The sequence below is a fragment of the Hemicordylus capensis genome, chromosome 3 (assembly GCF_027244095.1).
Source record: "Hemicordylus capensis ecotype Gifberg chromosome 3, rHemCap1.1.pri, whole genome shotgun sequence".
Taxonomy (NCBI): Eukaryota; Metazoa; Chordata; class Lepidosauria; order Squamata; family Cordylidae; genus Hemicordylus; species Hemicordylus capensis.
In genome coordinates this window covers 166,345,394-166,633,751 of record NC_069659.1, presented here as the reverse complement: position 1 = coordinate 166,633,751, position 288,358 = coordinate 166,345,394, and the positions used below count along the sequence as shown (strand labels likewise).

The window sequence follows — 288,358 nt, the reverse complement described above, 5'->3', positions numbered from 1 at the left end:
GTACAATCCTATATGCACTTACCAGGGAAGGATCTCAGACAGTTGAATGCAATGGAGTTTATTTCTAAGTAGACATGCTTTCCTTGCTAGTAAGTCCTTTAGGTTTCCATGAAATGTACTTTCAGCTAAATGTGGTTAGATTTGCTGCCTGAGGCTGCAATTCCCCACACACTTACCTGGGACTTTTACACAGAGCAGGCTTTACTGCAAGTTTACTGGAAGGCTTTACTGCAAAACTGAAGTTGTCCCAAAGAACCAACACAAAATAGTGGATTTTTTTTTACTCCAGATATATATCAGGCTACACGCTAATGAGCAGTGAAAAACCTGAATTGCATGTGAACTGCTCCCCAGTAACCCGCAGGGACTTCAGGGTAGGCTTGTTTCGGGAACAAAACGTTTTGTGCTCGAAAATGGCAATTTCAGAGGTTTTGTAACCAAAACAAAATCAAGAATTTAAAAACAGAGATTTTTGTTTCCAAATCTAAATGACTGTGTTTCGGACAGAATGCTTTGTTCTTTGGAAAAGCATTGCAATTGTAATTGACTTCTCTGACTCTCTCCACTCCAGCTGGGGCACTGAGTGTTAGCAGCAGAGGCGTAACTACCATTAGGCAAGGGGAGGGGGCTGCCTGGGAGCCCCCACGTTAGCAGAAGATAAAATATGCAAAAAGCTTTTGAGCTTGAATGGTTTAGTTAAGTATGTGTTGTATTCAGTGTGACTGAAATGCAAACTGACCTTGCAAAGGGATTTGGTAGACAGCATTTTGAGACAGAAATACCCAAATATCTTTGGGAGCTCAATGCAATTCCAAAGCTCTTGCTAAAAGCCATGGTATAAATTGTGTGGAGAAGCTTTTCGAGAAGCTGGTTAGGAAAGTTCTGAAATTACACAGGTTTTTCTTTCCAAAGGTTTAGAAAGAATCTCTTGACTTGTTCAGGGGTCTTTTGAAGAGCTATTTTGTTTTTCTTCTGATTTTTATGAGTTATAGTGGTGTCTAAGTTTTGTTGCCCAAGGTGAGCAGTCCAGTGTAATTTAGGCCACAATATAATTTGGTGGGACATGATGTCTAAGCCAGGGGTTCACAACCTTTGCCATTGCAGGGACAGGTCATCCACATGGGACTACAGGAGACAAAAGGAGGGGGTGAGGAATACACCTGTCAATTTATTGACATCCCCAGGAATCATAGTTGCTTCTCTCTTTCTTGTAACCATGATCCATGGTTTTGCACTTTCTTAAATGCAGTGATGATAAATCTCAACAATTCTGAACAGTAGGCTGATTTGTTTGTGCTACGGCTCACTCCACTTCAGTTAAATGAGCATTTGAAGCTGTTCCATAGTACCAAGGCAGTTTTTTTATTTTATTTGTTTTTTTACATTTTAAATCCCGCTCTTCCTGCAAGGAGCCCAGAGCGGTGTACTACATACTTAGGTTTCACCTCACAACAATCCTGTGAAGTAGGTTAGGCTGAGAGAAGTGACTGGCCCAGAGTCACCCAGCTAGTATCATGGCTGAATGGGGATTTGAACTCGGGTCTCCCCAGTCCTAGTCCAGCACTCTAACCACTACACCACACTAGCTCATTGGTCTATCTTGCTATCTCAAATGACCTATGGTCACTGTTCCATGGGGAGGGAGTGTTTTTATTGAAAAATTGCTTGAATCCACAAATGGGTTGTGCTGCTGTGCTAGTGCCACAGGGACAGGCTCACACCCAAAAAATTAAGTGTCGTTGTTGTTCATCATTCTCTTCACTCTTTCAACTTGTTTATGTGGGGCTTCTGGGCCAAAACAGTGGGTTGGGTGGCAGTGCCCCAAGGGTGGTGCACCAAGATTACAAATAGGGCAAAGGGCTGATTTCTTCGGTATTTTTGAGGTTTACGCATCTTTAAGATTTCCCCCCATAGGGAATAATGGAGGTTTCAGCAGCCCCATAACTCCACCTGGGGAGCACTGGGATGGCCCAAAGCGAGTGGTGGTGTAGTGCACAGAGGGTGCCAACCACCCCCCTGGATTGCTAACCCATTGGGATACTGGGCTTTGTTGTTTCTGAGGTGTTGAGTTTAGATTCTCTGTTAGCAAATGAGATTTTTAATGAAAAACCATGAATCCACTCTCATATGCTACTAGAGAATCTACTCTTAGAACACCTCTAGAACAACAAAACCCTGTACTTCATGGGTTGGCAACCCATGTGGATGGTTGGCACCCTATGTACACTACACCGCCACTTGCTCTGGGCCATCCCAGTGCCCCCCAGGTGGAGTTATGGGGCTGCTGAAACCTCCATTATACCCTACGAGGAAAATCTGAAAGACGTGTAAGTTCATTAATTCTTTAAAAATCAGCCCTCTGCCAAATTCCTCTGAAAAAATTGTGGTAGCTTCCTTGTATCAACTGGGCACTACCACCAGCCACACTCCACTCTGGGCCACCCCCACTCCCCACGAAACTATACTTTTCCTGAAACCTACATCATACCCTATGGGGGAAATCTGAAAGATGCACAAACTTCAAAAATTCACCAAAAATCAGAAGTTTGCCCTATTCCTTTGAAATTTTTGTGGTAGCTTCCACTCATTGGGCACTATAACCCCCACCCACTCTTTTGACCATGTGACCCATTTTAAAATCTGAATTAATTCAGATACAAAACAAAACTGGGGTGATTCGGAAGGCTTAATTTCAGACAAAATACAAAATGGGGTTGATTCGGATTTGGTATAAATCAAAACAGAAAAAATACAAAAAAGTGCAACCCTACTTCAGGGTAAATCTGGCCAACATGTGAATGCTGCAACTCCATTCCAGAGGAGATGTGTGTTAAAGGGCTTTTAAAAACCCATATGAAAAACCTCCTGGAATCAAACTTTACTGAATTTGTTCAGAATTCTGAGAAAACATACATAGGCTCACACTGCATGGTTGAAAGTCTCCTTTGCTAATCTGCAGCGAGGGTCCTATTTTAATAATTAGTATTTTCAATGTATATCACTATATATTGTGAAGTGTGCATGTGTGTATCCAGTGAAATGTATTTGCAGGCTGAAATATCAGACTTTTATCCTTAGGGGCCTGGGGTGTGTGGAAGCCCTGGACTTGAGGGGGGCGGATTTTAAAATCTTGTCTCTGGGCCCATTCCAACCTTGCTACGTCCTTGAGGACAAGCTGGGCAGTTTCAATGGGACTGCTCTGAGTAATTTTGCTATTATACAAATACAACTAATAAGGTGAATTTTTAATACCGCTTTTCAACCAAAGTCCCCAAAGTGGTTTACATAGATATAAATAAATGAATGGCTCCTGTCCCCCAAAGGGCTAACAATCTAAAAAAGAAATATGAGATAGACACCAGTAACAGCCATTTCAGGGATGCTGTGCTGGGGATGGATAGGGCCAGTTGCTCTCCCCCTGCTAAATAAAGAGAATCACCACTTTTAAAAGGTGCCTCTTTGCTCTTTTAGCAGGGATCATTATGTCAGCAATTGACTTGAATGCAGAGACTCTTGTATGACTAAAAGTGCTTTCCGCTAATCATAAATTTCTGTCAATTCTCCCCTCAGTTCCAGTCTGTACCTCTGATCACACAGCATTCTGGGATCCTTTGACTGTCAGGAGCAGCTTTTGGTTGAGTCAGTGGGAGCGGGAGGTGAATTCTACGTCCTGCAGCAGAATGGGGAAGGCAGGAAAACTCTCTTGCATGAAGAGTTCTGTGTATAATTCCCTAGATTCAAGGCATTGTTTCTAAGATCTGGGAAACAATAGCATTGGCTTCTGAGAAATTGGAGTGGATTCAGAGGAGAGCTACAAGAAGAATAATCTCAAAGAGAAATGTATAGGTGGAAAAGCTGAAAAAATGCAATTGCTTACAATAAACCACATAGGAACATAAGAAGATGCCTTATACCATTGGTCTGTGTAGTTCAATATTGTCTACACCAAGGATTATCAACGTTGGGTCCCCAGATGTTATTGGACTTCCACTCCCATAATCCCCAACCCCTTTGGTTGGGGATTATGGGAGTTGGTCCAATAACATCTGGGGACCCAACATTGAGAATCCCTGGTCTAAATTGTAAATTGTAGCTGGGGCTGTTGGAAATTGTTGTTTGGCAAAATCTAGAGGCCCCCAGGATGGGAACCACTGGTTTATACTGACTGGCAGCAGCTTCTCCGAGGTTTCAGGCAGGAGTCTTTCCCAGCCCTCCCAGGAGATGTCAGAGATTGAACTTGGTATCTGCATGCAAAGCAGATGCTCTACCACCAAGCTACAGCCGCAGAGAGTCCTGAAGCTCAGGCCAATACTGTGTCACCATCATACTGTAACTTTAATAAGATACACACCTTCTAACTAGGCATAGGGACACTATTTACAGTGGTGGCTGTCTTAGATTAGTAGGGTCCCGATTCAGCCCAGCCCAGCACCCATCCATTGGCTGTTGCTGGCACCTCCCTTGTGTGTTTTTGTTTTGAGATAGTGTATGTTTTTGGGTTTTTTTGATAGCCCTTTGGGGACTGGGAACCACTTTCTCATACCCTTTGCTATGTAAACTGCTTTGAAAGCTTTTTTTTTTGCTGAAAGGTGCTACATTCATATTATTTTTATTGTTACTATCACTACTACTATCACTATTACTAATAATAATGGCTGACATCCTGAATAATGCAGGTGGGCACACCAAGAAGATGCATCTGCACTGCAGAGAGCTTCTCCACTAGCGTTTCATTGATCTCCTCTGCATCCAGAAGTGCCCTATGTGCAGAGGCACTCTTACCCCGGACCTTGGGGATCTGGCCTGTAACCTCCTAGGTCCAGGGGGGTCTCCAAAGGTTGGTGAACTCCTGTAGCCACTCGGTGTGCTGCCACTTTCCCCACACCCACCCACACGCCTTTACAAAAACCACACACACACACACACCCCACTGTGCGGCAGTGGCACTAGCTGTGGGGAAGGTGGGGGAGTGAGGGGGGAGAATTCCTCTTTAAGGAGGAGATGCTTACCCAGGGGGAGGGTGGGATGGGGTGCAGCGGTTGCAGTTGCAGGGAGGGTGGGGCAGCGAGGAGCAGAAAGTTCCCCCTGTTGTTACAGCCTCTGGTCTCTCTGCTTCCTCCATGTGGAGGAAGGCCTCTCAGCAGAGAGGCGAGAGGCCGTCACTTGGGAGGAGGGAACGGAGCTTGATGGAGCTCGCCACCTCCCATCCCAGATGCAGGCGGAGGGTAACGGGGAATTTTCCCCTCCTTGCTCCCCCACCGCCTCCCTGCATGCCACCGCCGTGCCCCATCCCACACTTCCCCCCAGGTAAACATCTCCTCCTTAAAGAGGAACTCTCCCCCTTTGTCCCCCACCCTCCCTGTAGGTGGTGCTGCCACCGCACAGCAGTGTTGTTGTTGTTTTTTTAAAAAAAAAACTGCAAAAGGGGAGTCATTTCTTCTCACCCTCCACCACCATTGCAAGGGGGGGGCTCTGAAACCCTTCAGGTCTGGGCTCCCAAATGACCTGGGTGTGCCACTGCCTATGTCACCCAAACATATGTTCCTGAGGGCTGTGCAAAGTCTAGACCAGTGATTCTCAAACTTGGGTCCTCAGGTGTTATTGGACTTCAACTCCCATGATCCTCAAGCAAAGGCCACTGAGGTTGGGGATTATGGGAATTGAAGTCCAATAACACCTGAGGACCCAAGTTTGAGAATCCCTGGTCTAGACTCTATCCAGACATGAACATTCACTCACCATGAGCAAACACATGCTGTAGCATGCTAGACACAAATACATAAGGATGCAGCAGCAATGTGTGCGCTGCCCCATCTAAAAATACATACTGTGCAATCTGTTCACTGCAGCAGCAATCCATCTGCCCACCCCCACCCACCCATGAATTGCAATACTTGCCCGTAGTTAAATGAATGATTTAACAGGGGAACTTCGAGATCCCAGAAGTTTAGGAATACAAAATGAATTTTTTGCAAGCCAGCTAAAGAAACACCCTTGCAATAGCCTTGATTTTTTTAACATAATATATAAACTGAACTACCAAAAGAAAAAAATTAATATATGCTTTAGCTCAGCACAAAACAGCTGCAGACTATGTGACGGCTGTAGTTCAAAACAAACTTTTAAAGCTGCAATAAAACAATGTTTCATGATAATTTTTTAAGGTGCTGTAGGTTTCTTCTGTCAGAAGTAGATTCTCCCTGCCACTGTTATGATGCTATGATGAATAGATTTTTTTTTTTTTTGCTTTTTAATGATAGAATGCTGAAAATCTGTTCACCTTAAATATAGAGCCACTCTTGCAGCTCCAAAATATGTATTTCATACTAAAGTGTATTCCAACACCTATAAAAATAACCAGTGTGCAGTGATGCACATCTGTAATATCCAGCTATTTACATATCTACATCATTTCAGAGAGAGAGAGAGAGAGAGCAAGAGCGAGAGCCAGTAGGAATTACTCTTATAATTATTATTAATTATTCTTATAATAATTATTCTTATAATCTATTGAGCATGGTCCAATCCATCCTCTCCTTGATGTGCAGTTCTGTAATGTGTGTGCACAAGACAGACTGAATCATCCCTATTGTTTTTCTATTCTTTATCCGCACTTGAAATTTAAACAGTTCCTTTCCTCTAACATCCAAAGAATGCAAACTGCTGTCTCTGCAGATACAACCTGACCATTTACCTTATGTGGCAATTTCAATGGGAGTCATTCAGATCTACTTTGACGTGCAATCTCTCTTCATTAAATAAATGAGTCCATGGACAGAACCACTTGAATAAATTATTGACTATTTTTATTTATTTATTTTCATAACCTCTTTTAACCTGCCTCAAGTCTGCAGAAATTAAGGTACATCTTTGCTCTGTGGTCGCCAGGAGTTGACACCGATTCGATGGCACACTTTACTTTACTTTGAAGTAACAGGAAGCCGACAATGTATTGACTGCTGTGGTTAACCAGCTATTGTATTTGCTCCTACAAAGGACTGCAGAAGCACCGTGGGACAGAAACCTGAAAGAAACAAAGTGTGTTGACAGTGGTGGGGATGTACAGGATTGTTGTGTTTACTCCAAGAAACAAACTAGACCACACATTGAATATGTGCCTTCCCTCCCCTTTCCAAAATGACCTGGGCAGGTACCTGTGTCCTGATGTTAAAACACGGAACTTCTCCCTACTTCATGTCCGCAGCAACAACATGATATGCTCTGGCAGGAGGGCAACACACACGAGGGAGACATCTGAACACAGGGAAGTTGCCCTGGATCAGAGCTGTACAACTCTGGCCTTCAAGTTGTTTTGGGACTAAACTCTCATAATCCCCAATCACAATGGCTAACAGTGAGGGATGATGGGAGCTGTAGTCCAACATCTGCAGTAGGATCAAAGTTCTGCAGCCCTGCCCTATGTCAGAGGATGGAGGAGAAATCAAACATGTAACTGCCATTTGGGACTGCAGGGTGAGGCTAGTGAGGCAGAGATCAGCGCCAGGACTGCCCGAGGGCACGGCCAGCCAGGGTGGTAGGGCAGCATGTTGCAAGTGTCACCTCAAGCAGTGACAGGCAATGAGCCAGCCCTGGTTGCTCTGCCTTTCATGTTCTTGACCTGCTATGAAATAACCTGGGCCCTGTACCAGAACGAGGATGCAATTCAGGGATCAGCTTGTTCCTACTGTAGGAGCAGCAGTACTGGAAGCATTTCTCAATTTGGCTAGAAACTGAGCTAATGGGGAGATGTGACCTACACAGGGGTCTGCCATGAGAAAGCTATGCACATGTAGGCCTATTGTCTTCTTCACCTGGGATTCAAGGAACAGGGGTGGGGGGATTTTCAAGGTGAGGATAACAAAAAGAAGCTTCTGTGCAAAGCTATGAATTACAAGTCAGGATGACAACAATACCAGAAAAGCTATGTTGTGAAATCAGTATCCCTCATCTGCAAGGATTTAGGCAATTTTATGCTTCAATATGAAAAAGTAAAACAGCAAATACCATTTACTCACCAAGAACAAAAAACAGCATTTCTAAGGAGGAGAAAACTTAAGAGAAAATTTGGATCGGCTGAGAAAGCCCCTAGAGAAATTATCTTCATTAAAGCATACCGTGAATTCACACCTATATTTAGAATTAAAGCACTCAGAGCTATTTTTGACACCGATACTAAGGCAAACAAGATGTTTGTCACAGAACTGTCCAGGTCTTTGATCTGTAGCAGTTTGATCACAGTATATACATAGTTTAGTATGAACTAAACTCAGAATCTGAAGGAAAAATATATGAGAATATGATTGTGCAAAAATGGCAAATTGTCTTTGAATCACCTTGTCAGCCTTGAGGAATCCTAGTGTTATTTCTGGAACGAGCATGTTTGCCCCTTGAAATACCTGCTTTCCAATATCTCAGCAATTCCCAGCCTTCCAATAGTCGAGGCACAATCTTCGCCCATACATCTGGAAAAATTATTAAAGGCACTGTCCAGATTACACCCTACAACAGTGTCACTGCATTTCCATTAAGTGTTCTTCCATACTGCCTGTATTTTGACATCTGAGTCCCTGCACTGTCAGCAAGGTGCCATTCACATTTCCTAGTGCCTTCTTTCAGGTTTTATCTTTGTATTACAGTACGTTATAAAAAATAGCTGCATTTTCCTGTTGTAGGAGGTTCATGCAAGCTAGAAAATGACTGCTCCCCCTGTTGGTGGCTTTGCACAACACCCTTTATTTGCAGTTTCAAGATCTTGCCAAAGCCGAAGTAAACTACTGCTGAACAACGTGTAATCTGGAAAGCACCAAAGTGTGAAAGATCTGCCCTTAGAGCAGCCCAACCCATTTGTTTCTGCATAGGTTGATGTTCTGATGCAAAAGAGGCAGGCCCAGAGCAAAGACTCATGCTGAGCTGCAGTAAATACTCATCTGACAGTGGATTGTCTTGCTGAATCTCTACATCAGGACTGATGGAATGAATCATTCAACAGATGTGGCCCACCATCACTGCTAGAGGTTAATTGTAAGAAGGAAGGCTGGGACAGTATATTTTAAAGAGCCACAGCAAGCAGCCTCCTCCAGCCTCCTCCAAGAACTAGCACGGCGCAGTGGTTAGCGTGAAGGCCTTGGAAGAATAGTGTGATCCCAGTTCAAATTGCTGCTCAGCCATGAAGTTCAGTGGGTAGTTAGTTAGCTTACCTCCCAGGGCTATTGTGAGGATAAAACAGGGGTGGAGGAAAATGATGTTTGTTGCTTTGAGTTCCTTGAGGAAGGCAGGAGATAAATATAATAAATAAATTTTAGTTAATATATTTTTCACAGCATACTAGGAGTATAGCACATTAGCTTACTTGATAGTCCTCATTCAGCCTTCTTCATTCTTGTTATGGAAAGCAGATGGCTTATGCCTTGGCATTAGCAGACCATACAGGCAAGGAAGGCCTTTCTTTGATGGAGAGGGACAACAGCCCAAAACAAACTGAATTGCCCTGACAACACATCATTGGACAATGAGTCCACATGTCTTTCAGGATGTGATGAATGAGTTGGTAGTTGCCTAATGATCTAAGGCAAAGCCAAATGAACCCTTTAAAAGTTGCACTGCACTCCCATCCTTAGGAAAGAGCAATGCTAACATAGTGAGATGCTAGTCAGTAAAAGGCTGGAGGAAAAGGAGAGGAGGAATCATTCCACAAACAATTCTTGACCAAGTCCTGGATAATGTCTTCTATAAAGTACAGATATTGAGGCCATCCTCACAACCAAAGTGAGGTAGGCTGGAGGGAAGGCAGAATCCTACCTGCCTTCCCCTAAATGATTGGAGCCTCATGTGCCCACACAACCAGCACACCAACAGACTTCCAAAGTGGGTTGGGAGGAGGAAGTCCTCCCGTATCCCACGGGAAGAGGGAAGAGGAAGAGGACAGAGGGAACAGCTTGGGTGGGGCATTGACTGTGGTGTCTTTGCTTCTGCCCCTCCTTTCCTCAGGTGTGTAATATCATCTCCTTGGGCTGTTGCTGTGCTGGGGCTTCTGCTGCTATATAGGGCTGGCTGGCCCAAGGTCTCTCGTCCTTGTGGCTCTCAACCGTGGGGCGAGCTGCCTGGGGCCCAGAAGATCTTTCTCCTTCTGCCCTGAAGATCCTTCTTCTTCCTGCAATCAAGAAGCCAGCAAGTGATTGTATAAGTCTGGTTCTGGTTTTTTATTAAGCCAAGAAGCCGTGGTGGGTTAGTCTGGGGGGATGTGCCTGGGAGAGCAAAAAAGTGGGTATGGAGTGGGGGCAGCAATATCACGGGTAGCGGACAGAGGGAGGTATGGCGGTGGGAGTTGGGCAAGCCATTACAGGGGAAATTGGTCCAGGCAATTGAGGCCTGTTCCTTTTTCCAGCCCTTCTCCCAACCCTCTGACCCCAGGGAGCACTGAGAACACTCCCTTGAGGATTGGGGTGCTGCTGCTGAATGCCAGGTCAGTTAATACAAAAACCTTTCTCATCCACGATTTGATTGTGGATGAGCGTTCTGACCTGGTATGTGTGACGGAGACCTGGTTGGATGCGCTGGGCAGGGTTGGTCTCTCTCAACTCTGCCCTCCAGGTTTCCAGATCGTGCAACAGCCCCGCCTCAAGGGTCGGGGAGGAGGCGTTGCAGTCATCTTTCGAGAGACCCTCCCCGTTTCCAGGTGCCCGGTCAGGCAATCTCAGAATTTTGAGTGTTTGTCCTTGAGGGTGGGCCTCCGAGATAGGCTGGGGATTCTGCTGGTGTACTGACCACCCCGCTGCACTTCAGTCTCCCTACCTGAGCTGGCAGGGGTGATCTCGGAGGTGGCCTTGGGTTCCCCCAGGCTTATTGTTTTGTGGGATTTCAGTGTCCACGCTGAGGCCCCCCTAGTGGGTGAGGCTCAGGATTTCATGGCCTCCATGGCAACCATGGGCCTGTCTCAATTGGTATCAGGCCCTACCCACGTGGCGGGACACACTCTGGATCTGGTTTTTGCCGGCCGGGAAATAAATGATCTGGAGGTGGGGGAATTTGAGACCACTCCCTTGTCATTGACAGATCATCATCTGGTGGGGTTTAGTTTGACTGCTCCGTCTGCCCTCTGCAGGGGTGGTGGGCCGATTAAGATGGTCTGCCCCCAGAGGCTTATGGATCCACTTGGATTCCAGACGGCCCTCGGGGAGTTTCCAGTGTCCAGAGCTGGTGACCCTGTCGAGGCCTTGGTTGACCTCTGGAATGGAGAGATGGCCCGGGCTGTTGACACGGTTGCTCCTAAACGCCCTCTCCGGCTTGGTGGAGCCCATTCTGCTCCTTGGTTTTCCTCGGAGCTTAGGGCAATGAAGCAACTCGGGCGACGGCTGGAGCGACGCTGGAGGAAGAGTCGTCACGAATCCGAATGAACACGGGCTAAAGCCCATTTTAGGGAATACTCCGTGGCGGTGGGGGCAGCGAAGAAATGCTTTTTCTCCGCCTCCATTGCGTCTGCTCAGTGCAGACAAACAGAGCTGTTTCGTGTGGTAAAAACCTTGCTCCACACATCCCCCCAGACAATGGGGGCGGAGTCATCTACAGCTCTTTGTGATCAGTTTGCCTGTCGCTTTGCAGATAAAGACACTTGCATCTGTGCTGACCTGGACTCCAGAGTTTTGGCGGTTCCGGCAGACGTGCCTCTGGTACCATCTGGTCCCGTTGTGTTGCATTCTTTTTGATTGGTGCGGCCTGAGGATGTGGACAAGATCCTGGGCAGTGTGCGGGCGACTTTGTGTGCTCTTGACCCTTGCCCTTCATGGCTAATAAAAGCTGCCAGGGAGGGGACAGGCAGATGGCTGGAGGTGATCGTTAATGCTTCATTAAGGGAGGGCAGGATGCCATCGTTCCTCAAGCAGGCGGTGGTAAGACCACTATTGAAAAAGCCCTCCCTTGATCCCTCCAACCTAGATAACTACAGACCTGTATCTAACCTTCCCTTTTTGGGCAAGGTGATGGAGCGTGTGGTGGCGTCCCAGCTGCAGAGGTTCTTGGATGATACGGATTATCTGGACCCTTTTCATTCTGGCTTCCACCCCGGGTATGGGACTGAGACTGCCTTGGTCGCTCTATTGGATGACCTACGCCGAGAACTAGACAGGGGGAGTTCGTCCCTGTTAGTTCTGCTGGACCTCTCAGCGGCGTTCGATACCATCGACCATGGTATCCTTCTGGGCTGCGTCTCGAGTATGGGAATCGGAGGCACTGCGTTGCAGTGGTTCCGGTCCTTTCTTGGGGGGAGGGACCAGAAGGTGGTGCTGGGGGACTACTGCTCGGCCCCGTGGCCGTTGGCCTGTGGGGTCCCACAGGGATCGGTCTTGTCCCCCATGCTGTTTAACATCTACATGAAGCCGCTGGGAGAGGTCATCTGGGGATTTGGACTGAGTTGTCAGCAATATGCGGATGACACTCAGCTCTATCTCTCCTTGTCATCTGATCCTAGGGAGGCAGTGGATGTCCTGAATCGGGGGCTGGAGGCCGTGATGGGTTGGATGTAGGCTAACAAACTGAAATTGAATCCGGATAAGACGGAGGTACTGTTGGTCAGTAGGAGAGCCAATCGGGATGAGGAGAATTTACCGGTTCTGGATGGGGTTGCACTCCCCTTGAAGGAGCAAGTACGCAGCTTGGGGGTACTTCTGTACCCGGCTCTGCTTTTGGAAGCTCAGGTGGAGGCGGTGGCCAGGGGTGCCTTTGCACGGCTTCGGCTAGTGCGCCAGCTGCGTCCCTTTCTCGAGAAGGCAGATCTGGCCACGGTTTCCCATGCCTTAGTCACATCGCGGATGGATTGCTGTAACGCGCTCTATGTGGGGCTGCCCTTGAACAATATCCGGAAACTGCAGCTAGTGCAAAACGCGGCAGCGAGGGTTTTATCCGGAGCTGCCCGTTGGGAACACATCACCCCCATTTTGAAAGAGTTGCACTGGCTGCCGGTTCGTTTCCGGGTCCAATTCAAGGTGCTGGTTTTGACCTTTAAAGCCCTCAACGGTTTGGTCCCGGAGTATTTGAGGGACCGCCTGCTCCCAAGGGTTGCTGCCCGCTTGACAAGGACATCTGAGGGGGCCCTGCTCCGGGTGCCGACAATGAGAGAGGCCCGGCTGTCGTGCACTCGGGACAGGGCCTTCTCTGTTGCTGCTCCTAGACTCTGGAATGCTCTCCCGGTGGCCATTCGTTCCTCGGACTCCATCACGGCTTTTAGAAAGCTTTTAAAGACTTGGCTTTTTACCCAGGCTTTTACATAATCATTTTAACTCTGCGTCTGTATGTTTTTATCTGTTTGTTTTTATGCCTGTTTTTATATGTTTTTATATTTTTTGCTTGATGTTTTTATTGCCTTTTTATTGTATGTTTTAACTTTTGTAAACCGCCTTGGGGTTTTCTTTTAACGAAAGGCGGTATAGAAATGTAAAAATAAATAAATCAATAAAATAAACATACCACATGAGCAATAGAGAGGCAGCCTGCAGCAATGCTCTTCTCCCTGGCCTCATTTTTCACTGGATTCTATGGTCGCCACTCCCTGCAGCTGTTTTAAGAGCTGCAGTGCTCCAGACAGGCAGCATGGGCTCCATTTCCCTCTTACCTCACTTTATACTTGGGTAGTAGGTCTGGGCTATCTACCTCTGGGGCAGGTGGATCAGGACGCCTCCTGGTGGCCCAGACAACCTGAACTGCCTGGGTTAACTCTCTTCTACCCAGGTAGCTCATGGCGTGAGAATGGGCTCATAGTTTCGTTTCACAAATCCAGGCAAGTTCATGATATGCTATATGGATCCCATTAATATTTGTGTATAGGCAGAGGAGGCGCTTTCATAAAGTTAGTTGGTTGCCTCAGGTAGTAGATTATTGGGGTGCCAGAGAGGTGGCGCAATGCCCTTCCCCCACTGCTGCCATTAGGGCAGATCTTTGGGACCAATCTGATCCTTGCAAGGAGAACTTCTCCTCACATTCCTTGTAAAACATGTAAGAAGCATGTGGAGAGAAAAGTGGGATGCTGATAATCATTCCTCCTCCCTGCCCCCCATGCCACTATCAAAGCCTGCAAGAATTTGTTTTGCAAGGAGGTTGGGCCCCACCAGTGGCACGGGGGTGCATTTGGCACCTCACCTCAGGCTCTGCAGTGCCTGGCACCATCCCTGTGTAGAGATGATATGCATCCTCTTTCGTATTACTGCCTTACTGGAATGTTGCAATTCTTTTCCATAAACTTCTGTCTGCATAACCTGGCAACCAGGATATTCGTAAATCAATTATCTTATTACAGTCTCTATGGTGTGGGAGGCAGACTCAGAAATCATATCTTCTCCTCTCCCACTTGAAAGTCTAGTCATTTCATTTTATTAATGTTAATACACTGCGGAGATGTTATTAACTTTGAATTTATTATCTCAATTTTTTGTTTTCTTGAGCTCAAATATCTGCTTGCTTCAGATTTCTTGAACTGAGTTCAGAAGCCACAAGGCAGTCACTGCATCCAATGAAGACAAAGTTGAATATATTTCTGCTGCCCATCAAAGTGCAGACGGATGCCTTTTTCAGCCTTCATTCGGAATTCAAGGACAACCCCACATAAGGCACACTGAGGTTACATAGAAGATGCCTGTCCGGAGGATGCTCATTTGGAGGGCCCTCAGTTCAGCCACTGTTACCACCTAAACATGAAGGAGGAATACATTGGTTACCGTCAGACAAAACACAGAATCAGAACCATGGTTCCAAATGGACCGGCGGTTCCGTGCCCCCTCCCCCTGCTCTCCCGTCCAAATTCAGATGTTCAGGGGAGCTCCCTCTCTACAGCTCCCTCACTTGCTGACTGCAGAGAGAAGGGGGAACTGGCTGCCTCGGCTACCTTCTTTACTGAAGGACAGCAGCAGCAGCCAGAGCTTCCTCCCTCAACTCCAGTTGCAAAGGAAGGTGACTACAGTGCCAGCGTTCAGACGTTACGCTGGCACTGCAGAACTAGAGGTCCAGGCGGTGGACCTCACTACAAACCAAAGGTACAAATCATTCTCTGGGGAGGGAAACCGTGGGTCCATTTTCCGGTGAATCTGTGGTTGCCTGCATTCGGACGTATAGTTTTTTAAAACCGGAGGTCCTTTAACCTCTGGTTTTGTGTTACATGCAAATGCAGCCATTATTTCAAGAGTAACCACAGGCTAAGTATTTAATTCCAGAGAGGAAGATACTCCATCAATAATAGTGTCCTCTGCCTGAGGGCAAGAACCTCTCCACCCCCATCCCATCCCCAGCCATCATTAACCTTGTCCTCAGTCTATCTATCCCTGTTTCAGTCTACTGTACAACCAACTTGCTTGTTACTGACATGCTTCAACCAGTATTCAGCCAGTATTCTCTCGCAAAGAGTACACGTTATTGAAGACTAAACGTATTGTGACAGGCACTTTCAGTCACAAACATGAGAATGTGAAATGCAAACATGAGTGTGAAACAAATCTTCTCCAGGACGGGGAGAATAATAGGCAGCATACCTCCCTCTCCCCTCAGACAGCCTGACAGACAAGCTCAGTAGCCAAGGAAATGCTTTTCAGAAAGTTCTAAAAGAGGTTTACATAGAAACATAATAGAAAAAGAATACAAATACAGAATGCATTATTCATGAGTACTCACATTTAGGGGTGTGCATGGACCTGGCAGCGGCATTTCAGTTTGAAATTCAAACTGAATTTGAACTGAACCGCCTGGTCCATGACCCAGTTTGTTAGAACTGGCCGTGGTTCGTGCTTTTGAACTGGGTTGCACCACTTTGACCCAATTCAAGTGCTTTGCTTGTAAAGCGGAATCCAGTAAGGATTCCCTTTAACAAGCAAAGGGGGGGGGTCCCTACCTAAAAAGGAGTCTGGGGTGGGCGAGAAGGCACCTTAGCTGCTGTGGCGGCAGCTCCAGGGCAGTGGCGGGGGTGGCTCTGGGGTGACAGCAGCTGCCATACTTGGCCCCACTAGTGCTTCCCACACACTGTGGGTTGGAACTAGGCTGCCTGCCAGCAAACGGTGCGGGGACAGTGCCAGCAGGGCCGAGAGGGGCTGCCACCACACTAGAACTCCCCCCACTGCCTTACTGGATTCCGCTTTACAAGCAAAGCACTCACACTGTTCAAACTGGACCAAACCAGTTCAATCCAAACTAGGCCCAATTCATTTTAAACTTGAACTAGCCCCCTCTTTTGGGGGGCCAGTCAAGTTTGAGTTTGAACCAGTTGAACCGGGCTGGTTTGAAGGTTCTCCACACCCCTGCTCACATTGAAATAAATAGGGCGAGTAAACTTGTGAAAACTACACACACAATCTCTTTAGGGGTACCTGAGCTGAAGGTTTGTGACAGAAGAGGTACACTTGTTTTAAAAAAGTTTGGGAATTCCTGCTGTATGTAATATAATAAAATTACTAGCATTTACATAATATTTTCCCTAAATGTTCAAAACACTTCACAGTAGACCTTACAACCACCCTGTCATAATATTGGTTTTACAGTATTGAAACCTATTTTACAGAGCAGCTGGGGAGGGCTGGCAGTTGGTGGTTTGCCTAAGGTGAGATTTGAACTGAAGATGTCCCCGGTCTCAGCTCATTATCCAAACTACGATGCCATACTGAAGTTCTTTTGTAGGCCTTTCACTTCCTGGGTTTGTTCTCCATAAGCTGTCATTTGTCATCAGCGACGAATGTCATGATCAAAGCCATCTTGACAGAAGAGTCTTGCCAATGCTAAATGGATCCTATTTAATCTCTTGATGATACATATAAAATGACATGACTCGCTATCATTAATCACCAGCTTAAAATATGTATGTTTTAATGGTGTCAATGTCCTTGGGGACAGATACTTGAAAAAGAAACATACCTTGTGATGATAAATAAATAAATAAAACCACCAGAAGGCTGCCATCGCTAGTGGTAAACTGTTCCAACACAAGCAGCAGCTTGTAATGCTGGATAAATGGGATGAGGATTCCCATCTTGCCTGTTCTGGGAGTGGGACTTTGGAAGACCGGACTGTGCTGTTTTGTAACATGTGAATGTATCACAGTCAGTATTTGAAGGATGACAAAATGGAAGGAGGAGCCTTTCTGTGCTCAGTGATTGTGTGAACTGGGCCTTAATGGACAAGAACAGCAGGATAACTCTGTAGACACTCACAAACCAAGATTTAAAAAACAAACTCCAACCACAATTCTGGAGGAAAACCAGCAGAATCATATACATTTTTAAAGGGACAGTACCCATATGCCCGTCTAGAGACATGCTTTTTGGTTATGCTGTGGAGCACAGGGGTTTAGTTATAACTGAAAGTGTTGGGGAATAATTACTTATATAGCAGAGTGTTTCAGGAACTAACTCACTCCCATTACAGCAGAAGTGAGATATTCCCCTTATAAGGGATGGATCCATTCTGGGAAGAGCACCTGAGGTTCCAAGATAGGGCTGAGAGAGACTCCTGCCAGCACCCTTGAAGAAGTTGCTACCAGTCTGTGTAGACAATACTGAGCTAGATGGACCAATGGTCTGATTAGGTATATGTCAGCTTCCTATGTAAGACTGCCTTTGTCTGTCACTTGAAGACAAACAGAGATGGGACAGGGTGGACTTCTCCCCATGAAGAAGTCCATAGTCTTGGTGCCAGGGCTGAGAAGGCCCTGATCCGAGTAACCACTGATTCTGCTACTGAATGTGGAGCAGGGCTCCTGAAGGAGATCTTAATGTGCAAAGAGGTTCATCCCTCCTGTGGATGGTTTTTGATATATCCTGGATCAATCAGACCATTTAGGGCTTACAGTATTCAAAACAAGCACTTTGAATTGGGCCTAGAGATCAGTGGGAAGCCAATTAAGATAATCAGAGCAACCTCACATAGAACACATTGCAGTAATCTAACTGAGATGTCAGTAAGGCACAAATTACCATGGCCATATCATTCTTTTCCAGGTAAGAGTGCGGTCCGTGAACTGCCTAAACTAGTAAAAAGCACCACTGCAAGAACGGTGCCATATGCCAAGTCAAGGAATAAACCATGGTACATATAAATGTCTATATCACCATCTAGAGATGTACATATCAGGCAGTATAAAAATATGATAGATAAATAAATGAATAAATAAATCAGCAAAATATTCTTGTTTGGCAATTAATTTATAAATCAGGATTCAGTTTTCTAACAATATGTTTTGTTTATCTAAAAAACATTTACCAGATGAGAGAAAGGATACAATACAATTGTGTTGGCTACTGTTCCTAACGCACAGCAGAAGAGTGCAAACAACTTGCTGCTAATTTAAACTATACAATCTAATTGTTATATTTTTAGCAAGAAAAGTGAACTTTCTCTCTATTAGATTAAACACACAAGCCCTATCCAGACATTACATTGCATGTATGTGCAGGGGTTTGTACAAAAATATATTTGTGTGTGTGAATGACTTTACATGTGCTCATTTTAAGACCAGTCCCCCTTAAATGCAGGGTACAGATAGGATGTGTATTATTGCACATGCAGTGAAGGTAAAGTTGAACATAATGTGTGAATGGGGTATTATTATCTGCTATGGTATCCAAGGATGCTGAAACTTGATTTCTCCTCTGTCTATCCAATTCTTTCTCAAGTTGTTCAGCACACAAATGGCCGCTGCACATGCACAGAGGCCAGGTGAGTGCTGGAGGTGGGGCAGCCGCCGCTTGGGATACCGGACGGTGAGCCAGCCATATCACTAGTAAGCACTTTTAAAGGTACCTCTCATTGCTCTTCCACCCCGCTCCATGCTGGCCTCACCGGCCACCACTGATCTAGAATAGAGCTGGAGTGTTGCTATATTTGCTGTGTAAAGGGAGCCAGCGTGGTGTAGTGGTTAGAGTGCTGGACTAGGACCGGGGAGACCCGAGTTCAAATCCCCATTCAGCCATGAAACTAGCTGGGTGACTCTGGGCCAGTCACGCATCTCTCAGCCTAACCTACATCACAGGGTTGTTGTGAAAGAGAAACTCAAGTGTGTAGTACACCGCTCTGGGCTCCTTGAAGGAAGAGCGGGATATAAAATGTAATGATGATGATGATGATGATAATAATAATAATAATAATAATAATAAAATAAATAAGCATAAATAATAATAAAGCACTTTGTGGGCTATAAACTGAGATCCACCTAACTGGAAGAGATCTATCCAAACAACCATCTCTGCTCTAGGGGAGACACAACCTGTTCTCAAAATGCCACATAAGGCAAAATGCCTCAAAATACCACAAAATGTCACTTCAGTGTTTTCAGTGAAAAAACATTAAAATACAATTTTTTTCTTTTTTTTTTTTTTTGCCTTCTAATGTTAATGTGAAGATTTCGCACACCGGCGCCAGATACTGTTACATTATATTTAAAATCCGTACTAAATTGATGGGAGGTCCAGATTTTATATGATGATTGTACTTAGTACTTATTTGTATCTGTATTGGTATTGGTATTGGTATTCTGGTCTATGACTGAAATAAAGTTTCTATTCTACAAAAGGCAACAGATAACACTATGCAAACAGCTGTGTTGCACAGTGAGAAAAAGCTCAGTTGTATTTTGCAAGTTAGTGCATTGTGAGCATAATCCATGCAAAGGTAAGCATTTTGGGAAGTCCATTTGATTTCAGTGGGAGAAAATTAAGTGTGTACATAGCTCTTCTGTTGAAGTCAGTAGACTATAAAAGTGCTTAAATTTGGTTGGAACATGTCCAATCTTTCCTCATGACTTGAAGTTTGTGGTAGAGAAATAAGCCATCAATCTAATTCCCATTAAAGTGGAATTCGAAAGTACTGTTTGCCAAACAATAGATAATATTTGATTGTGCCCTTGTGGGATGAACCACACAGAAGGCCTTCCACATTATTTCTAGGTCTGTGAAATTATTTAGACCCAAATCACCAAAGCCAAATAATCTGCACAGCCCGTCAGGTACTGCATGAAGGCAAGTATAATGACCATGGACTTCCATGCACGGCCCACATCTCTCACTGACTCCTACCAGTTCCAGGACATGAGGCCCTGCTGCATTTCAGTGCCATCTTGGAAAGTGTGTGGGAAATGTTGCAAGGTGTGGTCTACATCCAGTGCATTTTTAGTTTATTTGCCTTTCGTAATAGCAAAGCACCAAGGAAGCTACCACTCCAGTTACAGAGTGCAAGGTTTAGTTGTTGCAGCTATTAAGTAACACGCATGGAGATCATTGTAGAGTCTGAACTAAAATGATTTATTGGTGAAGTACATTTGAGATAGGAAAGACCTATCCTATCTATCAATTGGTAGGGGGTGAGAGAGAGAAGTTTCCATCTTCTCTCTAGGAGGAAAGGAAGAGAACTGACTCACTATAGGAAGTACCTGAGGAGTCAAGGCAGGGGTCATAGAGTAGAGGCAAGCAGGGACAGGTAAGGAGACCCTCACTAAACCACCTCTACTCCCAATGCCCCTAGTGGTCATTAGGATAATTGGTGCAAAAGATCGATGCACTGGAATTCCATCTCCAACAATTAGTTCAGTAACTATTCAATCAAGATAAACATACACTGAAGGTTTTGATAGATATGCGATTGCTGATTTTGTATTTGGCAGTAATTGTGGCATAATTTTATATCAGATTTTATTTCATATTGGTTACTCAAATTTGGAGTCAGCAGTTTTGCTGAAAAACTATAGCCCAATTTAGACATTATGCTGTACAAGTGTGCAGATGTCTGTAAAGATGGGTTTGTGCAAATGTCTGTACTTGTGTTCATTTGAAAAGTGAACCTGGATACCTTCAAATGCATGGTACAGATAGGAAGTGTACTTCTGTACCTGCATTCAACATAACATGTGAATGACTGTATCTGTGTACACTGTACACTTATTGTATGAGTGTTGAACATAATGTGTGAATGGTTTGATTGTTCATGATCTAATTATTATGTGTTGTAATGGCCAACCGACTGAATAATAACTTGAACTTGACTTGCTTTATAGTCAAAACAAAATAATATAAAGTACAGTTTATTTTTTAAAAAATCCCCAGATAAATGTAGTTTATGAAGAACTAGACACTAGAGAAACACCCTCCTTTAGAAAGGTCTCACAATGCTTTTGTTAATAGTGCATCATTCAATATAAGACCCCTCACAGCCCAAAACCTGCCTTTAGCTTATGTTAAATAATAATTTAAGTTACATGTTTGGGTTGCTCAGGAAGACTTTCATTGATTGATTTAATTTTTCTAGTGATTCCACAGCACCCTGGAAATTAGTTACAGATACTGTACAAGCAATTCAGTTTTTCCATTAGGGTTGTAATGTATGAGCACAGTGCTGATGGTGATGATGCACTTCAGTTCTGCATTGGCAAAGATATAGTGACACACCAAAGAGCAGCTACAAACAGGTGACTGAAGCCATTCTTATGATTATAAGAGCACAAACATGCACCCAGGCCCCTATTTGAAAAGCACTAACATGAGGGAATGCATTCTTTGATTTCAGATAGTAATGTATTGATTGCATTTAGCATTTCTTTTGAGATACGTTATTTAGAGAATGTTTTAAATCAATGCATAGATACAGTATGCATCATTCATTGGATTTAATATAGATGGAGAAAGAAACAGTTGTTTTCTTTAAGTGGGATTTTGGGGGATTTTTATATTAATGATTAATACATATTCATCACAATGGCCAACATCCTGAGGAGAGCTGGTTTTGTGGTAGTGAGCACAAATTGCCCCCTTTGTTAAGCAGGGTTAGCATTTGGATGGGTAACTAGATATTTACTTACTTACTTATTTATTAGATTTGTACACCACCCCAAACTTTCGTCTCTGGGCAATTAACAGTAGCATAAAACAAGTTAAAACATATACAAAAACTTAAAACAATTTAACAATTTAAAAATCACCCACAAATCAAAACCTTAAAATTTTAAAGAATTGAAAAAGTTTGGGTGAAGAGGTGGGTTTTCAAATGCTTTCTAAAAATTGTCAGAGATGGGGAGGATCATATCTCAGTAGGGAGCGCATTCCACAGTCATGGGGCAGCAACCGAGAAAGCCTGTCCCCGTGTGGCCACCAGCCGAGCTGGCAGCAACTGGAGACGGATCTGTCCGGATAACCTCAATGGGCGGTGGAGCTCATAATGAAGAAGACGTTCTCTTAGATACCCAGGGCCTAAGCCATTTGTATTTTGCCCGGAAGCCTATTGGCAGCCTATTGTCGTATTCATACTTGTATATGTGAGTGCTGTTAGATATTCCTTTAGGGGATGGGGCCATAGCTCAGTGGAAGGACATCTGCATGCTTGCATGCAGAAGGTCCCTAGTTCACTCTCTGGCATCTCCAGGTAGGGCTGGGAGAGATTCCTGCCTGTACCCTTGGAGAGTCACTAGGGCAGCTTCCTATGTTCCTATGACTAACACAACATTGACCTCACATGGTGTGTGTGTGTTTGCGCGCACGAGCATATGCGTGCGGATTTGACATCCCCCCTCCCCTCAGGGACATATTTTTGTGTGGCATAGAGCACTTCCAGGGGAAGAAGGAATTCAGTCATCCCTGCCAGGTGAGTGCCAATGCTGCATTAGTCAAACCCATCAGCAGTACCAGTGCTTCTGATGTAGCCTTGTTAGGCAGGATGACAGCCAACACTTATTCTCCCATTCAAACTTGAATAAACGGAGAATAGAGTCAATAAATACATTCGTGTAAAATATAAAAGGGTGATAGATTATATATCAGTACCAAAGGAACAACAATTTTTATCATGGACAAAACAGTCTCCCAACATTTTATTGAGGATAGGCTAGTTCCAAGAACTGAGAAAGGGAGTCCAGTTTTGAATATATTACAGTGGTCCCTCGACTTATGTAATTAATCCATTCCGAACACACGTTCGGAGGTTGAAATTTTCGTAAGTCGAAGAGCACACCACGGAAGTCTGGAAACATTCGTAAGTCGAGGAAACCGCATCTAAAAATTCGTAGGTCGAGTAAGCTGAATCTAAACCGGCAACTACTTCCGTTCTTTTTTGTCGCTCGTAACTCGAAAACATCGGATGTCGAGTAGTTCGTAGGTCGAGGGATTACTGTAATTAGTAGACGGTACCCTCCCTTCCCAAATATGTATTGTGGATTGTTATCGTTTTCATTCTCAGAATATTCTAGATACATACACCAGTTTTAAAGTTAAAGTGGTATGGTATCAAGGGGGAGTGTGGATGATAGCAAATGGCATCAACTTGATAAGGAGATATATACCTGGTACTGGCTGCATGCAGCCCCTGAAAATAGACTATCATAAAGTTTGCCATTAATGAGGCAGTGAGTTATGCAAAAAAAGAGACTTCCTCAAGCAATGCATTTGGTCAGTCGGGGTCTCCAACTTTCACTTTTCTGGTATACATGATGGCAACTATGCAGATCCAGCCTAGCAGAAAACTGTACCACACTAGAAGCAAAACTTCAAAGCTCTCTCACCTGGTATAAACTCTAATGTTCAAATCCATGCAGACCAACAAACTGATAATGTCAGAACCAAACTAGATCCACTTTAAATGAGATCTGCTCCAATTATATGGATAGGAAATTACAAAGAAGTAAAAAATGTAGAAACACACACACACACCCCGCCCTGCTTCAGGGCTGGTGTTCTGGGTTAGCAGTGTTGCACATCTGCCAAGGGCCCTATTGATCATGGAGACTACCTCTGTACCAGTGTTGTGGTGAGTTACTTTCTTGGGGTCCGCCCAGTAGGAAGGCACCCATGGAGGGGCAGATGGCTCCCTGAAACCTAGAGCCAACCTGCTCAGCTTATTTCACTGCAGTCATTTTCTCCTATCAGGTGCTCATCTCCTAAACTGAGCTCCAAAACGACAAGAATGCTTATCTGGGAGAAAAGACACATGGGAAGAGGGGCTGTGAGGAGGATAAGCCATGGGCAGTAAGCCATGACAGGAAGGGAAGAAGTAGCAATCACCCATAACTCCCTTTTGATGTTAAAAATGGATGCCATTAGACAGCACAGTGCTACTAGGGAAGGGAAAGCCACACCTTCTGAAACTCTCTCTCCTATACAGCTCATCAGACTTCAGAAACCCCATCCTCCTTTGCACTTGGCTGTTGATAGTAAGGCTGTTATCAGTAGTGGGTGGAGTTCACAGGACCATGGAGACATCTCTGCCCCATTCACACCTGCACATTTATCCCTTGCAGTATCAAGGGATAGTGTGCTTTTGTACTTGAACCATAACAGATCAACCCCCACAGAGAAAGGTTTCCTTGTACCCTTCCGAGAGCACATTGCTCAGCCCCAAATTTAAGTCCGTCCTAGGCATGGAAGGCATAGTCTTGAGGAAAATCCAAAAGGATGTGGCACTTGGTAGAGTACTTGGTCCATTTGACTCGTTGCCTCTGCCCACCCTGTGGATCTCCCCTCCGAGGGTTGTGCCTAAGAAGGCCCCGATGGAATACATATTAATACACCACTTGTCCTTTCCCCATGGGTCTTCTGAGAACAATGGGATTCTGGCTGAGCTCTGCCTGGTCAGGTACACCTTATTTGATGAGGCAGTTCAAATGGTATGCTCGTGCAGGATGGGAGCTATGCTGGCCAAGTGTGATACTGAGTGCCTTTTGCCTATTCCCAGTGCACCCGGATGATTTCAACCTCCTTGGCTTTGCCTTCCAGGGACGATACTACATCGATCTTGCCTATGGGCTGCTCAGTTTCCTGTGCTGCTTTCAAGATGTTCAGCTCCAAGTTGGAGTGGGCAGTTCGAAGCAGGGCAGGGCTCTGGACAACAGCTCACTTTCTCGACAACTTCCTTTTTGCCAGTATTGCTGGAACTGGCCAATGCAGGCACCTTTTGGAGTCTTTTAAGGGGTTATGTTCTGAGTTGGGAGTCCCCTTGGCACAGGACAAGACTGAGGGCCCCGTCCCTATTCTGACATTCTTGGACATTGAATTGGACATGCAGATGGGTTGCCTGTGCCTTATGGCAGAAAAATTGACCGTGCTGAAAGCCTTGTTAGCTGAGGCCCATGAAGTTACACTTCGCCAGCTCCAAAAGCTCATAGGTCACCTCAGTTTTTCATGTAGGGTAGTTGCACCTGGCTGGGCTATTTTGAGGTGCCTTTGTGACGCAACCATAGGTGTTAAGGAGCCCCATCATCACATCACAGTCACTGCCCCCATGTGAGCTGATTTGGAGCTGTAGGCCTCTTTCATAGAATCTTACAACGTGGTGTCTTTTTGGTGCAGTTCGCAGATGTTAGAAGCTGAGCTACTGATCCAGTCCAATGCTGCAAGGGGTTTAGGTTTTGGGATCTACTTTTGGGGCGCTGAGGCACTACAAGGTGGCCAGACGCATGGGTAACCATGGGCATCGCTAGAGACCTTACCTTCCTGGAGTTTTTCCCCATTGTGGTGGCCACCCACATCTGGGCTGACTTGTTCAGGGACTCTACAGTGCAGTTTTGGTGTGATAACCTAGGCATTGTGCACGTCATTAACTGCCAAACATCAAAGTGCCATAGAGTTATGGAGTTAGTGAGGGCATTCATGGTGGCCTGCTTGACTAATAGCATCCTGTTCATAGCCTGTCATGTGTCGGGGGTGCAAAACAGCTTGGCAGATGCTCTGTCTCATTTTCAGGTGCACCCTTTTTGTCAGCTGGCACCAGAGGCGGAGTTTCATCCAGATGCGATGCCCGATAGTCTGTGGAAACTTGGCACATAGAAGTGCATAAAGCTATTCTAGCCTCTTTGGCCCCAAGCGAGCACACGGGCTGCTTATAGTAGGCAGTACAAGGCTTTCAGGTACTTTAGGGAGCAGGTAGGAGCAGGTCAGGTATGGCCTCCGCCCACAGAACACCTTATTCAGTAACCTGTCCATCTGAATTTTAAGGGTTTATCCCCTAGGGCCATGGTAGATCATTTGGTGGCCCTTGCATTCTTTACTAAGGCACAAGGCCTACAGGACAACACCAGGGACTTTAGGATTAGGCGGATGCTAGAGGGCTGGTCTAGGGAGAAGAACCCTGTCAGAGCCGATAAGCATAGGCCGATTACACCTCAAGCTGTACAAGGTGCAGTGGGGCAGTTTGACACCATCTGCAAGTCTCCTTATGAGGTGGTGCTCTTCCGAGCGGCCACTGTGGTAGCTTTCTTTGGTGCTTTCAGAGCCAGTGAGCTGTTTCCCAGGGGAAGGGGGAGGTGCTTCATCCAGGGTCGTTCAGCAGGGGGATCTAGTTTTTCAGCAGAGTTCAGTTAAGTTGCATCTGAGATTCTCCAAGACAGATCAGAGGGATAGGGGGCAATATGTGGAGTTACACCGTTCTGTCAACCTGGAATTATGCCCTGTGTGGGCGCTTGAACATTATGTTGCCCTACGAGGAAATGGCAAGGGGTGCCTTTTCATGCACAGTAACAGGCAGCCTATCTCTCAATATCAGTTTTGGGCAGTGGTGCTCAGATCCTTGGCAGCTGAGGAGGTCTCCACTGAGCGACTGTCGCTTCATTCATTCTGCATTGGTGCTGCTACAGCAACTTCCCAGTTGGGATTCCCGAGTGAGACCATTCAGCAGTTTGGCCGTTGGTGCTCGGGTGGGCATAAGTGCTATGTGCACTAGGAGCCTTGACTTCAGTTACTGGTTATTCTTCTACTTACAGGACCAGCACAGTCGGCTTATTGGGCTCGGGTCTGGGTGACTCGATTGTGTTCATGACTGTGTATGGAACACAGCCTGGGATGGAACTAGGACTTGGGAAGTGGGCATCGATCTCCTAGATCGGTTGATGAAGTATGGTACTTGCCCAATTTTTGCCCATGCTGCGGGAATTCCTGGCAGCTAATCCACCACTAGACATCTTGGTAGTTCACATGGGGGATAATGACTTAGTTATGCAGTCAGGGCTCTCCATCATCTATAGAGCTCGGGTGGACCTGGCACAGGTGCAGGAGTGGATCCCTGGGCTAACAGTTATTTGGTCCAGCATGTTACAACACAGGGTATGGAAGGGGGCCAGGCACCCACTTAAGATCGAGAGGGCCCGCCATAAGATTAACGCCCATATGACCCATTTTGTCCAGACCCTTGGAGGCAGGACTCTGGCACACCCTGACATTGTGTTTTCAGTTCCCAACCTGTTTAGAGGTGATGGAGTCCGCCTTTCACCCCGGATTACTAATGTTTTTCTAGAAGAACCTAGAAAGGGATTAGCTGATGTGTTGCGTGGTTGGTGGGCTGTGCGGAGTGTTAAGCTAGGCTAACCCCCACTGTGGCAGGTACAGTGCGGGTAGGGATAATATATGGATTTTTTTTAGCACCTTCAGGTAAGCATTTAGCTATAGATCAGGCAGGTCGACTCCCTAGATGCTGCATGGCTCAAGGAACTCTGGCCTGGCTGGATCTACTCTGTCAGGCTAAGTCCCACGGACATGCTGTGTGGCTGCCGGGGGGTGCTGCTAAGGCGGAGGCCTGACCTTAGGTCGGCTAGATGGATAACTCCTGCTTTACTTACTTACTTACTTACTTACTTACTTACTTAATTGTCAAATTTGTATACCACCCCAAACTTTCATCCCCCCCCCAACTTTCATCTCTTTAGCACATTGGGGCTGTCTGGAGCCAAGGTGCATCTCCCTTGCGCTTTAGGCGATGCATGTCCTGTGTGTGCATGCCTGTAGCTTCTGCACTGCAGGGGTGGAGAGCCAATCCCAGGTTTTTTACTTAATATTAGGTTCTGAATTTATAAATAAATTGTGGCCCTTTTTTCACCATACAAATGTGTCTCGTGCCTTCTTGGGGTGTGGGGGCAATATATTCGCTGCCTATAGAAGTTAGTTTAATAAAAAATATTGCTTGATTATTATTATTTTTGCCATATAGACTGAAATTCTTCCACAGTGTGAGAGTAGACTTAGCATGGTGTTCAGTGCTCTGAACAACTATTCTAGGTAGTACTTTGGAATACAGTGACAAAAGAGAAGACAGATTTATTTCACTGCCACATTAAAACTGAATGGAAGGAAAACCCTGTGCTCCAGTCAATTGGATTCTTTGTTGTGTCAAGTTGCATAAATGCTCTATGTTTCATCAATATGTCTTCCACCAGTATTACAATTCCTGCTTGTGTACATGAGCCTAATGGTAGATTTACACTCAGTGTTAAGTCATGCATGTGTCAAATGTTCTCTGACTTAGTTCAGAATATACATGGTAATACTCAAAGAGACATTCCAAGACAGAAAGTCAATATTTACCTGACCACTTTCCAAGAGGCTATGTTTCAAGTGGGGCTTTAGGAAACTGTTACAAACTGGAATGGCATTATCAATGACATTGCGCTTCCAGCAATATGTTACTTCTGTTGTTAGGCTTGTAAGGAGTTTATTTGCAACTATGCATCCTCAGCCAAACGAATGTAACCCACTGCTGATAGCCCTGCATGCTGAACAAACAGTAACCAGGAAGTTTTTCACACGTGCCTTTTGAAGCCCTTTAACTCGCATCTCCTCCGGAATGGAGGGGGTATGTTCACATATCAGCCAGATTTATCCCAAGGTCCCGAAAAGATATCGGGGAGCAGTTCACACACAATTCTGGCCTTTCACTGTAAGTTAGAGTGTAGCCCGGTTTATATCCGGGCTTTATAAAATCCACTATTTGCATCAGGTTTTGGGGGACAACTTCGTATTCTCAGTAAAGCCTCCCAGTAAATTCACGGTAAAGCCTGATGTGTGTAAAAGTCTCTGGGGGCCATCTCACCTATTCACTGACTACAACACCAAAAGATAACAACACGATAGTGTATGCATGTATGTATGTATTTGTTTATTTCAGCCCAAGGCCAGCATAAATACAAAAAGAAAAAGAAACAACAACAGCAGTAAATACATAAAATACATAAAACATTAATACCTTCAAATACCATATACATGGCTAATGTCGTTCAAATAAAACGGGTTAATCTGAAGTGCACAACCCAGCATCTCGTGCCTCAATCACTCTAAACTGAATCTTGCTTGCTATGAAGAGAAATTTTGCTACCCTCCTGTAAGCATACTCTGACCTAGCAGTAAGCAGGAAAAGGACCTTGTCCCCATCAGAAGGGCAATTAGAATTGTAATGAGTTAGTAGTGGGGAAGAGAATCTTTCCCCTTAATTCAGTATAAAATCTGCCCTTTAGCATCAGATGTTCCGTAGTCTCCACTTCACCGTTCTGGCAGGGGCATAATCTTTGATCATAGGGCACCTTCACAAAACATCCTTCCAATACCGCCGTATGAAGGGCGTTAAGTCTAGCCTCTGAAAGAGCCCTATGATGATCCTCATTAGAGATCCTAAGTAAATATTCAGCGGGGGAATAACTGCTGATTTGATCTCCTAAGAATAAGCCAGGGCCTATTTCGTCATATCCCAGAACGTTGAGTTATGGCAATTTTGGCCTTGCTGTGACAACAGGATAGTGTGTTTGAGTCATCACACCACAGATGGAACCTCCATATTTTCTAAAGTTACCTCAGCACATTTTGATGGCAACCATTCACACATTTGGCAGATAGCCAAGTGTTCAGGAATCAACTGATGAGAGGTCAAGTGATGTACAGGCACACATTACAACCAGCCCTTCGTAAAATGGAAGAACCCAATTCATACAATTTTTTAACACGTTCATCCTCTAAAATTAGAAACTTGTCCACCAATTGGAGAAAATATAAACATGAACTTGCATCTCCTGTGTCCAATCTCAGCACTTTATCTATGTGCATGGGGTGGCCCCAGACCTTTGGGTGCTGGAGATGAGGCACTAAAGCCACCTTGTCCCTCTTACTAGGGTACACGCTGCCCCCTTTAGGCTTTGAAGGGGGCCAGGAGAGAAGGCTGCTACAGCCACTTCTTCACCCCATGCCCCTTTCAAAGCCTGCAAGGACTGGATTGAACTTGTATTACAAAATGACTTAAACAAAAGTGGTTTTCAGCCTGATATCAAACTGCTCATTGGGCAACATTCTCTGGCACCACTTATGTTAAGGTTGGATCTTTATTAATGTGAAGGAGAATGCTGAGGTGAGATGTTCTGTCATGCAAATGAGCATTGAGGACAATGTTAGTTTCCAAATTGCAAAAGGACGGAACAAAAACAGTTTTAAAGTTTCAAATGTTAAAATGCTCTGAGCTGTGGACAATGAGATTCAGGGCTAAGCTGTGTGTATGGAGGTAGTTGGAACTGCCCTTTTTGGTTGTACATGGCACCATCAGATGCAGACTGGCACACATGTAACAACAGCTTTATACTCACAAAGCCCATATCATACAGGCAAATGTTGAATCAGGGCAAATGAGAAGAAACCAGATAATAAAAAACTACAAGAGAAAGCAGTATGGTGCAACAACATTTTGAATGGCCAGAGTCTCCACTAATTGGCACAGTAGCTGCATTTCTCCTACTGAAAAAGTGGGGGAAAATATTTTGTCTGATGAAGGAGAGAAGGTATGGAGATCAGAGGTATTCTAAATGCATTTAGACTTCCCCCCCTTTTACTGCTCCAAGTTCTGTAAAAAATGTAACTTACATTTAATTAAGAACATCTACAGAGGATGAATTTTCCTTCCTTTTGGGTCCAAAAAGCTAAGGACTCAAAGAAAAAATAAAATAGACAGAGACAGCTGATTAGATTTGGTACCCAATCCATTCCAATACATTTAAAACTTATGGATGATAAATGATGAGTCAAAAGAACTAGAATAATGATAACTTGAATCATCATTGCTCAGTGCAGGCCCCAGTAGGTGTCATAAAATGTAAGAAATAAAAAGCAGAGTTATTGGTCAAATCTGTAAGAGTGTTTAATGAGGAGTGGAAAAGAAGAAAAGGCAAATCACAATGGCCAATGCCAATTATTTTATTACATATTACGAATACCAGATGAGGATGTATTCCACAAAGAAACATTCTATCAAATGAGCCCCATGGGCAAGGCATATAATATAGTAAGGTACAATGTAAACTGCACATGGAAGGTGAAATGCACCTATCGTTATCTTGCAACAACTCGGCAGTGTGACAATATTTTGAGTTCCTTGAAATAATTTATCATATGGAATGCTAGCAAAGATTCCTTTCACCTAAATTAAAATTAAATCTGCTATTCACCACAATGGAAATGCTGCTTCAGCTGAGCGCATCAGATTGCTATTAAAGTGCAATTCAGAATATCTACATCATTATGATCAGATTTTCTAAATGACCCTTGATGAGGAAATAGCATTCTACTTGGGAGACTCTCAGACTTGCAGAGTTTAAACTTTTGCAGGCAGATCTTATCTATGTATTCATGGAAGTGAGACTCACTAAACTCAGTGAGACCCCTAGTGATGGGGAAAGAGTTGCTATCTTAGGGAATATATCTATCTATCTATCTATCTATCTATCTATCTATCTATCTATCTATCTATCTATCTCACAATGTCTTTTTGGTTTAAAATGATCTTTCTGTCCTTGGGATGTAAGTATGTTAGTGGGCAGATGGCATGACCCACTATCCAGGCTCCTGCCATTGTGGGAAGTGGTGGAACGAATCCCATACTTCATTCACGGAGCCCGGGTTTTAACGTCTCTCTTTCCATTGACTGGGTCGGACAAGCAGATCAATATGGAGATCCCACCACCATAGCCCAATGAAGCATTCATTGATTGTACACAGCTAAACAGTTCCTAACTATTGCTTACCAAAGCAGGCAAACCCTATTTGGGCAAAGCTGATATTCCAAGGTCCCGAAGCAGGCACCTTTCTGGGCTGAAGTGATGGAAGGTTCAGGGCAGGAGCTGCTGAAAGCTTGACTTAGTTCAGAAAACATTTTCAAAACAAGACCTTCTAAGAAGAACTAATGAAGCTGACTTTCCACTTCTTTCCACATCAAAGTCATCTGACATTCCCTGTTTCTGTTTTCAAGATGGCAGATTGCATTGCAATACCTCCAGCAGGATCCCCTAGGATTCCCTCTGATAAACTGCCGCTCCAGTCCCATTTTTCTCACCTGAATAACTCTACTAATAATGAAAGAGTGAGCATGGGACTGAAACAGCAAAAGGCCAACTGCCAAGTAATGCAGAACTACTACAGAAGAACTGGTGTTCAGTTCAACATAGTAATCTTCCAGTTTATGAAGAGCTGCATTTCAACTAGAACAAATCATAGTAAAATGTGGCTTTGGAACCCCTCCCCTCTGTTGATTTTTTTAAAAAATCTGTGCATTCATTAAACTAACACCTACAAAATTAAATTGCTAATTACTATCAGGAGACTTCCATAAATTTTGATATTTTTCATGTTACAAGTGAGTGGTTTTGCTGAGGTACCAAGTAACATATATATATATATATATATATATATATATATATATATATATATATATATGAATGAAACATTAGCCTATTATTTCCTTCAAACTTTTATACATTACTGCAATCTCCTATGCAGGAGATTATATTCCCATTAATATATCCTATAAAATAATTTTAGATTATTTTTCATTTCTCATCCTTATGTGCTGTTTTTTCTGCTATCATCCACCAAATTTTACTGGTTGACATGTTCTACAGTGTACTGTGAGTAGTTCTGCACTGCCTGTGCCCCCATGGGTGTCTAAAAGAACACCAGCACTCTTGCACTAAGACATAAAATTGCACAATCACACTTGCACAAAACTATGGCCACTGAAAAGAATGGCTGTAGTGCACAATTTTGCATATTAGCATAACAGTGTTCTTGCACAACAGCATCGGTGTTCTTTAAGATGCCTGCAGTAGCATGGGCTGTGAAGAACCACCCATGGTACTTTGTGGAACATGTTAGCCATTGCTGCCCATTGTTTGGAACACGGTGGACAAAAATAGTCATCTTGCCCCTTAAAAAGATCTGTGAAATCTAATTAGAAATAGCTACATTGCATCTTTATAATTATAAATTCTAGATTTTTTTCAACAATGAACAGTTCTCCTTATGCTAAAATACTCTGCAAAACCTGATTTCAAGCAAAGACATCTGAAAATATGTTTAGCTATTCTGAATATATGAATGTATCCGATTAAGCATTCTACTTCTTTAAAAAAGTATTGTTTACAGCAGTATTGTATTGTATTGTCTACCACTAGAAGTAAAAAGTATTGTCTACTACTAGATGTTGCTGAACTACAACTCCCAGCCTCCCCATCCCAATAAATTGTGGCTAGAGATGCTGAGAGTTGTGGTTCAGCAACATCTGGTGGACCCCATGTTAAGAACCACTGGTTTAGAGATACCTTTAAATAAAAGCACCTTACTAGTGCACTGAATTCAGCATTTAAACTAGTCCTATGATGTTTGAGGCCTACTCTGGGAAGTGCAGAAGCAGCTTCAGGAGGTGAGCAAACTTTTCTAAACAGAACAACATCAAACCTTTCCCCATTTCAAACTAACTAACAGGAGATGGGGAGATTTTGAGGGGCTGGTTTTTCTTTAAGGGATAATTCCTAGTCTGTATGTTTGTTATTTGCCAGGGCTAGCAAACTCCTGTGGCATCCAGTTTTTGTTTGTCCCTGCCTGGAGGGGATGGAGTCAGCTAGGCCTGTGGGAGGCCCCACATTCCCTCAAGCCACATCCTGTGTCTCAGTTTGAAGCCTACTCTCAACATAAGAGGTGAAGGCCTGAGAGCATAGCCAACAGAGCATAGCCAACAGGGCATTGGAGTTTTGTGGGAGTTTAGTAGGAAGTGTGTGGGTTTGCCTGGAACAAGTCCCTGTGGTCACAAAGAGCCTGGTAGGGAAGAGAAGGTAAGTACAAATCCCTTCCTCTTATTCCTGAGAAAGGCTGTTTAGACAGTTAAATAGCTGGCCAATACAGCTGAGACCTATCCTTCTAATAAACTATCTCTAAATACTATAAACAGTCAACAAAACCAGTTATGAAGATAGAAAGTCAGCAGGGGAGAATGCACCTCCCAGTGTATTGCACAGAGTGTTAAATGTATGACTATTTGCTCCACGGTCAGAAGTCATGGGTGTGTGCTCGGTGCAAGGAGCTCCTGGCTCTCAGGGAACAAGTTCGTTCCCTTGAGACCAAGGTGGCAGATCTGGAGAAGCTAAGAGAAAAAGAAAGGCATACGGACAAGAACTTCAGGGTCATGGTAGAACCATTCCACTCCAGGGCTGATAGCTCCTCTGCTGTCAGAGAGAAAGAAGGTCTTGGGGAAGGAGGACATCGGTCTGAGGAAGAGTGAAAAGCTCATTTAGATGGGACCCCTTCTGTGGAAGTTGAGCCCATATCCTCTCGCACAGGAAATACTCCTCTGCAGGGTGGAGCCCTCCTTGTAGTGGGCAATTCAATTATTAGAGGTATAAAGAGATGGGTTTGTGACCCACGTGTTAACTGCATGGTGACTTGCCTGCCTGGTGTGAAGGTTGCGGACATCACGCACATCTAGAGGAGGGATTTAGATTTGTTAGGCACTGGGATACATTTTGGGGCAAACAAGGCCTGTACAAAAGGGATGGGCTGCAATTGAACCAAGATAGAACCAGACTGCTGGTGCTCAAAATAAAAAAGGTTGCAGATCAGCTTTTAAAATGATGTCTGGGGAATAGATGTCAGGAGCTGGACAGTATCCGGCTCGGCAAATGCCATCCTTTAAAGTGTAAGGGTGCAAAGGATTAAGATAAAACAGAAGTGGTCAGAGCAGAACCACATAAAGAGCAGACAGAAGGCTGTGTCAGCTGGTCAAAGAGTCAAAAGAAAGATAGCAGACACCAGGGAACAGATTCAGCATCAAGGTGCTTATATGCCAAAGCCAGAAGCCTCCAAGCCAAGGTGGGCGAGCTGGAGTGCTTGGTTGCTAACACAGAAATAGATATAGTGGGCATAACAGAAACATGATGGAACAGTGAGAACCAGTGGGACACTGTTATCCCTGGGTATAAACTCTATAGAAAGGACAGGAAGGGGCACCTTGGAAGTGGAGTAGCACTGTATGTTAAAGAAGGGATAGAATCTAACAAGGTAGAAAACCTCAGAGGACCAGAGTCCTCCACAGAAACCCTGTGGGTGACATTACGAGGCCTGAAAGCAAATGTGCAAATGGGGATGTGCAATCGCCCTCCGGATCAAAACGTTGACAGTGACTGGGAGTTGCAGGAGGAAATCAGGGAGGCTTCAAGGAGAGGCAGGGCAATAATAATGGGTGACTTCAATTATCCACACATAAACTGGGCAAATTCACAGTCTGATAATGACAAAGAGGTCAAATTTCTAGATACACTGAATGACTGTGCCCTAGAACAGTTGGTCTTGGAACCACACAGAGAGAAGGCGACCTTGGACTTAATCCTGAGTGGCACCCAGGACCTGGTGCATGATGTCAGTGTCATTGACCCTTTAGGGAACAGTGACAATAGGGAGAGAATCACCAAGGAAGTCTAACACAGACACCTTGAATTTCAGAAGAGGAAACTTCTCCAAAATGAGAAACATGGTGAAAAGAAAGCTGAAAGGGAAAATCAGGAGAGTCACTTCACTCCAGAGTGCATGGAGTTTACTCAAAACCACAATACTAGAAGCCCAGTTAGACTGTATACCCAAAAGGAGGAAAGGTACCGCTAAGTCCAGGAGGATGCCAGCATGGCTAACAGGTAAAGTCAAGGAAGCCATAAAAGGTAAAAAGACTTCCTTCTGAAATTGGAAGGCCTGTCCAAAGGAAGAGAACAGAAAGGAACACAAACTCTTGCAAAAGCAATGCAAGGTGACAATAAGGGAGGTGAAAAGAAAGTTTGAGGGACATTTCGCTAAAAGCATCAAGGGGAATAACAAAAACTTCCTTAAATACATCAGATACATGAAACCTGCCAGAGAGGCAGTTGGACCATTAGACAGTGAGGGAGTGAAAGGGATTATTAAGGAGGATATGGAGGTTGCAGAGAAGCTAAATGAGTTCTTTGCATCTGTCTTTACAGCAGAGGATACTGAGCATATACCTGTTCCTGAAACAGGTGTTCGGGGATGGAGGTTAAAGAACTGAGTCAGATGCAAGTGACAAGAGATGATGTTCTAAACTATCTGGAAAAATGGAAAACTAGCAAATGCCAGGGCTGGATGGCATCCATCCAAGAGTCCTCAAAGAACTCATATGTGAAATTGCCGACCTCCTTGACAAAAATATATAACCTATCCCTGCAACCAGGCTCTGTACCGGAGGACTGGAAAGTAGCAAATGTAACACCAATTTTCAAAAAGGGATCTAGGGGTGATCTGGGAAATTACAGGCTGGTTAGCTTAACATCTGTTCCGGGCAAATTGATGGAAAGCATCCTCAAGGATAAAATTGTAAAGCACATAGAACAACAGGCCCTGCTGGGAGAGAACCAGCATGGCTTCTGCAAAGGTAAATCTTGCCTCAAAAAGCTTTTGGAGTTCTTTGAGAGTGCCAACAAGTGATCCAGTTGACATAGTATACCTGGAATTCTAAAAAGCTTTTGACAAAGTTCCTCATCAAAGACCTCTAAGAAAACTTAGCAGTCATAGGATAAGGGGACAAGTACATGTGTGGATTGCTAACTGGTTGAAGGACAGGAAACAGGTATAATGGAGGTATAAATGGAGAGTTTTCACAATGGAGGGAAGTAAGAAGTGGGGTCTCACAGGGATCTGTACTGGGACCGGAACTTTTAAATTTATTCATAAATGATTTAGAAGCAAGGGTAAGCAGCGAGGTGGCCAAATTTGCAGATGATACCAAACTCTTTCGGGTAGTGAAATCCAAAACGGACTGTGAGGAGCTCCAAAAGGATCTCTCCAAATTGGGTGAGTGGGCGACAAAATGACATATGTGGTTCAATGTTGGCAAGTGTAAAGTGATGCACTTTGGGACAAAGAACCCCAGCTTCTATACACTGATGGGAACTGAACTGTCGGTGACTGACCAGGAGAGGGATCATGGGGTCGTGGTCGACAGCTCATTGAAAGTGTTGACTCAAATGTGCAGCAGCTGTAGAAAAGGCCAGTTCTAGGCTAGGGAATCATTAGGAAGGGGATTGAAAATAAAACTGCTAATATTATAATGCCCTTATACAAAACTATGGTGCGGCCACACCTGGAGTACTGCATACAATTCTGGTCACCACATCTAAAGAAGGACATTGTAGAACTGGAAAAGGTGCAGAAGAGGGCAACAAAGATGATCAAGGGCCTGGAGCACCTTTCTTATGAGGCAAGACTTCAACACCTGGGGCTTTTTAGTTTAGAAAAAAGATGACTGCGGGGACACGTGATAGAGGTCTATAAAATCATGCATGGTGTGGAGAAAGTGGATAGAGAGAAATTCTTCTTCCTCTCACATAACACTAGAACCAGGGGTTATCCCATGAAATTGATTGCCAGGAAATTTAGGACTAGCAAACAGAGGTGCTTTTTCACACAACACATAATTAACTTGTGGAATTCTCTGTCACAAGATGTGGTGACAGCCAACAACCTGGATGGCCTTAAGAGGGATTTGGATAACTTCATGGAGGAGAGCTCTATCAATGGCTACTAGTCGGAGAGCTATAGGCCACCTCCAGCCTCAAAGGCAGGATGTCTCTGAATACCAGTTGCAGGGGAGTAACAGCAGGAGAGAGGGCATGCCCTCAAATCCTGCTTGTAGGCTTCCAGTGGCATCTGGTGGGCCGCTGTGTGAAATAGTATGCTGGACTAGATGGGCTTTGGGCCCGATCCAGCGGGGCTGTTCTTATGTTCTTATGATGATGGGCCTGTTCCTTTTTCCAGCTCTTCTCCCAACCCTCTGACCCCAGGGAACTTTGAGAACACTCCCTCAAGGATTAGGGTGCTGCTGCTGAATGCCAGGTCAGTCAATGCTAAAACATCTCTCATCCACGATTTGATTGCGGATGAGCATGCTGACCTAGTATGTGTGACGGAGACCTGGTTAGATTAGCTGGAGGGGGTTGGTCTCCCTCAGCTCTGTCCTCCAGGTTTCCAGATCATGCAACAGCCCCGCCTTGAGGGTCGGGGAGGGGATGTTGCAGTCATCTATCAAGAGATCCTCCCCATTTCCAGGTGCCTGGTCAGGCAATCTCAGAATTTTGATTGTTTGTCCTTGAGAGTGGGCTTCCGAGATAGGCTGGGGATTCTGCTGGTGTACCAACCACCTCGCTGCACTTCAGTCTCCCTACCTGGGGGTGGTCTTGGATGTGCTGTTGGGTTCCCCCAAGCTTATTGTTTTGGGGGATTTCAATGTCCACGCTAAGGCCCCCCTAGTGGATGCGGCTCAGGATTTCATGGCCTCCATGGCAACCATGGGCCTGTCACAGTTGGTATCAGGCCCTACCCACATGGCAGGACATACTCTGGATCTGGTTTTTGCCAACTGGGGAATAAATGACCGAACACGGGATAGAGCCCATTTTAGGAACTACTCCGTGGCAGTGGGGGCAGCGAAGAAAAGCTTTTTCTACACCTCCATTGCATCTGCTCAGTGCAGACCGGCGGAGCTGTTCCATGTAGAAAAGACATTGCTGCACATATCCCCCCAGGTAATGGGGGAGGAATTATCTACAGCCCACTGTGATCAGTTTGCGTGTCACTTTGCAGATAAAGTCGCTCACATCCGTGCCAATTTGGACTCCAGAGTTTTGGCAGTTCCGGCAGACGTGCCTCTGGTCCCATCTGGTCCCATTGTATTGGATTCTTTTCAGTTAGTGCAGCCTGAGGATGTGGACAAGATCCTGTGCAGTGTGTGGGCGACATCATGTGCTCTTGACCCTTGCCCTTCATGGCTAATAAAAGCTGCCAGGGAAGGTACAGGCAGATGGTTGGAGGTGATCATTAATGCTTCATTAAGGGAGGGCAGGATGCCATCATGCCTCAAGGAGGTGGTGGTAAGACGACTATTAAAAAAGCCCTCTCTTGATCCCTCCAACCTGGACAACTATAGACCTGTATCTGACCTTCTCTTTTTGGGCAAGGTGATAGAGTGTGTGGTGGCATCCCAGCTGCAGAGGGTCTTGGATGATATAGACCAGGGGTGGGGAACCTTGGCACTCCAGCTGTTTTTGAACTACAGCTCCCACCATCCCCAGCCACAATAATTGTGGCTGGGGATGATGGGAGTTGTAGTTCAAAAACAGCTGGAGTGCCAAGGTTCCCCACCCCTGATATAGACCATGGTGTCCTTCTGGACCGCCTCTCGAGTATGGGAATCGGAGGCACTGCATTGCAGTGATTCCGGTCCTTGCTTGGTGGGAGGGTCCAGAAGGTGATGCTGGGGGAATACTGCTCGGCTCCGTGGCCATTGGCCTGTGGGGTCCCGCAGGGTTTGGTCTTGTCCTCCATGCTGTTTAACATCTACATGAAGCCGCTGGGAGAGGTCATCCAGGGACTTGGACTGAGTTGTCAGCAATATGCAGATGACACTCAGCTCTATCTCTCCTTGTCACCTGATCCTAGGGAGGCAGTGGCTGTCCTGAATCGGGGGCTGGAGGCCATGATGGGTTCAATGTGGGCTAATAAACTGAAATTGAATCTGGACAAGACGGAGGTACTGTTGGTCAGTAGGAGAGCCAATCGGGATGAGGAGATTTTACTGGTTCTGGATGGGGTTGCACTCTGCTTGAAAGAGCAAGTACATAGCTTGGGGGTACTACTGGACCTGGCTCTGCTTTTGGAAGCTCAGGTGGAGGCGGTGGCCAGGGGTGCCTTTGCACGGGTTCGGCTAGTGAGCCAGCTGCTTCCCTTTCTAGAGAAGGCAGATCTGGCCACAATTCCCCATGCCTTAGTCACATCATGGATGGATTACTGTAATACGCTCTACATTGGGGTACTAAGCGGGGTTGCCCTTGAAGAATATCCAGAAACTGCAGTTAGTTCAAAATGCGGCAGCTAGGGTTTTATCTGGAGCTGCCCGGTGGGAGGACATCACACCCATTCTGAAAGAGCTGCACTGCCTGCCAGTTCGTTTTCGGGTCCAATTCAAGGTGCAGGTTTTGACTTTTAAAGCCCTTAACGGTTTGGGCCTGGGGTACCTGAAGGACTGCCTGCTCCCAAGGGCTCTACCCACTTGATGAGGTCATTGGAGAGGGCTCTGCTTCAGGTGCCGACAATGAGGGAGGCTAGGTTGTTGTGTCCTTGGGACAGGGCCTTCTCTGTTGCTGCCCCCAGACTCTGGAATGCTCTCCCTGTGGGTATCCACTCCCACAGTTTTTAGAAAGCCTGTCAAATCATGTGTTTTTACCCAGGCTTTTATATGATTGTCTCCACTGCTGCTTCTTGTATTTTGCACTGTTTTTATGCTTGTTTTAATTTTTTAAAAAAATCAGATTTGTTTTTATATTTTTAGCTCAGTATTTTAATGCGTCTTTTTTATAATCTTGTTTTTAAATTTTATTGTGAGCCACCTTGGGATTTTCTTAATGAAAGGTGGGGTATAAATTTAACAATAAATAACAAATAAAATTAAAATTAAATGATAGGAGAAAATCCTCTGCAGAGGGAATGAGTGGGTTCCTATGATTAAAATTAAGGCTCTGAGACTGTTAAAATCACCAGAGAAATACATCTTGTATTTAGCAATATGAAATGATAAGGCATGGCTTTCCAACTAAATTTTAAAAAATGAGAAACTGCAGGCTGATGGCAGAATCTCCTTTATTTCTTGCTTCAAGCACTCATCTGATACTGTGTTTTACAATGCACTGCATTTTGCACTGCAGTGGTGAAAGAAGAGATTTATAAATTTACAAAGAACTTTCTTTGGGCTAGAAAATGTGCTCTTTCCACCATCAAATTATCCACATTTTTGTTCCAGCTGCTCTAAAAATTATAGCTTTAATCTGTCATGAGATGATAAAAGAAATGTATCTTGACAGAATAAAAGAAACTGGAGAAGTTCTACAATGCTGATCAGAACAGCTTTTTAAAAATTGTTTAACTCTAGTAACTTTACTAAAGATGAAGCCAAGTTAGCTATGGCCAGGGATAACCCTTCCATGCAGCAAGGCGAAGTGAGTTGCCTCCACTACTGAATGTGGATGAGCAGCAGATTTGGAGCCATTCATTTTCTTACCTCTGCTGTGGCCAGCAGCACCAGAGCCGGCAGTGGTACCTGGTACCACTCTACCAGCTCAGCTCTATGGATGGCGCTACTCTAGCCCAACTTATAGTGTGGAAATCCCCCCCTCCACTATTCTACCTCCCCATCTGCTTCTTTTTCTTCCTCCATGCCTACTGCCATTGCCATACAGAGCAGTGCTGTCACTTGAGTCAGCATCAAATTCAGCATCAAAGAGCAGAGGCAGTGGGGCTGGAATAGCAGCAACACACTGCTTAATTGCTGGTACCTCTCAACCAGCTACTCAGCCATCAGGTGCGGCGGGGTAGACAGCTAGTATGGAGGAGCATCGGGACAGCATTTGGTGCCTCAATTCTATCTTAGGTTGCTGCTGGCTGTGGCTCCTCTTGGCCATTCCCTCTGTGGTTCTGTCTTCTGCTCCCTCCCTCCCCCCCCCACTCCTAGAGTCAGCATAGCAGGTGAGATAAAGGGTAGGTGTCTGGGCCAGAGGAAGCAATGGGCAGAAGAAACTGGGGCTATCTTCTTTGTTCTGCACACTGCACAGTAGTTAACACATCACACTCACCTTTTTTTAAGGATTTCCCACAGAACACAGTGCAAAGCACACACAAAAAGAATGACTGACTTGGCTTCTGTGCCAGCAACACAGTGCCAGTCAGGTGCCCTGTCCAGTGCCCTCCAAGGCATCATTGCCAATGCCACAAGTTGCTCTCCAGAGTAGACATACACAATGATTTCATAGGTACAGCAGCAGCGGGCAGCACCCTTGACAGAGGAACATTAGAACAGCCCGAGTGGACCAGGCCCAAGGCCTATATAGTCCAGCAGTCTGTTTCACACAGTGGCCCACCAGTTGCCCGGACTCTGAGTGCACCTGCAGAATGCACAGAGTCAGACCATGGCATGCTGTGCCACTGCGAGGACAAGCGCATTTGAGATCCAGCAAAAGGAAGCAGAAGCAAGCAGAACTGAATTGTGTGTGTGTGCATGTGTGTGTGCTGAGACTGGGGGAACGGAAACCACATGAGAAGCTTTCCTTCTTCTTTTTGTGTGTGCAGTAAGTTGGTCTGAAGTAGCGCTGGGCCCTGGCTGACAGCCTGCAGGCTGACACATGCCAGGGAACCCGTCTACTCTCATCAGGTGTCAGTCTGTGTGTGTGTAGGGCCATCCTTAGAGAGCCCTAGTAGGGTGTGGGGCCTGGGGCAAATCAGCCAGTGCGGGGGCACCTTCCAGTTAATTCTTATGGGGGTTAAAAAGGTGGAGCCCGGGGCAGTCACCCTGCTTGCCATGCCTGAAGGACAGCCGTGTGTGTGTGTGTGTGTGTGTGTGTGTGTGTGTGTGTTTGGCTGTTCTGCAGGAAAGCTAACAACAGAACCAACAACCAACAACAGAACCAACAACCAACACAAAAACAAGCCAGCAAGCAAACAAACAAATACACTGCCGTGGAAAAACTGACTCTATCATGGTATTGGAGGGAATGCTACAGTTACCAATGGCACACAGTGGCTTATTGTGCTGCAAGGTTAGGCATGTGCAGGGTGGGGGTGTATCTTTTTGATGGTCCATGATTGGTTGCTGGAGGGGAGTTGGAACATTGGGATTAGTGCATTTTTGGATGATTATTTGCATGATTGATAAGACTTCTGCTTATATATGCTGTATCTGCCCATAATTAGGGCTCTCTCTCCTTGTGATTGACAGCCCGTCATGTCGTGATTAATAAAGCTTTGAATCTGATGGAATGGTGTGACCCCTGCTTACTAAAGAACCCCTAGGGAGCTATTTTTCTCCAGCAACACCCATGCTGGCTGCTGTACTGAGGACTCAGATGGGAGCTGGCCTTGAGCCAGTCCATCCTCACAAGCCTGGAGGTGCCAACACAAGCCAGCCAGCAAGCCAAAAAACCCAATCTATGCTCCACAATGGCCTCCGATTGGTACTGGCCCTGGGTGAGGGTAGCTGATGGTGTATATGCATGTGTCAGCAGCACTAATGGGCAAACTGTGACACATTCAGATTGGCCAGGGTGGGCTGGTATTGCAGTGGGTGGGGGGTGACGATGAGGCACTCACCCTCCACATCCAGGTCAGGGTAGCCTAACAGGGAGAGGTTGGCCTTCAGGAAGACCAGCTGCTCCACCAAGCCAGCATCCAAATGCGAGTGATGAGGTGTCACCACATCCCTGGCCATGGAGAACACCCTCTCACTCTGGGCACTGGTTGGGGGGCAGGAGAGGAGCCGTCTGGCAACTGTTGCCAAGTCCAGCCAGACTTGGTGACTCGTTGCCCAAAACTGGACGAGATCTGTCTCAGGGTCATTATGAGGGATTCATTATGAGGAAAAGTCATAACACACCAAGGTGTCTAAACACATAAAAATCCCTTTAAAAATGAACTGAGTATCCCACTGGCTTGTGGGTTGGGGGACAGTTGGCACATGGGGTGCCACTAATTCCCCCTCCCCCAGCCAGTGGGGTACTAAGTTCTTTTTTTTAAAAAGGAATTTGTCATAAATCTGTCAGGCTAACTAGACGAAGCGCAACAGGGACAGAAGCAGCACAGCAAAATTCAACAGGAATAAATTCTCCAAACCAGGTCCAGTCCGAGTCAGTCCAAAATCCAACAGGGTCAAAAGTGAAATCCACAGGCAAGGTCAACACAGTCCAGAGTCCAAACATGGTCAAGGAAATACAGGAACACAGCCGATTAGCACGCAAGAAACTGTTGTTGCTATCAGCAGGGAATGCATGTTACAGGTGACTTAAATAGGCTGAGCCCACCCCCCCGGTGCTGTTAATTAAGAGCTGCTGAGTCAGCAGCTTTGCCTGTTGTTATACGCATGTGTCTTCTTAGCTCTTGCTGTCTCTTGGATCGGCGCCTCTCCACAGCTGAGACTGGTCGTCCCTCCTCCACAAGAGCTGCCTCACCCGGCTATAACTCATCTTCGACTTCCTGTGCTTCAGACCCACTCTCCTTTGCCACCTCTGGTCCTTGCCCACCCTCCTCTGCTGTCAGCTCTGTCTCTATCTCCAACTCCTCCTCAGAGTCTTCCAGCATGCCCATGACAGAATTTTTGAAGTATTTAGACTCTTTGGTGAGTAATGAATCCTCATAGGGATTCATTATAATGAAAAATCATAACACACCAAAGAGTCTAAACACTTTAAAAAAATAGTGACCACAGGTTTTCTATAACTCCACTTCTACAAGGGCTAGAGCTTAGCTTTCTTCTTCTTCTTCTTCTTCTTCTTCTTCTTCTTCTTCTTCTTCTTCTTCTTCTTCTTCTTCTTCTTCTTCTTCTTCTTCTTCAAAGCTGCGAATCTGGGGGGATAAATAAGGGAAACTAGGGTCTCAAATAAATTCAAATTTAATCTGGGGAGATTTGATTCAAGCTCTAATTTGGCCAGGGATAACTGGGCAGATTTGTTTCAACTCATGTCAACCAGATTCGAGTTGAATCAATTCAACCTTGAAACAATTCACACATCCCTAGTTTGGGAGGATGAGAAGCAGCACAAAAATTGGCAGACATCTTGACTAACAAAGCATCAGTGCAACAGGAGAAGCACTGGTGCTTCCAAAATGTTCATCTCCTCTGCTGGTTCAGTGATTGGGGCAAGATTTAATGATCTTATCTTCTCCAGGAAACTCTCTGGGCTACCTGAAAGTATGTCCCCAAGGGCCACACAGCCGGTACAGGGAGCAGGACCAACAGGTCGTAACTGAGCAGAATTTTAAAAACAATCTGTGATATTATAAGGGATCAAACAAATGTAAAAACATATCCCACTTTAGAGGCTCAATTAAAGCAAGTTGGTTTGTTTGTTTAAAAACAAACGTTCCCTGTAAAATCCCATCAAAAATTCTAGTTGTCCAATAACATAACACCATGTTTTGAAATTTTTTGATCTTTTTCAATTGATGCGAGTACCAGCTGATTTATCCAAATGGCAAGAAAAGCAGCCAAAACAGAGAGAGAACTGGGTGTTCAAATATACAAAAGAGCTATAGATAAGGCTATACTTTTGACACAAGCACTAAATTTGAACAATTATTGATATTGGATAAGAATGTCACTATATCTCAAAAAAGCTCCACCTGTAAATCATCATTAAATTCATTACAGAAACATATAGAGTTGCCATAATTTTGTTAGGGAGTGTGTAAAAATGCTATAACAAATAAACAGATGAATTAATCATTTTTACTTAGTAGCTGGGTGTGCTTTTTTAGCCTGCTTTTTATAGAGTTGCTATTTTTCCAACAAAAAGCTGCCAAGTTAGATTTATCTGTTTTTGTAATTTTAGAAATAAAGCAGTAAGATCTGCATAATTAGCCACTCAAAATGTGCCTTGTAATATGTGCCATTTAACTGAATGAATTCCGTTATGCTTAACATTCTCTGCCAAGACCCAGGAGCAATTATGCAAATCAATGGAACTTTTAAGCTGTGATCTTAAGCATGTCAAGTGGAAGCAAATTTCACTGAAATCAATGGCATTTCCCCCCTAAGTAAATCTCCCCAATACAGTGGATGCAATCTAATAAGTTTGATGTGAAAATATGTTCATGTGCACATATCTGCTAGTACATGGATGTACTTTCCTAAGAAGCCAGAATCCTTCCTGCTGGGAATAACACAAGGAGTGTTCTCTACAACTAATTTAACATTCTTTATGTACGCTACCACAGCGGCCAGAATAATATATGCACAGAAATGGAAGAGCAATGAACTGCCTTCAAAAGAAGATTGGCTGATAAAAAATTTGGAATATGCGGAGATGGCAAAACTTACAGTACTGATAAGAGATCAAAATTTAGAATGTTTTAAAGAAGATTGGAAACCATTCTTATTGTATTTAAAGAACTATTTTCCTAATATTGATTTTATAACAGGGTTTGAAATTTAGTAATATTAGCAGGTTGAGTAGATCAAAATTGTGTTTGTAAGGTTTAAATCTATGTTTTGAATTATTATTATAGCAAGGGTTAATTATATAGTTGGTGATTCATGAGGAGATATGAGCGGGAAGTCCATATTTGTTTAATGTGTTGTGAATGATTATTGTTAAAATTAATAAAAAATTAATTAAAAAGTACATAGATGTACTAGCAGATATCTACATGTGTACATATGTACATCCATATGTACATATGGAACGGAACCTCTGTGTTCAAAAGCAGAGGGTCTTTGAACACCAGTTGGCTACTTTAGAGGGCAGATGGGAAAGTACTGTTGCTTCCATGCCCTGCTTGCAGGATTCCTAGAAGTCTTTGGCTAACCACTGTTGAACACAAGATGCTGGACTAGATGAACATTTGATATGAGCCTGCACCTCTCTTCGTGTTCTTGGGGCGTGTTCGTGATGACAAGTGTGTCATTGTCTAGTTGGGACTTACTGTCTTTTACAAAGAGCAGCTGTGCAAGGGGACAGAGGTGAACATTTAACACTTTGCTTCTCCACTGTTTTCCTGCTAACCTCTCCCACAGACACAAAAAAGCAGATATTTAACACCATCTGCAGCAACTGATGAGGAATTCCCCTTATTTGCTGCTCTTCTGTCTTCTTTGTGGGAACACCTAAAACCCGCCCAGGCCCATCCAAAGTAGATGTGGGAGAATACCTACTTCACTGTATCTGCACAGCTGCTCCCCTCCCTGGATTGTGTGTGAGATGTGTGTTAGAAGCGGCACCTGTTTTACCAGCCTATTGCAGCCCGCCATGGGGTATGGCCTGTCTGCATCTCAGTGCGTAAAGCTCTATATGTAATTTAATGTGTTTTCAAATACAACAGAGCGACCAATGGGTGGGGGGAAAGAAAAAAAGGTATGATGACAGTGTTGAAAAAATCCCCATTGTGTACATTGTCTGTCTCTATACAGTATTTATGTCTATGTGTATTTCTGTGGTTTGGCCTAGGGGAGGAGTCTCGTCCACTTATTGGTTGATTTGACTTTGGAATTCAGTCCTGTGTCTGCAGCCTTGCCACAGTTTCAGCCTTTGAGCTGTAAAGTAGCAGCTCCATTTTTCTCCTGGACAGGAGATTGATTCCCCCCCACACACACTTTTTTCCATTTTCCCCATTTCTGCAAATAAATACAAGCCTCGTTGTTTTATGCTCAACTCTGCTGTGTATTCTTAAATTACTCTGCAACAAACAGATTTCTGCACCAGGGTGAAGATCTCCTAATGCAGAAAGCAAAAGAGAGAGAAAAGCAACGATATTTGACTATAATGAATGGAGAAAGATCGCAGATTTTGTTTTGCATTAATAGGCTTTAGGATTAGGTTTGGATTTTCTAAAATGATAGATGTGGTTTTAAAAATTACCAGGGCTGGTCCAATTCCATCATTACATTATCCACTGGATACTGCTCCTGCTTATCCAGTCACCTACGTGATGACTAGCAAGCATTTGGCTGACTGCAGAGCAAGTTGAGTACAACAGAATGTTTTATAATGTTCTTCTATGAGTCAAAGCCAAATTAATCAAATAATGGTTTGTTATAAATAGAATGTTTGGAACTAAAATTCTCCTGTGACCCAAACACTTTATCTTTCAGTGTCATGGAAAAATAACTAGGAATATTTGATGGACATAACTGATACTTTCAGTCTGAGGAAATGTTTCCTCAAGTATTTGCCACAAATGTTTAACTACAGCCAAAGCCACTGAGAGTCGGTTCACCTTACATAACAGCAAATGAATACCAGAGCTGCCCAGAGTTACCTGCTAGACTGGTTAGGATGAATGAGACCCGTGTATTGTCATTTTGTTCTTTTAGACACCAGGTGAAGACCTTTCTGTTCACTCAGGCTTGTAAAAATTGGTTTTTTAGAAATGTTTAAAAATGTTTTGCATTGCATTGTAGTGTGTGTGTGTGTGTGTGTGTGTGTGTGTGTGTGTGTGTAACTTTTCTTGTTTTATGTGTCTTTATTATTGGGTGGTTTTTTTTACTGTTTTTCTTTTGACTAGCGAACAATTTTTATGGATTAGATAACAAATTAAATTGTTTACTTTTTGTATACTACTAGTACTACTACGACTTAAAGATCTTTCCCCCCAGTAACTTAGTCAGTAGATGCATATTAAAATGTACTTAAAGAAACACTCCATTCCATCCACTAATTACAGTTACCTTAGGATCACAGGAACATAAGAAGTTTCCTTCTACTAAGTCAGACCACTGGTCCATCAAGCTCAGCATTGTCTACCCAAACTGGCAGTGGCTTCTCCAAGGAAGGAGTCTTTCTCAGCCCTATCCTGGCGATGTCAGGGAGGAAACTTGGAACCTTCTGCATGCAAGCATGCAGGTGCTCTTCCCAGAGAGGCCCCATCCCATAAGGGGAATATCTTATAGTGCTCACACATGTAGTATCCCATTCAAACACAAACCAGGGCAGACCCTGCTTAACAAAAGGGACAATTCATGCTCCATTGATCTCCTGATAGCAGTAGTGCTCATCCTAATGAGTGGTGGCGGGAGGGAGACATTAGGCGCAGCTGCCTGGTTCCCAGCAGCCCCAGTTCCGCCTTGCTCTCCCACCCCACCGCACCCCACCCTGTCCGGCATTAATGAGAGCTGCACTGCTTGACGGCTGGCCATTCATCAGGTAGAACTGTGCGGGCTGGTCAAAAAATTAAATATCTTTTTCAGTGTTGCATTGGGCTTAATTATTTATCAATAGTCCTATGAAACTGGCAACCAGTACAAACTGGTAGACAATCAAGTCTTCCCAAAGGGAGTAAATGCACATGTGCTCTGGGAGACATTCAATGACTGTTTCCCAACATACTTCTTGAGATATATGAATGGGTCTAATTTTATTGAAAATCTACACCACTGAAAGGGTTAGGATATAAGGTAGGGATTATATATCAGCTATTTCCTTACCCCTGGGAATGGTACATAGGGCTTGTAAATTAAAAGACATTGGGTGACAACGATGAAGAAAATTACTCCAGTAATCCATTAAATTACTCCTAGCTAATCCATTGAAATTAGCTTTCAAAAGTTAGGCATTGCCTAACTTGTCCTTTTGATTTCAATGGGACTACTTTGAATAATTTTTCTCACCATGGCAGCTCTTAAATATTCTGTGAAATTATGGCATCTGCTCTGCCAGAATAGCATAAAAAGTACTACTCGCTGTTCAAGGAGGAGGTTAAATTGGCAGAAAATGTTTTATTGGTTTTGTATTTGACCTTTGTATATTTTAAGTGTCCTTGTTTTCTGTAAGTTACTGAGTATCTTAGGTGGGCAGAAGCGTAGTATGTATATACTGTACATTTTATAGTCAATACAGGAAATGCCTTTCATAAAAAATTTCCTAAAACTATTTCTAAATGTAGCATTATCACTTCTCTTCTGAAATGAGCTGCATGAAGCATGGAACCCACAGTTTGTTAATGTGGGTGCCAAGAACTCCTCGGCTAATACGGAATATGCACATTATGTGCTAGACTTAAGCAGATGGTCCTTATTCCTGACATTATTCAAATAATTTAATGTTGGCCGTGCCTTCCCTTCCTTCAATAACCCTTTGAATGGGTATAGCAGTTGAGCCAGAAAATTGTGGTGTGATAGACTTTGCAGGCCATGGCATACTTTGATTCACTTCCTACAGCCACCAAATCCCTTGACCAGTTTCCCCAGCTTTCCGCTCTTCCTCCTCTTTATAGCATACCACCCCTCCAGACTTTAAACAGCGTTTAGTGTTTTTCAGACCTCCTTTTCTGATTAGCTCGTTCTTGCAGTAGATTTTGCTATGCCAGAAAAGAAACAGCTCAGCAGTGGCAGCACCAAAAGAAGAAGAAAGAAGAAAAGAGGGGGCACAAAAGGGACAAAATGCATTTCTGGGTGCCCAAGATGTGTCCCACATGTTAGACTTCCGAAACAGAAATCGAGGGCAGCCGGGGGAGGGGGGGAATTACATTTCTGAGGGGGCACCTGGCCACCCTTGCATCCCCTCTGAACAGCCTTCTGCAACTGCTGCAGATGGCAAACGTAAGCATATATGCGTTCTCTCCTTCCCTAAGTAGTGAGACGTTCCAGTGGAGAGTCCTACTTGGATTCTTCTGGCTCCTTTTGGAGGTTTTAAGGTTTAGGGTATCTGTAAGAACTGGTTTATTTACAGACATACTAAATGAGCATCAGGTGGAGGCAAGCAGCATGCCCACTCCTCCAAGTCAGCAGCAGGTCACATTAGATCCACAGAGAACAGTCCTGCACCTCAGAGCGCTTCCATGGTCAATTCCCTCCCAACTCAGTCTACCTCTGTCTGCCTCAGCCAAGACATTTCTGACCACTCACTGAACAGTCCTTCCCATCAGCTGTGTGTGTGTGTGTGTGTGTGTGTGTGAGAGAGAGAGAGAGAGAGAGAGAGGGAGGGAGGGAGGAGGGAGGGAGGGAGGAAGAGGTGTCACTTTATGTGCTCTGATGGTTTTCCACATTTCAGAGAAATCTTTTGGATATCTCCCATTAAACACGCAACAATGGATCCTTACCTGTAATTTGCCTAACAAAGATCTGGCTTTCTAAACTTGGTAACACCATGCACAGTTCTAGGCTTAGGTATGTCAAGAGTCTTGACCCTACACAACAAGAGTCCTTACATCAAAGCTGAAGTCAGAACCTAGTACTGACACATCATCAGCCACTGATGTTTGTTTGTTTGTTTGTTTGTTTGTTTGTTTATTTAACATGTTTTTATACTGCCCAAAACTCAAGTCTCTTTTTAATGTTTTGATCCAACAAAAAACATGAAAGCAATGCACAAGGACAGTGGAGGGGCACTCAACTAATCAGTGAGGGAGCAGGTATATTAACTGCACCATTAACTGGCACGTGAAAGTTTGTTTGAGCAAACAAGAAGAAACTGAATTGCAGGGGTCCTTCTTGTGGTAGGAAGCAGTTGGCCTGGCAACCAGGGCTGAGCTTTGAGATTGAGGTTTGGCAATGTAAAGCAGCAGGTGGAAGAGCAACCTATAATCTAGGAAACCAGATGGGTTAGATCTAGGAAAAGCAAAGGAACTAAGTGTTGGTTGAACTTAATGACAGGAAAGGCATTGCAAGTTTAACACCCACTTGGAGGATAAACTGCTCCATATAACCAATAGAGGCTCTGAATGAGATATGCCCATCTGGGTGACTAACAAGGAAGATAGAATCAAAGGTGCCTATATAAATAGGGTAGCTAGCTACATTTTAATCTGGCAGATCATAGACAGTCCAATCCACTGAGGCGAAATTAGTATAATCTCAAGAATTATTGAAACCATCTTTCCAGACCATGATATAGTCTATCTTCTTCACTGATTCCTATAGGCAATGTTGCTGGAGGTTCAGATGATGTATAGCTCCTTACAGATTTTTTTTGACCATTGATAAGCTGTCCAATTCATGAAAATAATATTTTTCAATACTACTTTTTCACTAGCTTGAATGAGAAGCCCATAATCTTGCAGGAGGTTTAATTCTATGGACAGATCATAGTGACAGCAGTGGGGGTGTGGTCACTGGCATAGTCAGCGGAGTGATGGCCCGTGTTCCGCCCTGCCAATGGCCTGCCTTTGCATGTGATGTCATGTGCATGCATGTGATGTCACACACAAAGGGGATGTGGCTCAAGTTACACCAATGTTTTACCAAAGTTCTGACAGGTCTCACCAAGGTTTCACAATGTTTTGCTAAGTTTCACCAGGTTTCACCATAATTTCACCAAGGTTTCACCATGTTTCACCAAGTTTCACCAAAGTTTCAAGAGGTTTCACCATGTCTCACCAGGTCTCACCAAGCTTCAGCAATTTTCACCAGGTTTCACCAAGTCTCGCCATGTTTCACCAAGTTTCCCTAGGTTTCACTAAGTTCCACCAAAGTTCCACCATGTTTCACAGTTTCACCAAAGTTTTGCCAAGTTTCACCATAGTTTCACCAAGTTTCACCAAAGCTTTGGCATGTTTTGCAGTTTTGCCAAGTTTCACCAAAGTTTCACCAAGGTTTTGCAAGCTTCACCATAGTTTTACCAAGTTTCACCAAAGCTTCACCACATATCAGATGATACCATACATGATAAGGACATGCAGGCACTCTGAGCATACATGACCTTCTCCACTACTTGTCCTCAGGGGTGACTTTTTCCTACACATCCATAACACTCCTCTATATGCACTAGAAAGACCTCCTAGAAAGACTAGGAGGTCATTGAAATTACCAGTCTTTTCTAAGTTGGAGAGGGTTAACCAGGGTACAGAGGCTCATCTGAAGCCTCGGAAGCCTCTCCTCCCCAGTGCCTGTCAAGCTGGGCTACCAGCTTTTCTACCCTGCCCTTAACCTAGGTAGGACAGAAATGTCAGCTGCCCAGACTTTGTTGGTGGAATTCCAACAATTCTGTGAGTGACCACAGAGGTTTTGTAGCTCCTTGGACCAGCGATCATAGAGTGCCATTGCTTGGAAAACCAAGGGGAGGAGTCCTCATGCATTTGCACTCTCTCATTCCTGTGCATTGCATCTGGCATAATTGAGGACTTCCTCTTCCTGATCCCAGCTCTGCTGAATGCTGCTGCGCTGGTCATCTGGGTGAGTGATTGGCTGAGGTAAAAGGAGCCTTTGATCATCTGGATGAAGGTAGGCAGGTTCATGCCTTCCCCCTGCTCCCCTCTCTTTGGTCATGTGAATTATCCCTAGATAAAACCAATCCTACATAGTTTGGGAATTGCCGTAAACCTGTCAGGCTAATCTAGAGCTGTATATCAGCAGATGGAGCGTGAAGTAGGCAGAGGATCAAAAGGAGAATGTCAGAGTCAAGCAGTAAGCAATTTCCAAACCAAAGCCAGTCTGAGTCATTACAATATCCAATTGGTCAAACCAAGTCCAAGTCAAATTCCACAAATAGAGTCCAAATGGTCCGGAGTCAAAGCACAGTCAAAACAAGCAGGAACACAGCTGGATAGCTCACCAAAGCACGATGTTGCTACCAGCAATGTGGCTGAGGTGAAGCCATCTTAAATAGGCTGAAGCCATGTGTTTTCAATCATGGGTCTTTGACTCAGCAGCTCTTCTTGTTAGGCGAGCCGTTCTGTGCATGCGTCTTCTTATCTCCTCCTGTCTCTTTGACTGACGCCTCTCTACAGCTGAGATCAGCTGCGCCTCCTCCACAGGAGTTGTCGTACTAAGCTCTGTGTTTTTTTCAATTTCCCATGAGTCGGTCCCACTTGCCTCTGCAACTTCTTGCCTTTGAGGTTGCTGCACTCCCTCCTCTGCTGTCACACTGCCTGTCTCCTCCTCCTCCTCGGAGTCTGATAGCATGCCCATGACAGGAATAGCCAGGAACATTGTGTGTGTGAGAGAGAGAATTCAAGTCCTTATTTTTCCATCCCCCCTGCCCTTTATTGATGTAAGATTACAATGCATAAATACGAATGAGGATAGTAATAAGGCATGTGAATATAAATGGGAGAGGGGAGGAAAAGAAAAATCCCTTAAACATAACTTAAACACAATATGATACTACCAATGCAGGAGAAGAGGGGAGGGGGAGACACCTTCTTCAAGGATATGTATCTTATGTTTCAAAGCATACACAATTCATTAAAGTTCAGTCAAATAGCTGTACATTCATCTTATTTACCCTGTTGAAAAAATAAAAAATAAAAATAAACCTATTTCAAATATTGGCATTAAACAAATATCAGTGATTCAAAGTTGCATTTCAGGAGTGAATTTGTCCTTTCACTATTATAATCCTTTTGGTAACACCCCAACATGAAGAACCTACAATTCTGGATATAATGCTATATCCCATATGCTACGGATGTACTCCAGTGAAACATGAACATTATTAAGAGGCAATGATAACTGCAATGTCATATTAATTACCTTGTGAATTTCAAGCCAAAATATCACAGTAACTGGTCAGGACCAAGCCATATAGCAATAGCAGCAATAGCAATAGCACTTACATTTATATACCGCTCTGTAGCTGGAAGCTCTCTAAGCAGTTTACAATGATTTAGCATATTGCCCCCCAACATTCTGGGTACTCATTTTACCGACCTCGGGAGGATGGAAGGCTGAGTCAACCTTGAGCCCCTGGTCAGGATCGAACTTGTAACCTTCTGGTTACAGGGCAGCAGTTTTACCACTGCGCCACCAGGGGCTATATGCATAAGTATGCCCTCATACAGATGACACCTCCAATATTTAGAAGTCTGTGATGATCCCTTATTAAACATTCTCTGGGGTGTCAAATGCAGAGTAAACATTTGTGCTGTATTCGCCGCATTTTGAGATCTAAAGAGGCACATTTCACTACCTTCAGAGCAAACCACCATTAATTTAATAAGATACAGTATTCAAGGTCATTGTTCCAGAGATCTTGGATATAATCGATATTGATCTTATCCATATCTTTAAGCTTCTGATAGAGCAAGGTTACAGGCTTAGGTGCATCTAATAGATGTTTCAGGACTAATAATAGAAATGGAGTTTCAGAAGCGGCAATCACATAAGGGCCAAAGAGCTGTGATAATAAATGCTTTAGCTGAATAAACTGTCAGCTATCATTTGAGGGTATATCAAACTCAGCTTTCAAGGTGTCAAAATATCCAAAAATAGCTTCAGAAGAGATAAATTGATCTAGTATTATGACAAAAGATTTACAAGAAATCTTCAAATAGGGATTCTCCCACAAGGTAAGCTTTTCATGCTGGAAAGGATCAAAACCATGTCTAGAACCCAAAGTTCTCCATATATATCTTGCATCTGGGAAAGACTGACTCTACATAAGCTCCTTTCCTTTTCGATCACGCCTCAAAAGATCTTCTTTATCTGTTGATTTAAGAATCTGGATGAGGTTTGTTGGTGCAACATGAGGGAGGAGTAGATATATGATAAGATCTTTCAATTTCTAACTCATACTCCTTTGGCAGAGAATATATTTTGCAAAGGAAGGAATGAAGTTAAACTTCATTAAAGAGTCCCTTTGCTAAATGTATTCCCTACCAGAGAAGTTGATGTGGGATAAATCTTGCATCATGTTTTTCCCAGATTTTCCAAAAGTGGTAGCTGATAAACACTTTTCTTTTCAAAAGGCTCATCAGAGGGCTAGAGAGAAAAAACCTCCAATATCATGTTTGCTTTCCAGCAGTGTTTTGCATTTATTATTAGGCATGTGCACAAAACTGGCTGGCCCGGTTCAGTCGGGTCCAAATTGGTGGTCCAACACCCCCTCAAACCCCTCCTGGTTTGTTCTTGTACAGAGGGGTTCGTGATCTTATCCCCTCCAGGGGGCTTCTCTGAGGCCATGGGGGGGGGTCACCGGAGGTCCCCCCTTCCCCCGCTGGCCTCCATTATGTTGTAAATCACCTGTTCAGGCAGTATTCATGACCCAGGTCATGCAGAGACCCATTGGGCTTGTGTGGTGGCCTCCAAAATGTCTACAGCGATGGGGGTGAGGCTGACTGAACAGGGCAATTTACAATGTAATGGACACCAGCAGGGGTAGGAGGGGATCTCCAGAGACCTTGGAGAATTTTATTTAAGGTCACGAAGGGTGGGAGAGGGTTAAGTTTAAAACTGGACCATCGAACTAAACAGGTTCTATGTCGAACCTGTTTGACATTGAACCTGTTTGCACTTCTCTATTTATTATGAGAATAAATTGAGACTCATTTTTTTAAATTTAAAAAATATATATATTTATATCCCGCTCTTCCTCTAAGGAGCCCAGAGCGGTGTACTACATACTTGAGTTTCTCCTCACAACAACCCTGTGAAGTAGGTCATAACAACCCTGTGAAATAGGTCAGGCTGAGAGAGAAGTGACTGGCCCACAGTCACCCAGCAAGTCTCATGGCTGAATGGGGATTTGAACTCGGTCTCCCCGGTCCTAGTCCAGCACTCTAACCACTACACCACGCTGGCTCTCTGATGGAATAATCTTCCATGATTCTTTAACAGCTGAAAATCATCTTTCTACATTGAACCCAGAATGATTGTGTTGTAAATCTCTTATTCACATTTGAAGATCTGACAGTGGATTCTTATCTTCACTTCAAGGTCCCTGGATTCAATCCTGTTTTGCAGTCTTTATCCTGTCTTCAATTGCTTTTCACAGGGTGTCAACAGGTTTGCCAAGCTAGACTTGGGAGTGCAAACAGATTCAATCAATCTTTTATTACGGTCAGAGACCAGCATATAATTAATACAGGTTAAAAATTACATGTTATGTGATGTTGTTATGATGATATGATGGTACACAACTTGACAAATCCAAAATTAAGGATGATTGCAATTTAAAAGGCAAGTTAAAATACATATTAGTACATAACATCAAAAGGCTAAAACTAAGAATGATTGCAGATTAAAAATTAAAATAGATAGAATATACTCGTTAAAACTAAATAAGTTAAAAACCTAAAATTACTAAAGCTAAAAGAGATAAAATAATGATAGAAATGCTCAGAAAAATAAAAAGGAGAGTATGAAATTGTAAAAGTCCAGATTTAAAATTATAAAAAGCAATAAAAAGAGAGCGGGGCGGGGGGGAGGAAAACAATGAAATGTAGTAAAATGCAATAAAATGCAGTACAATGCAATAAAACAATAGGTATGGAGACATGGGCAAGTGCAAGGTCAATCCAGAGTCATCAAGAATTGGATTAAGGGGGCTCACAGCCTATCATCCTTCGCTGGATGCCGATCACAGCCGCACAGAACTTGCCAACGCTATGTGTAATGGCAGGGTTAGAGTCGGAAAGCAACAGAAAACTGTAGCATTGTCTTGAACGTCCCGGGAACTTGCTTAGCAATGGGAGAATAAGGGCAACATGAATGACTGTATAAAACAGGCAGTATAGAAGGACATGCTCAATAGTTTCCATCTGTTCTGAGCCACAGGGACAGAATCGCTCTGCAAGTGGGATCTTTCTGTAACGGCCCTCTAGCACTACTGAGGGGAGTAGGGATGTGCATGGTCTGGACCGGTCTGGACCAGCACCGAGGGGGGGGGGTCTCCCTTTAAGGGCGATGGGGTAAAACTTACCCCTCCCGCCGCTTTCCCCCCTCCGGCGCTGCAGTTTAAAGTGAAGATTTTGGGGCGGCAGCGTTCTTCGCTGCCGCCCCTGCCCCCGTCGTCGCCCAGCAGTCTGAGTAGTACGCATGCGCACGGGGCGGTGTGCGCGCGCCTGTCGCCGCCGTGCGCGCACACGCTGCCTACGTCACAGCGGCACGCGTGCACCACCGCGCGCGCATGCGTGCTACTCAGAGGAAGACTGCCGGGCGACGATGGGGGCAGGGGCGGCAGCGAAGAATGCTGCCGCCCCAAAAGTTCTACCCCCCCGCCCTTAAAGGGAGACACCCCCCCCCTCGGTGCTGGTCCGGACTAGTCCGGACCATGCACATCCCTGGAGGGGAGACCACAGCAGCGAGCCAAAGTGAATGCCTTTCTGTGGTTTGAGACCTCCAAATGAGTAAAATATGCTGCAGGAGAAGCAGTATATCCAAGCTCCTCACTGATATAAAACTTTGAGACACAACTGAGGTCCGTTTGGTGCTCAATGTCTGTAATGCGCTGCTTAATAGTTGCTTTTGCCTGATCGTAGCCCGTGTTGAGCAGGGACAGTGGGGAGAGGCCCAGGGAAGCTAATTTCGCCTCAGCTGCCTGAGCCCAACTAGATTGATAATCATCATTCAGGGTTAGAGGGGCAAGACCAATTGGGCAAAAGGATAGTCTAAGCCAATAGGAGAGAGTGGCCATCCACTCCCAAGCCTCAGTCTTGATCTGGCCTGTCTCCAGGCGTAGGGTGGCATTGGAGAAACGTCTTGGTACATGGAGCCCTGCCCTCAAGAACTTGGATTGTACATGTTCCAGTGCAAACATATTTGTTTTTGTCCCCCGCCCCCCCCGCTCCTCCCACCATCTTCTTCTGGTTTGTTGTTATATATTTTGTTTCACATATTGGGTTAATTGGTGCTGGCATTATGTTAAGGTTTGCCAGTTAATAATTATATACTGGAATACCCTATTAAGTTCTATTCATTCAGCTCTTTTCCCTGGAATATATTTATCTTTTTCAATAAGCCAGTTCAGGTTGTTTGCTTCTGCTGCTTGGCTCTTTGCTGTGAAGTTTTTAGTTATTGTGGTATTTTCTATGGTTATCTGAATGTCTATGGATTGCATAAGCCTTCTATTTATGGGCCAACCTAACAGGCACAGCTTGGGAACCAGGCAAGTCCAAAATATTCAAGTAGCTGAACCTCTCTCTATAGTCCTTAATTATACCAGGTTTTGTTCTGTTTTGTTTGCTGTTGGCTGGTTATTTTGTTTTTTAAAAACTTTGGTGACTGATAGTAGTATTGAAAGGAGAGATCTTCAGCATAAATTCTCTGTCATATCTGTGATCTATGTGGCTTAATTTTTCAAAACTGATAAAGTAAATGTTTCATAGAATTGCAGCTGGGGTTGTTAGAAACTATATATATTCCATATTTTTTAATTTAATTTTTTTCTTAAACCAATTTTGGCTGCCGCACCATTTTATGAAGGCCTGAATGGGCTGAAAAACACACCAGAAAGGCCCGAGGGGGGCATTATAAAGGCTGGCGGGGGAGGGGGAACCTCTGCGGACCACCCCCCGCCACCTCAAAGAACAATTTTAATATGAATTTTTTTCTAACTTTAAAAATGTCATAACCCCTCCCCCGAACTGAACCAGAGGGGGTTCGGGGGGTCCCGGACCGAACTGGCCTGGTTGGGTTCGAGTCCAGTTCGGACTCGAACCGAACCAAACCAGGCCAGCCGATTCCATGCACACTCCTAAAGGATAGCTATTCAATAGTTGTGCCCTTTACTTTGCTTAATAGTTTCCAAATTGAGGCCAGATACAAGATTATTCCAGTTAGCAAAGAATTCTTGAATCATCCTAGCTGCTGAAATGACACACACTCATACATTTAAGTACCATCCCACTCAAGTTCACACAGTTGGCATTAGTCCTGTTCACATGTTATGTTCAACAATCATACATCTGTGTACAGTGTACACAAGAACAGATCTATGTACAGCTATTCATCTGTTCCTTTAAACACAGATACAGCAGTACTCTTTCTGTCTGTGTGCAGGCTTACCTCACTATCCGTGGTTTTGCATATCCGTGGTCAGGTAATGGACACCTGACCTTGGCATACATGAAAGAAACCCAGCCAAAAAGGAGTTAACTTCATGTATCCATGGGTCGAGGTGACCTCAGAGGTAATTTCCAGCTGCCATTTTGAATGTGGGAGCCATTTTATAGGTTAAAAAAACCCCTGCAATTTTCTACCGAATTTGGGGGACTTTTGTATTTGCCAGGACATCTTTGTAATTTAGAAGGCCCGCAAAGCATGGTAGGGCACTTTATTTGGCCCATTTTCACATTTTTGGGGTGAGTGTGGGCGGTTGGGTCTGGGAACCTAACCTCCGTGATCACATAGACTCAGTGACCCATTATCCATGGTTTCATTAGCTGCGGTAATCTGCGGGAACAGAACCTCCACGGATAATGAAGGACTCCTGTGTTTTAGGGGGTCTGTAGCTATGAATAGCTATCCTTAGGACTACACCAGCTCCCAGAAAAGATAAGTGGCACAGGACAACAGAGTACAAATGTAAGTAATTCTCTCTAAGCAGCTGCAGGCATTCTGATCAGCTGTTTGTCAGGAAGAGGCAGGGATGAAATCTAGGCCCCTTCTTCCCCCACCTCCCTTCCTTCCAAATATCGTGGTTGCTGCTTATTTGACAGGGCAATGTGTTTACTGTCCCAGCTGCTCAAGAGGGTTGGGGAATCTCATGTGCAACTGGGACAATTGTGCATGCCAGTGTTCCCATCCAGCTAAAGAGATAGATACAGAAGCCTGTTTCTGCGTGTATATATATATATATATATATATATATATATATATATATATCTCTCTCTCTCTCTCTCTCTCTCTCTCCCTTGCCTTGATCAATAAGGATACTGCCAGTGACAGTGTAATTTATGTATCTAATACATGTTTATCCCACTTCTCCATAACATATCTGAGGTGGCTCACAGAGAGCTAAAACATGAAATATACAGTAAAATACATTACATTGAAAGTAAACACACCACAGCAACAAAAGGCCCATAAAACCATATGAAACCTTAAGAGGCTTTCAGATGCTGCTTTAAAAGCTTGGGTGAATAAAAATGCCTTCTCTGAGATTGAAAGGAGGGGAGCATAGACATCAAATGTACATAAACGGAGGAGGTATTCCATAATGGGTGCCATTATTGAGAGGGCCCCAAGCAATGCATTTCAGGTAGGTGGGGAGACGCAGCGAAGGTTCATACGGAAGCAGAGGTTGCTTGAGATATCCAGGTCCCAAGGATATGTTAATGAAACAGGACCAGGGGTGTTTGGTCAGCACCCCAATGTTTGGGCTTTGTGGGGGAATTAGCTCTTAAAAGGGGGTCAGCTCCACCAGTTTTAATTTGTGCAAACGTTAGGAAATGACTGGACTGAGGCAAGGTTATAGTTTCAAAATTAAAAAGAAGAATTAATTTGTGGGAGGAGGAACACAGGAAGTGAATTGTGGGGTTAAAGCAATAAAAATACGTCACTAAGCAAATGAACTATGGGAAGATGCTTTTAACTTTAAAGAGCAGTAAAGTACGTTCCTAAATAAATCTACTTCAATGAGGCGTTTTAGCTTAAAGTTTAATTGTGTAAGTTCCCAGGTGGGCGAGAGAAAGAGACTTGCGATAGAGGTGGGGGTAGCTTGGATTTAAGAAAGAGTTGGGTGGGGAGAAGAGCAGGGCAAGCGTTCACCTTCACCTGATCTGGACGACGGGAACTCAGGACTCTAGGGAGGGATGCAGAGTCCCATCCTCCAAGGCAGCACAGTGGAAAGCAGGAGGGTTGCAGGTATTAGTAGGGGAAGAGGCACCCATGAGAAGGGTTTCTCAGGGGGTCCAGCTTCCTATGGGTGCTAGGCAAGCTGGGTGGATTGCAACAAGGCCTGATCCGGAAAGTGGCATGAAGGACTGAATACAGCCTGATGTGGCCTGTGAACAGTAAATCACCAAGAATTTGGTGATTTCAAGCTCTTTGTGGATTTGAGAACATCAAGAGTGCTCAGTGGAGTACAGCACACAATGGTGTATACAAAGAAGCACAAAGGTTGCTGGTTGGAGTCCCAAGTTGCAAGTACAAGGGAATGCACTGGATCATGGAACTGGAGATACGTACATCCCAAAACATGCCTTGGAGGCACATTCCTACTGGCCTACTTTGCTGAATAGAAGTGCCAGGGTGGGCCTGGACAGAATGCATTGTGTCTGATGGTTCTTCCTGGGTGTAACAAAGTGGGGTTTGCCTTCTGTATGCAAAGTTGATTGTGATGAAAATCAGAGTATACAAGTGCGCAAAAGAGTATCCGTGCCTGGACGGGCTCTCCAGCAATCCTATCAGTAATTTCAATGGGTACACCTCTAGGTCTACATCACTGACTCATCTCCTTTGTGATGGGGAGGCCATTGCCTCACCACCTTATCTACTTTTCTTCCTGCTTGGCATAATCATTAGTGTGTTGTTAGCTCCTGTGAAAGGAGGGGAGTGAGGTGGTTCACGTTAAGTTTAGAGTGGTCTTGGATGCCAGTTAACTCGCTATAGTTAACTCTCAAGTCTACTTAGCTGTGTCTTCCACATAGGGAGAGGGGGTGCATCTTGATCCCCATTTGCTTTGTTTGTAGCCAAATCTGGGGCGACTAGCCCACTACCAACTAAGTGACCTGTTCCCTATGTATACTATAAACTGAGAGCTCACATTGCAGTGCAGCTCCTGAGCATATGCAAAGTGCAATCTCCAAGCCTGGAGATGCAACTGTAAATAGGGAGGCTCCTGGGAGCGGGCAGAAGAAGCACAGCTGACAACAGCATATAGGGCTTTAAAAGTTAAACATCTGTTCCTCGAATTGCATCCAGAAATGCCTGGGAAGAGCAGTGGAGCTGTTTTAATGCTTCCAAGAGATGTTCTCTATAACCTACGCTAGCCAGCAACCTTGTCTTTGTGCCTTGATCCAGCAACAGTTTCTGAGAGGTCTTTGAGGGCAGTCCCACACATTTTAGTAGTCAAGTCTGGATGTTATTAGGACATGAAAAAGCATGGCCAGCCTACCTCCGCCAAGAGGGACATTGCTAAATTGGGACAGTCAAGTTTTATGCGAAAGGTACTTGTAGTTGTAAGAAACAATTCAAATCAGAACTAGGAATTGTGGGGAAACACTCATCTGGAGATGAGGACAATAATTGTGTCTAGTTTTTTCTAGCAATAAAATAATGAAATCCTTTCGGACTTAAATTTTTCATTTAAAAAAACAATGAATCAAAATCTTGTGACAGGCTATGAACCCTATTATAGTAATTTGTTGTAGACGTTTATGACATTAAGAATGAGACCCATATTTTAATATACAGAAGTTACACTGTATTATGCAAATCATTTATTTTTAGAAAATTTAATTGACATGGATGGTTCCAGAGATATTTTTATCAGACCAGCTTAAGTTATATTACTTCCCAGTGCTGGTTGCCATGGAATAACAATGATTTCTCTTAACCAAAAATAAACCTCCAGTAATAGTGTATTATTAAGGAGAGAATACAACCAAAGCAGAAAACAGACTCCTTTCTATTCCAGCTGGCTCTGCCATGCATCTTCCAATGCAAGATAAGCGTGCTCACAAATTGAACAAGCACTTCTCTCCTCCCACCTATTTGGCAGTCACAGCCCCAGGAATCTCCTATCTGTGTGATAGCGATCGATGCTAACCCAGTTTCTGGAAGATGGGGGGTTCACAGGATTGTCAGGGAACAGGTTAAGTATGTCCAGTTTCCTTATCATATAATTGTCCGTGACTCTTCGTGGTATATTGCATTGATTCATGGTAATAGGGGGAGTTATGAGTAATAGGGTGCCAGTGTAGTGGAAGTATGGAGTGAGATGTGCCCTGACATATCTAATATTTCAAGATTCGTTTGAAACCTGTTGGGTCTATTACAAAATCAACCCTTAAGAGAGATTGTGAGGGCAGAATCATACGACTGTTTTCGGAGCTGGAAAAATCACCACGACGTGACTTTTCCTTTTAATTTTCTTCTGCTAAAGCAGTCGGGCTTAAGCTATATCATAGCTTAGAAAACATTCCCCTTGCCCCCCCCCCCACCCCATCTCAAGAACATTGCTTATAGTTATGCAGGGGTCTATTTGTGATATGAATATTGAGGGGGAACAGCTTCAGTGCCACTTTGGTTATCCCTCACAGGTGTTGGACACCAGTTGGCTGATTGCTCTGTGGGTAGCAATATTATTGTGTTCCGAGCTTGGGACAGAATGCCCTTCAAATTAAGGGCATGTTCCGAGCCTGGAACAGAACTGCCCTGTTTTAAGTTGGAACATTCTGAGTGTTCGAAGTGCCATATTGGATTTCAAAATGGTACTCTACTGGCTTCTGCACCGGCAAGGAATCCATTTCCATGGTCACCACCACCATGCATATGGCTGCCATGCATGTGCAGAGGCTAGAAAAGCACCATTTTGGAATCCAAAATGGCACTTGGAACTTTCTGAGCTTGAATGCGATTGTTCCGTTGGAGCAACCAGCTCACCTGGTTGTAGATAAGACCCACATGCCTTGCTCTATACAGGAAGAGGGGAATGGAGAAGATGGAAGTTTCTCTCTCCAGGTGAGAGGAATAACCCTAAATCAAACAGAGGGGGCATAGAGTAGAGAAAGTGAAGTCAGAGAGGGAATGCCCTTGCTCACTATCTCTGCCCCTAGTGGTCAATAGGGTTGCTAGTGCTAAGAGCTGATGCCATCAGAGCTGCATCTGATGAGAGCTGGTCTTGTGGTAGCAAGCATGACTTGTCCCCTTAGCTAAGCAGGGTCTACCCTGGTTGCATATGAAAGGGAGACTAGATGTAAGAGCACTGTAAGATATTCCTTCAGGGTATGGAGGAAGAGCAGAAGGTTTCAAGCCCCTTCCCTGGCTTCTCCAAGATAGGGCGGAGAGAGATTCCTTCCTGCAACCTTGGAGATGCCACTGGCAGTCTGTGAAGACAATACTGAGCTAGATGGACCAATGGTCTGACTCAGTATATAGCAGCTTCCTATGTTCCTGTCTCAAACAGCCTGTTGTACATTTAAAAACCTAGACCATGGCTTGATCTCTTAACTATGGTTAGCACAAACCAGTTTTCCATTATGTGTGAATCCAGTGTTAAATGTGTCTGTTCCCCTGTTTACTCTTTGTGCTCAAGATTGTACTGTATGAATAATAGGAACTGGCTAAGCCAACTTTAATGCTTACACATTGCTGCTTATGTAGTCACTAATATGGATTAGATTTCATCCATAATCGTGTAATGAATGGATGGTGAAAATAATCTACCCTCTTCTTGCCTATAACCATCTTTCTACAAATATGAAAGGATGGTTAAGGGTTATTAAAAATTAACCCACACTGACAATCCCACACTGGTAATTGTGCATCTTCAGCAATGAGAGAACATAACATACAACCTCATCAGTAATGAGTCTGATAACTGTCAGCTGCTAGTTCTAGATTAGAATCTAGAAAGAGACAGAGAAAGAGGTACATGTGAGTGTAGCTTATGTTGTAAGAAGCACATTGGATCACATCTGAACTTTTCTGTGAATGATAAAGAGAGTGGGGTGCTTGTAAGTTTAATCAGTTATCATGGGTGTCCGGGGTGGGCAAGGGGGCAGTTGAGCCCCCACATTGAGAAATTCCCATGAGTTCAATGGGGCTTACACCCAGGAATTGTATAGGATTGCAGGGTATAGGATTCCAGCTTTTGCCCCCCTCCCTGGAAAAAGTCCTTTGGACACCCATGTCTGGTGTGTATGCGTGTAAGCGCATGCACACACACACACACACTTCTCATTATTCTGGGGGAGGTAATAACTGAGTTTTATCAAAATGGTGAGGGGCCTATGAGCTTGGGTCCCAGATCTTTTAAGTATCTTACAACATGCCAACACTGTCAAATGAAAGATGTAAGGTCCCATGAGCGATACAATGTTTCTGGATTTCCTAAATTATATACTTTATTTAGAACTTTAACTCCATGTCTCCAGTCAACATTAATTAGCAGTGCTCTCTTTACCTGTGCACTTCAGCTGCAACTGGGGGAGATAATGAAAGCTCCCCTATAAGCTCTCTAATACAGACAACCTGTGGTTTAGGATTGCTTCTTTGCTTTTGTTTACCATCTGTTCAGGACCAAGGTTCATTCCTATCTCCATGTTGCAGCACCTTCCGGAGTTGGAGCAATGGCCCTAACAGCAATCTATAAATTCAGATATTGATATACATTCTATGCATCCAGATATTATAGTCTATGCATTCAGATATTATGGGATACTGTCATGGCTCAGACTTCTGACTCAGAAGAGTCAGAGCAGGAACAGGAGGATTCGCCTGCTAGTGAGGGCTCAGAGGCATAGCAACAGGATTTGGCAGGGAGACCAGACTCTGGAGCTGAGGATTTGGAACAGCTGCCAGACATGATTCTTGATGAGGAGGAGGCTGGGATTTCACCTGTCTTAAGAAGACATCTCAAGAGGAAAGCACAGTGGGAGTCACGCAGGCGCAGGAGATCACAAGAGAGGAAGCAGAAGTGCTGACTCAGGGAAGCCTGATTGGCTGCTGGTTCTCTTGAGCCATATATATTTAGCAGTCTGTGAATTGCTCAGATGCTGTTAGCAACTTTCGCTGACCGCAGACCGTGTGCTATTTTGAATTCCCAACTTTTCCAAGTTCCAGTTTGCCCTTGTTTGTGCTTTCCTGCTTTGTTCCATTAATTCCTTGTTCTGGTGTCCTTTGTTCTTTTCATTCCTTGCTCTGTGTTTTCTTTTCAGTTATTACCCTGTTGTTGTTAGAAGGGGGTACCTAGTTCAGTTCAGGGGACTTAATTCATTTACTATTTTCTTTGTGAGCCTTTTATTTTCCTTCGTGCAGCTTCGCTGCTACTTTCTGTTAATTCACAGGGGGAGTGCTGAAGGGGGTTGTAAATCCTGTTGGGTTAGCCGAGCTAACAGATTTATGACAGATACCACAGTCAGCACAAACTCTGGTTTGCAAACCAACTTCAAGCCATGATTTCAGACCCCTGATTAATTGGCTCCAGGGATGTAGGGACCATGGAGCAAGGGGGATGATTGTCCCCCCATTGTCAGGGTCTAGGGGTGCTGCCAAGGCACCCCCTCATCCTAGGACAGGGCACCCCCTCACCCCATCCTGCCCTCATCTGGCAAATGAAGTGCTAGCCAGCTGGGAGCATGCAGCACACCCCTCTCCTCCCCAGCCAATGTTTCACTGAAATGCTGGTTGTGTTGGGGAGGGGGGAGGGGGGAAGCCCAGCCGGCATTAATGAAACTTTAACTGGGGAGGGATGGGAGAGGGTCTGAACGGAACTTCTCTGGGCAGTGGCCCTGCCCCTGCACCTGATGTCAGATGCAAGGGGGTGGGGCCAATACCAAGGACAAGGCCCATCAGCCCCAGAAGCGCTTCCTTTCCCCAGTCAACAATTCCATGAACCAGTGACTGGGGAAGGGAAGCTCTGATGGGCCCTGTCCTCAGCATTGGCCCCACACACTTGCATCTGATGTCAGGGACAGGGGGCATGGCTTGAGGCACACACACTTTGTGCATGCAATTATAAAGACTAGGGGGTGGGGGATCCACCAGAGGACTTTGTCCTCTGGCCACGGCCAATCTCCCTATGCCCGTGGTTGGCTCCAAACAAAGCACAGTGTGTAGGCAGGCTTGGGATCAGATGAACCATGATTTAGCTAAACAAATGTTTTTGTCTATTTGTGTTTTGTGAGCTTTCGCACTTCTATGGCACACTGCTTGCTCTGTGATATCCAGGATAGTGGTGAAAAATGTGCCCTTGTGAGTACCTTGAGTCAAATCTGTTTATGGCAGAATGCCTCAGAACAGCACTGCCACGTTCAGGCTGTTTTGATTATAGTTTTGCTGCATTTGGATCCTGTTTGAACAGTTGTTAACATCATCATCATATGGACGCAAGAATTTGAACTAGGCCTTGCTAAGTTGCAGTCAAAGACATTTATTATTTGTTGCACCACACTATAAGTTGTTTGGTCTAGATTCTTCCGGAGAATGTTGTAATTAATAAATAGTTCCTGGTTTACCACAGGAGTGTCTCTGCTGTTCCAACAAGTGTACTGCTGTTCCAATAAGACAATAATTTCATTATTAACTCTCACACTCATTTAAGTGCACAGCTAATACCAACAGCAATAGGAGTGAGTGAGAATCTTCTGATGTGTCATTCACTTTATATACTTTGGGTTTATAGCTCAACATCAGCTGCATGAAACATAACAGTGAGAAATATCTTTATAAAAAATGTATGACAAATTTTCAATTTCAGATCCAAAATTTCCAAAAACTCTTTCAATTTTACTATATCCAAATTATAGTTGCAAAACAAGTTTTGATGATCAAATTTAGGACACATCAGCATAATTAAAATGCCTTTGCTCAAATTTTAATAAGCAGACCAGAATTCCTTTGTGCAATAAATGAGGTTTAGCATTGTATCTCAACTTTGAGCCTAGTTACTAAAATTCAAATTTCTGAATATCTGAACTAGTATATGAATCTGAATGTGCCATGTCAATTTCAGTAATTGCAGTTGTTGATGTTTTAGTCTCAGATATTTCACCTGGCGCCTGGTCCCTTCCCACTGGAGTCTGATGCCATCAGAATTTTTTACGAAGCTCACACAGACTCTGAAGTTACATACACATAATTATTTTAAGACTCGCAGGATCCCAAGTGCCAAGGCAAGGAATTCTTATATGCATATCATATAATTTTCATAGATTTACATACCAATGATCTTTGTTCAAAGTGCTCTACTTTCTTAACAGGTTTTTATATTTTAATCCCAGAGCTGAAATGTATAAGAATCTCTGAAAAGTAAAACAATTTATTGAAGTTATTTCTATTATATTTCTCTCCTGCCCTCCCTCCAAGGAACTCAAGGCAGCATACATTGTTCTTCCCCCAGGGTTATCCTCCCAACAGCCCTGTGAGGTCAATTGGACAGAGAAAGAAGGATTGGCACATGATCACCCAGAGAATGTCATAGCTGAATGTGAAGCAGAACTTAGTTCTCCCTGCTCCTGGTTGGATAACGATGTCATGCTGACCCTCTATAAGAACAGTTATGTATCACACAAGCCAGGTTCTTCTTTGTTTTTCTAAACAGAGTTCATAATCTAAGGTGTTCCCCCAAATCAGATCCCACATTGATGCTACTTCATCTACTGACATGCTAGTGAATTAATTTCTTAGATATTAGAACATAACCGAGAGGAACATTTTCACTTGCAGCTCTTGCTCCCTTTCAGAAGCACAGGTTGTCAGAGAGAGAGAAAATGTACAAAGAGCTTGAGAAGTGTGTGTGTGTGTGTGAGAGAGAGAGAGAGAGAGAGAGAGAGAGAGAGAAAACATGCTTGATGTATTTCAACCAACACAGATTTGTATTGGAGCAGATGAGCTAAGCAGCAGCTGCTTTAAAAAGGAAGAAGACCTTAGTGTGTGCTTATTAGGCACCCTCCCACATCATGTATAGGCTGCAGGCGTGGGAGATGCAACCTGCCAAGCAACTAGCCAGCTGGAGTAATTTGCAGTTTGTAAGAACAGCACAGGGCCATCCGTTTAGTCAATGATATGTAGAAGACTGGACATGCGGTGGGAGGTGAAAGCAGATCTCAAACATGTGATATGACGGAGTGCATAATCACTATGCATGGTATGTCCTGTCCTGCTCATATGATTTGTACACTACAAACAAAATGGTGGCAGATCATGTGCATAGGGCATGCCTCATCACATTGCATATTGTGTGTTTCTGGGTGTGAGAAAGGGAGAAGTGGAGGGAGAGGGAATAGGGAGAGAGAGGGAGAGACTTGCAACCACAAAGGACCACACATAAAGCCAGAACCAGTCCTCAAACAGGCTCCCCCCCCCTTCCCCACATTTCCATTTTGCTGTCTTTCAGTTCCTATCTCCTTTCAGTACTGGAATCTAATGGACCTATACTGCATAGGACATGCATACACCCTCAAGCTTGCCATGCATGAAATATATCCTGTATCGTAAGATATGGGACATCCAACAGCCCTAGGACTTTGCATTTGAAAAGCATTTCTTATCTTTACAGTGTCAGAAATTAGAAAGAGGGCTCAATAGGGGTGACTTCCAGACCAAAACACTGCTCCCATAACATAATACGATGCTGTTTGCTTAAAGAGATTCATAAATGCTAATGTTTTTATACAAATGAAATGCAAGTAATGCCTGTAGAACCCTAAAATGCCTCTAGCCTAGCAATGTGCAATCTGAGTGACAGCCTGCAAAGTACACATATTTGCCCTGAATAGAAACTGACTTCCCAAGAGTTATTCAAGCACTTCAGAGCATGTCTCTCCCTACTGGAGAACCTGCTTGCTCCCAAGGAAGGGATTCTGACAACAACAGTGTCACTGGTAGGCAATATCCTAGAGTTCAGTTGCTAGTATGACATATGCTCATCCTGGAAACCCCAGTGATGATCAAAACCCTGCGGAGAAGTTGCAGCAATCTTTTGTATCAATGGCAAAAATAGCTAATTGGATGGCTTTTTCAAATTTATGAAAGTAGAGATATGGGAATTAATTGGCAGAAACTATGGCTCACTTTCCGTTAATCATGCCTGAATGTAGCTAGCTCTGCAGGATCAATGTCTTATTTTCTGCAACTTCTTATTTTCAGGAGCCCAATTCATTTTGGAAGCTGTTCAGGGGGAATAATCTATTCACGGCTCTCTTCCTCTTGGTCAACATAGTAGCTGTGAGCTTCAGCACTGAACAGGGCAAGGGAGAAGTTGATGAATGGTGAGGATGATGTTGAGGAATGGGTTGCCTTCCTAATGTCTGATAGCTGGGTTCTTTTCCCTCTCTGTTTGTTTGTTTTTCAAATTTGTGGACTGCCCCAAACTTCCGTCTCTGTGTGGTTTAATTGTAATTGTAATCAGAGTGGTGCTTTGGGCTGTCCTTAGCCTCTAAAGCAGGGGTTCCCAACCTGTGGCCCTCCAGATGTTGCTGAACTACAATTCCCATCATCCCAGCCACAATAAATTATAGCTGTGGGTGATGGGAATTGTAGTTCGGCAACATCTGGAGGGCCGCAGGTTGAGAACCCCTGCTCTAAAGCCATCTGAGGGGAAATGAAAATAAAACTTTCTCAACATGACAAAGGCAAGTGGAGTCAGTTGTTTTATCACAGGTGATGAATTACCCACAGCACACACAATACTCTAGATTGCAATGGATAAACTAGCAGTGGAGAATCCCTGTTAAAAGGAACACTGTACCATCTAGGCATGGTTGTTGATCAAAACCTGAAAACATGAGCCATCTCTGTAAAAGACTTAGAACAACAGTCAGGAGTTATGTGAGGATTCCAGGTGTCATTTTCTCTGTCTCATATCATGCTTTTTAAAAAACATGACTTTGTCCTAGACTAGAGGATCACCTGCCCAAATAGCCACTAGCAAAATAGGGGAAGAAGAAGGTGGGGGGGGAGGGTCTATAAACCAGTGAATGATTCCTACCAGCCTTTGTCTTGTGATGACTGTTGGCTCATGATGGGGTGTATGTGCATTCACCATTCTAGTGCTTACTTTGACACCAGGAGGGAGGAGGATACATTAGTTTGCCACACTAGACAGAGGCATTTTCAACAGGAGCAGACAGCCAAGTTCTGCCAGGGCCAAAACAAGCCCCTGCCAGACTAAGAAATCATTGTAATTTGCCCCTTCCCGTCATAAGCAGTGTGCTGTTCTTTTATTATTGGATCTAAATCTCAGCTATCCCAGTCATGGATGGAAAATTCAAGGTCAGTTTACAAGAGACACACTTTCTACATGGAAGTTTCTTCTGTGCAGGTGTTGTGCAGAAACCCATGTGTAGTGACTGCCAGGGGTATAGCAAGGTTGGAATGGGCCAAGATGAGATTTTAAAATGGGCCACCAGCCCCTCAAAGTCCAGGGCCTCCACACATCCCAGGCCCCCAAGGATTTAAGTCTGATATTTCAAAATAAGTATGCTGCCTGCAAATACATTTCACTGAATACACACACTGACACTTCACAGTATATAGTGATATACAGTGAGTACTATATATTTGTGCTACTTTTAATGCCTAGAACACACTAGAAACACTAATTATTAAAATGGCCTCTTCGCTGCAGATTAGCAAAGGAGACTTTCAACCATGCAGGGTGAGCCTATGTTTGTTTTCTCAGAATTCTTGAACAAATTCAGTAAAGTTTGATTCCAGGAGGTTTTTCACACGAGGCTTTTAAAGCCCTTTAACACACATCTCCTCTGGAATGGAGGTGCTGCATTCACATGTTGGCCAGATGTACCCTGAAGTCCTGTGAGTTATTGGAGAGCAGTTCGCACACAAGAAAAATAAAATAAAATAAAATAAAAGCACAACACATGCTTCACAGTTCTCACTCAGACCTTCTGGGGTGCAAAACAACTTGAACATAAGTGCATTTATACATGAATGAATGAATGAATATAATATTGTTTGTTCCAGAAGTTTTTGTAATTTTCTGCCATGAAACAAGCAACAGGCCTTTTTAGATAGTAAAAAGCCAGAAATTTAAAGCCAGAAATTTTCAATCTGTTTTAAATTAAATATTCAGAGACTTCTCAGTCTCTCCCCCCCGCACCCTCGATCAAAGCCCTATGGCAAGCAGATCCCTATATACCTGGGGTGGGGGGGGGTAACCACAAAAAGGGATTCACAGTCTACCTTGCAAAAGCTGTGTTGGATGGTCTGGGCAGAGAGTCTGCTGCAGAGAACTCTTCCATCCTGCCTCCTTCCGGGCTTGCTGGGGAATGCCAAGTTCAGGCTTCAGGGAAGCCTACACAGAGGCCTCTCTGGAAGCCCCGCCCACCTGCCAATCAGCTCAGAGGCGGGGAGCAAAGAAGAGCTCTCTGCAGTTTGCAGGCCACTCGGATCCTTGGCCAGAGCCGGAGGGCAAGGCAAGCAGGATGGCAAGTGGCTGAGGGGCCCTGGGGCGGGGCCGGTGGGCAATGGGGTGGGGGTGGCAGGGACTGGTGTGGCGCCCCCTCCTCAGTGGCGCCTAGGGCACGTGCCCTGGATGCCCCCCCCCAAGTTGCACCCTTGAATGCAGGTGGTGTGCCTTTCTCTTGACAAGATGCAGCCTTTCTTGCCTGGTTGCAGGCACTGTCATGGTTAGGTGTGCAGTGGCTTGTGATATCCATGTTGAGATCTGATTTGGCAGTTTTGCTGAGCCAAGGCAAAGGGATGTGTATTAGTTGCTAGGCAACAGCAAGGGACTTTCAGCTGCTGATCTGTTGGCTCCCCAACCCCTGGGCCAAATATCCCATTTACTTTTGGAGTTGGCCCTGGGCTGGCATATATTGATACAGATATGAACTATACCCTAACAAAAGAAAAGAGAGAGAGAGAGAAACTATTTGCTAAATGTGCTTTCAAAATTCAGCCATCTGGTCTTGGCAAAATAAGGAAATTCTATAAAAGTAGTTCCATTTTTATTAAGGGGCATCCAAAAAAGTCATATCTCCTGGAGTTGTTTATTTCTCTTAAATTAAAACAATTAGTAGACTAAATGTTGGTCACTCTGGCCAGGAAAGTGAATCCTTTTAAGAAAATCAGTGTATGACCATCCAGTAAGCATAATGTTAATAAAATGTAATAATGGTGTCAGGATTACAGAAACTCTCTCTTCACTTTTAAAAGGAAACTGACCTCGAAGATTGGATGATATTCCTGTATCATTACCAGAGTATCAAGCTTGTTGCCTAGAGCTGTCTGAATCAGGTGCACCATTTGTCTGAAACATCACCTCTTTGCATTACTGCATTCATGGGCACAGCACTCCCATGGTGATGTGTTGTTCTAGGTGCAAACACTCAGCCCAATGTATCCCATTAAGAAGGCATCTTCTGTTGATTCTAATGATTCTTCTCAGTGCATGCACAATGAGCCTCAAGAGCAAACGCATTCTTGTCCTTACACTTGACCATCTTTAAGGGCTCTTAGAGATGGTCAAGGACAGGCATTCGACCACTGAGTTGTGTAGCTAATGCAGTGGTCCCTGCATTGTTGTCTTATTTCATTGTCATATCAGATCTAACATCTGCAGTGACAAGTGCTCTCTTTCAGGCTTTCCTTCTTCTCTTTTCTCCGGCAGAAAAACAGCCTGGAGGCTAAAGGTCTAATCTCATTGCTGATCCTGCATTTGGGAGGAGGCCTGCTATGTAGGGGGCCTCTTCATTCTCTTTCCCTGAAGTATCAGCAGGGATGGATTGCCCTGGGTGGAGGTCTGATACAGAGCTCTCATGATATAAAGGTGGTCTTCTTGGGTTCTTCTGCCAGAGTACAAGCAAGGCTGGAAGGTCCTGGGAGGTGGCAAGATATGGAGGCTGCCTTTTTTGGTTCTTTCCTGTCATGCTGGAAAGAACCTGGAAGGTCCTATGGAGGCTGCCTTTTTTGGTTCTTTCCTGTCATGCTCTACAGAGAGCCACCCCCACGGCTTTTCTTCCTGCAAAGGAAATGGAGGTGCCACCTCCTAGCTGTTCCCCCAGGGCCAAATTGGTCAATCAGTTTGACTCTGCCTGGATCTAAGCTTCCAGCTGCTGCTTTGGCTCTTGGTGGAAAATAAGAGGGCTGGAGAATAACATTTGGCCTCGAACTTGGGCCTTCCAGCTGTTGTTTGATTACAGCTTCCATAGTCCCCAGTAGTCGCAGTAGCCTATAGTCAGGGTTGATGGGGACTGTAGCCAAACAGCAGCTGGAGGGTTGGAGTTGTGCAGCCCTGCCCTAAATCAAGCTTCCTCTTCCGCATCACCATTCCATCCTCTTCCACACGGGGCAGATCTCTCTTCAGGGCCAAAATCTAGCCTCCTAGCCGTACATGTTGGGGCAGACAAGCTCTGTATGAGCCTCCTGGCAAGGAACTGTCTATCTTGAGCTCCATCTTGAACCTCTCAAACATCTCTTGGCCCTGAGTGGACTGGCCAAGAGAATCTTTTCTGTAGCTGAGTTTGACCCAAAGACCTTTTTACCCAACTCTACCCAAAGAATATTCAAAGCAAGACAAATGTATTTTCTTTAAAATAAAACATTTTATTTTTTAAACAATAAATATGCAAGTTTTATTGCTGTTCTACATCGTATTAAAACAAATATTTAATATTTTAAATATATATACATAGCATTTTATTGCTACTCATGTAAATAGTAGCACAGTTGTCTCTTTTAATTTGCCTTCCCCTTCTTCCTCAGCAACGTCCAGCTCCCTTGGAGGAACCACGATCCCCATAGTGGCTTCCACCCTGGCCAGTCTGCTCCTTAGCTGCCTCAGTTGTCCCCTCAGTGCCTTGAAGCTTTGTACACATTCCTGGCAGCTGCGGAGGTCTCTTTGGCCTTGAAGGAGAGAGAAAAAAAGGGTGAAGGGGCCTGTCCTCCACCATGTCAGTCCCTGCACAGACTTCTAGTCCCCTTCCATGCCCAGCACAGACTCCTCCTCTCTGTCTTGAAAATCCTCCATGGCTATGTACCCCCCGGTGAACTTGCACCCCGTCAGGTTGATTTTTTGCTCTTCCAGCTTCTCTGTCTTCAGGAGCCACCTGAAGGTCTCCTGCTCTCTAAAACAACTCTTTCTCTTCTCTCTCGCTGACCCTTGGGTCTGGAACAGCCACTCAGATGTGGCCCTTCATCTCTCTCCTATCCTTCCAATGGTACCTGAAAACCCACCTCCACTGCGCAGCCTTTGGCTTAATGCCTCAGTAGAGGCAGCTCCATCGGCTTGAACTGAATGCCCCTTATGCTTTCCTCTCCCATTCCTCCTCTTCCTCACTTCTCTCTCCAAAGCCAAAATTTAGACTGTATGCTCCTGGTGGCAGGGAACTTTTGCCCATGTACATTGATGACACTATAAGGAGGATTTGCAATATGCACAATTGTATATCATCCTCCTTGGTTTCCTGTTTCATCTCAGCTTAAACTCAAAGGGGCTGATATTTGTTTTCCTTTTAGCATTCATATTCTGCTCTTCCTCAAGCAGCTCAGGGAGGTTTATGCATGGTTATTTTTTCCTCACAATAACCCTAAGAGGTAAGTTAGGCTGTGGGACAAGTGACTGGCCCAAAGTCACCCAGAGAGTTTCATGACTGGATGAGAATTCAAACCTGGGTCTCCCTGGTCCTAAGGAGCTGCGGCTGAAATACATACACATCTTTCCCCCACTTGCCCCCACCTCAGCTTCCCTCTCCTTCCTCTATTGTATCCCTGCCTCTCTTTTTAGACTATAAGTTTTTTAGATTGTAAAATCACAATGAGGATGGAAAAGGTAGAGGTTATGGAGTGCTGCCTCTGTGAGACTTACAGCGGACCTGGATCTCTACCAAACTCTGCAGAGTTTCATTTACGTTGCTGAGGTCCGGCTCCAGAGGAGGTGGGGAAGGAGGAGGAGGTGGAGAGGGATGCAGGAGGAGGGAAGAGGTGGAGGTAGAGGGTGGGATGGAGGCAACCTCCAGGGAGGCAGAGGACAATGATGACTCAGACCCAGACGGCTGGAGAAGTGCAGCAGGGTCTGCAGGAACATCTGCAAGAGAGAAGAAGCAGGAGGTCAGCTGCAAAGGCTGACATCCTACCACACCCACCATCACTTGCCCCCTCACTGCTCACGCTGAGAAGCTGCTTGGATTACAGGCACAGGAGCTTGGACACATGAAAGACAGAAAACGAAGGAACACTTCAGGAAGCACTGACAGCCCACTCACAGGCCTCCCCTCTGAAATCTTAGATGCAGACTCAAATCAAGCATTTCAACATGAAATAAACAGAGCAAAAGAGCTGTTCTTAGCCCAGCAGCAATTTCAGGGGCATGCTGTGAACATACCTTCCCTTTCCCACCGCTGCAACCAAACTTCTGGCACGGAGGGTTCCTCAGTGAGATCTTCCACCAGGATGTTATTGGTCATGTGAGGTGCTGGAAGAGGTTCTGGCACGCAGAGTTCTTCAGTGAGCTCTTTCTCCAGAGTGTCCCCCCAAACATTGGGGAGTCCCCCAGAAAATGGTGCAGCATGGGTTGGGTTTCTGGGATGACCTGAAAGAGAGGAAATAAAGCAGGAATCAGGAAATGATCGTGGCTTGTAGGCCTGATAAAAATGGCCTCCCTTTTCTGCCTAGGTTAGCCAGCTGGGAAGTAGCCTGGGATTGTGGGTGAGGTGGGCCAAGCAAGGAAACAAGCAAGGAATGAAGAGGAGTACATTGCATAACACTGACTGGCAAGACATCCCTCACCAAGTACATTTCAGAAGGAAGCGCAGTGGCCAGGCTCTGCCTGCTGTACATACAAGTGCAGCTGCCTTCTACCAAGTCATGCTCTTGGCTCTCTTTGCCCTACTCTGGCTGGCAGCCACTCTTGGGCAGAAGCCTTTTCCTAGCTAGCTAAGATGCTTTAACAGAAGATGATGAAGTCTCAACAGGAGACCTTGTGCATGCAAAGCAATTGTTCCACTACTGGGCTATGGGCTCTCCCTTCTGTGTGAGGAAAGAAGCTTCTCCTTTGAGCAGAATGGGAGCTGATGGTTGACATGGACTATCTCTGGTTCACGAACCAACCCCCAGTTACAGCCTCTTGGCCTAGTGGGGTGGGGGGTCTTGAAAATCTGCCTGGATGCCATAAGCAGGAAGCATAGCTGTGATCTCAGGAATGCAGGCCTGGCTGCTAGAGGTAGAAAACTGTGGTTGGAGAAAAAAAGAGTCTCTTTGGTCCGAGCTCAGAGCACATTGGCCAGGAAATGTTGCCCTTGTTTTCAGGTGATCCTCCAATTCCATCTTGACCCATGTCATTGTCAAAAAATGAGATAGTTGGAAACAATTAGCTTCCTCTTCTTGAAGGCAGGGAGAAACAGACCCAGAGGGTGTCTTGGGGCTGGGTGCGGGCAAAGGGTTCTTGCAGGACTTTTTCAAAAGTGCACAACCTCTAAAGGAGAATGACCAAACCTACCTGCCTGCTGCCACAGCCCTTTCCCCATCTCCTCTTCGAATGGAGGATAGCTAGATGTGACTCACAGAGCGCCCCCCAGTCTCCTCTAACACTTTCGGCTGCATCAACAGCAAAGGATAGAGGTGGCTGAACCTGCCCTCCTGCTATCCATCCATCGGATGGATGTCTGCCCATCTCTCTCCATTGTCTAAGAGAAACAGTTCTCCAAGGAGGCTTTCCCTGGGGGGCTGGGGAGCCCTGAGGAGAAGCAGGCACTCTCATCATCCACTTACCTGTCAGTGCCCCCTCTTCATCTTCATCCCTGCAGAGATAAGGAGAAATATTCTTAGTAGCAAATCACAGGAAAGAGAGGGTCTCCTCCCCCAGTAATACTAGGGGTATTACTAGTATGTGCCCTCCCTCTAATTTTAATTCACATGCAGCCAAGTAGGTCCTCTCCCATAATCCTTATGGGTGACCCTGCTAATTTTGGATGATTCCATAGTTGGGAGCAGTGAATGTAATTGCTGTTGAATGTCACTCACTGCATTTTGCTCAGAGTATTTTTCATTGAGGATTGACTGGTTGTGGCAGGGCGGGGGGTGGGCCTGCTCTCGTAGTTCACAGTCATGAGGCCAGCTTTCCCACCCCTCTCCAGTGTAGTTTCCCCACTTTTTAAAAAGTTCTCCCCCCAAAGGGACACATACATGCTGTTTTGTGTTTTAAATAGGAGGGAGGCAGCCTGCCAAAGGTATCAAGGGGACAGTTGACGAAATTGGCATTTGATTCAGCAGCCAATTACTGGCATCCTGAACATGGAAAGGAGATGGGCTCACCTTGATGAGGCAATATATGCCACACCTGGGTTTGGGCTATGTCTGAATACCTCCCGCTCATCACTCCCCCCCCATCCCTTCAGCTGGCCACACCAGAGCCAAAAGCATTAAGAGGAGTCAAGGGTAGAGAAGAGAGCAACTCACTTTGGTTCTGCCTCTGGGTGAGACCTATGGGAACATGAAAGAAGAAAAGGTTAGGCATGTTCTTGGACATAACATGGGGGTGCTGGGGAGCAGCTTTTGAAGTCAGCTTCAACTGGTGGGCAGGATTTCCCCACAACCCCCCAAGTGGGCCCACAGGAGCCAGCCAGTAGCTCCTGAGTGATACAGCTTCACCGGTCTAGGACCTCCAAGCTTAAGAAACACAGTGGAAATCAGCCAAGCAGGTGACCTTCGAGGGCTGCCTGCATTTCAAGGAGAAGCTGTGTGGTGTGAATAGTGGTGGTGAACTTGTGACCACTGAAGTTCCCACAGGGAGCACAAACACATGTGAACACAGCAGGCTGGGCTTCAGTTATCTGCCCAGACAGGCTAAAACAATGGAAGGGCATCTTTAAAAACCAAGTCCACACCGCCATTAGATTTTGCTTCACCCACCATGCCAGAGACTTACCTGCAGGCCACACATGACCAACAGCCACCCATCTTGACAACTAAGCTACTAATAAACTGGCAGCCGAAGACAGCCAATTTATTGAAGATGCTTCAGCTAATCTAAAACGCTGCCAAGTGAGCCTACTGCAGAATCTTCGCAGGTTTCCAAGGGGAACCATGATGGCAGAATTCTGTGGCTGACTGTGAAGTCACAAGTTACTGTTACTGGTCATGCTGGCTCTGGTTTGAATCCAAACACTGTCTTGGGGGTGCAGCTCAAAGTGTCAGAGCACCAGGGGAGAGTCATCCCAGTCCTGCCCTTCCTGCTCCCCACATGTCACTTTCTATTCATTTGACTTTCCCCTTCTGTTAACAAATTCTGAAGGAAGGGGATGCTTGTGGATAGGGGTGGGCTGCAGCTGCTGCTTGTACAGTTGGACACAAAGTTTATAATAAGCCTTGCATGAGTCCTCTGTAACATGTAAGAGGGCAAAGGCAACAGCCACATCCATTGCATGTCCCCAGCTAATTTCCCACCTAATCACTTAGATTAGATTTCCACCTAATCACTTGCTGAAGTCCTTTAGCTAGGAAATTCCTCTAAATCACATTCAGCACTGAGGCCCGTCTCTGTTCAGAATACACAAAAAGAAAGCCAATTAACTTGTGGAACTCACCACCTCTAGATGTGGTGATGACCACTGGCTTAGATGGGCTTGAAAGGGGGTTAGAAACATTCATGGGGGAGGAGAGATCCCTCTGTGGCTATTAGTCATGATGGCTATAGAGAACCTCCAGGTGCACAGGCAGAATCCCAGATCCTGGGGACATGCAATGGGTGCGGCTGTTGCCTTTGCATTCTTACATGTTACAGAGGAAGCATGCAGGTTTATTATAAACTTTGTGTCCAACTGCACAAGCAGCGGCTGCAGCCCACCCCTACCCACAAGCATCCCCTTCCTTCAGAATTTGCTTACAGAAGGAAAAAGGCGAATGAATCGAAAGTGACCGAGAGGGAGGGAGGGGAAATAAGAAGGACAAAGAAAGAGGGGAAGCACAAAAAATGAAGATGGCCCACAAAGAATGAGAGGGCGCAACAGAAGGCTGTAATGTACTTTTTGTATAAGGTTATGACAATGGAAAGCAAACAATTATCCCCACCCCCTCTGTTTCTTTTTAGGAAACAACCCACATCCTTATTAAACTCAATAGGCCCAACTGTACAAAATCCTAGTTTCTGCTGCACATAGTTTGATACACTGCACATTAATATGAACATTGGACAAAGGGACCTCCTCTCTGTCCTCTCAAAAGACCCACCATGGTAGCTCATGGCCCCACAGGGGATGGATGAATCCCGCTAAGGATGCTACTCTTACATTTTTAGGCATTCTAGCGATTGCCTCCTTACAGCTATTATTTCTGCCACTATATTTAAACCATATGTTGTTGTTGGCAGTGCTTTTGCTTAATGTTTTGTTGACATTCTGTCAGCTGGTATGTAGCCCTCACTTCCTGCCCCTCTGGCTGCTGCCGCCACCAACAGCACTGCAATTACTCTCCAGTATATTATTTTATCAGGAAGCAAAAAGGTGTCACATAGAAATATGGAAGCACTCAGTTGCTGTTGAAAGTCACTTTGCTCAGAGTGTTTTTTGCTCAGAATGTTTTTCCTTGAGGATTGACTGGTTGGTAGGGCGGGGGGGGGGCAGAGGTGCTCTTACCCCCGGACATTGGGGCCCTGGTCCATGGCCTCCAGGGACAGACTCCAAATGGTCAGGGGGTCCCCTCCTGCAACCACCTGTGCCCACCTCGCCACACCGTACCTCCGGTGTTTTTGTTTTGTATAATTTAAGCGAGGAGTGGCAGCTGGGGAGTGAGCTTAGCAGGACTTGCCTGCCTGCTCCCCCGGTGTTGTCCGAAGTGACCGCTGGGCTTGTCTATTCAGCCCAGTGGCTCTTGATAACTGCGAGGCGCTCCAGCGCGTGGCATCATGGGCTTGTGGCAATCTATTTTAACTGCACTGGTGCGCTGTAGCGCCTCGCAGTAAACAAGAGCCTCTGGGCCGAATGGACAGGCCGAATGGTCACTCCGGCCACCACCACTGGGGGGTGGGAGGCAAAACCTGCTCAGCTCATCCCCCGGCCCACCCCTCAGCCACACACATGCCATGGTGGCTTGAATTATGCAAAAACAAAAAACAGAGGCATGGCATGGCGGGCTCAGGGTGGCTGCTGGAGGCACCCCAATTGCCTAGGTGCATCCCTGGCACGGGGAAGGGTGGACCTGAGCTCATAGTTTACAGTCATGAGGCCAACTTTCCCACCCCTCTCCACAGAAGTTTTTCAACTTTTTAAAGAGTTCCCCCCCACAAAAAATAAATAAAAATTAAGGACATGTTTCAGGTGAAAGAATGGCAACAAAAAGAAGGAGGACCTAGGTGAGTCCAATAGAAACTCTATATTGCACCACAAGAACCCACCCACACAAAACCTTTGCGGTATGCAATATTAAATAAATCTGTAAAAAGACATTAAGGGGACACATTCAACTGCAACCTAATATTGTAAGGATTTTTCTCAAAACATACCAAAGGATGAAAGTTGCTGGATATTTAATATATACTGTTTTAGAATTACCCACATATATACTCAAATCAATACATAAATCCTTAAAATCATCAAAATTCACATATACATACACATTAAAATAACCAATAATACCCATTATGTTAATATTTCATATGGGCTAATACATAAAATCTAAAAGCACCAACTATTCTTTCAATAATCCCTTCGTTTTATAGCTTCATGAGTTCCAAACTTCCAAAAGGTGCACAAATGCAAAGAAGGGGTCACAAAACTCTATATGGACTTCTTGTACCACATGTGCTGATGTTTTTAAATCCACATCCAGACACATCCTCTGTCTCAAAAAGGTGATAAAACCAGCTCCACATTCTACAATGCATGTGTAAGCACTCCTTTCTGTACTGAGCTGAAAATGCCATCAGATAAATTCTGATTTTCTTTATATCTATAGCCCTAGATTATGTTCAGATGTCACAGATGCTACACATGTACACATTTTTCTGTGAATGCTTGTACATGGATTCATTTAAAAGCTGGACCTGGGTACAGGCCCCTCAAACACAGGCTACAGATATGAAGTGTACCATTGTTTGTGCATTGAACGTAACTTGTGAATAGGGCTTATTTGTACACATAATATGCTTTCAAGGACACTGATTCCAAGTATGCTTACATGGCAGTCCAAAGAGCACACTTCAATTTCCTTAAAAGGAAACAGCACTAGCATTTTATGCTGTTTTTGTAATATCTTTTATTGACCGACCAATCAATCAAACTATATCAGGGGCTATCAATGGCCAGTTATGGAGAAGATGGCATGATTCTGTCATGAATACAATGTAGCAACACATGTATTTTGCCATAGGAATGTTTACAAAATATATAATGCATAAAGGTGGCATAAAGACACTGGTTGATACCAATGCTGACAAGGCACATGTGAGGGCAGCTGTTTACTGTCACAAGAAAGAATTCTGCACTTGCTTAGATGCATTTTTCTTCATAATATTGTATATTTCAGACAATTGTATATTTCGGTGCTGGGCTGAATCCTGGAACAAATGTGATCCTGCAGTTAAGCTTGCTTAGATTCGTAGCCTATAAGTCATCCTGCAATTACAACAGAGAAATGAATTAGGATTCCCAAATATGCCATCCACAGTGAAACAGGTGTTGTTGCAGCACAAGCTAGTGAAAGAAAAGAAACCACAACTTATCCACAGTTGGGCTGCTTTTCATTTAAGGCTGTTTTGCACGAGACAACATTTCCTGTACAGAAGCCACTTCTGTATAGGAAAGTGCTGATTTCACCACATACATGGACAGAAGCCCAACAACTGGGGTTTCCCACCATTTACAGACATTGCAAAACAGACATCTGACTATTGCATGTGATGGACTTGGCCCAAGAATAACATAATTTCCTCCAAGGAAATGAGCTCTCGGTGGGGTATTTTATCTTGGGCAAAACAGTCCTTCTTCATTCTCTCCCTCTCTCCCTCCCCCCTCCCCCACCCACATACCACAGTATTTATGTCATATAGACCCTCATTCATTGTTCTGAACTGTCCAATGCAGATTTAAAGTTGAAGAATATGGCTCCATAAGATGGAAATACTAAGTCAATAAGGGCTAATGCCACCAATGCTACTTACTTCCAAATAGAAGGACCAGATGCAAAGGAGAACAGGGCTTGTGTACCTTTAACATTTGTGGAGAAGAGGGTGTAGTTTTATTCCCTTGTGCATGACAAAGTGCATCCACCAAAGATCTCTCCTCTGTACAACTACTCAAGGAAGAGGAGCCCTATGCTCCTTTAATCTGGTCACTAGGGTTGCCATATATCCTGGATGGACTACAGTCCAGGAATAGGACATCCTGTCTAGGATGTAGGAATAGTGTCATCCTGGATATGAAATGTTTAGGAATTTGAGTGGGGAACTTGCTTTAATGAATTTTGCCCATTGTTCTGGCGGTTCTCTCTGATAGCTACATTATATCTACACAGTATCAGTGTTTAAAACCCCATGTTCTTGCCCTTTCTCCAGCACCAATGCTGCCGACTGATTAGTTTGGCTCTCTCTGTGTATGGCTCACTAAAGCTCTTCCCCTCCTTTCTGGATCATCTCTAGAGTTATCGATGGTGGTAGTAGGCCTGGTTTACCTGTGATGCTGAACTTCAGCTAAACCTGCTCAGTATTTACTGCCTTTCTAAGCAACCATAACTCAAAAGACCTGCTAAAGGCAGCAACAGGGGCACCAAGTAGAGAAGAAGAAAAATAAAAACATTCCAAGGCCGACCATATTTAAACAACAGCCTTTATATAAACTGTTGTTAAACAAAGTGGCTCACAACACAGCATTAAAACATTGGATAAAAATATATAAAACACATGAAACCACAATACACCAAAAAAAGAAAAAGATACAAAATACAGTACAAAACAATTTCAAAACTTTTTAATGTCAGTTTTAAAAATCAAATTTTAAAAGCCTGAGTGAACAGAAAGATCTTTACCAGGCATCTAAAAGAAAAAAGTGATGATGCCAGGTGACGCTCACTGGGGAAGCTATTCCATAAATGGGGTGCAAACACCAAAAAGGCCCTCTCTCTGGTAGCTGCCTGCCCAGAGGCGTATCTAGGGAAAATAGCACCTAGGGCAAGCACTGAAATTGCGCCCCATGTCCAAACATCCCACACCCATCTTTCAGATAACTTTACCATAATATCAGCTCAAAAATACAAGTCAAGCTCATTAATCTTTTAATATTTCAAAAACTATTTAACAGTGGAAGTAGCCAGACCAAAAAAATGCTAGAGAACTACAAATTTAACTATGCTGGGGCTCATGAAATACCCAAATACTATGTGGAGGTGTACTTGGGAAACTAAAATTGCCTGTCTAATTCTCTACTATGCATTGTAGCTTCACCATTACATAAGTTTTAAAAATAAATGGAGAATTTGACTTTTCCCAGATACTCTGAAAATTATTAAAGGATATGCAGAGTAAACTGTGTCACTGCTTGGAATATATTCTAGTATTTCAGAAAGTCAGTTAAAATGAGAGAAAGAGAGCAAGAAACTTCCACCGGGCCTTAATACTAAGGATTTCACACTGATTCAAAGACAAATTCACCGTTAATAACCATATTATTAAGACATCACATTTAACTCACTTATCACAAGAAGCAAAGTAAGAGCAAATGAATGCAATCCTAGCTCATAAGCTTCAGCTCAGTATTCACAAGCCCTGATTCTCTGTACATAGTGCCAGTCTGAATATGTGTACAGTCTCTTATATTAAATTTTTTAATTTTTTTTACCTGTAGCCCCTTTGGAGGACTTCCTAAAGGCCATGGGGGGGTCTGCGAAGGTTCTCCCCCCGCTGGCCTCTAGGGCTTTGCAGGGACCATTTGAGCATGTACGGTGGCCATTTTTTAAAATAATCTTTTTTTTTAAAAAAAAGGCTGCTGAAAACAAAATGGCCACCACGCATGTTCAAATGGCCTCTGCAAAGCTTGGCATGGCCTAGGGCTTCACAGAGGCCATTTGAGCATGCGCGGTGGCCATTTTGTTTTCAGCAGCCATTTAAAAAAAATTTTTGATTTTACAAAACGGCACCCCCCCTTCAAGTGGCGCCCGGGGCAAGTGCCCTGCCTGCCCTACCCTAGATACGCCCCTGTGCCTGCCTCACTCAGTATGGCAGGGGCACTCAAAACATGGCCTCCAAAAAGGGTTTGAAGGTCCTAGTCAGGACATACAGGGCAAGGAGCCTTCTCAGGTAACCCGATTCCAAGCCATTTAGGGCATTAAAGGTTAAAACCAGCACCTTGAATTGGGCCTGGAAACAGACTGGGAGCCAGTGCAGCTGATGAAGCACTGGCATGATATGATCAAAACACCCAGTTGACATCTTGCAGCCCTGTTTTGTACCAACTGCAGTTTCTGGGCCATTTTCAAAGGCAGTCCCACATACAACACAGTGTAGTAATCTAAGTGAGTGATTACTAGAGTATGAGTAACTGTGGCCAAGCTATCTCTATCTAGGTATGGTCACAGTTGACACATCAGCCAAAGCTGATAAAAGGTGCTCCAAGCCACAGAGGCCTCTTGAGCCTCTAGTGACAGGGCTGGATCAATGAGCACCTCCAGACTGTGAACCTGGCCTTCGGGGGGAGTGCAACCCCATCAAAACAGTCCGGGCATCATTCACCCAGGCAGAGCAGCCACTGACCAACTTCCGTCTTGTCTGGATGAGTCTCAACTTGTTCACCTTCATCCAGTCCATCACTGCATTCAGGAACTGATCCAGGACAGTCACCTCACCTGAGTGATGAAAAAGAGAGATACAAATGAGTGTCATCCACATACTGATGACACCTCAGGCCAAATCTCCAGATGACCTCTCCCAGAGGTTTCAGGTAAAGGCAAGTGGATTGACTGGGACCCCGAGGAACCCCAAAGCACAACTGTCAAGGGGTTGAACAGTAATCCCCCAGCACCACCTTTTGGAAACAGGCCTCGAAGCAGGAGCAGAATCACCTTCAAGCAGCAACTTGGCTAGCCTATGCAAAAGGATACCATGGTCAATGGTATTAAAAGTTGCTGAAAGGTCCAAGAGAATTAACAGGGTTGCACTCCCCCTGTCCCTCTATCTACACAGGTCATCTTCCAGGGCGACCAAAGATGTTTCTGTTCCAAAGCAAGGCCTGCAGCCTGATTGAAATGGATCTAGGTGTAGGTGTGCAGAAATGGATCTCGGCGTGACTCTGGAGATTCATGCACCTGTCAAATGCACCCCTTCCCTTTGGACAAAACAACCCAACATATTATTTATAATGTAATGTCTGAGAGAAAATCTCCCTAACCTTTCTTCACCAGACCCCTTATACAAAACTATGGTGTGGCCACACCTGGAGTACTGTGTACAATTCTGGTCACCACATCTAAAAAAGGACACTAGGAAAGGTGCAGAAGAGGGCAACCAAGATGTTCTGGGGCCTAGAGCACCTTCCTTATGAGGCAAGGCTACAACATCTGGGGCTATTTAGTTTAGAAAAAAGATGACTGCGGGGAGACATGATAGAGGTCTATAAATTCATGCATGGTGTGGAGAAAGTGGATAGAGAGAAATTCTTCTCCCTCCCACATAACACTAGAACCAGGGGTCATCCCATGAAACCGATTGCCAGGAAATGTAGGACCCACAAACAGAAGTACTTTTTCACACAATGCATAATCAACTTGTGGAATTCTCTGCCACAAGATGTGGTGACAGCCAACAACCTGGATGGCTTTAAGAGGGGTTTGGATAACTTCATGGAGGAGAGCTCTATCATTGGCTACTAGTCAGAGGGCTATAGGCCACCTCCAGCCTCAAAGGCAGGATGCCTCTGAGTACCAGTTTCAGGGGAGTAACAGCAGGAGAGAGGGCATGCCCTCAACTCCTGCCTGTGGCTACCAGCGGTATCTGGTGGGCCACTGTGTGAAACAGGATGCTGGACTAGATGGGCCTTAGGCCTGATCCAGCAGGGCTGTTCTTATGTAACTTCTGAATTCTAAATACAATTTTATTTGTCCACCTTTCTATTATTCTCACTCACAGTTAAAAGACCCTTTCTCACAAAGGCATGAAAGGGCTTCAGGGTGGGCAGAGGGGAAGGCAGCAGAAACTTGCTGTCTGCACAATGATCCAGCTGCCGGGTCTGAGAGGGCCAGGACATGCAATCCCTCATGCTCAGATGCTCCACTTCTTCCCCCGGCAGTATGGAGGTGTGGGGATCAGGAGACAATGTTCCGGCCCTGGAACCCCCACAATGCTCCATCAGTGCATCCCCAGTGATGGGCAGGCACCCATCAGTCTTGCAGCTTCAGCTGGAAGCAGCTGGCGCTGCACATGATCTGGAAAATGGGGCTAAGGGAGCACCTGCTCCCTTGACCTTGTTTTGGAGGCGGGCTCACTGCTGGAACACCATTGGGATCGGGCTCAATCCTAGCTGTTGTCACACACAGCCAAGACCGGGCTTGGCTTTCTTAGCCCGGTCTTGATTGTGCATGAGAACAGCTTCATTCACTGAGAATTCATGAGACAGGACACTGGTGGGAGATGAGATAGCTGCAGCTCCTCCTAACCCTGCCCACCCCCCATCTAATTTTTGCTCCTTAAGTACATCCAGAGTCCTCGGCACTACAACAGGCAGAGGAGAGGTGTGCAAAAGGACCTGGAAGAAACTGAGCAGGGGAAACTCCCTTTGCCCTCTTTCCTGAAAGTATATAAGAATTTGGTTTAGGATGCCCCTAGAGCTGAAGTTTAATTTCCGGCCCCTTTTATACCAAGTGAAGTCTCAGCCAATCACTAAGTGATTACAAGTAATTGCTGTGTGTTTGAAGATGAAATGTAATTCACAATGTTCAGTAGTACAAACACACATTGGCTGGGTTCTGTCATCGGCATCAGAATGGTCTGTGTATCACTCAAGCAAAACAAATAAAGAGGGAGTGGAATAGAAACATCTGCCTAGGTTATGAAAAGATTTGCCAAGTCCATGTATTCGGCATTAATAGCTGGGTGTTTCAAGCACTTGAGAACAATATAATCTGTGTCATTAGAGCTACAAAGGCTGGCTCTGTGATGAAGGCTTCATCTGAGTTGTCCAAATTGTTAATGAAGGAAGAACACACACACCCCGCCACTCACCAACATTTTCATGTTAAGATATCATTGCAGATTAACCTAGTTTTCTTCTTTGCTAAAATAGTTTGTGGTGGACATGTATGCTTTAAACATTAACAGATGATATTTAAACTTAAAGGGACAGCAAGCAATGAAAACGTTGAGTATAATAATTCAAAAACTATCCCAATAAACTGGACAGCTAACAATAATGTGAAATTCAACAAAGACACATGGCTGGTGCTATAATTAAGGAGAAAGAATCAAATGGGCAATTGTCACTTGGGAAATAATCACATAGACTGTTGTTTAGTATAATTTCTACATGCTTGCTATTTGCAGTTCTTCAAACAAAAATATGCAACGGTATGTGCCAAGCTTGTGATACTGTGGCACAAAAAAGGCAAGATCAGCAACAAATGCATCTTATCCAAGATTCAGGAAGAGAAAGCTTGCTTCTGTTAAGCATTGCTTACACCTTACTTGAAGTATTGTATGTTTTGGGCACTGCATTTCAAGGATTGATGATGAATTTTGAAGCAAAGGCAAGCCATATTAAGAAAAACTAAAGGAACAGTGCATGTTTTGGGTGCATCTAGAATGCTGTCCCATTTTGTTTCATGTTGTCTTTCCTTGTTCCAGTAGTACTAAACTTTGTACATGGTCTTTCTTCTGCTTGCTCCAAATTGTGTCACCTGATTCTGACAGTATCCTTTTAATTCTATTTGCCATTTCTTTTCTTTTAATTTGCTATGGACCAGTTTTATTAAGGTACTTTTAAATTAAGGCATAATAATACAAAAGGCTACTTTGTTATTCACGTAAAAGGGTAAGCATTTGTTTTTTAATTTAAAAAGTTAATATTCTGCTTTTTCCCAAAGTCCAAAGCAGGTCACAATATTTAAGAGAGTGCCTTCTTTGTCATGAACCCTGTCACCTATTACGATCTTCTGGAGAGGTCTGGCTATGATTGCCACTGGTTTATTTGGTGGCAACTTGGGACCAGGCCTTCTCTGTGGCTGCCCCTGGACTTTGGAACAAGCTCCCTGCTGAAATAAGTGCATCTCCTTCTCTGTTTGCTTTTTGGAAGACCTTCAAGACGCACTTGATTTCTCAGGCTTTTAACTGAAATAAATTTTAAACCGTTTAATTTTGTTTTTAGTAGACTATTTTTACTGCATATTGTAAAATATATTGTAAAACATTAACTGTTTTTACTTTGTTTTGTATTGTGTTTTAAATTTTGTACACCACCTAGAGATGTACATGTCAGGCAGTATACAAATATGATAGATAGATAAACAGATAGATAGATAGATAGATAGATAGATAGATAATAAATATTGGCTGATATCCAGACTAAGTTACTCAGTAGTACTATTCATGAGTTACTCCAAAGAACTACTTAATTTCAGTAGGACTACTGTTGAGTTACTTAGGCTATCAGCCACTAGTTCTTCCTATGCTCTTAATACACGCTATTCCTAAAGGGACACTCTAGTTGTAGCCATCTCTTGCTTGTCTCTGGAATAAGAGTTGCTTCAAGGGGAATATATTTTTTTTCAGATGCATGAACAGAGTTAGGTGTTATTTCACAACTGTGATGAGATTCTTAATTGACCCAGAATGTTGCATTGACTCATAGGGTGATACAGCAATGGTTCCTGTTCCTTTAAGAGTTGTGTGACAGCAGCAGTTTCAACATGTGCTGCTTTTCTCAGCCCTCCAGCCTGGTGGAACTGCAGCCTAGTGGGGTGAACTCATCTTGCCCAGATACCACTGTGGCTGTACTGGCAGAAGCCACTTGATGTGATGCCACAGCTACATCCATCCTTTTAGCACATCTGCTTGTGGAATCTGCTCTTTGCCAGAAAAGGATGTGTGGTAACTTGATCTTGACTATAGACCTGAATAATTAGATTGTTCTATCTCCAGACCAAAAATCAGAAATTGCCTCAATCAATCAATCAATCTTTATTGGTGTTGGAAGTTAAAGGACTTTGCGCTGTCTCTTGTCTCAGACAGTGGAGGACAGACTAGTAAGTCAGAGGACTAGAGGGTCAAGACATTGGTCATCCCTTCTCCACTGCTCTGATACTATCCCTTTGATATGTAGATTACTACTCTTAGGGATTAACTTCCTCTCCTCTCCTCTCTTCCCTGCCTGCCCTTCTACCTTGCAACATGGCAAGCCTCTCTCCCTGCACCATATGTGCAGAGAAGATGCAGAATCCATCTGCATCCAGCTAGATAGATAGATTAGAGATCCTAACTCCTCACTTTCCTATCTAGAATGGAGTTCCTTAATAAATGCCTTATATATTGATCTGAAACTATGAATTGACTCCAAGTTACTTTACTCTCAGCATACACGCATGCCTAACTAAATCCTCTGTGTTGTGCCTCTGTGCACTCTGCTATAATGAGAAAGGGATTCTCTCACCACAGAGAATTTCCAACAATTGGTACAGTCACAGACCAGCAAATAACAGTACAGATTAGAGAAAGGGGGAGCAATTAGGCATAGTACAATAACACACAAACAAGGCTGTATCCTAACCCTCTTATGCAAAATACATGCCAGATTTTACTGGCAATCAAGCAGAACTTGGTGACTTTTAGAGATGTTTCATCTTTCTGGTCTAACAAAAAACTTAGATAAAAGAAATCCAAATGACCTGAAAGTTTTTCACACGGGGCTTTTAAAGTACTTTTCCTTTAACTCTCATCTCCTCTGGACTGGATGGGGTACATTCACATATCGGCCAGATTTACCCCAAAGTCCCTGTGAGCTCCTGGGGAGCAGTTCACACACAATTCGAGTTTTTCACTGAGCGTTAGAGTGTAGCCCGATTTATATCTGGGGTTAAAAAAAATCCACTATTTGTGTTTGTTTTTTGGATTAGGGCTTTTGTTTGTTTTTTGGGACAACTTCCAGTTTGCAGTAAAGCCTCCCTGTAAATTTGACGTGGTGAAGCCTGCTGTGTGTAAAAGTCCCTGGGAAACTAGTTAAAAGCAGGGAAATGTAAAGCTGTTGAGAATCCCTATACAGCTTACAATAAAGCAAGACATGAGCTGTGGTTTCAATAGCACCTGATGCACAGGGGCAAAGTCTTTCAGCATGTGGGATTTTCTTGAATTGTTCTTTGAGCACTGAAGTAGGAAACACATTAAAACGGGCTAGTGTAAACATCCTGTGATATTTGGAGACTGTAATTTGGGATAAATATCTAGCAGGATTGTCACAGGCAGTAAGTAGCAGTTGTATTCATTCATTATATGCTCATCGATATATCAGGAGGGCTCCTTGGGTCTGATTGGCAGATAAAGTGCGGAGTCCCTGTTGCTGCATCTGAAATGAGAGGCTCCTTATGAAAGAAACGAAAACAAAACCCTGCCTCCCTGCTGCATCCTGACTGCTTAACCCCAGTTGCACTCCGCATTCATTTCTCTTGGAGTGCAGCACTGGGAAATGCTGACCTTGAAAAGGGGTGATGCTGAGATGGCATTTGGTGCTTGCCAGATACTGATGAGCTGGTATATTTGAAATTGCACCGTCTAACTATTTAAATTGTCACCTCTAGTACTAAAGAGCAGCTGGCCAAGCAGGCAGCAAAATTAAAGGTTTGCCCCCACCTTGAAGTGGAGCACGATGGAGGCGTCTTTGTTACCATTTCTAGGACAATCTTTCCCTTTGCATTCATTATGCTTTGACAGTGGCACTTGGAGCCTGGCTTTTAAAAAGGCGTGGATCTTTTAGAAAACATGGATTTTGCTGCAGCTTGTCAGATTTTTGATTTGCAGTGTCTGCATGAACAGCAGTGTCTATTCAGAGTTGTTGTTGTTGCTGCTGCTGCTGCTGCTGCTGTTTTGAAGACAGATTCTGTGACATCGAAGAAACTCAATTAGATGAAGTTGCCAGCCCAACTGCCATTCATTTCAGTGGGGTGTATGGATGCAGAATGCCTTATAACTTTATTTTCATAACTGAGCTAACAAAGATTAGTTTCTCCCTGTGCTATTGCAGCTAGCTCAAACAGCCAACACTGTATGCATAGACCTGGCATTTGTTCTAAAGGTTGCTAGCCTCTACCTAAAAGAGAACTTGCACTGCATTTCCAAATAAACTAATTTTACATTTTGAAGTCTTCCATTATCTTCTGTAACCCTCACATAAATACATTCAATTGCATGTAGGTTTTACATTCCCCTTTTCTCGTCCTCTAGCTAAATGTGAAAAATTGGCCCTAGCTTGCAGCAGTTAGTTCCTACACTGTGTCTTTTTCTGCCATAGACAAAATCTGGTCTCTGGTTGCTGTCCCCTTCCTCCTGTTTTAATTTGACAATCACAAACCTGTTTAGGCAGCTGCTGAGTTTTCAGGATGGCATGTGTGCCTTTACTCAGAAAATGGTGACACCACCAGCGTTTGACAGCACTAAGTAGATCATCCATTCAGTAGTTTTTGCTGCCATCACAGAATCAAGAGAAAACAAGACAAGTATCTAATCCAATTTACTGGCCTGTCATGCAGACCACTGATCTCCCATCCAGTACCTAAAAGAGGAAAATGAACTCGAATTACTCGCACTTCTGTCACACTTTGAACATATTGCTACCTATGGCTTCTGTCAGACACACCATGCAAAAACAAGTTAAAAAAATGTGTATACAGGATGTCCATTGAAATTAAGTTCCATGAAATTTATGGGCCTTAGTCACAACTGTCTCATTTATTTGAATGCCACATAAACCCAATTCAAACATTATGCTGTACAAATGTACAAATGTCTATACACTTGTACATGTGTTTGTGTGAATGACTGTACCAATATTCATTTAAAAAGTGAACCTGAATACAGGCCATTCAAATGCATGGTATGGATAGGAAGTGTACTTCTGTATCTGTGTTCAGCACAACATGTGGATGACTATACCTGTGTACAGATCTGTACCTGTGTAGACTGTACACTCATATTTTGTTTGTTTGTTTGTTTGTTTAATACATTTGTATACCACCCCAAACACAGTCTCTATTGAATATAAGTGAATGGACCTATAGTCATAACTTCCATTGGATATAACATGTAGAATTCAAGGGAGAGAGCTGTGGTATGCTAGGACAAGGCACTGGAGTTGAATCAGGAATATTAACAGTTTAACAAAATAGATATTATGTACAGATAGGGATGTGCAAGCCGGCTTGAGCTCAAACTGGCTCAGTTCAAGGGCTTGACCTTGGGCTGGACTGGGCCTGGTTCAGCTTGAGATTCAGCCGAATCCCCTGGGCCTGTTTAGACCTGGTTTGCGGGGGTGAAGGATGTTGATTTTGGGTTTGTTTTTTTAAAAAGTGGACTTACTGCTGCCAAGGGCTCCGGTGGTCTTGGGGGTGTGTGCTGAAGCTGCAGGAGGTCTCTGGTGGCTCCCTCTCCCTTTGCTGCCGCCCCCGTCTCCTACTGGCCTCTTTGGCCCATTTTAGGGCTGTTTGGGCCTCTAAAGCACGTGGCAGCCATTTTTTAGGCCGCTGTGCATGCGCATGAGTCATTTGCATGGCTGGGTCCAGCCACGCAAATGGCCCACATGCATGCATGGCAGCCTAAAAAATGGCCGCCTTGCATTCGTAGAGGGCCAAAATGGCCCCCAAATGGGCCAAACTGGTTCAAATTCAATCTGAGCCGGGCGCCCATTCGGTGGTGCCAAAACTGAGCATGCCCGGTCCAGTTCAAGTCTGTTTCAGAATGGAACCAAAACAGGCAAACCAGTGTTGTGCACATCCCTATGTACAGAGAAGCAGTCTACCTATGTCCAGTGGGATGCAGAGAAGTATCCCTATGCACAGTGCAGTCTGCCCTCAGTGCTCTTGCTGCTGGCTGTTTGTTAGCCCCGCCTCCACCCCAGGACCGGGATACAAGTTTATTAAAGCCCCATTCAAAAGCTGGCCTGGATCAAGGAATGGGTTAACCAAAAACACCACATAACCCATTTGTATACTATCTATCTATCTATCTATCTATCTATCTATCTATCTATCTATGTATCTATCTAAGCATGACACAGAATTGTCATGCACTGTATTTCCTGCATATTATGGCCTTTGGGCAGGGGTGGTTTCCTCATGAGGCCACACGAGCGTGAGTGCACCAAAGAGCAGCAAGTGCTCCATGGGCCAGTAAGTGCAGGCACCACCTGCACCACTCCACCTTCACTCCACCTGCATGTCGCCGCCACCCTACTTAAATGCCACTGCTGCTATCCCACCCCTTCACTTTTTTGCCCTCACCAGTCCTACCCAACAGCCACCCAACTCACTGTCCAACACTGTGAGCCAGAAATCAGGTGCCTTCTTCCCCTCCCTGGCCTCTTTGGAGGTGTGTCACTGCTGTGCATTTCGAGGGGAGACAAAGTGGACATGTTTCATGTTTCATGTGGGGAGAAAGAGAGAGCAAGCAGGGGTGGCAGCTAGGGGTGTGCATGAATGGTTCATTCTGAACTGGTTCGCCTTAAATTGGGGCCGGTTTGAAGGTTTGATGGCAAACCAAACCAGAGGCAGTTCGTGTTCAAACCAAACCAGGATCAGTGTGGGTGAACCAGTTTGGAACTGTAAGGGGCAGCCAAGTGACGATGATGAGAGAGTCCTTACCCAGCCCGCATGGCTGCCAGCACAGCCACTCTCCACTGCTCACCCTCCCTGGTGTGGCTTCAAGTGTGCTCCCCCTCTTTTACCCAGCTGTCGGCTTGGTGGTCACTGAGTTCTGGAAATTTTCGTGACCTCCGCGCATGCATGGAGGTCACGAAAATGACCACAGGACATGCCCAGAGGCCTGAACTGGGACACAACCAGCCCAGGCTGCTCTTCTGGAGGCCAGCAGGGGGGTTGGAAGAGCTCCCACCACTGCTACTGATGTTTCCACCACCACTACTGCCAATGTCTCTTCTGCTGCCTCTGCTGCTTCCATAGAAGGTACCAACTTTCTCTCTCCCACCCTGCCTTAGGGAATGCCCCCCTTTACTTGTAAAGAGGAATCCTTGCCAGAGTCACTTTTTCAAGTATATCCCCCGTACTGGCCCATGAACTGGTTCAGCAGCCAGACCAGATCAGACCCAGTTTAGCCGAAATCAGACCAGGCTGGGCCAGTTCCAATCCAGTTCAGATTCAAACCCAAATGGCCAAACTGGTTCTGTGCACACCCCTAGTGGCAGCAAGAGACAGACCAGCAGCAGTGCTGGCTGGATGACAGAGCTCTGCATGCTACAATAGAGACTAGCAAGGGGGAAAGGGCAGAAATCAGCATGGACTCCTGGTTCATGATGTTGTGCAGTGAGTATGGTGACTGAAGGGTAGGACCGGCAAGACAGGGCCAGGTCACCAAAAGCAGTAACAGGCAACACGTCACCTCTGCCTTTGGCCCCCACCAGTTAGTGATTTATGTTTTTATACCCATGTGTGCATATAACTACGAATGGAAGAGAAAACTTCATGCATCTGATGCTTATTCTGCAAGCAATTTATTTATTTATATCTGTATAAACGCTTTGGGAACTTTTGTTGAAAAGCATTATATAACTATTGGTTGTATTTGCCTTTAAAGTGCTACAAGAGTCTTTATTGCCGCAGCAGCAGACTAAGAAGGCTGCCCCTCTAGAAGAGATTTTGTATTCATTCATTCATTCATTCGATTTCTATACCACCCTTCCAAAAATAGCTCAGGACGGTTTACACAGAGAAATAATCAATAAAAAAGATGGATTCCAGTCTCCAAAAGGCTCAGAACCTTAAAAAAAAAAAAAACACCACACACACACCCCCCATAGGATAGGCACCAGAAACAGTCACTGGAGGTACTGTGCTGAGCTGAATAGAGCCAGTTACGCTCCTTCTGCTAAATAAAGAGAATCACCATGTTAAAAGGTGCCTCTTTGCCAAGTTAGCAGGAGTGGACCAAGGTTCAAAGCACCAAGATCCATAGACTCAAGCATCCTGTTTCCAGCAATGGTTAACCTGATATTTTGTAAAGCAAACAAAAAGGCAACAGCATAAGGAAAGGAGAGGCCAAAATGGCAAGAACCATCCACATATCATGGTCCCCAGCATCTGGTAGGTCAGAAATATACTGTCTCAGAACATGGAGGAATTCATTTAGCCACATTTAGCTAATAGTGATGTTCATATTTGTTGGTATTCAAAAGTCTAGCAGATGAGACAGGAAAGTTAAGTGAATGTTTGACATTGAAATGAATAGTGATACTTCTAATCAAAATAAAAGATGAACATTGTTTTGGGAGTCTGGGAAGCAGAAGTTGTCTTGTGGCAATGAGGTGAAAAAGAGGGCCTTTTGGTGTTATTTGCTATGAGTTATTTGCTTGCTATTAATTGAATCAAGAAACAGAAGACCCGTATATGATCATGTGTCCAAACATCTCATACCCGGCACATTATCAATATATATTTGATATATGGTGTATATACTGGTAACCTCCAGGCTTTACTATAATCCACTCTACATGGGGCTGCCTTTGTATCTAGTCTGGAAACTACAATTGTACAGAATGTGGCAGTTTCTGTGGCAGTCCCCTTCTGGGACAACCTGGAGGGACCATATAACACTGATTTTAAAATAATTTCACTGACTGCCAGTACGTTTCTGAGCGAAATACAAAGTGCTGGTTATTACCTATAAAGCCGTCAATGGCTTGGGTCCAGGATACTTGAGAGCATCTTCTCTGTCATGAATCCTGTTGCCTATTAAGATCATCTGGAGAGGTCCGGTTATAGTTGCTGCCAGCTCGTTTGTTGGTAACTCGGAATCGGGCCTTCTCTGTGGCTGCTCTGGGGTTTTGGAATATGCTCCCTGTCAAAATAAGATCATTTGCATTTCTATTTGCTTTTAGGAATACCCTCAGGACACACCTGTTCTTGGCTTTTAACTGAAATTAATTTTTCAGTTTTTAACTGAAATTAATTTTAATTAATTTTAAACTCTTTGTTATTATCCTATGAAAATTTTTAATTTTTTTATTCGGTGAGATTGTTTTAATTGTTTTTACATTGTTTTATATTTGTTGTTTTGTGTTATATACCACCTAGAGATACACATATCAGGCAGTATATAAATATGACAAACAAACAAATGAATAAATAACCAGATTCTGCATGGTACATTGGGCGATTCACCCAGGAGATGGGCATTCTGGGTGCCCATCTCTGTAGCCCAAAGAGAAACACGATCCTCAAGCCTGGGTTAATGGTGTGCTGGCACTGTTAACCTAGGCTAAAAGCCAGGCTAAAAAGCTGGGCTAGGCAGCGCTGCCCCTCTGGGATCGGGCCCGATTCTGCCGGTTTTCATGTGCAGCCTAACGCAGGCTCGGCTTCTCTAGCCTGGGTTAGGCTGTATATGAGAACAGCCTCAGAGTCCTGCTAACCTGTCCTACATCTGAATCCAATTTCAGAACTCTAGGCCAAACCATTACAGAAAAAAAGGGGGGAAGGGGGTGATGTTTACCCATTTTAATGAAGGCAATGGTCATATTCCTCCACATGGAAGTGTAATGATAGTTGAAGGGAGAGCTTCAATTCCAGAAATTTTTGTAATTTTCTGCCATGAAACAAGTCACTTAAAGGACTTCTTTTGAAATTTGTTAATTATTTAAAAATCATTAAAAGTCAACAGATCTGCTTCAAAATCAATACACAGAGTCCTGATAACCCGTCCTACATCTGTGCCAAATTCCAGAACTCTAGGCCAAGCAATTCCAGAAATATAACTGGGACCCTCTTTTCCCTTGGGGGAAATAATGGGGCCATCTAGGAGAGTGGGCACACGGACCTGGGTTCCCAGATCCGTGCTTAATGGTGCCCTGAAGCTAAGTATAGCATTTTTTGGCCTACTTTCCAGTAGACTTATGAGATCACTCAGCATTCTGTGTTTGTGTGTGTGCCCGTGTGTCCGTCCGTGTGTCCTCCACCATCAACTTTGCAACAGCTGGACCAAAATGAACCAAATCGGGTAGAGTTGTAGGGACACATAGGGACACCTCAACGGCATAGTTTGTAATGATGTCATCCACCCCAATCCAAGATGGCGGATGCGTAAACTTTTGAGGCACATGTGGGCCTCACTGATTGATATGAACCGCCTAACCAATTTGAATCAAATTTGCTACAGATGTAAAAGCACATAGGGATTCCTGAATGGCATGGTGTGTGATGATGCCATCCACTCCAATTCAAGTTGGCAGCCGTGTGAACATCTGAGGTGCAAGCAAGCTAATTTGTGGACTGTCTAACCAATTTAAACCAAATTAGGTACAGTTGCAGTGAGTGATACATAAGAACACCTCAGGGACATTTTTTGTGATGATGTCATCCACCCCAATCCAAGATGGTGGATGCATAAACTTTTGAGGCGCAAGTGGAATAACACGAGCTGCTTAGCGGATTTGAACCAAATTTGCTACAGCTGTAGGGACACACTGGGATGCCCAAATGGTGTGGTGTGTGATGATGTTATTCACTCCAAGATGGCGGCCAAATGAACATCTGAGGCGCAAATGGGGTAATATGTGGACTGCCTATCTTGTTTGAATCAAATTGGGTACATTTGCAGTGAGTAACACACACAGACACCTCAGTGGCATAGCTTGTGATGATGTCATCCATGCCAATTCAAGATGGCAGATGCATAAACTTTTGAGGCACAAGTGGGCTAACTTGTGAACCACTTAATCACTTTGAACCAAATTTGCTGCAGCTGTAGGGACACATCAATGGCATAGTTTGTGATGATGTCATCTACCCCAATCCAAGATGGTGGACGTGGGAACATTTGAGGCGCAAGTGGGCTAGTTGGTGTACTCTCTAACTAATTTGAACCGAATTATGTACAGCTGTAGTGAATGACACTCAGGGACACCTCAGTGGTGTAGTTTGTGATGATGTCATCCACCCTGACTCAAGATGGCGGAAGCGTGAACCTTTGAGGTGCAATTGAGCTAACTTGTGAACCGCTTAACCAATTTGAACCAAATTTGCTACAGCTGTAGAGACACATAGGGATGCCCAAATGGTGTGGTGTGGTGTGTGATGGTGTGTCATCAACTCCAATTCATGATGGTGGCCACGTAAACTTCTGAGGCACAAGCAGGCTAATTTGTGGGGTAATTTAAACCAAATTAAGTACAGTTGCAGTGAGTGACACATAGGGACACCTCAATGGCATAGTTTGTCATGATGTCACCCACCCCAATCCAAGAGGTGGCAATAGCAGGAGCAGGAATCAGTTCGTGCCTGTCAGGAATCAGTGGCTTCCCCATACTTACTTGCCACAGTATGTGTGAAGCCACCCTATGTGGTGATGTTTTTATTTAATGAAAGCATTTTTGTACAATAATTTCTCTACCACATATTTTGCACTTTCACTCCTGCTACAGGTATGCAATTAGTTTGTTACAAGTGTCCCAATATAATTTTGAAACAAAATTTTCAAAGAGGGGGCATCTGTATGACTCATTTCCCCCTTTCCCCCCCTTTTTCCTTGGAGAGGCACAGAAGGGAAAGAAGCAGTATTTGTTTGTTTATCAAATTTGCAGACCGTTCCAAACTTCATCTCTGGGAGGTTTACAACATAAAACAAATTAAAACAAAAATCAAAACCTTAAAACAATATCTGCCCAATTTCAGAAAGTAAAGGCCTAGTCATAAGAGTTAGTGTATCATAGATCCTAAGAGACGAAGCAGTGAACTAGAAAGTCCCCAGCCCAGTTCAAATCTCACCTCTGACATAAACTCACTTAGGAACATTCTAGAAATGCAAGATATCACGGCTAATTTGTCCTTGGAGATGTGTTTCACCTCATTCTCACCCCAGTAAATGATTTCATACTATCCAAGTGCAGGTGTGTAATATGTAGGAAACCCTCTTTGCTACATGATACCAACTTTATTGAACAAATAAATCTAAGCTTGTGGTTTAATTAGTTCATTTAACATTTCATGTGTTTGTTTATAACATGATCACTCTCAAACATACATATACTGGAATGAAATGTGATATACATGTTCAGGACACAATTTTATACACTGGTATGACCTCCACACTTCTTTTCAGAGGATTGTATATGATATCTCCCTTACTGATTTAATGCATCCTGAATTCTTCCAGATATCTGCAAAGAAAGTTGATGTGCACATTCAGGACATCATTATATATTTTAAATTCAAACCCTGCAGGTTGACTCTCCCACACCCATTTCTAAAGGGGCCAGGAGTCATGTAGAACATAACCACAATGACTTGAAGACTAAGATGTCACAGTGAAAGTTGGTCTGCATATTTAGGACATCATTCTGTGTTTGAAGTTCAAGCCCCAGTTCACTCTCCTGATCCAGTTTTCGAGGGATGGGGCAGGAAATGTGTGTAATAGCATATCTTTCTTGAGCATTGATATAGTGGAATTAACTTTTGGTATATATGCATGACTGAAATTTGAACACTTGCTGTATCCCTACTCTTTTTCAAGGGGTCCAGAAAATATGCAAAATAAATTCTACTTCAATATTTGACATGAGGATTCTCAAGCTCTGAGGTACAGTAGCAATGTATTTATTTAATTTGCATCTTATTCTTCTTTCAAGGTGATCAGAAAGCATTAATTGGGCTAAATAACTTTTCCCACACAACAGCACTGTGAGGTATGTGAGACTGAGAAATCGTATCTGGCCAAAGGTCACCTGGCAAGCTTCATGGCTGGATGGGGTGCGATTGGGGGTTTGGGTTTTGAAACCAGGTGTCCCCAAGCAAACACTATAACCATTACACCACACATCATTCACAGGGAAGATCTCATTGTTCCTGCCCTCAGACTAAAGTCTTGAGAATAGAGTAGTCCCATAAATACAGAATCTGGCACTCCCTAACATATGCTGGCCCCTAGAGGTTGCAGTCTGATAATATTTCTTTGCTGTTTAATAATAGCAGGGTTCAGTGAATGACATTGCTATCAAGGTGTGACTATCAGAAAACATTTCCTCCCTCAGTTGTTATCTTTAGCTTGTTCTAAACAGCTTGTCATATAAAATGCACGGTGCAAAGATCCAATTATGATTATCTAACATGACTGGTACAGTTCCACACCTGTGGGGAAAGTAGCACTGGTTTAAAAAAAAAATTGAACTGCCTGAAGCTGTATCCACAAAAGGCAGGCTGTATTGCTTTACTCACCCCAGAACTATCCACCCCTGCAGTGGCTTACACACAACCAAGAGAAAGAATTATATGTTTAAAAAGATCAAATACTAGGCCCCCTTTCCCTTTATCTCCAGTTTCCAAATAGGGAGAATGAATCGTGTGGATGCGGGCAGAGGTGAATGCAGAAGCATTTCCATGTCTGAGGTAATGGTCCATTGATTCCATTGCATGTCAGGCTCTTGGTGTCAGGCGCTTCACTTTTAAAACATAAACATTTATATTATTAATTCTCCAAGACAGAATTGGCAGAAGGGAGGCAATTGGCTGACAGAGTGGGAGGAGGTGATTGACAGAGGGGGAGAGAGTTCCAGAGAAGCAGGGAGTTTTGCGGGGCGGCTGGAAAGCAGTTTGACAGTTGGCTCGGGAACGCCTTGAAGCGGCAGGGAGCTCAGAGGCTGGGGGCGGCTTGAGGAGCTGGACAGTTGACTCTGAGGGCTGCAGGCAGCAGAGGGTTGGCTGAGCTGCATCAGTCATGAAGCAGCAGGGAGCAGGGAGCTTGGAGGCTGTCAGGTGAGCAGGCGACAGTCCCTGGCAGTGGCAGGGGGAAGCAAGGACTGCGAGACAGAGATAAAAAGACGGAAGATAAGGGGGCTGTGAGGAGGGCGAGAGAGAGTTTTGGGGGGAGAAAGCAAGCGAGAGAGTTGTGGGGGGAAAGAGTGAGAGAGAGATGCGGGGGGAGAACGCGAGCAAGAGAGTTGCGGGGGAGAGAGTGAGCATGAGAGTTGTGGGGGGAAAGAGCAAGTGCAAGAGTTGTGGGGGGAAGAGCGAGCACAAGAGTTGTGGGAGGAAGAGCGAGCGCGAGAGTTGCGGGGGGAAAGAGTGAGTGAGTTAGTTATGGGGGAGAGGGCGAGCGAGAGAGTTACGGGGAGAGGGTGAATGAGAGAGTTGTGGGGGAGAGGGAGAGGGAGAGAGTTGTGGGGGGAGAGGGAGCGGGAGAGAGTTGCGGGGGAGAGGGCGAATGAGAGAGTTGCAGGGGGAGAGGGAGAGCAAGAGAGTTGTGGGGGCAGTGAGAGTGAGCGAGAGCATTGTGGGGGGCGGCGAGAGCAAGCGAGAGCATTGGGGGGCGGCAAGAGTGAGTGAGAGAATTGTGGGGGAGGCGAGAGCATTGTGGAGGTGGGCAGCGATAGCAAGCAAGAACGTTGTGGAGGGCGCCGAGAGCGAGCAAGAGCATGAGAAGAGTTATTTGTCCCTAAGGGGCTCGTAAAGAGACACAAGGGAGACACCAGCAACAGCCACTGGAGAGAAGCTATGCTGGGTTGAATAAAAACTGTTGCTCCCCATCCCCACTAAATATAGGAGAACCACCACTATTTAAGATGCCAGGATACAGGATACCAGTTGAGCTAGCTGACAGTTTGGTTACTCCCCATGCCATGTCCGCCCATTCAGTGCTCTGATTCAGGGGTGCACAACCTCATCCTTTAAGCTGTTGTTGGACTATAACTCCCATCATTCCCAGTTGCAGTGGTGAATAATCAGGGATGATGGAAGTTGTAATCCAACAACAGCTGGAGGGCCCAACATTGTATAACCCTGTTCTAATTTATATGCAGACATTACTGGAGAGATGTAGGATTGCTACAGAGGAAGCGGCAATCCCACCACTTGATGAAGATAAGGACAGGCCTTTATCTGAACCAGCACCTATCTTCTCCTCTCCGCCATTTGTTTTCTTTAGCACAAACATCTCATAATGGAAACATTTATATAGCAGACCTTTTGACAAAGCCCTTCTCTACCCTTTATTATTATTTTATTATTTTTTAACATTTATATCCCACTCTTCCTCCAAGGAGCCCAGAGCGGTGTGCTACATACTTGAGTTTCTCCTCACAACAATCCTGTGAAGTAGGTTAGGCTGAGAGAGAAGTGACTGGCCCAGAGTCACCCAGCTAGTTTCATGGCTGAATGGGGATTTGAACTTGTGTCTCCCTGGTCCTAGTCCAGCACTCTAATCCCTTGCCCCCACCCGGCCTTAATAATCACCAACATGGCTGGTTCTATAGACCTTTTCAGCGGATTTGGGCCTGCGCAGTGCGGTGGCCATTTTGGCCGCCGCCACACATGCGCAAATGGCCTCTGAGAGGCCTGGCATGAAAAAGGCTAAAGAACCAGTCGCAGTGGTGATTATTAAGACCTGTGGGGGGAGGGGGAACCACTGTGGACCCCACCTCCGCCACCTTCGGCAACCTCCCGAAAGGGGTTTAAGGTTAAATTTTTAATTTTTATTTTTTTTACAAAAGTCTTGCAAACGCCCCTGGACCACCAGGGGGATTCAGCTCCATGTCAAGCTGAACTGGGGTGGGAGTGGTATGGCTAGACGGCGAGCCATCAAACCGAACCGGCTTGATGGTGAACCATCGAGCCAGTTTGCACACCCCTATCTTGCAACTGTGGAATAGCCTACTCCAGGCATCACTCCCTCCCTCCCTTCTTTTTGTCCAGTCTGTCAGGCATTGGAATAAAGCTTCCTTGGGACTAATGATGCTTCTAAGATTCCCCTGCACCAGTTAGCTGCAGTGTGACTGCATTAGGCCAATCATGTGTATCCTTACTCTTTTATATTGCAGTCATAGAGGGAAAATTACAAACTATGTGAAAATTGTAATAATAAATCATGTTCCTATTAAATACATATTGATTTAATACAAATACCATACAAACGCATGGTAGTTGTTTTAGGCTGTGACATGTATTCTAATTACAGAAAGAGGGCTTTCTGAATATCTGGAAGGGAAGTGATTAGTACATACACTCAGGATTTCCAGGGTGTTTAGCAGTTAACAGGTCAGATTGCTAAAAGCCTTATTCAGACATTGAGGCTCTCCACACAAGCAGTGTGGACAGCCTGCAGGGGGTTTGCAGGGAGAGCGGGCTTGACCCACTCTCCCCACACACAAGCAGGCAGTAATCTGGCCACCCGGCCGCCCACACAGTTACTGGCTCCATCATGGAGCTGGTTGGGGTGGCGATCTGAAAGTCCCAGAATGCCCTGTGCAAGTGTGCGGGGCAGTCTGGGAGGCTTGTTGTAGCCTCCCTCTGGGGGAGTCTACTCATGAGTCATTATGACACAGAGCCGCGCTGCAACAACACACTACCAACACAATGCCAACGCACTCTGCTAACCTCATTTAACAGGGGGCATTTAAGAGGGCTGGCTGCTGCCTTAGCCCGGTGTCTGCTGCTTGTGACCACAGCCTCATTATGTTGTTTGTACCTGCATCCAGATATTTGTACACCCAAATATGTTTTTTGTGTGAATGCCTGTACCTGTTCAGTTTAAAGTGAACTCAGGTACAGGCCCCTCAAATGTATGGGTACATATAGGAAGTATACTGCTGTACTTGTGTTCAACATAATGTGTGAACAAATAATGGTGCACAGATCTGTACTTACATACGATGTAGTGCCCATACAACACTTGTACAAGTGTTTAACATGGTGTCTGAATAGGACTAATGTGTCTTAATTATTAGGAAGAGGCAAAAGAGTGCATGAAAATTTTCAGAGCAAGATTATGGGTGGAGTGTCATGTAATTTCAAAAGCCAGCCGTTGCTGTAATGATGCAATACAAGAAAAGCAGGACGAAGCTGAGCAGGGTACATCAAACATTGTGCCTTCAAGGGGGGAAAAGTAGTTGCTTTTAAAGTGTCAGATCTTCACAAATGTTCTCTCACTTGAAGGACTTGTCATATTGAGTTTAGTACTTGTGAGATGTACCAAGTACTGTCTTCAGTTTGCACAGCAAATTCTTTCTGAAACATGTTGACAACATACTAATTGACTTCCATTTCCAGGATCCTATTTTAAAATCACACTTTTGGTAATCTCAGCAATACTGTATGTATTCACAATCAAATCTACCAAATGCAGTACCCCCCAAAAGAAAAGGTTCTATCTAGCCCCTATATGGAATTGCAAAAAAAGAAGCAGCTTGAAAACAGAGAGAGACAACAAATTGGATCCGAAGTTGCCTTTCTGCTAAAGGGAAATCTTTTCCTTTCATGGAAGGAATATTTCTAATTTAGCAGAAGAATGCTGTGTGAGAAATGTTACCCCTAGTTCAGGAGCACCTCTGTTGTGCAAGCTTTTGAGCTAAACTTTGCACAAATTCTTTTCAACATCCAGCCTAATTAGTGATAACTAAGTACCACTGAAGTCAATTAAACATTTTAATCATGATTTACTTAGGTCCCATATTGATTTCAATGGGACTTTGTCATGACTAATTTAGTCTGGATGTTGCCCAGGCCTTTTTATAGGCTGCAGCCTATAAACATAGGAAGCTGCCTTATACTGAGTCAGACTATTGGTCCATTTAGCTCAGTATTGTCTACACAGACTGGCAGTGGCGTCTTCAAAGCTACAGGCAGGAGTCTTTCTCAGCCCTATCTTGGAGATGCCAGGAGCAAACTTGGAACCTTCTGCATGCAAGTGCTCTTCCCAGAGCAGCCCCATCCCAAGGGGAATATCTTACAGTGCTTACACATGTAGTCTCCCATTCAAATGCAAACCAAGGTAGACCCTGCTTAGCAAAGGGGACAATTCATGCTTGCTACCACCAGACCAGGTTTCTTGTATAGACTCTGGCTCTGCCTGGTGAGAAGTCTTTCACTCGTTCTTGTGGAAGAGTCCATGGAACACCAATCTCATTCTGATCACGGGCTGACATCCCGAGCAATTTCTGCACTGCAGACCAGCAATGCTCTACTAGTCACACAGGGTGGGGATTTTTGCCCAACTCTTCAGCCCAAGGAAGTGCTTCCCTGTGACCCAGAAGTGGGTCCTTGAGAGCTGCATAACCCTTAGGGACCCACTTCTGGGTTGCAGGGAGTGCTTCCTTGGATCGGGCAACTCAGCAACCCGCCCCCCCCTTTGCATGAGTATGCTGCCTTACTCTATAGCCAGTGGCAGTGCATGCAAAGCTCCTGCTGCCATATAGCCACATGTATTTCTAATTAAAATTTGTAATTATTTCTAATTTATTATCTCAAAGTCATTTAGTAATGTGCTTAAGATAGCAGCTTGTGGCATACAAGTTCCTATGCAAGCACAGAGGATAACCCAGCAATTCCTGTTGTCTTCTGTATCTCACCCATTCCAAGCAGAGATTGCTGTTGCTTCACCCGGAGTTGGTCTTTTGCTTTCCTGAATGTCAAAGCCTGCTCTGCATTCTCTCTCTCTCTCTCTCTCTCTCTCTCTCTCTCTCTCGTGTGTGTGTGGTAGAGCAGATGAGCAATGAGCCTCTCTTTTAAATGAGATCCCAAGGTTCATTTATCAGCCATAGGACTGAGAAGAGCTGATAAATGGACCACAGGGTCTCATTTAAGCAGCGCAGCCCATGCCCTAGTTGGAATGTGCTCTAAAGACAAGCAGAGCAGAAAGCAGGACAACTGCCTAACTTAGCAGGGTTAAAGTTGTAGGTTTTATTGGTATGAAACATTATGTGATGGTTGTACAGCAGTTAAAGTCAATTTCTTAGACAGGGCTGGTCCCTGCCTTTCTCCATGACTCAGACTCAGTTCTTTTGCCTCCACCCCCACACTCTCCAAGTACATGCAGCCTAAGCATGAGATATTATGTCTGAATGAATGCTGTGACTTGGTTAAATAAATCTGATTTGATTAATTAAAATCAGAAAAAAAATAATTTGCAGGTATATATGAGAGACGCAGGCCTCCATCTTCTCCCAGGGCATGTGCTTCTGAAATTCTTGTAAGTACTTAAAGCAAATATAGTTTAATATTAACATTTTAAAATGTATCATCTGGTTTTTTAGGGACAACTTTTCAGCTGATCAAAAGGATTTCTAAAAAGTTAATCTACCCTATTAGCAACTACATGTTGCAGCCCTAATTTAAGCCAAAAGAATTTTTAATGTTAGTAGTTATGCTCAGTTTAGAAACAGCCAATATGTTAACTGTGGTACAGAGCTTGCAAGTTAGGACTGATCTGCAAACGGACACCTCAAGAGAACTCCACCTTCACAGAACAGGTTTCAGGCCCAAGATCATTGCCACACAATGTCTTTCTTCCGGTTTAACTGGCTAAACAACACTCAGTATATGCTCATGTGTGCAAACAAATTGCAAAATTTAAATATGACTTTTGGAGGGTTCGTTTTCTGAATCCTTTATTAACACACCTAGACTCTCTGGCTATAGTGGCTCACGAGGCTGACCTCAGTAATCAATAGCATGAAAATCAAAGCAGAGCCCAACCCTGCACCTCAGCTGCCTTCTTGGGATGCACAGAGGGTCACGTTACCTACCATGCTACACAAAGAAATTGTATGTTAAGTAAGAAGTCAGCCCCTCTCAGCAGCCCAGCTCGGAAACATTCAAAATTACAAGGGATTGCAAGGTAACTGGGAAACTAGTGTGGTGCAGATCTCTTTTGATTGATTAGTAGGTATATTCAGAAGAACTAGAGGAAATCTTGCTTTCACTAGGTATGGCCACCTATAAACCTAGTTCTGTGTGATTTTACTTATAAACCAAGTGTGCTCTCAGATACCATAGTGACACTAAGGCAGCAGCAGATTCACATCTGGTGTCCCAGCCATGGCATTCCCGATATGGTGAGGATGGTTTGGAACCGGATTAAATTTAATGACCAAGCAATGCTTTATTACTTTGGTTCAGCCCCACAGAGAAATGCTTAGCTACTCTGCATTTCCCTGTCAGTAGAAAGATGAGAATCCACGTTTCTTCCCAAAGTACAGGCTGCAATGATACTATGATTTATGATTGAGGACATGTAAATTTTTCCTAAGTGGAAATTTAGGTCATGGGCAAGAATCAGTGTTTACCAAGGAGCCCCTGGTGGCGCAGTGGTAAAACTGCCGCCCTGTAACCAGAAGGTTACAAGTTCGATCCTGACCAGGGGCTCAAGGTTGACTCAGCCTTCCATCCTTCCGAGGTCGGTAAAATGAGTACCCAGAATGTTGGGGGCAATATGCTAAATCATTGTAAACCGCTTAGAGAGCTCCGGCTATAAAGCGGTATATAAATGTAAGTGCTATTGCTACCTATGACATTACTATAGCCTTGTTCACACTTTAACATCTATGTACAGAGGTGTGGACTAGCACCGGGGAGACCCGAGTTCAAATCCCCATTCAGCCATGATACTAGCTGGGTGACTCTGGGCCAGTCACTTCTCTCTCAGCCTAACCTACTTCACAGGGTTGTGAGGAGAAACCTAAGCATGTAGTACACCGCTCTGGGCTCCTTGGAGGAAGAGCGGGATATAAAATGTAAAAATAAATAAATAAAATAAAATAATAAATAAAATAATGCCTATGCAGATTTGTACACACAATTATTTGCATACTGAATATATGAATCTCTGAAATATATTGGAGATATCACGGAGACCAGTGTGGAGAGGAGAGCTGGTCTTGTGGTAGCAAGCATGACTTATCCCCTTAGCTAAGTAGGGTCTGCCCTGCTTGCAAAGGAATGGGAAACTATGTGTGAGCACTGTTAAGATATTCCCCTTAGGGGATTGAGCAGAAGGTTCCAGGTTCCCTCCCTGGCATCTCTTAAGATAGGGCTGAGAAAGATTCTTGCCTACAACCTTGGAGAAGCTGCTCCCAGTCTGTGTAGACAATACTGAGCTAGATGGACCAATGGTCTGACTCAGTATATGGCAGCTTCCTGTGTTCCAATATACATGAGGGAGATCAACCTCAACATATTAAAGCTAGGCAGTGAGATCCCCCGAAGGTTGCTTTCCTCATGAGGCCCAGCCTCCTGTTGAGAGGCTACTTGTGAAATACTTAGAAACTGAATTACTGTTGAAAGAGTTACCATTCCATTCTTTACATTCAGTTCTCCATGACAATGCCATTCTGACATAGGGGTCATCTCAGTATAGAGGGGGGCTGTTACCCAATTAGAGGCATCCCAACTGATGCGTTTAAAAACCGATTGTCAGTATACTTGCTTATTAACAAAGCAAGATCTTAATGAAAAAGGCATATTTCATATTGAGATGCTGCACACATGGCAGCATTCCCTCCTAGGTACAAGATCCTGCCTGTCACCTGCCGTTTGTGTAAGTGCTCAGGGGCACCTTTTTAACTGAAGTGAAATGTTCTTTAAAAACCTGCATGCTTCTTTAGCAGTGCTCAAACATGGGCTACAAAATAAACAGCAACTAGATGAAGGAGGTGCAGATTTTCAGTGATGGCAAATTACTGAGACAGAGAGGCTGTTCTCATGAGCAGTCAAGCCCAGCTTAATCTGGGCTAGACTTCTTGTATGGAGCACCATGACCCACATGGATCCTAGGATACCCACCCAGCCTAACCCCGCTTCCAAGCCCAGTAATTAGCCAAGGTTAAGGGAGCAAGTGCTCCTTAACCCGGCTGCCAGGGTAGTTTCTCCCCTCGGGCTGAGAGATGGATGCCTAGAGGGCCTGCCTGACAGGGAAGCCATCAATGCACTCCACTCATGGCACAGTGCATTGTGGGATATCTGGAGGCATCATCCCGGTCTCTGGAGCGCCACGTTCATAGTGCAGCACAGATCATCTGGGAGCATGTTCCACACTCCCAGAATTTCTGTGATCGTCTGGAGGGGGGGAAGGCGAAGTTGGAGCAGCCTTCTCTCCTCCCCCCCCATGTGATTTAAACAGTTGCAGTAGGGGCTCAGGCAGCAAGGGGCAACCAATTATTCAAATGATAACATCCCACCTCATCAACATTCTGAGCACTCCCATCAGATCAAGCCAAGAAAGCCTTAGAATGCAAGCAATTGCTCGCTCTAGTTTCTTATGGATGTATGCGTTTACATTTTCATGTGCACACAAAGAAGCAGCAAAAGGGTAATTTGCTAGATTGGTTACAGATTTAGGGAGCCTAAAACCCATATTCGAAGGATAGCAAGTCAATGGGTTAGAGAGACAACTGGGAGAACTACAAGTCAGAGACTTCATTTTTAAAACAGGCGAATTTATTTTGACGAAGAGTGGAAGTGATGTGGAGGACTTTAGGTAATTCTTATATGCTTTCAAAAAGAAAAAGAAAAAGGGACACTGAACTTTATTGTATGGTCTTATGCTTTGGAGAATTTTATTGCTGCTAACATTTTTCAATGGCTCTTACATTCTCACATCAAGCTGAGAAAGCATTCTAAAAGGCCAACACTGTGCATGTCTTCATAGAAATGTAAATTTGAAGAGATTGGGGGTGGGGGGAAGGAGACAAGAATGCATAGTCCACATAGTCCTATATAGTTGCCCTCATTCGCAAAACACACACATTACTAAATGTGAGGCGTGCTACCAAGGCCTTCAGAAGGACTTGGGCCAAAACTGCAGTGGAAACTGGTCTATAGAATGAATGGGCTAGTTATCAGTAGCAAGGCCAGCTGAGGCCTGTGTACAATTAGCAGCATTTGTCAGTCTTCACAGCACTAGTCATGGAATACATAGTTCTCACAGTGTGCCAGTCTCTAGTGTTTGGCACCTGAGGGCCCACATGGCTTAGAAACAAAAAAACACCCAATACACATCTGCTATCGTACACAATGGTGTATTTTATCCATACTGGCAGGACTACAATGCAACTGCTAATCAATGTCAGTTAGCTGGAACAATCGTGTTAACATTAGCACTACTGCTGTTGAAACAGCACTATCAAGTCTAAGTTCACTGTGATATTTTGCAGAGCAACAGAAGCCCAAAAGGTAACCATCTATGAATAGTGGATTTGATGAATAACCATCAAATTTATTGATGATGCACTGGTATTAATAGTTTTATTATTTGTGTACTTTTAGCATGCTCAGCAAATATTGTAGCTTAATAGGATGCTTTACAAAAACATGACCTATCTGTTAACGGGGCATTGGTTATTTTGTTGGGGTTTTGCACAACAAGAATACAGGGTAAACATGTTCTTTTCCAGAGAGCCATTTGCAGGAGGAATACCTGAATTCTCAGCAAGTGTAGTAGTAAAGAATGTAGCCAGTTCTTGCTTTGGTTTTGAGCAACAAACTGAAAAGGGAATAGGACAAGGAAACCCAACAAACATTTCATTAAATAAATTTATTTGTTAAAATAATTTAACTCCAAATACAACTGCTGAGTTTGCATTGAGTTCTATGTACAATTTGATTTATTTTGAAACAATGATTTAAACAACTGACACCTTATAAAACCTGCTGCATTTTTCCGTTATCAGTTGTAATAGAGCTCAAACAATCAACTGTTATATATCTTTATTCAACTCTAGGAAATCCCAAATTGTCAATGGTTAAATCTAGTTTCAAAAACACACTGCAATCGTTTCTTGAAACCCTGGTCAGGAATTGATGAAGGAATAATGCACATTAAAATTCCTGCAGCTGCCAAATTAGCTTTGTCATGGATTTTGCAATCACAGTCCAATTGGTGCTTCAACTGCACACTGGAGAGAAACTGTGCACCGCCCCACTCTAAACAGATGACATCTTTAGACAGCATTTGTTAGGCAGAAAAAACAAACAACTGTATGTTTGCTCACAGAAAGTAATGGCAACTTTAGAACTGGAGTATAGGTCGAGGGGTATTTTATGGTTGGTCCTACCAGAAGATGTCCTCAAAAGATGCTATCAGTAAAGTAGTAGAGGGGGGGAGAGAAAGAACCTTCATCTTAAATACAGAATGGATGCTCATTTGATTAATGTTTTTGTTGAGGGAGATTAACACACTTTCAAAAGAAGTTGCAACATTTTTCAATATAAACTTAAAAATGGCATCTGCAGAAAAATACAAAGCTCTACAAGAACAGATAAAGAATAGTGGGTCTTTGGATCAAATGATAATATTTTAAGGCATGTTATACCAAAAAAAATCATTGGAATCTGATCTGGATACAAATCTAAGCAGTTGTCCTTGACAAGCAACTCCCAAGATGTACAATGCTGTTAATGCATGCCAGTGTGCCACTCCTGCACATTTATGAATGGGAAGTGCCACTGTGGCATATTTATGGAAGTTATAGGATTTATATTTAAAAGTGCCACATACCTAGGGGCACAGAGCTAGGGCTGCCAAGTGGCCTGGCTTAAAGTTGACTTTCACCTGGCCTAGTTTTGGCCCATCTTCAGTGTCAACCAATGGGAAAAACAAGAATGTAACAAAGCAATGACCAGAATGGCAAATCAATCTCCATCATGGGCTGAGAAAAGGGGAGGGATGGAGGAAATAGACCACACCTTTTGAATTGGCACTGGAAAACTGGCGATCGCTCATTTTGCTTGTGACTCACACTGTTGGCCTAAACATATCCCATGGAAACACCCCCCCCACCCCGCATGTAACTGTGATTAATGGCATCCTTTATACTCCTCACTGATTTTTAAACTAGTTTCATCAGATACAACCACCCCGTCTCCCTATAGTCATGTTAGTAGAATCCAAACAGCACACAAACATATCACATGACTGTTACACTTTTGCTATAACACTCAATGCTTTGTCTCTAAAACTGCAATAAGCATTATAAGTATTTTTAATTTTTATTCTGTTCAGAATCATATTATGCAATGGCTTCTATATTAAAACCATGCCCGATTTTATCATCCATGCCATTTCTGCCCTTCATTTAGCTAAAAACCTATGCCACTGTTATGACTGCATAAAGAATCTGACATGCAAGACAGGAAATATTTTTGGAATTAATTCACACAGTATGTGATCAAAATGCTTGTTCTATCTGTGAATTTCATTTTTATTACAATGTTGAAGCCAGTTATTTTCCTAAGAAACAAAGCTACTGCTGCAGTAATATACCTTCTAAAACATTTTGGATACTGTGAACTTGTGACAGTTGTTTCCCTTGACACATGCATGCTGTAAATACTAGATGCACTAAAGGTGCCACAGCTTCCAAGGCTGTGCAAGCTGGTTGGGAAGGAGCTACATTTCTATAGTAGGACCTCTTGCTTAGCGTTACACTCAGTTTCCTTGATTATGGAAAAGCATGCAAGGACTAAGGCAACAGTGGCCTATATCATCCATCATTTTAAAAAAACTGTTTAAAAGTGAATGAAATTTAAAAGTGTTCTGTTGTGTAAGGAATAAAGTGGCTGAGTTGTCAAAGCTCAACAAATGTTTTTGAATACAATTCTTTAGACACACTTTAGATTGCAGGTTGTTTTTCTGCAGATGGAGCCAAACATCTCAGAACTCAAGTTTATTACAGCATTTGTAAAAAGTCACACCCACCCACCAACACGCACACAAGACACATACACTCTTCTCCACTCATCTACACAAGAAATTACACAGCTACTCCACAAGACTGAGAAACCAAACTGCAGGGTGGTATATGGACCACAGGCTCAGTGATATTGCATTTTAAAAGGCCAATTCTATCCATCAAGGTCCAGCCCAACATGATCATTTCAGCATTTCAACCTTAGACATTCTGACTGAAAACTTCCTTGATTGTTAAGACATCAGAATAGATAAAACGGTGCTGTTAAGTCATGCAAGTTATAAGTATTTCACTGCTATGAAAATTAAGATCAGAGGCTGAGCACCATTTCAAAACAATGTTTTCACTCACTATTTGTCACGGCAATAACCAGGGCAACAGCATCACTGTATGGCAGCACCTGACTAGCATGTTAGGCAACTGACGAGAAAAACCTTTTCCTCCCTCATCTATGGAATCACGATGTTGTATATTCAACTTCTGAGCCAAAGTAATTTCACACAGTTAATTCAATTAACCAAGTTGCCAACATTAAAGCTATCGAATGGCAAATTTGACTTCCAAAGGTTAGTTGGGGTATCATACCAAAGACATAGCCCTTAAAGGCAAGAAATCAACAGGTTTCCTTAAACTTAAAAATGCAGGATGCTCATACAGTCCCCGTGAGGTTTCTGCAGAAAGGAACATCTGGATACAACATGGCTTCATTTTCCTTACAAGATGGTACTTGTTAATGTGCTAAAATTTTCCTCGTTAGTAAGGCTAAGAGATTTTTTTAACCCACCCCCCCATCACAGTTGCTTCTTCCTGGTTCAGTAAAGAGATGAACATGTTTCCTGCTTTGTCAACAGAAGGTTTGCTTCTTTCTTGAGTGAACAGCATCTGAAGCAAGCCACCATTTCTGAGCAGCAAAGCAAAATATTTAACACATTCCAGCATCTCACTGTCCTCTTCACAAGCCTTTGATTTTTCAGAGCACCTCTCTTTACTTTCAAGTACTGATGGAGTATTTTCCTTTTCGCATGATGGGATAATCGAAAATAATCATATTGAAAGGAGAACAAAATCCAGAACTACATCAATTTGCCAATAAGCCTACTAACATTTGTGTCAAAGATGAAGTTAGCATATTTGACTGAGTAAACTTGGCCACAAGTGACATCCTGAAATTCAATATGCAGACACTTAAAACTTGGTTAATCTTTACGTATCGGTAGAGAATATGCAGAGTGCAAAGGGTCTTTTGCTGGTGCTCTCCTTTTCACCATTATCAGCAACTCTTAACTTAAAGCAGTTGCAGTTGTCTGACAAAGCCAACGTAATAGTTTGTGCTCACCCTGTAAATCTGTTGGCTATGCCACAGAGTTGCAGGTGTAGGAGATGTGCTGCAGGTAAGTGAACTGTAGAAGCTTTCCCCCCAATTCTTTTGCTAAACTGATCAACTTCAGTGTTCCCCTTGGAGTTAATGCTGCTTCTCCACTTTGGATTATTCCAAGACCCAACTTTAACTCACAAAGTGAAATAGTCAGTTCTATTACCTTACCAAAAATACAGCAAATTAGGTCCAATTCCATCATTTGTAATGCTATTGTATATTACATGCAGAACAGCATGGATCATCTTTATCCGGCTGAGAGGCATAGTTCATCTGTCTGACAATCTCTGCAAAGAGCTCATCGACCATTGTTTTACTTTTAGCAGAAGTCTCCATAAAAGGACAACCCCATTCTTCAGCCAGGGCTCTGCCTTCACTTGATGAAACTTCCCTCTCACTCTCCAGGTCCACTTTATTTCCAACCAAGATTACAGGCACCTTCTCATACCTGCAATGAAAAGCAAAAACCATGCTGAAAAGCTCTGCAACTTTTAGAAAAATAAGAAACCCTAATATAGCAATATATAATCTTAAAGATGATACCATGATGATTTGTTCAGCCATTTAGGGGGACTTAGAAGCAGCTATCTTACACATTTACAGGTGTATGATTTCACTTAATACAATTCAAAACTGAGACCAGATATATTATTTTGTAGATTTATACCGCAACATTTGGTCAGAATGATCCCTTATGCGGTGTACAACAGACAACTCAGCTAGTCTTAATACTTTGGCCAATGACAGAGACCAGAATGCACTTCCCTTGATTCTTTAAATCCTGAGCAAGCAAAATATTTATGACATGAATAAGATTATCAGTGATGTGGATTTTCTGGAAAAATATGAAACAGAAATTTCTCCATTGCCTAAATAGACTATGATCTGATTTGGCATGTTTATTTTGTAAACAAAACTAGAAAAAGAGTGCCCTATGTTAATTATAAGTGATGTAAAACCATCTCAAAATATCCACAAGTATTTAACTAAATATTAAGAAGCAATTTAATTAAGTTTTAATGTGATATTGAAACAAATTCAAAGCGTTGTGGAAATCATATTTACCGGTATACTTGTAAAGGTTTAAGGCAAGAAACAATTGCCTTTTATTCAACACAAAACAACATTATATTGATTTACAGAAACACTTCAAACCTCCCCAGGTCCCCCTTCCCTCTGAAGTGCTCTGTGATCCTTAAAAATATGTCCTTGGTGGTCATGTGACACTCAGGGACATATTTTTACAGGTCACAACTTCAGAGGGAAGGCAAGATTAGCAGAAATTCCAATGCTGATTTGGAACGCAGCTAATGTGCATATACCTCCACTGCTGTATGCACACTTAGGATATTGGCCAATAAGTTATTTTTTTAAACTATACATCTGGTTCTGACTACTGGCATTTCACTTTAATTTTTATGCATTGGGTCATATTAGACCTTTTAAAATCTTTTCATTCCTCCATTTTGGACTGTCATTTTTTAAAAAAAACTTAAGCGGGATATAAATGTAAAAAATAATAATAAGAAGAATAAATTGCTATATCTTACAACCTCTTTGCTGTAACAAAGAATTCAGCCCATTAATCTTGAGGCAATATTATGCTGAAAGTTCAGTAAAGGTTATTAAATTCTAAGTCAGGGTTTCTTAACCTTGGGCCCCCAGATGTTGTTGGACTGCAACTCCCATCATCCTCAGCCAAAAAGGCCATGTCTGTGGATGATGGGAGTTGTAGTCCAACAACATCTGGGGGCCCAAGGTTAAGAAACCCTATTCTAAGTTAATGCCATTTGCCTGATTTTTAAAAAAACTTAAAATGTGCGTGAAGGCTTGGTGAACTGGGTAGTTGACACACATCTGAACTCTGAAGTTGTCAGAGGCCAAACATGCATATAACAGAGGAATGCTGCTGAGTTAGTCATGAAAGAAGTTGTTTCTGGCAAGAACTAATCTGCCTATTTTCCTTTCACTACAATCTTAACTGATAATTACTATCTTCACAAGTTTTGCCTTTCTTTCCTCTGTCCACAAGTTCGGGTCTGTTCCTCCGTCCAAAAGTTTTGCCTTACTTTCCTACTCTATGGAGGTGCCTTACTATCATCACAAGACATTTACGTGTCTGCCATCTTGAATTGAGTTGGATGACATCATCACAAACTGTGCCACTGAGGTGTCTCTATGTATCCCTACAATTGTACCCAATTTGGTTCATACTGGTCCAGGGATTGCAAAGTTGAGGGGGTGGGTACACACACGTACACAGAATTCCGGGTGATGTCATAAGCTCACTTTTCTTAAGGAAAGTAGGCTTAACACACAAGGAAATGGATACACACTTTGCCAGTATAAAAATTCTTCACCCATCTTCATCTGTGCAACTCAGAAGTAGGGAGGCATACGAGGCACAACTAGATTTCTTTTTGGTAGATCTGTCAGAAATGCATCCAATGTTGTAGTCACCCAGAGATACACCATGGCCTTTGACAGAAGTGTTCAGAGGGTATGAGCAACAGCTAGTGTAGTGTTCATGCTCTACTACACAAAATGTATCCCTGAAAAACAGATTGACAGTAGGGAATATAAAGACAATAGCTCAGTGTCTACTCAAGTTTCAGATTCTCACACTCTCCACTTTCTCCTCTCTTTGCTTTTAGGAACTTACTCCTGTCACATCCAGACAAGTAAACTACGGCTTGTGCAAACCAGAATGGGAAACTATTTTCAACTATGGTTCCCAGTTCTAAGGTTTCTGAAAACAAGGAAGTGAAGACACAAATGTGGAACATACAAGCCCAATGCTTTGCTACAAACTACCAAACTATGCTTTGTGGTTATGGATAAACAGGGCAAATGGAGAAGTGACCCCACCCCCCGAGTAATTTCTCTGCCTTTCCAGTAAAAAAGAACAAACCATGGACAATATAGTACTCCATGTTAATGCATTCATAACATACTAGAATGGTAAGAAAGGTCTTTGAAGAGGCACATGACTATCTTTATACATTGTTTTGCATCCAAACAATATACATACTACCCAGTTTAAGACATGTCCAATAGAACTTTTAATCAAAATCGAATTAATAATAATAATAATAATAATAATAATAATAATAATAATAATAGTATCCTAACGTATTTTCAAATATGTATACCTCCTTATCCCGTTCAAAATTCAGGCATTCAAATGTTTTAGCCAAGATCCTGTGTGTGTGTACCCTGTATGCACCAATAAAACAGGGTAAACTAAGCAGGCAGCATCCAGTCCTACTTATCCAGTTATTTTGCTGAATAATGCAAATAAATGATAGGAAATTGATTTGCAACACTTTTAGAATTCTAATTTTGCCACACTGAACTGCTTCAATGTTCCACAGGGAAAATTATTTTGCAGAATTCCAAGACTCATTAAAAAGGTTTCAATAAGCCGCTGCCAACACATTTGTAAAAACGGCACACTTAAATAAATCTTCTAGGACAAACACTGTGGTGTTTGATATATGCACTTTAATATTAGCCAAAACAAAAAACCCAAACTCCTGACCCTAGAGCTGAATAGAGGGAAGAAAGAGAACACATAAAATGCTAAGGAAGTTTTTGTTCTGCAGAGGCTCAGCACCAATGCATCTTAATATTCTCCCCAGGGCTGCACAATGCTGGCCCTCCAACTCTTCAACAAAGTGGAACTACTACTCCCATCGTCCCTACTGGCCACTGTGGCTGGAACTGATGGGAGCTGTAGTCCAATAACAGCTGGAGGATTTATGCTGTGCAGCCCTGTTCTATCCAATTTGGCAAGCAACTTTCCCTCATAATCTCAGATTTGCACTTATAGTGGTGCTTCTATTGTTTTATTTATCATTTTGGCTGATATCCAGACTAATGGTGCGTATGCCAAAAAACATTTTGCATGCATCATGAGGAAGGGGCAATTTTCACCTATCCTCTTTGTACCCTGTGTGCCTCCCAAAAACATGTTCCTGAGATTCCTGCAACTTTCAGGGACATATTTGTGGGAGGCACACAGGGTTGCAGAGGGAAGTGTATTTGAATGGGAGACTACATGTGCAAGTACTAAAAGATATTCCTTAGGGGATGGTGCCCCTCTGGGAAGAGTGCCTGCATGTTTGGATGCAGAAGGTTCCCTCCCTGGCATCTCCAGATAGGGCTAAGAGAGACTCCTGCTTGCAACCTTGGAGAAGCCGCTGCCAATACTGAGCTAGATGGACCAATGGTCTGACTCCGTATAAGGCAGCTTCCTATGTTCCTATGCCCAGAAGTGGTTGGACTAAGGCTTGCCGATTCCAGGGAACAAGGACATCACTACCCCAGATGCCCTGGGTAATCATTCATTTCCTTAAATCCACAAAACTTGATACAACAAAGTTGGCCTCAGCACTTGTATAGGAATGTAGCTGAAAGATGTCATGTCACAAATGTATCTCCCGCAGATATATTCCAGAATCAAAGGGCATATTGCCTAGAATTAATCAGGTGCATGGTATTCGTGCAGCATTTCAGAAAGCTGAAGTGTTAGAGACCTTTTACACCTGCAGTAAATCTATGATTCATGATTGACTAAATAGTTTCATTTTAATGTAATGCAGAAATCAACAGAACTATGACGAAACGAGCCATGACCATACTAAGCAGTTTTATAGAGGGGTTACGATTCCAGTACAAATTTTGGTATTTCTTCCTGATGGACACAAGAAGAAATACAGTTTTGGGACATAACAAAACCAGACACACTTCACAGTGGGTGTCTAAGTCTTGCATATTCCTACTCATTCAGGATTTGAAAATGTTGCATATGCAGTGGCAGGAGAGCTGTTCATTTGAGGTGGGGGGGGCATGCCTCAGTGTATTTTAAAGGAGGGCCTGCTAATCTTGAAGTACAGCTGTTTAGGTTTAAACCATTTACACATTAGACCCTGGCTTAAAAGCATTAATTCATTTTTCACAGCTAGCAGTCACAATTGCTATTGGACATAATCCTTCCCTTTAATTTAATACACAGGATCCAAAACAGACTGGACTGAGGATTGTGATTCTCATACAAGCAAAATATTTAAGTCATGATGATGCTAATTTCTTTAATATAGAAATGAACTTAGCTGAAAATAAAATTTTGAGATTAAAATTTTGAAAACCTACAAATAAAGAGCACAGGAGGCTATATTGTGAGATAAAAGGTATGACATTTCAAAATGAAAACATTTTCCCCCAATGCGAAGAAGTCACATTCACAACTATTTTAAAGCATACATATTAGCATTACCAACTTTCTTCAATCTACAAATTTTGCTTGACAATCGGGAGTAGTTAAGAGTATTCAGAACCCTTTTAATATGTTAACGGAACCTTCCATTTCACCAAACAGTTCACTGGAACAGGCATTCTTAAGTATCAAAGAAGAACAGTAATACTGAATGAAAAGACAAGTTGCTTACCTGTAACTTATGATCTGGAGGTGATCCATTGTCAGTAATGAGAAATGGGTTACTGTGTCTGCGCAGGGACCTCTCGGATGGATTAACTAGCTCCTCTTTGGCGCCCCTCCCTGCTGTGCACGTGCTCTGTGCCTTGCTTTTTTTGGCATGCAGGCGCCATTTTGTCTCAGTTTCTTGGAGATCCATCTGATGATAGACAACCCACACATCATGGGATTCACTGATCAAGTAGGTAAGTCAGTCTTGTTCTGAAAATGCTGCAGTGGGGAGGTATGGGCGGGACTCATGACTGACAACGGATCACCTCCAGATCATAAGTTACAGATAAGCAACCTGTCTATCTGGAAGTGATCCATTGTGTACTTACAGCCAATCGTCTAGATAGGGAAAAACAGTGATCTCCTGTGTTCTTAAATAGGTGATGATCACCAGCATACAGCAGGTGAAGACTCTGGGCACTGTAGATAAGCCAAAGGGCAGCACCCTGTATTGGAACACTAAATTTCCTACTGCAAATCTTAGGAACTTGCAATGGTTGCCCTGAATCTCAATATGCAAATACGTGTCCTTGAGCTCTAACGTGGCAAGCCATTCCTCCTTGGCTAGGAGTGGAAGAATTCCCTGCAATGTTGTTATATGGAATTTTTGCGTATCCACATATTGATTCAGGTTGCGGAGATCCATGATAGTTCTGAGTCCTCCATCCTTCTTGGGGATGAGGAAATAGTGACAGTAGAAACCTCTCAGTTGGTCTCTCCACTGCACTGGAACTACAGCACCTTTTCCTAACAGGGGATGCATAGGACCAGGGTTGGAGGAGTAGACTTGATGCCCTCAAAAATTGGAAAGGTTATGAACTTGATGGCTAGCCAGAGTTGATAGTTCGTAAGACCCACTGGTCGGATGTTATCTGGTGCCATGCTGAGGCTTGGCTGGACAGTCTGACGATGTTGGGTGGCAAACGAGGTGGAATCGAAGACATGCCATAGACAGTCAGTACGTTGGTGTTGAAGGCTTCGGCCGGTGATGATGATGCAAGCGGTGGACAGTCTCCTAGATCAAAGAGACTGCTTGGCACTGTCCTTGCCAGTACGAGGGCCTTGGTTTTTGTTTGACTGGGCATAACCCTTTTTATGATAGGGTTGTAAAGGTTTTCTATAGTCTTTCTGGTCCTGGTATTTAAAACTGGAGCATTGACTGTTGTAGGATCTATCACAGGAAGAGCCTTGGGATGAAGTGGCTGCAGTAGAAAAGATCTTAGCCATGAATTTAGATTTTTTAAGTGTTTCCATGGTCAAATCCATGGATTCACTAAAAAGGCCTTTGCCATCAAATGGAAGATGTTCAATTCGATCTTTCATGTCCAGTGTTTTAGATCGCAACCAAGCTTGGCATCTAAGAGAGACCGCAGTAGTCATTGTTCTAGACTCAGTCTCAGCCAAGTGCTTATAGGTGCTCAACTACTGTCTGTAGTGATGTGCACGGACCAGTCCGGAGGCCATTCTACAGGCCTCCGGATCAGTCCGGACATGGGCGGTTCAGGTGGATTGGGGTGGGGGTTCCTTTAAGGGCGGCGGGAGGGTTTACTTACTGCTCCCGCTGCTTTCCCCCCTCTGGCACACGTATTTTTAGTCAGTAATTTGAGCGGCAGGATACCTCCCTGCCGTCCCTTCCCTTGCTCGGCTGCAAAAGGCTTCAGGAAGACTTTTGCACGTGCACACGTCACGTCTCCACGATGTGCGTGTGTGTGTGGCTGCACGCACGCACGTTGTGGAGACATGAAGCACACGTGCAACGTGCGCACACACAAAAGGCTTCCTGAAGCCTTTTGCAGCCAAGCAGGGGAAGGAGCGGCAGGGAGGTATCCTGCCGCCCCAATTACTGACTACAATACATGCGCCGGAGGGAGGAAAGCAGTGGGAGGGTTAAGAAAACCCTCCCCCCACTCTTAAAGGAACCTCCACCCCAGTGCTGGACTGCAGCTCCGAGGCTCCGTGCACACCTCTAGTTGTCTGGTGAAGTCACCGCATTTGTTAAGCATTTCATCAAATCTTTTAACAAGGTCCTCTGCGTTCAATGTGGTAAAGTTGTTGCAGAACAACCCCCAAAGACAAGTTATAGTGGGCCACGCAGGCTGCGTAATTCGCTATGCGAATCGAAAGGTTGGCCATGGAGTAAATACGGCGTCCAAAGACATAAAGTTTCCTACCCTCTTTGTCAGAAGGGGTAGTATCGCGTTGCCTGGTTTTAGAAGATGAGCAGTCTATTACTATGGATTGCAGGATGGGACGTTTTAATAAATAGATATTGACTTCTTCCTGTATGCAATACAGGGTCTCTAAACGTTTTGACATAGGAGCAGACGTTTGCAACACGTCCCAGGCGGTTTTAGCCGCTTTGGTAATAACTGTCAGCATCGGCAGAGCAATTGATTGTGCAGACTACTTGGCTGCCATCATTTTATAGACTGAGGTCAGTAGTAGGGTGCTTGACCTCTAGTCCCAAAATCTCCGCCATTTGTCGAATCATTTTCATATATGATTTCAGTTCCTTATTAGGAGATGTGGAGGGCCTTGGCGGAACATCTGAAGGTAGATCAGAGGGATTCCATGCTGTGTCACCGTTACAGTCCATGTCAGTTTCAGAGGAGTCTGAGGAATCATATGAATAATCCTCAGAAGATTCCAAGGGGGCACCAGAGGTAAGTGGTTCTGGTGGGCAGGAGTGGAACTGGGACCGGTCCAAGGGGTGTGACAAGTAACTGAGGAGGCAGTTCCATAAGAGCTATGGGTGTGTCCACTGGCACAGTTTGAACACATTGGCTCAGAAGCACCGGGGGTGCAGGTGGTTTAGGAGGTAAAGGCAGCAACCGTTGAACTGGGGGTACCCGTTGCAGAACAGTGCTTGATGGTTGATGGGGAAGCAGGCCCTGTAGCATACGTTGCGTCTTCCACAATTGGAACTCTGCCCAATCCAGCTGTGCTGAGGGTGAGATATTATGCCTAAAACCGCAGGCATGGATGGGGTCCTTTGGAGGCACAGTTTGTGGAGGAGGAACAAAAGTAGGTGTTGGTTTCCAGGGTGAAGCAGTAGCAGGTGGCACTAGCATTGGCACCATGCAAGATGAAGACCGGGCTCTGATTTCGAAAGGAGACATCAAGGGGTTCTTCGGAGGTACATCCTCGTCAGCATCAACTTCAGTATCCAAACTGCCGGTCAGGAACCCATGAAATCTTGAACATGAAATGGCACTCACAGAGGAGTCCAGAACACTCAAGAGGAATTGGGCAGTTTCCTGATCCAACAGGGCACTGTCTCCGGTATCAAAGAGCAAGAGCAGTGATTGTAAGGGCGTCCTCACAAGCGAAAGTGGCAATGGTTTATACAGTTGCAGAACAACAGTAGCCTCGGGGAGGATGGATGAGCACAATGAAGAGCGCCCACCGGTACTGAAGTTCAACGTCGAGAAAGTCGAGGGGCGACTATGTGGATGGCACCGAAAAAAACGGCATCGATATCTATATCAATGTGGAAGTCACCATTGATACCGACAGAAGGGTTGGTGTCACTGTAAGCATCGACGCCAGAAGGACGAACAGTCCAGAGCCTCCGAGACTGCAATGGTGGTCGATGTTGGACCGTCGATGGCGAAGGAGTTCTCGATCTTGACAAGTGAGTCAACTTGGGCTTGCGTTTTTCTGGAGGCGGTGAATCGCTATCCAATGTAACACGATGTCTTTTACACTTCTTATGTCCAGGGTCGGTGGACTTGGGCTGCTTGAAGACAATCTCTTCGAGATTATCCCACAGGGTTTGAGACTGTGTGCGCACATACCCTGGGGCATTCATCAAGAAGGAAGCCATCGGAGTCAGTCCCGAGATCGATGTCTATTCTAGCCTCGGCGGACGCAACACATCCCCATACAGAGCCACTCTGGGTGCAAAGAGCAATTCTTTAAAGTTTGCTTCAAAAAGGATCCGCAAAACCTACAAGAAGCTGGAACATGTTGCTCCCCCAAGCAAAGTAAACAGAGTTCTTGTTCATCAGTTGAGGGTAGTTTAGCCAGACATTGAGAGCAATGTTTAAACATAGTCTTTTTTCTCTCAGCCATGACATTTCCGACTGCAAAGCCGTGGAAAAACAGTCGCCAAGTCAAAGTCCAAAATCCCAAGAATAGTCAACTCACAGTCCGAAGGTCTAGAATACTGAAATCTGTCCGAAGTAATCGATCAAGCCCAAGGGGAAAGGACAAACAATAGTAGAGTCACTGTCCAAAAATCCAACACTACAAGTCTGTCCAAAGTAACATTTTCTTTTCTATAAACTGAGGAGCAATGAACCCAGGGATGTAACTACCATTAGGCAAGGGGAGAAAGTTGTCTTGGGGCCCCACTGCCTTGAGGCCCACCCCCAGGCACATCACATGACTCCCCACCCACCTGTGTTGCACCCCCTATAAATTATGTTGAGTCTCTTGGAGATCGGCAGTAGCAGACAGTAAAAACAGTGTTAACTTTTCTCCCAGCCCTATTGGTTCCCCTGGTGTCTTGTGCTCCTCCTCTGCTTGGAAGAAAAAGAAAATCCAAGCCCCAATATTTATATGGCGGGGGATAAATCTTTTATGGGGAAAAATTCTTGTTGTACCCCCTGTAATTTCCTAGATCCGCCCCTGTGAACTAGATTAAATGTGAACTAGATATTCACCGTATTCATAACGGGGACGTGAGTGTGAGTGCACTATATATTGTGAAGTGTGTTTGTGTGTGTATATCAGTGAGTGGCCCATTTTAAAATCTTGTCTCTGGGCCCACTCCAACCTTGCTATGCCTCTGAATGAGCCAGAGGTCTCAACGCATCAGCAGTCGAAAAGAAACTGAGACAAAATGGCACCCGACTGCCAAGAAAAGCAAGGCATGGAGCACGTGCATGACAGGGAGGGGCGCTAAAGATGAGCTAGTTAATCCATCCGAGAGGTCTCCACACAGGCGCAGTAACCCATTTCTCATGAAGACAACAGATCACTTCAGGATCAATGTTGATGCTAAATGCAAACTTACATCTATGCAGAAAGTGGCACACTATCATGATTTATAAGAGCAGCAACTGTTTTGAATTCTTCCCCTGCTCCCAAAGGACACATATTAGCCAAGCTTCATATCTGTACTCTAGACCAGGGCTTGACAAATCCCAGGCACCAGGGAGCCATGATTCTTAGACTAGGATATTCAGAAGTAGAGTTATTTAATAAAATCTTTATTTGTCCCAGGCAGTCCTGTCCTGTTCTAAATATGTGACTTGTAAAGTGAATAAGAAGTCTATTTACCCTCTCCCTCCATATAGGAATATGCACGGAACTGGCTGGCCTGGTTCGGTTCAAGGCCGGACCATCCTCAAACCAACCTGGCCAGTTCAGTCCAGATCCCCCTCGACCCCCCCCCCCCGGTTCGGTTCAGGGGGTTCACGAGCTTAATTCGGTTAAAAAAAATTTTTTTAACCTTTTACTCCCCTCCAAGGAGTTCCTGGAGGGGGGGGTCCACAGAGGTTCCCCTTCCCCCTGCCAGCCTTTCTCATACTCCCCCTGGCCAGTTTGGCCTCTCTTCGGCCAGCTTTCGGCCTTCACCCAGTGGCCTTTATGGAGCCTGCGAGCCCAGACCATGCAGAGGCCATATGCGCAGGTTTGCAGGCTCCATAATGGCCACTGGGTGAAGGCCGAAGAGTGGCTGAACCAGCCAAGGGGAATATGAGGAAGGCTGGCGGGGGGAGGGGAAACCTCCGCGGACCCCCCACCCCCGCCACCTCCAGGAACTTCCCCGAGGGGAGTAAAAGGTTTTTTAAAAATTCTTCTTCTTACCAAATCAAGCTTGCGAACCCCCCGAACCTTCAGGGGGTGTTTGGTCCAGGGTCAGACTGAACTGATTCAGTGTCAAACACGTTTTACATTGAACCTGTTTGCACACCCCTACCTCCATACTGTCCATCATTAAGTGGTAACTTTGTCATGTGTCCATTGTCTGGCTCCTAAATCCAAAGAAAATGTGTCCAGGTCTGCTCTATCACATTTTAAAACTGAACTATTTACGGAAAACTAACATGGAATGGGACTTACACAAATGGATTTTCAGGTTACATACAAGCACACACTGCTAATTTTGGTTCATGTACAAGTTTTAAGGTTTTGTTTTATGTGTTTTACACTGTGCTGCAGCATATGAATATTGAAATGAACACTTAAGCCATAATATTTGCTGCCTGTATATCCAAACTCAACTTAAGAATGACAGTTGAGTTTCAGCTAAGCGAATAGTTAAAGACTGCCAATCAGGTTTGAGATACCACTTAAAGAACAGCTATCTTTTTATCAAATGCTAAGCATAACATTTTAACAGATATTGATTGATGAACTTTTCTAAAAACATGTTTAGAGGGCACAATAAAGTGTATTCAATGGTGAGTGTAAGGCCTACGTTAGAATTTTTCATGCAAAAGACGGATAGGGTATGCCCTCTAAGTATTTTAAGAAATCAAAAAGACACTGACTTGATCTTAGATCTGAGTATTTGAACTTCAGTAATCTATGATATGACAATAAAGTATGTTTTCCCCATCAGACTTTATCATGAATCCTGAAATCTGTCGTGCATTGTACCAGTCAGTACAAGCTTTCCATCATACCAGTTTCCGCTGCTATAATAATCTTCAGACAGATCTAGACTGGTGCAAGATCTATACCAGTGTCAAATATTGAGACAATTGCTGGCTAACTCATGGCTGACAATATAGTGGCCTTGGAGATCAACAGGCATCCATAATACTAGCACAAAAGTACACTGGATACCAGTAAATCAGGATTTATAGCACCATGGAGTGGGGGGGGGGAGGGGAGAAAGGTTTTATTTCTATTTATTTATTTATTTATTTACTTACATTTATATCTCGCTCTTCCTCCAAGGAGCCCAGAGCGGCGTACTACATACTTGAGTTTCTCCTCACAACCACCCTGTGAAGTAGGTTAGGCTGAGAAAGAAGTGACTGGCCCAGAGTCACCCAGCTAGTATCATGGCTGAATGGGGATTTGAACTCAGGTCTCCCCGGTCCTAGTCCAGCACTCTAACCATTACACCACACTGGCGATCAGAATCCTCAAAAACCTCTTCGGATATAAATTTTTTAAAAATTAAAAAATTCTAGAATAGTAATGCACACCAACACCTCAAATCTTGAATCAGGCAGTATTTGCACTATCTTCAGGGTAGATCAAAGAAAAGCTAAACAATATATGGAACAGGAACTGGGAAGTCATTACAGGTGCTGGAATCCTGTTCCTGGCTCTAAGAAACCCCCACCCTGTATCCCACCAGGATAATCCACTAAGCCCCCTTTGACAATTTGGTATTCCTCTATTTCAGCCCTCTACCTGAGCGTTGAAATGTACTCAGTTACCAAATTTAGTTAGTTAGTTAATGTGTATTATGGTCATAGACTACAGTTACCAAATTCTCAATATTTATGACTTGACAGACATAACTTTCCATCTCATGGAAGCACACAGCTTTTCCCCAGCTTTTACTTCTGCAATGTTTTGGGTGCATTTCAAGTAAAGTGTTGTGTTCCATAACATTCTTGTGTTGTATGGTCCCAAATCTTTCTCTCTTTTCCTGGGTGTACAAATGATTATCCTGGGTGTACAAATACAGCATAATCATGCAAATCATTACATTCCCAGCTTTGCCCCTTCAGGATATTGTCAAGTTTCATTTCCCCTTAAAAACTTAATTGATTTTGAAAGATGATAGCATTGAACCATTAGTCTGAGGCATTGATTGCATTATTCAGTGCTCCCTAGTTTGGGCAGACAAAACCAGCCCCTCCCAAGATACGGTAGTTGAAGGGGAGCAGAAGAAGCCACTTTGCATTACAAGGAATGGGGTTGACAATTTAGATCACCTGGTAAGAATTATCAACAGGTGGCCATTTGAGCATTTTTTTCAATCTGTTGGATGTCACTGCCATTGCCATTTTCATTGTCTGGATGTTTAACTAGCCAGACTGGGAACAACAAACAGCAAGTAAAATGGTACTTCTTGCTTTCCAGTCTTGGAGAACAATTTATAAATGCCCGCATACAATGAAGACCGTTGGTTGCCAGCATATCAACCAGCATATAAAAACAGCATGGACTGAACTGGGCTATCACCCTCCAAGTGTTTCAAAATGCAGCACAACACACCATGTCACTGCTGCACATTGCTAAAGCTAAATTATTGTTGGGGTACATGGTTTAGAACAGATGGGGGGGCATATAAGAACAATCCCGCTGGATCAGGCGCAGGGCCCATCTAGTCCAGCATCCTGTTTCAGTGGTCCACCAGATTCCTCTAGGAAGCACACAGGCAAGAGATAAAGGCATGCCCTCTCACCTGCAACTGATAGTTCAGAGACATCCTGCCTCGGAGTCAGGAGGCATCACTGTAACCAATGGTATACCATTGGTATATCATGTAATGGAGCTACTCTGGAGTAATGATTCCTACAGGAGTAGGGTTCCATTAAACACGATGAGGGTTAAACAGATGGGGTTGGGGATGATCTAAAGAAGAGGTTGGAGCTTCTGCACCAGGGTTTCTCAAGGCTCCTTTACAAAAGCAGCCTGTTACATTCCCTGAAAAGTAGTATCTAATGCAGAAGTGCACCTAGGTAATTTTGGAGCCTGGACCTAAAGGCTTTTGAAGCTCCCCTCTCCCCGCCCAGCTGCAAGTTAAGCATCATCCTCATCTCACACACACACACACACACACACACACACACACAGTATATTTAATACATGGGTTTTTGAGGACAAAAACAGCAACTGAACCCACAAGAATGTAAGAATATAGAACAGGAATATTTATGCAAATATGCATTAGCAAAAACATTTTGACATACAACTTAACATATTCCCATCCCACATATTTCTTTCCTCCCTCTGTCTCTAAAGCACCTGGGCGCTTTCCAGATTACACACTGTTGAGCAGTAAATGCTTCCTCTTGGCAGGATCGTTTTGAAAACATAAATAGCTTGCACAACCCTCCTACAACTGGAAAATACAGCTTTTTTCTTGGTGATGCACATACAACATTGTAGGACTAAAACACAAGGATAAAATCCAGGAGACATTGGAAATTTGAACTAGGACTGCAATGTCGAAATACAGGCAGTACAGAAGCACACTTAGTGTACAGTAGTGACACTGTTGTAGCATGTAATCTGGAAAGCACCCTGGCACAGGTCACAATCACACTTGGTGCAGAGCGGGCCAGCGGCAACCACACCACCTAGGACAGACTGAAGAGGATTTGGGGTGCCCCAGAGTGTTCTGGATTTCAGCCCCAAAGTCCAGGGGTAAAGCTTCACTGATCTGGTGCAGAACAAAAAAGCTGTAATCAGGAGTGAAAGTGGGGAATGTTTCTTTCTTTGAACCAAAACAGGTGGGCTTACAGCATGAACAGAAGTTTTGAATTACCATCCTAGGCTCTATAAAGGCTTTATTTAGTTGTAAGTAGATTTCCTTCATTAATACTAAATAGTAAGTACATTTGCACAAATGGGAAATGCAATTTAAAATCCATCCCTCCAGGTGTCTGCACAGTCATTCATACAATATGCCCAAGACAATCTTAGACTGTCTTGAATCCTTTTGCTCCTTTTTATAAGCCTCCTAATATTTCTGTTTGTCCAGCACTTCCCATCTGATGCTGCGGAATGGTCACATCTTTCTAGTGCATATCAGGCATTTCCCCAAAATATCCCTCAATTTACAGAGCAGATTCTGGTAGCTAAATGTCACTTATAGTGGTTACATTTGGAAAATATTGATTAGGTGCAGACAGGTTTTTAGGATTTCCTTTGTGGTCAGTTTGTTTTAGGATTTTCTTTACAGTCAGTTTATTTTTAAACAAACACTGAGATTCTCTTTCACCTAAAGACAGCAAAGTGGCTCAGAATATGCAAGGTTGGTATTGTGTGCATGAGGGTCCAGACATGCCAGGATAAAAAGGGACACAGATGGATAATATCCATATTATCCAAACGATCTATGCACATATACTGCTCTAATGTCAGAACAATCTGTTAAGACATGTTATTTTTCAGATTTTGTTCAGCTAATGGGCATACTATCCCATCAGATATGCATGCAGAGCGAATGCACACATTAGGATGAATATGCTTAAAGTCTACTAAAATTTTATTTAAAATGCAACATTGCTAGGAAACTATTTCAATTCCTAGGAGCCAGAACCAAATATTTAGGCATCTAGGAATTTACAGACCCAACAAATATAGGTGGATATAATGCACATTAGCCAATAATATCTGAAGAGTAAGACATCCTTACAATCATTGTCAAGATTAGCTGCCCGGCTCCCTGTCCTTCCCACCGTGAAATTAATTAGTACTTCACAGAAATGGAATAATCTAGTTCCTACTCAAACCCAGGTTATTAACCAACACCTAAGATGCTATATGTATATTATTCATGTAGATATTGATTGTGATGCCTAGGCATACTGAACAAGTATCTTTTCTTTTTGTTAAGCAAACTAGTAATTATTTACTACCTACATACAATTCAATATCTATTTCCCCAAAAAATAATTTCTGGATTTTCATGGCATTAACTATTGCATTGTACTGCATTTCCAAGTACGTAGGGATAGGCTGGGTTCTAGTAAGAAAAAAAATGAATGCAATTCTAGGTTTTAAATGTTTCTATGCACCATTATTAACTGTACTATTTCCAACAACACATACTCGTCTCCTATCAATGAGTTCATAGAAAGGACACTGGCACATACTTCTCAAGCTTTACACACACACACACACACACACACACACACACACACACAGAGTATATATGTATATAAACATATTATCCAGACCCAACGGGTCAGGTTAAAATCCAATTTTTAAGCACAAACAATGGTATCTCTCAGTTAACGCAGCCAGCCATATCCTCCTCCTCCACCACCACCAGAGTGCACAACCACCATCTCTATATAAATGCTACAGGTTGTTGTTGTTTTTTAAATAAACATGAGAACATGCACATGTAACAAGAGTGGTTGTCTACATGTCTAGGCAGCCACAAATGATCCACATCTTTCCCAGGGAAAATACAAAAAATCAGGCTGCAAGGCAGACACATAGTTGACACTTATGAACAGTGAGTTCATCAAATCAGGAACTCTGTTGAATTTTCAATTTTGTTTTAAAGACAAACAAGTAAAGTTAGAATTGGGCATTCCAGATGTTTTAAAAGTTATTCATTCTTATTCTGCTGTTAGATTGATTCATGTATTCCTAAGCATGTTGTTTTGCACAGATCTGACACTGAAAGTCCTAGGAAGACTGTCCCCATCTCCACATTTACGGCCATTTCAACAAGGCAGCAGCGGAACCAGAATGGGCGGCACAGTACTGAAAGATGAACTGGAACACAAACCCCCTCATGGTAGCTGGTTTCTCTTCTCTAAATTCATCTCTGTATTTCTTCCTGTGTAGCACCAGGACATTAAGTCATCTAGTAGGGTAACTTAACCATCTAGCTACAACTTGTTATAACACTGAACATTTTTCTTTTCCTCGTGAATGAATTAAACAGGGCTGCAAGGGGCCAGATAAAAGAGCCTTGAGGGTTCAGTCTGCCTTGCCCATCTCCAGTGACTATGCCTGTTGTACAGAAGTCCTCAAGTATTTTACTGCTAGATTTGTCTTCAGTTTGAAGTCAACATTCTATTCACAAAACCTATTTAGGGGATTGGGAGAATTCTCATTCAGGTGCCGATACTATGTAACCGGAGGCCCATCTATTCCCATACAGATCTGCCCAAGTAGCAAGATCTTCATCCAAGATCCCCGTCTAGATGTTTCTGCCATCAGAAGTGATGCAGATTGGGGACAGGGCGTTTTGGTGGCAATACCTCATTTAGAGAATACTCTCCCTAAAGAGGTTGCCTGGCACCTCCATTGTTAAGTGAATAACTTTTAAAAACAAATTTGCCCAAGCTTTTTACTGAGCAGTATCCCAGTTTCATTTTTATTTTTACATTTTAATGTTTTTCCATATTGCTTACTGCTCTATGAACTTGCCCAAGATGAAAAATGGGATATATATTCTTCAAAGAAAAGAACCTCCCTCTCCTACCGTGCCCCAGAATTCATAAGATTACTATAGTATATTGCTGTCAAAGTAATACACAATAATACCACTAATAATTATCATTTGTAAAGCGTATTCAAGTGCCTAAAGTGCTTCTCTTGTATTATCTTGGTGCAATCCTCACAACAACCCTACATTCCAGTTGGGAGAATGAGGCTGTAAGAAAGTGCCTTATCCAAGGCCACTAGCAAATTGGTGGCAGAGACAACAATTGAACCAGAGTTTCAAATTCATAGCTCAGTTTCTTAGCCACTACTCTACACCAGCTCTTGCTGTGAAGACTATGTGCTTCTAAATTAAATTGTATAACCACAAAACAGTAATATTGACTGGAAACTAAATGTCACAGAGTCATAAATTTCTAGTTATTATTACAGCAACTTCTAAATCATCTTTAAGGGGCCAAAGCATGCCATGTCACAGATAACATACTGAATATGTTGTCATATCCAGAAGGTACCAGCACTATTCAATAGTAGGAGGGTACAGTATGCATAACCTCTCCACTAGTATATCTCCTCTGCGCAGTTCCCTTGCATGGTATGGAATTCTCATATTCCAGGCAGGCAGATTCTGGTGAATTCTGGTATGCTCGTTAGAGATGATACAATGGCATCATCTCCATCGGCTCCCTAGGATAAGCTGTAAGACTTTATGAACAACAGAGTAAAGCTAAGTATTCCCACCATTCATTCAGTGTTCCCTAATGCATGTGCACATGCCTGCGCTCACAAGTTTTTTGATGTCTGGTCAGTTAATTTTAGATCCCACTCAGGATGAATCAGGAAGGCCCCAATTTGAATGCATGTGTGCACACACTGCCTTGATACTCCCGCCCAGAACAAAACTCATTCCTCACACAGATGGGAAAAAAAAATTAGAGAGAACACTGCATTCATTTACTTTGATGATGATAAAGATGTTAATCTGCTTTCTAAAAGGCTGTGCAATACTTCAAGACACCAATCAGTGAACCACAAACATACTTTCTGAGGTGTGAGACTTGAGAAGATGCCATTCTAATCCAATGAACAAACAGCATTTTATAATCCAGTACTATTACAAATACAGTTCTCACATACAGGTGATGTTCCAAATCCTACCTGGCAGTGACAAATATCATATTCCTCTCAACAAAAGATATATTTCTTAATCTGCGCTTCTGTAAGTATTTGTTAACCACTGACAAATAGCCACAGGCGATTTCTTACACCACAGACTCTTAACACTGGTAGGTAAACATCTGAGAACCCATCTTTAGAAACCTTCCCTCCTAGTATGCATATGGGGCAGAACTGACCCAAAGTTGTTGACTCATATTTTAATATGTTTTCCATTTATTTCTCAACTATTGTTCCCATGCTAGGATTCAATACTTAATTGTCCTTAATTATAACATCTTTGTAAATACAGTTATTTTTAAAATGATCTGAAAACAGTGTTAATTTTCAGGATGATTTAGAATGCACATTTTCCCCCAAGTTCCCCATTGGGTAGGAACCCTAGCACATGTATAACAACCCAAAATATGAAGTTTTAGAAGAGTGGAAGTCATGGCATACTCTTCTCCTTAAAAAAAAAAGAGAGTTAAAAGTAATACTGAACATACTATTATTCCACATCTCGGAAAGCTAAGATTAAGAATAAATGGAGTATTTAGACAACAATTCTATTTAAAGCAGGGCCAAATGTAACCTGATTATGAATGTATTCTTGAAGATGCTCAATTATCTCAGGGCTCTTCAAGAAGCTGTTGAAGTGATTGAGACCACGACTGGATTGGTCAACTGATCTGGCTCCAGCAAGTGCTCAAGTTCAAAGAGACACCACTATTAACTAGTACTGAAACCATTTAAATCACAATTTTATCATTGATGAAAGCATTCATCCTTACTCCAAGTGGGAAACAAGAGTGCACAAGAGTGATGCAAATATCTATTGGATCATCTGTGATAAGTGATGCAAAGTATCACAAGTCCTTACCCTGTTGTCAATTTGCATTTTCTGCCTTTCTCCACTTTCTCATATCTATATCTATATATCTTTTAAAAGATTTTCTCCTCAGAGACTGTAAGTTGGAATTGTCACTCCCTACATTTAGATTTTCTTTTTAAAGAGTTTCTCAACCATGTGGCACTGTAGCTTGCTGTCTTGGGCCAGACAATGGAGAAGGGTATATTGTCAAGACAGCTTACTACTAGTACAGTATTGACCATCTGCAGCTTTAGCAGGACAGGATACCCTGTCTGGAAGAATGCTTATGCTGGTTTGTAAAATACCTAGTATTTGTTACAGTTGGTATAAACAAGTACATAGATGGATCAAGTATAAAGTATAACAAGTATAAAGATGGATCCCCTCAATCTTTCTAGAAACTTCATGAATGACAAGAAACAAGAATTTGGAGATTTAATTGTGCAAGGGGGAGTGGATGGAGTTTGGGACTGATTTGCTGAGAAGCCTTATCTGCGTTTGGCTGTAGCAGTTTGGTATCTCTTTCTCCATCCCTCCCGCACCATCCAGTCTCTTCATAAGCAGCTCACTTCTGCTTCTAGAGCAGGGGTGGCCAACCTGAGGTTGCTGGAATGCAATTCCCTTCATCCCCAGCCACAAGAACCAAGAGACAGGGATTATGAGAACTGTAGTCCAACAACAGCTGGAGGGCCTTAGGTTGGCCAACTCTGCTCTAATAGAATGCCAAAGAGCATCCCAGCCATATAGTGGCTATTGAGATGGGATACTCTTGGTTCTAGAATTTCAGTAATTTCACAAATGGTTATATAAAACTGAGTTATTGCACTTTGATAGTCTTTACAAAGTAATTTAGAGCAGCAGCCAATCTATAAGTTTAGAATTGTGCATTTGTGTTAAAAATACAAAAACTGTATCCTCCAATTAGGACAGAAAGGCTTTCGTAATATTCTAGGAAGACTTCCTAATATTTTCAGAAGCAAGTCTTACTGAGTTCAATGGACTTACTCACAAGGCACACTGAACTCTATGAGACTTCCTTCTAATAATTATAAGGGGCCCTCCTCATCTTAATTTGAGCTTCATAGAGGACTTTTTGTATATCTTTTCATTATATTTGTATCTCATCTTTTTTTCATCAGTTCTGTGTTTTTATTGCAAAGTGCACAAGTTTAGTTTTTGCTAACCTGCTATATTAACAGGTTTTAAGATATATAAATTTTAAACAAAGTCAGGAATATGTTTCTTGAGTATGCTTTCAGTGCCTTACTTGCATTTCAGGTTTTTAAGTTTTACTCTGTAAAACAAATGTTTCTAAAAAGGAATCAGGGAACTCATTTAAACCTGTATGCCCTTGGTAAGCAGTCACCTGCTAATCTCAAGCAAGTATACAGTATTGGACTTTGTGCATTCCAGCAACACAGAAGGAAATGATCATGTAGAGCCCCTTGAGACCCACTCAGAAGGAAACTGGTCCATAGACCTGAGATTATTAATGCCATGATTCTGAGGAACTTGGGGAGGAAGAAATGTCAGGAATTAAGTAAGAATAACTTTTTTTTTTAAAGAGTTTTTGAACTCTGGAGACCCCTCTTAGTGAAATGGTTTGAGAAATTTCTATGAAGTATCAGTGTCTACAGTTACTGAAGGACCAAGGCTTTTTATCTCGCCAAATAGCGGAGAAGTGATTTGCAGAGATCACATAAATTAAGCAATTATCGCACAAATTAGTACAATAGTGCAAACCAATGCTCATAACCATTTTCAGGTTGCAGGGTCTGGGTTAAGGGTACGTGATTTGAACTTCTCTTCTGAGCATATGGCTATATGAGTTGCCTTGACATCTGACCAAATTCTGGTGTATCACCAAGACAATATAGCTTCCAAACTGTGATTTGGGATCTAGATATATGGTAAAGCACTGGAGTCCCATGACCATTTCACTAGAGGGGGGAAACCCAACACATGCCTCAATCCACATCTTGACCAAATAATGATGGTTGTATGAACTGACACAGAATCAACATTGGAATTTGCATCCAGAGATGTGGGCTTTGCGTACTGTAGCAGTGGCATGGGTGCGGCAGAAAGACACAGACTCCCATGCTGATGCTGTTAATATACATTCCATGTGGGATCTCTGCATCTATCCGACTGCATGCTGATGGCAAATCTCCATGCTGACAGCAGCATAACTGTTCCAAAAGGAGGCTTGTAATCTAGTATATCCATACAGGAATCCCATTTATCATAGCATCTGCAACAAACAAGTGGGGGGTGGGGTGGGCACCGCTGTATCAAATGAAGCTAGCCTTATTGACACAGCTTGTTCTAGTGTGATGGAACTGGCGTACCAAGGTCTCAGGAAGCTTAATGTAAGAACCTCATGTATAAACTGAACAGACCCAGAAAGGTATCACCATCTTCCTCTAATCTATTTGTACTTTCCTCTCCTTCTGTGCATGGAAAGTAGAAGTTTATCAAGCTCTAGTAATGGGAACCTTAGAGATCTTGATATATAAGTTGCCAAGTGATACAGACATAGTGATTTGTTAAGGGAAAAACATGGAACTGCAATGGGAACAGCAACAGCATTCAGTCAAGACATCTGTGGAAGGAGCAAACTGGATTCTACCATCTTTTCACGTACTGTGAGTGGTCAGCTTTGATGTTGGCAGAATCCATGCTAATGGTTTTGAACAAGCTAGAAAAATAGCCACAGAATTCCCCCAACAGACTGCAGAACTGACCAGTTAAAAACTAATAGTTTAGTGAGTTTGCTCTCTTACATAAATTGTGGAAATGCTAAAAGCAAAACTGATCATGCATCATTAAATTCTTTATCAGTTAAATGTAGACAAAAATATAGAATTAATTTTTAAGATAAATTACGCATCATACACAGTGATGATCATGTGCCATTTTAACAGAATTCATTCATGGACAAGAAGGCCTTTATTTTGAATTCACTGCTCATCTCACAACCAGAAGCATTTTATAAAAAAATATAAATATATGCTAAAAATAAAGATAAGATTGATATTTCATATGCAAATGCAGAAATGTGTGAATACTGACACACATTAACTCCGCAACTCTAAGGTGGTAAGTGCACCAGTTGCCTACTGATTGGGGGGGTGGGGTGTAGGAATAACCAGGGGTGTCAGAAAGTAGATGCTGGTGCCTACCCGTTCAGTCACTAGCCCAGTCAAAACAGGATAAAAGTGTGCTAGACAAGGTACAATTTTTGCTCATTGCTCTAAACCAGGAGTAACAACTGCAGTTGTTGGCCTACAACTCCCATCATACCCAGTCACAGTGGCCAGTAGCCAGGGATAGTGGGAGTTTTAGGCCAACAACAGCTGGAGGGTTTTGACACCCCTGTTCTAAACTGTTTCAACCAGGGAGAGTAGTGGCTATGGGAGAAATGTTTGGTTGCATTCCTTTGCAGACATTCCCAATGACTTAGGGACAAGTTACCTTTCCCTTCCTTTTTAAGAACATAGAATTTTTTAGAGTTAGAAGTCTTCTAGTCCAACCTGTTCAGTGCAGGAAAATATTCTTCACATTTGTTTCATTCCTGACAATAGGAAACTTCGTTAGGTTGCTGTCTTCTAACAGTATATACTGAGCACAAAAAGTTAAGGAAAAGAATACATTTCACTTCTAATCTTAGACTAGAGCTAGAAAGGAAAAATTCCTTCAGCTGGTCACATGAGTAAAAACTGAGGAATATTGTAGCAGTATCTTAATAAACTAAGACAGCCCAAACTATTCTGATCTAGAATCTATGACAGTTTTCATTTGTTTTAAAGGTTGTGCTATACTGTATGTCTGCCAGTACTTCCATCAGTATATACCTTTTTCTACAGTAGAAAACCCACAACACATAAGGAATAGAGAGTACTGTAAGCAAAACTTAAGGATCAGATTCTACAACACATAATGGGAAAAATTAGTTTTTACTGGCAGCTGGAGGATACTTGGGGACATCTTTTGTGGGTGGAATTGTGGGCAGCAAAGGGAAGGGGTATCTTTGTTTGTTTGCAAAAACTAGCCTTTTTGCAAGCAGAACATACTTTTAAAAAGTATAAGGTTAGTCTGGATGCTGTTCACTATCCCAAGAAGTCGTAAGAACAAGAAGTCATAGAACATAGGAAAATAGGAAGCTGCCATGTACTGAGTCCATCTAGCTCAGTATTGTCAACACAGACTGGCAGAAGTTTCTCCAAGGTTGCAGGCAGGAATCTCTCTCAGCCCTATCTTGGAGATGCCAGGGAAGGAACTTGGAACATATGCTCTTCCCAGAGCAGCCCCATCCCCTGAGGGGATTATCTTACATCAAGTCTCCCATTTATATGCAACCAGGGTGGACCCTGCTTAGTTAAGGGGATAAGTCATGCTTGCTACCACAAGACCATCTCTCCTCTCTGTAACAAAGGACCATGAGATAATGAAGAAGTTTTATAATCTGAAGTTTGAATTCTCCTCTTCAAGATCTCTAGTGTGAGATAGCCAGCAGAGGAGAATATGCTGGATGTACATGGAATTATATGCTTCAGGAACAATTATTAAAGCACTTAATGTTTACTCTAGTATTACCACAATACTAGTTAATACAATGACTGCTGGAATTTGAAGAAGAGTGGTGGTTTGCCAGTAACCTGTTTCATGCCTGCATTCACCACTAAGAAGAAGCTGAAAATATTTTCTTCTGAGGCAGATTGGATGAAAATGGGTTTGGAAATTTCTGGGCCTAATTCACCACCATGCTTATGTTTAGGAAGAATGTTCCCTTAAATCAGATCTAATAATCACTATGGGTAAAGAGTAAAGGCGCCGCCATGCTCTCCCAGTATGTGACACTATTCACTCAAATAAGTCAAGATGTTTTGCTGAATGTATTCTTTCGCCTGCTGCTGTTCTCCGACTGTGAAAGATTCTATACTAGTCTCTGGATTATCAGTTTCCCCAGTCACTACATCATTTTCTGGACAGTGTCATTAGAACTCAATATGAACAAATCAGGACCATCTCTGTGGTTGTGCTACAGAACTTACTACCCAGCAAGGCTTGCCAGACACTGTCCTTGAATAACTCGATAAGCTTAGAAATACCTCTTTTTACAGCAAGGCCTCCGGTGAATTGTAGAACCTCTATCCTTTTATTTTACCAATATGCTTTCTCACTCTCCTGGTATATCTGGTTACCAATTTTCATACTTTGGATAAATTACTATGCTCGGCTGCTGTTTTGAAGATTTTTTTTTTATTTTTAAAGAAGAATTTGTTGTAAACTTCTCTGGCCATAGTTTTATTTAAAAAGTGGTACAGAAACAATATAATAAACTTATCATAGGTTTCTAGGCATGAAAGGATTCCACTGTATTCAAGCAGTTGGACCTTCAGAACGTTTCCTATTCTGAACTTCTGCAGTTTTGTTCAAATGATAGAAATGGACACTGAAATAGCTAGAAACACCAAATGTATCATTTTTAAGAGACACAAATCCTATACACATTCACACTCACATAGCTTCCTGAAATATCCTTTTTCATATTCATTTAGTATGATAACAAACATCTTGCCTAGATCACTTCTGTATGAAGGGGGAAAGAATCAAAACATTTCTCTAAGGCAGTGGTCCTTAATGTGGGGTCCGCCAGATGTTGAACTAGAAATCCCAGCATCCTCAACCACAATTTATTGGAAGACCCCATGTTAAGTACCGCTGCTGGACATCTGGCAGACCTTATATTAAGAATCACTGCTCTACGGCATCTGTGTTAACGGAAGTTAGTTAACCACCAAATTCAGAAAAGACTTATAATATCTCAATTCTCAGCCAGATGATGAAAATTACACCCAATCATGCCATTTGTTCCAATACTAGAGTGAAGACAGTGTCTATGGGTTGCAATTAGTTCTCAAGCTTGGGTTTCAGGAGTGTTAAGTTGCCCATACAAATAAAATATGAGAAATCCAAAACCACCTGTCCACAGTATATTTAGTGGATTGGGGTATGCCACCAATGGGCAAGTGCCAGTACAGTTAAACAGAATACTCTGGAGATCTAGGCAACAGGAATAGAGTACTTAGAAGGGAATGCACATTTTGCTTTCAATATGTCAAAGAACAGATACATGAGACAGAGGAGGATGAATCAAGGGAAGTACAAACTAATCAGGATCGCCTAGGAGTGCTGAGAGACTAAGCTGCAAATGAACATGATACAGTTGGAGAAGTTGTACAAGCCATAGATATGCAACACAGAGTACTGGACCTGGATGGAATAAAGAACTGAAAGCCCTTGTATGTGGGAACAGAATTAAACACAGGCAAGGGCATGGAGGACAGATAACTCTGGATCTGGTGAGTAAATGTGGGTGATGACAAGAAGATTTGTCACCAAGTTCCTGGAAAGGACCAGATGTAGGGTACTAAATGAGCACATAAAGACATAGGGCTAGAAATTGGTTTAGACAATATTAGCTATGCGATGTAGCTCTCTCTGCAAGAGAGGGTAGCAGTCACTCTGCAGCATTTGGAGAGGGCAACCTGCAGGGAGGGAGTGGATGAAACTGGGCATGAGCCAGTATGCTGGCAACTCAGCAAGGTTTGTTTCGGGGATACATGTGTCAGAGGCAGGCAGGACTTGTTATTTGGAGATGGGGCAGAAAAACCCACGCAGAGAAATTATTGGACTGGCCACACTCAAAATAGATGGAGCTGCAGAATAAGCGTCATGCAGGAGGAAAGGGTGGATGATGGGGTCTAGAAGGTGATCCCTCCAAGAGACGGCAGAGGATGAGCGCAAGGCTCTCTGCAGAGCAGGCAGAAAGGCTACCGGGCAAGAGGCAAAGTGGCAGGAGCTGCTCATCACAGGGTCCTCTGGAGGAGGAGGAGGAAGCAGAGGAGATACTAAGAAGGGGAGCGGGATTTGGGGGAATGGGGGGGCGAGGAGGGAGACTCTCTCCCCGCCAAGGCGGGGTCTCGTCACCTCTTGACGCGGATGATCTGGTCGCGCATGGGGCGGATGTCCTGGAAGCTCTGCTGGTTGACGAGGCTGTAGACCAGGATGAAGCCCTGCCCGTTCTTGATGTAGAGGTCCCGCATGGAGGCGAACTGCTCGGTGCCGGCCGTGTCCAGGATCTCCAGCACCGACGGGGAGGCGTCCACCTCGATCTCCTTGCGGTAGAAGTCCTCGATGGTCGGGTCGTACTTCTCGATGAAGGTGCCGGTGACGAACTGCACGGTGAGCGCCGACTTCCCCACCCCGCCCGAGCCCAGCACCACCACCTTGTACTCGCGCATCCTCCTCCGCCTCCCGCAGCGAGCCGCCGTCCGCCCCCGTCAGTCTGCCGCCTCTCACCGACCGCCACCGCAGCCTCCGCCTCCTCTTCACCCGGCTGCTGCGGCCGCAGCCGCCGCCGCCACCGCGTCCTCCGGCGCCGCCATGGCTCAAGAAGGGAGGAAGGAAAGAAGAGAGGCAGGGATGGGCCGCTCCCGCAGCCGCTCCTGCTGCTGGGCGGCGCTGCCGGCAGCCAGGGCCGCCTTCACGGGCCGCTGCTGATGCGGCGGCAGTGCTGCCGCTGCTGGCAGGCAGAGCTTACACCCCGCCCCCTCATTCCTCGTAACCACGGAAACCACCAACGGGCAGCGCCTGGGCGCCCCATCACGTGGTTCGAACAAACTCGTCTCCCCCAATGACCGCACCTAGAAGAAGTGAATGACATACACTCTCTTTCTTTCTCTCTCTGTTTCTCCCCACCTCCACCGCCCTGTTCCCACGTGACTTCTCCGTTACCTTCCGTTGTAGCCTAGGAAACAGAGGCCCGCCTTGAGCCCGCCTAGATAGTCAGGTTAAGGGAGTCACGTGCCTCCAAATAAACCAACCAGAATGGGCTTTCCCATACCCGAGGCCCAATCAGCAGTCAGGCTGCTGTGGAAAGGAGTGAAGAGGAGGTGTTGATTCGCTGTCGCCTTCTTTCCCCTCCCCCACCCAATGCCACAGACTCAGGGTGGCATTTATAGTACCTACCCCCGTCCCCGCCGCATTTGGGGTTTTCAGGATGTGTGGAGATGGGGGGGGGGGGGGGAATGATGCAGAGGCTGAGAGGAGGACGTTGGCCTTGCCTTTCAAGGCTTTATCTTGGAGGCCGACAGCAAGCACAGAAACGGCTTCGCTTCTTAGTGGGAGCAGGGCGTGTGAGCTGGGGCTGGACAAAGAAAGGGGCCACAGGGCAAGGGAGCACCTTGTGGACCTCCTTGCGGAGGGACGGTTGACTTGCATGTTGGCGGAGATCTGGGCTCAAAATCCTGTGCACGAACCGATCCGTAGGCAAATCCTGTATGAAGGGATCCAAAGGGCGTTGCCTGCCTGCCCTGTCGCCCCCTGGCCAGTCCCATCTCTCACGCACGACACAGCACCACCAGTGAGCTTCATGGCTGAAAAAGAACTGGAACCCGGCGAGATGCCACGTAAATGTTGTGGAGGGAGCTGGGTTCAAGTCTACTCAGCCATGGACCTTAGACAAGTTCCATCTCTTGCCCCTCCCCCGGCTTCACAGGTAGAGCGAGCATCATTTGAAGAAAGACTTTCCATACATTTGTCATAGCTGAGAGAGGATTGTAGCAGAACGCTGGCGTTCTTAGGTGCAGGATTGCCTCACTGTGAGTCAACAGGAGAATCAGAGTTTTGACTGTAATGCTATTATCTGTTGAAAACTGGGTGCTGTACAGAATACATAGGAAGGTAGGCCCTGCCCAAATAGGCTTACAATCTATAAGCAACAGAAACAAATGACAGAATGAAAATAAAACTAGAAGAAGAGAATGCTGGAATTAAATCTAAAGCTAGTTTGTCTTGAAGTAGATGAAACTTGTGATTTTTGAATAGAAGGTGCCTAGTAGCTGCTTTGTGTCCAAGAAGACAACTAGATTAACTGCACAGTCTATTTGTATTGTGTGTTACTTCAAGATGCCCATTTGCCATCTTCTATACTTTGTGATTCCATGAAGATATGGGGTTTTGGTTTGGTTTTCAAATATCTCTGCTTTCCTGTTCTGTACCTGTGCAAACATTAAGGTTGTAGTACTCCAGAAGTGGCTGCACCATAGATTTGTATAAGGGCATTATAATATTAGCATTTTTATTTTCAACCCACTTCCTAATGATTCCTAGCAGGGAATTTGCCCTTTTTTACCACTGCCGTGCTCTGAGTCAACGCTTTCAACAAGTGTCCACCACGTCCCCAAGATCTTTCTCTTGGTCAGTCACCAGCAGCTCAGATCCCATCAGCATATATGTGAAGTTGGGATCCCCAACCCAACCCCAATATGCATCATTTTACACTTGCTTACATTGAATCACATTTGCCCTTTTGTCTCCCACTCCCCCAGTTTGGAGAGATCTTTTTGGAGCTCCTTGCAAACTGTTGCAGATTTCACTTTCCTAAGTAGTGTCACCTGTAAATTTGGCCACCTCGCTGCTTACTCCAACTTCCAGACCATTTATGAACAAGTTAAATAGCACTGGTCCCATTACAGATCCCTGGGAGACCCCAGTTGTGTGCTGTGCCTGTCTCATCGAGGGGGCCATGCCGCTTTGACACAGTTCCCCCTGTATCACCATACCTCTCAGCTCCTGAGGCAAACTGGTGCTTTGAAAGCTAATTTATATTTCTGTGGTATGAGCTTTTGTAGGCAAGAGTCTGCTTCATCAGATGCCTAAAGTGTGTGTGTGTGTGTGCGCGTGTGTAAATATGTTGCTTAAGTAAGAAGTGATTGTGGTGAAATGAGCTGGGTAGGACAGCCGCGTCCTACCCAGCTTTCATACCTGGCATTTGACCAAATTGCTCAGATTCAGGCAGGCCTTGACATATTTCTATCTAGGAGCCAGCCCAAAAATTTAGGAGCTGGACAATGGACACTTGACATTATTACTGGACTTAGTGATGGATATTGCAGTGGGAAGAGGTAAATTTATCCTCTTTACAGGCAAAATACTTGGAACAGTAAGAGGGCTGTCTGGGACAAAGAAAGATTTTATTAAATTATCTCTGAACATGCTAGTCTAGGTACCATGGTTAAACTTCTAGGTGCTGTGGCTGGCTCTCCTACGCTTAGGATTTGTCAAGTCCTGGATTAACCAAAAATTGGGAGTGCACACAGCTCCAAAACCTGGTAAGACAGTTGTCCCACCTAGCTTTTGGTTGTGTGAATGGCCAGAGGCAGTGGTTATGTATGTCTAGGTTGGACCCTATGGACCCTCACATCACCAGATCTCTGCTGCGCTGAAAGCTGCAGTATACTTTGAGGCCAGCTGCAGTAGTGGTACTGTAGTGCAACAGAATTCAGGCTGGTAGCTTACATGCTTACCCATTTTAAGGTGTCTAGGCCCCACTACAAGAGTTTCCATTTCAAGGTCTGCACTTTCCAGTGTTTCCCAAAGCAAGAGGAAGTTCCAGCATTGCATTTAACACTATTGGTTTCCTCTGTGTTACAAAAGGCTACTAGAGACATGCAGCACCTTTTGTAATAAATTGTGTATGTATACACATTGAGAAGTAGGGAGTGAAACATGTATGAAAATGATACAAGGTCTAAAACAGCACCAGTCTCTGAAAGCCATGCCACACTCTACAGCTTCCCAAAGCTGCATCTTGCCAGCCAGCAATCTCTTGTTAACCTTTTTCAGGTAGCTCTAGTTTTTCCTCTTCTACTCGCATTCAGAACTGCCTTGTTACCTTCTCGTGGCACTTAATAATCCCAGGTGAAAAACGGGTTTCAGGCCTTACCCTGGCAGGTAGTTGTGACACAAATTCCAGTGCCTTTGGGTACTTTCCATTTGGGCAGCTTTGTCTGGATATTAAGGAAAGAGTGTTCATCATCATCATCCGAGAAAGGGCTATCTTTTCACTTGGCAAAATAGAACAGCAGGTCCCATTACAACATAGTCTGCCAAGCAATGAAGCTGTTCACAAGAGCAGCCCTACCCAGGCTTGGGCAACCCTACCTGGGTAGGGTTGATCATGTGAAGCACCAGGATCGAGGCCAATCCTGGTGCTGCATTCCTGGGTAGCCTAGTATTTTTACCTGCCCTTTTACCTAGGTAACAGGGCACAAGGGCACCTTTTACAGGGTTGTGTGTCTGCTTGGGAGCTAAATGTAGGGATACCTAGAGGCTGGTAGAGCAGTGTAGATGTGTGAACCACATGCTGCTAAGCAGTCAACCGACTGTCTGGAGGAAGGTAGGTTCAACTCTGCCTGCCCACCCTCCCCAGTAACGGTTATAGCATATTGAAAAGTAGGCATTAGATTAATGTTTTGTTGTTAATAGTCATTAGCAATAGCAATAGCACTTACATTTATATACCGCTCTATAGCTGGAGCTCTCTACGCGGTTTACAATGATTTTAGCATATTGCCCCCAACATTCTGGGTACTCATTTTACTGACCTCGGAAGGATGGAAGGCTGAGTCAACCTTGGGCTGGTTCTCACAAGCAAAATCATGGTAGAGGGAGCATTTGGTTAGGATTCCAGAGCCGTGCACACTCTCAAGAACTAGTTGTGTGACTAGGAGAACAGGAAAGTGATCATGTGCTAGCCATGATCTGGGTAGGATGGTGTGGCCAGCCAACATGGTTTACCCAGTATTCTATCTTCGTACTTCCTGCACCATCCTACCTAGTTCATGGCTAGCACACAATCACTTTCCTGTCCTCCTACCTCAAGTTTTGCTGACCCAGGCCCAGTTCTCAGGAGTGCACATGGTTCTGGCATCCTGGCTAGATGCTCCTCCAACCCTGATTTTGCTCATGAGAACTGGCCTTATATCTAGGACTAACATGACAGTCTTTCCCTCTTTCCTTAGCCAGAATGCCTCACTTTTTCTACATCTGCTGCTTCCTGTTAACCCACCAGTTTCCCATTTGATGTATCATTTCCCCATCTATCTTCTCCCTTCACTTGTCCATCCTGGATACCTACGTAGGCTCTTTGAGCAGGAGTCATCTGTTTCTGCTTTGCACAGTGCTAATTTCTGGCACTGCCAGGTCATCCTTGGGATGTCTCTCCAGGTAGGATGCATGTGTAACACAAGCAAACTAAAGGACACTCTGCAGTCTGGAATGCTGGCAGAGAACTATATATGTTACAAGCAACATGTCGGAACAAGTTTTTATTTTTATTTTTAGTAGTTTGAAAGCCTTTGCTCTCTCCAGATAATTTGCAGATAGCTTTCTGCTCTCTTTAGCAAAATGACTCATGCAAAGGGAAACTTCTAGTCAATTTGACTCTTCCCATGGTTGCCAGTCAGTCATTCCACTTATAATTAAAGAACTGGTTCTTGAGAGGTGTCTCTAAGCATACTTTGCATTGCACAATACTTTTAAAATTCTTCTGGTGGCGTCGTCATACTTATTGGAATCTCACCTGAAAAGATTAAAACCATGTGGTTTTAATTAAACCAGGCACCATTCATACCAAGAGAGAATGAGAGATCACACCTAAACTGTCTTACAATGGACTAGTGACTGAAGCTGGGGAACAATTGCAAAATGATTCTTGAACAATATTTATTAGGATGCTGTTGCATTTTCATTTGATATCAGGGTTGCAGATCTTATGTCCAAATGACTAGCTAAGCCAGTGTTCTTCATTACAAGGCCCAAGGGCCAGTGGTAGCACCCATTGACTTGAAGTGCAGCTCCCTGACTGATTATTAGTAAAACCCCAGCTGAAGCCCAACCACACAACTACCCTGGCATCGGACAAAGGCAAACATACCTGCCACACACACACACTGCTTTCCCCAGCACTGCTGGGTCTCCTTTGAGGGAAACAGACCTCTGGATGTGCACATGGAGCACTGGGAAGTGTAATCCTTCACAGCCCTTTCCCCATAAAGCTCTGTGTGCACCTTTTAAGATGGTGCTGGGGCTTGGCAAGTCTCCGTTTTCGTAAAGCACCCCCTCCCCAGAATGCTGGGGAAAGTGCAGCACTCATGGAGGTCAGCACATTGGAAAATGGTTCTCACTAAGTATGTGCACGAAATGTATTTTGAGCCTGAAACAAAACACAGATGGCCGAAATGTTTTGTCGAAACAGTGGTTAAGCTGGTTGTTTTGATGGAACAAAACGTGAAACCTTTCAAGTGTTTCAGCCATATGGAACAATGGGGAAACTCAGAGAACACCCCATTGTTCCCCATGGGTAGCTCCTAGGGACACCAAAGTGGGTTGGGTGGTAGGGCATGATGGGTGCTACCTACCACCCCCCACAGAAGGAATGGGCACTTGGGTGATCTTAAATAAATTGTTAACCTTTTCCCCAAACCCCCATATTTGTTAATAATTGCCCCCTTGCCCACTTCTTTTGTGCGTTGGGTTAGTGGTAGGTTTTGTAAGGGTTTTCATGGAAAGAGTGGGCTTGACTTGCTTTCCCTGCAGATGATCAGGCGGCTAGCTCTGGGCGGCTGCATCAGCCACCCACACAATTACTGGCTCTGACATGGAGCCACCTGGGGTGATGGGGATCGGGGGCCTCCAGGCCCCCAGAAGTCCCAGAATGCCCCATGCGAGTGCACAGGACATTCTGGGGAGCACTCCCCCGATACTGGGATGCTTGCTGCCTCCCCCTCGGGGGTCTCCTCATGAGTCACTGTGGTGCAGAGCTGTGCTGTGGCGATACAGGTAAATGGGGTTAGCAGAGCCTCTATGACTCCTTACTTCCTAGCATTGCAACAGCTGCCACAGCAGCACCCTTACTTAGCAAGCATAGCCATAAGCTCAACAAGAGCAACTTCCTCCTTTGGGTCCCGTCCCCCCCAGCCAATAGGGACACAGTTGCCCATGACAACACTTGATTAGTATGATAGCAAGCCAACCAAGAAGCAAGGAGATTGAAAGCCAGTGCCAGGAAACCAATCGGCAGGGGGGGAAATAGGCCTTCAAAATGGTGCTCAAAATGTTTCTACTTGAAACGGTGTTGTTTTGTTCCCAAACAGGCCCTTCATTTAAAAGACATGTTGTTTCGAGCCTGAGAAACTCAAAATTGCATGTTTTGAGTCAAAATGTTTTACACATCCCTAGCTAGCTTCCTTCCTTCCTTCCTTGCACCCCTGTGGCCCCTGCTTGAAAAACAGGGGCCACTGTGGTGCAAGAAAGAAAGAAAAACAGTGAAGATCACTCTGCTAAGCTTTGGCTTAGAATCCTAAAATGATGTTTCTCTTCAGGTAGATGGAGCTGGAAAAACTATAGAGCAATGACTCTAAAACTAGAAAGCAGACCTCTTCAAGGACACAATTGCTGGGGACCTGACACTTGACCCAAATTAAGCAACACTTACCTTTTATTAGTGTGATAAGGCAATGTGTATTGAAACCAAGGGCCTGCATCATGTAGAAAAGGTATTAAGCCATAAATGTGTGTAATTTGATCAGTCAGACTGTCAAAGCTTCCTGCAAAGAAAGTTAGGAATTATGATTTGTTGAAAACATTATTAAAGATGCATCCCTTTAGAACTGGCTCATTCACATATTAATGCAAAACATGAAGCAAACCTGTGTGACCTTCATGGCCTGTGTGAGCTACCATATAATGTTCAGTGAACATTGCTCACCATTCTGCCCCACAATTCTTTCTCTAATTCTCTCCAAATAAGCTAAATTTTGTAAACAGGTATATTAAACTCACGTATTTACACTGATATAACCTTTTACTGTTAACAAGGGGAATTTAAGCATGGGTAATTAATATGCATTTCAATCCCACCCTTACCTCTCCATTGCTAGTGAATGTAGTTCTGTATCTTGTCAATGACATAATCTACAGGCATTCAGATCAGCAAGAAACTGACTTTTCAGTTTGAATGGATTTTTCAGGTTCAGAATCAGAGTCTCAGCTGTGTTATCACAGCAGTAGAATAAAATTGACCATATAACATTTTTTCTTTTTAAGTACTGTAGATTTTGTTGTGGTTTGTGATTATTTAGCAAAGCACCAAAGAAGCTACCACTCCAGTTAGAGTACAGAATTTAGTTGTTGCAGCTGTTTAAGTTGCATGCATGGAGATTGCTGTAGAGTCTAAACTAAATAGGTTTATTAGTGAAATACATTTGGAATAGGAAAGACCTATCCTATCTATCAGCTACATAATGAATAGGTAGGGAGAGAGAGAAATGTTTCCATCTTCTCTCTGGGAGGAAAGGAAGAGGACTGACTTGCTACAGGAAGCACCTGAGGAGTCAAAGCAAGGGTCACGGAGTAGTGGCAAGCAGGGACAGGTAAGGAAACCCTCACTAACTACCTCGACTCCCAATGCCCCTAGTGGTCATTAGGATAGTTGGTGCAAAATGTCAATGCACTCCATTTCCCAACAGATTTAACCTTTACCTATGTACTCTTCACTTTCAGTAATTTTGGAGTGCAGTACAAGCTCCTTAGGATGCCATGTGTCATATTTTGTATCTTCTTTCTTTGATATCCCACCTAGAGTCTTTGGCGCTTGACAACAACACAATTTAAAACATTTAAATCAAGAGAAAAATCTACTTTCCCAATAACCTTTAGTAGTATTGCATAAACATTTCAAACAGGAACTCATAAGAGCTGTTAGTTCTGCTTTTTCAAGACTTCCATTTTCCAGTTGTCCTGTAGCAGCAACCAGATATCCATTTAGATAGTGCAGCTTTCTTTAGATTTATTGCCTGCCCTCTCTCAAGCACTCAAGGCAACAGTAGTTTGTTTTATGGGAAAGGGTGAGGGGGAGAAATAAGTTAAATGGAGAATGCCCCTTACAGTTAAGGATTCTTAATGGGAATAAAGCTACACAAACCAGTTTTCTATTACTTGCCCTGCCACATAACGACTACAAACAATGCCTGCCTTGGGCACTAAGTGAATCCCAAGTGGCTTCATTCTAAGCTCAGGAAAGAGAGAATGCAGTGTTCTCACGGTCTTGTTTATTGTCTTGTTGACCCATGCATTGTTTCTGCCTTCCCTGCTCGCCACACCACACTCGCAGACGAATGCCACTGCAGCGAGCAGCGTGGCAGCAGGAAGCCTGGGGAAGGATGCTCTGCCTCCAGGAATCCCAGAATGTGCTGCCTGAGCAGTGCTGTGCGTTGAGGGATTCTGGCTCTGTGTGTGCTCGGGCTGCATGCAGCCAGAGCATACACACAACCCTGGACCTGGGGTAAAGGGCGCGCTCACGCCCTTTAACCCAAGTAAAAGTCAGGAGGCAGTGCCGGGATCGGCCCTAATACTGGTGCCACACACAAGCAACACTACCCAGGTAAGGCTGCTCATGTGAACAGTCTCCATATCTTTTGAATATGAATACAAATATTTATATACCGCTTTTCAACCAACACGCCCAAAGCAGTTTACATACAGACATTAATTAATTTCTATAATCAAATGGCTGCCTGTCCCCAAGGGGCTCACAGTCTGAAAAAGAAACATAGGAAAGACACCTGCAACAGCCACTGGAGAGATGCTGTGCTGGGTTTGGATAGAGCCAGTTAATCTCCCCCTGCTAACTTAAGAGAATCACCACTTTTAACAGGTGCCTCTTTGCTCAGTTAGTAGGCGTATTACTCAATTAGCTGCCAGAACAAACAAGGCCACATGTTGGGAAACCCCAACATCACATTCTGATAAAGCAAGAGCACCTTTTCCTCATCAGAGACTGATTGATGAGACGATATCACCTTATCAAGATATTTCGATTGCATTGATGAATATAAAGAACAGTAGAGTACATAATAAGGCAAATCTTCACTCTGAAGTGGGCCACATAAACAAAACCTTTGTGCCAACATATTTGGTGATATCTATCATCAATCATTGCTGTTGGCATGGTTTGTAACAGAGTCATAACTGCCTGGCATGATTTATAGGTTATATACTAACCTATGTGGTTATATTAACCTATATGGTTGCTTTTCATAATCAGTAGAAAATTTTAGTTGTTCACTGAGAGTTTTCACCATACTGGTGATTTCACCATGAAATCTAATCCAACATACAACATAAGAACAGCTCTGTTGGATCAGGCCCAAGGCCCATCTAGTCCAGCATCCTGTTTTACACAGTAGCCCACCAGATGCCGCTGGAAGCCTACAGGCAGGAGTTGAGGGCATGCCCTCTCTCCTGCTGTTACTCCCCTGCAACTGGTACTCAGAGGCATCCTACCTTTGTGCAATGATAACTTTTCAATTGACAATGAAATGAGAAAGATCAGTCTTTTATAAAAACAACAAATACAGAATGCTGAAGAACTCCAAATCCTGGGCTTGGTTATGAAAATCAAAGCTAACAAATAAGAGGCTCTCCACAGGAGCAGAATGGAGACCCGAAGGTTTGGTGGGGAGTGTGCTCTGCACACAAGTACTCCGCCCTCCCTGGGTGACCAGGTTACCGGCTCTGTCATGCAGCCAGTGGGTATTGGGGCCCCTCGGCCCACGAAAGTCTCAGCATGCCCTGTGCGAGTATGTGGGGCATTCGGGGGGGGACCCCTAAGGTGGAGAAGCTTGTGTCCTCCTGGTTGAGGGACTATTTGTGTGTTGTGGTGTGGAGTCGTGCTACGGTGGCACACAATCACCAAAATGGGGTTAGCGGAGCGCTCGCTTTGCTAACCTCATTTTAGTGGAGGGGTATTTAGGTGGGCTAGCTGCCACTGAACCACCGGGCTTGCCCGCTGGTTCTCACGACTGCTGGAAAGAAGGCTGGGCTCCCTTAGCCCGCTTCCCAGTGGTCGTGAGAATAGCCTCTCAGTGGGGCTATTCACACGATTGTAGAAAATCATGAGAACCACTGGGCTCGGCTGCGAGCCCAATGGTTCTTGAGCGCGTAACCCGCTCAAGTAGCCTGCCCCTAAAACCGGGGTTATGGAGCGATCGCTCCGCAAACCCAATTTTTAAAATCATGAGTAGCCGCGGCTCCGCACTGCAGCTACTCAAGAGGAGACCCCCGGAGGGGAGGCAAAAAGCCGTCTCCCGGATCCGGGGGTCTCGCCAGCATGCCCTGTGCGAAGCATCCCTTGTGCGCTCTCACAGAGCATGCTGGAGCTTCCGGGGGCCGATTGCCCCCCGCTCCCCCCAGTCCCTGCCGGCTCCGTCACAGAGCCGGCAATCATGTGGGCAGCCGATTCGGCTGCCCAGGGCTCCTGCCCTGCTTGTGTGAGCTCATTGAGCTCAGCCCGCTCTCCCCGCTCACTCTCGCAAACCAGGTCTCACTGATTGTGAGACCCAGCTCAGTGTATTACAGAGTCAGGGTTAAACTCAGTTCTATATTCATGCCTTGGAATAGGATTACCTGCCAAATAGAAGAACCAGATTTTTAACACAGTCATGTCGCACAAGTTATATGCTTAGAAAATGGAGGAAATGTTCACTGAGAAGAGACAAAGTAATAGTCTTCTTAGAGATTAATTTTTATTGAGACAAATATTAGCACTATGTGGAAGCTACTTTAAATTGGTCTCCATGTTGGTTGTCTCATACCTACAGCAAAAATCATTCACATACACAATAGCTTGCTGTGGATTGGTTTTTTTTCCTATGCCACCACACACTTTCTTTTTTCAGTTTGTGGTGGGATAGAGAAAATCCTTTTAACTGCATCATAAGTCACTGCTCATCAATAGTTGACAGCAGGAGACAACTGCTGTGAGAAACAATTTAAAGCAACCAGTATGTTACAGATATTTCATATTATCCAGCCTTAAAGAAAACTTAGTACCTCTAGCCAATGACTTGTTGATATCCAGCCCTAAGAGGTGACAACCAGTGGTCCATCAATGTACATGTGGAGACATTCATTTACTAATAAAACCTCAACTTTGATTTCTTCTAGTGTTTCTGTGCATATGTCAGCACTGGGAGGTAGGCAGCCAAAGAGCCAAATTATCTTCAGGACTGCAGACTAGCATTTCTAGGCAGCTCCAGCTCTGGCCCATTTCTGGGCCAGAAATTGAAGGTATCAGGCAGAAAGGGTGGTCTAAAACAGTAATTCAATGTCCAGGGTGCAAAGGCACTGTATCTTTCAGAGGGGAGCGAGATAAAAGGAGTTAGCTGTTAGAAGACAGCCATGATGTTATCTAGGCAAATAACTAGGTCTTACAACAATTTATAGCCAGGTCAAGAACCAATATTTTGTCTGAGGGCGAACCATTCTGGAGAGGACACTGCTACCCTTTCCCCTCAATTATGCAGCATTGAGGAGCTCACTGTTCGGGATACTGGCATGCAGATCAGAAGATTCTTAGCTCAAGTCCTGGTTGATCCTGACAGAATGTTTAAAGTTGAAGAGACATTTCTCAATGGAGATCAGGGAGTGATCAATATATGGTTACCATAGGAACTCAATCAGTCAATATATGGTTACCATAGAAACTCAATTCATTGTAGTAGTAGTAGTAGGACAGAAAATCTACAAATACGAATTACTCGTGGTGAAAATAAAAAAGCAGCTACCCTATGCCATCCGTTTTGTCTGAGAATAGGGTGAGGCACACCTGGAACTCTGATTGTGAAAGCAAATTAAGATCAAGGCTGCATTCAGATGTAATGACTAACCATGGTTAAACCTGGCCTGTAACTCTGTTACGCCCAAATGCATGAAACCATGGTTATGACCTGAAAGCTGGTTTGCCACGCCAAACTCCGATTGGAACTTTCGATTATCTCTAAGGTTCACTGCCCACTGATGTCTTGCTGCCAAGGTGTTATGTTCGACCGCTGACGCAGCTATAACTGCAGTTTTGCGGAAATTTTCAAATCCCAATCATAGAGGCAGTGGCGCAGACCTGCCTAGGGAATAGGCTGCTCCATGCTTTCGGTGCTTCTTGCTGGAAGCCTCTGGGAAAATCAGCCACACCCCTCCTGGCAGCTATGGAGTTGCCAGGCTACAGAGACAGTGCCACGCCCCATCCCAGCCTGGCCAGCCTGTCAAGCTGCACAGTTACTCGGGGGCAGCCCTGATTCCCACTCTGTCCTGTGCTCCTCCCACCTGGCAAGTGGTAGGGAGATGGCACAGGATGACAGGACGGGCACTAAGTGCTTTGCTCCCAAGTAGGGAGCAACAGGCATGGATACTTACAAGCACAAACACTCAAAGTGTCAACATTAGCAGGGCACCCCATCAGAGGGGAGCAAATGCTTGGTGGGGGGAGGGAGCCCCAGGATCAGGTACAAAGGGCAGAGCAGCAAGGTTCTACTTTTTCACATATAGGTTGAAGAAAGGGTGGTCACCCCTTCCTCAGGTGGGGATATTTGTTCCCTAATTCTTGCTCATGAGAAGGGCTGCCTGTGATGCCCCATCTCAGACATCATCATGCTGGAGACCTAGCCCATCACCCAGGGAACGCACACGAGAGTGGCAGACTAAGAGGAGTGATGGAGGATGCTCTAGGCAAGAAAGTCGTGGGGACAGGTGCTTGGGCAAGTGCTGTCCCAGTCCTGGTGACTGCTGCCAATCCACTGTCAAACCCTGCACCGTGCCAGCTCACACACCCATGTGGGGATGCACACCTCTGCTCACGGCCCCAAAAGGAAAGCCCATTGTGTGCTGGAAATGGACTTTTCAGTCCCAGGAATGCAGGCACCAGGAGATCTGCATAAGATGCCGTGTCAGACCCAGCCCAGGAACTTTGAATGGGTTTCCGCACCCAAGCTCTGTGCCCACACCATCCACACATGTGGGTATGCCCTGGCAAATGGGCCCCCTCATGGAGGGTTAGCAGTCACCCCTGCTAACCTGGCAAAGAGGCATCTTTTAACGTGGTGATTCTCTTTATTTAGCAGCGGGAGAGTAACTGGCCTTATCCACCCCCAGCACAGTACCTCCAGTGACTGTTGCTGGTGTCTATCTTGTCTTTCTTTTTAGACTGTGAGCCCTTTGGGGACAGGGATCCATCTTATTCATTCATTCATTCATTCATTCATTCATTTATTATTTCTCTGTGTAAACTGCCCTGAGCCATTTTGGGAAGGGCGGTATAGAAATTGAAATAACAACAGCAACAACAATAATAACAACAGCAACAACAATAACAACAAGTTAAAATAATCAACATAGCAATACCAGGGGATAGCAGAATAGAAGAAAAAGTAATAGAAAAAATCACCAAATACAAAGATCTACAAATTGAAATTGAAAGGCTGTGGCAGAAAAAGACCAAAATAAGCCCAGTGGTAATTGGCGCCCTGGGTGCAGTTCCAAAAGACCTTGAAGAGCACCTCAACACCATAGGGGCCACAGAAATCACCATCAGCCAATTACAAAAAGCAGCTTTACTGGGAACAGCCTATATTCTGCGACGATATCTATAACAACAGCAACAACATTGACAATAAAATTCAGCCATCTCATGTCCTTGGGAAGGACTTGATGTCTGGATAAAACAAACCAGTCAATAACACCTGTCTGACTGTGTAAATAAATAATAACAATAATAAATAAGCGCAAGGTGTGCCTGGGAACAGGGATTTGGCCGAGTGCTGTCCCAGTGACTGCTGCGAAGCCGCTGTCAAACCCTGTGCCCTGTCAGCCTGCATGCCCATGTGGGGATGTGTGCCACTGCCCGTGGCCCCAAAGGGCAAGCCCACTGTCCTAGGCCAGCTGGAAACTGAGGCTCTCCATTCCCAGGAATCCACGTACCAGAAGATTTGCGTACAATGCCATATCGGACCCAGCTCGGGAGCTTTAAAAGCGTTTAAAGAGCAGCACCTGAGCCCTGTGCCCACATCATCTACAGAAGCGGGTATGTCCTGGCAAATGGTCCCCTCATGGCAGGAATAGCCAGCAAGGTCAGGGCATCTCCTCTCCATCCATGGCGCAACTATTGGTGTGTGTGGGGGGGGCGTGCTCCTCTCTGCCTTTGAGGGGCTGCCACAAGCAGGGATCCAGGAGCAGCAAAGTTCTGCTTTGTGATGGATCTGCCTGGACTGCTCTACCAGGGTCTCCCGTGCCCCTTGCCAGCATGCCTGCCCACACGCCCATGTATACATATGCACCCCTGCCAGCGCCCTGGAATGGTCATCCCACTGTCCTGGGTGTGGCTGGAGAACAGGGGCTCCCCTCTCCCACTATTCCCCATGCACGCAGATCTGCATACGGTGCACAGACGGAGCAGGACCCAGGATCGTGATTGGGTTTAAAGGTCTGCCACAGTGTCTCCCTCTTCCCTCCTGTCTGAGCAATGACACCTGGAGTGTCAAGCTGTCCTCTGGGTGCATGCAAAAGTTTGCACAGGGAAGGAGGGTAGGGAGGGGTTAGAGGAATCTCTTCTAGTTTTTACACGGAAAGGGTGGGGAAGTGGGTCCCAGCCACTTCCCATGGGGGTGGGTTACAACCCAGGCTTACTCATGAGCAGGGCCAGAAGGATCAGAATTGCGCCAGTTTTTGGAGGAATCCTTCCTCTGTGGTGATGATGGGCACCAAAGCCCACACAGACTACGCTTACTCACAAGAGTGTCAGGCTATGGGTGTTCTAAGTAGAGCTGTGTTGTGTTGCTGTGTGTTGAGAAAGTGGTGGGAAGGGATTCCAGAGACTGCTTTCCTGATCCCGGGGAAGGCAGCCAAGGTGCCACAGAAACAAGCCCCCTGCCTGGCTGTGCACATCTGTGTACAGGTGCACCCTAGCCTGCAGCCCCTGCATCCAACCCTACTGCCCCAGGGCTCGGGGAGAAGAGGAAAGTGACCTCTCCCATGATTCCTGCTCATCTGCATACTGCACACAGATGGAGGGGAGCCAGGATTTTTTTTATTGTATAACAGTAGGACCTGTTGGCCCACTCCACAGCCATGCATGCTGCCAGACTATGGCACATGAGGTGTGAGGATATCCTCTGGAGTGTATGCAAGGCTTCAGAAGAATTCAGGGGGAGATAGTGAAAAATTCTTTTCTATTTTTTAACAGAGAAAGTTGGGGGCTGCTTTGAGTTCATTGGTGGTTAGGTAGGCAACTGAGCTTGTGAGCTTCCAGTCTGTGGGTAGGGATCATTTGTTGGCAGACAAAGCATAACCATATTCCCCCTAAACTGGTCCTCTCACATGTGAGCCCACTGGGCAGTAAGCTGCTTGTGATGGATTTTCCTGGACTGCTCTGCCAGGGTCTTCCCTCCCAACATCTTCCCAGGTCATGGTGAGACAGATCCCCCAGCATCCTTTGCCCTCCCCTATCTGCATATCCCATGCTGTCAAATGAGGATTCCCCCCTCCTCTCCTGTCAATGAAAGCAGAATTCCAACCACTCCCTCCAGGCCCCCAAACAGCCTGAGAATTAGTGTTTGCATGGTGCTTTTTGGGTGCAGGGTGATTTTGAGATGCTGAGACGTGTTTACAACGACAAAGATTAGAATAATTCAGACGGTGGTTTTTCCTGTGACACTCTATGGATGCTAAAGCTGGACCTTGAAGAAGTAAGATAGAAAAGATATTGATGCTTTTGAATTTTGGTGCTGGAGAAGACTTTTGAGAATACCATGGACAGCCAGGAAAACAAACAAATGGATCATAGAACAAATCAATCCAGAATTTTCACTCGAGGCACAAATGACCAGGCTCAAACTATCATACTTTGGACACATTATGCGAAGACCCAGCTCCCTTGAGAAATCCATAATGCTGGGGAAAGTGGAAGGAAAAAGAAGAGGACGACTCGATTACAACAGCAATGAAAGGACCACTGAGAGACCTTAAAGGCCAAGTTGAAGACAGATCATCCTGGAGAGAATCTATCTATGTGGTCGCTAAGAGTTGACACCGACTTGACGGCACTTAATCAATCGATCAGTCATCAATCAGTGGTGCCATGGTAGGCAGAAAAAGCACTGGCATTGCAGGGTATTTAAAGGGCTTGGAATGCCCTTTCCCTGCCGCAGGCAGGCGGAGCACTGCAAAAATGCACAATCACATTTGGCACACACCCCTGAAGTTTGTGGCCAAGCCACTAATGCTATGATGCTTTGTCCACTGTCTGGCCGCAGAGCAGGCTGGGATCATGCTTGAACACCGAGCAGCAGGGAGGGGCTCCCTCTCCTGCAACCAGAGTTTGGCTAGCCGTGGTTTGGAGAACATCTGTTGCATGAATTGGAGTTAAGAATTGGAACCCAGGTCATGATTAACTACGGTTAGCCATTATGTCTGAATGCGGCCAAGGGCTAGTAGAGAAGTGAAGGAGGGAATCAGCTGGAAGAGCTATGATTGCTTTCCTTCACTGCAACAATAAATTTCAAGGGATAAATGCAGTGTCTGGGGTAAGAGGCAATTAATCTTTTTATTAATCTGGAGTAGTTAATCTGTCCAGCACACTTTGCATGGTTTACTCCTTTTTCCTGATTTTCTTTGCAAACACAGTGATACAATAACCAAAGCATATTTCCTTGCCTTTTGTCAGGCACAGAAATGAAGAAGCCACAATTACCTGAACATCACATAATGGAATCCAGAGAATAAGTCACTTACACAACAGTGACTTAGTCATATTCAAAGAGTCATTCAAACATAACTCTAGGCTAAAGGATTCCCTCAGTACATCACAGGGAGAAGGAACTCGAGACCAAATATTTTTGCTGTAGCGATTATGATTTCAACATGATTGAATGAGCAAGCATGGCACTGAAAAACCTCATTTAAAAAGCATAAAGGGTGTACACACACACACACACACACACACACACACACACACACACACACACACACAACACAAGCCTCCTAGTTCGTTACATTAAAAGTTTATTTTCTTTAAAAACAACACTCCTAGATACCCCAGAGAAACACCACAAGGTGGCACTATAGCCAAAGATGTATCTGTTTTGTAAACCATGGCCGGATTAATTTCTGGCAACTGAAAGTAACTGTGTGATTTGACATTTAAAAAGATTACTCTGCTTTGTTGCAGCTTTGTCATAGGGTAATTACACATAATGTATGTTAAAGTGTAATCCACACTAAGCATGCTTCCCTGGGTTTGTTCTGAAGGCACCACTAAGCATACTTGCTCTTAAAATACATACAGGCAAACAATGTGGGAAGGGAATAACACAAATACTTTAGGGAACACCTCTATCCATATTTGGCAACCTCCCCACATTGTGATCAGCTGAGGGCAACCTGCTTCAAGCCACCTCAATTTGTGATGTGCTTACAACTGCAAGGAGGAGTAGAGCTTTCTTTGTTGTACCGTCAAACTCTTGAACATTCTGCAGTAGAGATGAAGGCTCTGGCTTGAAGCCTGTAGATGTTGAGACATCACTGCAAGATGCTCTTATTGTAGTCAGCACTGAAGGCTGTGAGGTGTCGCTATAATTGAACAAGGAGAAACAGATGTCCCTGAGCCCCTGAGGGAGGGGGAGTTCCACTGGTTGGATGACAGCATGCTCTTTGCTCCCCCATCTCACGCCTCTGGAGAGTGGCATGAGTGTCCTAGGGCCCACTCCAACCATGTTATGACCCTCGTTGTGGCATAAGGTTTAAGAGGTTTCTTGTTTGTCTTTTTGCACGCAAATTTCACTAGACCGGGTTATGTGTGTCACAATTTATACTGACCTCAGTATAAGGCTGTGAAGAAGGTGGTTGTTTGTCTGTCTGTTCCCTATACATTCCCACACCATTTTGAGCTATCAGGACCAAGCTTTGCAAAGTAACTATGTGAGTAACATAGGGTACCCAAGAACCCTGACAACCACCTCGCACAGACGGATATACGGTATATATACAGACGGATATAGATGGTATAGCCACAAAACCTATGGATGTAATAACAAAGAAACTCTCGCCCGAGCAATGACGGGTACTTAAAACTAGTTCCCTTTATTAGTAAATTGTTTGGAAAAAAGGGGAAAGGACAGACCAGGAGGGGGTCCCTGCCGTGGTTCACACTCTTGAAGTGTGTAAAGGTAAAGTGTGCCGAGTCTCCTGGCAACCACAGAGCCCTGTGGTTGTCTTTGGTAGAATACAGGAGGGGCACCTCTTAACGTGGTGAGTCTCTTTATTTAGCAGGGGGAGAATAATTGGCCCTGTCCACCCCCAGCACAGGACCTCCAGTGACTGTTGCTGGTGTCTATCTGATGTTTCTCTTTAGATTGTGAGCCCTTTGGGGACAGGGATCCATCTTATTTATTTATTATTTCTCTGTGTAAACCACCCTGAGCCATTGTTGGAAGGGCGGTATAGAAATCGAATAAATAATAATAATAATCTCCCGTGCAGTATGAGATGATGCCTTTCGGCATCTTCCTATACTGCTGCTGCCCGATATAGCTGTTTCCCATAGTCCGGGAAACATACCAGCAGGGATTTGAACCAGCAACCTCTGGCTTGCTAATCAAGTCATTTCCCCACTGCGCCATTAGGTGGCACTTGAAGTGTGTAGCGACAGTTAAAACAAACAAACTGCCCTATGTTCAAAGAATTGGTGTAGACTGAGGGCTGTGCATGAACACTGCCCTCATAATGGGTGAACATTGGCAGCACAGAGAAACATGAAGGTGTGAGCCCTCAGGGCCAAACTACAGCAAACTACCATTTGCTTTTGGGGGAGGGGCAATTTTCTGGAATGGTGTAGCCCTAACATCACTGTTTACCACACTCCCAGCCTGGATTGGGGGTCCTGTTCAGTTTTTATTTTTAAAGTTCAACGGTGAGACAGCATGGTATAGTGGTTAGAGTGCTGGACTAGGACCGGGGAGATCCGGGTTCAAATCCCCATTCAGGCATGAAACTAGCTGGGTGACTCTGGGCCAGTCACTTCTCTCTCAGCCTAACCTACTTCACAGGGTTGTTGTGAAAGAGAAACTCAAGTATGTAGTACACCGCTCTGGGCTCCTTAGAGGAACAGCGGGATATAAATGTAATAATAATGATAATAATAACAACAACTTAGGATTTAGCATATCTTCTAAGGACACATTCAGCGTTATGCGTAGTTTGGCAGAGCCAGCCAGAACTGGCAGTTTGGCCATAATGGATCTACACCAAATTCTGCATTGTTATGTGTCATTAGGCATATTACGTTGCCAGTATATCAACTAATTCAGACACTTGGACTGGACCATTCTTTAACATTGGTGATTCATCAGATGGCTTGGACTTTTGAACAACATGCCAAGGCTGAATACTCACATACATTTTTCTGCAGCTGCTGACGGGAGAGATAAATTCCACAGTTTATCAATCAAAGAATGAATTATTACAGAATTTAGTTCACACCCTCCCCTCCCCCCCTTTTTCTGTCAGAGTTAGTGTTAAGCAGGGAAAGCTGTGAGTCATCAATTTCCCCCTCCCCCTCCCAGCTGCCTTTCCCACCTGATAATCAGGTGCCTGATTAGATTTAGGGAGAATATCTGGGATATAAAAGTGTGGATTTTAAACCATGAGACATGGAACACTGGAGTTTACAACTGTACGTCGAAATGTCTGTTCTTTATTTGTAGTTTTTAATTTTCTTTTCATTTACGCTGGACAGAAGAATTTGGTGTAGATCCATTATGAGTATTGTGTCGCTAGTATATCAACGAATAATAAAACTGACACAAAAAGCTAAATCACTGACAACAATGGACTCCAAACACAGCCAGATCAAATGCTAAACCACAACCACACTTCATATGTTCTTCCTTTCATTGCCTGTCCCAGGTGAGCTGCACTCCCATCAGAATCCCAGCACCGGCTGATTATCTACTGCACGGCCACCCACCAACAGAAGCAGGCGGTGAGCATACTGCCTCTATCTATCCTGAAATGGCGCCGGCATGCCTGGCAATAATTCAGAAGGTTCCATCCAACACAGAGTACAGGTGAAACTCGGAAAATTAGAATATCGTGCAAAAGTCCATTAATTTCAGTAATGCAAATTAAAAGGTGAAACTGATATATGAGACAGATGCATTACATGCAAAGCGAGATAAGTCAAGCCTTAATTTGTTATAATTGTGATGATCATGGCGTACAGCTCATGAAAACCCCAAATCCACAATCTCAGAAAATTAGAATATTACATGGAACCAAGAAGACAAGGATTGAAGAATAGAACAATATCGGACCTCTGAAAAGTATAAGCATGCATATGTATTCAGTACTTGGTTTGGGCCCCTTTTGCAGCAATTATTGCCTCAGTGCGGCGTGGCATGGATGCTATCAGCCTGTGGCACTGATGAGGTATTATGGAAGACCAGGATGCTTCATTAGCGGCCTTCAGCAATTCTGCATTGTTTGGTCTCATGTCTCTCATCCTTCTCTTGGCAATGCCCCATAGATTCTCTATGGGGTCAGGTCAGGCGAGTTTGCTGGCCAATCAAGCACAGTACACTGTATACTTTTCAGAGGTCCGATATTGTTCTATTCTTCAATCCTTGTCTTCTTGGTTCCATGTAATATTCTAATTTTCTGAGATTGTGGATTTGGATTTTTCATGAGCTGTACGCCATGATCATCACAATTATAACAAATTAAGGCTTGACTTATCTCGCTTTGCATGTAATGCGTCTGTCTCATATATCAGTTTCACCTTTTAATTTGCATTACTGAAATTAATGGACTCTTGCACGATATTCTAATTTTCCAAGTTTCACCTGTAGCTCTATGCACACTCCCATTTGAAATGCTGGGAGTTGGGTGGAGCTTAGGGAATGTGCCTGTATTGTCTCAATGCCTCATTAGCGAGGTGCAAAAGCAATTTGGGCAGCTGCAGCCGAAATGTTTTGGTGGGAGTGGGGGAGCAGCAGCTTCAAGAACGAAGCACGCAGGCCTGGGGGCATGATAATCTCTTGTAAGAATACTTCAGGTACTTTATCTGCAACCACACCAGCCAGTATTTGTGCATTCTTTAGTTAGCAACTGCTTTCAAACATTTGTCTTCTTGCTCAGTGCCACATCTTTTCTTGGTCTGAGTTAAAGACAAGCCAACAAGGTATGTTCTGAGGCATTCACATGTCCAGGTTGGAACCAAAACTTCATTTTCAATCTGTGGGTAATGTGTTTCTGTTGGTGTGAGTGCTTGAGATAAAAGCAATAGGAGGCCAGTGCCTTTGATCTTGACATTGCTGCAAGACCCCTGCAATCCCAAAGTCGGAGGCATCTGTAGCAACATGTTTCTCCCCAGAACAGTAATGTTGGACAAGCACTAGCAGTGAACTGAGGGTCTTGTTGAAAACTGATTGTTGTGGCAATGCTCAAACCCATGAGTTCTTTTCACTCAGCAGTTCTTTCAGTGGCTTTGTCATCATTGCCAAATTAGGTCCAAACTGACCAAGATAGGTGGCTATACCCTGAAATCTGCACAGTTGTTGGACATCCTTGGGTGCTGGTAAACTTTTGATCGCAGCTCTCTTGGTGGGGTCTAGCTGAATACCATGTGATGTGATCCAGTGTCCACCAAAATAAGCTGAGATTTGGCAAAATTACATTTCTCATTTAATGTAACTCCTGCTTCCAGGAATGTTTAAAGGACATTGTTCAGATGGGTGTCATATTGTGCTCTTGTAGGAGCAAATACAAGGATATCATCCGCATGACACAGAACTCCTTCCAGGTCTTCTAGCATCTGCGATACGCAAAGCTGATAGCTCAGAGGTGGAGGAAATTCTGAAGGGTAGTCTTGTGAAGCAGTTTTGCCCACATGAAGTGATAAAAGTTAACTTAGCAGATCCCTCCGCTAAAGGAATTTGCCAAAAACTGGCCCTAGCACCTAGTTTTGTAAACACAGTGGCTCCTGCTAGTTGTGCTAGCATGTTTGACAAGGTAGAATGTGTCTTTCTCAGAAGATGTATTTGCTCAGTTGTGTCTTGTCAACACAAATTCTAATTTTGTCACCGGGTTTAGGTAGAGCCACCATTCTTGCACACCAAGGTGTTAGTTCCTCAATCCTTGTGATCACTGCCCTCTGTTCTATTCTAGTTGGCTCTTCTTTGACCTTCCCATCAATGGCAAGGATGCTTGTCTGGGTGTGGTTATAGCATAAGGAACTTCATCTGGCTTTAACTATGCACCCAGCATCTTGCCAAAACCTTTAAAAACTGGTGGGTATGCCATTTGATTATGCGTTAAGGAAGTCTGAGCTGGTGTTTCATCTCTCTGGACAAGTTGCAGTGCCTTCACTGCTGGCAATACAAGAAATGGCACAGCTAGATCACATAAATATTTTGTACTATGCTTCACTGTAGTGTTGTTTTGGCTTAGAAAAGTATCAGTACTTTGAGTGCAATATCCCCTGACATTTGGTTGGACATTTGGCTTCAGGCATTTGTTTGGAGGGGTGAGGGTGCCATGGTTGTGTGGCTCATAGTAGAAATTTGGGGTGGCTATAACATCTGCACTTGTGTCAACCTTAAAGCTAATTGGCCAACTATTAATGTTTATCCCTGTCAAGCAGACAGCCATATACAGTTGGAGTGTTCAACTACTTCATCCAGAAACAATTTCTTCCTCAGCTGTAGTTTGGTCAATCACTTCATGGACAGTTGGCAGAGATCTACACACTACAGCATACTGACCCTTGTTTTGCATCTCTGACATGATGCTTCCCTAGCTGGACATGCAGCACATGCATGTGCAGGAATTCTACTACACCTTCTGCATTAGGTCTTATCCTGCTTATTTTGATAGAGTGTCTATTGAGAGATCCACTTGCAAACTTCTCTGTCTGAGAGCATCCTAATTTTCAGTATTTCTTTAGATTCTTTTTTATTACCCCAAACGTTTTAAAATGCAAGATTCCCTTCTGCTCTTTCTCTATTATCACAATTTTGCTTTTCAGTATATCCCAACAGTGAAATAACTCTGAAATACCAGACTAGTTTTAAAATGCTTCTTTTTATTTCCATGGTTTCACATTGGGTAATTAAATAATATCTCAATAAACTCATAAATGGGTATTTAACAGGTTGCTAAGTAGTTACAGTACATGGCAAGACACAGGGATTTATTTGACTGTTAGTGAAAGTATGCAGTGTAAATGTCACCACTGATCACTTTGTATGGGCAAATTAAGGTATTTTGGTGAAGTGCCCTTATAGAAAATAAATAGAGAGACATCTCAAGTAACTTGAAATTATTTGTCCCGGCTTCTGTTCTCACTGACTATATTGGCCCATTTCATGGTTGTTTCAAGGGAGTTATTTGAAAATTAAAAATAAAACCAACATAAGGTAACCATCATTAGACATTCTTTTTCAAAATATAAATGAAAATTTGGCAAATAATATTTATACACAAAAATAGTTTTAGATCTTTCCAAATGCAATGTATTCTACAAAATTACTCTATAATAAATAAATAAAATCATGTTCTTGTATACTCAATAATCATGTTCTTGTATACTCAAAAATAATAATTTTATATTTATGCTAGCTCTTTCCTTACTATTAGCACAGATTGAACGTGAGGGACACAGAGACTAAACAGACAAAGAGCAATTGAACTTGGGCAGAAGAGGGCAGAGATGGGAAATTGTGACTTTGTGTTCTTAGAGTCAGCAGCTTTACCTCTAAATGGACAGGAGCAAAGTTGTATTTGCTCTGCTTTCTGCTACTCTAGCTGTCCTACTGAAATTAAGAGGGATAGTCTGGCTTTGTGGGTTCGTATGACTGGCATGCAAGATTGGGGTCCCATTGTAAGTTCTAAAGAGTGCATTCTGGTGGTATCTGAAAGCCTGAATGTTTGTGATCAGGCTTGTGGTTCAACCCAATGATTCAAGCCAGGATAAGGTGTGGCAAGCAGCAAACCAGTGGGATTAAGCTAAAGAGTGAGATCAAGAAATAGAACAAAGCAAGCAGTAATTGGTACATTGCTAGAGGGCTACAACATTAGGGTGTGGCTGAAATGGAGGAACACTATGTGGAAAATAGTTGCGTGTCTGGAGGAGAAATCAGGTCAGGAGTGAGGATCTAGTAAGGAACATGAGCAGGGAAGCAACAGCAGTTCAGAAAAAAGGTAAATGGATCTAATGAAAACGTTGTGAGGCAGGAACAGAATGGAGAAATCAGAGATGCTTAATGAAGCACTGATTTACTATTGGCGGACTGCATAGGGAAGGGAAAGCCAACGACTTAGAAATAAAGTGTGGCTTGTCAAGCAGTGCTGGGAATGAATGAATTAATAGGTTTTCGAGAAGTCCTAAAAGCAGTCAACAGTTCAAGTCAGGGCTATCCAATAGCTTGCTAAGGAAGGCAACTACATTAAAAGACTGGGTTGTGTGGACCTCATTCCTGCTGATGCTGATTTCTCTCGGTCTGCAAAACCTCTGCCTCTCATGTTCTTACTGTGATTCTTAAACAACTTATTCCAGCATAATTCCAATGACATCAACATGGCTATTCTGGAGCAAATGGTCTAAGAGTTGACATAAGTATTACAAAAAATTGTAGGAACAGAACAAACTTGTATGCCAATACAGTGGATCTCTTTTTTTAAAAAATACATTTTCTCTTTTTCTCTCTTAGTTCAGGAGTAAAACTCATAGGTATTGAGTTTGATCATTAATGGAAACAAAATAATATTGGAGGGATAAGAAAATAATTAGTAAGACATATGTTCACTAAAATGTTTGCTTTCTACATTTTAAAGATTTAAACAACATACATAATTTGCCATTTAGTACTACCAAATGTTGAAATGGATCATTAACAACAAAAAAACCCACCAAAAAATACAAATGAGAAACTGCCATGTCAGTAATCTAGTTATAATGACTGAAAATTTACAAGTAAAATAAAAGATACATATTCTTCACAAATTAAAACAAATGAAAGATTACAAGCACTATGCTTATCATCAGATTCTGCATTTTCCCCTGTTTAAGTGATCCAATCTACAGTTTTAATATAAACAGATATTAGACATTTGAAAAACCAAGATTAACACTGAAAAATAATTTCATTAACAAAAAAAATCAATTAGTGCTTCTGGTCTTTCAGAACAGGCAGTGCTGTTGAAGCTAAAGAGCTTAGAATCAATCTGAAAAGGCTAAGTTAAAATACTGCAATCATCCATAATGTTCACATGGAAAACAGATGTTTCAAACAATTATACATATTTCCATAGAACAGCTGCTTTTTTTTAATAAACAATAATTTAAAAACTATGTATATGATATATGTGCAACATATAAAATGTGAAATGTGACATATTTGGTACAATAGTGTAGGAAACAAATCTTAAAAACAAACCTCCTACATTAATCAAATGTATATAATTACCTTGTAAATCAACACAGTATTTAAAAAAGTAAACATTAAAATCTGTTTTGTCCATATATATGTATATATAATATGTATATAGCTGTATTAAAGATATCTTCATATTTCTGTGACATAAAATAAGCTTTTAAAGAAAAAGGTTAAAAGAACTAGTTTCTTTCTCTGTGCTGTAATCCGGTTACAACTTCTTTAACCCGATTTTAAAAATACGGCAACAGTAACAATGGATTAAACTGAAGCTCTCTCTACATCCTGTTCAATATTTTCCTAATCATCTAGATTAAAGTCACTTATCAGATTTTCAATGACTGCATTCAGTTTTAGTTAAATTAGAATATCATGCTAATCTTTTCATCTATAGTCCCATTTATTTAGCTGGGAAGAAGTTATTTCATAACAAGTTCTTTTTGGTAACCTGATTGTAAATCTGAAAGCTTAATCACTTGGTGTAGATTCAATTATAGACCTTAGCGTCACTAAGTTTCAAGTCTGATGTGGCACTTTAGGCACTTCTGCAAAGGCTTCTTTTTAAAAAATATTTTCTCTCTTTGTAAAATAACATAGTCAAGACTTTGTTAGGGGTATGAAAGTCATACCGTGCAAATGTTTAATTTAGTTCTAGAATGCCATGATTCCGGTACAGCTTCTCCATAAACACCCAATATAAGCTCATGTGCATCTCCACAATTTGTGCTTTACCTTGGATTATCTATTTGGAACTTTTAGGTGGTGATGTGCACCAATACAAGGTTCTTTTTACATCACCTCCTTTGTCTTGGCATCAACTGCCTAGCAGAGAAGTAAGTGTTTTAAGAGAGTACAAAATTGTTAAAGGGTTAAAAGTTAAATCTGTGGTTGGTGTATCTTGTCCATGATCCAAAGAGCTAGCCTGGCACACCCAAGGGTGTGCACATGCCACAGTGTAGGTTTTGACTTTCTTCCTGCTTTGAGCAGCAGACTCCTGTGCCATATCAGAAACTACTTTTGAAACTCCCCGCAATCCAAAAGTGGTTTGCCATGTGGACTGGAGTAGGGCTGTCGGTCAAGAAACACATGTCCAAAGTGACCTTGGCCATGTGGAATTAATCATGTGGTTCTTTGGATCTTGGGCTTAGTGGCCAATGTAAATCATTTATTGCTAACATTGAAAGATTCAAAAGTCGTGAACCCTACAATAATACATGAATAGGACTACTTACATTAGCTATAGTTATGGTGGTAAGACAATATTTCTAAGAAGTAAACGGTGTTGTATAAAACCTTTAAAAGTAAAATGTTATCCTTTTATGTCTTGAACCATCACAGCTGGCATCAGGTAGTTAACTAGATTAGTTTGGAATATACTAAGCATACCATATTTAATATTCATATATGATATAGCAGCACTAGCTCTTTAGGGTTTGTGATTTGTCCAGACAAACAAACTCTTTACTCAGCATGCAGTTTGTGGCAATTCTATTGAGGAAGAGACAGGGTAGTATGTACAGTAACAATGCTTTGCTGTTCTCAACGAGGCCTCTTGACATTCCATTCCATTCCTGTTGGCTACTTCAGTATTATCTGTTAGAAGAAAAGAAAACAGTGTTGGATGTGCTGTTGGAGCTTTGGTCTTCTTATGAATACAGCTTTTTTCCTGCTTCACTTTCAAATGACAACACAGATTCACCTGAGGTTTTTACCACCTACACTTATACTGCATGCAAGCCTTTTACAGCGTTCTTACAGTGTAGTGTTCTTGCACATACCTGTGGCCGGCATATCCTGCAGATTAATGTGGGCAGTTCTGAATCACCTGTGCTGCTGTGGGTGACCAAAACACACACCCATGTTGCTGTGCAACAGGGCTGTGCCACTATTACTTAGCACTGTACGATTCCACACTGCTGTGCATTATTCCCATTGCAAGTCACATTGCAGTGTGCAATCATGCAAGAGTAAGAAGTAGCAGAATATCTCTGCTGTACAACATGGTTGTGTGGTTTAGACACCTGCAGTGGCATGGGCAGTTTAAAACTGCTCATGTTATGCCACAGGACATGTCAGCCATTCATTTTAGTGGCAGCTATGCAGAATTCTTTTCTTGGGCGAAAAATCCCAGATATACATACTTAGCACATAATTCCTTCTATGGCACACCACATGTCTCCCAAGCTTCCCTATGGCCAATCCCTTGCCCTCTGGTTTGTCAAACAGTGATGAAAGTTGCATAGCTCAGCCTGCTTGCTCTGAATGACTCAGGGTACCATGCTAACTTGGGATTCTCCTGTGCCATATTCCTTTTTCTACATGCACTTTTCCCCTTACATCTGGCTTGGCACTGGAGAACAAACCTGGAGTGGTTATATTAAATAGTGTAAAATATGAGTTATTTCTTAAGTGCCTAAAAGGTGCTATATAAACATGATATTAACAATGATGACTCTGCCTGCACATTTACAATCTGTCTGTATATATTTATTTATTTAACATATTTGACACTCTGTTTTTTAGGACACAGACCACACAAACTGGCTTACAAGTTTAATTAAAAGGAACAACATTAAAATACTAAAACAATAAGAAAGACAGATTTAAAAAAAACAATAACCCTCAAAGCAGCAGCAAAACACAGGTTAATGAGCCAGTGGCAAGTACAGCAATAAAAATAAATTTAAAGCTGCAATGAAAAAAAAAAGCTTTATAAAAGAGCAGAGTCTTTACAGCCTTATAAAATACTGCCAGGGTGCCTGGCAGATATACTTAGCAAGAGAAATCCAGAGCCACTGCACCAACAGGAAAAAAAAGCCATGTCCCTGGTCCTCACAAAATGGATGTCAGATACTAGTGGGTCAGAGAGCAGTGTTTGAGTAAGGACGTGGTGACAGTCAACAACCTGGATGGCTTTAAGAGGGGTTTGGATGACTTCATGGAGGAGAGGTCTATCAATGGCTACTAGTCGGAGGGCTGTGGGCCACCTCCAGCCTCAAGGGCAGGGTGCCTCTGAGTACCAGTTGCAGGGGAGTAATGGCAGGAGAGAGGGCATGCCCTCAACTCCTGTCTTTGGCTTCCAGCGGCATCTGGTGGGCCACTGTGCGAAACAGGATGCTGGACTAGATGGGCCTTGGGCCTGATCCAGCAGGGCTGTTCTTATGTTCTTAAAGCTAGGAAAGGCTCATATGGGTACAGACGGTCCTTTAGGTACCCTGGTTCCAGGCTGTGTAGAGCTTCAAAGTTTAAGACCAACATTTAACTCAAATATTAACAGGTAACCAACTACAGCAAAACTGTGCAATATTAGCATATTGCTATGCTCCCTATGAGCATTTAGGCACCAACATTAAGCACCAACTGCAGCTTCTGAACTGCATTCAAAGGAAGTTCCATGTAAAATACATTAAAGTATCCTAATCTGAATGTGAGCATGCAGAGACACAGTTGGGCAATTCCAAGGTTAACAGAATCAGGCATGTTACCATCTTTTCAATGACTGTAGCAATAAGCAAATTTTCAGGTTGATATTATATATGCTCATTTTTTCACAAAACAAAAAATACAGATAGTGGCCTGGTTCACACAATTGTTTGAATTTAGGTTTAATGCAGGTTACCAACACTGATGTGATTGTGTGAACCTATCCCAAGGTAGTTTATGGTATGAGATTCCTGCCTTGGCATGGGTTCACTCAATCACACTAATGCTGGTAACCCACATTAAACCTAGACTGCAACGACTGTGTGAACCAGGCCAGTGTCTGAAATGTGCAAGATACGTTGGTAACAGAATCAGAAGCGATGTCCAAACATTCTGATTCCATTAACAATATGTTTTGCATGTTTTGGACACTATCTATAATATTTAGGGGGTTGTAAAAATAAGTCTGCATTTATTCATTTGTCATATTTCTATACTGCCTGATATATGCATCTCTAGAGGGTGCACACAACAAATATAAAACACAACAAATATAGAGTAAAAACCATTAAAACAATTTCATAGAATAAAAAGTCGAAACAATCTAATGAGATAAAAATGAATTAAACAATTTAAAATTAATTTCCGTTAGAAGCCTGAGAAAACGGGTATGTCTTACAGGTCTTACTAAAAGCAAACACAGAAGGAGATGCTCTAATTTTAACAGGAAGCATATCCCAAAGCTGCAGGGAAAAGGCCCGTTCCTGAGTCGCCACCAAATGAGCCGGCGGCAACTATAACCAGACCTCTCCAGATGATCTTAATAGGTGACAGGGTTCATAACAACGAAGGCATTCTCAAGTACCCTGGACCCAAGCCATTGAGGGCTTTATATATGATAGCCAGCACTTTGTATTTTACTCGGAAGCATATTGGCAGCCAGTGCAGTTCTTTTAAAATCTGTGTTATATTGACTGACTGATTATATGATCCCTTTGGGTTGTCCCAGAGACCTGTTTGGCTGCCACATTCTGTACCAATTGTAGTCTCCAGACTACATACAAAGGCAGCCCCACATAGAGTACATTACAGTAGTCAAGCCAGGAGGTTACCAGCATATGCGCCACAGTTTTAAGGTCATTTATCTTCAGAAATGGATGTGGCTGACTTATCAGCTGAAGCTGATAGAAAGCACTCCTGGCCACTGCCTCAACCTAAGAAACCAGAGAGGGTTTGGATCCTTATTGCAGGAGATGTTCTCTTTCCAGTGGCTATATTTAATATTAACTTAAGAATTTGCTAATGGCTATAGTGGCAATATGCCCTGGGAAGTGGCCAGCTGGCATATCAGCCACAGCCATCACCTGGGCATCCAGGAATACAGAGTGACCCAGGAGCACTCCCCTGCTGTGGACTTGGTCCTTCAAAAGGTGCAATTCCATCAAGCACCAGTTCTCTACATACCAGAATGGTGGGTTTACCAAGCCAAAGCACCTCTGTTTTAAATGCACATCACCTAAAAGTAATCCAAGGTAAGGTTTAATCCATGGTAAATCTTCTGCCATTTGCTCTCTAGTGTTCCATTGCTTAGAACTCCTCAGTAAACTAAGGAGCTGCCTGGGCATGAAGAGTCAGAAGAGGGAGTCCAAAAGCTCTTTTGTCAATTGCCCAAGTCATCTCCTCATTCTAGAGGGCACTGACAACACCATCAGCACCCCAGTGGGAAAAGCTCTGAGAGACATCAGGAATCCATTAGGATCTGTAAGCATTGGGGGACGGACCATTCTAATAGCTCATCCACTCCTGCATAGATCAAGAGAGCCAGTCCAAAGTCCTATCTTTACCAGATAAGGTAAAGAAGAAGAAGAAGAAGAAGAAGAAGAAGAAGAGGAGGAGGAGCAGTGTGAAGAAAGAACACTTGCCTAAATGTCACCTAACATACTTAGTGGTCAGAACCAGGGAAGTGTCCCCTACAAGTGTTAAAAACCAATGCCTCTAATTAAAGATTTACTAATAACTACTCCCCTGGCTATTGATGGTGAGTGATAATTATGGTGTGGTCATCTCTAGGTGATCTGATGGTTCTATTACTTCAGGCCACAAATAAATAATATATGTATGGCAGACTTGTGGATTAATAATATTGTGAATTATTTGCAGGACTAGACAAATACATTACTTGAAGGTAAAGGGAATAGCCTTAATTTCTCTTGGTAGCAGCCTGTGGCTTCACATAAAAATCCTGTCATTTGCCTTGATTTGCCAGTGGTAACAGGATATGAACTATGGTACTCATAGAAAATATATTAGAGCATGAGAAAGTGGTATGTATGCATTGTGAAGACCTTATTCAGAATATTCTGGTATGATTCCAGGGTAAATTTTGATGTTCAGTGGTACATTACTACTAACCAGCAATCATGAAGCACTATGGAGTCTACACTTCGAGCCTAAAAGTAAATATGCAACAGCTACTTTTTTAAGCCAACAGTTTTCAAACAATTTTCCTGATAAAATGAAGTAGCTTTAATTGGAGTTCATTTGGTTTATAGCAAATGCTCAACATATATATACACACATTTGTACAGCTTATCAGATCTGTATCAGAGCCATAAAACATAACTTCTGACCTACAGGCAAAATCAAAAATAAATTTGCCATGCACTAGAAAAAGACTTATTCCAGCCAAATATAGAATACCTTTCAAGAGAGTAAATGATAAATGGTTTCTGAAGCCTCACTAAAGACCAAACTTAAGTGACAGGATTTAAGATGTATAGTACAAGCAAAGCATACAGTATGGTCAAGTTATTATGTAGCTTGCTGATAAACCAAGAGAATTTGTTAGTTTATGGTGTAATAACAATCAACATTACTATTCTAGTAATATTAGAACCAAGAAGCAAGCATTAGCTACAGCCCTTTCCTTTTGCCCTGCCGTTGCTTCTTCCCTCTGCCACAACCAGCATCAGCAGCACCACATTACAAGCAATCTCATTATTAAAAAATACCCCTGGAGTCTGATAGTGGTAGCACAAAGGAGAGGCGTTGCCACTGCTGATGCTGTACATTATTTATTATTATTATTATTATTTCTTGTTTACACAGTCAGATAGGTGTTATTGACTGGTTTGTTTTATCCAGACATCGAGTCCTTCCCAAGGACCTGGGATGGCTGAATTTTATTGTCAATTGTTATAGATATCGTCGCAGAATATAGGCTGTTCCCAGTAAAGCTGCTTTTTGTAATTGGCTGATGGTGATTTCTGTGGCCCCTATGGTGTTGAGGTGCTCTTCAAGGTCTTTTGGAACTGCACCCAGGGCGCCAATTACCACTGGGATTATTTTGGTCTTTTTCTGCCACAGCCTTTCAATTTCAATTTGTAGATCTTTGTATTTTGTGATTTATTATTATTATTTTATTTTATTTATGCTTTTATTTTATTTTATTTTATTATTTATTATTATTATTTCTTGTTTACACAGTCAGACAGGTGTTATTGACTGGTTTGTTTTATACAGACATCAAGTCCTTCCCAAGGACCTGGGATGGCTGAATTTTATTGTCAATGTTGTTGCTGTTGTTGTTATTATTATTATTTTACATTTTGTATCCTGCTCTTCCTCCAAGGAGCCCAGAGCGGTGTACAACATACTTAAGTTTCTCCTCACAACAACCTTGTGAAGTAGGTTAGGCTGAGAGAGAGAAGTGACTGGCCCAGAGTCACCCAGCAAGTATCACGGCTGAATGGGGACTCAGGTCTCCCTGGTCCTAGTCCAGTACTCTAACCACTACACCATGCTGGTTACACCACATATGTGTGTGCTGTACTGATTAGGCTCTAGTTGCTGGCTCACACTTTGTTATTAGCATTTTCTCCTGCAGGTGAGAGAGTCACCGCATCTTGCCCAGACCTAGTTACTTCTGCAGTCCTATCATGCAACCTTTGAAGCAAAGAGGCTCATACTCCAGCTGCAGAAGCCGATTAGCCTACTCTCTCTCCTGCTGCCCTCACTTCTGTGTTCTGTCACACCTCTGTTGCTTTCAAGCCTAGAAGTGCAGGCATCCAGTGAAATCCACAAGAAGTCGTCGTCATTGGACCATTCTAATTAAATATATATATTTTAGGGGTTGTCATTAAAATAGAAAGGGAATAGTATCTGTTTTTTGTGTCTCATTAGCTACATGAAAATTAGTCAAAATGATATCGTTGAAACAGTATACTTAACATCTCATATGAATGAGATGCAGTTTCTTTATACAAATTACAATCTGCTGCTTTCTTTCCCCTTTGCTACTATCATGGCCATTGCATCATTATTCAGGACACCATGATTCAGAAAGAACAACCACCCTGAAATATGGTTGCTGGCAGTGACTAGTACAGTGGCTGCCTCACTTAGTTGAATACAATGAACAAGGCAGCTGCTTTTCTCATTTAAACCAAAGGAACAAGATAGCTAAAAATTGTGGCAATTTCTGATTTAGAAGCAGATGCTGACTTGTTCGTTTGGCAATTATTTTTAATTCACTGAAATAAAAGAAGATAGGAGTACAGCTCCTTATCTTACCATGTGGTTGACTTGAATTCTTGACTAAAAATATTGATTTCATTACAAGAAACTTGGCATTGGAATGGAAAGCATTTGGGTTAAAAGCTATAGCTTTGTAGTAGAGCACATGCTTTTCATGCAGAAAGGACTTCCCAGTTAAAAATAAGGGCTAGGAAAAACATCTCCATGAGACCTTGGAGAACAACAGCCAGTCAGAGCAGAGGGCATTAACGAGATAGACAATAATTGGACAGTATACCTTGCACCGTTGCAGAGAGTGCCCAGAAGCCCTGCCCCAGCACTGACATGCCAGGAAGCATCACTCTCCCTTCATTCTTCATGGCTGTGGTGATTGTCTGAAGAGGCAAATGGCAGAAGCGTGATGACGGGAGTTTCTGTGATTGGAAGGCTGAGGCACCTTCGCCTTCTGATCCCAGAAGCAACTGCCACCACGTTTACGGCATTTGCCTCTTCAGACAAATGCCACATCATGAAGAGCACAGGGATGTTTGCTGGCATGTCAGTGCTGGGGTGGGACTTCCAGGCACTCGCTGAGAGTGTATTTGTACACAAATACAACATCCCTTCCCCTCACCCACCCAATAGATAGATAGATAGATGTTTAACTGTTTGTTTGTTTGTTTGTTGATTGATTGATTGGATTTATATACCGCCCTTCCAAAATGGCTCAGGGCGGTTTACAAATTAAAACAAACCACTAAAACAATAAAGAGCTAAAACATATTAAAAACAATATAACAACAATTAACAATTTTAAAACATTTTAAAACAACAATTAAACAATTACAATGATTAAAATCTCCAAAATCGTGTTAAAATATTAAAACCAATTAAAAAACCCTGGAAAGCCAGGCCAAACAAATACATTTTAAGGCCTCTCCTGAAGGCTAATAGAGAATTCAAATTGCGGATTTCCGCAGGGAACACATTCCACAGCCCCGGAGCAGCTATAGAGAAGGCCCGCCTCCAAGTTGCCACCAGACGAGTTAGTGGCAACTGGAGACAAACCTCCTCAGATGAACTCGAGCCTAAGCCGTTCAGGGCTTTAAAGGTAATAACCAGCACTTTGTATTTTGCCCAGGAACTTATCGGCAGCCAGTGCAGTTGTTTCAAAATAGGTGCAATATGGTCTCTCCGGGTTACCCCGGAGATCAATCTGGCTGCCGCATTCTGAACTAACTGAAGTTTCCGGACTACGTACAAAGGCAGCCCCACGTAGAACGCATTGCAATAGTCAAGCTGGGAGGTTACCAGCTGGTGCACCACTGTTTTGAGGTCATCCTCCTCAAGGAATGGGTGCAGCTGTTGAATCAGCCGAAGCTGAAAGAAAGCACTCCTGGCCATGGCCTCCACCTGAGAAACCAGGGTGAGGCCTGGGTCCAGGAGTACTCCCAAGCTGCGCACCTGCTCCTTCTGGGCGAGTGTAACCCCATCCAGCACAGGAAGATCTAACTCACTCCTCAGATTCTGAGCCCCCACAATGAGCACCTCCGTCTTGCTTGGATTCAGCTTCAATTTGTTATCCCACATCCAGCCCATTACTGCCTGTAGGCAGGCATTTAGAGAATGAGTGCCATTTCCTGAAGATGAAAGGGAGAAATAGATTTGGGTGTCATCAGCATATTGATAACACCCAGCACCAAATCTCCTGATGACCTCACCCAGCGGTTTCATGTAGATATTGAAAAGCATTGGTGACAGAATGGAGCCCTGAGGGGCTCCATTTACAGTGAGGGAAATAAGTATATGATCCCCTGCTGATTTTGTCCGTTTGCCCTCTGACACAGAAATGACCAGGCTATAATTGGAATGGTAGGTTTATTGTAGCTGTGAGAGACAGAATAACAACAAACAAACCCTCAAAAGCCCAGTGCCCAAAAGTCAGCGATGGATTTGCATTGTAGTGAGGGAAATAAGTATTCGATCCCTTCACAAAAGATGTCTTAGTACTTGGTGGCAAAACCCTTGTTGGCAATCACAGAGGTCAGACGTTTCTTGTAGTTGGCCACCAGGTTTGCACACAACCCAGGAGGAATGTTGTCCTACTCCTCTTTGCAGATCCTCTCCAAGTCAGAAAGGTTTCGAGGCTGATGTCTGGCAACCCGAACCTTCAGCTCCCTCCACAGATTTTCTATGGGATTAAGGTCTGGAGACTGGCTGGGCCACTCCAGGACCTTCATGTGCTTCTTCTTGAGCCACTCCTTTGTTGCCTTGGCTGTGTGTTTTGGGTCATTGTCATGCTGGAATACCCATCCACGACCCATTCTCAATGCCCTGGCTGAGGGAAGGAGGTGCTCACCCAAGATCTGACGGTACATGGTCCTGTCCATCGTCCCTTCAATGCGGTGAAGGTGTCCTGTCCCCTTAGCAGAAAAACACCCCCAAAGCATAATGTGTCCACCTCCATGTTTGACGGTGGGGATGGTGTTCTTGGGCTCATAGGCAGCATTCCTCCTCCTCCACACACGGCGAGTTGAGTTGATGCCAAAGAGCTCGATTTTGGTCTCATCTGACCACAACACTTTTGCCCAGTTCTCCTCTGGATCATTCAGATGTGCATTGGCAAACTGCAGATGGGCCTGTACATGTGCTGCCTTGAGCAGGGGGACCTTGCGGGCACTGCAAGATTTCAGTCCTTCACGGCGTAGTGTGTTACCAATTGTTTTCTTGGTGACTATGGTTCCAGCTGCCCTGAGTTCATTGACAAGTTCCCCCCGTGTAGTTCTGGGCTGCTTTGTCACCGTTCTCATGATCATTGCAACTCCACGAGGTGAGATCTTGCATGGAGCCCCAGACCGAGGGAGATTGACAGTTATTTTGTGTTTCTTCCATTTGCAAGTTATCGTGCCAACTGTAGTCACCTTCTCACCAAGCTGCTTGGCGATAGTCTTGTAGCCCAGTCCAGCCTTGTGCAGGTCTACAACCTTGTCCCTGACATCCTTCGACAGCAATTTGGTCTTGGGCATGGTGGTGAGTTTGGAAGCTGAGTGATTGCTTGCTTCTATGGACAGGTGTCTTTTATACAGGTACTGTAACAAGCTGGGATTAGGAGCACTCCCTTACAGAGGGTGTTCCTCATCTCAGCTTGTTACCTGCATATAGTGAAAAGACACCTGGGAGCCTAAAATCTTGCTGGTTGATAGGGGATCGAATACTTATTTCCCTCACTACAATGCAAATCCATCGCTGACTTTTGGGTACTGGGCTTTTGAGGGTTGGTTTGTTGTTATTCTGTCTCTCACAGCTACAATAAACCTACCATTCCAATTATAGCTTGGTCATTTCTGTGTCAGAGGGCAAATGGACAAAATCAGCAGGGGATCAAATACTTATTTCCCTCACTGTAACAGCTCCTGCTTTGAGGAGCGACTGTCACCAAGCTGCACCATCTGGGATCTACCTGAGAGATAGGAACGGAACCACTGCAGAGCAGTGCCCCCTATTCCCAACTCCCCCAGGTGACCCAGAAAGATACCATGGTCGATGGTACTGAATGCCGCCGAGAGATTCAAGAGGACCAACAGAGTCACACTCCGTCGATTCCCTGGTAAAGGTCATCCATCAGGCCAACCAAGGCTGTCTCAACCCCATAGCCCGTTCTAAAGCCAGTTTGAAATGCGTCTAGATAATCAGTTTCCTCCAAAACTGCCTGGAGCTGGTTAGCCACCACCCTCTTGATTACCTTGCCCAGCCAGGGGAGATTGGCCTATAACTATCCATCGCTGAGGGATCCAGGGAAGGCTTCTTAAGAAGTGGTGTAACTATTGCCTCCTTCAAACAGGAAGGCACCCTACCCTCCCTCAGCGATGCATTTATGATATTAACTAGGCTATCTCCAACAACCTCTCCGCAAGATCGAAGCAGCCAGGTTGGACAAGGATCCAGAGAACAAGTGGTAGGCCGTACCGCTCCAAGCAGCTTGTCCACGTCATCAGGAGTCACAGATTGAAACTGATCCAACCTAACACTGCAAGAGGGACTGCGAGATACCTCCCTCACAGACCCTGCAGAAATAGTGGAGTCCAATTCGGCCCAAATACAGGAGATTTTTATCTGCAAAGAATCCACTAAAGGCGTCACAGCAGAGTATCTCCAGGAGCTGATTTGAGGCAGAAGGAGCAGAAACTATACTCCTCACCACCCGGGATAACTCTGCCGTACTTGAACCCGCAGATGCAATGCGCGCCGACCAAAAACGCTTTTTTGCTGCGCGCATTGCCACTGCGTAGGTCTTCAAATGTGTTCTGTGCTGCATCCTGTCATATTCGAGCCGAGTTCTCTTCCACTTGCGTTCCAGTCACCTAACAAGCCGCTTCATCCCCCGCAACTCCTCCGTGTACCAGGGAGCCATCTTAGAAGCAGATGAGACAGCTTTGTATGTTCATACCACAAGTGTAAATATTTGTTGTCCATGTCTTCTCACACTATCAAAGAGGACCTTTTCCATTTATAAACCAGATATAAAACATCTGGTCCTTTTAGAAATTATCCTTGGAGATATTTTTCCTTAACAGGAGGAAAACTGCAGTGGGGTGCTATCTTATTTGTTTTGCTAATTGTAATGATGGATTGCTCCTACATCTGCCAGCCTTTAATAAAACAGCAAACAACTTTCAGGTATATGTCTAATCCCCAGAAGAGTTGTTCTGATGGGCATTCATAGGAGTAGTCTCAGTTTCCCACTTGCTCTTAATCTGGTAAAAAGTACATACAACCATAACACTAGAAAAGGCCGAAGGTCTATCTAGTCCAGTCCCTGCAGCAAAGCAGCTATCCACTCACAAAGTCTTCATAGATTGACCCTATACCAGTGACCTTCATTCTTTTTCAAGTGGGGCCACTTTGGCAAAAAATCTTAAAACATTAGAGCCATTTCCCACTGTGCTCACCTCCAACAGTACTGCACCTTCCTCAGCAGAGAACCCTTTAGGGAAAATAGACCCCTCTCTTAAGAGGTCTATGAGGAAAGCACTGGGAAGGGCTACACTTCCCAGCGCTCTGTCCACAGCATTCCCTGATGGTGCAGGGAATCAAGAGGGCTCCTATTCCCTTTAAGGTGCCCCCAAAGTGCTTGGAGTAAGGCACAATGGGAATGGTTGCCCCACATGGTTCTAGGGGGACTGTGCAGAGTATTCAGCTTTGGTTGAAGCTTTGCACAAGTCTAATGAACCATTAGTCAGAGAGCCACACTTAGGATTGATGGGATACATCACTGACTTCAAGGCCTTACAAAGAAGAACACTGATCTACACAATCCAGACCAAGATGTGCACTGTAGAAAAGTGTCTGTAGAGCAGACAGCTGCAGATGACACAAGTAAAATAACTCACATAGTAAGGGAACACAATCCTTCCTCTATTATCACTAACTAATCTGAGCAGGGGGAAGATTTCTTCTTTTCCTGAAATATGGCGATCCTGAGTTTAAACAAAACCCATCCACTTAAGAATAATTCACAAAAGCACAGTTACCACTTGTTGATTGCAACTGAGCTGATGACTTGCATGTGTGAAACAGAACAAATACCACAGCAGAAATTTTCCATCACCTCCCATTACATCGACGTAGTATGCTTCTTCTATAGAAACACCTCACACATTCAGCTGAAAGTCACTGAGAGAAAAGTCATCAAGGGAAGAGATATCAAGTGAAGAAACTTTGCAAGGGAATCAGCTCTGAGTCTTCGCCCAGGGAAAATTTCATTGGGCACCAATCCCTATATCCTGAGATACCCATTGCCTCAAAGGAGGAGAAAAATCCAAAAATGTATGAGGGAGCCCTATTCACTCCACTAGACCACTAAGGTTCCCAATCAGAAATAATAGTTACCCTACTTCCAGAGGGAATCTGCCAGAATTTTTAAAAGTTCAATATACTGTCTCACATAAGGAACTGACAAGTGATTTGCCTGAAGCAACAATTTGCAGTCATTTCACTTGCTTCAAGGGATTGTCACAGCATGCACTCTGTTCTCAAGTTCTTGCATCTTCCCCATTTAGGGCACTGCCCTGGCCTTGGAGCAAACTCCTTAGGATCTATATTCTACAATTTGTACTGTGTACAATATGGCTCTCTATCACTTGCTCTAAAAGTATCTGCAAACCTCCTTGCTAAATGTATCTCCTAAAGCTGCTCTACAACTAGAAAGTTCCCTAGATGCTATGGGAACACTCCAACAGCACCTAGGATATAGTGATAGGACACACAGACTCACAGTGGCATTTGACAACACTGATCCAGCAGTGCTGGGTGGGAGTTGGCACAGCAGAGTAGAGGTTCATGTTGCTAAAATTACTCACTTCTTGGCACAGTTGATAATGGCCAGTGGAACCAACAGTGCTCAAAAAATTGTGTTGGTGGGGAGTATCTTCTTTTATGTAGTTTCCACAAAGGGGAAGTCAACAATTATTTTATGCCAAGGCCATTTCTTATAACTTCTGGAAGACATGCTATGAAACCCAATGTTGGTGTTGCCAACCTCCCAGGGCTGCTGTGCATGTGAAAGATACCCCCGGCAGTGCTGCAAAGACCACGGAGTTCTGCAACAACCTAAAAAGCATGCTGGAAACAAGGGAAGAAGTGTGGCATGCAGTGGTTTAGGTCAATGTGCAATGCACACCTCTGAAATACTAGGGATGTGCACAAACAGGTACGGTGCTCCCTTCCTGGAATGTCAAGCCTGTTCTAATGCTGGCGTTCGAGCCGGCTTGATGGGAAGTGGGAGGGGGAGTGCCTTTAAAAAACTGGTAAGGTGCTCCTTACCTGTTTACCCCCTCCCTGCTGCATGCCCCCCACCGGTGCTTGATTTTGAAAGAGAAGTGCAGGGCAGCAGCGATCCTTCCTGCAGCCCCATCAGTGTTGGCATGCACATGGCTAACATGCACATGCGCCGCCCATTGGCATGGCCAGCATACCACACAAATGGAAGGTGTGTGCGTGCGCCGGCCATGTGTCTGCCGAAGCCAATTAGGACTGCAGGAAGGAATGCTGCAGCTCCGCACATCTCTTTCAAAAATGAGCGCCAGTGGAGGAAAAGCTGTGGGGAGCGGGCGAATAGGTAAGGAGTGCCTTACCAGCTCGCTTAAAGGCACCCCCCACACACACACACATGCTGCCCCAGGGAGTACGTGAACTGTTCGTGGACATCCCTATGCAATCATGCAGAGGCTTCTTTTCATGTGCAATGCAGTCTGGAAATGCCGGCACTGCATTGCACAGCATGTTGGCCCTTTCTGTTACTGGATGAAATACATTAACATCAAGATGAAGGGTCTACTGCAGTGGTGAGCATCGGGGGTGGGTGGGATGGAACTCCAGAAAAAGAAAGAAGATTGATTAGACAGGTCCACATAAGGAAAGCTTTCCTGGCCTCATGTGATTATGTAACTGTAAGTACAGTTTCAAAAAATACCATTCTTTTTTTCTGGCATTCGTGCTGCTTTATATGAACACATCTCAGGAAACTTCAACTTCCTTATATTTCTGAAAGTGTTCTGCTAGCATTTCCCTTTCGACACCAATATATAAATATAAATATAAAGCTACTTTCAAAATTGCTTGCAGGAAAGAGCATGTTGCCTGTCAAAAGGAATAAGCTGCAACCATCACAAAAGCAGTGGGAAAGACAACCACTTCAAGAAAAGCCAACCAGGTTCTGCACCCTTTCCCTAAGAGAGCAAATATATCTGAGGAGGGCAAATTGGCTTATCTAGGGCATAGTTTTGGCAGGGCTTTAAGCTGCTTGGCTCTCCCAGACCTCAGCTTTCCTCTGTCCGCTGCTGCTATCTGCCCTGCACAGCACTACGTCCAGCTGGCTCCTGGGTAGCAGGAGGGAGGAAGCTGCAATCTGGGGTTTTCCTCCTTCCCACCACTAAAGAGCCACTTGGATATGGAGTGGCGTTTCAGCTCCCAGGCAGTGGAAGGGAAGAAAGGCTAAATGGCAGTCTCCATCCACCTGGCCCAAATTGACTACAAATGCTAATACATGTCCTTATTTTGTAGCCACTTTCATTGAAGTGGGCAGGGCACCACATTCTCCTTCCACCCGGCCTGCTTCAATGGAACTGGCTACAAATTAAGGATGTGAATACAGGTATAGAGGTATAGAAAGGTGGGTTTGTGACCTGCGTGTTGACTGCACAGTGACTTACCTGCCTGGTGCAAAGGTTGCAGACATAACGCAACATCTAGAAAGACTGTTGGGCAGTGCTCGGGAGGAGACAGCTGTCATGGTGCACGTTGGCACCAACGATGTGGGGAAATGTAGTTGGGAGGTCCTGGAAGCCAAATTTAGGTAGCGTATTGAAGTCCAGGACCCCCAAGGTAGCATTCTCAGAAATGCTACCTGTTCCACATGCAGGTACAGAGAGACACATGCAAAAACACGAAGGCACTGAAAACCTGAGCACAACGTAGATAGTGAAAGGATAGAAATGTATTGGCAATAAATCACAGGCACCCCTGTGATAAGTATAATGAATACAGTAATGAGGGCAGTACACGCTCCATACAATGCAACAAGTACAATAAGCCACAGTCACTGAAGTTCGTCGTGCACGAGGGTGCTGCTGCTGTGTTGGAATGTGGTCATAAACCAAGCACAGCAGCACCACCCTCGTGCACGACGAACTTCAGTGACATGGTATGGAGCGTGTACTGCCCTCATTACTGTATTCATTATACTTATCACAGGGGTGCCTGTGATTTATTGCCAATACATTTCTATCCTTTCACTATCTACGTTATGCTCAGGTTTTCAGTGCCTTCGTGTTTTTGCATGGGTTGCTTTTCGTAGTTTTTGCCTGTTTCCCCCCCTTTTTTTCTTGGTACAGTGAGACAGACAGAGCTGAGGGATTTCAATGAGTGGATGAGATGTTGGTGCCGGGAGGAGGGGTTTAGATTTGTTAGGCACTGGGATACATTTTGGGGCAAGCAAGGCCTGTACAAAAGGGACGGGCTGCATTTGAAACAAGATGGAACCAGACTGCTGGCACTTAAAATCAAAAAGGTTGCAGATCAGCTTTTAAAATAACACCTGGGGAATTGCCGATGGGAGCTGGGCAGTATCCGGTTCTATGAATACCATCCTTGAAAGTGTGAGGGTGCCAAGGATTCAGATAAAACAGAAGGGTACAGAGCAGAACCACATAAAGAGTAGACAGAAGGCTGTGCCAGCTGGTCAAAGAGTCAAAAGAAAGATAGAAGACACCAGAAAAGAGATTCAGTGTATAGGTGCTTATATGCCAATGCCAGAAGCCTCCAAGCCAAGGTGGGTGAGCTGGAGTGCTTGGTTGCGAACGCAGAAATAGAAATAGTGGGCATAATGGAAACATGGTGGAACAGTGAGAACCAGTGGGATACTGTTATCCCTGGATATAAACTCTATAGAAAGGACAGGGAGGGGCGCCTTGGAAGTGGAGTAGCACTATATGTTAAAGAAGGGATAGAATCTAACAAGCTAGAAAACCTAGGTGGACTGGAGTCCTCCACAGAAACCCTGTGGGTGACAATACAAGGCCTGAAAGGAAATGTGCTACTGGGGATGTGCTATTGCCCTCCGGACCAAAACGCTGACAGTGACTGGGAGTTGCAGGAGGAAATCAGGGAGGCTTCAAAGAGAGGCAGAGTGATTTCAATCACCCACACATAGACTGGGTAAATTCACAGTCAGATAATGACAGAGAGGTCAAATTTCTAGATACACTGAATGACTGCGCCCTAGAACAGTTGGTCATGGAACTAACTAGAGAGAAGGCGACCTTGGACTTAATCCTGAGTAGCACCCAGGACCTGATGCATGATGTCAGTGTCATCAACCCTTTAGGGAACAGTGACCATAGTGCCATCAAATTCAGCATACATGCGGGGAGAGAATCACCAAAGAACTCTAACACAGACACTTTGAATTTCAGAAGACGAAACTTCTCCAAAATGAGGAGTATGGTGAAAAGAAAGCTGAAAGGGAGATCACTTCGCTCCAGAATGCATGGAGTTTACTCAAAACCACAATACTAGAAGCCCAGTTAGATTGTATACCCAAAAGGAGGAAAGGTACCGCTAAGTCCAGGATGCTGCCAGCATGGCTAACAGGTAAAGTCAAGGAAGCCATAAAAGGGAAGAAGACTTCCTTCTGAAATTGGATGGCCGGTCCAAAGGAAGAGAACAGAAAGGAACACAAACTCTGGCAAAAGAAATGCAAGGTGACAATGAGGGAGGAGAAAAGAGAGTTTGAGAGTCATTTAGCTAAAAGCATCAAGGAGAATAACAAAAACTTCCTTAAATACATCAGATACATGAAACCTGCCAGAGAGGCAGTTGGACCATTAGACAATGAGGGAGTGAAAGGGATTATTAAGGAGGATATGGAGGTTGCAGAGAAGCTCAATGCGTTCTTTGTGTCCGTCTTCACAGCAGAACATACTCAGCATATACCTGTTCCTGAAACAGGCTTTTTGGGGATGGAGGCTAAAGAACTGAGTCAGATAGAAGTGACAAGAGTTGATGTTCTAAACTGTCTGGAAAAACTGAAAACTAGCAAATCACCAGGGCTGGATGGCATCTATCCAAGAGTCCTCAAAGAGCTCAAATGTGAAATTGCCGACCTCCTTGCTAAAATATATAATTTATCCCTGCAATCAGGCTCTGTACCCACGGACTAGAAAGTAGCAAGTGTAACACCGATTTTCAAAAAGGGATCCAGGGGCGATCCAGGAAATTACAGGCCGGTTAGTTTAATTCAATTCCAGTCAAATTAATGGAACTCATCCTCAAGGAAAAAACTGTAAAGCACATAGAACAACAAGCCCTGCTGGGAGAGAACCAGCATGGCTTCTACAAAGGTAAATCTTCCCTCACAAAACTTTTGAAGTTCCTTGAGAGTGTCAACAAGTGTGTGGATAAGGGTGATCCAGTTGACATAGTATACCTGGACTTCCAAAAAGCTTTTGACAAAGTTTCTCATCAAAGACTCCTGGGAAAGCTGAGCAGTCATGGGATAAGGGGACAAGTGCTTGTGTGGATTGCTAACTGGTTGAAGGACAGGAAACAGAGGGTAGGTATAAATGAAGAGTTTTCAAAATGGAGGGAAGTAAGAAGTGAGGTCCCCCAGGGATTTGTACTGGGAGTAGTGCTTTTTAATGTGTTCATAAATGATCTAGAAGTAGGGGTAAGACTGGCAGCAGCACCTCCAAGGTTGCAGACCAAGAATCTCTCTCTCAGTCCTATCTTGGAGAAGCCAGGGAGGGAACTTGAAACCTTCTGCTCTTCCCAGAGCGGCTCCATCCCCTGAGGTGAATATCTTACAGTGCTCACACTTCTAGTCTCCCATTCATATGCAATCAGGGCAGACCCTTCTTAGCTAAGGGGACAAGTCATGCTTGCTACCACAAGACCAGCTCTCCTCAATGTGCGGCAGCTGTGAATAAGGCCAATTCCATGCTAGGGATCATTAGGAAGGGGATTTGGAAATAAAACAACTAATATTAGAATGCCCTTATACAAAACTATGGTGCGGCCACACCTGGAGTACTGTGAACAATTTTGGTCACCACATCTAAAGAAGGACATTGTAGAAATGGAAAAGGTGCAGAAGAGGGCAACCAAGATGATCAGGGGCCTAGAGCACCTTTCTTATAAGGCAAGACTACAACACACACTCTCTCCTATTGGCTTAAACTATCCCTGAGTCCAATGGTTCTTGCCCCTCTAACCCTTCATGACGATTACCATTCTATACGGGCTCAGGCAATTGAGATGAAATTACCTACCCTGGGCCTCGCCCCTCTGTCCCTGATCAACATGGTGATACGATCAGGCAAAAGCGATCATCAAACAGCGCATCACAGACACTGAGCGCCAAGCAGATCTCAGCAGTGTTCCAAAGTTTTGTATAAGTGAGGAGCTTAGATATATATCCTATCCGGCAGCACACCTTTCTCAACTGGAGGCCCCAAACCACAGAAGGGCATTCACTCTGGCCCGCTGCCATGGTCTCCCCTCAGCAGTTGTAGAGGGATGATACAGAAAGATCCCGTACGCAGAGCGATTATGCCCCTGCGGCTCAGAGCAAATTGAAACCACTGAGCATGTCCTTTTATACTGCCTGTTCTAGAGAGACATTCATGCCGCCGTTATTTCTCCACTGTTGAACAAGCTTCTGGGACGTACGAACCACTTCTATACTCAATTGCTGCTATCTGACTCTAACCCCCACCCCCACAAAGATTATTGCCAAGTTCTGTGCAGCTGTGATTGGCATCCAGCAAAAGATGATAGCTGATGGGCTCCCCTAATTTGAGTCCTGATAACACTCTCCTCCATATTCTTCGTATCATATTAATTGCACCATGGCAATGCATAATATTTTATTAGATTAATGCAGTGTAACATTTAGCGTATTTTAGTGTATTTTACCATTTAGTGCAATTCCGTGTAACTTTACCATTTTTAGTAATAGTTCAACTTATGGTAACCATTATAGTTTTAACCATTCTTAATTTTAATTCTAGCTTTTTACCACATATGAAATCATTTTCAGCTATATTACTACTACTACTACTGCTACTATTTGAATTCCCCCTTCTATCTTTTCTGTGCATTTTATTATGGAAAAGTATGTTTAGCGGTTTTAGTTTTTTAGTAGCTTGTTTCTTTTTAGTAGCTTGTCTCTTTTTAAATTGTGATTATTTTAAATTTTAGCCTTTTCACAATAGCTATCATCATATTTGCAATCACCTCTATCAACATGTAACTTTTCTCCAGTATTACCTTCATTAATGTTTAATTTTATGCTGGTCTCTGACCATAATAAAGCTTGAACTTGAACTTGACTACAACACATGGGGCTATTTAGTTTAGGAAAAAGACGACTGTGGGGAGACATGATAGAGGTAAAATCATGCATGGTGTGGAGAAAGTGGATTGAGAGAAATTCTTCTCCCTCTCACATAACACTAGAACCAGGGGTCATCCCATGAAATTGATTGCCAGGAAATTTAGGACCAGCAAACGGAGGTACTTTTTCACACAACGCATAATCAACTTGTGGAATTCTCTGCCACGAGATGTGGTGACAGCCAACAACCTGGATGGCTTTAAGAGGGGTTTGGATAACTTCATGGAGTAGAAGTCTATCAACGGCTGCTAGTCGGAGGGCTATAGGCCACCTCCAGTGACAAAGGCAGGATGCAGGAGAGAGGGCATGCCCTAAACTTCTGCCTGTAGGCTTCCAGCGGCATCCGGTGGGCCATGTATGAAACAGGATGCTGGACTAAATGGGCCTTGGGCCTGATCCAGCAAGGCTGTTCTTATATAATCAGTTTGGGCTGGGCAGAAGGAGGTAGCTGCCATTAAGCCTTCCCTCCCTTCCGCCACCTGAGAGTCGATGCACTGATCCATATCTACACAGCTCTTCAGCGGAAGGAAGGAGGAAAGCCCCAGATGGCAGCTTTCTTCTTCCCACCACCTAGTAGCTGGCTGGATGTAGCACAGCACAGGGAGAGGCTGCGACGGTGGATAGGTGAAAGCTGAGGTCTGAGATAACACAGCAGCTTACAACCTGTAAGGTAGAGGGGTGGGGGCTGCCAAGCAGTGGGCGCGAACACAGGCCTCCTCCCCTAGCTATTAAACATGTCGATTGAAGTCTGAAAATTAATTTTGAAAATTAAAGTTATTAATTATTTTAATTAATTAAATTTAAAAATTAATTTTAAAATTGACCTTGACCTCAGTGACTTGGTGTGCAGGGTTTTTAAAAATTCCTTAATTTGGAAAATGTTTAAGGAAACCAAGAGCTAAAGTTACCCATATTTACATAAGGGAATTTAGTAGTTCTGTGTTCTAGGGAAGCCAGTCTTCTCTTGCAGCTTTTACCTATTCTCCGCTCCTTGGACTATATTTGTGTACTATATACCATACAAATTTGAAGGAGAAAGAGTATTAAAACAGTTATTACAAGGTGCCAGAGGGAAGCGAATAGAGCCAGCAGACTTGATCAGGAGTGCTTTCACTTCACATTTTGGATGCAATCTGGACATTTTCCCAAGAACAAAAAAACCATGAAAGTTATTGGACTGATTCCTGGATCTGCTGGAACACAAACCCTACCGTGGGTATTTTGAAGTTCATTTTTACCATAATGATTACTGATGGACACATTTTGTAAATGTTTAGAAATATAAAAATGTGCACACACATACAACAGAGAAGAACAATGATCTTTTGGATTACTTGTATATATAAAATTATAGGATGGAAAATTATGGTTTTTCAAGTTTGACAAAGTTCTCTTAACATCTCAAAGAGTAATTTCAGACTCAGAGCCTTCCATGTAATCAAGCTAAGTACAAATATGAATGGTTCCCTATCCACTAACTGTTCTGTCCAGCTGGCTTTGTCCATTTGGAGTTTGTTTCAGTCTTCAGGAAAAGATCTGTTAGTTACTTATACTTACTGTATGGAGAAAAGGAAGTAAACACTTGAAACCTGAGTTAACACATTTTCCCCTCCTGAATTGAGAAGTTAATTGGATGATTTATACATAACTAGATCACCACCAAGACGACTCCACATCAGTTTGGTTAATTATATAAGGTGTTAGAAACAAAAAACAAACAGTGCAATGCTAGACACAGCTACACGACTTTTTGCAATAAATGTTAACTCTAAATAAGTGCAACCTGTCCATAAATATTTGCTACAAAACTACTTCAAAATAAAGTTTGATGGGTAAAACATGAAGAAAAAAATTCTCCAGGAGAATTTTTTTTTTTAATAAGTACCAGCACTCATTTAGAGTTTGGGATTTGTGAAAGAAAGCTTTAAAAGGAGCAAACCTGATTGGCTGTGGCTGTTGCGGCGAAGGGGACACTTGTTGCAGGAGTTGTTGCTGCAGAGACAGTGGCGGACGTAGCGCTGTGCATCATGGGTACTTTCAGGAGGGGAGCCATGGAAGCAATGAACAGGAGTGTGTAGCATTATGGTAATGGAAGTGGAATTTTGGCATGGTGAATATCAGAGCAGCAAGCCATCATGGGTTAAACCAGCAGATGGCATGCAATCACAATGCAAAGCAAGAAAGCGTGGCAGAGAAATAAAACAAAAGGGAAAATAGCTTATTACAAGTACAATTTAAAGGAAGTTTGTCACAGTTATCGGCGATTCCCAGAAAAAAAACCAAAGCAAATTATTCATTCCTTATTTTGTGATATTTTTACTTAGTATTGTGAAGTTCAAATAAAGCTTTTGTGAAAATGGCCAGTTTATTCATGTAAAAACTGACTTTTTCTAAAGTTACAGAAATATCTTTGTAGATGTTGCCTTTCAAAATTTAAAAAACCAAATTTACTAGACCTACAGGGATCTGAAATACTACTTACTACTGCATGAGCCTGCCCAGACACTTTGATAATTATCAGAGATTAGAAGGGTGGTCTTGCTTGTGGAAAAAGGCTGTCTTACTTGTGGTCTCCCAACTTTGCAATGCCGTCCCAAAGGAGGCTGGTCTGGCTCTATCTTATCTTTCTGGTGTTGGGAGAAGACATTTTTTCATTCTCAGCCTTTATGTGAACTAAATGGATTTATCTCCACTTCAGAAATTTTTAGTTGTGGTATTTCACTACTCCATTTCTGTAATTCTGTGTTTTATTGTATTTTATATTGTAACTTTGCATTCTGCTTTGACAGAACTTCATGAAGAGCAGCTTAAAAATATTTTTAAATAAAATAAATTTGGAATGCTGCTATAGGTTTTTTTAAAAATCCTACTTTTATGAAATCACAATGACTTGGATCCAAAGGTAGTCTTGCACAAGTAGAAGGTACTTCCACTCATGTAAAGGAAGGTCCTTTATGTTTACCAATTTACTCTTCTTTCTGGAGCCCCACATCTCATAGGGTTCCAGAGGGTTCCCCAAGCCACAGAAGTGACTTTTTGGGGTACACGATGGGGTTGCAGCAAGAAGGAATAGGAAAGATAGACCTGTTCTGCAAGTACAAGGCTGGTCACAATAACTAAAATCCAAACCATTGTTTACACTTTGCACATTTCCCCCCCTCCAAGCAGTTTTATTTGCTTCATGGCTCTACCTATCAGTGCCATGCAGTTATTTACCAATGAAATTTCTCTAATAACCTTTCATCTTCCTTTCTCCTGCCTGACTACAGTTTTTTTTCTCCCTGGATATTTATTTGCTCACATTTCTCAAATGCTCCAACCTGGCACAGTTCCCCCAGTGCTTGTCACTGCCCTAGATACTATTATCTTCCTAGACATTTAATCTTGTGCCCATCTATCCTGACCTTCTGGCTGCCAGCATACAGGAAGCTGCCATGTTTTGACACTTACTTCTTTTCTTTTGGCAGCTAGAACTAAAACCCTCAGTTAGTCCACGGTTATCTGATTCTTAGACTACTGAAGCCTCCTCCTCACTCACTTCCTGTTCATTTCTGTCACCTCATTCCATTTCAGTCAGTGAAGAAATTTTCCTCTTTCTCTTTGCTGTGATTTAAAAAGCAACAACAACAACATAGTGGTACTGTTGCCACTGAGCCACATAGAGGAACTGGAATGTGATACAAAAATTCAAGGAGCCAATGCAGAGTTTTTAAGGTCCTCATTCCCTGTTCCGCAACATGTGGCTTAGAAGCAATACTGAGCAACTTAGTGTTGTTCAGCTTCTTCTCTTCCCATCACTATTGTCCTACAGTTTTCCCTACTGCTTTCAGTAGCTATGCCAGTCCTAGTTGCCATAATCTTTATGAGACTCCCTGGGGAAATGGACACTGAGCAGCATGCGGAAATTATTACTGTATTTTTCAAAATCCAAGATTAGTCCCCCCACCAAAAAAAAAAAAAATCTTTTATGTTAGAAATCAAAGAGTCATCTTAAATTCAGATTCTTCCACTTTTCTGGAAAATTTAATCTCTGTTTATTAAGGGGGTCATCTTAGATTCAGGGTTGTCTTCTATTCGGTTAATTATGGTATCTTTTAAGGCTCTCCAGCATGCAGTCCCTAATTATATCTCTTTCATGATCTCCTTGCTCCTGTGGCTCTGTGCAGATTCATCTGGCAACTTTGTTCCCTTCCTTGCAGGGGCGTAACTACCATTAGGCAAGGGGAGGCAGTCGTCTTGGGGCCCCACTGCTTCGAGGGGCCCCCCAGAGGCACATCACATGACTCCCCACCCGCCCATGTTGCACCCCCTATGAATTATGTTGAGTCTCTTGGAGATCGGCAGGAGCAGAGAGTAAAAAAACTAGATTCAATGTGAACTAGATATTCACCATATTCATAATGGGGATGTGAGTGTGAGTGCATGATATACTGTGAAGTGTGTTTGTGTGTGTATATCAGCGAGGGGCCCATTTTAAAATCTTGTCTCTGGGCCCCCTCCTACCTTGCTACGCCCCTGCTTCCTTGACCTGTTTCTGGTACCCTGTTCCAGATTTTAATGCACCATGAACTAATCCAATCACTTCACTTTTTAAAAATTCCTCAAAACATACTTCTAGTATAATCCACACAATAACATACATCTTCAACCTATACGAAATAATCCAAAAATGTTGGTGTTTTCTTAGCCTGTCTTGATATGGATATGAAGAATTTTTTGACTGTACAGCCTGTCTCAACAGTAAAATTTGAAGGGCAGGTTCTTATAAAAGTAGATATATAGATATCTATATCTATTGTAAAAACCTGTGACACTGCAGAGCCCTTCCATCTTATGCATGCACAGCTGATTTTGTTCAGACAAAAAATGGCAATCATTTGCTAGAGATTACAACTACTAAGGTTACCATTTAAATCAGAAAGAATGGGTTTGCAATTAATATATCTATTTATAGGTATATAGCATGTTAGCATGTATGCTGATATATTAAGGTAAGCTAATGTTAACTGCATATGTTCTTAGATTAAATTTAACTTTTATCTGTCTTTTGAAATAAGAACAACCCTTATTTGCTTCTGAAGATGTCTCTTCTTAGCTATGATTCTTAGATAAAATTAGGTCTATTTTACTGTCTGTTCTGAGAAAATAGTTGTAATTTTCCTAATGTAACTAGCAATTGATTTGCTTCCAAAGAGGAGAGCAGATTTTCTGGTAATTTATTTCTGTTCAGTTTTATAGATATGTTGATTCACATGTTTGCTGGAAGTATTATCATAACACATAGAAGAAGTTTGATCTCATAAACATTTACTTCAAATGAGTAGTTCAAAGACAGTGGAGATGCCAAACTAAAATAAATCAGCTTCATCACTTGACTATGCAACATTCTTGGGGCAAAGGCTGTTGGACAAATGCCAACCTTTTTTAATCAGGAAAGGCAAGCTTTCAAATGTTTTAACTCTTAAAAGTAGTTTTGATGTCATTTTTCATGCCTAAACTTGTTATTAATTTCTATTGCAAGTGTTAAAAATGAGGTACTTCTGGGAAACGCTGATAAAACTTTCTTACAACACAGCAAAAAGGAGAAATAGGCACACCACTATGAAACTTTAACACACTGATGAAATTAGCCTGCTTTTTCAATATTTTATGATTTAAAAATGCTAGCAATATAAAATATAGAAAGAGAAAAATTTTGAAAACAGAAAAGCAGATTGGAATTCATGGTATTTATGCTTTTTGCAGTGGAATTGTTATAGCAAGTGATGTTGCATCTAAGCAGCAGGGTTTTTTTTGTTTCTTTTTAAAAAAAAAACAAATTGAAAAATTTAACAGTTCAAGCAAAAGTCCAAATGAGCCATCAGACTGAAACAATTGCCTAAGTTACGTTTTAGTTCCTCCAAACAATGGAAACTACAGAATACAATAAGAAAAAAGATCAATAAAGAAGTTTGAAACCTACCAATACTGGTAGCGGGTGTCATGCACAAAACTGACCCTGTGTGTCATGCAATGATAGGTGAAAAAAAGTGAATAAAGGGGAAGAAACAGGTTAGCTGTTTAGAGTTAACATTCAAAGTGAGATCCAAGCACCCACAAGGATAAGCCAAAGTTAGTTAAATACAACTTCAAAAAGGTCATTCATAGCTTCTTTATTATTTTAAAACATTTCGTTTCATAATACTAAACTTTCTGAACATGTAACATATTGTGCATATGAATCAAAATCTATACAGCAAATACTTCATTCAATATTTTACTTCATCAAAAGGAACTAGCCTTTAAAATGCTATCACCCTGAGTAATCTAATAATGATTTGTCCTACGATCAAGGACATATAGTTCAATTTTAAATACATTTACTCAGAAATTTCCTACTCAGTTCAATTATATTTACTTCATGGTGAATATGCTTAGTAGTGCAGCCTAAAGGCTACAAATGCTATGCACATATAACTTGGGAGCAGGCCTCATTGAACTCCACGGGATTTACCTCCCAATAAACATACATTGCACTGGTTGCCCAGACAACATCTATACATGTTGTACTATACACTGAGGCAAATTAGGTTATTCTACTATATTTCTTGGAGAATGTTTACAACACATTAATGAAAATATGAATGCCTATTGGCCCACATGATGTGCAAGACAACACCAGCACTGCTGATTGGCCAGCATGGCTGCCCACTTGGAAGCCAGTCCAGGCACCTTTGTGTAACAGCACAACTAAAAAACTACTTAAAAAACAGTCTGCATAGCACTACTTCCACTGTAAACAATCTAAGTAACACTGCACTAATGTGGATGAGGCTGCTTTAAGTATGTATGTGTGTATGTATGTATGAAACATATTTCTATACCGCTCAAAACATGCGTCTCTGGGCAGTTTACAATTACTCAACTGTGCTCTTGTGCCATACTGCCAGGGCTGGCTTCCAGATGTGCAGCAGCATAGGCATTGGTGTTGCCATGCTCATCATGTGGGCCACTTTTTAGCAACATCCAAAAACATAGCAGTGCTCTTCCTCAACAGGTGTATCTCTGGTTTAATGTGAATTTAATCTCTGACCATATGTATTTTTTTTTTACATTTATTATGGTAATATTGAATTACTTCCTCTATTCTAAGCCCACCATTCTGTGGGCCAAAATTAGTAGGGGAAATTGGAGAGAAAGGAGAGGGAAAGTGCCATATATTAAAAATATTCTGAAATCACAGCATGTCCAGTACACAAAATGCTTCATAAATTTATTTGGAAGGATACAATTTATCCTTCCAAACAAAACAAAACAAAAACTCCACACCTTTTACATCCTGTCCACATATTGTGCTTGTTTTTTCATCAGACTTGTATTTTTATATTCATGCTAATGTTTTAATTGTGTAATTTTTGTAATCTTGTTTTTTAAGTTTTGTGTGAACCTCCTTGAAATTGTTTCAATGAAAGGTGGCATAGAAATTTAACAATAAATAAATAAATAAATTTAAGTGCAAGACAACAAGTGTGATGTAGTGGTTAGAGTGTTGGACCAGGGAGACCCGAGTTCAAATCCCCATTCAGCCATGAAACTCACTGGGTGACTCAGGGCTGGGTATCTCTTAGCCTACCTCACAGGGTTGTTGTGAGGATAAACATAACCATGTACACCACTCTTGGCTCCTTGGAGGAAGAGTGGGATATAAATGTAAAAAACAAAACAAAAAACTCTGCAGCTAGCTAACTATGAATGACCTTATCATGAAGGCACCACCAAAGAATAGCTCAATATGTGTTTTTTTAAATTATACTCAATTTTTTAAAAATTCACAGCATTTGAAGAAAAATATATTTCTACCATTTTTGAGATCATAAAACAATCAGGCACCAAATCACCAAATGTCTTAGCTGATGGTATAATAACTTAGTCTACAATCTACAATCTAGTTACTTTACAGTAATTCTGGAAGAATCAATGAGATGACTTTAGCATTTGTGGGCAGTGGATTGTAGCATTAGTGTGCAAGGCATTCAAGCAAGAATGAAAAAAAGGCTGAGAGAAAAAGAGAAAGCGCTACTTCATATTTTCCATACAGGTTAGCTGAGAAGTTCTATCTAAAACCAAACCAAACCAAACCAAATATCTATGTCCCCATATTTCTATCAATAAAAAAAAGACTTTGGGAGTAATTCTTCTCATTTCCATGTGGGAATAATATAAGAATATTGATCACTATCCAGACTAACCAAGTGTGCATGCAGCATGCTACATTCCAGGCTAAAGTAGCATAAGCGCTGGCATGTGGGGGGGGGGGATAATTGCCAGCCTCTCTTCCATCTGAAGTGCTCCATGTCACCAAAAATATGTCCCTGCAGCAACATATCCCCAGAGACATATTTTGGGATGGCACAGAGTGCTTCAGGGGGAAGGGAAGATCAGCAAAAATTGCAAACCTGCACGAGCCCGTCTTGCTTTTGTCTTGAATGTAGCATGCTGTACATACACTTCCTTTGCTGCACATGTGCATGGTTAGTCTGGATGTCAGTCACTAACTAGTTGTAAAAACACTGAATTACCATCAATGGCAACAACCTATTTAAAAAACAAGAAATGTGAAACTTTTTTCTTAGAACTTACCACTAACACCTATTTACTTAATTAACGTTTGTTTGGTGTCAAAAACATGCTAGAGCGCTGAAACCTCTATTTAGGTTGTTCACAAAAAGTCTATTAAGTTGTTTACCACTGCAGATTTAGAAGCTTCACAACACAGAAACCCATCTATGTCATTTCATACAATGCATTCCATTTGTTTTCTCTACCTGGAAACTAACATCAGTCCCACAGGTATCTCTGTATACATGGATATATCTCATGATTCTCCACCTCCTTTCCACGATCATTTTTTTTAACCTGTGTCAGGGAGGTGCATTTGCTCCAAACATGGGAGCCGTGCAAAGGCATTCAGGAAACTGCTTCCAGCTGACACTGAAGATTAGCTGCCTACTGGGGTGCCTGTCAAGATATGTGGTTCTTCCCTAGCGCTGAGAGTTAGGGAGCACAGCATTCCAGGGGTGAAACAGGACAAGCTTTCCCTCGCCTGCATAGATGAGGCAACTCCTGCTCCTCCACTTCTCAATACCAAGGGCTGCCTGCTGCCTATAGGCCAACAGAACAGGAACTTCAGCAAGGAGCAGTGAGGTCACATTCATCTCACTCCTACTCCTTTCCAGGGATAAAAACACAAAGAAATGATGTCAGGACTGCTTATAGCTGGAACCTAGAATATCAGGGAGGAATGAATGAGAAAGAAAATGAACAAAGCTGACAATTTGGGGTACCTTTTCAATTTTGCCACCAAAGGGTAGAAAAACCCTCTGCCTATAAGTGAAAACACAGTAGCTTTGGTTCAGAATATGGATCTGAGCAAAGGACATGGTTAAGACATATTTTCTTCACTCCCACTTTACTTATTTTAGTAATAAGAGACCTGCAGAGTTCTTGCATCATATTAATATACGAATTGCAGCTTACTGCAGCTTATAGGGCTTACTGGGAGGAGTGGCTGTATTGCTTGCCTTCTTTCCCTCTCTGATACATCACAATACTGACTCCAGATATGGAGGTCTTCCTGAGCTGACCTTTTATGCTGACAAGTTATGACTGTGTGGCTCTCTTTAGCTGGGGGAAAAAAAAAACTGACAAGCCCTGTCTATGAATTTGGTGAGAAGCACTGAAAAAAACTGCATTTCTTTCTTAAGATTGTGAGTTTTAATGAACAAATGGGAACATTATTTGTTTCTGGGCTCTTAATGGAAACTGCATAAATTGGATGCTTTCAAATTCATTCAGGTACTGTGTAAGATAGATACCTCTGCATTTCAAACAAATGTCTTAAAAGGTAGTACAGTACTGCTGCTATTAATGCCTTCACATATCAAGATCTGTGTGATTTTGTACATGGAGTGGCTGGAAGCATAAGGGTAACATGAAAGCAAAGGAGAATATTCTGAGCTATTTGACGGGTTACATTGTTTAGCAGATAGTCAGGAGCATGACATAAAGAAAAAAGTCAAATGCATTAAAAAGTTTTTCCTACAAAGAATAAATAGGTCTGATAATGGTTTAGCAATACATACATATTTAGGTTGATACTGTAGCTTTGGAGCACAGTAGGGAACTCCCCCCCCCCGTTTTTGGCTTTTTAGCATGTTTTGCAGCCTCCGGGAACCTAACCCCAACCTCCAATTACCCTGTTCTGTTCTCTGCGATTGTAGCAGAGAATGGAATCACCACAGATAACAGGGCTCACCTGTATTATAACACTTCTCTGAGGGAGGGCAGGATGACTCCTTGTCTTAAGGAGGCAATCTTTACAACTCTTCTGAAGAAGCCCGCATTGGATCCCTCAGAGTTAAGCAACTATAGGTCTGTCTCCAACCTTTCGTGGCTGGGCAAGGTAATTGAGAGGGTGGTGGCCTCCCAGCTCCAGGCAACTGATTATCTAGACCCATTTCAAACTGGCTTTTGGGCGGGCTATGGGGTGGAGACTGCCTTGGTTGGCCTGAAGGATGATCTCCAGTTCTTAATCGACAGAGGGAGTGTGACTCCATTGGTCCTTTTGGATCTCTCGGTGTATTTCGATGCTATCAACCATAGTATCCTTCTGGGCAGGGTTGCCAGAACCTAGGGGGTATACTTGTGAGTCAAATGGGCTGTAAGCCAGAATTTGGCTTTTTAAAAGCCAAATCTGGCCACCTAGGTTGGGGGTGGGAGGCAATGCTTTGCAGTGGTCACACTCCTACCTCTCGGGCAAATTCCAAATGATGTCCCTTGGAGACTGTTGCTCTTCAAAATGTGGACTCATGTATGGTGTCCCACAGGGCTCCATACTGTCTCCAATGTTTTTGAACATCTGCATGAAACTGCTGGAAGAGATCATCAGGAGATTTGGTGCAACGTGTTATCAGTATGCTGATGACACCCAGATCTATTTCTCTATGTCAGCATCATAAGGAGTAGGTATAACCTCCCTAAATGCCTGCTTTGTCAGGCAGTGGTCCGATTCAGAAGATTATGAGGAGGAACTTCCTTACCCAGAGTCCCCTGATATGGTCCTGCTGCACGACGCTGAGGAGGAAGCCCCACGGACGGAGAGCTTACCTACTGTGGAACAGCAGGAGGCTGCTGGGGAGCCATTGCCCTCTTTAGATGGGGAGGAGTCAGGACCAAACTGCAGACCAATAAGCTACATGCAGCGTCGGCGTGACTGAAGAAAGGAGCAGCGTTTTGTGCAGAGAAGCAGCAGCCATTTGGCTGCAAAGTCTGACTAGGGAGGCATCTGAATGTGTAACTCTGAAGGCAGACGGGGCCTTAATTGGCTTCACCTGGCATTTAACCTTGAAGAGGTATAAATTCAGACCATTCACTCTGCACTGCGCAGGTTTCACTTTGCCGTGCAGTTCCAGCTTCCTACTTTTGAGCCCCTTGTTCCTGTTTGCTCCTGTGATCTTGACCTTGTGCCTGGCTATCGACTTGTAACTCCTTTTGGAACCCCCTGGATTACGGAACTGGCATCCAACCCTTCTTCTGACATTGACCCATATTGGACTTGGCACTCGTGAAGTGCCAGACGGGGTTTGGTGGGGAGAGTGGGCTTAGCCTTCGCCTTATTTATTTTCACCCAAGTTTTTAACATGACTGTGGTTTTAAATTGTTTTAAGGTTTTCCTTTTTAATTTGTTTTATGTTGTAAACTGCCCAGAGACGGAAGTTTGGGGTGGTCTACACATTTGAAAAATAAAATAAATAAATAAATAAATAAATAGATTGCATAGAGAGCTTCTATGGTGGAGAAAACTCCTACCAAAGAACTTTTCCTTATGTCACTGTTCTGTTAATATAATTAACATGGGGGAGTGTCAGCATTTTAACATAGCTGTAAATATTCCCCTCCGGGCTCTATTTCCATGGCTGCGGTGGAGTGGTGTTTGAACTTGTGAGGGAATGTAAGGAGGTGGCAATGGGTTGTGGAAGAGAACTCAGGCTGTGGCGAATGTTTACAAGGAAGCACAAGCTGGTGGCAAGGTAACAGAGGTCCTTACAAGCTATGAGGCAGTGGGGGCAAAGTGGCGAATGGACTTGTGAAGGCACATAAGGCAGCAATGAGATGGCAATTGTACTTAACAGGGAATGCAAGGCGGAGGTGAGATGAGCAGGGCTTTGTGGTGGCTTATAAGGTGGTGGCAGACTGCCTTTGAACAGAGTTATACTGCCTAAGAACTGGAAGATTCCACTTAACCAGCATGGGTAAGTTCTTTCCTATAATCAGATTATCATTTTTAAAACTCCTGGGAATTCAATTCAGGTTTAAGATGAGAGTTAAAATGCTTTACATTTTCACTCGTGCTTTAAAAAGAATGGAAATTGCAAGTTAAGGTGCCCATCTTAACTTTCATACCACATAAGCTGTAAAGACTTTGTAAAGTCTGGTATATGATGATGGCTTTAGAAATGAGGCTCCATGCTCCCACACCTCACCTTGATCAGAGATGCATCAGGCACAAATTCATCAGGGGCCTCTAGGAACTGATTAGGGAAGCTGCACATGTTAAATATTTGCCTGGATGCTACCCTCTCCAGCCCAATATCCAACTGAAAGACCAAGGCAAAGTGTGGAAAGTATGCTTAGCTGTGCAGCCATTCTTCCTCAACCGAAATAAAATATATCCCTACAATGCCAGCAGAGGTTACCAGTAGAAGTTATTGATAGTGCTCCTGAAGGATTTATTTTTGTCTAGCTTCATTCTAAGAGCCAGTGCTGACACCATGTTTTGAAACATTTGTCCATGTGTAAATTAACATCCAAACTGGTATACACAGAAAATTAAAATGACTACATCCACGACTAAAACAACTTCATAGTGTGCGTTTTCTAGTCAAGGAGATAGCCACTGCCATCTTCATATGTCACTGCTTCAGGTGTACAACACTTGCACAAAGCTTTCATTATGAAGGTTAATCATCTGCAGGAAAACTTCAAAAGAGCAATGGAATGCTTATCTTCTTAGCATGCCATTACAGATAAACCATGTATATCACATATTTGAACACTAGTTATCGATCATATGATATAGGGAGATATCTGTACAACAAAATATATTGTTATTAAAAACGACATTGACACATGACTAAGCATAATTCTCCATATTTTTTTAAGAAATCATTTTTCTCTTTATACCCATGGTCAGGACCACTGGAGTATATTCTGCATAGAAGTTTGAATTCTGTGTCAATAAATGACTCAGATTCTTCTCTTAGAATAAGTCATATAAATTGGGTGGTCTGCCATATATTCTCTTTTCAAAATTTATTCAACTTCCAAAACTCTGGTTATCAAATAATTTAGGATATTCTGGGCAAGTGAGAGGGCAGCAGAGAGTAAGGAAGAAGGGAAATGGAGGAAGGACAAGGCATGGAATTTGCAGTTAAGAGGATAGGGAATTCTCAGTAGGCTAAATTATGTAGTAAATACCAGATTGTGTCCTTGGGTAATGGCCTCACATAAGCACAGAACATGTATACTCCTGCCTATACTATTTTGGTGCAGAGGGTAACTATCACTTTTGTACTCTGTAGTAACACTAGATGAAGTTCAAATATTAGTAGGGAGGTAGATGTGGAGCTGGAATTTGACTTTGGTTGAGAAACGGAAAATAAGTCATGCAAGATACACAAGAAGGAAGAGAGAGTAATTACATGTTTTTAACATCCTCCAAGTGAATCTGAATATATCTGCTTTCTCCCTTGGATTCTTTCTTCTCAATTCCCAAAATACCTGTGATACAAATGTGTGTAGCAGAACACACTTCATGCAGACAGACAAGCTACTGTGACAGGAACAGACTATGTTCTTTTCTAAGAAATTGCTATGACGCATTTTTCTAAGAAGTCCAACAGTAAGTACTTCCTTGGATTGTTCAGACTCAAAAAAAGATTCTGACAGCACTGACAAACCTTCCTGAAATCCAAATATTCTTCAGAAATATTACAAATAAAACATATTGCCAATTTTGTGTCACAAAAGAGGTAAGAAAATGACAACATATCTCATTGAAAGCATAATGACTGTGACAACACAGACAGCAATCTGTGCTGTGGAGAATGTTACAATATTCTTTAACTCTAAGAATGACATACCTGTTGGAATAAATGCTGCATGCTGCTGCAACTGTGCACTAGCAAGAGCCTGTTGGTAGTGCAAGAAACTGGGATTAAAAACTGCACTGGCACCATTGCTTTTCTCAAGTGCTTGTCTCTTTGGTAAAGGGTGAAATACACCAGGAGGAAAGGCCTGTGAATTGAGGGGGGAAATAGTGAGACTGGTAGAGCCTATGCTCAATTATTAAAACATTTCTTTAAAACATTACATCATTGATTAAAAAAAATTGTTGAAGATGCCTTGCCATGCATATTAGTTCAAAACAGCAGCAATGTCAAATGGATGGCAATTTTTGTTATTGATAATAAAAGCATGGTACAATTAAATTAAAATTATAGCACCACAATAACTAACCTGGGGAAAAAAGCTTTTAAAGAAAAAGGGGATTTTAAAAAAAAAACACCAAAAAACAAAATTGCTCTTTTTAAAAAGGGCTAAAAATAGTACAAGGAGAAAAACAGCACTTGTATTTCCATTACATGATTTAAGAAAAATAAATATCTCTGTATTGTTAACTACATTAGTTAGTATAGAATAAGCATCTTCAAGAACAAGAGCAGTTTTTGTTTCTCAACCACCTTAATATAAACATTTCAAAATGAAACCTTGTTAGGAAAGAAGTTAAGCTGTTTTGCAATAACTACATGTGAAAATGAGATGGCTAAATACTGAATTTATTTTTGTAAAATGAATAATACAAGAGAACTTAGTTAACATTAAAAATTATTTGCATCTTGGAAATGCTACATGCAAAGCAAAAGGTGAAAGGTCAAAGTACCAGGTCTACAGTTGCTTCGAGAGGTCGCTTCATTGCTTTGGCAGTCGACTGAGTCTTTTAATAACAGGCAGCGAGCACATGATGGCAGTGGGCCAATGGGATTCAAGCGAATTAACATACAGGTAAACAGCAAGCAGAGGTGCATCATGGGAACGGCATTGCATTGTGGATAGGTGAGAAGGAAAAAAATATTCTGAATGCAATATACAACATACAAAACACTAGGCATGCACAACAACAAAAATGTTTTGTTTTCTAAAGAGATGAATATTACACCCTGAATTAGTACTGAAGCAAAAATGCATCTACTATACCTTAGTTAAAAGAGAGTAAAATATAGATGTTTGAAATTTAGGAAAGTTGATTAAACAGCAGCTTGCAGACACCATTAAGCATTTATAAGCACCAGTAAGCTTTTATGCTACATAGAAAAGCATAGATATTTCAGGGGGTTCTCTAAAAGAATTTCTGATAAGTTAGTTATGCCATATCAAAAAGCATAAATTAACTTCCAAAACTAACATACAAAATCCAAACTATTAAAATAGATTTTTAACAATTTAATGTAATGAGAACATATGCTTAACATTACTAGGAACAGATCTTCCTTTAGCAAAAAGTACATCTGAATAAGCATGTTAAGATCAGTTTGGGGTTTGGTTTCTTTCTTTTATTTGTATATTTAATAAATGTTTTATCTGATCGCTAACTTATCATAAAATTCAGTAGTTTTTTTGCTAAGCTGGGGAAGAACAGCTGACGTTTCTTTCAATGAACTTACCGCATTAAGCAGAGTAAAACTGCATATTATTTTTAATTAAGCATTTTGTTTTAGATCTTTAGTCCAAAATCTACAACAAGTTTTAAGAAAATATAGCAATGGAAAATGCTTTTCCTTACAAATAACAAATTACATTTTATAACCACAATAGTAGTCATGGTTCCAACATTGCATTGTAAAACAGTTAAACAAAAACATTACTTAATATAAGTATAAAAGTATATGAAGCTGCCTTATACAATCAGATCATTGTTCCATCCAGCCAATATTATCTGCTCTTGCCAGTAATCTCTCCAGGGCTTTAGGCCAGCATTGAGATTCTTTTAAAATGGAGATTCCAGGGATTGAACATGTTCAGAATGTGCTCTACCATCAGGTTATGGGCCCTCCATATTTTGAGATAACAGGGAAAGAGGGATAACTTGACTCTATTCCAAAATAAAATCTGTTCATGTGAAGTTTTTCTAAGTACCGTGTTTCCCCGAAAATAAGACAGTGTCTTATATTAATTTTAGCCCCCCACAATGCACTAGGGCAATTAGCAGTACATCAGAAATTACTGCTAGGTCTTACTTTCGGGGTAGGTCTTACTTTTGGGGAAACAGGTTATTAAATGAAGCTTAGACAAAAACTATGGACATTTTAATAAATTAGAACTTTGTTTACACACTCGGCACAATAGGTTGCTCCTTAGGAGACAATATCTAGGGTCATATTTTCTTGTAACATCTGCATTTGGAACAAGCACCATAGTACAATTCTTGCAGAACTACCAATAGGGATGTGCATGAACCAAGGTTCATGTGCTGGTTCGGCACTGAACCGGTTTGGCACCGCAGGGAGTGGAGCAGAGGGCAGGAACTACAAAAAAGAGTCTGTGTATGGGTGGGTGCCATTTGCATTGTCAGCACGGTGTTGCTGACCACGCAAATGACACTCACGCATGCATGGACATGTCAGTGCTGCGTGCAGGTTCTTGGGGGAAGCACTGTCACAGCAGGAAACTGCATGTGGTGGCGGAGAGCAGATAAGGAACTGCACTTCCCTTTTAAAAAGTTCCCACTTGCTGCTGCCCTACCTGCGCTGGTTCGTGCACACCCCTAATTGCCAACACACAAGTCCTCTCAAGGGAACTGGGTCACTTGAAGATCATCTCTTAGGGCCCAATTATATGAGATGTGTGAGAGGAATGAACACATCTCCCAACATATTTTCTTGTGCTAAAAAGAGCCTCAATTTGGATAGGGGCCATGACACTGGTGGAGGGGGGGGTCTACCCCTTTTTCTTGATGCTGTCACCACAGTCCACATCGTCCCCCCTGAAGCCATTATAAACTGCAAGTCATAACATGCAATTCCTCATTTGAAAGTAGACGTGTTTTCCATTAATTTGTTTTCTAAAAACTTCACTGCAGAGGGGAAAGCATATAGACATAACTGCCTGTATATTTTTCCCCATCGACATCTAACAACAGCAAAAGAACATAAAGACAGCCCTGCTGGATCAGGCCCAAGGCCCATCTAGTCCAGCATCCTGTTTCACACAGTGGCCTACCAGATGCCGCTGGAAGCTACAGGCAGGAGTTGAGGGCATTTGTGATGTGTAAGATTTGGATTAGGGCTGTGGCAAAGGGAGAAAGGGTTTGGCCACACATACCCAGTGATGTAGCCCTGATCCACCTGGGGGCCCAGGAGGCTGCTTGTCAGGAGGTGCATGCACACATTTGCCAGGTCATGTTTAATTTGGTCCACAGAATAAACCAAAAGAAAAGGCTCCAAAGTGCCAAGGAGAGTTGTTTGAGGCAATGTATGCCTGGAAAGGGCAACTCGTGCACTTATATTACTGCAATAATTTTTATATTTGGTTCAGAGTTTCATCTTAGGGAAGTTCTCCCTCATCCGCAAAATCCCCTAACTGTTCTTTAACCTTCTTCAAATTCAAAAAGCTTCTGGAGATTTGGCCAAGAGCAGTTTAAAGGGAAATGGGTGCCAATGTAGATGATTTTCCAGGGGCTCAAAATGCAGCAGACCAATTATAAAATGCACTACGTATGTGAGACATACTATCACTAGTGGGTTGGCTGGAGAACCTATATTATATGGGAATCTTCACATTTTCATCACCATATTTCCACAGGGTCCCTTATTTTGATTGGGCAATGCTAGATTAATTTTGTGGTACTAACTTCAGTACCACAACATATCCTTCTAATTTACATTTTACTTACATAGATGTAGTAAGCCCCTAGATCCAAAGATATCTGAAAATTCTCTCCTACACTTGCAGTTTCTTTATATGGCTTGCTATATTATTTATGTCTTACAGTAGATCTTTATTATCACCTACCACCTATACATTTACTGTTCCCATGTTCACACACAGCTTAACATGATTGTTTCCTTAAAATATTCAGATTTAATTCATTTACTTAATCCTGTGAAGCTATAGGCACCATCTGGAGTGCACCTAGTTTGTGTTTGTGACAGACAAACTGTGGTTTCACATAAAGTAGACTGATGAAAGTGAAACTGTTGTATGGTTGGTCATGCTGGGAGGCAGATGGATTTGATGGTCTTTTGGTTCCTTCTAATGTATACTTCAATGGAATACGAACATCAATAATGTCAAACAGCACAATTTTCTCAGAAAAATATCATTCAAACAAATCTGATATCATTTTTAATCAGATGGTCTAGTTTGTTTAATAATGTGGTATATATGCAATACGGACACATTTTCAATTATTATATAGAACACTAACGTGTTTTGATTGTTAAAGTTATCAAAAGAGAATTGACTCAACAACCTAGTCTCTTACCAGGAAATCTCAAAACACTGCTTACTCTGAGTTTTTAAAAAGTGTCTGAGATTATACAAGAGGTGCCAATAAGCAGGAGTGCATGAGTACTCTCATTAATATTAATCATTAATTTCAATAAGACATTTGAGTGTGTGTATGTGTGTACACACTGCCATTTTTTAATGTGGCAATAGATCTTATAAGTGTTTAATCACAACCAAATTATAGTTCAATCCCCATTTCAGCCCCGCCCCGATCTCAATTCATACAGAAAATTCACATTATGACACTGACTTGTAACTTTCACCATATCACCTCCGTATTAAACTAATTATCTGAATGAATCCTAAGTGTACACAATCAGCTGTCAAGTGGCTAAGAGAGAAAAACAGGTTGCTTACCTGTAACTGATGATTTGGTAGAGATCCGTCGATATCCATAAGAATGGGTTCTGCGCCAGTGCAGGAGCCGAGCGGTAGATAAGCCTGAGCTTGTCAAAGCGCCCAAGCCACACAACCACGCTACAGCGTGCTATTTAAGGCGTGGCTGAGGCACGAAGTCCCTCAGTTCTTGGACGACCGCCATGGAGGACAATCATCTATCAGGTAAGTCCATCCATGATGTAAACGAGAGCCCAAGTGAACAGAAAGAGGCTACACACCTGAACACACATAGACGAAGCACTACTGCAGAGGGGAGGATGGGAGGGTCTTATGGATATCAACGGATCTCTACCAGATAATCAGTTACAGGTATGCAACCTGTTTATCTGGTTCGAGATCTGTCGATGCCCATAAGAATGGGTGTTTAGCAAGCTCCATTAGGAGGAGAGAGCAGTAGTGGCTAATGTAACACCTGTTTCAAAACACTTCTCCCGAAGGTAGCCTCCGCAGCAGAGCGTACGTTTATGGCGTGGTGCTTTACAAAGGGGGATTCCGAGGACCACGTAGCTGCTTTACAGATGTCCTCAAAGGAGACCCCAAAGAGGTGTGCAGCAGAAGAAGCATGAGCCCTGGTGGAGTGGGCTTTAATGGCTTCTGGAGATGGTTTATTTTGTAGATGATAAGCAAGCAGAATAAGCTCCACCAACCATCTTGACATCCTTTGCCTTGAGATTGGGGACCCTTTAGTTGGTCCTTTATAGGATATGAAAAGTCGGGAAGACAGTCTGAATGCCTTCGTGCGGTCCATGTAGTATAGGAGGGCATGGCGTACATCCATGGCATGCAAAGACTGCTCAAGAGCAGAAGTAGGATTCCTGAAGACGGTCGGTAAGATGATTTCCTGATTTAGGTGGAAATTGGATACAACTTTTGGTAAGAATGAAGGGTCCAGATGCATGTTGACTTTGGGTAAAAGATCGTATAAGGGGAGTCAACCCTGAGTGCTGTGAGCTCACTCACACGTCTAGCAGTGGAGATGGCAATCAAGAAGGCTGTCTTACAAGAAACCAACCTCAGGGAAGATGTGGCCATGGGTTCGAAAGGAGCCTGGGTCAATGAAGACAGGACCAATGACAGGCTCCACGGTTCCACCGGCAGCTTGATTGAAGGGTAAACACGAGACAGGACTTTTAGGAAGGCTTTGTTCAATGGGTGAAAAAATAATGTACTCCCATCGTACCCCAGGCGATATGAGGACAAGGTGGCCAGATGGACCTTTAAGGACACGTTAGCTAGGCCCTTTGATTTCAGAGTCGTGAGGTACCATAGAACCTCACGGACTGGGGCTTGCTTAGGTATGTTCATAGGCTTTAAATCTGCACCATTTGCTCTTGTAGTTTTGGCCTGTGGATTGCTTCCGTTGATTGAGCAGAATATGGTTCAACAGACTATCCGCCCTACGGTCAGGTGGAGGGTTTGGACATTTTGATGTAGAATGTGACCCCCGTCTTGAGTGAGTAAGTCTTGTCGGCGAGGTAGGTGTTTGTAGCAGTTCCTTGCCAGTCTGCGTACCTGTGGAAACCAGGATTGTCTTGGCCACCATAGTGTCACTAGGATGCAGCTGGTTAGCTTGGACAGTAGGCGAGCAACCACTCTGGGTATTAGGGGCAGAGGAGGAAACATGTAAGGAGTCTCCAGCGACCAATCTAGCTGAAAGGCATCCCCGAGAGATTGAGGGTCGTGGCCCGCCCTTGAGCAGAACTGGCTGCATTTCATATTTATGGAGCAAGCAAAGAGGTCTATAGTCGGCCTCATCCATAGGTCGAAAAAGGGAGACACAGCTTCTGTCTGGAGTTCCACTCGTGTTGATGGTCCTGCAGGAAGACCCGGCTGAGGTCGTCCAAGGTGTTGTCTAGGCCCTTGATGTGTACGGCTATCAGGTAAATTTGGTGCTGAATGCACCAGTGCCACATCTGTACACTGAGGACGCAAAGGCTGCGGGAGACTGTCCGTCTTTGGCTATTAATATAAGATTGCGCTGTTGTGTTGTCGAGATGAATCTGGACAACTTTGCCCTGAAGGATAGGTAGGGAGGCTTGCAGCGCCTGAAAGACAGCCAGGAGTTCGAGGAAAATGATGTGCAATTGGGCTCGATGTAGGGACCATTTCCCCTGGACTTTGTGGTTGTTGCAATGGGCTCCCAGCCTTGTAGGGAGGCATCTGTAGCCATCCAGATCACGGGTGATGGAGCCTGGAAGGGAACTCCACTGAGTAGGTTCCTGTGCTGTGCCCACCAGGTAAACAACTGAAGCACCTGTGGTGGAAGCAGTAAACGCTTCGTCTGGTTGTCTCTGATGGGATGAAATACCAACAGGAACCAGAGTTGGAACTACCGCATTTTCAGACGTGCAAAGTGAATCACTGTGTTGCAAGATGCCATCAGGCCCAGCAACGTTGTATTGTGCGTGCTGGTTGCCAGGGTTGCTTCTGGAAGAGAACACAAGGTCCCTGATGCAGGCAAATCTGTCCTCTGGTAGGAACGCTCTTTGTTGTACGGTATCCAGAGCCGCTCCTACGTATGAGGTTATGGGCACTAGTTCCAGATGTGATTTCTTCAAATTTATTTCGACACCCAGGTCCCGTAGTAGGTCCACTACATAGCGGATGTGCGAAAGTAACTTGCTTTTGTCTTGTGTGCTTAGGAGCCAGTTGTCTAAATAAGGGTAGACTGAGATCCCCTTGGTCCGAATCACTACCGTCATACACTTTGTAAAAACCCTTGGGGCAGTGGACAGTCCGAAGGGCAATACATTGTACTGAAACACTTGGTGTCCGACGGTGAAATATAAGTATTTGCGATGACAAGGCCATATATTGATATGAAAATAGGCGTCCTTGAGGTCCAGCGTTGCAAGCCACTCCTCTCCTTGGAGCAGCGGAAGAATCTGTTGTAACGCCATCATATGGAATTTCTTGACGCTGATGAACTTGTTCAGGCGGCGGAGATCCATAATGGGCCGAATGCCCCTGTCCCATTTAGGAACTTGAAAATAGTGGGAATAGAACCCGTCCCGCCTGTCTGCTCATGACACCAGAGCAATAGCCCCCTTCTCCAATAGTTCCCCCACCTCTTGCCGCAATGCGTCCAAAGGAGGAATGAGTCTCACCCCCGAGAACCATGGCAGAGATCTGAATTCGATTGCATAACCAGTGGTTATAATCTTCAGGACCCAGCGATCTGATGTTATGTGATGCCATGCGGGGGCATGGCTTGATGGACAGCTGGGACGGTTGGATGCAACAAACCCCTGCAGGCGGGAAAGGGGAGCGGAGAGGTATCAATGGGTGGTTCGGATTCTCAAAGATGCTTCTGAGTGTCTTGTGATTTCGTACGCTGGGATTGATTGGCCTTCGCTTTCTGGTGGTAAGGGCAGCGTTGATAAGTAGAGTAAGGCCTCCTGAAGTCCTGTCGATCTTGATTTTAGTAAGATGGGCGGAACTTATTAGAGCGGAAATTAGAGGCTGTTGTTGAAGTAGACGGGTGTGGGGTAAAAGTCTTGGCTGTAAATTTAGACTTTTTCAGTAGTTCCGTGGTTGCGCCAGTTGTTTCACTAAAGAGGCCGGTGCCATCAAAGGGTAGCCCCTCTATCTTATCTCACATGTCTTGTTGCAAGCCTGTAGATCTCAACCAGGCATGCCTCCTCAAGGTAACTGCCGCTGTCATTGCGCGGGATTCACTCTCCGCCAGGTGTTTAGCAATACTGAGTTGTCTGCGCATCTGGTCTCCTGAGTTCTCAAGGGTCTGGCAAAACTTGGTCTTGAAGTCCTCAAAAGATAAGGAGTCCAGGTCCTTCTCAAGAAGTTCCCATAGGCCATGGGCATACTTAACCGTGCAGGCCGCATAGTTAGCCACCTTTATAGAAAGACACGAAGTCAAGTAGACCTTTCTTCCAAGTAGATCTAATTTTCTGCCATCTTTGTCGGGAAGTACAGTGTACCACTTGCCCAACTTTGATGTTGTAGCACAGTCGATGACTAGGGGATTGGGTGCTGGATGTTTCAGGAGATATTCATTGTCCTTATCCTGAACCCTATAAAGACTTTCCAATTTCTTTGAAGTTGGGGTGGAGGTATGCAGGACCTTCCAGGCACACTTGGCGGCCCTGGTGATGGCAACATAGGCAGGGCAACTGGGGCAGTAGATTGTGACTTCAACATGAAGTTATACACTGGATCGTTGATAGTGGCGAGTTGGTAGCGAAGATCCAGAGCAAAGCTTCAGCCATTGACCTTATTTGTTTGTGGTAAGCCTTTAGCTCGTCATTAGGAGAAACATAGGTAATTGGTGCAACATCCGTGGGAGGTTCCACAATTGTGCTTTCGTCATCTGGGTAGGATTTGAAATCGGATGAGCCATAATGCTCTGATGGTGAGTCTGGTGGTGGCCTGTCCCCTTCTGTTGGGATATCAGCAGTTTGCGTTCCAACAGTAACAAGTGGAGATGGCATAGGAACAGTCTGGGTCGACACTGATCGAAGAGACACTGCAGGTGTCTGAGAAGCCCGCTGGATGAGGACCAGTTGGGAGGTTTGGGTGGCTACGGTGACAAAAAAACCCTGGTGGGCCAGGTGACTGTTGAAGTTGTCAGTACCGAAGGATCGGTCGATGTTGAAGGCATGGATGTCAGTGGTGCTTCCGTCGGGGGATTCGGCATCGAAGGCTGTGCTGAGGTAGGGGAACGATCCCGATGACAGTCTTGGAGCTTTTGGCGCTTATCATCAGGCGAGGGGACATGTTCAGACCCTTGACGCTTAGCAGATTTCCCAGACTCACCAGAATGGTGCGATTTGGAAGAGGACGAGGACGAGGAAGAGGACGCCGACCTCGATTCCGATGTCAATCCAGAAGGCTTCATCGATGTTGAAGGTTTGGTCGATGTCGGCGACGAAAAATGTTCCTTTGCGGAGCATTTTGTAGAAGTCGAGCCTGTCTTTGTCGAATCATGATGTGAAGACTTATGCTTGCTCGAATGCGATGGAGGTATCGATGCCGATTTAGGCATCACTTTTGAGGGAGTAGTCGAAGTCAAAGGACGAGGAGTGTCAGGCATCAAAGGACTCAGCACTTCATCATAGATTGCTGCACGGAGGCGGAGTGCCCGATTCTTCCATGTCTGCTTCGAAAAAGACAGACATATCTTACATGAGGAGACATTATGCTCCTCTCCGAGGCACAACAAACATAGGCTGTGAAGGTCTTTCGAAGGCAATTTTGCCCTACATCCCTCACACAATTTGAATGACTTTTTCTCGGCAGCCATATCGTATCCCAAGTCCAATCTGTAGTCAAAACACCAAAAGTCGTTAAAGCCAGTCCAAGTCTAGAGCCAGAGAAGTGCTTTCAGCCGTTCTGAGTCAAAAAACAAGTGTAGCACATCAACCAGTCTGAGTCAAATTCCAAGAAAAACAGTAAAATTTTGGATGAACGAACAAAAAGAGGAACTTTCCGACAACAAAGGCAGCAGACCGTAGGTCCTAACGCAAAGGCGGTCGGAAAAGAACTGATGGACTTCGCGCCTCAGCCACGCCTTAAATAGCATGCTGCAGCATGGGGGCGTGGCTTCGATAAGCTCAGGCACAGCTACGGCTCAGCTCCTGTGCAGAATCAATTCTTATGCGTATCGATGGATCTCGAACCAGATCTCAGGATTCTAGAGTCTCTAGTCCACAACTTAACAGATCCATATGTACATTAAGCTTGCTTTGTCTTCCCTACATTTCCAACCACTGCCTTTATTAGGAAAATAGTAAATGAATATCTGAAGCTCCTTTACAGCCACACCCCAATTGCATCCCAAAGACCACCATGCAAGTGTGACTGTATGTAGTTAGCAGAATTGCTTATCTGATGACTTAAAGTTCCCTAATCAGAGTGATATTTTTAGGGAAACAATGGGAGAAAATTCTTTAGGAAAACGGTGTGCTAAACAAGGGAACAGAGGGACAGATATAATTTGAACTCTGTGCTTCAAGGTTAACTGTTGTGCTGAAATAATAGATAAAATAAAAGGATTGTTGGGCTATTGTTTTGCTTGATTGATATCAATGAATTAATAGAAATGTATAATTTTGGTAAAAGGAATTGACCTACATTACACTCTTAAGCAATGCTGACTTCACAAGAGCAGTAGGTATGCAGCCTTGCATTCTTGCACTTACCATCACTGTAGCAGCTGCAGCAGCTGCCTGAGCTGCCACTGCAGTTTGGTTGGCTTGGTGCTGAGCGGCTTTGATTTTGGCCTGCAAGTGAGCAGGAGGGTGAAAATATTTGCATTTCTCCCTCATGCAGCGCCCCTTTATGTAATCCATACAAACAGTTACGGTGTTGTCATTTGTATCAATCATTGTGCTGTCTGCAGGATGTGCAAAGCGGCAGTCAGTTTCGCCCCGTGCACAGTTTCCTCGCTGGAACTCCCTGCAAACCTGGTGCGCAAAACAATACTCATTATGCATACTAGATCAACAGGCGAGGGGTGGGGCAGTGCAGTTACGTACTGAACACAAAAGAGTAACCTTTGAACTAGATCCACTGTTATCCCTAAGCTATATCTCTAGCCTACAACTTGGACCCACTTTAAATTTTTTATCATCTTCCCTCTCCCTTTCAATATATATGCCCTCTTCTTTGTCCATCCTTCTTCTTTGCCCTCTCCAAGTGATAGTTATTATGCCATAGGTTCAATCCACCTTAGGTAAAGTCAGAACTTAACAGGTGAAAAACAAGGTCTCAGTTTTAATTCTCACTGGCTGACATCCAGACAAACCAACTGAGGACAGATCATGAGCTGCATCCTCTCAATGAGAGGTGGAATTCTCGCAGTTGTAGGATTCCCCAATTCTTCAGCACGCAGGCAGGGTGGGTGTGTGGGTCATCAGCTGAGAAGATCAGTAAAAATGGTTGCTCCATGTCCCACCCCATGAATGTAGAGGAAGTGGGGAAACCTCCAGGTGTGTTATGAGCAGCCTCTCGCTATGAGTATGCAGTAGACTTTTTTGATTCAATTTGTGCCCAAATCAATTCACCCCTGATTTGTGTCCAAATCTGTCCCCCCAAATCACTCCTGATCTGATTTGGATTCAATTCAGATTCAAATAACTTATAAAAGTCCTAGGGGCACCAAATTTGCATGGTGCGTAGGTCCTCATGGGTACCACCTACTATGCAAATTTGAAGGCAGCGGGGCCCTTGGTTGATTTTTAATGATTTTTTTTAGTTTTTATTGATTTTGTATATTTCCGCCATAGGAAATATTCAGGATTTGAAGTCGCCTTATCCTAACCCTAACATGGATCCCCAACTTTTTTCTTTTTTTTTTAAGCTAAGCTCTAGCCCTTGTAGAAGTGGAGGTATGGAGCAAAATGTGCAGTCACTATTTTTCAAGTGTTTTGGTTCTTTGGTGTCTAATAACTTTTCCTCATAATGAATCCCTATGAGGATTCATTATATGCCTTCATTTCTTCTGTTCATTTTGACTGTCATTAGACATGTCAACTTCCATGTGTCAACTACACACACACACACACACACACACACACACACACACACAGGTACTCCGTTTATTTTTTAGGAATTTTGAAGTGTTTAGATTCTTTGGTGTCTTTTTTATACACTTTCATTTCTTCTGTTCAGTTTGACTCCTGCTTTGCAGGTGGGAATTAGTGGCATCCCATCTGCCAACTACCTCCCAACCCGTAAGCCACTGGGTACTCAGTTTATATTTTAGGATTTTTTGAGGTGTTTAGATTCTTTGGTGTGTAATGAATCCTCATAGGGATTCATTATGAGGAAAGATTATTAGACACCAAAGAATCTAAACACTGGGGGGGGGGGAATCCTAGAACATAAACTGAGTAGTACCCCACTGCCTTGTGGGTGGGAGGGGGGTGTAGTTGGCACATGGCAGTTGACAGTTGGCACTGTCTAAAGACAGTCAAAATGAACAGAAGAAAGGAAGGTGTGTAATGAATCCTCACAGGGATTCATTGGGGAAAAGTTATTTTACAGCAAACACTTGGAAAATAGTGACCACACATTTTGCTCCATAACCCCACTTCTACAAGGGCTAGAGTTTAGCTTTTCTTTTTAGTTGCAAACTGAGAGTCTGGGGGAATTGATAGGAGGGATCCGAATCTTGTATCAATTTGAATAGAATCTGGCACAATTTCATTTGGACCCAAATCTAGCCAATGGACCACAGATGTGATTTGTTCTGTCTTCAAATCCCCCAAATCAGCTAGATTTGGGTACAAATCGATTTGTACCCGAATCGATTCGCACATCTCTAGTATGCAGCTTCCACTGTGTCTTCAGTTGGTTAGTCAGGATGTCAGTCACTGACAGCAATAGTCTTTGAGGCAATAAGGAAATTAGATATTTAATCCATTAATGCTTCCTCACATACGCCAAGCCTATTTAAAGTTGTCTATATATAAAATAACATTCCAGAATATATGTGCAACTGTAGAAAGATCAATGACACTTTCTGCTGTTCCTTGTTTGCACTGCACATACCTGTTTCTGATGGACTCTACCAACAGCAAACAGGCAAGTCCTCTTTTTCTGTTCTCTGCTATCTACACAACTGCAGCACTACTGACAACCAGCAGGAAGAAAAGAAAGGAACAGAACACTTCTTCCTGCTACCTCTTCTTTCAATATATTTAGAGCATTCGTTCTGAAATACCTCTGATACATACATAAACACTTTCGGCCTGTGTTCAGGTGTTAGAAGGTTGGGGTTGAAACTCAGGATTTATTTTTTTGTGTTTTTCAATTTTTTGTGTCTCTCAACTGGTATGTAGACTTTTTGGGGGCATGGTATGTTTAACTGGTAATAGGCCTATGAACAGTTGAGGCGATTTCCCCCGAGTTTACTTTCTATTGTTATTAGGCTACATTTTCAGTGTCAAGTAACCAATGCTATAATACAATTAAAAATAACATCACAGAAACAAGTAGGAGTATTAATATAACTAGACTACTGCTATACTACCATTATATAAAACAATGCCTATGTTCAACAGTAATTAAGGTTAGTTAACTGCTTCATGACACAATTATTTTTTAAAAAATTGATAATTCTTGTATACAAAGCATCAAAGAACTGCATGCATCAGCACAATGGTGTCCACCATACCTCCAGTTTATCTGTCCTGAGGAGTTTCTGTGTTGTAGTTGACCCAGGGACTGTGACAGGTGGACTTCCAGGAACAATGACAGGTGGCGTGGGAACCATTTCAGTAGGAACTAATCCAACCCCAGGAGTGACAGACGTTAAATATGGTGCAAAGGTTAGTGCTGCGTTTGAGCCTATTGTTGGTCCAACAGAAAATGAGGGCTGAGAAAGAGAACAGAAAAAGATTAAAAAATAAACATGTAAATCTGAGTTAAGAGTTCTGCCTTAAATATAATTAAGTTCACTGGTTTGAATTAGCTGCATGTTGCACCCAGATGTGTCACCTTTCAGTGTGAAATATTTCAGGGTGAACCACAATAATTCCATTCAGCCTCCTTCATAGTACTCAAGGCTACGTAGGTAATTTTGAAGAGAAGTTTCTCTTTTGTTTATATACAAACCTAGTCAGCATTCGTGTGTTCTGGGTCTACAGTGATGGGTAAGACATTCCATAGAACTACAAACACTGCTCCATTACACAAGCACTGTAAAATCTGAGCAACCTGGATGAAAAGAATTCCAGCAAGAGCAGATGTGGTTCTAGATTGTAGGTAGTAGTTGTGATCTCTAAAGTGTTGGACTTCAACATTCGTGCCTACAAGTTTTTACTGCCAACGTGGAAAGAATATGCAGATTAACTGATTCAAAACAGCATGGGAGGACTAAAAGTTCAAGCCCTGGGCAGTTGCTCAAGAAAAATAATAAATTAAGAACTTTGTAGAGAGAAAAATTTCTCCTCTCATATTTCCCAAACAATGGATTCTAGAGTTGTTGGAAGAAGGAACTACACAATGTACATTATATTAAGGGCTGAAAAGCAGAAATAAATGGGTGTTTCCAAATGGGTATCCTTTCAAAACAGTTTGAAAATCATAAATTATCCTGAGCATGTCCAGCATTAGAATACATTGTGTTCTGATGAGGTGGCTGCTCTTGTAACGGTCTCGGCTTTAATAGAAAAGCCAGGGAGTAGCCTCAGATCCAAGACTATTAAAAAACAGACATTAAAACTGCAGAAAGGTCAAAGTTCACATTTTATAAATGGCTCAGCATGATGATTCCTGGAACTAAAGGGGGGGAGTAGGATTATGTGTGTGCGCGCGCATATACGCAAACACATAAAATAAATATGGAGTTGTGAGTGGCTGAGTAGGTTTATAAGCAGCAAAGTAAACCACACTCTAAATCACCAACACTAGCTGTCACAAACATAAGATCTGAAGGCATATATTTGGCATGATCCTTTTGGAAATCAGCAAAGTGTATATTTAAGTCCAGAAAATTAATAATCCAAGTACACAATAAACCAATTTAGAATCTTTACATTATAGGGCAAAAAGTTCAGAACAAAACCCTTCTAGAGTAAGAATGCCACAAGCAGCAATATCCATAACTTTAATTAAGAACGCATGCAATTAAGTAAAACAGTATAACCCATTATATAGAATACAGGATCCTGTCAATGGAGGCCCACATGTGATCCCTTGACAGGTGAGGCGTACTGCAGATCATCCCTCCACCATATTGGCCAGAAAGCTCAGCACTGTTGTACACAATGTGCATCTCTCAGGCAAAGTATTTAATATAATTTTCCAATGTATTAGACTATTATATACAGAAGATATGGGCTTTTCTTAATTTACAGAGTGACCTTTACAATAGCAATACAATAGCACTTTATAATAGCAGTATTGTAACACATGTGAAGGTGAAAATAACAAAGTGCTCAAAATGCATCCGTCAGCTAAACAGGGACTGGTTTATGGAGGTAGTACAGATTGGCTGTAACTTCATTAAAGGTACTTACCATTGGCTGAAGTGGTGTTCCTGGGAACATAAACTGCATCTGCTGTGCTAGCATTGCTGCTGCGGTTTTCTGTTGAATCAGGTTGTTTCTACCATTAATTTCTAGCTGAGTTTTCAAATGCGTTGGTGGATGAAGATATTTGCAGTTCTCCCTTGTGCAACGGCCCTGCAAAACGTTACATTATTATCCACTTTTTGGAGATATTATGACAGTCTAGTGTTATAAGGTAAAATATAATGTCGTCAAAAGAAGCATCTGCAACTGTTGAGCGATTCATGGAAATCAAATGATTGTCCAGATGGCATAAGGTTTGTTGGCATTTGTCCAGGGCATTACATCTCTATCCTAATTATATTACCTGATTCCATTGAAATCATTGGGACTGATTTCCCCATATTATGTTTAGGATCATGGAGGTGGTCATTAGCTCCATAACAAAGTACTGTTTCTGCCCCTAGGTGATGGCTGGACTGTGCCCTGTATTGCAGAACAGAGTACTGAAAAATATTAGGAACAGCACATCTGGTAAAGAAACATACCTAGGCATACTTTGCTCCTATTCCATCTGCCTAGGAATCTGAGATAGTGAGAATGGAGCTACATTCTCATGTCCACTTCCAGGGCTTAAAGGGGGAAGGAGATCAAGGCTCAGCATCAAGACAGATCCTGCTCCAGCCTATCCCTGCCTGTACCAAATTCCAGAAGACCTGTGAAGTTTTAGCACCACACCTAGCAAAGGGAGTATTATTCTTTCTACTTGACCCTCAATCTCACCCTGAGATTCCAACATGCGAGGGCTGCATTTTGGACTATGTGGCATCATCAGAGAAGTCTCTTTTATTTCACCCATGGGTGAAAGGGGCTGCTCACTTATATCATGGGCTTTAATCAAGGGAGTGGTATTGGAAACATTTCTCAGGATCTGCAGACTGAGAAGTTGAGGAGGCCAACTCCCAACAGGCAGCAGACTGAATTTTTGTTTTAAATTGTAGGGGGCAGGCAAGTTAAATAATATATGTCAAGTTCCTGTGGAGCTGTCTGTCCCTAGAGGCACTTTTTACACTAGACAGGCACTTGGGCATAAAATAATAAGTAATTGTTTAACTATTAACTTCAAGAGGAGGCCTCATTAAGAGGCTTCAAGAGCTTTGGAAGTCCTGTCATGGGGACCGGTCAAGAGCCATGCTAAGTGTGGCTAAGGGCAGCAGTCATCAAACTATATCCAGCCTTTGTTTTGCACTATGTTTTGTTTTCTATAATTCAGCAGACAGGCTGGGAGCTACAGTTTAAGGTCTTTGGGCACTTGAGGTAAGGTACTAAATGCTGCCTCATCTTGCTGCTGCCCCTTTAAGGGGGAGAGCAATGAGGGGAGTCTGCGAGCAGTCTGTTCTTGGCCTGTACCCCTTTCAAAGCCTGTAAAGGACAGATTATAGACAAGGAGCTTTTCCAGATGGCAGTGAAACATGCTTTGAAAAGAGCTTGTGAATAAGTATAATGTGAGAGCTTACAGAGGATCCAGACCCTCCTGCCAACTGTTGCTGTCTTTTCTTCTGGGATCTGCTAGAGAGGTCATGTGGGAAACATTTTTCCCTGTGCCACCTGCTGGCCAGCTCTTGCTTTATGCAATTAACCCATCACCATCTAAATGACTTTTCTGGTGAATATGGGTTAATAATGGAAAGCAAGAGCTGGCCAGCAGGTGGCACTATGGAAATTGCGCCAGGAGCCTGCTTCCCATGTGACTTCCTCATCAGATCCAGGGAGAAAAGACAGCGAAAATCTGCAGGAGTGTTTGGATTTTCTGTAAGCTTTTGCCTTATACTCATTTGCAAGCTCTTTTCAAAGCATGTTTTACTGTCATCTGGAAAAGCCTTTTGAAAGCCAGTAGCCCCCCCCCCAGTTGCTCACACCACTTTCAAAGCCTGAAAGGCTTTGATCTCCTACTATGGATATTTATATACTGCTTTTGAACCCAAGTTTGCAAAGTGGTTTACAAAGAACAACAAACAATCTCCCAATCTGATCCATACAGGTTTAGAAAGGAGCATAAAATGCTGAGAGGATGTTGCTGGCGGCTTCTCCTCCTCTAAAGCCCGCTACTAACCTGATCAAAGTCTTGCAGGCTTTCAAAGGAACACAGATTAGGGAAGGAAGGAAGGAAACCTACTTCATTCTCATGCTCCTTTGCAAAGTTCCCCTCCCCTGATTGCCTTATAGCTGCCACCACTGTTCTGGCCTCAGTCTCACTCTCCTTTTCAAAAAGCAGGAATCTTCTAGTGGCAGGAAGTTTCTTGAAAGATGCTTCCTGCCATTCCAGCTTTTTCACCCTCTGACCTTTGAAAAGGCAGGGGAGGAGCAAGGAAGAGGGTAGTGGCTGGCTTGCGTGTGCTGCCACCACCAGGTAAGGTTTTGGGGGCTGGTGTGGTAGGTGAGGCAGCTAATCTGCCACTTCAGTCAATCCGATGCCTTTGACAGCGGCCTCACTCAGCCTTGTGCTTGACTGGCCATGCTAGGTTATTTAGTAAAGTTTCACCTTATTTCAACCCCACTTTCATGTCAGGTCTTTTCCTTCTGCCCTACTCCCACAATAGCCACAACTGAAGGCAATAACATATTCATCAGTAAAAAATAACTAGCACACATTACCACTAGTCCGCAGAGCACATTGATTAAAAATATTATTTAAATCACTAAGGTTTCCAGTTTTCTATTTCATACATTTCCTAAGAAGCATTTATAGTAATTTGTCCCCTATAACAATTAAAAGGTATCATTTTAAAACTAAATATATTCTTTAGAACAAAATCCAAAACCTTTTGTAATGTAACCCACATGCCTTTTGCACAAAAGAACTTCTATTTGCTCAGATTTAGGGAAACACTATGAAATGAAATAAAGGATTCCTATTCAAAAACACTAGGCAAGAGCACCTTCTTGCCCAGTGCCCAGAACTTTTCAGAAGCAAGGGTGGGTAGTTGCTGAGAAGAGCACAGTTTCCCCATGAAATGGAAAATAAAATCTCCATGCTACCTTAGTTAACTGTCTAAATATTCCTTAAGTACCAACTTCTCCTACATGAACTACAAGGCTTCAGACTGTCAGCTACATCACCACCTTGGTCTCTACCTCTTTTAGAAAAACAACTGACAGTGACCTGGAATTGAGCTTTTTATGTAGTGGCCCCTAGACTGGAGAATACCCACCCCTGGAAGTTCATAAGGTCCCACACTTTGATCATCTTTCACTGCTGCCATTATTCTTTAGGCTGCCATTTTAATGAGTATGCGCTGTTGCTGCTATTTTTATTCTCTTGTGTTTCTGTGAGCAGTGGATTGTCCTTTACTATTCTTTTATTACTTGTAATTTAAATGTTAGTTTGTTTTATCTTAATAGTTTTATATGCTGCTTTGAGCATGTATTTGGAAAAGAAGCACAGAAATTTAACAGAGAAATCCATAGCTCACACAATATAATATATTCATTATATATTAAATATAATCTATATTCTATATACTCTATATAATATAAATAATATGATGTCACATTTTAAAATGCCTGAATTCAAAAGCCAGCATGTATTTATTGCTTGTCTGTTCGGTTGTTGATGCTTGTTTGTTCAGTGTCCTATTAATCGGAACCATGGTTTCTTGCTACAAGAATAAACCTTTGGGCTGCAGGCTCATATACTGCCCCCCTCACCACTCTGTTTCACAAGAGAAGAGTGAAATTTTCTGATTTTCACTTTAAAAACTAACTGCAGTTCTGCATTATGTATGAATCAGGGATGCTGCTGTTTGTTCTAAAAGTGAAAGCAGACGGTTTCAATCTTCTCCTCTGCATGCAAAGAAGCGGTGGGAAGGTAGAGCACATGAACCCATGGCTCTCTATGGCCCCTTCTAATATTAGGAAACCACTGATTATGAGTGTGTAAGACTTCACAACAAAAATCAAACAGATCCTCTAAGCAGAAAAGGGAATTTCAAGCCAGGTTCAGGAGCCGGGAATGAGCAATGACAATCAAATTGAAAACATAAGCAGCCTGTTAAGTGCATTACTCACAGCCATGGATTCATGTGCTCTGCTACAGGATATGATAGGTTGGTGGCATTATTATACACATCTCTATTACAGCAATTCTCAAAAACTTCAGTCTATGCATACATTTAGTGGAAAACTAGACATTACTGTCGTATGACCTATCAGCATGCTGATTTTCTGTAAAGCAGAGTGAGGAGTGGGGGAGGGAAGTTAAATCATGGTATGGGTAAGACAATGTCTAGTTTGCCCCTAGTCATCACAGAAACAGTCAATTCAGCCTGCATATTTCCAAATCCTAGAGCTGATCTGGGTTCACGCATCTGAAAAAGCAGACTCCTTAATAAATGAAGAGCTCCATTATTAAGTAACTAGTAGACATTAAGCCCGTTACATTAACGGGCGCTAGAAGAGTTGTGTAGAAATGTTTGCAAGAACATTCTTTCTTCAAGGGCAAGGGACGTGGACCTCCTTGTGCCACTTGGCCATATGAGGCGCGCGCAGCGGGCCCCGCAGCCTCAGCTAGAGGGCGGTTCTAGAAGGCCGCAAGGGGCCAGGCGGCAATGGGGGAGATCGTGGCTGGGGCCAGGTGCACGCGGCCACCTAGGCCGCGAGCGGGGGGGGTTGACTCCCCCCAGCACTCACGGCCGAAGTGTAAGAATCGCGTAAGGTGGGAGGGGGACCATTCGCGGCTAGGCCACGTCCAAAGAGAAGGGAGACGGAAAGTTTTACCAAGGGGCTCTAAGCCCCACCGCCGAAACGCTCGCCCTCGCCGCAGGTGTAGCCTCCGCCCTCCCTGGTCTCCCCGACTCCGCTCTCCCCTACTCGCCGGTCCACGTGACCGCAGGTTGCTCCTGGCAACGATCCTTCCTCCTGCCAAGCTGAGGCGGCCAGGACCCCATTGGCCCACTTCCATCTCCTATTGGCCGGCCCCTGTCATGTGGAGGGGGAGGAAAGTCAGCGCCCTGCCTGCCTCACGTGACGTGGCACCCCCACCCCCTCCAACATGCCATGCATGTGCAGAACACCTGCAAGAGACACGGACGCAGGTACCTTAGGGTTTTATTATATAGGATGGGGTGTCACTCTTTCCAGTTTTAGACCAGGCCTGGAGGCCAGATCCGGCCCCGGGGGACTTTTTTGCTGGCCCCAGAGGTGGCCCAAAGTATTGTGGTGCCTGAGGTGAGGTACAAAATGCAACCTTGCCCCATGGACCTGGTGGGGGTTAGCCCAGACAGTATGTGTCAAGTTGGTTGTGGGGTTTTTAGGCATTTGTATTCAGAACTCTTTATTAAAGTTGACTTTACTAAGTTTAGCTGAAATAAATTGATATATTGGCTGAAATAAATTTATATATTAAATATATATAAATTTTATACATTTATATCCCAGTCTCTGCTATAAGCCCTGGCCTACCACACTATTGGCGCTAAATAAACGTTTAATAAGGTAGGGTAAGGTGTGCCGTCAAGTCGATTTCGACTCCTGGAGCTCACAAAGCCCTGTGGTTTTCTTTGGTAGAATACAGAAGGGGTTTACCATTGCCTCATCCCACGCAGTATGAGATGATGCCCTTCAGTATCTTCCTATATCACTGCTGCCCAATATAATACCATCAGGAGTTTGAACTGGCAACCTTCTGTTTGTTCATCAAGCATTTCCCCACTGCGCCACAACGTGACAAGATAGGAGTCTAATTTACTTTGCACAGTTGTATAAAGCATTCTGTATACTGAAATGTGCTATAGAAATTATAATAAATTTAATTTTGTTTCAAGTCCATTTTTTTGCACATAGCAAAAGTGGTACTGAATTACTGAAGGGGCAGTAACATAAAGAAAAATAAAAAGAACCTATTTTTTGACTGCTTGAGGAATGACCACTTGATTGGCTTTTATCATAAAAAGAATCTGCTCTAAACGCTGTGTGGTGAAATGGACATGGAAAAAGCTCTTAAGGAGGCAGTCCCCAGAGCACAAAGCATTATGTAAATACTGTGGCTCACAAAGGGGGTTCAATCCAGTCAGAGTTAAATACTTTTCAGTCCTGTGATTTCAACTGTCTTAAAAGTGTTTAACTTCAGCTGGTCTGTGAATACACATGGCTAATTTTATAGCCTCTCTGTGGCAAGTTCTCCATTTTTACTACATATGTCCCAAGTGCCTGGCACAATGTGAATCTAACTTCATCAAGAGTCTCTGAGCATTACTGTATTATGAACAATATACAGAGGCTTTATTTTATTTGTGGGATTCACCCTTCATTATCTAGGCAGAAAGTGGTTTTCTGAAGGGCAAAACACAACATTCTTGTAAAAGATCCAAGCAGATGAATTAAAACAGGTTTTATAATTATAGAAGTTTAAAAGTACATTCCTCTATTTGTGAAGTTTAAAAAGAGACAGAGGAGGGAAGCTATCATCCCTTAATGGCAGTGCCAAAACTACAGCTGTGTTATTAACAGAGCATGGGTTAGCTGCTGGGATTTGCCAATAAGATGAGAATAGGATGCACTTTTCCTGTTTATTGTGAAGGCAATGGAAGAACTAGGGGGAACAAAAGGAAGCTTGTGGGGAAAGCTTCAAGATCTTCATATTTCAAGTTATGAATCTAAAGTGCATCCTGGAACCTCCCACATTAAGGCACAAGGATGTTTACATGTATTATTCTCTGCAACAGGAAATGCAATGTAGTGGAATGTCAGCATTAAAACACTAACATAAGCACTGCCCACAAATTGTCTACAGTGAACTGCCTACAATCTCAGGAGGCCGAAGCAGGGGAAATCTTCATCCATCTGCCACAATACTCCCTTTCCTCCTTCTGGAGTGCAAGAACTCTCTATGGAATGGCACAAGCAAGCACAATACTTCCATAATCTGCCACAAGTTTGACCTGAGTAAAGCAGAAGTTATTCTCCATCATTATAATCCTTTCATCAGCATGGACCCCTCCAAAGAGGTATGTGTGCAACCCTTATCCTCATCATCAGATCATGAGAATAGAGCTTTTGCAACAAGTGTGACATAGTGTTCCAGGAAGAGGGTGGAGAGTAGAGAGCACTTCTTGATATGTTAGAAAGGCTGTCAGAATACTTAATACCTCAGAATTCTTCTTCCTCAAGTACTGGACATCAGCATCTAAGACAAAGGGTAAGTAAGATTCCCTCAACAGGGAACAAGATTCCCTGAACATTCACCCATCAGTAGGGATCAGACAGAGCCACTATTTTTATTGCACGTGTAGAAGAATGGAATATGACATAGGCTATTACAACCCATAGCCCACTGGCAAGTTTTAAAGGTTGTTCGCACAACATTTACATTGCTGGGGGGAGGGGGGTAGCGGAAGAGTGGAACCTATCTTCCCCCCAGACAATCTTCCTTTCGTGGGACGTGCGGATTACACACCCATTTAACTGATTTAGTTCAAAAATATATCAAAAAATATCTAAAGATAAAATTAGTAGAAAAATAAATGATTAGAAGATTCAAAATGATGGGGTGGCAGTGGTGAAGTTCAAGGATATGGGGGTAGCAGAGTGCAGATGAAAGCAAGATAAAGTAGTTTGAAAGGGGGCATGGATTCAATTCGCTAAACCTGTTTTGGAGTTTGTTCAGGAATTTGGCTCACTAAAGTCAAACTAAAGGTAAAGTGTGCCGTCGAGTCAATGTCTACTCCTGGCGACCACAGAGCCCTGTGGTTGTCTTTGGTAGAATACAGGAGGGGTTTACCATTGTCATCTCCTGTGCAGTATGAGATGATGCCTTTCAGCATCTTCCTATATAGCTTCTGCCGGATACAAGTATTTCCCATAGTCTAGGAAACATACCAGTGGGGATTTGAACCAGCAACCTCTGGCTTGCTAGTCAAGTCATTTCCCCACTGCACCACTAGGTGTACACAAGCCAAATTTGAAATGTTGTGGGTAATCCTAATTTTAATCCTTGTAAATTAAGCATGTTTTCTACAATAAAGGATCTGAATATTGTTCAAATACATTTCTTAGAGCATTTCCAGTTAAATGCAAGAATAAATGCAAGATAAATACATTTCCAGGGAAAAGCAAGAACAGGTCAAGAAATGATGTGATTAATCAAATTATAGAATTATTTAGTAGAAAAAGATCGGGGTCTGTTTTGTTTTGCACCTGTAACAGCAATTGAAGAAGAAATTTCAAGAGGCATTCACTGGCTTGTAACAGCTTGTCTTAGTAATTATAGATGTGTTTCAAATTGCAGCCTTCTACTAACAGCAGAGTCTGTCATCTTGTATTGAAATGAGCAATTAAGTGTGCAACTTGTAATAAATTCAGTTGTTTAAAGTGAACCATAAAATACAACATGTTTGTTGGCTCTTTCAAGTCTGAGATTTTTTTAAAAAAAACCCTACAATCTGAACATTCATTAAGTCAAATGATAAAATCCATTCAGCAATTTTTTCCTAGTTGTTGAACAATAATAGATCTGAAGATGTGTTTTTAATGGCTCATTTTTCTCATAGCAAATCTGTATAGAAACAAGTGTAGAATGGAAGTAAAAATGGTCAGATGCAAGAAACTACTTCCTATCCAAGACTTGTTGAAGTCTAAAAACACTAGGAATATTAGGGATATGCTCCAGGAATTTCTAAGTGCTACTGAAGAAATGCTGGTTGATTCCAGATTATACAACAACCATGCCAGGAATTAAATTTCAGAAGCTTTACTACATATCTGAAAAATAAAAGACTACAAGGGATAGCGATATTATTAAGGCACTTATGTAGCCACTGCCAGGACTTGCTATCTGCTGGTAAACAAGCCTGGTGGTAACCTCTGTAACAGAGTTCTGTTGAGACAGTTCTGTCACTATGCTTGGAATAATCTGTAGTAATTATTTCAATTATATGTTAATGAAAGCTGTTCCTTCCCTCTATGGAACATCAAGTGTACAATTACACTTTTGAAAAAAGCTGAACTCGTTGAAACCCTTGCTGAAGTAGGGTTGGTCCAGTCCTCCATCAGAGGTTGCTTAGTGATCAAGTAGTATGAATATTTTATTCTGATGAATAGTACCCATCCGTCATAATTTCACTACCACGCACTGATATGACATAGGGAAAGAAAAAGATCTCACCCAAGTAAATCAGTTATTTTTAGACTAGATGTGATTTCAAAAGCTTTGTGAAAAAAGTATAAAGGACTAATGGTGAATCACAGTTTAAGTTCTATTATATTTTTTAGCTTAAATGTCTTTCAGATCAATTCAAATTTGAAGTGCCATGGTAATTTTAATAACTGTATGAGGTACATATTGAAAGACATTTAAAACAACTCACTCTTCTTAGTTCTAGGAGAACAGTTCTGATGCAGAAAGACTGAAATGTACATATGCTGCACAGGTTTAGATGAAAAGCAAAAAGTCTAACGATCAGTTCCTGGAGCTTGGTGGCAAATCTTGGTTACAGATGCTGGGTTCAGAACTGCAAGTCAGGCAGAATATGCCAATGCTGGCAGGCTCAGATGACATGACCAATGTTGGCATATTGCTCCCCTCCCTCACTGGAAGTCAGGCTTACCACTGAGCTCCAGGACCCAGTGTGTCATCTGAACACAGTCTTGGGTTCAGTGCTGGGTAGCAGTGCTGTGGCCATCTTAAATGGAGACGAGCCCATCTTGGCTGAAAAACCTGAACTGGGTAAAAAGGATTTCATTTCCCAACTAGGCTAATCTTTGTTCTGGTACATCTATTAAGAATGCTATGGTGCATCTATTAAAGACATCATGTGTGCACTGACAGCGTGCGGACTCCACTTGCAGAGATTGAACATAGGTTGAGCCATATGTGAATAGGTCTACTTGTTAAGCAGTTACTTGTGAACTGGAAGACTTCAAAGAAATGTTTATGATGTTCCATAAAGGATTGTAGCATTACTCTGGTTCAAAAGATTTAAACTTTGGATTTTTAAAAAATAACTCTTAAGCTCTAGGCCTCATCCTCCAATATTTTAATAGTTGACCAGCTGGAATGCTAATTGGAATCTAGTTTTCCCTTGTTTTATTTTTTTCCTTATGTGGCTAAATAAAAATAAAAAACCACACACACGCAATATAGCTTAATAGAAAATCACTTAAGGTGAATAAGGAAAGTATCATTGTAATTTGATTGTCTCCAGAAAGCGTTTTTCACTAGCATGTGTAGAAAGAGGAGAGCAAGAAAGGTAGCAATCCTGCTTTTGGTGTCAGCTTGAAATCTGGTTAAGTGCTCATTCATTAATGTTAAAGTTACTTCAGAGTTGTTATGAGTGTGACAAGCTTATTAAGAGCAACTACTGGATTAAAAGCAGCGGGGGTGGGATTCAAAATGCTGGTTTCCATTTTTTGGAGGTAATGACAATTTTATTGTCATTTATTGTCATGTATCAGAGTAGCTGCTGAATATTATTAAGAACCTAAGAATAGCCCTGCTGGTTCAGACACAAGGCCCATCTAGTCCACCAACCTGTTTCACACAGTGGCCCACTAGATGCCTCTGGGGAGACCATAGGCAAGAGGTTTTTGTAAATGCCCTCTCTCCTACTGTTGCTCCCCTGCAACTGGTATTGAGCGGCATCATGCCTCTGAGGCTGGAGGTGGCTCACAGCCACCAGACTAGTAGCTATTTGATAGACCTGTCCTCCATGAATTTGTCTAAGCCCCCTTTAAAGCCATCCAAGGTGGTTGCCATCACCACATCCCATGGCAAAAAATTCCATAGATTAATTATGTGCTGTGTAAAAAAAGTACTTCCTCTTGTCCGTAATAAATTTCCTGACCTTCAGTTTCATGGGATGACCTCTGGTTTGGGAGTTCTGAGAGAGGGAGAAAAATTTCTCCCTGTCCACCCTCTCCACTCTATGCAGAACTGTATACACTTTGATCATGTCTCCCCTTATTCGTCTCTTTTCCAAGGTAAAGAGCCTCAGATGCTGTAGCCTAGCCTCATAAAGAAGGTGCTTCAGGCCCCTGATAATCTTGGTTGCCCTCTTTTGCACCTTTTCCAGTTCTACAATATCATTCTTAAGATACGATGACCAAAGCCGAACTCAGTACTCCAGACATTTAGCACCATACATTTGTATAAGGGCATTATAATATTAGCATTTTTATTTTCAACTCCCTTCCTAATGATTCTTAGCATGGAATTTGCCTTTTTCACAGCTCCTGCACACTGAGTCGGCACTTTCATTGAGCTGTCCACCATGGCCCCAAGATCTCTCTCCTGGTCAGTCACCAACAGCTCAGATCGCATTAGCATATATGTGAAGTTGGTGTTTTTTACCCCAATATGCATCACTTTGCACTTGCTTACACTGAATCGCCCTGAGCCATTTTGGAAGGGCGGTATACAAATCAAATCAAATCAAATCAAATAAATAATAAAATAACTGCATTTCCCATTTTGTTGCCCGCTCACCCAGTTTGAAGAGATCTTTTTGCAGTAACTCACAATCTGTTGTAGATTTCACTACCCTAAGTTGTTTAGTAATCTGCAAATTTGGCAACTTCGCTCTTTACCCCAACTTCTAGATCATTTATGAACGAGTTAAAAAGCACTGGTCCCAGTACCGATCCCTGGGGGACCCCACTTCCTACTTCCCTCCATTGTGAAAAGTTTCTGTTTATTCCTACCCTCTGTTTCCTGTCCTTCAACCAGTTACAAATCCACACATGAACCTATCCCCTCATCCCATGGCTGCTAAGTTTACTCAAGACTAGAACTTTGTCAAAAGCTTTTTGGAAGTCCAGATATACTAAGTCAACCAGATCGCTTTTATCCGCATGCCCTGTTGACACTCTCAAAGAACTCCAAAAGGTTAGTGCCGTGAGGCAAGACTTGCCCTTGCAGAAGCCATACTGGTTCTCCTTCAGCAATGCCTTTTCTTCTATATGTTTAACAATTTTGTCTTTAAGTATGCTTTCCATTGATTTACCTGGCACTGAAAGTTAAGCTGACCAGCCTGTAATTTCCTGGATCCTCCCTAGATCCCTTTTTGAAAATCAGAGTTACACTGGCTACTTTCCAGTCCTCTGGTACAGAGCCTGATTGTAGGGACAAGTTGCATATTTTTGCTAGGAGATCAGCAATTTCACATTTGAGTTCCTTCAGAATTCTTGGATGGATGCTATCTGGACCTGGCGATTTGTTAATTTTTAGTTTTTCGAGGCAGTTTAGAACATCTCTTGTCACCTCAAATCCGCCCAGTTCCTCAGACGCTAAACCTGAAAAGCTCAATTCCGGCGAGGGTATATGGTCAGTATCTTCTGCTGTGAAGACAGATGTAAAGAACTCATTTAGCTTCTCTGCAATCTCCTTATCCATCTTAATAATCCCTTTCATGCCCTCATCATCTAGGGGTCCAATTGCCTCCCTGTCAGGTTTTCTACTTCTGATATATTTAAAGAGGTTTTTGTTATTCCCCTGGACACTTCTAGCTATATGTTCCTCAAGCTCTCTCTTTGCATCTCTTATTGTCTCCTTTCCTTTCTTTTGCCACAGTTTATGTTCCTTTCTGTCCTCTACATTTGGGCAGGACTTCCATTTTCTGAAGGAAGTCTTCTTCCCTTTTATAGCTTCCCTGACTTAAGTGAATAGAAGCCTAGCAGAGAGAGAAAGGGAGAGTCCATCTAGCTCCCACTCAGTGCTGCCCGGGATGAGAGACCAGGTGGGTGCTGGGGTTCCTTCTGCTGTTGCCTGCCTGCTTTTGCTTCCCCTGTGGAGCTGCAGCCTCAGATTAACATCTGTGGGAAGTGTGGGCAGGACTGGGACCAGTCCCTGAGTGACTCAGCTGTTCCTGCTCAGTTTCAGGGTCACCTGCTCAGTTTTGGGCTTCACAGGAAGGCTCCTTGTGGCAGTGGGCCTGCCACCGAAGGGGCGACACTAAAGGGGGTCGCCCCTTTGAGGGAGGGCGAGGGCTAGATGGCTTCTGGATAATTAGTTTTAAGCTGTTTAGACTTAGGTTGAAATTGCTGGAATGTGTTTGGGTTCATCTGAAGATGGGGGGACAGGGGATGCCTTCGTTGACTATGGGGCAGCCATCCTGGTGGTGGTGGGGAATAGAAGAAGTAATGTTGGCAGGTCAGCAGGCCATTCCAGGGTAAGGGTAGTCAGAAATTTAATAGCGGTCTCCCCTTCCGGCTGTCCTGCCAGCTCTTTGACCTCAGGGAGCACGGCCAACAACCCACATAGTCTTACCTTGCTCCTCTGCAATGCCAGGTCAGTCCAAAATAAATCTGAACTCATCCATGATTTGATCATGGATGAAGGGGCTGACCTGGTATGTATTACCGAGACTTGGTTGGGGAAAGCTAGTGGTCCAGTTTGGTCCCAGCTTCTCCCTCCAGGATATTCTGTAGAGGAGCAGGTGAGGGGACATGGGTGGGAGGTGAAATGGCTGTTGTCTATAGGATGACATTTACCTTACCAGGGTCCCTGTCAGGGTATCGGACCATATTGAATGTGTGTACTTGAGTCTAGGGACCAGGGATAGATTGGGACTTCTGTTGTTCTACCGATTGCCCCGCTGCCCAGTGGAATCCCTTACTGAGCTCACGGACTTGGTCGTGGAACTCACGTTGGAGTCTCCCAGACTCTTGGTCCTGGTGGACTTCAATGTTCATTTCGGGACCAATCTGTCCGGGGCAGCTCAGGAGTTCATAGCGGCCATGATAATGATGGGCCTATCCCAAGTGGTCTCTGGACCGACGCATATTGCAGGTCACACGCTTGATTAGGTATTTTACTCTGATCAGGGTTGTGTTCCGTTGGTGGGGACTCCTGTGATTTCCCCATTGTCATGGACGGACCACCATCTGGTTAAGGTTGGACTTACAGCTACTTCCCACCTCCGTAGGGGCAAGGGGCCCATTAGAATGGTCCGCCCGAAGAGGTGATTGGATCCATTAAGATTCCAAGAAGCCTTGGAAGGATTTCATGTTGGCTTTGCTGGTGATCCTGTTGATGCCCTGGTTGAGAATTGGAACAACATGTTCACCAGGGCAGTAGACACGACTGCTCCCAAGCGTCCCCTCCAACTCGCTTCAAAATTGGCCCCTTGGTATACGGAAGATCTACGGGGGTGAAACGGCAGGGTAGGTGACTGGAGTGCAAGTGGAGGAAGACTCGATTCGAATCTGACAGATTGTGACATAGAGCACATCTAAAGATCTATGCTCAGGCAATACGTGTGACAAAGAGGCGGTTCTTTTCTGCCCATATTGCCTCTGCGAATTCACGTCCAGCAGAGTTGTTCAGGGTTGTGAGGGTATTAGTATCTGCCCCCCCCCGAACCAGAATTTGGAGTTATCAGTTACCCGCTGTAATGTGTTTAAAGAGTTTTTCGCAGATAAAATATCTCGGATTCGGGCAGACCTAGATGGAGACTCCACAATTAATTTGATCTCTGAGCTGGAGGTGCCCAACGACTCCTCTTATGTGATTCGACTGGATCGGTTTCAGTTTGTGACTCCTGAGGATGTGGACAAGCTGCTTGGATCAGTGAGGCCTACCACTTGTTCTCTTGACCCTTGTCCAACATGGCTTGTTCGATTTAGCAGGGAGGTTGTTGTAAACAGCCTGGTGGATATCATAAGTGCTTCTCTGAGGGAGGGCAGGAAGCCTCCTTGTCTTAAGGAGACAATCATTAGACCTCTTCTAAAGAAGCCTGCATTAGGTCCCTCTGAGTTGAGCAATTATAGGCCTGTTTCCAACCTCCCATGGCTGGGCAAGGTAATTGAGAGGGTGGTGGCCTCTCAGCTCCAGGTGGTCTTGGAGGAAACTGATTATCTAGACCCATTTCAAACTGGTTTTTGGGTGGGCTATGGGGTGGAGACTGCCTTGGTCAGCATGATGGATGATCTCCAATTGGGACTTGACAGAGGAAGTGTGACTCTGTTGGTCCTTTTGGATCTCTCGGCGGCTTTCGATACTATTGATCATAGTATCCTTCTGGAACGTCTGAGGGGGTTGGAGGTGGGAGGCACTGTTTTACAGTGGTTCCGCTCCTACCTCTCGGATAGATTCCAGAGGTGTCGATTGGAGACTGTTGCTCTTCAAAATCTGAGCTTAAGTATGGTGTCCCTCAAGGCTCCGTACTTTCTCCAATGCTTTTTAACATCTACATGAAACCGGTGGGAGAGATCATCAGGGGATTTGGAACTGGGTGTTTCCAGTATGCTGATGACACCCAGATCTACTTCTCCATGTCAACTTCTTCAGGAGCAGGCATATCCTCCCTAAATGCCTGTTTGGAAGCAGTAATGGGCTGGATGAGGGAGAATAAACTGAAGATGAATCCAGATAAGACGGAGGTACTTATGGTGCGGGTTCAGAACTCTAGAGACAATTTTGGTCTGCCTGTTCTAGATGGGGTCACACTTCCCCAAAAGGAACAGGTTCGCAGTCTGGGAGTACTTCTGGATTCACATCTCTCCCTGGTTTCTCAGGTTGAGGTGGTGGCCAGGGGTGCTTTCTATCAGCTCCGGCTGATACGCCAGCTGCACCCATTTCTCAAGATCAATGACCTCAAAATTGTGGTAAATTTGCTGGTAACCTCCAGACTTGACTTTTGTAATGTGCTCTACGTGGGGCTGCCTTTGTACGTAGTCCGGAAACTTCAGTTAGTTCAGAAGGTGGCAGCCAGGTTGGTCTCTGGGTCATCTCAGAGAGACCATGTTACTCCTTTACTGATGGAGTTACACTGGCTGCCAATAGGTTCCCAGACAAAATACAAAGTGCTAGTTACAACTTACAAAGCCCTAAACGGCTTAGGCCCTGGGTACCTAAGAGAGCGTCTTCTTCGTTATGAGCCCCACCGCCCATTGAGGTCATCTGAGGAGGTCCGTCTCCAGTTACTGCCAACTCGTTTGGTGGCTACACAGAGACGGGCCTTCTCGGTCACTGCCCTGAGATTGTGGAATGTGCTCCCTGCTGAGATACGATCCTCCCCATCTCTGGCAATTTTCAAAAAACACCTGAAAACCCTTCTTTTCACCCAAGCTTTCTCAGCTTCCTAAATTGTGGGGTTTTTAATTTCTGGTTTATTTTAAAATTCAAAACCCGATTTTGGGGTTTTTAATCACTGTAATTGATTAATTGTTGTTTTAAAATGTTTTTAAATGGTTAATTGTTGCAATTTTTAAAAATTTGTTTTAGCTCTTTACTGTTTTAGTGGTGTGTTTTAATTGTAAACCGCCCTGAGCCATTTTGAGAGGGCAGTATACAAATCAAATCAAATCAAAAAATAAATAGTTGTTAGCCATGCTGGTGTCCTCCGGAACTTGGTGGTACCTTTTCTCCTTCTTGGTATACATTCCAACTGAGCTTCTAGTATTGTGATTTTCAATAAGTTCCATGCTTTCTGGAGTGATTTGACCCTCCTGACTTTCCCTTTCAACTTCTTTTACCAGTCCCCTCATTTTTGAGAAGTTTCCTCTTCTGTAGTCCAGCGCATCTATGTTGGACTTCCTTGGCAATGTTCCACTCACATATAAGCTGAATTGGGTCACACTATGGTCACTGCTACCCAACAGTTCTGCAACTCTGACATTTCGCACCAGATCCTGGGCACCACTCAGGATTAAGTCCAAGGTCACCATCTCTCTGGTTGGTTCCGCTACTAATTGTTATAAGGCACAGTCATTTGGCATTTCTAGAAATTTGGCCTCTTTTTCATTACCTGAATGTGAATTTACCCAGTCTTTGTGTGGTTAGTTGAAGTCACCCATTATTACTGCCCTGTCTCTCTTTGATGTCTCTCTTATTTGCTTCTACAAATCCAGGTCATTTCCTTTCAGTCCTCATAATGTTACCCATAATGGTTCTGTGGAGGACTCTGGTCTACTTTGGTTTTCTAGCTTATTGGAATCTATCCCTTCTTTGATATACAGTGCTACTCCTCCCTGTCCCTTCTGTAGAGTTTATATCCAGGAATAATCGGGTCTGACTGGTTCTCACAGTTCCACCAGGTTTCTATTACATCCACTATATCTGTTTTCTTTAGTAACCAAGCACTCCAGATCACCCAGGTCCACCAACACCTACCATCCAATGTGACCGAACTTGAACAGTTCTGTATGGAGGAGTGGGCAAATATTGCTCCGTCTAGATGTGCAAAGTTGATAGAGAAGTATCCCAACAGACTCAAGGCTGTTATTAAAGCAAAAGGTGGTTCAACAAAATATTGACAGGGGGGGGGGTTTGATCCTTTTTCAATCTCAGTAATTCTTGTTTTTTATTTCTGACACTTTTTCTGGACTGTACTTGTGATGTTTTTCAGTTGGATGTTATAGGTTGCATTGGATAAGTACAGCTGGTGAAGGGAATTTTCTTTGTGTTTTCATTTCAGGATGTAAGGGAACCAGAATTTAAGGTCTATCAAAGGGGGTGATTCTTTCCTATACCCACTGTATGAAGAGGAGCAATTATCCATAAATGCTCTAAAGTCTAAGATTATGGTCTTTGCCAAAAAAAACAACCCTAAGAAGCATGTTTGGCAAATTAATGGGGAAGTAATTGATCAAGTAAGGACCTATAAATATCAGGGAGTGGTCTTCTGTGAAAATGGTTTGGGTGGGGGGCACTGTGAGCATGTCCAGAAGATGATAATAATACCACCACCTCTGCTTTTGTTTGGCTTACGGCCATAAATAAAATGATTGATTGATTTGATTGATTTTATTTATTTATTTATTACATTTGTACACCGCCCCAAACTTTCGTCTCTGGGTGGTTAACAATAGTATAATTGATTGATACCACCTCTGCTATATTAGAATTTACCCCGCACAGAGGTGGACAATGTATATTTCATTCATTTATTCAATTTCTATACTGGCAGCAATCAAGGTTTATGAGGCTAAAGAGCTTTCTCAACTGTTGTATGGGGCTGCTATCTGTACTATCCTCAATTTTAACTAATGGAGATAATCCAATCCAAATTTCTGCGTGCTATATTCTCAGTCCCTAGATGCACGTTCAATGCCATTTTACGGCTGGAGGCAAGCCTAACAAGACTGGAGGGCAAGGTTTGGCTGTCTGTATTTAACTTTTGGCTTAAACTTATTTTCTGTCTGAAATGCCTTTTCTAGAAGATGGCTTTCAATCTAGTTGGTATAAATGCCTTTATGATATGCTGGGCAAGCATGGGTTTTCATCTCAATTTTTAATGCCATTGGGACTTGATAAAACAACAAATAGTTGACACTGAAAAGCAGAGTGATCTCTGCAAAAACCTTTCCTGGTAGCTTTCCAAGTTATACTAGATCAGCTCATTATCTAACAAGACTTAACTATTCTGTCTCAAAGAAGGGCCCTTTACCTTGCGCAGTTTAATGCACTTCCATCGGCAGTTTTGGAGGGCAGGTATCAAAAAATCCCTTTTTAACAGCTGGATATGTCCCCATGGGCAGGGCACCGAGTCTGTGACTCATGCTCGTTTATATTGTTCATTTTATAGAGATATTCATACTTCTCTTATTCCCCTCTCATTAAATATGCCTTATAGAATGGATGACGAATACATCTCTTTTCTTTTAGCTGATTGCTATGCACCCATGATACTGTGTGCAGCCAAATTCTGTGCAGCTGCATGTAAAGTTAGGTCTGAGATGGTGTAAGTTATAATTAATAGTACTATAAAGATGCAGACACTAAGTATTTGTGTTACTTATACTATATTCTGTGTCGTTGGGTCAAAGATTGTAATAAAGTATTCATTCATTTATTATTGATGGTGATTAAAACAGAAAAGATCCCGAACAAGGAAACATTTGCAGTCCTTACAGAGGGAGGGCGAGAGGAATTTCAAAAACCTTTACCTTAGCTTTACATGAAATATCCCTGAGAGAGAGACAAAGCATGCACTTTTCAGAGACTGCAGGGTTAGAGTCAGAAATATATTACTGAAGTCAGCAACCTGTTTCTGATCATGCAAAGCCCTTCTAGAAAACAAGCAGAGCACACCACAAGTCTGATGGTTCTTGTGCAGCTATTTATTTATTTATTTAACACATTTTTATACTGTCTAAAATGCAAGTTCTCTGGGTGGTTTACAACAAAATAATAAAAAAATCAATAAAAAGATTAAAACATTTCAACGATAAAATGTTAAAACTATTAAAACACAATTAAAACAGTATCTAATTAAAAGCCTGGGTGAACAAATGTGTCTTGACTGCCTTTTTAAAATTTGTAAGAGATGGGGAGGCTTATATTTCAGCAGGAAGTGTGTTCCAAAGCCTCGGGGCAGCAATGAAGAAGGCTCATCCCCGTTATAACCAAAACTTTGTACTTTGCCCAGAAACCTATCGGCATCCAGTGTAGATATTTTAAGATAGGAGTGATATGGTCTCTCTGAGATGACCCAGAGAACAACCTGGCAGCTGCATTCTGAACTAACTGCAGTTTCTGGACTACATACAAAGGCAGCCCCACATACAGCGCATTGCAGTAGTCAAGTCTGGAGGTGGCCAGCAGATGTACTACTGTTCAGAGGTCATTTATCTCAAGAAATTGACGCAGCTGGCACATCAGCCGAAGCTGATAAAAGGCACCTCTGGCCACTGCCTCAACCTGGGACACCAGGGAGAGTTTTGTGTCCAGAAGCACACCCAGACTGCGTACGTGTTTCTTCTGGGGAAGTGTGACCCCATCCAGAACTGGCAGATCAAAATCATCACCAAATTCCGACCCCGCACAATAAGTACCTACGTCTTATCTGGATTCAGCCTCAGCCTGTTACCTCTCATCCAGCCCATCCCTGCCTCCAGGCAGGCATTTAGGGAGGTTATGCCTTCTCCTGATGATGTTGACATCATCATATTTATATACCATCTGATATATCTCTAGGCAGCGTACACAGTTTAAAACACAACAAATATAAAACCAAGTAGAAACAATTTCACAGGATAAAAGCAATTAAACAGTTTAAAATTAATTTCAATCAAAAGCCTGAGAAAACAGATGTTTTGAGGGTCTTTTAAAACGTAATCAGAGATGGAGATGCTCTTATTTTGACAGGCAGCATATTCCAAAGCCCTGGGGCAGCCACAGAGAAGGCCTTGTCCCAAGTCACCACCAAAGGTCTGTAACCAAACTTCCCCATATGATCTTAATAGGCAGCAGGGTCCACGACAAAGAAGGTGCTCTCTTAATTACCCTGGACCCAAGCTGTTAAGGTGAATGTGAACAATATGGACATAGGAGGAATGGGGAAGTTGCACAAGGGCTCTTGTAATGTCCCTGCAGTCCCATGAAGCATGCACACTTCGTTAGTCAGGGTGTCAGCCACTGTAGTCAAGAGAAAGCTTGATCAAGAGCTTAATGATAACGAGGACATCTGAATGGGATGATTTTCATTTGAAATTACCATTCTCATCGTGGATACAGATGCCTTGGAACACAGCATGTGTGTGTTCAAACTACTTTAGAATATTTCTGCCTTCACCTTTAACATTCCAGGAATTCCATCATCCACAATAGTTGCCAGAGGAATACAGGTACAATCATTTTATGCAAATCAGCAAGAGATTCAGAGGCACATCCAAACTCATTTTCATAGGAAGCACTGGCATGATACATTTAAGGTATTTCAAAATCCATGAACCAAGAAAGCACATCTTTACATCAAGGTGTCACGAACTATCACAATGCTGTTATTATACATCTCACATTCCTTTAACATTTTCAGAAGTTCAAAAATCATTATATGCAAAGTAAAACAGGCAATACTCTCTCTCTCTCAAAATGGATAGATGGAAACTGAAGTTCATCATATATATATTCAGTACAGAACAGAACCGTAAACATATCATGAGAGAATATCGTGATGTGTGTGTGTGTGTGTGTGTGTGTGTGTGTGTGTGTGTGTGTGTGTGTGTGTGTGTGTGAGAGAGAGAGAGAGAGAGAGAGAGAGAGAGAGAGAGAGAGAGAGAGAGAGAATATATGTGTGTAACCATTTTGGAATGTTAAAAGGTAAAGTATGCCATTGAGTAGGTGTCTACTCCTGGTTGCCACAGAGCTTTTCAGCATCTACTAGTGTTTTGAAGCCCGTTATAATAACGGGTGCTAGCCTTTTCCTCTCCCTTTTACTGTTTTTTTTTTTAAATGCTGCCTCCGTCGCTGCCTCCGAAGTCCCACCCTCCCTCCCTCCCAACTTCCGAAACCACCTTACCCTGGCCCGTGACAGTTGAGCAAAGAAAGTCCTAAATTGAGGAGGGAGAGAGGAGCTCGCAAGCTGTGCTCCTCCCTCTGCAAAGGCTCTGCCCGAACTGGCGCTTGGGGCGGAAAGGACGCCTCTTGCGTCCTTTCAGTCCCAAGCGCCAGTTCGGGCAGAGCCTTTGCAGAGGGAGGAGCACAGCTTGCGAGCTCCTCTCTCCCTCCTCAATTTAGGACTTTCTTTGCTCAACTGTCACGGGCCAGGGTAAGGTGGTTTCGGAAGTTGGGAGGGAGGGAGGGTGGGACTTCGGAGGCAGCGGCGGAGGCTGCATTTTTGCTTTTAGTTTTCTTCAGCCTTCGCTTGGCCCCCGGTCCCAGCCTCCGTCTCCCTGGGCGGGTCTGGACCTCCGCCGCCATTCCCCCTCCCGCCACCCACCGCGGCCCGTGTCTCCGGCCGGGGCGGCCACCCAGGGCTCCGGCGGGCCCGCCACCCACCGCTGCCGCGGCCCGCGGCTCCAGCGGGCCCGCCACCCACCGCCGCCGTCCGCAGCTCCGGCCGGGCCCTCCGCTCCCTGGGGCCTCTCCCTTGCCGCCACGGGTGTCCTCTGGCCAAGGCGGCGGCGGCCAGTGTTCCCCGGTGCCGCTCACCCAGCTTCTTCGGGGCGGCCGCTTCTGGCCGCCCAAGATGGCCACCGGGTGCCGGCCGTCGTGTCTCCCTTGCCCTGTTCTGCGCATGCGCTCCGCGCATGCGCAGAACAGGCCAGGGAGGCACGGACACACACTTGGTGTCCGTCCACGGACGGACACCAAGCGTTTTATTAGAGAGGATTATATTAATTCTCCTGGGTGTGCTTTGGAATGTGTGTCTCAGAGCTGAGCTGATTGGCTGGGCGGCGGATGCGCATGATTGGCTGAGGCGCACCCAAGAGGATTGGTTGCTGTGGCAGCAGCAGGCCTGGCTGCAGAGGCCAGAGGCAGCGGTGGGCCCAGCCCAGCAGCGGAGGCAAGGCCTGGGGGGCGGGGGAGAAAGGGGGGGCAGAAGTGGTGGTGGGGAGGAGAGGCAGCTGGGCCTGGAAGTGGAGTCTGGGGCAGAAGGTGGGGGGAAGAGGTAACCACCGGCCCCAAAGAGCGCACAGATGCTCATGTTCGGGGTCGGCTAATCTTCCTATATTGCTGCTGCCCAATATAGATGTTTCCCGTAGTTGGGGAAACATTCCAGCGGGGATTCGAACCGGCAACCCCTGGCTTGCTATTCAAGTCATTTCCCCGCTGCGCCATTGTTAGGCTGATCTAATTTCTTACTAACTGCAGATTATTTAAGCTGCTACCAATAAAATAATAAATGTAAAGCCATGCCACCCATAGCCAGATATCTTTGAGTCTGAATAAAGTAGGAATAAAGTAATTTCAAAAAGAGTGAGAAAGGTGCAGATGAGAATGGATATAAACAATTTCTGAAAAGAAACCATAGCATTTAAATTTTAAGTCAGTAGTGACATCCAGAGCAAGGAAGCAGCAGTGCAACAAGAGAAGCAGACTAGCAGCACCGGTGTGCCAAGGAAGAAAGGCTTTACAGCCCTCAAGGACATATTTTCAGGCAGCACTGAGGGTTTCCTGTGGCAGGGAAGCGATTTTTTAAAAACCGACTCTTCTTTGGTGCACCAGTGCAGTTATTCTGCTTGTGCTGTTAGTCTGCTCCTCTTGCTGCACTGGTGTGTTTTGGTCTGGATGTCAGCCAGTTTATTTTTAACATTTCAGTGATAGCAAGTTTTATTTCAACAGCCTAGATTTCAAAGAGCTGAATGTAAATAAGAATATTAATGCAAAGCTTTTAAAAGTCTCTTAAAAAATTGAATTCCCCCATCTCTCATTCACACACATACTGAATTAAACTGCTTTTCTATATGAAGGGGAAAATGTGAAAAGTATATGAGTTATGTAGTCAAGCATTTAAATACAGCACAGTACTTTATTTATTATTATGGTATTTGATATGAGGGCAGGGGCTAGCAAATAATCAAAAGGATTGAGATCCAACCCCAGGTTCAAAGATGCCATCCTGTATTTCATCAGAATAATCCAGTGATCTTGTACACATCTTTTATGCCTTCCAGCTACCTCGGCACTCAGTTCAGCTTTCAGAACTATTTATTACAGTCATCCCTCACCAACTGTGAGGGTTCCTTGTGGGAAAACCTCGCAGTTGGCGAATTTGTAGTAGACGAGCCACTGAAATCAAAGGCAAACAGGAGGTTAGGGGAATTGCAGTCGCAAAAAGACTGCAACAATACAGTTTGAAATAGAAAAAATTTACCCCGAACCTCCGAAAAATCACCCCCTGACCCCTGGAAATTGCAAAAACATCCAAATTGCCCCCAAATCTCACCAAACCGCGGATATTTGGGTCACAGTTGGCGAGACCTGCCACAATGACTAATCTTGAGCTAGCTTAAAGATGTAGCACATGGTTGCAGGGCCGTCCTTAGGGTGGGGCAACTGGGGCGATCGCACCTGCCTCCCTGCCCTGCAGCCAGCACTGGCCTGAGATGCCTCCTCTGCACCCTACATGTTGGCAGCATGTGGCTGGCCAGGATTGGGAGGTTTGCCTGCTATTGAACGGCTCTCGGGACACTGCTACAGCTCCTTCTCCCCCACCTGCCTTTCAGCTGTTTGGCAAGTGGACAGGGCTTCCAGAGGCCTTTCTGCCAACCTCCTCGAAGCTCTCCAATGGGGGCTGTCAGGCTGCCTGCAGGCATCAGAAAAGAAAGGAGACAGAGTAGCCAGTGCTAGCTGCCCACCAGAACACTATGCACAGCCTCTGCCCTGCCCTGCAGCCATGTGCTGAGCCTGTGCCTTCCTCCTCCTCAGAGCCAGCAATGGAAGGTAGGGGATTTCCCCCCCACCCTCGCCTTGTATATTTATGGAATGGCTTGCTATAGGGCTTTGATATTGGGCATAGATGCAGGGCAGGGTGGGAGGGTCAGTAGATTTATTTTGAAGTAGATTGGACAATTTATTGATTTCCCCCCCCTAAAAACATCAAACAAGTGGCTTGTTTTAAGGCAGAAAATTATAAAAACTTCGGGAACTGAAGCACCCCCGGACCATCATTCCACCCCCATGTGGAGGAATCTGCCCTTTGCCTTCATTAAAAAGGGTACCCCCCCCGACTTTTGTTCCACCCTTTAGATCACCTGGAATGACTTGGCATAGGCCTTTAATACTGAGCAAAGATATGGGGGGGGGCCCTCGGCATATTTAATTTGAAGCAGATTGGTCAGTCTTGATTTTTAATACATTTGTGAATTTTTAAAACCAACTGGCTTGTTTCATGGCAGAAAATTACAAAAGTTTATAGAACTGAAGCCTCCCCTTGGAGCATCATCCCATCCCCATGTCAAGGAATCTGCCCTTTGCCTTCATATAAAAAAAGGGTAATGCACCCCCTTTTGCCCCACCCTTCTGATCTTCTGGAATGGCTTCTCAAAGGGCTTTGATATTGAGCACAGATGTAGGGCAGGGTGGGAGAATTTTATGTATTTAATATGAAGCAGATTGGTCAATCTATTGGTTTTTAATAATTTTTCCCTACTGCAGCAAAGCTGCCAGAAAGAGTTCTCTCTATCCATAGAATACTTTACTAGTGAAAATGGAGCTAACTGTAAACAGTCAAACAACCTTTTTTTCTTGTAAATGTACTATGCTCAAATTGGTTTGCAATCCGGAAGGTCTGAGTGAGAACTGTGAAGCAAGGGGCATGTGTTGTACTTTTAACTTTTTTCCTTACAAATCCACTATATTTCCAAGCTAGTTGGACAAGTCCAAACACACTCACTCACACTATTTACACAGTATGTCATCAATCAGTATGATTCTGTAATCATATGAAATGTTAAGGAGGCCCCGCACATGCTGATTCACCTCTAGCTCCACATACCCCTAGGGACAGTCCTGCATGGTTGTACAAAATCACTCATCTCTGTTCCAGACTAATCTTTGCACTAGAGCAACATGTTTCAATGGCTGCGCAACCTCTTCAACAAGCTTGTATATATGTAAATAGAGGATTCATTGTACAACATGCATTCAGGTGATCCTCTTCGACTGGCAGTAGCAAAACTTTGCAAAGCACTGCAGCTGCAAAAAGTCCTTCCCTGAGCATCACTGTGGATGCTACCCAATTATTTAAATTTATTTAAAACTTTTATATCTTGTCTTTCTTTCCAATAACAGGCCTCCAAGGCAGTCGACAATAAGAAATAATACATAAGAAATTTTTCAAGCTTCTGAATGTGCATCTATCTGTATGCAAATCAAGAGCAGCAGATGTGCAAGGTGCTCATGTGCAGCTCAAAAGGGCACCCTAGAAGATTCTGAGGCAGTGTCAGGGTGTGTATGGGGGTCCAGTCTTGCCAGAAGCAGAAAGAGACAATGGAGGTATGACTTCCTTTCAGCATGAAAAGTGCCCAACTGTGCCATCCCAGGTGATAGATAACCTTAGGCTGTCTGTGTGGGCAGTCAAACAGGAATGAACTTCTACTACAAATATTTACATATCACTCTTCAATCTAAGTTCACAAAGCAATTTACATAGAAAAATAAATAATACATAATTAATTAAGATGGTCCCCTACCTCCAAAGAGCTCACAATCTAAAAAGAAACATAAGGCAGATACCAGCAACAGCCACTGGAGGGATGCTGTGCTTGGGTTGGGCCAGATGCTCTCCACCTGCTAAATTTAAGAGAATCGTCACTTTAAAAAGGTGTATTTTTGCTCAGTTTAGCAGGAGTAACATTCTACTATGAATGAACTACTCTGTATGTCAGGCACACTTTCTCACAGAGACAATCTGGTCCTAAATACAAACCTGAAGCAGGGTTCTGTAAGTGTAAACATTTTACAGGACACAAGTCTTGGATGCTTTGCACAGCTTTGCAGTGATTGGCTGGGCCCTGCCCCCAGCAGTGCCTGTGTTCCAGGGAAAGCTAACCAAAGAGAAGGAGCCAGACTGCCTGATGGAACTTGGGAGACTCAACATGCAATCTTCCTTGACTTCTGAAGTAGGCCACAAAGATATGCTAGTTCAGGCTAGTTAGCTTTCTTATTATAATGCGGTGCTGTAACTTCTCCCTCCCCCTGTGTTTGGTGTGTCTAATCCCCAAACTCCCCACAGCCTGGCTGTTCAGGGCATGCTATTGTAAAAAGGAGGTAGCTCTGGGGCTAACCATCCTACCCTGTCAGGAGGGACACTACATGGTTCACCCAACCCAAATTATATATATATATATATATATATATATATACACACACACACACACACACACACACACACACACACACACACACCAGCTTTGCAGAAGTGATGTGGGACCTTACTGCAGAATCAGTTTCCACAAAAGGAAGCACTTTAATTGCACCAGAGATGAATAAAATCTAAGAATACCATCAAACATACTTCCCAGAAAGTAAAACTACTGAAATAACTGGGATCTACTCTCCAAGTAACCATGGTTAGGATCAAACTGTGAGGAAAAATGTCAATTCAAAACAAACACAAAAAATTAACACTAATGGTTTTGCCTCCTCCATTTTAAGAAAGCTATATGGAAAAGGAGAGCACTTTTTACAAAACAATTAACCATTTAAATTATCTGGAAAACCCTGTGCAAGTTAGTAGACTTGCACAGTAGCAGACAGAGATAATCTGTCCCAGTAGCAGCTTTAAACATGAATGCATTATGTCATGTATTATATCATGCTGTTTAAAAGAATGGAGTTCTTCTCATGATCAGTGAGAAGAGCTCCATGGAGGTCTGCAGGGAGAGCAGGTTTTACTTGCCCTCCCTGCAGACAGTCGCTGGATGCTTCCCTGGGATTGCCTGCCCAAATGAGCACCGGCTCCTGCCAGTGCCTCCGGGGGTCGGATGCAGAAAAGAGCCACCGTGCAGCAACCCCACCACCCCAAATGCACTGTGCGAGTGCGCGGTGAAGTACTGGGTCCCCCCTCCCCCTTGAGTGTGGCTGCAAGCATGATTTTAAAAATGAGGTCATGGGAGTGCTCCCTTCACCTCATTTTAGCAGGCAGCTACTTTGGCAGGTTTGCTGCCATGTAGCAACTGGGACTGAGCCCAATCCCAGTGGATCACACAAGCATGCAAAAGTGGGCTGGGCTCCCTTAGCCCAGTTTTGCACGCTCATGTGAATAGCCTCAACCTCTGAAGTAAACCATTACAGGGCTGGCAATGAAGTGTTTTCCCCTACTGGAGCTTACATGCTAAGTTTAGTATTTCTAAACTGGTGACTGTAGAAACATTCCAACATAATGTGGGGCACTCTGTGTCAGTGTGCTGCTTCTGCTGGTAGGTAACAGTGCTAAGGAACATGATGCATTTAAATCCCAAACTATTAATTCTCAAATGTCCAGACCCATTTTAGGCACATGGAATTAAAAAATCAGCATGCAAGTCTCCTCAACCATTGACACTACTGCAGACTCAGTGAGGGCCTATTGTAATCATGGAGGTTATTCCAGAACGAGTCTGGTTTGAGAGTGGAGCACCACCATGTTTGATCTTGAACTCTTAGAATTACCAAGTGTGTTGACTTTTTCAGAGACTTTAACACTAGACAGCATCTGAAGATGAAAAAATCTATTCAGGTCTTGTACCATGGAAACAGAGTCAGGCAATCTGTATGGTGCTTAAGGGATCAAATGGTTTCAGATCCCCAAAGTCCACGTTCCAAAGACTTCAGTTCACACTAGGGTCTTTCCAGTCTACACAACTAGCAGTGTGGGCTACATGATTTGCACAGTACACTTCTTGTCCCGAATAGTAATGCTAAAACTATTACTAGGACCTTATCTCTCTGTGGCCATTATTATTATTTTCTTGTTTACACAGTCAGACAGGTGTTATTGACTGGTTTGTTTTATCCAGACATCGAGTCCTTCCCAAGGACCTGGGATGGCTGAATTTATTTATTTATTTATTTATATTATTATTATTATTATTATTATCATTATTAATTCGATTTCTATACCACCCTTTCAAAAATGGCTCAGGGCGGTTTAAACAGAGAAATAACAAACAAATAAATAAGATGGAACCCTGTCCCCTAAGGGCTCACAATCTAAAACGAAACATAAGATACACACCAGCAACAGTCACTGGAGGTACTGTGCTGGGGGTGGATAGGGCCAGTTACTCTCCCTCTCCTAAATAAAGAGAATCACCACATTAAAAAGTGCCTCTTTGCCAAGTTAGCAGGGGTACACATACATTTGCCTTATGGTGACTTTTCCTGGCCATGCTTCCCTAATGAAGCTTTCTTGTTAATGTGTCCCCATGAACTCACACTTCTAATGAACTGGACCCTGGCAGACAAAAAGATTAAACATTTTTTGCACAGATTTAACCACTAACTGCACGGATGCACATTCACAATAATGCTTCACAATTGGAGAATTACAGCAAAAAAGTCAGTTAAGTTCTTTGAGTACAAGGCTCCTACTGTCTGCACAGTATGCAGGGCAATCACTGGATGGCAATAATTATATCTTAGCACAAGGCATATGTGGCAATTCTCTGAATGTTTGTGAGCAAATATAAGATCATTAGAAATGTTCAGCGTATCACATGAACAGAATTTCTAGGCACTGATATTTTGAAAAGTTAATTTGGCCAAGTGATTTGGCAGCATTAATACCACATTCAAATACTTCATTAAGGTTGCAAATAAAACATACGAATGTCAAATAGCTTTCAGCTAGGAATCTCCTTAATCATGAACTCTAATAATGTATTGCTGCTTTCAGAAGTAAAATGGCATTGCTGCTGAACTGTATGCCCTACTTCACCATATATAATGCAAGATAAAAGAAGACTGAAACTTCACATTGTGAATTTGGAACAGTAGGGAGTGGAGGGTCATTAGCTTCACTCTTTAATGAAATCTCAGAGTACATTTTATACTGCTGTAATTGGGCCTGCAACAGCTTTTCAGAGAGCAGCCCATGGCTACTCTAGAGTTATTTTTCTTCTGTAAACATGAATTAATTTTATGAGGTAGATGGCTAGTGTTCCCATTTTACAAATAAGAGGGCTGAAACTGAAATATAGTAACTTGCCAAAAACCAGTGAGTTCATGACCAGATTAGACACAATGTAGGGCAGCTATGTTTGTTGTTCACATATAAAGCAATGAAGAACAGGAAGGTAAGCCACAGGACAAAACAAAGTTTTAGCTCCACTCCTCTGAGAATACCTTTTGTTGCAAACATCCGCTTCCTCCTTTATATATGAACAGGAAAGACACAAGCAGAAATAAATGTGGCTGCTCTTTTCATGCTGAGTTTGGGCTGGAAGTTGACTTGAACCTAGGATACCCAAGTCCAAAAAGGTCATCATGCAAACTTACAGAAAAAGTGAAGGGAAAACCATGGTTTTCATCAGAAAACAAACAGGGTTATGATAACCCTACACAAGCTCATTCACTTTGCTACTAAGCATTTACTTTTATGCAGTGCCAATTTTTAAATGCCACTGCAAGGACACAAAAGTGGTATGGTCACAGTTCAAATGGCCTCTAAATCACAAATGGACACTCAAGACAGCAATGGGGGAATGGCCAGGGATTGACAGTGATTAATGGGAATGAGCAAGTCAGATGGTAAAAGAGGAACAGGCTAAGGTAGGGCTTGAGTGGTAAGGCACACCACATTGGACATGGCTTATATGCAGTTCACGATGAGCTGAGAGCAAAGGACAAGTGTGCAGCATTATTAAAATATTGTTACTTCCACTGCCCTAAGAGAACTCAAGCATCTCCAAATACAACAATCCAGGGATTATAGTTATTAATAGTGCACAATGGCAATTGTTTGTGTGAAGGATTTGCAAAATATAAAGCCAACACATTTTCTGAAGGGGTCTTTTCTTCTTTTTAGGGCCATTTCTGAGGTTCCTTTAAATATACCCACCTCATCAGACTAGACACTTTCAGAAAGCTCATAAATAAAGATCATCATGTGATCTCATTCACTGCTAAAATGTGGGGGTGGGTGGGTGAGCTGACTAGCTTCCAGAGTTTTGCTGAACACACATCTTGGCAGTGACAGAATAGGAGAGCAAGCACTTGCCATTCCCAGAAAATATAGCAGAAAAGGCTCCACACTAGCCACAGCACCATCACTAAGCCAAAATTAGTCGTAATCCTTGTATCCCTTATACTAAATTCACATTTTAAAACTAAACAGAAAGTCTGACTAGCAGAATTAAGAATTTAACCCTAATGAGCTTGTGCAAATAATCAATTTAATTACAATAAAAATGACATCTTAGAACTCAGTTACTCTGACTCTGTTTAAGGATAAAAGGATGTGAGGAGCAGAACAGTCCCCCTGAGGCTGACCCTATACTTTAGTAACACAATACTGGGGGCAGTGCAATGAGTTTCAATCCAGTGAGTTTTCAAGAACCCCACTGCCCTTAGCACAGAAGTCAGCATGAAAGAAGGAAATTATGAGCTCCTTCCAAGATAATATGGCAGCAACCAATTGTCACAACACTGGGTTGCCGTTTCAGAACTTCTGGGGCACTAGGCATATATGGAAGAAGGGGAATGTGAAGGGGGAAAGAATGTAAGGAAGCAAGTGGGATGCAGCTAAGAAGAAACTCCTTCCATGTACCTGGGCAGCTGGTTTTGATTGGCCAAGATGGGGAAGGACAATGAAAGTACCTCAAATTCTCATTAAAGGTAAAGTGTGCCATCAAGTCGATTTTGACTCCTGGCGTCTACAGAACTCTGTGGTTGTTTCTGGTGGAATACAGGAGGGATTTACCATTGCCTCCTCCTGTACTGTATGAGATGATGCCTTGCAGCATCTTCCTAGATCGCTGCTACCTGTTATAGGTGCTTCCCATAGTCTGGGAAACATACCAGTGGGGATTTGAACCAGCAACTTCCATGGTCTGGAAGTGACCAGAAGTACCCTTGGTATGGAAGTGACTAGGAGTACCACAAGTGCAGGGACGTGCCTGACGTGCGCATGCACGTGGGTTGCTTCCGGTCTCTTTCAGACCAAGGAGCGAACAGGGTGGCAGGGAGGTGTGCTGCTGCCCTGATGGACTGGTTTTTAAGAGAGCACTGGCAGGGGAAACATGGCAGCAGAGTAAGCTCACCTACCCACCCTTAAAGGTCTTCCCTCCACCTTTGAACTGGCCACTGGTTGTGTGCACATCCACTGGTTGCATGCACATCCCTATAAAGCATAAGAATATAAGAAGAATCCTGCTGGATCATGCTAAAGGCCCATCTAGTCCAGCATCCTGTTTCACACAGTGGCCCACTGGAAGCCTACAGGCAGGAGTTGAGGGCATGCCCTTTCTCCTGCTGTTACTCCCCTGCAACTGGTACTCAGAGGCATCCTGCCTTTGAGGCTGGAGGTGGCCTATAGCCCTCCGACTAGTAGCCATTAATAGACCTCTCCTTTATGAAGTTATCCAAACCCCTCTTAAAGCCATCCAGGTTGTTGGCTGTCACCACATCTTGTGGCAGAGAATTCTACAAGCTGACTCTGCGTTGTGTGAAAAAGTACTTTCGTTTGTTGGTCCTAAATTTCCTGGCAATCAAATTCATGGGATTACCCGTGGTTCTAGTGTTTATGTGAGAGGGAGAAAAATTCCTTTCTCCACACCATGCATGATTTTATAGACCTCTATCATGTCTCCCCGCAGTCGTCTTCTTTCTAGACTAAAAATCCTCAGGTGTTGTAGGCTTGCCTCATAAGGAAGGTACTCTAGGCCCCTGATCATCTTGGTTGCCCTCATCTGCACCGTTTCCAGCTCTACAATGTCCTTCTTTAGATGTGCTAACCAGAATTGTACACAGTACTCCAATTGTGGCCACACCATAGTTTTGTATAAGGGCGTTATAATATTAGCAGTTTTATTTTCGATCCCTTCCCTAGCATGGAATTGGCCTTTTTCACAGCTGTTGCAACAAGCTGTCCACCACGACCCCAAGATCCTTCTCCTGGTCAGTCACCAAAAAGCTCAGATCCCATCAGCTTATATGTGAAGTTGGAGTTTTTCATCCCAATGTGCATCGCTTTACACTTGCCAACCGCATTTGACATTTTGTCACCCATTCACCTAGTTTGAAGAGATCCTTTTGCAGCTCCTCACAATCTGTTTTGGATTTCACTACCCCGAGTAGTTTGGTGTCATCTGCAAATTTGGCCACCTCGCTGCTTACCACTACTTCTAGATCATTTATGAATAAATTAAAATGCAGTGGTCACAGTACAGATCCCTGGGAGACCCCACTTCTTTTTCCCCTCTATTATGAAAAAGGAACATTGGGTCCTACCTTGTGAAGGGTCTTTTTCCCTGATCTGGAGATCATCATATTGGGATCAGGCACTGGGCATGCTCAAGACAGACCAGATATTCAAAGAGGTAGCTCCTCCCGCCGCCTGGTGCCATCCCCCAGTTCCGGGATCAATGCAAAAGGCGAGGAAGGACCTGGTCAATAGGCAGAATGAAACATATGCACAGTGAACACTACGAAGTCAAGACGAACAGCAGAAAGACAAGAGGGGTAGGATCTGCAACCCTGGAAACTGCCTCCACTCAAAACACAGTACCCTCCCACAGATTTATCCTGCCACAAGTCCAGCCTCCAGCCAAACATAGGGGCGGGCCTGATGATCTCCAGATCAGGGAAAAAGGACCCTTCACAAGGTAGGACCCAATGTTCCTTTCCCCACTGTCTGGAGAGCATCATATTGGGACATACCCAAGCAGTAACTCATAGAGGGGTCCCGGGGGTGGGGGGGAGGATGTTCAGACCACCTGCTGAAGAATTCTGCGGCCAAACGCTGCCTGCAACTCCAGAAAAAATGGTATCTTATAGTGTTGAATGAAGGGTGACACGGAGCGCCAAGTAGCAGCTCTGCAAATGTCCGCCAGGGGCGCCTGGGTAGAGAAGGCCGCGGATACTGCGGCGCTGCGGGTAGAGTGCGTCATAATCCCCTGTGGTGGATGCAGTCCTAGGCTCTCATAGGCCAACCGGATGCAAGCCCGGATCCAAGCCGCCAGGGATGACTTGGAGGGGCGTTGGCCGAGGTTATGAGAGGAGAAAGACACGAAGAGTGAGTCCGACTTCCTGATGTCTCTGGTCCGTCGGACGTAGAAGCGAAGGGCGCGACGAACGTCCAGCTTGTGCCAGCGAACCTCTGTCTGGTGAGTGGGGTTAGGACATAAGGACGGAAGAACCACCTCCTGTGCCTGGTGAAACACTGAATTGACCTTAGGCAGGAAGGTAGGGTCTAGCGTGAGCTTTACCTCTTCCGGAAGAAACACACAGAGCTCCTTGCGAGCAGATAGCGCCCCCAACTCCAAGACTCTACGGGCGGACGTAATTGCCACCAAGAACAAGGTCTTATAAGACAGGAGCTTCATGGAAATGGAGTGCAGAGGTTCAAATGGTGGAGCCGTCAAAGCATTGAGCACCTTACTGAGGTTACAGGACAGAAAACGAGGAACTGGAGGCGGAGCCAGGTTGGAAGCTCCCTTAAGGAACCGAGATATATGAGGGTGTAGAGACTGTGTACCTGGATCAGAAATTTTAAGGACTAAGGATAACGCAGACACCTGCCTCCGCAGAATTGACAGTTTGAGTCGGAGAGCCAACCCTGCTTGTAGGAAATCCAGAACATGGGGAACCCCCACTGAGAGGGGGTCGAGATGTCTATCCCAGGCCCAGCCGGAGAAGGCCGCCCACGTAGCCTGGTAGATGCGTTGTGTAGATGGACGGCGAGCCGCCAGGATAGTATTCAGGACCTGAGATGTATACCCCTTGGATCTCAGGTTGCTGCGTTCAACTTCCACGCGCAGAGATGCAGCCACTGTGGGTCCGGATGAAATATCGGTCCTTGACGAAGATCTGCCCGAAGGGGAAGCCACCATGGCGGAGCTGTCGCCAAGTTGACCAGGTCCACAAATCAAGCCCTCCTGGGCCAGTGGGGAGCAAATAGGATGATTTCTGCACACTCCATCCAGATCTTCCTGACCACCTGTCCCAGAATTGGCATAGGGGATAAGGCGTATAGGAGGCCCGTTGGCTAAGGGGTCACGAGGGCATCTGTGCTCTGAGTGGATGGAGAGTGGAACCTCGTGAAGAACTTGGGCAGGTGAGCGTTGAGGGGGGACACGAAGAGGTCAATGAGAGGGGTGCCCATGCGCTGAGTGACCTGACGAAAGACCTGAGGGTGAAGCATCCATTCTGATGGGTCGACTGATTGACAACTCAGCCAGTCCGCCTGCGTGTTGTCCACCCCGCTCAAGCGTTCCGCCCTGATAGAGAGAATGTTTCTTTCTGCCGACTCGAAGAGAAAGTTCGCTTCCTTCATCAGACCCTTGGATCTGTTGCCGCCTTGGCGGTTGATGTGAGCCTTCGTAGTAGTGTTGTCCGTCCTGAGGAGGACGTGAGCGTCCCGGATCAGTTCCTGGAAGGCCAAGAGGGCTAACCTGGCAGCCCGAAGTTCCAGGCGATTGATGCTCCATGAGCTCTCCACTATGGACCAGGAGCCCTGGGCCAGGTGACCCTCGCAAATCACTCCCCATCCCTTGCAGCTGGCGTCCGATGTAATCAAGGTCCTGTTGGTTTCTGTGAAGGCTAGGCCCCTTTCCAGGGCAGGGAAGAGCCACCAGTGGAAGGAGAGTCTGACCTCCTCAGATAGCCTCACCTGAGGAGGAGATGTCATCTTGATGCAGTAGTAGCAACCATTGGAGGGGCCTGGAGTGCCATCTGGCCCACGGGATGCAATCCATTGCAGCAGTCATCATCCTCAAGATTTGCGCCAAGAGCATCACATCCGCCACTTCCGCCTGGAGGAGGGGGAGCAAGCTGGACGAGCATTTGACTCTCCTGTCCTCCGGAAGAGTGACCAGAGCTGGGATGGTGTGGAATACCGCTCCGAGGTGTTGGAGGGTCTGAGAAGGGCACAGATGACTCTTGTCTCGGTTCACGACGAAGCCGTAGTCCCTCAGACAGTCCAATGCGACATGAACGTGTAGACTGGCGGTCTGGAACGATGGCGCCCGGATGAGCAGGTCATCTAGCTAGGGAAGAATGCAAATGCCCTGTAGGTGCAGGTGTGCTGTCAAGGCTGCCATTAGTTTCGTGAAGACCCGGGGGGCCGATGAGAGGCCGAATGGGAGAGCACGATACTGAAAATGGAGACCATTGTAGAAGAATAGAAGAAAGCGCCTGTGTTCCTGGAGGATCGGAACATGTAGGTAAGTCTCTGACAGGTCTATGGAGGCCAGGTAGTCCCGAGGAAGAATGGCTTGTTTGATGGCCTGAAGAGACTCCATGCGGAACCTCCGCTTTTTTACCCATCTGTTGAGGCATCGAAGATTCAGCACCACCCTTCAGGACCCATCCTTTTTGGGAACCAGAAAGAGAAGCCAGTAGATGCCGGAACATTTTTCTGTGTAGGGCACTGGCTCGATCGCCTGAATCATGTGAAGATGATGAATCACCTCGAGCATCAGCCGATGTTTCTCAGGGCACGGGGTGGCGAAAAAGGAATCCTGGCAGGGGCGTAGCTATAACTGAACGAAAGGGTTCAAAGAACACGGGCCCCCAGCTCCTGAGGGCCCTCCAGCTCCATCCCTCCCTATTTTCTTCATTGTCTCCCTCACTCTGGGGGGCCGCCCAAGAGAGGGATGAACACGGGCCCCCTCCCCTAGCTATGCCCCTGAATCCTGGGGTGTGTGAGTTAGATCTATAGAGTAGCCTTTTGACACTACGTCTAACACCCACTGGTCCTGGGTCATGGACTGTCAGGTGAGAGCGAAGTGTTGCAGTCTGCCCCCGACGGCCATATAGTCATTGTCTCTTTGGAAATTGGTTGGGGGAGGTGGAGATCTTACCGCCCTGCTGATTGAAGTAGCCCCTGCCCCTTGGTTGCCACTGGGTCCGGTTGAAACTTCTGAAGGCGGGCTGTCTATATTCTCCCCAAATGAAAGGAAGTCTGGAACTGGGCCTGTCTATAGTTTCAAAAGGAGCTCTGGCCACGAGGGGGCCTGCGGAAATCCCGTTTAGTGGAAGGCATTACTTTTTTCTTGTCCTTGGTGTCAACCAGTACAGAATCTAGAGGAGGGCCAAACAGGTTAGTGCCCGAATAGGGAGAGGCTTGTAGGGCCATCTTAGACCTAGAATCGACTTGCCAGCCCTTGAGCCATAATGACCTGTGCAAGGCCACCCCTGTTGCTAGGGCCCGGGAAGCATGTTGGACGCAGTCCAGGCTAGAATCTGCCATAAAGGCCGCCGCCTTTGCCAGTTTATTAAGACCTTGGCAGAGTTGAGAATTACCCGAGGGAACCAGGGAGGCCAACTGTTTGGACCATAGGATAGACGCCCTGGCAAATATAGAGTTAGCCGTAGCTGCTCTGATTACAGCGGAGGCCGCCTCATGTGACTTTTTTAACAGGGCATTGCTCTTTTTGTCCTCCGTAGATTTAAGCTGCTCCTGACTCTCCATATTTAGCAAGGAGCCTGACACCATCTGGACCACGGGTGGGGGTCCACTCTAGGTGAGGTCAGCAGGGCCGAAACTTCTGGTGACAAGGTATAGTGCTTCTTAGGAAGGGACCCAATGGGTCTGCAGGAAGCAGGATTTTGCCATTCAGCTAACATCACCTGTTTGAACAGGGTAGGGAAGGGGACTGAGGGAGAAACCCCCGAAGAGGAGGGAAATACCTCCTGGTCAAACTCAGAGGGAGGGACCACATCTGCTGAAGAAACGTCTTTAATGGCCCTCTTGGCCTTGGACAAAATAACGTCAAAGTCCTGGGACGAAAAAAGGCGTACAGACACTGAGGGTGCAGGGGTAGCTTCTTCCTCGGAGTGTTCACCCTCCTCGTTTTCCGACTCCCCACCAGGGTGAGTAGGAAACTCAAAATCTGGATTTGCAGATACTGGAATGGGTTGAGGAACCGGATTGAAAACTGAGGGAATAGAGGGAACAGATATGGGTCCAGGAAGCGGACCTGGGGCTGCTGGAAGTGGCCATTCGCACCCTTCCTAGAAACCTTAGAGGGGACGGGTTCCAAATCAGAATCTACAGAGGAGGAGGAGGGTCTGTGCCTCTTACGTCTGGGAGCAGGCGGTTTTGGTGCAAAGCGCCCCCTCTCTTTGATCGGTATGGCATCCCTGCACGGGCTAGACGCCGGCGAGGAAGAAGAGACACGCCCACGTGGTCTACTGAGAGGACCCACTGGGGCAGGAGGCGGCTGAATTGTGACAGGGAGGGCAGGCATTGAACCCCCTTGGGGGGCAGGAATCAAGGGAAGGCATTCTGAAATGAAGAAAGATTTCAACCACTGAGCCACATCCGCAGGGAGCAGGGGGGAAGGAGAGCCAGAGACAGTACCTGTCAAGGCTGCTGGAAGCGCTTGAGCCATTGCTGCAATAGGTGCTGCGGGTGCAGGTTCACCGGGCTCCTCCACAACGGGGCAGATCGCAGCTCTCTCTGAGTTAAGGTCTGGTGGAGCGGGGGGGTTGCCACTGGACCGCCGCCCACGACAAGCATGGGTGAGGTGCTGGAGGAAATGGACTCACTGGAATGGTGAACGTCGCCCTTGCCCTTCTTTGATTTGTGCTCCTTAACACGGTGCAAGCACTTGCAAACAGATTGAATAAGCAGGCGCTCGCTAAGCCGCACCGAGTCCGACAGCGTCTTCACCTTTTTTGCTCTCGGGCCGCTCTCTTTGCTTTCTTTGTTGGGCTTGCTCTTTTTAGCAAGCTTTCGCGGCAAAAGCAACTGCGGAGGGGGAGGGGCTGCCGCCAAAGTGGGATTGGCCGTCCCCGAAGTAGCTGGGGCGCCCGCGGGGGGCTGGAAAGCATGAGCAGGTATTTCGGGAGCTAAAATGCCCTCCGATAAGGAGCCCTGGAGGAGCTCCTCTGCATGAGCTACTTCCATGCCGCCTAAGCAATCCAGTCAAAAACAAAAGTAAACAGTAAAAAACAAAGTAAAGCCAATGGAGCTGAATCGTAAAAAATAAAATAAAAAATTTAGGTAAGTTTGATCAAAAAGGAAGAAAAATACTACAGGCAGCTCCTTCCCACCCTCGCACAATGGAACAAACACACACAAATAGCAGACAGTGGGGAAGGAGAGGAAAAGCTAAGCAGAGCAAATCCAATACAGCCAGCCTTGAGCAAGACAGACCAGAACTGGGGGATGGCACCAGGCGGCAGGAGGAGCTACCTCTTTGGATATCTGGTCTGTCTTGAGCATGCCCAGTGCCTAATCCCAATATGATGATCTCCAGACGGGAAAACTCTCCATTTATACCTACCCTCTGTTTCCTGTCCTTCAACCAGTTATCAATCCACCAATGTACTTGTCCCCCTTATCCCATGACTGCTTAGTTTTTTCCAGAGTCTTTGATGAGGAATTTTGTCAAAAGCTCCAAACTTTGTCAAAAAAACTCCAAAAGGTTTGTGGGGCAAGATTACCTTTGCAAAAGCCATGCTGGTTATCTCCCAGCGGGGCCTGTTCTTCTATGTGCTTTACAATTTTTTCCTTGAGGATGCTCATTTTATCCTTGAAGGTGCTTCATTTTGAGATGCTCCGTCAATTTGCCTGGAACAGACGTTAAGCTAACTGGCCTGTAATTTCCTGGATCACCCCTGGATCCCTTTTTTGAACATTGGAGTTACAATGGCTACTTTTCAGTCCTCTGGTACAGAGCCTGATTGCAGGGATAAGTTATATATTTTTGAAAGGAGGTTCGCAATTTCACACTTGAGTTCTTTATGGACTGTTGGATGGATGCCATCCGGACCTGGCAATTTGCTGGTTTTTAATTTTTCCAGACAGTTTAGATCATCATCTCTTGTAATTTCTATCTGACTCAGTTTTTTAGCCTCAGTCTCTGAAAAGCCTAGTTCAGGAACAAGTATATGCTCAGTATCCTCTGCCATGAAGATGGACGCAAATAAAACATTTCGCTTCTCTGCAACTTTCTTTCCTAATAATCCCTTTCACTCCCTCATTGTCTAATGGTCCAACTGCCTCCCTGGCAGGTTTCCTGCTTCTGATGTATTTAAAGAAGTTTTTGTTATTCCCCTTGATGCTTTTAGCTAAATGTTCCTCAAACTCTCTTTTCACCTCCCTTATTGTCACCTTGCATTTCTTTTGCCAGAGTTTGTGTTCCTTTCTGCGATCTTCATTTGGGCAGGCCTTCCAAATTCTGAAGGAAGTCTTCTTCCCTTTTATGGCTTCCTTGACGGTACCCGTTAGCCATGCTGGCATCCTTCTGGACTTAGTGGTACCTTTCCTCCTTTTGGGTATACAATCTAACTGGGCTTCTAGTATTGTGGTTTTGAGTAAACTCCATGCATTCTGGAGTGGTGACTCTCCTGATTTTCCCTTTCAGCTTTCTTTTCACCATACTCCTCATATGGGAGAAGTTTCCTCTTCCAAAATTCAAGGTGTGTGTTTGACTTCCTTGGTGATTCTTTCCCTACATGTATGCTGAATTTGATCGCACTATGGTCACTGTTCCCTAAAGGGTCCATGACACTGACTTCACACACCAGGTCCTAGCTGCCACTCAGGATTAAGTCCATTAACCTTCTCTCTGGTTGGTTCCATGACCAACTGTTCTAGGGCACAGTCATTCAGTTTATATAGAAATTTGACCTCTTTGTCATTACCTGACTGCGAATTTATCCAGTCTATGTGTGGGTAACTGAAATCACCCTGTCTCTCCTTGATGCGTCCTTGATTTCCTCCTGCAACTCCCAGTCATTGTCAGCGTTTTGATCCGGAGGGTGATAGAACGTCCCCAGTAGCACATTTCCTTTCAGGCCTTGTATTGTCACCCACAGGGTTTCTGTGGAGGACTCTGGTCCTCCTAGGTTTTTTACCTTGTTAGATTCTATCCCTTCTTTAACATACAGTGCTACTCTACCTCCAAGGCGCCCCTCCCTGTCCTTTCTATAGAGTTTATATCCAGGGATAAGAGTGTCCCACTGATTTGTTCCACCATGTTTCTGTTATGCCCACTATATCTATTTCTGTGATGGCAACCAAGCACTCCAGCTCACCCATCTTGGCTCAGAGGCTTCTGGAATTGGCATATAAGCACCTATACGCTGAAACTCTTCCCTGGTGTATGCTCTCTTTCTTTTGACTCTTTGACCAGCTGGTCAGCCTTCTGCCTGCTCTTTATGTGGTTCTGCTCTGTCCCCTTCTGTTTTATCTGAATCTTTTATACCTTCGCACTTTAAAGGATGGCATTTGCCAAACCCGGTACTGCCCAGCTTCTATTGGTTATTCCCCAGGTGGCATTTTGAAAGCTGTTCTGTGACCTTTTTTATTTTAAGTGCCAGCAGTCTGGTCCCATCTTGATTCAAGTGTAGTCCGTCCCTTTTGTACAGGCATGAGGCATGGAGACAGTTCTATGAAACTGGGATTATTTTAATGAAATGCGGTATATAAATTTAACAATAAATAAATAAACAAGCAAACTGATATGGAGATCTTTCATCAGGATATGAAAAAACTGGGTTTTCCCATCTCTCACAGTATACATGTCATCAATGTTGGTGTGCCTTTTATGGCAACTGCCTTGGCTGTCAGAATCTGCCAATTCAGCCTAGCTTTGTAACATTTGTGATGCAATTCACATATTGAAATCAGCTACAACACTCTCAGTGGTCCTAAGGGGTCCAGATTTAGTTAAGTTTGAGTATTTTACCTTAATTCTGTATTGCAATTTTTTTTATAGATATGCAATCTGTTCCTACACATGTTTACTCAAAAATAAATTCCACAGAGTTCAAAGGGCCTATGACACAGGTTTCATCTTTAAACTTACAATAATTACTGCAATCCAGCAAGGACAATTTGTTTGTTGAAATAGGTTTGCCATTTTGGAGAGGATCATATGTACCCAAAAGGGAATTCTGGGGGAAACCCACACATTCAGTACCCAAGTACTTTGGCATTGATCCAGAGTTCTTCATGTACAGAAGCAAAGAGTGTGCCTGTTGGTATATGTGAGCTCCTCACCTCTCCCCATCTGTTGCAACAAATCACCTCTAGAGTGAACACCCTTTTCTGTTCAACAGATGATTGCCACAAAATCATCTCTATCAGGGAAGAAGGAGATCCTTGTGACTGCACACTAGGCCCCAATTCAAAAATCTCAATGATTCAAAACAGGGCTCCCATAAATTAGACATGAGAAAGCAATGCATCTTACAAGGTATCTTTGTAAAAACACCATATCAAACATAATTGATCATTTTTTCATATTTATACACCAGCACTAAGCCAGAAATCTTTTGTGGGCTCAAGGGCCCCACAATCCACAAGAGCATTCCTACCAACTTCATAGAAAGATGTACCATTGCACACATCCTTATGTGTGCATAAAATTACCTGCTTTGTTGAAATGATTCAATTGGTGAATGTATCAGATGTCAGGGACAGGTCCCAATTGCAACTAACCTTGTGCACCTTATTCCGTTCTATGCCCGAAGAGGGATCTAAGACTCCAAGAACATGAAGTCCATGGTAGTTAAATAGGACAGCTCCCAGCCCCAGACTATGCTTCAAGCCCTAGAGTAAGTACAGTAAACTGTGGGGTTTTTTTTGGGGGGGGGGGGATTTTTGTTTTCAAAGTTTTAATCAACCTGACAACACAAAATCGCATACCACTTTCCAAAGTGAGTTGGTCTAACAATTATACTTCAACTATTAAAGAGACACTAAAATCTTTTGATGTGACTTTTCTTTTTGCTACAACTAGTACATTACATGCAAATTTTATTCTTACCTTTAGAGAATCAAAGCAGGCAATAACTCTTCCATTTTCAACCTGGCAGCTTTTGGGTGGATGTGCAAATTTACATTCCTCATCAGAGCGTGAACAAGTTCCTCTCTGAAATTGTCTGCACACTTCTAACGTCAGCCATTTTGTATCTCTAACAGGAGCAACATTCAAAGCCATGATGCAAAACTGGTTTAGACTGCAAGAGTTGCTATTAATGAATCACCTCCAGTTATGTACTCCAACAATTCAAGAAAAAAACCCCTTTCAATGCAAATAGCTCCTACTGGTAATGATGTAATAAGTGCTCAGTAGAGTCCAATACATTCAAAGCTGATTGAGAATCTATTTATCCGCAAGTATATCAGTCATCAATCAATATATGCCACTTGTAGACTTTGGGTTGCAAAAATATTCATGCTCACTTGCATTTCTGGCTTTTAAAACTGTGAGCTCCTTGATTGTTTTGTTGACACGTTTTGTTACACAAGTTTATTTTCATGCAACTGCACTCCTTGATAACATTTTAGCCTGTTGTGTCTTCTTTGTTTGCAGGGAGAGTTACACATTCAGCAGCTTTCATGCCCAACCTAACATTTTCCTCATGCCTTATAAATGGAGTCAGTTTCCCATCAAGCAGCTGGCAAACTGCTATAGATGACAAGTAAGGTAAGGGCAATATCTAGCTGGCAGACATCAAGTTGGCAGCGGGGTGGGGGTGGGACAGACGTCTCTGGTACGAGTGACTTCACAAAGGCACTTTCAACAAATGGACCTGTTAAAATAAAACAGAAATTTTATTTTAACAACATTCAAATTACCTTTTTTCTATGAAGTTGCTTTACTGCATTAGCTGTATGCTGCAATAGGCTACACGTTTTTAAAACTAAGTACATGACAAGGAAATAGAGTACAAGCCCTAGAACAAACTAAACTGTGCACATTTACCATATATGACAGACATTAGTTCTGCTCAACTATAAGCACTTGTAGGGTTTCTTCCTTGCAACTGGTGTTCTCCTGTTTTTATGTACTATTTATCCATTTTGGCTGGCTTTTGGATGTTGGCTTTACTCTTAAATTAAAAAATATGCAGTAACTGGGCAACTGACCCTAAAACAATTCAAGTGTATATGCTTAAGATGCAAAACATTAGTTCCGAGTTAACTGTTTTATCATGTGCAATGCTATCTTGTGCATATTTACTCAGAAGCAAGTCCATCTATGCAAGCCCCTGTTGCTCCCAGGTACATGTGCACAGAACTGCAGCCTTAAGTTTACATTGTTTAATCGCTATTTATGATCAGCTTGTCATCTTCTACAGTATTTTAAAAAGTTCTCTGGATTTGCTTTCTTTTTGAAATAAGTGTTTGTTTTTTAGGATATTGGCTCCACAGAATTACACCTAAAAGGCTTGCATGCCCAAGCAACATTACATCATACAAAGACAAAATATATACTAGGAATCAAATGGACAAAATTAGTTTGAATGGCTACTTTCCTGGAAGTTTGATCAAGCCTATTTTATTTTTTTCCTACTTTATAACTGTAATCTACAAATAACAATTACATTAAAATGAACCATGTCTTCTTTGCCAGGATTACTTAATCTGATAGCCTGATCCACTAGCTACTATACATGAAGTTCAGGTTTTTAAAATGTGCCTCATGCTATTTACAGGATAGCAATGAGCTTATTAAGGAAATCTATTGGGTTTACTTTAAAGCTGGCTTTATATTATAATAGCTCTGGTGGTGCTTAGGTGACATGGGAAAGCAAGAGGAAAAATACACCACCAGCTGCAAAGAAAGTAGGCTCACATGCTGCAATGGCAGAAACTCTGCAGAAAAGAATTTCCTCATGTAAGGCTGGACAACTGTGTATTGGGTAAGCTTAGTTAGTATATTCTAAAATCTGTTGCAACAGAAGCAGGCACTCTTAGTGCCACTATAATGGGTGTTTAGATCACTCTGTTTGCTGCCCCCATACCTCCCTTCTCAACAGAGAGTAAGTTTGAATACAGTTCCTCACAGAAAGGGCGGGGAGGCGGAATCTTTCCTACTTGGCCAGAGTCTCCCTGGCTGCAACAGACTATGCTGCTGTGGCCCTGCAGAGAGGGCCAATGTATTGCAGGCTGCAGCCAGTGTCTCAAAGTAGAGGAGGAGCAGGTTCTGCCCTCTGTCCATCACCCTCAACAATCCCCTAAGAAATCTGGGGTTCTTCAGGTCCTGCTTCATTAGTTTGTTCACCTAGGTTGGCCCTCATGACCCAATCAGCTCCCTCCTGGCTGATCAAGTGGGTAGTCTGAGGCTCTACAGGTTCCTGGCATTCTCAGTGACCTCTGGTCACTGCTCTTCCAAGATTGCCTGGGAGGGAGGTTTAAGGCTCCCCAGGCATCTAGCACAGCAGGCCTCTCTGATCAGCTGCACTGGTAAGTAGATGAATACAAGAATTCCCACATTTCAATTTTCAAGCTTTACTTCCAATCCCCCTTCTCAGTAATTCAGATGTAGTAGCCACACTCTTTATAACCACTTCACCCAAGACATTCCTTGTTGCACATTAGTAACCTCATGAATCTTCTCTAAAATTGAGGCCTATACATTGCTCAGTCCTCACTGGGACCTTGGCAACTCCTGGTCAGATGCTCTTCCCTAGAGATGGGTGCTTGGGACTTCAGAACAGTGTTAAGTAGTAATGTGGGGGGAGGGAAAGTTATGGTTCCCAACATGTATTTTGTAGTTTCCCCGCAACAGCGGCCTGGTTCAGCTATGAAGCCAAACCATGATTTGGCACAGTGTTCCATCTAATAGGGATTCCCAGATGTTGTTGTCTACAACTCTCAGAATCCCCAGCTGCAATGGCTTTTGCATGGGGATTATGCTCCCATGTAGTCAACAACATCTGGGAATTCATGTTAGAGGGAACACTGGTTTGGTGGTACATGAACAAGCCTTAAGGGCTTCAGGCTCATACACTTGGTACCCAACCCCAACCTCATGCCACAGGCAGCAATCCCCACCCTCTCCATCAGTGCAAAATGAGAGGGCTGCTTTGGAGTTAGGGCTCCTATTCTGGAGCAGGATTTCATGATATAGGATGAGGGTTAAAAATTTGGCATAACAAATTTGGGGGTGGGGGGGAAACATGTTCAAACCAAATTTATACTCATCTGTCCAATCTCCAATACAGAATAAGTCCTGCTGACTATTATTCCCAAGGTTGAAAGTGTTTCTTCTTCAAGACTATCTACAAGCCGCTCATTCCCCTCAGGCCGCTGACAAGCCCGGGCCTGTCCCCTGCCTGCCTCCACCAATTGCCTCAGTAGCTCCAAACAGCAGCAGTGGTTGACTGGGCCCTTCCTTGCTGCCAACAGGTGCTGCCACTCATTGCCCTCAGGCCACTGACAGACTCAGGCCCGTCCCTTGCCCATCCCTCTTTCTCTCTTCCCCTCCTTTTTCTTTCTCTGTCTCTCCTCCTCTTGCTCTTCCCCTCTGTCTTTCTTCACCTCCTTTTTTTAAAAATTCTTTCTCTCTCTTTCCCTTCCTGAGTTAACAGATCTTGTTCATCTTGTTTCCTCATCTAATTCACACAACAGCCTCCTTCTCTTTCTTCCCTCATGACCCCTCTCTTCTCAGTCCCCTGCCCACTATCCTTTTAGATAGATAAATAGATAGATAGATTCTACAATCTATCCTCTCCTCTACAATCAAGAATATCTTCTGACCAGTAACAGTTGCATTCCAACTGACCTTAACCATCACAGGCTCCCTATGTGCATATGGAATCCCCACTCCCCAATCACCATGGTGCTTCTGCTCACGAAGTCTTGCGAGAGCTGCCACGCACAGGATTAGCCACGGGTATGTCTTAGAGAATTAGATAGATAGATAGAAGATAGATTGTTGTCTCATGAGACTAAAGAAGTAAAACACTTCACCCAAATATTAGTTAGCACTTAAATTTTTCCAATTGCCCACTAGAGAGTACCCCAATTGGCTGCAAATCCCCACTGCATTTGCACTGTTTGTATATAGGCATCTGAAGTTCATACTTTCTATTTATGCTACAAGAAACACTAATGCAGCTGCAGCACACACAAATTGTGCACTACGCTGATTACCAGTTTCTCAGTAGAAACATGGTCTAAAAATTGAATACAAAACAACTGTCATGTTGTGACAAAATGCAGATCTCCACCTTAGCTCAAGAATGCCTGGTTCTTCCACTCCACCCCACGTGTTCTGAATGGGGGACATTCTTCCTGTTTAGCATTAACTGGGTTAACTCATTACATTCTAATTACAGAAGAGACAGAGCTATCAAGGTAAGTCTTAATGACTTTTTCACAAAAAGTCACCTAATAGGGAGCAAGAGGTTGCTGGTTCGAATCCCCACTGGTATGTTTCCCAGACTATGGGAAACACCTATATCAGGAAACAACAGTATAGGAAGATGCTGAAAGGCATCATCTCATTCTGCACGGGAGATGGCAATTGTAAACCCCTCCTGTATTTTACCAAAGACAACCACAGGGCTCTGTGGGCAACAGGAGTCAACACTGACTCAACGGTACAACTTTACATTTTTAACCAATTAAAACTAGACCTACCTTTAGACATGTAAGTTAAGGCTAATTAAGAAGGAGGGATGTTAAGTTTGGAGGGAAAACCTTAAGCCTAGATTGGCCAGTAATTTAAGGCTAAATTACAATAAACATTCATCAATGCAACTTCAGATCACTCTAAAGTCTACACAGTGTCTATAACAGTTTGATTAGAAATGCAAGTCATGGCAAGTAACAGCAAAATTCTGATTTTACTCAGCAGGAGTTGTGCCTGGGGCACAGTTCTTTGCTTGGTTCTGAGACAGGGAGACATGAACATGCAGGTGGAAGGTGAATAGATGTCATTTTAATCAGAGAAATATAGAGGAGTAAAAGGCTTACATCCCTCGAAACACACACTACTGGGGATCCTGTTGCAGTAAGGGATGTAGCTCTTGGTGGTGGTCCAAGGGACGTGTGCACTAGTCCATTGGTGAGATCCAATTAGCACTAAAGGGGCTGCCTTTTATAGTGGATTACAAATAAGATTCACTTGCTGGTGAGACATGCATGAGCAAAGCATGGCCAACACAGGTGCACAGAGAGACAGTATAAAGAGCAAGGTTCTCACATAGAACACTGATAAGGTGATACAGCTAATTATATCACTATATAAAACAAGGGCTTCAAGCAGAGATGAAAGAGAGAGAGAATGCTTTATACAAGCCACTAACTCTCAAGCGAGATGGCTGCCCTGTGCTTTCTACGCATGGACTGACACATGCACTACACTACATTTCATAGCTGAGATCCTGACACAGACACTAAAGTTTTTCTCCTTGTGATACAATGGTCTTGCGCAAGGGATCTTTCCCTACCATGTCACTACAGCAGGATGCACCTAAAAAGCCAACACGTCCTTGTAAACTCTATTTACCTCCGCATACTTCATAGTTCAGATGTCATGCTGGCCAAACAACAATCTAGGGAATGGAAATGTGCCACAGGCTTCTGTGCTTCTGTTTCCTCCCCGTCCCCATCTTGTATGCAGATGCATCCTCCCTTCCATGATTTGAGATACCCATAGTTTTCTATGGCATGCAAGTCAGGCAAACAATGGCTAGCATTAATCAAGATTACCTGCAAACTAGTGGCTAACATCCTGACTAAATTACTCGAAGTCCTAATGAAATTAAAGACGCTGTTCTCATGCACAGCCTAACTCAGGCTAGCGACGCCCAGTCTGGGTTAGGCTGTGCGTGAAAACCACCAGAATTGGGCCAGATTCCAGCGGGCCAGTGCTGCACAGCCCGGCTTTTTAGCCTGGCTGTTACCCGAGCTTAGAGCTTAAGGGAGCAAGCACTCGCTGCTTGGAGCAAGGGCTTGCTGCTCATGTGCAAGCCAGGCTGCTTCCAGCCTGGCCGCACACAGAGACAGGTGCCTAGAAGAGATTTGGGATAATCCCACAATGCATCGGCCATGTTGCACAGTGCACTGTGGGATTCCCAGAGGCTGGGACAATAAGTCCCGGCCTCAGAGCAATCTGCCCTGCTCAGCGCTGCACGAAGCAGGGCTGATTGTGAAGGAGTGCACAGCATGCTTCCACCAGGAAAAGAATCTGGGGGGAAGGCAAGGTTTGGGAAGCCTTTCTCCTGCCTGCCCTCCTGGTAGGTCGTGTGAAAGGCCCCAAATAATCCTGAGAAACTCCTGTATAGTACTAGATGTAGCAAGTGCTTTAATGTTCCAACCACAGACCATAAACAAAACAACAAGACATACAAAAAATGTATGTCCAAAAAGATATAGATACACACACACACCCCAGATAAGATCTGTATTTTAAGAGAATGGAAAAACAGCAATCTGTTCATAAATAAAATAAATAAATAAAAAATAAAGGGAATACAATACATATTTTAAAAGAAGAATCCTTACTCAGTTGTTACGATGTTATGCTCAGTAGCAACAAGACTACTTTAAAAGTTACTACTGAGCAGCTTAGTCCAGATGTCAGCCCGTTTGCAAATCTAAATCAAACCATGGTTTCACATCTGGATTTGGAGGCAATCTGCAGTGTCTGAACCAGGCCACTGGATTTGCATCAAACCACATTTACAGCCTAAGCTTATGAAAACATAATGTCAAGTCTTACTGTGGGCTTACTCTCAGTAAAGAATCACAATATTGCAACCTAAGGCAGGCTCAGCTATTTTTCTTTGTCTCTAGGCACCCGTCCAAGAATTTAGGAACTGGACTGCACATTGTTAGGCAGGGGGATGTTTAACTTTACCACCAGCAATGCCCTCAGCTCCATGGGGGGGGGGCAGATTTCACTACCTTACCTGCCCTTGTCTTGCTTGCTAATATGTTCTCCTGGTTGCATCTGTCTGGCCAGGCAGGCAATGGACCGATGGAGGGTGCAAACCACCCCTGCTTGCTTGCTCATCACTCTTGGTTACCTAGCTCATGCTATGCTTAGGTTTCCAGGTGCCATGGTAAGCTAGCACCTGAGAACTGTTGAGTTCTGACCTAAGACTATACTTACTTGGGAGCAAGCCACACTGAGATTACTGGAACTTGTTTCTGAGTCAACATTGTGTGTGTACACAGATTTTTCTAAAATCCATTGTAAGTATATAAAAGTTATATAAAAAACTAAAAACTAAATTAAAACATGTATATTATGGACTGCATGTCCTATCAGAAAAGAAATTAGTAGAACACTCTTGGGTTTGCACTGGTACACATGTAACATAAAACTATGCAAGGGGGAGAAGAGGAGGAAGCACATTCTCTCCAGAAAGGTGGGGGGGGGGGAGAGAGTGCTCACTCATGAGGTAGAATCTTGATTTACAAACCATGGTTTGCAGGGAACCAGAATTACATCTGGATAAGGTCTGTGACAGCCTCTAGAAAGTATCAGAGAAACAAGTAGGATATTTAATTTAATTTAATTTAACATTTTATATCCTGCTCTTCCTCCAAGGAGCCCAGAGCGATGTACTACATACTTAAGTTTCTCCTCACAACAACCCTGTGAAGTAGGTTAGGCTGAGAGAGAAATGACTGGCCCAGAGTCACCCAGCAAGTCTCATGGCTGAATGGGAATTTGAACTCGAGGGGTAGTAAATACTGCAAGTAAAGCAGACACTGGAGAATGCAGAAATCTGTGTTTTGTACAAAAGTATGATTCCCAACTCGGAGTTTTTCCAATAAGAGCATTATAGCAGTTACTCTTCATACATATTTAGGGGTTTGGGGTTTTTTGCCATAATCCTTAATGCAAAGGCTATTATTATAGTTTAATGAAGAGCTAGAACTGAAATTGATTTCATACATGGTGACGGCTCTACTAAAAAGTATTAGGAGGAGGTGTTGTGGCATGCCATATATTAAAGTACAGAGTAGCAGGAAATCAGGTGAGAGTCATTATCTATATATGTATATATAAAGCTTCTTTGGCCTCAATGACTGACATGAAAATCCCAGACCAAACCATGAAATATAGAAAAATGCCATTTTTGCAGGTAGATTCCAGACATCGCCCAGCCTACCCACCCACCCCCAAAGGAAAGAGAAAAAAGGAAAAGGAAAGGAAAGGAAACCCCCAGAAAAGTTAATTAAGTTCCTGGAAAATATGAGAAAACTTTCTAATTGGAAAGCATGTATCATAGAGATACAAATCGACTAGAGTCACAGAGAAAGAAAACAGTGGATTCTGCGGGAAGCCCAGGAGGCCAACCCAGCATCTTGTGGGGAGGCCAACCTGCCTCGCCATTCAGTTAGCCTCAGGGTTGATAAAAATCAATAATTTTCTTCTTTTTAAAAGGTTTTTTTAAAATATCAGATTTTTAAAAATTTGAATTGGGTTTTAATTTTTTTTATTCTTAAAAAAAGAACCCTGGTTAAAGATATCATCATGAATATTAACCAAAGCTTCTAATTATATTACGTGAAGATATTAACAGCAGTATATGGGGACGAGAGATAAGAGACCTGATCAGTCCTATTCTGCAGGTGGTATACATGCAGTGCATAAACACACAGTCAAGCCCTTCCCCCTTTCCTCTAAAAGTGCAAAGACTCAATTAAAAAAATGGAAGATTTGGGGAGAGGGATTAAATCTGAGCAAGGAGGAGGAGTACAGATATAAATGCAAGAGATGGGGAGGTGAATAGAAAGTGAAAACAAAAGTGAAAAGAACATATTCATGCAGTCCTGAAGAAATGTTTTTGGAGTATCCTCCATTATAAGAAGGAAACACCTATCATGGCAGAAGGCTGTAAAAGAGATCCCATTTGGCAATATTTTAATCAAGTTACTTTACCTGTGTGCCCACAGGTAAAGTAACGTGACAGAGACAGGCAAGCATGCGAAATGGAAACAGTGCAATCAAGAAATGCAAGGCCTGGTTTCCTGGATAAAACTGCATTGTTAGAATTGTGTGCCTCTTATAGTGTGTACCTACCTTCTAAAAATGAAATCTAGATCTATCTTTGAAAATGTATTAAGATTATATTATACAATAAGAATGTACTTTTAATTAAAAAGATGATTAAATAGAATCTTCCTGATTAGTGATTTAAATCATTAATATCTAGTCCTTCTGTGAAGCGATTTTAAATAATGATTTAAATCAATTTGATTTTAAATCAAATCAACCCTGGTTGGTCTCTGCAGGTGTGTGGTGGCCATCTGAGTGGTCAGTATGCACATGCATAGAGGCCTGCTGAGTGGTGGGGGCAGGGCTGCTTCTCCATGGAATGTTACATAGGCCTCCAGGGCTTCCCACAAGATTCCGGGTGCTGGCAAAGGCAACATTCGCCATTTTTGAAAGGTAATTTCCCGCATCCTCGCTCTCCCAGAACCACCTTCACTGGAGGATTGCTTGCAAACTGCAAGCCCATTTTACTGATACTATCTTTTAAATATAGTATGAGAACAAAAGGATGAAGAATATACTAATGCAATTTTAGTGGCTAATAACAAAACACTGGAAATTAAAATCAATACTGTCCAGCAAAGAATGTCTGAGAAAGGTTTTATCACAGAGATGGAAAATCTGACAAAAATAATGTAGGAACTCAAACTGTAAATACGGAATTAGTAAACAATAATTGGAAGAAGTCCGAGGCATTCTCAAACACCACTAGGCAAGTTTCTGATCATCTTTTTGCAACAGTATGTTTAAAAATACCAATTTATTTTACCACAAGTTTTAATAATAAATTCAATTATACAAATAATTTTTCCATATGGATCAATTGACCATAAGTATCCATAAAATGTATTTATTCTGTTCTAACAACATCACATAAATAATAATAAAGCTAGAACTAGGATCCTTCTCCTAAATTGACATGCATGCTAATCTCATTAAGTTATTATATATATATATATATATATATATATATATATATATATATATATATATATATATAATAGTTATATAGTTATATGCTTAAGAAGTAGGGCCTCTTATTTCTGAAAAGTCGCTGACATGAGGAGCAAAATTATCCATTGTAGTCCTAACTTTTTTTAAAAAAAAATTCTATGGGACTATTTTGAGTTAATTCCCTCATCATGTCAGCCACTATGCTTCTCTGATATTTGAAGAGGCATATGCACTCCACAATATAAACCTAGGGCACTGACCAGCTAAAGTTATACAATTTTTATTTTTCGGTTCTATTTATTTCTACTGAAGATATTTAAGCAACTTATTAACTCTCTCACTAAAAGCAATGGTACATAATAGTGCTTAATTTAAACTGGATCATATAGCAAGATCCAACATAGTGTATTGCAGCACTATGTCCAACCTTCTATTAATCAGTACTTAAAGTGCTCAAGGTTGCCAAACTCTTCTTACATGTGTAGGTTTAGATTAGTGGAACTTCTGGCATTTGTAATACCCTTCCCATCCAGAACAAAAATGCATTATATTAACAGCCTCAGGCTGCATTCACATGAGCACAAGCAAACAAATGCTTTCTGTAGAATTTTTCCAGGCTTGCATTCTATTTTATACCATTCACATGTAATTTACAGATAGAACATTCATCCTTCGCATTTTCTTCACAAGATAGATCCCACTCAGCAAAGTAATATGAAGGTATGCCTAAGTTCTTCTGTGCTGTGTTTTCTTACATAACCCATTCATTACGGTTTGGGTCAATAGAAACACATAGGAAGAGTTCCTATCTTGGCAATTATAAAGTTGAAAGTTACCATACCTGTCCTAGACCAAGCTCCTACCTAACAGCAGAGCCATCCATGCACCAGTCTTGACAATCCACACCACCATGTGCCACACACAAAAGAGCTGCTGCCCTGCACAAAACTGCGTACAGAGCAAATAGTGGTTGGTAACTCAAGAAAAAGATCTGAGGACATGTCACACAGGAATGCAACTCCTACTCAATAGTACCCAACCTATTTGACCTGGCAGAAGATTCATTTCCAATCCAGTGAGATCCCAAGAGAATAAAACCTATCCATGGAGTCATCCCCAAAGAAAATTATGTAGAGTGTACCACCCCAAATTTTGTGTCACAAGGCCAATTCATGCATTACCCTCTTAATGAGGAATCCCATGTAAACCATGTTTCTCTCGGTCTGTATTAGCCATTGGGAGAATGCAGCAAGCCTTCTTTCCTGGTAGTCAATAAATGCTTCAAGCACCCTTGCTCTCCCCATTGCTAGGCTTGTGCATTTCGATTCAGGTACAAAACATTTTGTGCTCGAAAATGGCAATTTCAGAGGTTTTGTGACTAAAACAAAATCAAGAATTAAAAAACAGACATTTTTGTTTCCAAATTGAAATGACTGTGTTTCAGACAGAATGCTTTGTTCTTCGGAAAAGCATTGCAATTGAAATTGACTTCTCTGACTCTCTCCACTCCAGCTGAGGCACTGAGTGATTAGCAGAAGATAAAATATGCAAAAAGCTGTTGAGCATGAATGGTTTAGTTAAGTATGTGTTGTATTCAGTGTGACTGAAATGAGAATTGACCTTGCAAAGGGATTTGGAAGACAGCATTTTGAGACAGAAATTCCCAAATATCTTTGGGAGCTCAATGCAATTCCAAAGCTCTTGCTAAAAGCCGTGGTATAAATTGTGTGGAGAAGCTTTTTGAGAAGCTGGTTAGGAAAGTTCTGAAATTACACAGGTTTTTCTTTCCAAAGGTTTAGAAAGAATCTCTTGACTTGTTCAGGGGTCTTTTGAAGAGCTATTTTGTTTTTCTTCTGATTTTTATGAGTTATAGTGTGTCTAAGTTTTGTTGCCCAAGGTGAGCAGTCTAATGTAATTTAGGCCACAATGTAATTTGGTGGGACATGATGTCTAAGCCAGGGGTTCACAACTTTTGCCATTGCAGGGACAGGTCATCCACATGGGACTACAGGAGACAAAAGGGGGGGGGAATACCCCTGTCAATCTATTGACATCCCTAGGAATCTTAGTTGCTTCTCTCTTTCTCGTAACCATGATCCATGGTTTTACACTTTCTTAAATGCACTGATGATAAATCTCAACAATTCTGAACAGTAGGCTGATTTGTTTGCACTACGGCTCACTCCACTTCAGTTAAATGAACATCTGAAGCTGTTCCATAGTAGCAAGGCAGTTCATTGGACTATCTTGCTATCTCAAAGGACCTGTGGTCACTGTTCCATGGGGAGGGAGTGTTTTTATTGAAAGATTGTTTGAATCCACAAATGGGTTGTGCTGCTGTGCTAGTGCCACAGGGACAGGCTTCCAACCACTGCAAAATTCTCAAATAACTGTGCCCAAAAATTAAGTGTCATTGTTGTTCATCATTCTTTTCACTCTTTCAACTTGTTTATGTGGGGCTTCAGGGGCAAAACAGTGTGTTGGGTGGCAGTGCCCCAAGGGTGGTGCACCCAGGTTACAAATAGGGCAAAGGGCTGATTTCTTAGGAATTTTTGAGGTTTAGGCATCTTTAAGATTTTTTCCCCATAGGGAATAATGGAGGTTTCAGCAGCCCCATAACTCCACCTGGGGGGCACTGGGATGGCCCAAAGCGAGTGGTGGTGTAGTGCACAGAGGGTGCCTGGATTGCTAACCCATTGGGGTATTGGGCTTTGTTGTTTCTGAGGTGCTGCATTTATTCTCTGGTAGCAAATGAGATTTTTAATGAAAAACCATGAATCCACTCTCATATGCTACTAGAGAATCTACTCTCAGAACACCTCTAGAACAACAAAACCCTGTACTTCATGGGTTGGCAACCCATGTGGGTGGTTGGCACCCTATGTGCACTACACTGCCACTTGCTCTGGGCCACCCCAGTGCCCCTCAAGTGGAGTTATGGGACTGCAGGAACCTCCATTATACCCTACGAGGAAAATCTGAAAGATGCTTAACTTCATTAATTCTTTAAAAATCAGCCCTTTGACAAATTCCTCTGAAAAAATTGTGGTAGCTTCCTTGTACAAACTGGGCACAACCACCAACAACACTCCACTCTAGGCCCCCCCCGCCCCCCCCCCCCCCCCCCCCGCGTGAAGCTATACTTTTCCTGAAACCTCCATCATACCTTATGGGGGAAATCAGAAAGACGCACAAATTTCAAAAATTCACCAAAAATCAGCAGTTTGCCCAATTCCTTTGAAATTTTTGTGGTAGCTTCCACTCATTGGGCACTATAACCCCCACCCACTCTTTTGACCATGTGACCCATTTTTAAATCTGAATTAATTCAGATTTGGATTAATTTGGATACAAAACAAAACTGAGGTGATTCGGAAGGCTTAATTTTGGACAAAATACAAAATGGGGTTGATTCGGATTTGGTACAAATCGAAACAGAAAAAATACAAAACGTGCAACCCTACCCATTGCCTTGTCCAGTAATCCTGGCAGAAGGAGCTTCTCAACTACTATTGGAGTCACTCAGTCTTGTTTCATATGCTCTGGTCCCTTCCTGTTTGCCTCAATAGTGGATGCTTTCCCCTCAGCAAATGGGTGGCTTTAGCACCATTTATGCTTGCTCTCCTATGTTTGGAATGGAAATTTGGAGTGGCAGAAAGTTTTCCATTTAAAAAACCTGACTTGGCTACTTGAGAAACTTTAGAGATACAGATTGGGGAAATTAATATGGTGAAGGTGTTTTCATTTACTGTATAAATAGGCCAAACAACATGCCTAATCAGATCACAATCTATTTAGGGCATCAAGGAAATTTGTATAGTAAGTTTATTGAGGGGAGAAATGCAAATTTTATGGAAATGAAGGGGATATTAGAATGGGATTTTAATCCAATTCATTCCCCTCCCCACCCCACAGAAAATCCACATCTCTGTAAGTTTGCAACTGTGCTTTTTTAAAAAAAATTGACAATGAATATTGAAACTTTCCAACCTTCCAATTTAACCTTTGGTTATTTGCACAGTGGGGAAATGACTTGGCTAGCAAGCCAAAGATTGCCGGTTCGAATCCCCGCTGGTATGTTTCCCAGACTATGGGAAACACCTATATCGGGCAGCAGTGATATAGGAAAATGCTGAAAGGCATCATCTCATACTGTGCAGGAGATGGCAATGGTAAACCCCTCCTGTATTCTACCAAAGGCAACCACAGGGCTCTGTGCTCACCAGGAGTCGACACCAACTCGACAGCACACTTTACCTTTACCTTTATATAATGTTGTAGTTAAAGAAAGTTATTTAAATTATATTCCTAAAGGCAGGTCTTTGTTATTGCTTTTAGTTAATATATAATGCATATTAGTGCACTTTATAAACAACAACTGGTAATCAATGATTAAATAAATCTTTTTAGCTAAACAGAGATACCTTTAATAAATTAAAATGTGTTTTTAAGCACACTTATAATATTAATAAAATTCAACATAAATTAAGAAGTGAAATATTACTTTTAAACAGATATATTTGTTGTTTAATATTACAGTTTATCGTTATATCAACCATCATACACAGGATTGCACAGTAAGCTCTCTGAATGCTATGGGTCTTCTTCCTTTTTATTCCTTAACAGTAATTTGCATGCAGTTGGACAAGAGACATTTGAACCTTGAAGAAGTTTAAAATTCGGTTTGCAAGGCAGTGCTGGGAGCTATTGTTGGGGATGGGGGAATGATAAAAGCCATGCATTCTGAAGGGGCTCTTTGTATTGCAGTCATTCCTTTTATACTATAATATCAAAAGGACAGAGCTTTAAAAGTTCTTTAAAAGTTATGGAACCTTCCCATAATCTCTGCCAGCAGTCAAGGAGACATAGTCACCTAGTAGTCCCATTCCCACCCGCACGTAAAAGGTGGGAGGGCAGATAAGTTCATGTGATGTAATATCATGCAATCCTATCACAAAGTACATAATAAAATTTTGTAAACTGGATTGGCTAAAATTTTGTATGTTTGTGTGGATAGACACCCACATTTTCCAGAGACACAGAGTAAACTTCCCTGAAAATTACAGTGATGTTGCATGTGCACAGAAGTAATGTGATCAATCTTTAAGAACTAGACTAGTTGATGTCATTGTGCTTTGCAATATTGTACTGACTTCTTTAGCAGCATTTAAATGGCAGTTTATGGTCTAACTTGAAAGCATTCCCTAAGTTTTAAATGGAAATTGAGACCTTATGTGAAAATATATACATAAGATCATAAATTAGTCCCTTATTCATACTACATTTAAGATCACTTTATGAATATACTGTCCATCTCTTGAAAGAGAGTTAAATGAAGCAAGTTTTAATGGAGAATTTAAAAAATCAACTCAAGGAGAGATAAATTATTATTATTTAAGACAGTTTCATCCACTGAACAATTTCTTATTAAAAAGGCAATGGAAGCTGAAAGTAGCGAAACAAATCACCAACTCCGATTTTAAAAGCACACCTTTTTATTCCTTGTTGAATCAGAACTTTCATCCCAACTACAGCTTTCCTCATCCCCTAAATGGGAGTATTTAACATAAATCTTCCCTGTTGCTGCTTGCAGCTAGTTCTTATGAAGTAAGCAGACAGACACATTTCAGCATAGTGAAAGCATTGTTTTAAAAGCCAACCCCGCTCATTAAATTATTCTGTTGGCTGTGTGTTCTCATTAAAAATGCATATAGATCAGATATCTGCAGTAACTAGTACCAGCCTTGCTTTTATATAAGGACTCCATAGTATTTGTATATTTGAAAATAGTCAGAAGAAATTTCAGCTAAACCCAACATTAGGTTCTGTCGATGTACACTGTGAATTTACCATTTCTTCTGTTGTTTCATTAAGTAACATAGATCATATCTTAGACATCATCATTGTTTATTGCATTTTACTTGAGAGATTTAATAAAACAATTACAGGTAGTTTAAGTCAACTGGCACTCCATTAGCCGTCCACAGGTGCAAGGTGCTTTAAATTCACATAAACAAGTAATACTTTTAGAAAATACTGCCTGCCTGTTCCTTTCCTGAAATATTTGTGTATGTTGTTCTTTTTAAGGGGAGTCTTGTTTTCCTTGTATTCATTACAGACATAAAACAATTGAAATTGTTCTAAATAGAATTCATTACACATACACACACACTTTGTCCATGGGAGAAATCGCATTTCTGCAACTCCCTTAAGCAACACATATGGTATGCAGCATACTGCAGTAAACTCTTTAAACATTCAATAAAAGAAAACCAGCCTCCTACCTTGTATAATGCTCTGGCTATTTGACACTAATCACACAAACAGAAACCTCTAATGTAACCGTGGCCATATCTTTTCAATTGCATCATGACGATGAGTAAATCTCCTTTGAAATAATTATTGTTGCTTATTTTCTCCCGCCTCTCTGAAAGCCGTATGCCTTATCTGGGGATTTTCCTTTAGATGATGAAGCAAAGACAGCCTGAACTCTGTTGGTGAATGACTGCAGCCCTTCCTTCCAACAAAATCCCTCCCAGAATACTGTAACCAATCACACAAAAGTTCAGCAGCTCTACTGGTCTTAAACTGGTTGGAATGCAATGATTGACAAGGCAGTACGGCTTGCCTAATGTGCAAAAACAATGCATCCATGCCAATGACAAGGAATCTCCCTGTCCCTGGAAAATGGTGTGCCTGAGTAGATTAAAAAAATGACACCTGCAAGGAGGAGAACTATAAGAAAAACAATGCCACCAGATTATTCAGTACTGATTATTTGTGGAGTGATTTCAAATAGCTTTAGAAGAAAACATATACAAACACATACTGAAGAAAATATTTAAGAATCAGAGCAATGATCCAAATGCAATCCACTAGCCATTTTCTCAGATACAGTCCCACTGGCATTCACTGAATTCTTCGCAAACAAATGGGTTGTTGTTAACAGAATTACAAATGTTGCTACAGAGATATCATACATATTAATGCAAGTATTGTACTCTTCACTTTTTAAAAGTAAAAAAGGTTTCAAGATGCTGAGATAAATCCAAGTTTATAATCTTGACATTGCTATGGCAATTATTATTATTATTATTATCAACATTTTATATCCCACTCTTCCTCCAAGGAGCCCAGAGCAGTCTACTACATACTTAAGTTTCTCCTCACAATTACCCTGTGAAGTAGATTAGGCAGAGAGAGAAGTGACTGGCCCAGCAAGTATCATGGCTGAATGGGGATTTGAATTCGGGTTTCCCCAGTCCTAATCTGGCACTCTAACCACTAAACCACGCTGGCCCTTCTATCTTAGAAAAATGCATTTCTATCTTAGATATATCATTTTGCCACAATGCACCATGAATTTAACTTGTTCCCCACCCCACCCCCGAAAATTTAAAAGAGTGATTATAATATTTTAGAAGTAGAGGTGCTACACATGAGATAGTAAAGAAGAGAGAAGATTGTTGCCAAACAACAATCAAAATGGAATGCTGAGGTATATGGTGAATTACTAATTTCTGTGGCACAATATCAATGTTTTTGGCTGAGGCATTCCCGTTAGCTACATCTATTGCATAGATGACGCTCCTTGGAGAAAGATCATATATGTCACCATCATATATGCTGCTGTCACTTCTCAGATTAACTATTGCAATGTGCTCTGTGTGGGACTGCCTTGTAGACAATTTGCAAACTTCTGCAAGTGTAAAATTCTGCTGTTCACTGAAGATGTGGGGAGCTAGAAGCATATACAACAAATTCTGCAAGAATTGCACTGAGTACATGTTATCCTTCATGGCCTGGTTTTAACATCACAAGCCCTGCACAGTCTGGGACCTGCATACCCACCAGTTAAGATCTGCATCAAGAGTTGATGCTTCATATCAGATCCTTTGAACTTGGCACTCAGAAAGAATAGGGAGAAATCTTTAAAATGACAACAGTATGAAGCTCCAACACACTTAGGACTTTATAGGTACTTTATTCTTACTTAGGACACTTATGATTTGATTGTGTCCCTAGAACTGGGCCTTGGGGGCTAAAAGGAGCCTATGTAGATGACAGGCATATTGTGCTTCTGATGAGCAACCTGTCAACATAAGCACCATTGTATTCTGCACTAACTGAAGCTTCCAATCAGCCTTCAATATTAACATTACACAGGGTGCATTACAGCAGGGTGTATCCTCAAGATTACAAAGACATTAATGACTGTTGCTAGTTCTAAATCCAGGAGAATCACCAGGAAAAGCACTTCTGGTCACAAGTTCAAGTACATTTTGTAGTCCTTCAAGGCTTCGGAATTGAGTGACAAAAGGAAGGCTGATCCCCATTTGTGATGGGTGTCTCTGTCATTCCTACTAAGGTCCTAATGTCTGTCAATCATCATTACTTCAATTTAATCTGGATTCAGCTTTCATTAGCAAACCTGCTCAAATCCTTCACTGTGGCCAAACACAAGACAATCCAGGATCTGAGGAGGACTGCTTTGCACCTTACATTTTAAAATAAAGTTAAACTGTTTTATATGAACTACAAATGAAGGAAGATTTTTTTTCAAGGATACACAGGGCACACATTTAACATACAAAACAATAATAATTAAATTAATAAACAAATAAGCATCAAACGTAGCAACATTGTGTTCCGTATAAAATTGGACTGAGCCTAAAATCATTTGTTCAAGAGCTTTGATTTTACAAAACTTTTAAGAAAATCAGAAAGAGTCCCTGTCCAGGGACCAACCAACCAAATCGGCACTAATAGTAAGTCTACAAGCAGGTCTGGGTGGGATGCTGATTTCAAGGTTTGAAAAGCATGAATGCAATGATCCATAAGGTAACTTGGTCCCAGATTGTTTAGAGCTTTCAAGGACAATTTCTGTGCCCAGAAATGAACTGGCAAGCAGTGTAATTGGCACAAATTTTTATTTATTTATTTAAAACATTTATACCCACCCCTCCAGTACACTATTGCTCAGGGTGGCTCACAAAATTAATTAAAAAGATGCAATATAAAATAAGACAAATAAAGTTAACCAAATTTAAATTAAGCAAATTAAAACCAGGCCTAAAACCATATTTAAAATTACAATTTTTTAAAAAAAGTTCCAAATTAAAAGTTATTTTAAAAGCTAAAAACTAAGAACTATAAAAACTAGAGAACTTACTAGATATAAACAGAGATGAAACATTTAAAAGCCTCTTTAAAAAGATGTGCTTTCAATTATTTTTTTTAAAAACACTAGGGGAGGGAGCATGGTGAAGCTCTTTGGAGAGGGTATTCTAAAGCTGGGGGGGGGGCCCACAAACAAAAAAGGTCCAGTCTTTAGTCTCTGCCAACCAGATCTCCGATAGTGGCTGGACCATGAGCAGGGCCTGAGATGATGAGTAGAGGGCCATTGCAGGTTCTTATGGGTGAATGTGGTCCGAAAGGTACCCTGGCACCAAGCCGTGTAGAGCTTTAAAGGTCAAGACCAGCACCTTGAATCTAGCCCAGAAGCTGACTGGTAACCAATGAAGCTGCTGCCGGATGGGAGTAACACTCATGAAGCGACTTGAGCCCACAAGAATCCTTGCAGCAGCATTCTGGATTGGCTGAAGCTTCCAAATCATCTTCAAGGGCAGCCCTATGTAGGGCACACTGCAGTAGTCCAATCTGGATGTTACCAAAGCATGAGTGGCTGAGGACAGATCCAAATTGGTGTAACAAGTACAAAATGCCTAGTTCCCACCAATGTTCTGGTGACCACAATTTGAACCAACCGAAGCTTCCAAACTATCTTTTAAAGGTTGGCTCACAACACATTACAGTATTCCAGTAAGGATGCGACTCACCCAGTAACAGTGACTCAACTCAAGGTAGATCCAATTTATCTAGGTAAAGCAGCTAATAAACCAGCCAACACTGGTAAAAGTGCTCTGGCCTGAGCAGCCAAGGATAAAGCTGGATCTAGGAGCACACCTAGATTCTAACTGGCATTTTTGGGGAAGTTTAACTCCTTCCAGAACTGGCTGCACACCTCTAGCCAGATCAGCAAAGCTCCTAACAGCCCCTCCACATTATCTGGATTAAGTTCAAGCTTATTCACTCTTGTCCAGTTCAGTACTGCCTCCAGACACTGGTTAAGGATTTCCACCACCTCCAAGTGACAGAAATTAAAGGAAGAGCTGAGCATCATACATAAACTGATGATCTTCCCCCCGCCCCCCACCAGTGGTTTCATGAAAATCTTAAAGAACATGGGAGTCATGGAACCCTTAGATACCCTATGAGGCTGGGTGGAATAGTAGTGCCCCAGCACCACTCTCTGGGTGCATACTCCCAGGAAGGACTAAAGCCACCATATCGCCATGCCTCTAAGGCCTAATCTGGCTACATGACACAGGGTAATATTTTGGCTGCTGGTAACAAAAGGTACTTAGCAGTCCAGGAGAATCAACAGGATTCACTTTGCATCTATCTCCCAACGCAGATCACCCACCATGATGACCAAGGCTGTTTCCATCCCAAACCAAGGTCGAAAACTAGACGAAACGATCTAAATAACTGGTATCATCCAGAACTGCCTGGAGTTCGGACACCACCACCATGTGCTTCAACTACCTAGCCTCAAAATGGCAAGTCTGAAGCCAGTTGATAGTTGTTCAAGATGAAATTTCTTTAGACGTAGTCAAACACCACTTTCTTTAAAGTATTAAAAATCAAATTCTAACTTCATTATAGCGTAACTATCACCAAGTCCCAAAAACCTGGTTAGGCAAAAAGGCCAAGGATCAAGAGAACAAGTGGCGAGCTTCAAACTTCCAGGCAGCCTGTGCATGTCCTCAACCCAAACAAACTAAGACTTATCCATACTGTATCAGTCAGCATATCTCTGGCTCTAGTCTGTCATTACAATAGAGTCTAATTCAGAACGGAAGCAAGCATTTTATCTGCAAACACGTACTGCAAACTAATCAAAGCAGATTCCCAAGAGTTCCCCCTATTGCTCCCCTGGACCAGTTGTAAAAGGCCCCTCACCACTCTGAAAAGTTCTACTAGATAACACACCGCAGATGCAAAGCTGGCAGTGAAATATGGATGGGAATTTCATTGATTGTCATTGGTACAGCATTAACAGCCAGTGACTTTATACACTGCATTCCCTCCCCTGCCTTAAAGTGCCCTTGGAGTCTTAAAGGCCCATGAAGTCTACTAGGAAGTAAGTCACACTGAGCTCAATAGGGCTAACTCCTAAGGATAGGATCCTACATAGGATTCCAAGCATCATTTCTAACACAGAATGTTCTTGTAATAATATAAACTTTATTTGTTAGCTGCCCCATAACAAGTTGTTCTCTGGGTGGCTTACAATACCACAACATTAAAAGATAAGATAAAAACACCCATTAAATCATAACAGACCAAAAAAAACCCAGTGTGTGTGTGGAGAAAATACACAATACAATACAAAAACAATTTTTCTGCTAACTTGGCAAAGAGGCACCTTTTAATGTGGTGATTCTCTTTATTTAGCATGGGGAGAGTAACTGGCCCTATCCACCCCCAGCACAGTACCTCCAGTGACTGTTGCTGGTGTCTATATTATGTTACTTTTTAGATTGTGAGCCCTTTGGGGACAGGGTTCCATCTTATTTGTTTGTTATTTTCCTGTGTAAACCACCCTGAGCCATTTTTGGAAGGGTGGTATAGAAATTGAATAAATAATTGATAATAAATAAATAAATAAAACATTTTAAATGATCAGTTACAACCAGATCACAATTTTAACAAATTTTAATTTTAATTCCTACAAAATGATAAATCCTATGATAAACAAGACCACTCAGATTTAGGTTAAAGAAGTAGTTGGGACACTTTTCTTTGTGAGCTGCAAGGGACAACCAATTATCGGGGCTAGGTGGACCCATTAACACATATCATCATGTAAAACAGCTCCACACTGCATGGCATGGTATGACAACCAAAAGAAAAAGAATCATCAACACCGCCACAAATTTGACACATTGGCCACATTCGCCCGTAACGGGGGACCAGAGATCACCGTTTTTTCTAAGGCATACGCATGTGCGCGCTCACACATTTTCTGATGTCCACTCAGTTAATTTTTGATGCCGCTCAGGTTGAATGAGGAATGTCTTACTCTGAAGCATATACACTGCCTTGATACTGCTACCCAGAACAAAACCCATTGTGCAAACAGATGGAAAAAAAATGAGAGAGAACATTGCCAGAGCTGCAGGGATCCACGGTTTGCATCCAACGCATGCGATTCCAGTCCCATCTGTAGCGCGGCCTGAGGTTGTGTTATGGAGACTCCAATTTGAACCCTCGGTTTGTAGTGAGTTTCGTTGCTCCAAACGGAGGGTCCAGGGAGCCTCCAGTCTGTACAAATGCAGCACTGGAGGCTGCATTTGGCCGGCTGGAGTTGAGGAAGGAAGCTCCTCCCTATCTCCCTGAATGGCTGTATGGTCTGTCCTTCAGTAAAGAAGGAAGCCTGCACAGCCAGGTTCCTTGTCTTTCTGCAGTCTCGCTATACTTGAGTTACTAAATATCTGGTTGGAATCCAAAGCCCTATGCTGGAGAGAATGTAAAAGGTAATGGTTTAACCTTGCCAGTGCTATTTTCCTCAACATTCAGGACTAAAGTTTGGACTATGAACTGGAAATAATATTCAATTACCAGAGCACCTGTTTCTGAGTGAGTGCAGAGCATCAGATTTCAAGTAAATGTGTTTAGAACTGGAGTGCTAGAACCAACAGAGTTTTCCCAGCCTCTTCAGATGAATCCTGGTGCCCTCTTTTAATGCCTACAGTTCAGATAATCCCAGGCTGAAGGTAACAAAATAGTGTGCAAAAGAAAGGATGAAGAGAGGTAGTTTTCTTTATTGTACATATACTTCAGTCTCATCACACAGAAGTAAATCTTACCAAAATCAATGACTTATTTCAAGTAAAGTTCATATGATCCATTATCAACTTAGACATTGTGAAAAGTCAGAAGCCTTTTACCTTGAGCATCTGGTATTGATATTCTATTCACTGATACCAGCTTAAACAAGCAGATGCAGAGAACAGCAAAAAATGTATCTGCTTCGCGGGTGCTTTTATCCCCTCACTGACATTTTCCTACGTCAGAGGGTAAGGTATGCTTGTAGTTTTAGAATGCAAATGAAAAATTTACAAAGCTGTAACTTGGATAACAGAGTGTGTGTGTGTGTGTGTTTAAATTAAGTATGCATGTCACCAAAAATAATACAGCAGACAACTCAAAATTATAAGTGAGATGCTAGTTACCTTTACAAGTTGAGGAAACACATTTGTTTTCTTCTGTTCGACCTGTATTGGAGTTGTTTGCTGGTATGTGACTATATCCATACAACAATGATTAAAATTTATATACCGCTTGTCAACAAAAGTTCCCAAAGCAGTTTACACAGCTATAAATAAATATTTTTTAAAAATCAGTAAATGCTGATTTCTATGCCTCCTTATTAAAATGACATTTTAAATATTGCATTTATCTCTGTTGAGTACTGCAAGAACTTAAAGGCCATTTTTTTCAGACTAAACAATTCACATATGGCTACTGTCACCCTTATGTCATGGCACAAAAAATTAGTAGGCATGAGAGCAATATGAAAATCAAATGGTATGTTATAGATACTAAAATCTACTCATTTTATCTGGAATAAATTTAAGCTACAATCCACATTGTTTTCTCCCACTGAATTAAATAGAACTTCTCTAAGAATATTCAAGATAAGTAATTTTGGAACTGCTGTTTAGTACCCCACATTACTCAGAAATCTCACTTATTTCTGTGGGGAATAATTTCAAACGAACAGATTTACGCTTATCACTTTCAAGAGAAGATTACAGTTCCTAGTTAAAGTCATAAACCTAAATCTGAGACTTAAAGAAAAGGTAAAGTGTGCCATCAAGTCAATTTCGACTCCTGGCGCCCACAGAGCCCTGTGGTTTTCTTTGGTAGAATACAGGAGGGGTTTACCATTGCCTCCTCCTGCAGAGTATGAGATGATGCCTTTCAGCATCTTCCTATATTGCTGCTTCCCGATATAGTATCAGCAGGGATTCAAACCGGCAACCTTCTGCTTGTTAGTCAAGCATTTCCCCACTGCGCCACTTAAACAGCATTAACTACCCATTTCCTGATAATTTTGTATTAGGTACTGTATATTGGTTTCACACACCACAAAAGTGATTCCAAGATGTCCATGTAGGGCTGATTTCAGATTCTGAAAGTTACTACACTAGGCTTGGCATTACATTGTAATCATGTAATTATTATTAGAGCATATTTAATTTAGAGTTTCAAAGGTTTGCCCCAAGTCCAAACTCAGCTCAGCAGTTTATTATTTTAAAAAATGATACTTTGTTCGCATGAGAGACACAATGTGGTTGTATCAACTTTTTAAATCATAATGTGTCTTACAATTATAGTTTGAAGTTTCTTATACTGCCAACTGGTTTGACATGTTGAGAATTGGAAAATACTTCTAGTTTCACTTTAAAACTATAGTCTGATCACTTTGATCTGAAATTATATTTTGAAGTTTCTTATACTGCCAACTTGTTTGACATGCTGAGAATTGGAAAATACTTCGTTTCACTTTAAAACTATAGTCTGATCACTTTGATTTGAAAACCACACTTAGACAGCAATTTTATGTCATTAAACTCAATAGAAGTTTTGTTTCAGTGGGCGCAATATGTCCCAATGTATCAAATCTAAGTAGGCTTCTATTTACACATCAATTCCTCTGCTAGATGGGGAACCACCACACAGATTGGATGTGGATACATATTCTGGTGTAAGGCATGCAATATGATGCTAACCCACAATGCATGGTTTGGATGAGGTGCACCTTCCTATAAATCTTGCATTGGACATAGGAATGCATATCTGCACCCACTATCTCAGTTCAAAAGTTGTGTGCAACTCTGTGGTGTATGGCAATATCAGGGTTGGAGCCTGGCAGTACAAACGAGCTCAATCAAAACTAATGTGGGCTTTTTCATTGATCCCAATGGGGGAGGGAGGAGATGTACATTTATATTTTTGTATATTTATTCAGAAGTAAATCTCAGCAGTTTCAACAAGACACACTCTCTGTAAGTGTGCATAGGATTGCAGCCTTAACTGCATTTCCACATACAATCTTTTCCATTTGGAACTAGATGCATACATGTGGCACTAATAGGATTTTATTAGTATTGGATAGTATTCCAAGAGACTAAAAGGCAGTTGTCACTATGAAGCCTTCAGTGTATGGATCTGTTTTAAAATGTAATTTATTTATTGCCTCCTGTACTGCATATTCTTCCATTTCCTCCCTATAACTGTTTGACTGGGGATCCTTAACACGCAGGAAACAAGATGCACTACCTCCATGTTTTATATTTGTCAAATTACTTCAGTCAGCACTGGGCTCCAAAACAGTGTTACTTTTTGCACCAATCTTACCACCAGCTGGAGTTACAGAAGTGGGAAACAAAGGTTGAAGCAACACACACTACCGTACAGAACACCTTACAGACAAGCTTTCTTCCGTGCTAAAACGAACTCAGTCAAACGCGAACATTAGTTCTGCTCATTGCTGCTGCCTACCAAAGCACCAGGTTGCCAAATGCTGAGTTAACAAAACTATGAATCAGCACTGAACCAAACGTAATAGGGAGTAAATCGCTTTCTTTCGACACACGTTTCAAGAAGCATTTGAAGGCGTTCTATCTTGAACAGGAAGACACTTAGGTAACTTTTTTCTTCTTCTCCAGACAAAAAGAAAGGCAGAAATAGACGCCTGCTGCAATGTTTCTTTTTAAGTTGTTGAAAACAAAGGAGTTTGTTACCTTTGTCAAACGAATCCCCCAAACACTTCAAGTTATATATGCTAGTGATCACTGGGGGGCGGACGGGGGAGACGAGGGAAAGGGTTGGGAAGAAAAGCGAAGCCCCGAGTCAGTTTCCCTCCTCAAAAAAGCTTGCTGCTGCTTATCCGGGGCAAACCCAGTGTTGCGGGTGGGGGGGGGGCGGGGGTGGAGAGCAAGCCAGCTTTCGCCAGTTTATTAAAACAAAAACAAAACCAAAAAACGCGCGAAGGAGAATCGACGTGGTTCACACGGATTTTAGCCGAGGCATGAACGCTCTCTACGCAAGAACTCTCCCCCAAGAGAATGCCACCCTGCTTCTCCACGGATTTTCTTGGGGGGAAATGCCCCCCCGATTGATTTCCAGTTCCTCTGTCTCTGCCTTTTCTAATTTCAGTACGAGGAAAAAAATCGGCTAGCCGGGGGTTAAAAGCAGCAAGCACCTTGGGCGCGAACTGTCTTCCCCCCCCCCCTTTTTCCCGTCCCCCCACGCTCAGCCCAGCACAAGCACGAACACCAATGCGAAACCAGAGTCTAGAGGGTAAACAGGACGCCTGGCGACACCACTCGCTCGCCCTCTCCACCACATCCATTACGCATGGAACCTGCACTCATCTCCATAGCACCCGTCGTGCTCTGGCGTATACGACTGTGCCACACACTCTCCCTCCTTCACATACACACGCACACAGACAGAGACAGACGCGCGCACCAGTGTTCCCTACGTGCGTCCTCCCCTCAGCCCACCACCCACATCTGGTGGCACACCAGGCGGGCAAAGCCCATCATCCACAGCACCCCTTCAGAGGCGGCTTCCCAGCTCAGCAACGCCTTGCTCTCGGGAGGGGCCGGCGCGCTTCGCAGAGTCCCCGCCACTTCTCTCACCTGCTGGGGAGCCCGAGCTGCGGCCGCGCTTTTGGGGCTCGGCGGGAAAGACAGGAACTTGTCAGCTCTCCTGGCGCGGCGGGGGCGGCCGCTGGGGACAGGCTGGACCAGCCCCTCCCCGGAGGGCTGAACCAAAGCTGCGGCGCCGCCTCTACTCCTCCTCCTCCTCTCCACAGAGCCGCAGCCCCCGCGAAAAGGCCGCCCAGAAAAGACAGGGCGGCATAAACCAAGAACAGCTTCCCCTGCAGCTGCGGAGGCAGCCCTGCCGCCACTGTGCGCTGCTGCGGCCCCCTCCGTTCCAGCCGCGGGTGCCACCGCTCGGCTGCGGCGACGCTTCTTTGTGCGCGCGCACCCCGGCACGCACACAGATACACACACGCCTAGTTGTATGGACTACTGGCCACCGGTAGGCTGTTGTCAGCTTGCGGCTACCTCCATTTTGGGCATATGGCGATCCATGCTGGAGAAGAAGACTATAGCGCACAAAGACTTTGGCGTTTTTGTCTGCCCAACTTTTGATTCATGCCGCTGATGTTTGTTATAATGGGGGGATTAGGAAGTCTGTTTAGGCGCCCCTAATATACTGTGTGCTGACGGTTGTTTTCTGGAGGCGCGAGTAACTTTCCCCTCACCACTGGCTCTGATCCTACTTCAGGATCCTCCAGGACACTGGCTCTGATCTTGCTTCAGCAGCTTGGTTACCGAGCAGACGTGATAAAGAAGACCCAGAACTTACCTGAGGTAGAATGGTCTTGCTAAGGAAGGAGAACCATGTTTGTCCCAGTTCAAAAGCACACACACCCAGACGATACGTGTCTCTTCTAACGTAGAGAGAAAATACATTGCCCTAAGCGGGGGGGGGGGAATAGGTTTTTTTAAAAAATTCTAGTAAAGTCTAGTTTGAAACTGAGAGACTTTGCTTCACACACGTATTATAGTCTGTTTATAGCTTTCTTTGCCCCCTCCCTATTTTTTAAAAAAATTGGGTGCTGGGGTCAGGCAGGTAGTGGTGGCATTCAAAATGTAGTGTGGTCTATGAAAGGTACAAATCACATTTCATTCTCAATCCTAAAGGTCGTGT

The 288,358-nt window shown here is 43.4% G+C and overlaps 3 protein-coding genes and 1 long non-coding RNA gene across 20 annotated transcripts; all 4 read right to left on the bottom strand.

Moving 5' to 3' along the window:
- Positions 1-74,406: 74,406 nt before the first annotated feature.
- On the bottom strand, positions 74,407-79,078 carry LOC128351118 (forkhead box protein C1-like). Its single transcript, XM_053310289.1, has 6 exons — positions 78,740-79,078; positions 78,271-78,294; positions 77,584-77,612; positions 76,199-76,405; positions 75,683-75,901; positions 74,407-74,721 (listed from the first exon to the last, which is right to left on the bottom strand). Exons 1-6 carry the CDS (start codon positions 78,769-78,771, stop codon positions 74,525-74,527), a joined length of 708 nt encoding a protein of 235 aa, XP_053166264.1. The 5' UTR covers positions 78,772-79,078; the 3' UTR covers positions 74,407-74,524.
- Positions 79,079-111,267: 32,189 nt separating this feature from the next.
- RAP2A (RAP2A, member of RAS oncogene family) lies at positions 111,268-142,348 on the bottom strand. Of its 2 annotated transcripts, XM_053309621.1 has the most exons (3): positions 141,438-142,348; positions 117,153-117,368; positions 115,127-115,264 (listed from the first exon to the last, which is right to left on the bottom strand). In XM_053309621.1, exons 1-2 carry the CDS (start codon positions 141,749-141,751, stop codon positions 117,173-117,175), a joined length of 510 nt encoding a protein of 169 aa, XP_053165596.1. In that variant the 5' UTR covers positions 141,752-142,348; the 3' UTR covers positions 115,127-115,264; positions 117,153-117,172. The 2 variants fall into 2 exon arrangements, with proteins under 2 accessions (XP_053165595.1, XP_053165596.1); XM_053309620.1 differs by lacking the exon at positions 117,153-117,368 and having other exon boundaries at positions 111,268-115,264; positions 141,438-142,237.
- Positions 142,349-146,676: 4,328 nt separating this feature from the next.
- Positions 146,677-161,650, bottom strand: LOC128349693 (uncharacterized). Its single transcript, XR_008318923.1, has 3 exons — positions 161,575-161,650; positions 148,789-148,900; positions 146,677-146,874 (listed from the first exon to the last, which is right to left on the bottom strand). It is a non-coding gene; the product is annotated as an uncharacterized LOC128349693 (long non-coding RNA).
- A 3,588-nt stretch (positions 161,651-165,238) lies between these two features.
- MBNL2 (muscleblind like splicing regulator 2) lies at positions 165,239-287,598 on the bottom strand. 16 transcript variants are annotated; one of them, XM_053306403.1, is made up of 10 exons: positions 287,278-287,598; positions 260,561-261,329; positions 218,486-218,650; positions 216,640-216,840; positions 213,662-213,925; positions 203,479-203,532; positions 202,679-202,832; positions 194,461-194,496; positions 190,438-190,532; positions 165,239-169,201 (listed from the first exon to the last, which is right to left on the bottom strand). In XM_053306403.1, exons 2-10 carry the CDS (start codon positions 260,732-260,734, stop codon positions 169,187-169,189), a joined length of 1,158 nt encoding a protein of 385 aa, XP_053162378.1. In that variant the 5' UTR covers positions 260,735-261,329; positions 287,278-287,598; the 3' UTR covers positions 165,239-169,186. The 16 variants fall into 16 exon arrangements, with proteins under 16 accessions (XP_053162378.1, XP_053162388.1, XP_053162379.1 ...); XM_053306413.1 differs by having other exon boundaries at positions 213,662-213,742; XM_053306404.1 differs by lacking the exon at positions 287,278-287,598 and adding an exon at positions 276,781-276,965.
- Between the last annotated feature and the right edge of the window lie 760 nt (positions 287,599-288,358).

Coding starts and splice junctions, on each gene's coding strand:
- LOC128351118 (XM_053310289.1), bottom strand. CDS start 78,771: ATGGGTGGCTGTTGGTCATGTGTGGCCTGCAG. Junction 77,613..78,270: donor CACCCAGAGGCAGAACCAAA/GTGAGTTGCTCT, acceptor TTATCTCTGCAG/GGATGAAGATGAAGAGGGGG. Junction 76,406..77,583: donor TGAAGAGGGGGCACTGACAG/GTAAGTGGATGA, acceptor CCTCTCTTTCAG/GTCATCCCAGAAACCCAACC.
- RAP2A (XM_053309620.1), bottom strand. CDS start 141,751: ATGCGCGAGTACAAGGTGGTGGTGCTGGGCTCGGGCGGGGTGGGGAAG. Junction 115,265..141,437: donor CAGATCATCCGCGTCAAGAG/GTGACGAGACCC, acceptor TTTTCATTGCAG/GTATGAGAAGGTGCCTGTAA.
- MBNL2 (XM_053306403.1), bottom strand. CDS start 260,734: ATGGCTTTGAATGTTGCTCCTGTTAGAGATACAAAATGGCTGACGTTA. Junction 216,841..218,485: donor GAACACCACTTCAGCCAATG/GTAAGTACCTTT, acceptor TCTCTTTCTCAG/CCCTCATTTTCTGTTGGACC. Junction 213,926..216,639: donor TCAGGACAGATAAACTGGAG/GTATGGTGGACA, acceptor TTTGCGCACCAG/GTTTGCAGGGAGTTCCAGCG.